Source organism: Sinohyriopsis cumingii, chromosome 6 (assembly GCF_028554795.1).
Source record: "Sinohyriopsis cumingii isolate HCF-2022 chromosome 6, ASM2855479v2, whole genome shotgun sequence".
NCBI classification, from domain to species: Eukaryota; Metazoa; Mollusca; class Bivalvia; order Unionida; family Unionidae; genus Sinohyriopsis; species Sinohyriopsis cumingii.
The window spans coordinates 101,625,114-101,913,471 of record NC_142966.1 but is presented as its reverse complement, the minus strand read 5'-3'; the positions used below and the strand labels follow the sequence as shown (position 1 = coordinate 101,913,471).

The 288,358-nt window shown below is 36.9% G+C and overlaps 4 protein-coding genes across 9 annotated transcripts; 1 reads left to right on the top strand and 3 right to left on the bottom strand.

Annotated features, from left to right (window-relative positions):
* Positions 1–66,634: 66,634 nt before the first annotated feature.
* Positions 66,635–197,056, bottom strand: LOC149797580 (copper-transporting ATPase 1-like). Its single transcript, XM_089962477.1, has 22 exons — positions 196,956–197,056; positions 163,238–163,360; positions 132,343–133,432; positions 125,149–125,352; positions 123,343–123,506; positions 121,370–121,531; positions 117,966–118,045; positions 117,199–117,505; positions 110,079–110,312; positions 104,857–104,997; positions 101,137–101,245; positions 98,398–98,522; positions 96,089–96,223; positions 94,322–94,513; positions 91,863–92,045; positions 90,797–91,010; positions 87,651–87,812; positions 86,547–86,689; positions 85,981–86,184; positions 82,517–82,634; positions 80,269–80,371; positions 66,635–79,717 (listed from the first exon to the last, which is right to left on the bottom strand). The coding sequence occupies exons 2-22, from the start codon at positions 163,340–163,342 to the stop codon at positions 79,456–79,458; spliced, it is 4,437 nt and encodes a 1,478-aa protein (XP_089818603.1). The 5' UTR covers positions 163,343–163,360; positions 196,956–197,056; the 3' UTR covers positions 66,635–79,455.
* Positions 197,057–232,767: 35,711 nt separating this feature from the next.
* Positions 232,768–249,391, top strand: LOC149797579 (GDP-Man:Man(3)GlcNAc(2)-PP-Dol alpha-1,2-mannosyltransferase-like). Of its 3 annotated transcripts, XM_089962480.1 has the most exons (5): positions 232,791–232,875; positions 236,989–237,149; positions 240,003–240,245; positions 245,154–246,085; positions 249,047–249,391. In XM_089962480.1, the coding sequence occupies exons 3-5, from the start codon at positions 240,016–240,018 to the stop codon at positions 249,325–249,327; spliced, it is 1,443 nt and encodes a 480-aa protein (XP_089818606.1). In that variant the 5' UTR covers positions 232,791–232,875; positions 236,989–237,149; positions 240,003–240,015; the 3' UTR covers positions 249,328–249,391. The 3 variants fall into 3 exon arrangements, with proteins under 3 accessions (XP_089818604.1, XP_089818606.1, XP_089818607.1); XM_089962478.1 differs by lacking the exon at positions 236,989–237,149 and having other exon boundaries at positions 232,768–232,875; XM_089962481.1 differs by lacking the exons at positions 232,791–232,875; positions 236,989–237,149 and having other exon boundaries at positions 240,048–240,285.
* On the bottom strand, positions 244,026–283,216 carry LOC149797577 (uncharacterized). Of its 4 annotated transcripts, XM_089962484.1 has the most exons (5): positions 260,023–260,218; positions 254,012–254,492; positions 253,348–253,455; positions 250,181–250,271; positions 244,026–244,217 (listed from the first exon to the last, which is right to left on the bottom strand). In XM_089962484.1, exons 2-5 carry the CDS (start codon positions 254,033–254,035, stop codon positions 244,129–244,131), a joined length of 312 nt encoding a protein of 103 aa, XP_089818610.1. In that variant the 5' UTR covers positions 254,036–254,492; positions 260,023–260,218; the 3' UTR covers positions 244,026–244,128. The 4 variants fall into 4 exon arrangements, 3 of the variants coding, with proteins under 3 accessions (XP_089818610.1, XP_089818609.1, XP_089818611.1); XR_016421849.1 differs by lacking the exon at positions 254,012–254,492 and having other exon boundaries at positions 260,019–260,218; XM_089962483.1 differs by lacking the exons at positions 254,012–254,492; positions 260,023–260,218 and adding an exon at positions 282,956–283,216.
* LOC149797578 (UDP-GalNAc:beta-1,3-N-acetylgalactosaminyltransferase 2-like) lies at positions 254,582–259,940 on the bottom strand. Its single transcript, XM_089962482.1, has one exon. The coding sequence runs from the start codon at positions 259,700–259,702 to the stop codon at positions 258,248–258,250; it is 1,455 nt and encodes a 484-aa protein (XP_089818608.1). The 5' UTR covers positions 259,703–259,940; the 3' UTR covers positions 254,582–258,247.
* Positions 283,217–288,358: the final 5,142 nt, after the last annotated feature.

Here is a 288,358-nt window from a genome sequence, read left to right as displayed (position 1 = left end):
CATCCACGGAATCATAGTATATCCGAAAAATCTTACAGCACTCTGCGGTGAAGGCGAGTTGTTAATTTCCGACAAGAACACGTTAGCAGAGACAAACATTTACTTACCCGTGTACCAGTCTAAAGCGCTGCTTATGCAAACCTAAATCTTACAAAAATATATATCACTTGAGGATATAAAATAAATGTTATATTAGCGAGTATCTTTGCACACATTTTAAAAATCTGTGCGTATATTCCGACATAACGTAAAATGGAAGTTTCTGTATGATTTTTGTTTCAAAAGATAACATGCACAAACGAAAAGACAGAAAAGACACCCTCGCCCTCCATACACAGACACACATAAATGCATTTGTCATTGGTAGTATTTCTATCTGATTGAGGGCGATTTTTTATGTTTTTGTTCCGAAAGATTAAATGCACAAACAAAAAGACAAAAGAAAAGAAATCCTCCTCCACACACACACACACACCCACACACACACACACACACACACACACTACACATTTGTCATATGTAGTGTTTCCATTTATATTTTATAACTGATTTCAACACCAAATTCAACCGACTGTAAACTAACATTTTTTTAATAAATAGAGATTTTCGAACCCGTGACTGTATGTATAAGTTATGGGGATCCAACTTTGCCAGTCAAATTATATTTGTATACGAACGTCACATCTTACAATGAACAACAAAACTCATATTGTTTCTCTTTTTCTATCAAACAAATGCTTGAATTATCTGTCAGTGGGTCATCATAAAATTTCACCAGGTGACTTAAGTTAGATTTACGATGTTAGCCGTTCTTTCGGTCATTATTGCATTAAACAGCCCAGTCTGGAGGTCATACAATTCGAAGCTGAGTGTTGAGAATGAGAGAGAAGTCTCAAAATGTCAAACGTGACTTTTCAAGTGCAAAGCCGATTCTTACTGGGTGACAAGAATTTTTAAATTCAGCTTACAAAATTGAATGGTCTCTGTTATGCATATTTAGTTTTATTGTGTGCTTGTCTTTTGTCCGTGATTGAAGTAATGCCTATCTGATTTTTGTTATGATTCTAACAAATAAACAAAATGTTTACTTGGATTTGAGTTCAAAACCTGGGTTCTTTTCCTAGGAAATTATATTGTGTAATAGGTCAATTGAAATTAATATATAGAGAATTTGGTAACAATTATTCATTCCTTTCTAAGGTCAGTCCGTGGCATTACTTTAGTTGTGCTCAGTTATAATGTCATGGGAATTGTTTAAATAAATATATTGTTATTACTAAAATGCTTATTGACTTTGGGCTAAAACACTACATTGGCATTATTGAAAACTCATTTAAGCACATTCTCGATTCTAGCATTGTGGTACATCAGGACACTCGAGGTTATTGGTACATCTGGACATTCAAGACTCTTTGTATGTCATGACATTCAAGTTATAGTAAAGACTTGTTCTAGCTCGTATTGATTGTAAATTGTGTAGGTTATGTATATTGTAGTGAGAAAAGGCACTGATTGCTATTAGAGTTAGTGATATGGAATTGGAAGGACTTTACGCAGCTGCCATTTAGCATAACATTTACGTATGTGTCTTGGACCGCTCCGGTGGCCTAGTGGTTAGAGCGTCCGCCTCGGATGCGGGAGGTCAGCATTGAGAAGTTAGTGTTAGGACTGATCGGCCTAGTATGTGGATAATGTGGCTGGGTGGGATATCATGCTATGTGTCTGCGGCATGATGCCCAAGTGATATACATTACTAAAAATGCCACACTATAGACATCGTAGCGTTAAAATCTAAGTCACACACACACACACACATACATACATACACACACACATACACACACACACCCACACGTATGTGTCTTTGGCGTCTGGATTCAAGACTTTCCCCATGATACTTTCAATGCAAAGCTTCAAAAGATACTAATTTTGTTGCCCCTATCACGATACTAGCTCCCCCATTTGGAATTTTCTCGAGTTCACGTTTCTCAAGTTTTCCCAAACCACATTACATATTCCACAATAGATAGATGTATCTATAATTCCTTAAGATTTCCCGTGAAGTTAAAATCTGCCCGTACACATTACCGTAATTCTTCACAATACCTTGCTTATATAGTTTATTTGTACATTCCAAGAGTGTCCACTGGAGAGAAAAAATCGACGACGTCTGTGGGAATAAACTTCCTCAAATCTGTCGTTGCGCATATATAGTCGTGTGGATGGAAGGGTTTATGAATTATCTTGGATATTGTCATAGATTCCGTTTTGGAAGCATTATGTGATACAAGACAAGTATTCCCCCATAGAGATAATATTTTCAAGTCAGAGTTGAGGTTTATGAGCAATTATCGTGGGATTATCTACAATAAGAAAGAGATTTGTATCATCTACAAATAAACTTATATTAGGGTGTTTATCATCAACGATATGGTGCATGTATATAAAAAGATAAGAAGCCTAAAACGGATCATTGAGGCATGCCAGCTCTAAAATACTACGCTGAAAACACACCATGACGTATCTCCTGTTTTCCTTTTGTTAAAGTGGCTTTCAAACTCCTCATTTGATGACAGTAGCTGTCAACTGATGGACGAGTTCTTTACGCCAAACACAATCAAAAGCTTTACAGCGCAAAACACAAATATAATTTTCTATCAACTACTTGACAAAATGCATCATAGACATGTAATAATTTATTAATTGTAAGATTACCCGGAATAAAGAAAGCTGGAAAGATGTAATAAAAATTGTTTTCACGAAAGCAATTAAATACGTGTTTAAAACGACTCTTTAGAAATGAAAATATTCCGAAAGTATTCAGAAGAGAGTTTCGTCCGTAATTACATATAACGGAAGGGCACAATTCTTTAACATTTCGACAAACGTTTCTTTCCTTCCGAGAGTCTAGACGATGAGTTAAGAGTTCTACATTTCTTAGCTTATCGATAGACATTCTTACGTAAACATATTAACCTTTTGAGTGCCATGGAGTTTCATATAGGTGCTGGTTAAAAATGTAGCAGTATTGCTTGAAATGCATTGCTCAGATATCACAACTATATGGTGAATAATATTATTTGCCCGTTTATCCAGATCGTCGCATTTAAAAAAATCCCAGTTGCTGGTGGGTTCTTTATGTCTCAGACTATTATAATCGCCATGGCTGTAAATCCATATGTACTCCAGGAACGATGTACTGTTTTATTTTCCGTGGTTGAATATCCCATAATAATAGTATGTAATATATTGACGTAAGAAAGAAATCTCAACCCCACTGAGAGGTAAAGTTTAATTGTTCATTATAAGTAATAAGACTTTGCAAGGTTTTGAAATGGGTGAGATAACTAATGCATTGGTGAAAAAGAAAACTTATCCAATAATGATTTATCTAATGTAACTTGAGAGTGGATTTACCACGTTTAAGTTGATCTCACCCGTTACAATTATCTCTCTAACACGCGTATAAACAGCAAGTAATGGTGTCTTCTGCTATTGACATTTACACGTTGCATATATACCAGAATATGTCTTTGTCTAAGTGAAGGTTAATTCAAAATCACTCTAAATGTTAAGTTCAAGATCCTGTTGCCTGTGAAGATGACGCGAGTCTTTGTATACATTACGACATAAACACGAGTATCGCCTACACTAGCTCTCCTAACTGGGCTGCTGTAAGATTGTAGGGAAAGGTCACCAGAAGAAAAAAGATGGATTAACTCAAGATTAAATTCAAGCAGCTATATCACATTCTGACAAGTATGCATGCAGTCTAACTCATTTCGACAAAATACCTCGAACTTTGCCTACACAATCGAGAATGATGCGAAAAGTCCTAGACGGAGTGTAGGAGGAGCTTGGAGCCAAACTCTGATGAATGTCACCGGCTAAGTAGCAAGTTCAGCAACCATATAATTAAGACTAAGGTACATACCTTGTGCACAAGACAATTTGTGAAAATTATACTATTAAATATAATATGTTTGCTTAAACGTTACTTATCCAAGTGATCATGAATGAAATCAATGTTAGATTGCACATTTCGAACAATACAGATGAAGCGTTATTATCTCATCTTGAGATCATGAACATGACCGAAACATGAAACAATAGCATTAATTTGAAATAGGACTAAATAACTGCATGATAGCAAAAGGGTTGTTTCTATAAATTTTATGTAATTGGCATAAGTCGATGCCGGAATAAATCAGTTGCCCCATAAAGATGCGCCTGACACAAACCTACATTCCGTAATTACATCTTGTTGAATGGTACTGGTGTCACAAGGTGCCCTATCGATTTCGCTTCATAAATAAAAGAGACACGGTAAAGAATAAATGTAAATGGCAGTAAACAACAAATATTTGATTTGGCTTGATGATTTACGGCACAGCAACACAAGTAGGTAACTTAGTGCCGATGCAATTGGAGTCAAGTGCCCTGCCCACGGACACGACAAGGTAGCAGATCCAGACTGCTAAAGAACAAAAGATACAATACAAATATAATGATGAATGAGAAACTATGTCGGGAAATGGATCTTTCATAGTTATGTTTGGATCTGAGTGTGATTATCTGAAATGTTTATGCATACTACCGCTGTACTACAAACTACGTATATTTGGAAATCGTGTTTCTAGTTACAAACTAGTATTTACATCCAAAGTATTTCGTAGTACAAAGAAGATAGACGTTATGAACTTGGACTATAGAAAAACGTAAAGTTACCAAGAGTAACTAAACATTCATTAAACATATTGTCAAGCTGTACAAAATAAAAAAACGTGTAATTTGAAAAGCGAATGATGGTATTTACGCATTCAAAATATCTAGGGATAGCATTTATCAACGCCGTATTGATAATCGGGTGCTAAACTTATAACAGATGTACCATTTTAGCATTAATTTATGACTATGCCTCTGTAGCGTGCTATACGGTATGATCTGCAAAACGAGCAATTAAACTGCAAATGCTGTTTATACAAACTTCTGTACCCGACGTTTGAACCATTCTTAAATTTTAACAGCTATCAATGTCGGCAGATATTTCATTTTATTTGCGGCTTGATAATACCCTAGTGTTCTAATGTAGCAACCACGCTTTATTTTAAAATTTAATAACCATAAAATATTCTAAGTTACGGTAGTCCCACTCAGCATTAATGTGTAACAGAATACCTGTTTAGATTTTATTACGCAGAATATTGTCTACGAGTTTTAATTAATTAGCAAAATTACATGCTGCATTCACAAAATCGCCAATAAAAACGATGACATTGATGATCATACAGCCACTCTTTCAAGCGCCTGCTTTAGAAAATATATTAGGACGGTTAATCAATGTACTACAAGTGCAAGACAAACACGATTGGCACCATTAAGCATTTGCAGACCGGAACTAGTATTGCTTTCCATCCGGGCCATTATGCATAGCCAATATTTTAACTTAATCTTTGTTTATGTACTGAAGACAAGTTAACAGACATATATTAAAGGCTATTATAACTGGTCACACTTTGAAACCAATTTATGCAACTGCTTTCCCTGTGTAATATGATATTTTGATATTTGTAAATCTCTCATGTCAAACCTCACGTTTGGTGTTGATTGGTTTCCTTCCGCATAATAATTACACGATGCAGAATAATAACATACACCCACATTTGTATCAGACATGGTTCTTAGCCCCAGAATTAAAAAGGAAGAAAAACAACTGTACGCTTTGGCTAAAATAATCCGCATTTCAAAAGAATTACTTTTAAAAGGTCATAAGAGTTGTATAAAGAGAATTCCAGTAAACAATTATTAGACGGAAGCATAGCCAGTCTTTTCAGAGATCCCAAATATACAACCACCAGGACACATTTTCTCTCAAAACACTAAGAAATATTTCTTTATCCTTAAAGTTTAAATGAAAATATAAGTGAGAGTGAAACCGATTGAGGCACTAACCTCGGAGTGTGACATTATTGTTTTGTGATTATGTTGATGAATTTATTATACGTAATGAACACGTGTTTAACAAGCACACTGAGCCTTTTCACATACTCTATGAAAAGGTCTGTACAGGATCCTTTTATCATCATTATTACAATATATGTAAATTTAGAGAGGCCATCAACATAATCTGAGGCATACGTAGTGGGTTCATTATAAATCGGGCATATACGTTTACATATATGTAGGTAGGGATGGTGATCTGGCTGATGCGCCAACAACCAAACATGTGGCAACAAAATGCAACCCCCTTCCAAAAAGAAAAGAAGTAAGGTTTACATAGAAGGAAATTAAACAGAAAAATAACTTTACAAAAAGTCAAAGATTAATGTAAGAGAAATGTAAATATGCGTTTTTTTAAGGCGGCAACAATCATGATTTAAAGACAAGAAAAGAAGTAGGGTTTACATAAAAGGAAATTAAACAGAAAAATGACTTTACAAAAAGTTAAAGATTAATGTAAGAGAAATGTAAATGTGCGTTTTTTAAGGCAGCAACAATCAAGATTTAAATTATTTTTCACTTACACTGAATCTTTTCTTAAAAATCACCATCACTAGACAAATTCGGAAATTTCGTTAAGAATAATATCAGTAATATTTGATCATGTTTTTGAAACATTTAAAATATACATATTTTACCATGTAGCAAGATCTATTAACGTCATAAACAGGGGTGATAGGAAAAATGGCTATGAGAATTTTCGACAATTTACTTAACACATTTGAACAAGTGATAAGAAAATATACAAGCTGCATATTGGAAATAATTGCGTATTTAATATTTCAAATAAATAGGTATTAACCGCCAAGTAGAAACAAGTACATTAATTTCCCGCCTTGCATTAATAACATAAACATTGGTGCTATTTATAAAAGTAAAGTAAGCATATTTTTTTTCCCTGCGGTTAAAGTAATTTCTAATACGTCCAAGAAACATCCACACATGCCATTGAAATACAATTCAACTACATACAGTCATCAGGCATGATAGATGACTTTAAAAGTAGAGGACATTAAACAATTTGAATAGTATATGAAAATTAAAATAGATCCCTTTCCCCTTTATTTTCATTAAACACTATTGTAATAATGATCGGCACTCCAGAAATAATAGGAAGTTATTTTTTCCGTCGAGCAACAACCAGCCTAGACAGACAGACAAAAACTATGTACGATATCTTTCCAACAAATGTTTGCTTTGGTCTGTAAGTTATAAGCCAATTCATGAAAAGAAAAACCAATGACACTAGTACTTTTCTTCATGTTTCGTGAAATCTACTTCTACTTTGTAACAAGTACTGGAATTTGAATTAAGCGAAAAACAAACCAAATTTATAAAGTAATGCATTCATCATTGTCTCTTGGAGTAAAGGTATCAGAATGTGTTACTGTTCTCAATATTTAATCGACCGATGAAGCGTAAAATATATATAACTTATCTTGTTCCATTCCTATATGTAGCTGAGAAAAATATGCTGTTTTATTTGTAGGAGGTCGGTCATGTGTAAGAAAAAGATTACATGCACAGACAAGAATAACTTTTAATAAAGATACACGGGGAATGTGTGTGAAAAACGACTAATGTGTATCCTTAAAATGAAGACGTATGAGAACATTTGTGAAGGCAGCGGGATGCGCTAATTTGCTGCGCCTAACAGGCACTGATAGCTTTATAGAGGTACATACAAGGTTATTATCGAAAAGGACTATATCTTTGAGAAAAGCTAAAATACTGTAAACCATAATAGACAGGTAATATGATCAGACGGGTAATGACATCAGTAAAGACGAAATACAACAAAATGTGTGTTTGTACAACACGTATGTTCCCATTGTTCTACTGCAATGAATCACTGCTCATAGGTTTTATTTTTTTTAAATTAAAAATTATAAAGATTCATATAATGATTTGAAAATATATTCAGATCATCTACCTATACATAATATAACTCAAGTGATCCATGCTGAATGAAAAATTTCAAAAGGATATAAGAAATATTTTAAGAATTGCTTTAATTGCCTGAAGACGTCATCAGATTTACGTCATCAGGTTCTGTCGATATGAAGAAAAAGAAGCCTATTATATTTAATATCTGAAATCAGCTGAGGTTCGACTTGAGAAGCTCCAACAAAAATATGTTTAACGTTTTATTTCTTCTGGATTTATTACAATATCAAGTTCTTCGGTCATTGACTAGGGATGTGTTAACAATGTATAGCGAAACAAGTTATTTACGGTGCTGGTGTGCATCCTCTGTATGAATGAAGGATGTTAAAGATATGCAGAGACTGCTTGTAAGGGAGTACAAGTTAACATGTTAATATATATATATATATATATATATATATATATATATATATATATATATATATATATATATATATATATATATATATATATATATATATATATATATGTGTGTGTGTGTGTGTGTGTGTGTGTGTGTGTGTGTGTGTGTGTAATAGATTTAGAAAAGAAAGAACAAGGCTCAAATAAACACATCCTGAAACACAAATGTGCAAGAAGGAAGGAAACCATTCAGGAAAAAGCTTTCATACATCAGAATGTGAATATTCGTAGCAAATATATAAAGTTATAAAACAACTTTTTAAAAATGTTCAAATAAGTTAAATAAAGTTGTGATTCACGCTTGCTAATCTCGTGTATATTTATTTAAACCTAAACATTCTAGGACCATAAATAAAAAAATATGTTACGTTGTATTGCACGACAGTTGAAAATGCACATACATTAAAAATGCCAAAGGTTGTACACTGAATCGTGCAGTATTTGAATTATGTTTGAGCTGCAGCAGTCCTATCAATAACATTATGAGGGCCGGCCTTAGGCCGATTGGACAAATTTGGCCCAATCGGCTAGGCGCAAGGAAGGGCCCCGCGGGTTAATAAGTTTTAAAAAATAAATTTTTTGGAGAGAAATTATTTTAAAGCGATGGAAGAAATTTTAAGTTCAGTATCATATAAAACTTGTTTAAAATTTTATTTCCAAATACCGTGCTCACAGGAGGTCCCACGCGTAAATCCATTGGGCCAATGATCAAAATCGGGCCCCGCATTTGCTAAGGCCGTTATTACATTAGACTGTTTTTTTTGCCATTTTTCTGGTAGCAGCCCTAAAAGAAAAGGTGACCCGTTTGACACGAATCGTACAGTATTAGAATTATGTTTGTAAACATACCTGAACAAATATAAATAGACAAATATCTTTGTGATAATGGATTGTTAATAGCTCACATGCCTCCCGTGTACCTCATTACTGAAAGGCAACTAAGTAATTATGTTAGAAAAAAGTCCGTGTATGAAAAAGAATAGAAATACTAAGCAATTAACTGTTGCTGCATTAAAGTTCCATTATGCCATCATAAAATATCCAGGAATCATATGGCTGGGAAAAGAGGCCCCATGTAGGAATAAAACATCTGATTCATTGTAATGTGAGAACGTCCAGGAGAAATGTTACTGGAACGGCGTGTCCAACAAAAACAAGCACATGAGCATTTCACTCAGGAAAGAACCCTTGCGTCAGAAAAAGTCTAAATGTCATGAAAGTCCTAATTTGGAAAGCACACGAAGCTGGATTTGTGTAGACCAGTCAGAAAATTTGCTAGTAAACACTCTTGCCTAATATGTGTACTGCATTTTTGCAACACCATTTTACATACACACGCTGTTGTCAGAATGGCGGGCAGGGGTATGTTTGTCAGGCTCAAACAGTCACGTGCCTCAAAAAGGTCTCATACATGCCCTCTAAGTACTGCCTTAGAGCTGAAGTCAAACTGTTTTTATCGATACGGAATCTTGGTAGGGGATACTTGTACTGCCCGGTTATATTCTTGTTTAACGAGTTTAGAGACCACCTTCAGACGCTCCTGATAATCAAGGTGACAGATGTAATAGATATGTCTGTGTGGAACACTCAAACCACGAAAGTACGCGAGCTATGTCAAAGCTGCATCCAGGTTTGAGATGCACACGTGACATTTAAGAAGATGTAAAGACAGATAACAACAATATATAATGATCAATGATTAGACCTATATTACTTAATGCCAATGAGCTTTAGATGCGTCTCATTTCCTGCGACCAGTTGTCAGTATTTGAGTCTCGGTTATATCGTCTTTGCCTGTATTAGGGGCAGCTTCAATCCTTAACCTTTGTGACCTTAATTGATTGAAGTTGAACCAGGCAAGCAGAGTGCGTGTCCTAGCTCTGAATTATATTCTGCACTGGAAACATGTTGTTTGCTTGATAAGTAAGTAAGTAACGGGCTTGAAGTGTTCCCCTAAGAGAAAAGTAAACTTGTAATTGTATTACAGCGGTTAGAGAGGAATGAAATAGATAATTGACAGCGTTGTCCTAAGGTGTGGTGGGATATGAAAAAAGTAAATGTCAGACTATTTATAGAAGACTAGACTAGACTTAGATAATTCAAATTATCATTTTCTTTAGCAGTTGTCTTCATTGATACTTCGTCTGTTATAAGAGAAGCATGGCAATATTGTCAATAACGTTCTTAGCTTCAAATGGTTTGCAACTATGCTGCAATAATTTTGTGCGTTATAAATTTTGTTGTTAAGCAAGCGAACGTCATGAAATTTGTTTACGTGAATGATTTGAACGAGGAACTAGGAAAGCGATAAATTATGTGCCCATACACAAGTGCACTTCCACACTGTACGTCCGTTCATTATACCACGATTTCTGTCATAATGTGAACATAGTCACGAATCATTATTTCTGTAACTGATAGTAACATTATGTTTATCTGTAACATGTATGTCATTTTTTTTAAAAAATATTTCGCTAAATGACTGGATACACATTACAAATAGAGCTGAAAGGCAGTGAATTAAATTTATTTGAAAATGTGGTCATGAAATAATATGTAATCGCCATAGCAAACACATAACATAGTGTTATGTCCTAATTTCAACACCATAAAACATATACCTTCAGAATGAACAATATGGATGATAGTCGCAGTATTAATATTATATGCAAATATATGCTATATTCATCTACATGCGGACAACTTCTGATTAGTATTTGTATATTTTCATATTTTGAATTTCACCGCTTTCAAAAAATAAAATGTTATATAAAGATATCCAGACTGGTTCTTGAAATGGGGGGGGGGATTCAATAAATGTTTCAAAAGTGAATTTAACCTATATCTTCCAAGCCCGTTTAATTTTTTTTTCTTTTAAAAGATGTCCTTTAGATATATAAATTTGTAAAGATGTATTCTGAAGTTGAAGGAACCGCTCCGGTAGCCTAGTGGTTAGAGCGTCCGCTTCGGATGCGGGAAGTCGTGGGTTCGAACACTGGTCGAATGATACCAAAGACTTATAAAAATGGTATTAACAGATGCCTTGCTTGACGCTCGGCATTAAGAGGTTAGTGTTAGGATTGGTCGGCCTGGTGTCAGGATAATGTGACTGGGTGGGACGTCATGCTTTATGTATGTGGCATGATGCTCCAGTGCTAGACATCACTATAAACTGCCACACTGCAGACATCGTAGCGATATGACTAAAAAAAATTGTTAAAGCTCCGTTCAAAATCCACGCTATAGCTGAAGGATAAATAATGTAATCGTTCAGCTAAACTGTCAGCTTTATTTTGCAGAAAGTTATTGTTGCGAAGTATGAGTTCTAACTTTGTTACATCTCTGGGAGCACAACAAAATATGCATATGGTTTGCTCTGCTTATGGAGCATACAGTGGTTGAACAACCGGCTTAGGGCAGCCGATCACGTTGGTTCGGGGCAAGTAGAATATCTCAAAAACGGCTTAGATGACAACCTTGCAGAATTATCATCTAGGAAAGGGCTTGTGTTTGCACTGTGAGCATGGTGTAAAAACTTACCTTCGCACGCGAAAATTGCAGGCATAAATTTGGGATTGGCATAAACTTCTTCTGCTATTGACTACCATTTACATCTTTGGTCAAGTGGATAACATTCTTATGCTTTGTTTGAATATAGGTATCAAAGAATATGGACCTTTTTGACCTCACGTGTGTATTGTATTTTTTACCATTTTTTTATGCTAAGCTTGTGATTGCGGCATTAAATTTTGCATAAAAACTGCCCCCTGCCCCCTTAGGGCAGCGGATTAGTGTGTGCAGACTGCTTCTGCGTTGGTCTGTCTATGGGGCTAAAAGTAGCTGAACAAGTGGCTTAGGGCAGCGGATTAGTATATACAATCTGCTTTAGTATTCGTTTGCCTATGGGGCATACAGTGGTTGATAAAATGGCTTAGAGCAGCGGATTAGTGGATGCTGTCCGAACAATATTAAACATCTGAGCGGAAGCCTCTAAGGAGGCAGTTCAGGATAATGATTATATCATTGGTGAATGAGAAAATATATGCAAAGACTTTGCTCAAGTCCAACCAAACTCGATCAAAAAAAAAAAATACACATCATTAACCACTTGGATTTAGCTGTGCACTGCATGTTGTACTCAGGCTGCTGCCTCCATACTGAGTGGCATTCTGCAAGCAAACGGCTTGATAGATATTAACGTACCTAATGTAGAAAGCTTACATGGTGTCAATGGTTTTAAAAGGTAGAAGGCATGGACTTTATATGCGTTCTCAATTATGATGATAGAGAATATATAAAGTGCAGAATGAACTGAAACAAGTCAATAACATAATCTGCGTGTATTCGTCAATAACATAATCTGTCGTCAATAACATAATCTGCGTGTATTCGTCAATAACATAATCTGCGTGTATTCGCAGGTAAACTGTTATATGCAAACATGTAGTATGTAAGTCGTCATTCACCAAAATTATAAAGTACCTATTTACAGTATGATACGATTGTGTACATTGATAATAATAATTTCAAGGCGAGATAGTCCAGTGTTAATTACAAATCCGTTATTAGTTCGAGTGTCTATAATAATTTTCTTAACGTAGTGACGTGCAGAACCGAAGAACGAAACAATTAGACAAATAAATGATCGCACAGCAAACAAATGTATTTATGTTTTAAAACCAAACGGAAAAGACTAGAGCCTCTGAATGAAGACATTGTTAATTTATACACATGAGCGAATACAAAAAATAATACAATTGGGAGAATAGAAAGATATATTTTGCCAATGATGCAGAACCATCTGATAGAAAACCAGAAACCCATCAGGAGTCACTGAAGCGTGTTGTAAAACCTAGCTACGCAAAAGTATCTGAGGTGATGAACGGCAGGCGACAAAATAAAACTCCAGAACAATAAAACCCAATCGGGAATAATAAGGCAACCGGGATGCATGAAAAAGAAGCAAACAAAGGTATGTACCTCGCTTACTGTGCTGTGCTGAACCAAACTATGCAAAACTGTAACAAGTATAAAAAAAAACTAGAGTGACCAAATATTTATTTCGTATGGTACCACAGGCAGAAAAAAATATAAACATGAGGACATTGCGGCGTGGTAGGGAACCCACGACGCAACAATAACAAAATCAGAATGAGAGGAAAGGTATAAAGCAAAGTATGCATCGGTGGTGCATAAAAAGCAGGCTTGAACCCAAATTTATTTCTTGCAATTCTTTTATTTGTTGGCCCTTTAAAAAGTCTCTACTACACTATGAAATGAATGCAGTTTATTGTAAGATCTAAAATGGACACTACTCAATTTAACGTCCTTCTGCTCCCTGACAATTGGTCGGCAAGCATTTATGATAGCATATGAGAGACTTGTACAAATGATACTTGTCTTTATTCGCAAAATGAACGCTGTCAGTGTAAAATTTTCAATGCAAGTCCTTGTAACTCAGCATTTAAGTGTTAGAATGCTGTTTATTAGCTGTATTTTTCTCTGTAAGGTCGAATTTACGAGTAGTCAACATCCCAAGGTCTTTGCGCCGTAGAAAACCTAGATAGCAAGGTACAAATAACCGTTACATATCTTTCAAAATATAATCTTGCGTTGTGACTAGAGATGGATACCACGGACATTTTTTACCGCGGTATTGCTGAGCATACCGTGATACGTAACACGTTATCCAACAATTAAATGAGGAAACAACAATTCAATTTTCTGGGAAATTTTTAAAATCATATCAGTGAAATAAAAACATCTTGCTCTGTGTCATAGCAAAATAGTACTCCCAAAACTTATCTTAGGATAAAATAGCAAATGAAATATCTCAGCTTGAAAGAAAATTGCATCCCCTTCTCAATAAATCAAACAGTCAATACCCTATAGTAAACGCATTTTTCATATGTATGTGAAGTGTTGTATACGTTCTCTTCTAAAACTGTACCTAATGCTGGATGGTTCCATTTACATTATAGATGACACCCTCTAAAACTGAATCTAATGTTGGATGGTTCCACTTACATTTTAGTTAACACCCTCTAAAACTGAGCCTAATGCTGGATGGTTCCAATTACATTATAGCTGACACCCTCTAAAACTGTACCTAATGCTGGATGATTCCATTTACATTACAGCTGACACCCTCTACAACTGTACCTAATGCTGGATGATTGCATTTACATTACAGCTGACACCCTCTAAAACTGTACCTAATGCTGGATGATTCCATTTACATTACAGCTGACACCCTCTAAAACTGTACCTAATGCTGGATGATTGCATTTACATTATAGCTGACACCCTCTAAAACTGTACCTAATGCTGGATGATTCCATTTACATTACAGCTGACACCCTCTAAAACTGTACCTAATGCTGGATGATTGCATTTACATTACAGCTGACACCCTCTAAAACTGTACCTAATGCTGGATGATTGCATTTACATTATAGCTGACACCCTCTAAAACTGTACCTAATGCTGGATGATTCCATTTACATTACAGCTGACTTCTCTAAAACTGTACCTAATGCTGGATGATTGCATTTACATTATAGCTGACACCCTCTAAAACTTACTTAATGCTGGATGGTCCCATTTACATTATAGCTGACACCCTCTAAAACTGTACCTGATGCTGGATGGTTCCATTGACATTACAGCTAACGCCCTCTAAAACATATCGACATTAAAGGATTTGATGATAAAAATAGGAAGCATTGACACTGAAGACTAATTTTACTAGATAATCTAAAAAGAATAGAAAAGGAAACGTGGAATGGGATATCAAGACCCGGTTATGACATTTATCAGAGAGGGCTAGTAACATGCGGATTAAGCAAAGGAGAAATATTTAGTGCACAAGAGAAGTTACGTAAAAGTAAAACAGAAAATCGTAGGCTGATTATCAGTCTTACAAAGGAATACATGTACTTAACACAGTAACCTATACTAACACATAACTTTACAAATGACATTTTCTCTCATTTTTTAATCCGAAATTTTTCCGAAAGTTGGATTTGGCCCAAATATCTTTAACAACACCCCTTTCGGCCGCCATGATAGTATAAGTTAATAAATCAACCATATCTTCGCTGTCCTACGTGAAGATATGACGATGACTGCTCAAGGGTCGTGTTCTGGTGATGTTTGAAGTAGCCAATCGAAATGAAGCTTTCAAAAATCTGAAAGTGAATCAAATCATTCGTTACAGATTGGTGCTCTTCATCATCATTGTTCTTTCTCCAAACTCCAAGATTAAAGACTTCATCTGACTAGTTGATAAAATTAACGATTATGTTAATAACACAGGTTACCAGAACATGACTTCTGAGCGGTCGCTGTCAGATCTTCATGTATAACAGCGAAGATCTGATTTTAATCAGATTGGTTCATAAATATTGCTGTATTTAAAATAATTGAAATCAATTTGTGACAAAATACAATTATTTTGTAAAAGGATTAATAAATTATGGAATTATTTTGAATATTTTACTTAAAATATTAAATTAACAAACATGTTTACGGGAATATTAGTACATTCCATGCTGACGGAAAGTACCGAAGCACCGGAACAGTGGAATGGTACAGTGGTACGTACAATCGGGGAAAAATACTCCAACAAAGATGATGATCTGAAATCCTACAAGCAAATTCCTCTGCGGAAGTCGTACAATCCCGAATAAAATTGTTTTGACCTACCACAAGATACTACTGACTAGTTTACCCCACACCAAAATATGCTGTTCCGATTATTTTCTGAACAGTTCTACTCCCGACTCGATGCATAGAGATCGTAGAAAGGTGCCGAATATAGACGTTAAGGCATTGTCTAGTATTCTTTTCAGTCGTCAAATCCAGTGTTACAACCTACAGATAGAAAAGTTCACTATAAGTGTGGTGATAGGCAAAAAGAATAGAAGGGTCAATACAAAAACTGAAGATTGAAAACAAGGAAAATATATATAAAAAAATGTGTAATTTGTATTTTTATAGGGAGGTATTATTATTTATGAATAATGTTGTTTTTTTTTTTTTTTTGTTTTTTTTTTGCTTTTTTATTTGTTGAGGTTTTAAACTTTTTCTTCCGTGTAGGGAACAGTAATGAAAATAATATATCTACCTATTGTTCTAGTCGATCTGTTTTTAACATCTAATAAAACGAAAAATTGGCGAAGAATGACAGACCAACTTACTATTGCACACAAAAATGTTTCGTTACGTCAATGAAAAAAACAACAACAGCTGATGCTGAAGTTCCCATTCTGTTTCCTTCCTCGTGATGAAACCGCTGATTACTTCAACGGATCTGTATTGAAACCTGGCCTTGAAAACGAGACAGTGTGTGGAAACGTTGCGGGGAAAACAGAAATCTAATTACAGCTCTCATATACAAGAACAACCGTTGTGAGCCACTACAGCTCGAATTGGCATTCGGTCGAGTCCCTCAAGATGCTACCGATTCAGTCTAGCCATGGTTGGACGGACATAGATCGCACTCATAGGAACGAGACCGGATACAACAATTGAAACTTCATGAGGAGTTTTACCTAACTGATAAAATCTGGCCTGCCCAGGAATAAGAAACTATCCAATGATATATTCGACAAATTCCGTAAGTGTCTAATCTAATAACAACAATATTTGCACGTTACGCACAAACTGAGTCGAGAAGGAATAAAGAGAGGCGGGATTTTTAAATGGATCTAAGAAGAAAAGCGTGCATAAGATAAAAGTAAGATTCGGTTGAATATTGGTGACCAGCTTGGGCACTAGAATATACACAGAAGGTCAAACTTGGGCTAAAGACAATCCGAAACTGATATAGCGTGGTGTAAGCGTCTTAGGTTTACAACAGTGACGTCATTAAATCTTGTGTACCACCTTTCGACTAAAATCGGTTTAACACAGATGTCTCCGATTAATATCGGATTCATTCTTACACACGTGGAAAACGACATGTTATCTCGTTTTGAGGGACAAATGACGTGCTCATAATATAATGATGAGTCAGTATTATCTGGTTTAAATGGACCCAACGATGCTTAGGATCAATATATTTCAATAGTCAGTATTATTCAGATGATTTGGCAGATACGACTTTTTGCACGTAACGGCGGCATTGGAGCTTTAACATCTTTCCCTCAGAACCTCCTACATAACTCTTCCGGGATATAATTTTTTTACAGATGGCAACAAACCACCAATCTTCAAGATACGTTGGTACTGTTAAAGCAGTGAGTGTCGCTTTTATTTTTGCATCTCAATGTCCTCAAAATCGCACCGGTTTAATTTATCATCCAGCGCAAAAAAATGCAACAACTTAAACTCAATAGACGTCGTTTTCACTGTTTAGGCGGTTTGAATGATGCTCTTCTCTTTTGAATGCGGGGCCCGATTGACGGAGTGGTCTAAAGCGCTCACCGTTAAGGATCACTGCATCTCACCTCTGTCTGCATGGGTTCGAGTCTCGATCTCGGCCAATGTGGAGACATGAGAAAGCTTGCCAGTAGCTTCTCGTAGGTCGGTTGTTCTTCACGTGGTTTTTCCGGGTCCTTCCTCCACCATTTATACTGGCAGCCATGTATGGTCTATCTTGTGCTGAAAAATGACGTTAAACCTTACAACAACAACTCAGGCGAATGCAAGTAACAATCCTGCTGGTTTTAAAATTTCCCTGAACTCCAGAAAAAAAATGTATGGATTTCCCTAGGGAAAGACATCCTGCCAAATCTTATTTCGATTTTTGCGAAAACTCGTAACATTTCCTTAATAGAAATCCGATATTTATTTACGTGTAACTACTAGGAAATAAATTCGTTTACAGAAATACGAGATACTGATTATCTGTCGACATGTTATCATCTTTTCGCGAATCTTTGTTAATTAAACGACATTTCCAATTATCAGAATGAAAACGTAATGTAGAGTTTTGTTTTCAAGGCAGGTCCCCTAATGAAGTTTCAGCCCTTGGGATCCGTCATCCCATAACAGGTAATAATTTAACATCGGAATGTCTGCCCATGATATGCATCGCCTTTGCATCTCTTATTTATTTTTTTTTATTTTTTTATTTTTGGGGGGGCATTTTTTGCATTTTTTCCTAGGCTGAGTTACGACGAATACGGTGTTTCTGATATTGGGAACAAAGTTTTTAATTGCAAAAACCTTGGTCTAATTATCTTAACAGTGATCTCGAAAGGATGAGTAATTTGTAGCTTTATACAAGTAATTTTCAAACAAACTGAAGACTTCCGATGTAAAATAAATCGATTTCTAAACCAAGGCACTACATAATTGGAACAATGCGCATTCGATATTTATTTAATGCAAGACCGATCAAATACATAAGAATGTTGTATTTCGATTGGGAGTGCACACATTTCCTCGTGTCGGAATTTATTTGAATTCATGGAATAACACATACGTTTATTCTGTTTTGACACAATGATGCAATTGTCTAGTGCGAGGGTTTAATATATCATTCCAGCTGGTCAAGAAAGAATTTCTTGAATGAGGTTTTAAACGAATCAAGGTAACTTGAATTTCCTATCTTCATGGCAGATAGGTCTGGCCAAATGTGGTATCCTCGTTATCATTATTATCATTGTTATTATTATTACTGGTAATGTAAAGATGTTGCACATTAGTCGATTCTCTGGCGTCAACAAGGCATGAATTGTGCCATAGTGCCATTTGTAACCCTGTCTCCAAACAAAAATTATCGCAAATCGTTGGCCCAAACAGGCCCTAAAGAAAGTCATTTGACCAAGTAAAATGTTCAGTAATTGTTCAGTAATTGTTAACTATTTTCCTTTTGGATTAGTATGCCTCAAATTTTGTTTAAGTTGACTTTATTGTCATCCTATTGCGTCTTCAAGTCATCTGGTCATTCGCAGCTTTTGTTCTCCGATGCTAGTCTTACTGTGACAGGTAGTAACCGAAGAAGACACCCTTTTCCAAACATAGTTCAAAGTAAATAAAAGCCAAACTGCATAATTAGTTTTTGTGTGAATTTATAAGCGCAAGGGTCATGCCCTCTTCCTTACACATTGAATGGGATGAGGGGTGGAATACGAAACTATCCAGTGATACAAAAACAAAAGAAACATACACAATGGGTAATGATGTACACTGCTGCACACTGCAAAAAGGACCCTTACCATGCTGACAAAAAAGGCAACACATTTGCAACATTGTGCACGCAATTTTGCGACAGCATCGGTAATATTTTGGTAAATAACACAAATAAACTCTTAATAAAAGTTATATATACTTGTGCACCTTGTCATGGGTGCGAATTTCGTTAAAGTCTTGAAAGGAATTTCCAAATTCACCGAAAAGTTTAAATAAAAAAATGAAAAAGAAAAGATCCAGAAAGAAGGCTTGGAATACTGGAACATCACAGTTGCAACATAAAATGGTATACTAACCATTTGCACAGGAAGTGTGAAAAACATGATTAATGTAATTCCATCCTATGCAGTTTGAGATTCCTCAGACCTTTCCCACCCATTTTAGAATTTTCGTCATTTATGTTTATGTCTAAATATCTCAAAAGGTTTGAGAAGGGACATCGGAAACTCGGACAATTTCCTATAAATAAAGAGATTCTCAAATGCACAACATAATTCTGTAGATGCTAGGTGAACTACTCCTGTACTGCGACGTTACTCCTTCAATTTTCTCTGGTCTTTAGGAGGTTTTCCTTGTGGAGATGATTTGGTCGCCTTTTATCGTTGACCCTACTTACGGCAGAGATGTAGGTTGGGGAGTGATATTCTGGTATAACACCGTTACCAACTTGATCCTCCGCTATTCCAAAGTCGCCGTTTTTGCTTCCTTCTACCGTCACGTTCTACTGCTACATCTCCCCAGCCGTCCCTATCCCCACAACTGTACATGTGGGGCCACGTGATCGGTGACGATCATATACACATGTGAAGTAATGCAAATAGGGTCTTGTGAATCTTTGAAGGTCCTTCCATTTTTGCAAGTATATAGAACTGGGTGTGTGCACAAGGATCTTAGCTTATCCATACCTCATAGTTGTATTCATTTGATCAAGCATAAATAAACAAAATTTAAGCATTTATGTTTCTGTTTCAATATTATGGCATAAGGGAAAATTTATGCTATACAGTGGTGCCCTCTTCAGGGACCCTAGCGTAGACGATTGCGACAGCAGCATTTGATTTAAAAGAGTTTCAAAAAATTATAATTCCATGGTCTGTGGATGAAAACTACGTATTATTCAGTTCTTTAATTTTAAGCAGAATTACATTTTTTTACAGTGAATGAGTAAATTACAGCTGGTGATCACTAATTCGAGTTAAATCATAAATAACTCGATAACAAACATTCCTGATAACGTACTTAAGAACAGTGTTACCATTCGATGGCAATATGAGGTTGGATGTTGACATTATAGAAAACGTTTGGAATATTAAATGGAATTGTTTCAAGATATATGTCTCTGCAGAATACTTTCAGTTCGACTTATTGAGCGAAAATGTTCCAATGTATATTTTCATCTATAAATACCAAAAAATATTTCGAGAAGAAACTTCCATTAGTTGAATACCTTCGATAGATTCATTCAGAAATGGCTTCTCAGCCAATCATTGATAATCTTATGTCACTTGTTTAAGCTCGAATAAACAATGACACAAGAAAGAGTAAAAGCAACAAGCTTTGAAAAAATACAATAATTGTTTTCCCTGGAAAAATTCTGTACAAATTTTAAAAAATATGAACTTACGGTTTTATAGAATCAAATCCAAACATTATCCAAGAATACAAGTTTAGTAGTCCTAATAATAAAATGTTCTACTGATTTCGCGTTCGAATCCCGACGAAGAATCCAAGATGGAAGACGATGCCGTATGCTGCAATCTGTAGTGTTGACGTCTACAGTTCCTTGTAGGAACAAGAATTATCACCCCGGTTTATGATAGCTGAATAATTTTATAAATTTAAAAAAAGTTCTTGTTCTACAATATTACATGAGCACGTGTATTTTCCAGAAAAATAACAGAATTAATCCTTTTGAATCCAAGTAATTGGGAATAACTCCAAACCAAGTAATCTGAAATAACTCCAAACAGCACAACATACAACTAACAGTTTAACAGCCCAGCTTCTACTGAAGTTCATTCTAAAAAAACATAGGTTATATTGTATTATTAACGTAAACAAGGGGTTACGTGATTATCTTCTCGAAGGGTATAGAAAGCAACTACCTGTGACAGATCACGTTTACCCAGTGTGACCCTGACGAAAACCAATCATTTTAGTCTAAGAAATAAAAAATAAAAATAATTGTTTACATCTTAAGCATGAAGTCCCATGATGACCTAGAAAACAACCAATCATTTTAAAATAAAATGAAACTTGTTTATGAAGGTTGCTAGAAATTCTGAAACAAGGTCAGGATTTAGATCAACACCTGGTGTTTATAAACTAACAGTCAAGGTCAAACTATTTTCGAAAAAAGTGTCATCTCTAGTGAATAAATTTATATTACAATATCATGTAATGAAAAATAATTTTAAAAAATTAAAACTGACAAACAATTAAATTGAAAAAATATATATTAAATCAAATATACATAACAATAAGCACCAATTTTCATGCAAGTAGCTTTTCGTGGTCTCATCACCATGTAATTTGATTTACACCATTCGTAAAGATAGATAAAATCCTTTAGCAGCTTGTTTTTAATTTTGTCTGTTCATTTGCCAAAGTCAACAATAATTGTATAATGGCGAATATATAAGTGTCATGTTGAGCAGTACGGAACTCGAAATCATTTAAATAAAGCCTAAATTTAATGGATTTTAAATCAGACCCATACAGAACACCTTTATTATTTATCTTGACGTCTTTATCAATGGAAACAATTTGTTTGCTATTATCGCTATATAGTTTCAACCCTGAGAAAGTCAAAAGAGAGCATTTTGAACAAAGATACCGTTTTCAGAAAAGTAGGTTTACCCTAAGAACCAAAGCCTTTCGTTAAAAATTCGGGATATACTTATCCAACGATATTGTCATCGTTTAAAGAGTGTATCGATTAATCTATAAATTTAACAGGTTGACAAGTTGCATGAGCCCTATAACTGGGCTGTGTTATATATACAGAATATGTTCACTAGGGTAGCTAAGAAAATGGCTTGCAGCATGTTTTCAAAAAAAAATGAAAAAAGTGCAGGCAGCAATTACAAGGGCCTGTGATTGACTGATCCGTTTTATTTCTACTAGTATGTTTAGGGTTTACTTCGAATGCTTGTTGTATGACTGCAGTCGGACCATTAAGGACTGTTAATTCCATGAGTGGACCCAACAACTAAATATATGCCTTCAAGATTTTAAGGCCTAATCCGTCAAGGCTGGTTGATCTATATTTTTTTTTAAATCGGGAAGATACGTTACCACTTCCTCTTCAGATGTTAATAATACACTGAAGTGGATATCACGCCGTAATGTATCATCTGCCTCAGATCTCATTGTATCGTTATCATTTCTGAACGTGACGTTTCTAGAACATGCATGAAAACAGAATCTAATACAAATCATTAAGGTGTTTTAGAATATCATGAACATCAGTAAACACGGCATCACTGAGGCACGGTACGTTGAGGTAGGGTAAATTGAGGTAGGGTACGTTGATGATGTCAGTGTTGTCCTCACTGATCAAACTAAACAATAATTCCAGATCGGTTTAACATCTTAAGATTTAGAATGGTTCAGAAAAGCAGAGTACCCTGGCTTGTTGAATGAGAAGTTCTGATTTTGTTATTAAAATTTATATAGCTTTTCTAGTCTTTTCAACAATAAAAGGTTTCTCTAGACTCATGTACTGGATATAATTCGGTGGAAAAATTTGTTTCGAAAGTGTTATTTTTCACACATTTCGTTTTGACAGGGACTTATATGTTTAAATTCTATTTTACGGCAGTATAGTAATTTGTGAGCCATTGATATGTCATATGAAGAAAGAAGAATAGACGAAGAAGTCAAATATATGGGACAGGTTATACCATTTCTTATTTGTACATGGGAGTTACTCCAGGATTAAATCTCCCGTTAAGAATTTCAATAAGATTTTCTACCAGTAGCAACACTATCTGTTCCCTTTTAATAATCTAGCGAAGATAAAGGAGAGCTGGAAGGCCTGCTTACTCTTCTGGCTGCCTACCAGTTCTCGTCATATTCCTATATAAAAAAGCATACAACTTGAATTTTGAATTACTTCTGTGTTCTTTATACCTTTAACCGCTTTCAATGTAAGTTTAAAGAGCAACAATTAAACGCATTATCCAATATAAAGAGACTTGAATCACAGTCAATCCATTTTGTTTGATTTATTAAAGTATGAGCTGCTGTCTGAAATAAGTATTACTTCTTTTTTGCATGTTCACGTAGTTGACGGCCAACAAAAAAAAACAATTTAAGAATTAAATCAGGCATACATTACTCATGACAATAGCATCCATTCCATGAAAAACGTTGATTTTACTTTCTTAGATCCCGCTTCTCATGGCAAATATGGACAGCCATCGATGCAAGTTGCAGTTGCGGTAACATTTCTAACACAATGTTAAATCATAATATAATTATCGCTCTCAAGATATTATCATAAAACTGTACAAGGAAAGACGACTACTGAAATACCACGGTAGTTAGTACCAAACTGTACAAGGAAAGACGCTTACTTAAAATACCAAGGTAGTTAGTATCAAACTGTACAAGGAAAGACACTTACTGAAATACCAAGTTAGTTAGTATCAAACTGTACAAGGAAAGACGCTTGCTGAAATACCAAGGTAGTTGGTATCAAACTGAACAAGGAAAGACTCTTTCTGAAAATCCAAGATATTAGGTATCAAAGTGTGCAAGGCAAGACGCTTACTGAAATACTGAGACATTAGGTATAACACTGTATAAGGAACGAGGGGTACTGAAATACCAACATATCAGATATAAAACCACACATACAAGAAAGGACACTTAAATAAATCGCTTAAACATTAGTATATATATCATAAACAACACATCATAGAAGTCATTAGTTACTAGTATCATTAGTTACTAGTATTTCCTCACCTTCTTCTATAGTTCGTTCAGTCTTAAAATGTTTGATAATATATCAGATATATTATGCTATACCTCTCTCTCTAACAAAACAATATCAATTTCACACTCATAATTTTCACATGTGTATACTGTACCATAAACGTTACGAGTAACATGTTATTGTTTTGTAAACAATGCGCATAAATACCCGATGGCTATTGAAGGCAGAGGTATGACCGGAAAATTGTTTTGTCGTTCCGGTAACGAGAAAGAGTTGATTAAGTTTTCTCTCAGTATTCGATGAGTCTAATCGATTGTCTTCATCAGCATTGCAGCGCCTGTATCGCTCAGGTGCATTTCGTCAGCATGAAAATACATTTCGGGCATTTTACCGTTTCCGAAGAGAAAGCTATCAAAATTGCCAGGATATTATACAATCATCTTATGACACGAATCTTCAAAGGCTTTTTTAAGAATAAAAAAATGATAACATGTTGTCTTGTCCTAAGACAATGACCTGGCACATGCATTTCAAAGGATATCTGATAAAGGACGATATTATTATGTTGACTAGGTATTGATTAAAAATATGCTATATGAGTACTGTATCAGAAAACTGTATTTTTTTTCAAAATAATCATGAGTCCCGATTTCATTATAATCATTATTTCCACCAACATGAACTATGATGGTATAATACATTGTCAGGTCAATGTTTGATATGATGGTAGGATACTTTGTCAGGTCAGTATTTTATAAGATGGTATAATACATTGTCAGGTCAATGTTTGAAAACTCATCATTCGATGACTCAGTGCTGGCTTTATAAAATATTGTAGGTATTGCCCAGAAACTTTTACTCCTTTTAATATAAAATATCTCTCAGTTATATGTTCTAATATAAATTGTACGTTTTAATCGTTGATATTATCAGTTATCTGTCCTGTCGGTTCATGTATTTTGTCTCAATGAGACAAAATCATTAGTCTTGCTGGTTTTTCAGTCATCTCTTCTGTCTGTTGCAATGTTCTATAGTAGTACCATTTTTTTTTTTCATCTTTTCTAAAATACTTTCGGTCTTGTTCATTATTTGCAATTGTCTTCATATCTGTGCAGTATCTAACTTCGTCTACTGTCTCAATCATGTTCGTGATGATACACTGTTTAATTACGTTAAGGCATGTTTTTTTTTTCTTCCAAGCGTTGTTATTCTGTCATTGAGTCATTTTATGCCTGTATCAACTCTTACAGTTACTATAGCTGTACAGGGCCACGTTGCATTGGTCATTTATTTTGAACTTTATAATGCTTGATTTAGATGCAAGAAGTTTAGACAAGACAAAGTTTACATCAACAGGAAATCTTCTAATTATCAAACAAATCCAGAATTATGATGCTCCATGTTTGGATACATTCAGACAAACTGCACTGAACTAAAGCTTACACGGGTTATATGTTTCTTTTCGGATTCTTGATATCGAATCTTTTAAACTATATGTGTCGCAGTAACATATTTCAAGCTTACTTTTTGTCAAGTGTTTGTGATATATTTTGTTCTGTAAAGTCAGTCTGATCCTCACTTTGTTGATCGATCATTTAGGTGTTACTCGAAAATATCCTGATGAATCTGTTTCAGTATTTCCGTGATGTCATCTTACTTCTTCTGTGGCGACGTGGTCTTCTTGACTGTGGTGCTTATCATCTGCTCTCTCTCTCTCTCTCTCTCTCTCTCTCTCTGCTTATGTTTGTATGTGTCTTTATATACCGGAATCCATGATGGAATGGTGCTGGGCAGAAATTCTTGAACCGGAAGTTCTAAGCACATGTCCTTACGTCGGAATTGGCACGTTGAATAATGCAAGGGAGACAAAACTGTACTGCTTAGTAGTATATCCGATTTTAACATTTTGTTCCCTTGAATAAAATCTCTCATCGAAGATATAGATTGCGTTGTCAATTACGGATGTTTCCATGCAGTTGACATTGACTTTACAAACGAGGACGTGTTCGATACTCTATGTGCTGCATAGGCGTATTTTCAAGATCTAGCAGACGCTAACTATTACATCATAATAGCTAGTAGCTAGCTAGCAGAAAATTAGACAAACCTATATAACATGGTGTCGAGCTAAACTTTTATCCCCCTCCTCTGTTAAGACAGAGACAGAATTATATAATAATCATCGTGTCTGTTGATCCAGCCGGACAGTACAAATTATCATTAGTGCAACTAGTGAATTGCCATGAAATTTGGCAAATATTAGGGTTATCAACTTACAAAATAGCTGTGGTCCCGCAAAACATTTAGAGGTAATACATTTTTGCCTTGCAGCGGAATGTAATGTAGTATACAATACCGGTATGAAATTTGTTAAATACTATTTCCATCGCCGGAAGATGCGCTTCCACAATGATTATAAGAGTTGTTGCCCTTTTTGACTGGCAGATGAATGCAATGTATGACAAATCCGTGTGAGCGCATCTAGTCCCACATTTTGTTTTCTTGGACCGCCATGGAACTTGCCAAATGTTATGATAATCATGAGCAGGTGCCCGTATTGACAAATCATTGTGCTCCTGCTATTTTCCTTGGAGTTATCGTCCTCTTGGGACCTGCTATGGTGTATGCCAGAATCTGGTCAAAGCAACCATCGCCACAACAGAATATGGTTATCATTTAATGTGCACATCGACATCAAATCCTCCCTCTTGCATTTATTTTCTAGAGTTGTTGGCCCTTTTCTCGTGTGGATATCTTGCATTTATTTTCTAGAGTTGTTAGCCTTTTTCTCCTGTGCATAAATGTAGTGTACGCCAAAATCATGTAAACGCATCTAGTTCCGTATGTGTTTTCGGATAATGATGAAAGATAAACAAATTGTCAGAAACAAAATAATGTTCCAGGGAAAGCGTATAAAGACATGGCTTCTTGTTTTAGAATTCGAACTCTTTCCGAAAAAGGAAGCTTCAGTAGCCATAACGTGATAAGGCGCAGTTTGTTTCTGAAAGTATCATGATTAACTCCATAGTATCTAGCAATATACAGTGAATTCTATTTCCTTTTGTCTCGTCTCAAACGTGATTAAACGCGGTTAAAAGTCAAGAAAATCAGGGTTAAGCTCAGTCCCTTTTCCTTGCTATGATATTGTTTAGTTCAGGGACTACAATACTAATGTGAGAACAACAAATATCATTGTATCGCCTAATAGTGGATCAATAACAACGAGGCGCGATGGGAAACTTACCAGCAGCAATGGAAAGTAATTTTAAAATAAGATAAGAAATGTTAAACTAAAACTATCAAAATACTATGGAACCTTACAAATACTTTAGACTGCGTTTCTAAAGTGATATATCAAGACCAATTTAGACGGCCCTGCCTGCCTCGGTCACTTTTCCTATTCCGAAAATATAAAAATGACTTGATCAATCAATGGAAGATAATATTGTCTAGCTATCCGTAAGTTCAAGCTGTCGTAAGTTAATTAAGATTAACGTGTTATTTGGATCTAAAATGATTACGTCATTATCTACTAATGTCCATGTCTTCTATACAATTTCAAAAATCTATAACATCAATCTAAGCATAAAAGATTTAATTCTAATCTGTCACGCCTTAGAAACCTCGCTGAATTATAAGGGGAAAATAGATTTATAAGCCATGTATCTGGTCCTATTTGGAAATTATAGTTGGGGTAAAATGTTTTCTGTTTGTAAAGCATCTTCCAAAAGAGAAATCATACAATGTGAACAGGGAATAAACATTTGCGTAAAACAGATAGTTGATAGCATGCATTGTGATGTCGAAATTTGATTGATTAACGTTAGAAACGTAAGGAGCGTTCAAAACTATTGCAGATATATGTATTTTTTAAACTCACATGAGAATAGTGCATTTTCTAGCAGAGGTGAGGCTCTTGATTCTACTCATAAATTGAAGATGAAAACGCAGACCCAGATCTGCCGACGTATTTTTCGATGGCAGACCCAAGTCTTCACTTTCCGTAGGCTGGTGTGCGTGTATATGTCTCTGAGAGTTCTAAGCCCTCCTGGCATAACATTACCTTACATGGAGAGTGGAGAACCAAACGTCACCAATGTGATATACCCCAGCTACTTAAATGCGACAGTTCCGATGTTATTAGCACACACTTCAAATAGGCAGTATTAATAAAAAAATCTTGAGAATACACGGTAATTAATCTTATTTCCTATATATATATATATATATATATATATATATATATATATATATATATATATATATATACACACATGACCATCAATGGTAAGTAAAATATCTGTTATTTTGGCATGTTAGCTTAGAGTTATAAGATATTAGATAATTATCTTGCTTGATTAATACATCATCACTAAATATTAATTAACCATTACTCAGTTTAGTGACCAGTATTAGTAGTCGAATTTAGTGATTTCATTTTACCGTTAGCATTTCCAAGGGCATTTCAAATCAAACTAATAAAATGTTTGAACCAAACTAATTTCATTTCCACTGCTTGTTCCAAACTGATTTCTTTACAATTTTTGTATTTCCAACAAACTGAAATATAGCTTGCAGACGATCAGGCTTTATTTCATAAAAGTCAGTTCCCTTAATGTTTTTAGAATTTATTCAAAATGCGTGTTCTTACCCAATTCTAGACAATGATCCAAAAGGATAGCGCGATGAATTAATTATATTGCACGTAGTACAAACCTTGATATTCTCTGTATTTGTACCATCCGATCTCGTGGATATTTTCCTTTTAGATGACTGTTTTGAGAAGCTAAAACTGAAATCGATGTAACATTAACATCAATACCTAATTAATTAAGCATTTAATCAGGGTGGGACGACTGGAGATTAAAAATGTGTGAAGACTTGGTATACTACGTACCAATCAATTGTAACTATACTATTAAAATGTTGAAGGCCAGTAATAATTATGGTTCAGTGGTCAAACACAACGTTCTCAGTGTTATGTCCTCAGACCAAATTACTTAACTTTCCTTTTATTTCCAGTTCTATAAACTTAGACATGTCCTCTAGTGCAAAAAGGAGGTGGAAGGGGTGTATTTGGAAAGTATGGATTTTGTGGCATTTGCAGACTTCTGCTTCCTTAGTGGTTGATCTGAATACAAGCAAAAATGTTGTCAGGAAGCAAGCCATACATACATACATACATACATACATACATACATACATACATACATACATACACACACAAACACACGCATACATACATACATACATACATACATACACGCACGCACGCACAAATACACACACACACATATATTTATTAAAGAATTATTGAGAACTGCAATTGTTGGCACTAATTTCATCATGTTGTCTAATAAAACAAGTCATCCATTTGCTTCTATTGGACAAGACAGTCTGAAAATCTTAATTAAAATCAAACAACAGAAGCTTGCATTGGACAACATAACACTGTTTCATAGGAAACTATCAAAGTGCTCGAGATGATATCTTTGATATCTAATTTACAAAACTTACTCGTAATGTTGACTTTCCTCTCAGATCTCTGCTTCACAGTGCATATCTGATGAGATTTAAACCAACGCAAAAGATCTGGCGATCTTACGAGCGTTAAACAATTATCTAGCTTCCATGGCTATTATAGAATGACGGCTGGAACGCATCCTCTGACAGTTTGCAATGAGTATAACCATTTTAATTAAGCCAGCAAGTCTTCATCTCCAGCATCTACAGGTTTTAGTCACAGTTCGGTTTATTTTTCTGAAATCACCAGGACGAATCAGATTGGCAATCGTCCTCAAATGAACTCGTCAGCATTGATAGAGCATATCTTGTTTCATGATGATTTAATTTCCTTGCGCGTCATTGGACTCGCGAACATCAATGAGGTGTCAAGTTGACGCATGCGCTTTTCGTATGCGAATGAGTCAGATCACGATTACTGAAGCAAAATTTCCAGAGAAGTTATTTTTATCTTCTTTCTTGAATACCCTAAGTTGAAAACTGAGCGCCAACTGAAATTCGCACAACCATGTGGTTGAGGGATGCGATGGCAATTCTCAACATATTAAGAACGGAAAGTGTAGCTGAATCCAGCAAAGAGGTTTCTTTCTATGGTTTCTGTAAAGTGAACATTGTGCATGGTTGAAATTACGGATAAATTGTGAATGTAATAAAGATAACGTTCTTCAGAGAAGCTTACAAAAATATGATACCTTAAACAAAAACACATAATTGTTAAAAGTAAACGTTTTAACATGCTTTCTTAAGAAAGATATGAAGTTAAATAATAATTTCCAAATAGATTGTTGGTCTTATTTAACTTTGCCAATCAGGAGAGTTATTTTATTCAAATAATACATACAAGATACAATCCCCATGTTTGATGTTGAGATGGTCCTCTTGGTAATGTAAAGGCTTCATCAATAATCTTTCATTTCAGTTATCCAGTTCTTGTGGGTTGTTTTTTTTTAAATTGCTCTACCATGTAGAGATAACAATGATCTCCCTTTGATAGACATTGTCACCAGAGACAAAAATGATTTTCTTCCTGCTTTGAGACTGCTGAATATCTTCATCACGTTAAGACGTTTGCTTTTATCATGTTGTATGAGATTGAGGTCAATATGTTGTATGAGACTGAGGTCAATATGTTGTATGAGACTGAGGTCAATATGTTGTATGAGACTGAGGTCAATATGTTGTATGAGATTGAGGTCAATATGTTGTATGAGATTGAGGTCCATATGTTGTATGAGACTGAGGTCAATATGTTGTATGAGATTGAGGTCAATATGTTGTATGAGACTGAGGTCAATATGTTGTATGAGACTGAGGTCAATATGTTGTATGAGACTGAGGTCAATATGTTGTATGAGACTGAGGTCAATATGTTGTATGAGACTGAGGTCAATATGTTGTATGAGACTGAGGTCAATATGTTGTATGAGATTGAGGTCAATATGTTGTATGAGACTGAGGTCAATATGTTGTATGAGATTGAGGTCAATATGTTGTATGAGACTGAGGTCAATATGTTGTATGAGACTGAGGTCAATATGTTGTATGAGACTGAGGTCAATATGTTGTATGAGATTGAGGTCAATATGTTGTATGAGATTGAGGTTCATATGTTGTATGAGACTGAGGTCAATATGTTGTATGAGATTGAGGTCAATATGTTGTATGAGACTGAGGTCAATATGTTGTATGAGACTGAGGTCAATATGTTGCATGAGACTGAGGTCAATATGTTGTATGAGACTGAGGTCAATATGTTGCATGAGACTGAGGTCAATATGTTGTATGAGACTGAGGTCAATATGTTGTATGAGATTGAGGCCAATATGTTGTATGAGACTGAGGTCAATATGTTGTATGAGATTGAGGTCAATATGTTGTATGAGACTGAGGTCAATATGTTGTATGAGACTAAGGTCAATATGTTGTATGAGACTGAGGTCAATATGTTGTATGAGATTGAGGTCAATATGTTGTATGAGACTGAGGTCAATATGTTGTATGAGACTGAGGTCAATATGTTGTATGAGATTGAGGTCAATATGTTGTATGAGACTGAGGTCAATATGTTGTATGAGATTGAGGTCAATATGTTGTATGAGACTGAGGTCAATATGTTGTATGAGATTGAGGTCAATAAGGACATTGTGTAGGCAGACCAACTAATTAAGTAGGGAACAGGGGTCAGTGAACGTTACTGATAGACTAACACTAAATATCATCACCCGAATGTTAATAAAGTAACTAATTGATACTGAAAGAACTATATGTAGCTAACCGTCTGTTGCAAAATGTTATTAACTGTACAAGCCTTAATTGATTAATTTTAGCCAAGATATATATCAGCACTCTGTAAATGGCTGAGGGGTGATGTTAAATCTCAACACTGAATAGTCATGATGAAAATGATTTACGAAAAATGCAGTGTGATTTAAATTTAGAAACAAAATTAGGAAAAGAAATGATGAATTTGTGAGGTCTAATCCATATGCAAACTCAGCAAATACAAACTCAGCAAATACAAACTCAGCAAATACAAACTCAGCAAATTCAGCAAATACAAACTCAGCAAATACAAACTCAGCAAATACAAACTCAACAAATACAAACTCAGCAAATACCAACTCAGCAAATACAAACTCAGCAAATACAAACTCAGCAAATACAAACTCAACAAATACAAACTCAGCAAATACAAACCGAATATAAATGTTGCTTGCCAAACAGGCACAATGTGTTGCAAATATATGTGTGTAGAAGAAAGATTAAAACTGGTTTGTAGTTAAAATTGTGAAACATGCTTGAGAACAATTTTATTTACTGAATTTGTTATATTGAAAAGTTTTCTTACATACGCTAAACTGATAATTAATCAACATCTTCGTGTCATCTAGATTTATACTGAACTTTTTTCACCTAATAGATAGATAGTTGAGACTCGTGAATTCTTCTCCTGGGGTAGGAGCGAACTTACCAAACGACAAGCTATACAAATGATAATAGCATGATGATGGATACGCATATGATACTTGTTTAAACATATCTGAAATAGACTTTGAACCAGCACGAGAAAGACAGACAGACAGACAGAGAGACATAGAGTGAGAGACAAAGAGAGACAGACAGGGAGTGAGAGACAGAGACAGAGTGAGAGACAGAGAGTGTGAGAGAGAGAGAGAGAGAGAGAGAGAGAGAGAGAGAGACAGATGATTGGTGTACTTGGTGATTTGAATGGAATAAAAGCAGCAATTATTAAAGTTTGCTTAAGATATGCATACACTTAGCAAATGCGTGGAAAATCATGATATGGATAAATGCTAATTTCTGTTTAAAAAGGTGCAGGTTAGTGTACTTTGATGTGCGAAAAAAAAATTAAAAATTAGATAAAGACGAAATGAAGAAAAAACGATAAATCAAACGTTTAAAGATGACCTAAATTGCGATAAAAAGGATTTAACTTAGATATTGATTTAGAGATAACTGAAGGGTTACACGAAGGATATTTTTCCATTAGCACCAGAAGAGAGAATACCACTTAACAAAAAAGTCTGATTTACAAATGCAGTTAAATAAAGAAGGAAAGGAAAACATATCACAAGTAAAATGTTCAGGTGCACTTTGTATTGCAAGGCATACTACGTGTTTCACTAAAAAAAAAATATAAAATTATACGTTTTGGTATAAAACTAAGAATAATTAACACAGAATGCGAATTGTACCAGAAACCTTTCATTAACACATGTATAACTTTGAATACCAGAATATCCTAAATTGTAAGATTAATTCCACATATATCCGGAAACTATCCGAAAGTACACCAAGTGTTATCTTTAAATGCTAACTTACTAGCACCAATATAAAATCACGGTTCTAAATCAAAAGTTTTTACTTCAATGTAATCCCGTCGAAGTAGAGTAGCTCTAAGGTTCGTGAAAGTTTTACATAATCCAAAAGAATTATTTAAATATCTAAGACCTTAAATAATTTTACATAATCCCATAGGTTCTGGCTGTTTAAATTAAATATTTTTCACTCTCCTATTCCAACGAACATACATAAATATATCACGATTCTCCCCCCCCCCCTTACAAAGCTGACATAAACCGTAAAATAATATTCGTAAAGCTTGCATTCTCTTCTATAATCTCTATATGCACTCCAAATAAACAAAATCTAAATCATTAAAAAAGACTCGAAAATAATATTATTTCAAAATAACTCAACAGTCATGGTCTGACTTTATCAGAAAGAAATAAGCAATCAACAATTAGAGCCTGCATGATACTTCTACAGGACAATGAACTTGTATCATGTAATGTTGTCGTGACCTCCATTCAAGGTAATGCGTGTCGGACTTGACCGAAAGAGTTGTTGACTTGACCATAGCAATCGGCCTTGATTTATAAATGAGAATTCTACATGTATTGTATAATTTGTTTACAATAGTACCAGCCAGCCACGGAATTAAAGAATTTAAAGTAAAAATGTCATAAACCCGAATGACCTGAATAAAACTATGTAATATTTTAATAAATGACACAAATATCTGTAACAATACTCTTTTAGCTCAGTTCAAAACGAAAATAGTCGTATTTTCCATTATATTACCCAATAAACACACACACACGCACACACATACTCATATTAAATTTTCAAACATGTATGATAATGATATTGATTCGTATTTATATAAATAAAAATTATGTCAGTATAAAAAACATTCTCCTGTAGAATCCATTCTTCTGTGGTATCCATTTGCGCTCTGTGAGGTCTATGTTAGTTGCAGTCATATATATGATATGCACTCTCAAAACAATATCATATGTATGACGGGATAAGACAGATACGTGAGCCTGTAATAAAAGCTGAGTTATTACCATCATACATACAATTATACATTAATAAAGAACATTTTAAACAATGCCTTAGTTATAGTTAATACTTAATGTCTTAGTTATCCTATCCTTATTAGGTCCTTGGGATACAACGCATCTAACCTAATATACCAATTATATTATTTTGAAGACTACGTATATGGGTAGAATGAAACTGATGTAAACTAGAACAAAACGTGTTTGTCCTGTACAAACCCTTACGATGATATGAATAAAATAAGAGTTCATTCTCTGCTGTAACAATAAAGATGAACTACTTTTTAAAAATACGTAAGTAATAGGGAATATTTAAAATGAAGCACGGCCTCTTTTAAAGCAAAAATACCAATCCTAATATTTAATACTATTAGGATATGTCGATCAACATTTACAAAAATCGATAGTAAATAACTAAATGTTATTTGGAGGAAAATTGAAAAGGAATTTAATTGTGAACAGAAATGGTTAGAACTTGAAAGGAGTAAATGTAAAACTGAGAATCTGTGCAAACTAACAGCCAACAAGTCTTTGCAAATTTAGATACAATCACCAAAAGAACTGAAATTTATTTCAAGCCACTTATGAAAGATTATCTTGGAGCACAAAGTTAACATTTTCCAAAGTAAAATTGTATTCAAAATTTTACTTGAGTTAAAATTTAAGATATTAAACATTGTAGACGACGTAGCATTCGCCTAAAACTGGATACCCTTGATGGAAAATCCCAAAGGCGATATTTACAATGCAAAAACGAAATTTAAAAAAATACATGTCTGACATGGAAATATTTGTTTCTTTAAATATCAAAATCATTAGAAACGAAAATAAAGTAATATATTATTAACAAAGTTATATCTTCCAATTAGCGTTACTTTGTATTTTTCGAGACAATGTTTTCTTTTAAGCAAATATGATAATAAATCATATACTTCTGAAGGAAAATAATTATCGGAACGAACCATTTAAAAGAAAACTTTAAATTCCATATTACTTTAGTTTGTTCAACATTTCTCTTCCTTTGACTTCTTTTGTATTTTTCAGTATTTTTCATCAAAACAACACAAACATTTTTGTCAAAAGTGGCGAAGAGAAGCTTAATATTGTATTGCTTTGTAAATATTTGTTTTAATCATCTCAACTTTGTTAATTTATTATGGGCTAGAAAAAGAAAAAACATTCTTACATTTTTTACACTCTTCATTGTTTCATGAAATAGCAGTCTAGTGTAAGATGGAATGCGTGTAAAGCTCTTTCATTATTCCGCTTTCATCAGCTTATTTTTTCAATCCCTAACCTTCGTTTATGAACATTTGTTTTCATATTTGTGTAAACTTTGCTTCTGAACAAGAAACACAAATATTTATTATATACTGAAATATAAAGACTTATTGGTGAAATAATTCTCTCTTTTTCCATTCCTGTATTTTCACATGTAAAAAATGTATCCATATATATTCACGTGTGAAAATATAAGATTTCCCATCATGCCATGTATTCCCACAAAAATAGTACCCTCAGCAACAAAAACGAGTTCTTTGTGAGCTAGAACAAATAAATGGAAACTGCCTTACATTACATGCATGGAAAGTAATCTTTGACTATGCGTCGTTTACGTCTCTCTGAATTTATTTCTCCTTACTTCCTTGAAATCATCAACAAACTCAGTGATACACTGCTCAATCGAACTTGTATTGTTTTCAGGTAGGGTAAATTGTTCTACAAAGCGAAAAAATGTAATTTACTGCGATACATTAGGTCAACCCAATCATACCGCTTTCTTATGCCATGTTATAGTTTTATGGTTGGATTATGAAAGAGATGTGAACTTAAGAAAAGAGCGTAGGTTTCATATTCTGGAGTAAGTTTGGGTTTGATACAAAGCTTTTCTTTTCCTACGCTAATACCGGATATATTTTATCTCTTGGTACTTCGCCACTCGTTAAAATATCATGTTTTTTATACCACACGTTAAATATATCTGGTATTAATGTAGGAAAAGAAAATGTCATTTATATATTTTGGGACATCTCTTTATCAAAAATTTAAGTTGAAATGAAATAAACTGCGGCAACTCTATTAGTTTTAAGAATTTTTTAAAGCACAATCTTTGTATCACCTGTACTTTTTTTCAATTATTTCTTTCTCTTGTCTACAAATATTACAGGACATCTTTATTTTTCATCAGATTGTTTGTAATGCGTGTCCTCTGTGTTAAGTATATTTGATTTAATTAATATTTGATTTAATTTAAGTTTTAATTATTTTATTTTAAGTTTGATTACGTGTCAAAATAATGTAGCTTTGTTTACTTGGAACTCGATATTTTTCAGAACACAGTTTGACCTTGATTCTTCAGTTGTAAACACCTAAAACTGACCTAGTTCCCGACTTTGATTTAGAAATTCAATGAAAGAAGTAATCAACTTTATATTTTTATCTTATTCTTAGAGTAAAATGATTGGTTTTTGTCAAGGTCATACTAGGGCTACGTGCTTTTATACGTAAATACTTCTCGAAGGTTCTGGAAAGTTTACCCTTATCCGGGAATTTATTTTGTGTTTCGAGTTACTGTATAATCATTGTTTATAGAGATTTTTCTCTGTTGGGCTTCCAAACAATGTGACGTAAAGGTATTTCTTTTGTTGTGTCATTTTGGAGTTATATTTAATTTTTATTCAGAATATTTGGATTCTAAAGGATAATTCTTTTTCTTGGAGATATTTGAGTGCTCATACAGAATTCTTGGTCAAAGATTTTATTTAAATTTTATTCGGAATTCAAACACCGGAATATTATTTTCTGTGGTTCACAAAGGACTGTACACATCAGCTCTATACTTGCTACAGTATCCGTTATCGCCTTCCATTTTTGATTTTTTCGTCGGGACTGGAACTCGAATTCATTAGAACATTTCATTACTAGCACTTCTAAAATTTAATTCGTGGATTATTCTTGGATTATTTTTTGGATTTGATTCTCAAAACCGTAAGTTCTTATTTGTTATTTTTACAGTATTTTTCCATAGAAATAAATTATTTGTTACATTTTTCAAAGCTTGTTGTTTTCACTCGTTCTTTTGTTACTGTTTACTAGAGCCTAAATACGTAACATAAGATTTGTATAAAACAGTGGCCAAAAATGATAACATAATACAAAATTACTAATTTACTCTAGTAGAAATATTACGCCTAATGATTCATTTCCGCTTTACTTAAAGGATCTCTTAACAATAATTCATCAGAGAAGATATATACGATAATTAGACAAGGTTTTGATTCCTTCTCTAGGCAATATTAATGTGTTATCTCTGCAGATTACGTTATCAATGAGACTGGTAGACTTCTCGATGAGACAAGTCTGTTGTCAATTTCTAATGTACGAGTAAACTAACATAATGGCCATTTAGAACCAATAACATATTCGGATTTTTCTTTTATGATATGATCTGTCAAAACATGGGGCTTTTAAATAATTTCTCAATATAAATAAACCATTTCTGTAACGACTTAAGCATTACTGCATATAAGGGAACTAAATATTGAAAAACATATTTCTGAAGGATTGCCTTGCCTTTAATCTTTAATTATATTAGAAGCAGGGCCGGCGCCAGACCCAGCCAGACTATCTGGCGCCCTAGGCAAGGTTAGATTTTGGCGCCCCCCCCCCCTCGGAAAATATCAATTTCAAAATTTATAAACAATAATTTTTTTTAAAAATGCGCCCCCTGAAATCAGCGCCCTGGGCGGCTGCCTAGTTTGCCTATATGGTAGCGCCGGCCCTGATTAGAAGCTTCGGTTTGTGACTACTTACAACTTTTCTTTTAAAAAAATATAATATTGTTCTCTCCATATGACGTTAAAGTATCTCAAACCTTCAGTATCAATTTGTTGTTATTGTTGCAGAGTTTAACGCCATTTTTTAAAACAAGATAGGCTATACATAGCGGCCAGTATACATGGTGGAGGAAGAACCCGGGAAAACCCCTGAAAAAACCACCGACCTAAGAGAAGCTACTGGCAAGCTTTCTCACATACCCACATTGGCCGAATCCGAGACTCGAACCCACGCAGGCAGAGGTGAGATGGCAGTGATCCGTAAATGTGAGCGCTGTAGACCACTCGGCCACTCAGGTTTTGTATCAGTTTGTTATTCCTATTATGAATGTGCGAATCGCCATGCCAATGAATTGTAATACTGAGTTGTCGGCTTTTATGAACGTATTTCCTATCCTTTAACAGCTATATTACTTTAAAACAATAAAATACCGTTTAAACTAAACGTATTGCCGATGACACCGATGAAAAGAAGCTGCTGAATGTAAATATGAACCTTTGTTATAGTTCAGTATTTACTAAATTCAGTGATTAAATTCAAAATGTTAGATCATACACGTAATCTGTGAAGACACTTCCTTATCTGCATAAAAATTGTAGAAATAACTTATTGTATCCTATGCCATCTTATTAGCTTTTTAGCAGCTTGATACAAAACAAATATGCGAGTAGTGACGCATTTTATAGACACTTGGTACAAAACAAATATGCGAGTAGTGACACATTTTATAATTTCAATATAGACACTGCTTTAGGCATGACATTAGGTAAACTTTGAAGTTAACTTTCGTTTTCGATCTTCTGGAGCCAATAAAAGGTTTTATCCCGCTGAATAAGCACTCATATTTACCGTAACGCTTCGCGAACATTTACGAATTATTCTGGGATCAATTTATATATAATGATTAAGAAAATAACAAAATAAATAACAAAAATTCCCAATTATTACTTGACGAATTTCATACATTTTTCCGAGATACCTTTAATTTAAATTAATACTTGCAACGATTCTTGTCACCAAAACATCACGCACGTAAAAGAGTGAAACACTATGGTGTTGTTGTTTTGTTTATCTCGGAAAGAAATGTCGATAACATTATTTAATCAAGTGAATCGGACTTTGTCATATCAAATCAGAGCGGACTTTATCATTTCGGATCAGAGTGGCGTTTGACTCTTTGCTATAAAAAAAAAAAAAAATGCGCAGTAAATTGCGCCCCGTCTTACTTGGCATCTTATGGGTTGGAGAAATCCAGAGATAGACATAACGATTTCCCAAAGATATATCCTTTCGATATTTTTTATTTATTAATAAGAATTATGATCCATAATTCTACTCTTTCACATTAGAATTCAATGTGTGTAATGGAAATGGCCAATTGCTAATTGTTTGATCTCCGTTAGATAGCAGCTGCAGTGGGTCAGTGATTAGCGCGCCTGATTCGTGACGGAAACAGTGCGGGTTCCAAACGTACCATTGAATCAGCCTGTGCCGGCGACCTTGGTGTTTCCTTAGGCATTACGAAGGAAGTTTTCCATCTGAGACAGACATTAAAATTTTCGAAGTCATAGTTATATTTGCTTGAATAGAATTTTAGACTGAGACAATCTAAATCAATTACATTGCTCTATTAGAATTAGTTGTGCCAAACTTTCTTCCTGACAATGCCCACTTTCAACATTATATGTGCTCGAAATCTACTAGCATTTAGGAATTTTACTTTGAGAAATGTGATGGTCAATGGCCCTGTACACTAACATACAAAGTAGACATCGGTGTGGTAAGTCTGTCAACATCAAAAACTCTTAGTGGTCAAAATGTACTCGTCTTCTCTGAAATTAATTCAGGACTTTCTCTCTCAGTCGTAAGATGACACATTATGATTCCAGAAAATTATTTTTACATTTAAAATACAATATTTTACGCACCTTTTTCAAGAACTAGATAGTGGACCATTCTAGACTTTGATTTTGTGTAAAACGTTTCTCCGTGAGTAAAAATATAGCACGCTATCGGGCAGTTCCAGACCATGATATTATTAGACTGGTATTGATTCTCAATTACTCATGATCTTATCTTTCGCCCCTAGTATTCAGTCACAGCTTCTGCTTGACAGAGGCACCAGTCAGAGCGACAGGCTCGTCAATCTCTTTGGGAAGAGTCATAGCTGTTGCGTCGCATCAACCTGCAGTCCGAGATGAAAAGGAGAAGGATCAATGATGTTATTTGAAATCAAATAAAACAAGGTCAGCTATCAGATTGTGGTTCGGTAATTGAGATGAATCAGCTACGATATTTGTAGTAGAGTCATACTGTATGCCCTACAGTTTAAGACTATTATCTAATACAGACTCAGTGCTTGTATTATTTCTCTTTTGTGAATGAATTTTATAACTTAAGACATAAAAGACTGAATATCATCTTAGAAAAATAATACAATGACCATTCTGTTGCATTGAAAAAAATCTGTATTATCTTCAAAGTTGTCAAAATATTGATTATATCCTCTACCGTCCACTTTTTACGCCAATTAATTCAACTAAAAACTGTTTCGCCAAGGGATTTTGTGTTTTTAAATTCCAGGCTCACAAATGCATAGAAAAAAATCTTGCTCCGACTTATAGCAAACTAAAACCATTACCATATAAAGTATACTATTTATAATTTTAAAAAAAAAACAAGATTAATCTACATTGTTATTTTTACAAAAAATATCTCGCAGCTAACCCATCCCCTAAAATAAATGATCAGTACCTTATAACATAATTCTGCAATGTGTATGTAAAGTGTTGATTACGTTGTTATCTAGATTATGTAACTAAAGTGGGTTGATTAAGCTTGCACTATAGTTGACACCGTCTAAACGACATTGTGCTAACATAAGAGTTTACTGATGAAACTATGAGGTCTTGCCAACGAAGAATGTAATTTCCTAGATACTCTATTTACAAGATGACATTTTTCTTATAAGTTTTAATCTGAACATTTTCCAAAGGTTGAATTTGGCCCGGATATATTTCATAATATCCCATCCTGCCGCCATATTGGCATGCATGACAGTTATCAACCATGAGATTGAAGGTTCATAAAAATAATTAAATTTTTCGTATTCGAAAATAACTTGTGACAAATACAACAATTTGTAAACAAAAAAGGAATAATAATTGTTTTAATTATTTGTCACGAAAAATGAAAAGATGAATTTACGAACATTCTCTACAGACGGAAATCACAGAATTACCTCTACAGTATGAAGAAAAAAGGACCGTGATACGTCGCACTGAAAAAATAAATACCACGGTAAATTGGTATACCTGTAATACAGCGCACCTCTAATTTCAGTTGTTTCAAAGCTTATAATTTGCAAATTGTTTTCGTGACACTTTTCAGTCACGTTGCCACCTCTCTTTTAGCAATCGATTTCTTCTTTCATAAAATTTCTTGCATGTTTCTGGGATATTTATGATTTTAATAATATAAAGAAAATACATTTCTTTTCCTGATTTGAAAATCTGCTGATATATTATAGGTGAAAATTAACTAGATCTTACGACATCATCAAAAACAATCAGAGGGTCCCGAGTGGCCGAGTGATCTAAGGAGCTTACCGCAAGGGATCACTGCCATCTCACCTCTGTCTGTGTGGTTCGAGTTTCGGGTTCGGCCAATGTGGGTATATGAGAAAGCTTGCTAGTAGCTTCTCGTGGGTCGGTGGTTCTTCTCGTGGTTTTCCCGGGTTCTTCTTCCACCATGTATAGCCTATATTGTGCTGAAAAATGTCGTTAAACCCTACAAAACAAAAACAAAAATAATCAAAAGCCTCAGTAATAGTTCATCCCAAGTTTCAAATGCATTCTCCGTCCCACTCTTTACTTGTGAACTTCAGGGGCCGTCTATTTGTTATGGCAATTAATCTTACCGTACAAAATCTATATCGACTCCTATTTCTTTGGCATATTCATTTTTAGATTTGCCAAAAAAAGTATATAATATTTTCAAGCGTGATAGTGCTTAAAACATACAACTTTCATAAATTTGGCCTCTCATCATTATATAAACTGTTTAAGGTAATGTTACCACTGTGGTCAACAAAAATTTTATATCATATATTCGGACATAAGTCAGTGTAGTGGTCATTTACCCTTAGGGTGCAAACGTTATGTAAAGGTCGTTACGTGCAAATGGGATCGAATTACTGATTTTGTTTTTTAATATTTTAAATTGTTCTAAGTTCGTTATATTGAACTTAAAATAAAAGTTGCATATTGCCCGAATGTTTTCATGCACTTATTGACGTAGATAATTCTAAATATAAATGTCGGGAGTACCGGTGCGTGTGACGGTTTGAGGTGGGGCACTGTCTTGGTTTGAAAGATGTATAATCTGAATAATTTTAAATACAAAGTAGTAGCCATTGCAAGGTTAAGGTCATAACAGCGCCTATTTAAGGCCTTCCAGGACCCTAACCACTGAAAACATTATGGTGCCCCACCCCTTACAAAATGTGAAACTCAACAACAACAAAAAACATTATTAAAAGCCAAAAAGGTGGGAAAAACCAGTGTTGGCATAATTTCAGAAAGTAATCGTTCATGCATATCAAAATGATGATATATAGTTAATAGTAGTGAAAGGGGTCACCCTAGCGACAATGGGAATTAGCATTACAGAGACCCCTGGGTCACTCTAGCGACAATGGAAATTTAACATGGAGAAAAATCGTGGGTCACTCTAGCGACAAGGGGAATTAACATGGGAAAAAACCTTGGGTCACTCTAGCGACAAGGGGAATTAACATGGGAAAAAAACCCTGGGTCACTCTAGCGACAAGGGAAATTGAACATGGGATTTTTTTTTTTTTTTAAATTTTTTTTAAAAAAATTTTTTTAAAAAAGGGGTAGGCAATTCAAAGACTATCTCTTTTCGAGAAATATGGCTGGCCCTGAAAAGGGCCTTTGGGTTTTATGTTAATCTATTCATTAACATAAATGGCACCGCATTGGTCTTCTTCTTGTTCTTAGGCTACGTCTCACTGTTGGTCCGTACATCAGCACTCTTTTTAGGCATCCTTGTCTTTCGACGTAGATCCTACGTATCCACAGGCTGGTGTTTGTCCTGTGGACAACGGTCCACTTCGATCGGACATACATGAGCAAGTCTGTCCGAAACATCATGGAAGACACAAGGGTGGATGACTCAACTGTGGTCCACATCTTGAAGCGACGAGAACAGGTGAATCAATGCAGTCAACGGCGCTTATTTATAGGTACAGGTAGGATTGAAACGGATTGAGTTCATTCACCAATCCAAACACGCGTTACAAAATTCAGCCAGCCGCATCCAATCCGAAGAGAGCAGTCTGTGACGTCACCTAGTCAATATAGATCTGCTAGCGCTTGTGTGCAGTCAATCTATGCGACAGTCATTCAACATGACGGAAACTCAGAAAACGATCCATTGGGGTGCACCAGCAGGGGAGACTGCCCAAGGGAACTCGGACTTACTTTCAGAAGAGGTGAATTGGGATTTTGTGGATTTTCTCTCTTCGCAAGAATTTGTTCCGGAACCTGCGTTACCTTCTTCATTACCGCAAGTGGAAAATTTTAGACAGAGACAGAAAGAAGAATTGGAGAAATTTATACAACGACAAAAGGAAGCGGAACAAGCTTTTCTCCTACAGCAACAGCAACAAGAAGAAGAGGTAAGAAAAAAACAACAGCAGCAACAGCAAGAAGAAGTAGCAGCAAAGAAACAAGAGGGTGAAAATCAAACGGTCACGGTACTGTTGGACATTTTAGCGGAGTTAAGAAGTCTGAAACAAATGTATCAGACTTCTTTATCACGACCGAAGAGAATACGACCTTCCCGAGCCAAACATGTCAACCCTGTGACTAAGCCTACCGTACCACCCTTAGTGATTTCAACCCAATCATTATCATCATCAACATTACGCAGTCCAGAAGTAGGCCTTGGCCGTGGCAAAGGCTTAAGGCAGTTAAAATTGATTGCTTAAACTCACCCCTACACCATGAAGAAAAAAGGCCCTTTTCAGGGCCACCCACATTTCTCGAAAAGAAATACAATTTCAATTTGCCAATAACTCAAAAAAACTCACCCATGTTACCCTTTTAGTACGTGTCTGTGTATGAGTGCGTGAGTGTAGCTTCTTATTTTAAAATCACAACTCAAAGACACTTACCTTATATCATTCATTTATTCTTTTCTCCATTTTTTACAATCCAATTCACAATTTATAACACAACACTTTAATAAAGAAAAGTTCATTAATTTCTTCTTTCTCCTTGTTTAGTCTCTCGGTTTTTTGAATTTCTTCACCGTTACACTCTTTTCCTCTTCTTCCTCCTCGCTTTCTTCCCTTCTTCTTTTTTTCTCCTGTTTCTTTTTCTTCACCTGTCTTCTTTCTTCCTCAGAAGAATCCCTCTCTTCCTCTGAAGAATCCCTCTCTTCTTCTGAAGAATTCCTCTTTTCTTCTGACTCCTCTTGTTTCTTTTTGGGGCAATCTGGAGACCAATGTCCTTTTTCTTTACAATAATAACAGGTATCTTGACTTTTATCCCCTGTTTTTTTTCTTTTTTGACGGTCTGGACACTCTGAAGACCAATGCCCTTTCTTCTGACAGATATAGCAAGTATCTTGACTTTTATCTCTAAAGGAAGGAGAGTAGTCCGTAGGCTGGTCTGAAGAGAATTTTCTAATGACCCCTCGCAAAGCTCTGACGAAACGTTCCATCTGGTTAGTCTCTTCCATCGTTGTGCTCGGCTTGAGAGTGAAATGAATAGTGAAAGGACAAGACACACACCCTTTTTATATACGCTGGTCTGCCATGACTATAAAGTAGTTTATGGTGTTTGAACTTGAGTCATTTGACTTTTTGCACTCAAGATGAAACGATCCCATTCATTCGAGAAGAAAGAAGAAGAAGAAAGTAAGAGGCAGAAACGTGATCTATCGCCTCGTACCAGGGCTGAAATCTTGGCACAAATTCATGCCAGTGATTTTGAAGAGGACATGAGTGAACCAGAATCCGAACCCTCTAAACCAAGTTCATCACCCTTAGTCAACCCTGAAAATTACTATTCCATTCGAGAGACGGAAAAGCGCTCCTCTAGAAAATTTAGAACTACGGCTTACAAATACACGGTGAAGTTTAAAGATTTCAAGGCTGAAGTGCCGTTAGAGAAAGCAGAAGTGTTCATCACTGAGGTGTGGGATTCTTTGCTCACTGCACTCAAGCGACAATGTCAACCCAAAGAAGACGATCGCTTGAGACTTTCCATACAACACGACGGTTTGAAATCCCCTGTTTGGATCGAGTTTAGCACCCCTGCAGAATTGACTGCTTCCAAAGTTATGGACAAGATTCAACACGTACAACAATCTAATGATCAGTTTGACATCACCGATGGTAAAGCCACACTGGACATGACCCACGTCTCTCCTCCTCAAGGGACAGGACGCAAAAAGATGTTATTGGTGGACGACCTTCGCAACACCAAAACAAGTCTCGTCCAAATTCACAACCCTCAAGACCAGATGTGTTTAGCCCGTGCCATCGTGGTGGGACGAACCTATGCCAACAAGAACGACACGGTAGAATGGAAAAGAACCTGGAAAACTATTCAACGTTCCGACCGAGCCAAACAACGAAATGAAGCAGAACTCCTGTTACAACAAGTCGGACTGTCCAAAGACACACCCTGCGGCATTCCCGAGATGCAAAAATTGCAAGATGCCCTAGCTCCACGCTACACCTTGAAAGTGCACCCTCAAGAAGTGCGCGGACCTCTGTTGTTTCGAGGCCAAGACTTTAAGGACGGAAAATACATTCATGTCTATTATCACGATGAACATTTCGATACCATTACCAGTATCACCGGATTCCTGCGATATGTTTATTATTGTGAGAAATGTGACTATGGTTATAATAATCGAGAGCAACACAAACATTGTGGATGGAAATGCTCAGGATGTTTGGCCTCTCCACCCTGTCTGAGCGAAGAACCAGTGCCTTGTTCCACTTGTCTGCGCACGTTTGTCAGCCCTACCTGTTACCAACAACATTTGAAGACGCAAGGTTCACAGAAGAAATGCGCTTGTCAACTGCTGAGATTGTGCCCTACGTGTGGACAAGGCATACGTACCAATAATACCAAGGCACACGTATGTTCAGGAAAGAAAAAATGTCACATTTGTCACCACATCGTGGACTTGGAACACCAATGTTACGTGCAAAAATACCAACCCCCACCAGAGAAAGAGGACGGTCACAAGAAGAAAGGCAATTTCATCTTTTTCGATTTCGAATGCATGCAAGAGACTGGCATTCACATCCCTAATTTCTGCGTGGCTCATCGAGCGTGCGAGAAGTGCATTCAAGAACCTATCTTCAGTCATTGCCCTCACTGCAGCAAGATTCCTGGAGGGCGTGAAAAAATCTTTCGGGGACCAAATACGTTAGCCGATTTTGCCCAATGGGTCTTAGACCCCGTCGACAAGACGTGGAGCCAAGAGGACATCGAACGTTACGGAGATTGTCATCGTCATGCCACGGTGATGGCTCACAATTTTTCCGGATACGATGGACAGTTTCTTTTGAGGTACTATACGGAACAAGGCACCGAGCGTCCTAAAGTGACTTTGAACGGGGCCAAAATCATTTTCATGCAAGTGGGACAAGTACAGTTTAAAGATTCGATGAGCTATTTGGCCATGCCTTTGAGTCGAATGCCTAAAACGTTTGGAATGACAGAAATGGCTAAAGGGTACTTTCCACACTTTTTCAATACGGAAGCCAATCAACATGCCGTTCTACCCCATTTACCTGAGGCTCACTATTACGACCCCGACAACATGCGTACCGAACAACGAGAAGCTTTCTACGCTTGGTACCAGGCTCACGCCTCGGACCCTTTCGACTTTCAGGAAGAAATGCTAAAGTATTGTCGTTCCGACGTGGACATTTTACGGCGTTGCTGTGGAAAATTTCGAGAACTGTTCATGGAACACGGAGGGGTCGATCCTTTGAAAGAAGCTTGCACCATTGCCAAAGCGTGTTCCTTAGTGTATCGACAACGATTCATGCCTGAAAACACCGTGGCTGTCATCAGTCCTCAAACGACCCACTTTGTCAAACGTCAATACTCGGTCAAAGCCCTACGTTGGTTACATTACTTGTGCGACAAGGAAGACAAGTGGATTCAGCATGCCCGCAACGGAGGGGGCGAAAAGACCATCGGAACGTATTCGGTCGATGGCTGGGACTTAGAAAACCCCAAGATCGTGTACGAGTTTAACGGTTGCTTATTTCACGGATGTCCCGTCTGTTACCCTGACCGTGGTACTAAAAATCAGTTTTTGCAACGAACCATGGAAGACTTGTACCAGGACACTTGTCAGCGACGCCTAAAGTTAGAACAGGAAGGATACCAAGTGGTGGAAATGTGGGAACACGAGTACGATCACCGTATGAAAACCGATCCCGAGTTTAAACGTCTCGTGGAAAGTTACAAGCTGATGGACCCGCTGAACCCGAGGGATAGTTTGTACGGAGGAAGGACCAATGCCACCTGTTTGCTGTACCAAGCCGACGAAGAGAAAGGAGAAGAAATCAAATACTTGGACGTGTGTTCGCTGTATCCCTACGTGTGCAAATATTGTCGCTTTCCTGTAGGGCACCCGCAATTGTTGACGGAACACATCGACCTGGTCAACATTCGACAATACGAAGGCTTGATCAAGTGTAAAGTTTTGCCTCCCACGAACCTATACCATCCCGTCTTACCTCACCATTGTCAAGGCAAACTGATGTTTCCCTTGTGCCGTACTTGTGCCGAAACGTGCAACCAAGACCAGCCTTGTCAGCACAGCCAGGAAGAACGGGCCTTGACGGGAACCTGGGTCAGCGTGGAATTGTTCAAAGCTCTGGACATGGGATACCAACTGTTAGAAGTGTACGAAATTTGCCACTTTCCCAAGACACAACAGTATCGCAAGGGTGACCCCACGCAGAAAGGCATTTTCGCTGACTACGTGGATGCCTTTTTGAAACTGAAGCAAGAAGCCAGCGGCTATCCTTCCTGGTGTCACACTCCCGAAGAGCAAATACAATTCAAAGAGAAATATTACGAACAAGAAGGCATCACTTTAGACCACATCGAGAAAAACGAAGGCAGGCGATCGTTTGCCAAAGTGATGTTAAATTGCTTGTGGGGTAAAATGGCACAACGACCGTGTTTACCCAAGACGGAATATTTGACAGAACCTTTCCGCTACTTCCAGATGATTCACGACAAAACCAAATACATGAAACACGTGGACGTCGTTCGAGAGAATTTGATCTTGGTCAATTACGAAGAAGATCTGGACTTTGTACAAGACGACCCTTTTGGAAATGTCATCATTGCGGCTTACGTGACAGCCCATGCTCGCTTAAAATTGTACGAAGCTTTAGAACTGTTAGAAGAACGCGTCCTGTACTTTGACACGGACAGTTGCATCTACATCCATCACCCGATTCAACATCACCCTAGCATCGAAGGAGACCGTTTAGGAGCCTGGACAGACGAGCATCCCGACGACAAGATTCTAAGTTTTGTCAGTGGCGGTCCCAAAAATTACGGCTACCAATACCGGGACAAACAAGGAGAAGTGCACACGACGTGCAAAGTGAAAGGACTGACTCTGAATTATCGTACCAGTCGAGTGGTCAACTTTGGGGTAATGAAAGAAGCCTTGCAATCGGGAGAGGATGGAAACTTTAAAGTGACCACCTATCAACCTAACAAGATTGTACGTTTACCCACTCACCACATCGTCAGTCGACCCTTGGAAAAAGTCTATCAAATTGTATACCAGAAGCGAGTTCGACTTCCCAATCATTTCACCTTACCGTATGGACACGTTGGTATAAAACATTGGTTGTAAGAGGATAGCCACCCACCAGAAAGATGACTTCGCCACAGCAAGAATCGAGTGAGAAACCCGATGAGAACTCCAAGTTCAAACCCTACCATTTTCCAGTCTTCTTACCTGACTATTGTGATTGTGCCCGTCGATTGGACACGTTTCAGAAATGGCCTACGGATAGGGAAGGATTACCTTCTTCGCATGTTTTAGCTAGAACAGGATTTGTCTACTTGGGACCTGAGTCAGGATTGGGATACGAGGTACAGTGTTTCGCTTGCGGACTGAAGTTACGAATGGATCTATGTATCTATAAAGATTCAGCTATTCTGGAGCATACTCGATGGTCTCCGAATTGCCCTTACCTTTCTATGGCCTTTCCACCCATCACACTACGGTACAATGTTGACGGTACCTTAGAGACGGTACCTTCCAGAACAGGACATAAAAAACGTAAAAAAGGAAAGATGTACAAGTTGGAGACTGCATTGAGACTAGTATAAAAAAGGGGCTATGGTCAAGATCGATAGTTCATTGTGACTACCAAGACCGAGCGAACAAGATGAATACTTTGAAAAAGACATCGTTTCAGTTTGGGGATTGTAAAAAGGTTGTATCTTCCTCTAGTGTGACTAATACTGGATGGATAAGACCCATGCATTGCGACGGAAAATGTCCGGAAGGAAACTGCGATTGTCCATGTGGTTACCATTGTAATTGCGTAACGGAGTTTGCAGACGAGTGCGATTGTGAGCCTTGCGATGGGACCGATGCTGTACGTTGTGACCTGAGCGATGCCGTAAAGCATCATGGGAACTTTGTTCTCACTGCCCCTGTCATGGAAAGTGATGCTGTGCGTGTCAAACCTGAGGGATGCGAAAGCGATGCCGCTCGTCCTCTTAGACATTTTACCGGGTTTAAAGGGGAATGTTCACCTTCACGTCTACCCCCCTACGGATGTCATCCAGCCCTGAGCAAACTCCTGTTCCTGTCACCCAACCCTCATCGAAACGAACCTGTGAAAAACGAATATTCGTTCCCTGTGCGTTTGTCGGAATACTGCGACTTTGAAAATCGTCTTCAATCGTTCAAAGGAAAATGGCCAAAGTATCTGGGAGGACCGACCCCCGAAGAATTAGCCAGAGCCGGATTTTTCTACTTGGGCGAAGGAGATAAAGTCAAGTGCTTCAGTTGCGGTGTGTCACTTCACCACTGGGAACCGCAAGATTCGGCCTACGTAGAACATGCTCGATGGTCACCGAATTGTCATTACTTACCCTTAGTGGGACCGAGACATTGAAGTAACTTTTTACCATAATCATCTGTTCATGGATACTTTACAAGAGAACATTCGTGCTTTGCCTGTGGAGTTGAGAGAACGCATTTATCGAGAACTGGTCAAAATACAAGTGAAACGTAAAGAACAATTGCATCCGATACATCACCGGTGTTTGAACCACTGGTACCTTCAGGCTATACAAGGACTGATTCAATTGAAAGTGTTCCATTGGACAGACATTGATCAACGACCTCCTGGTTATAAAAAGGAATGGTTTGGTATTGACGATTCTATCTACTACATTGTAAACGTACTGCATCGAATTCCAGAGGAAGAGTTAACGAATTACCAACATCTTTCACACAATGTCAACTTGGTGAAAGAGGAAACTTCTGAACGAATTGTAATGTGTAGATTAGTGACTCAACGATTTAAATTCGACACTGAAGTGAAACCATGTTTGTGCAAAGAGTACATTTCTTGTGTCAGACCAAAGAGGATTTAGTATGACCTATTCATGGATACTTTACAAGAGAACATTCGTGCTTTGCCTGTGGAGTTGAGAGAACGCATTTACCGAGAGCTGGTCAAAATACAAGTGAAACGTAAAGAACAATTGCATCCGATACGTCACCAGATCTTTAACCACTGGTACCTGAATGGTATAAGAGAACTGATTCGTCAGAAATTCTTTCAATGGTCAGACATTGTTCAAAACTTTGAGGTCGCTAATGATCGACATGTTCATGATTATGGTTACTTCGAGATTCACCTAGTGCAACGCATTGAGGAAGACAAGTTAAAGGATTACCAACATATTTTACGTGGAATCTACTTAGAGGAAGAGGAAACACCGAAACGAACTCTGACGTTTCGGTTACAGTATGCAAGATTTAGATTCCCTACTGGAGAACGAAGATCTCTGGCTAGAAAGTACGTCTATTGCATCCGAAAAAAAGAGAATATAAAAAGAGGCTGCCATGCCACGGTTTATGTCACATGTCATCCAACAGATTCCGTGGAAGGAACTCAATGACCATATTCAAACCGTGGATCATTACCATCAATTATTACAAGAACTGTATCCATTCAATTTTGGACGACAAGTGGTGTGTGTCTTAGTGACTTGTTTTCTGGGATTTCGTTTACCAGCCGATTCTTTGTGGACTCTTTACGATCAGTACTTACCACCTCCATGGCCTTAAATGGTCACGAAAAACTCCTTTTGCTCAAAGCCTTGCGTTTTCATCTGGATACTTCTCGACCTCAACAGGAAAAAAAGATTCGTCAACTTTTAGCGACCCAAGACGTGTATGACGATGTGTGTGTAGCTTGTGACTTACACCCTCATTGGACAGATGTTCGTGATTGGAAAAAGGGGGGTTTTGAGGCTTGGACCCAAGAAGTGGCCCAGTATGCACAAGAGTTGTTCAAGGAAAAAGTTACTTTTCAACCTGTGTTAGTGACGGTGCCAGAAGAACCCGTCACCGAGAACAACCACTCGCTTCAGGACAGGACTGTCATGGACATGCCTGAAAGGTCATTCCGGGAGGACACTTGTGTGACAATACCTCATGTAGAGACTGTAAGAACATTACACACTGTCCCTAGGACATCTTGGTTAACCAAAACATGTTGTACAGACACTTGTTTATATTCCACTTTGATCGCTTTGCTGTGTTTTATATTCCTGTACATCACTATTTGGGTTGTATGTATTTTTGTCTTTCGTGTTCATATTTGAAACATTCAATAAACGTGTTCTGAAAAAGTATATAAACTCTTGTCTTGTTTGTTTTTCGTGTCACAAGTGACATTTCTCATACCATGGCTACCTCTGCTGTCTCTGCTCCCTCTTCCTCTACTGTCAAAGTCATCGACGAACACTTAGATCGTGCCAGTTGGGAGGCTTTGTATCTTCGCCATCCCTTTAACATGCTCATTGCTGGACCTAGCGGTTCAGGCAAAACCGAATTCGTCAAACGTTTGATCGAACATAAACTTCATTTGATCGATCGGCCCCCTCAACGGATCGTGTGGTGTTACAAAGAGTGGCAATCGGCGTACAGCCTCTTGCGAGAAAGTCAAGGCGATTCCATCGTGTTTGTGGAAGGCATTCCTAAAGAAGACGACGGCATCGTCTCTGACTCCCGTCTAACCCATTTGGTCATTTTCGACGACATGTTAGGAGAAGACGAAGAAGAAATTAAATTGTGGTTTACGCGCAAAGGGCATCACCGTAATGCAAGTGTCGTTTACATCACCCAAAATTTGTTTCAACAAAGTAAAGCCCATCGCACCATCAGTCTCAATGCGCATTACGTAGTCTTGTTTAAAAGCCCTCGAGATAAATCGCAAGTGCAAGTCTTAGCCAAACAGTTAGGAACGCCTTGGCTGACTCAGGCGTACGACGATGCCACTCAAACGCCACACGCCTATTTACTCGTCGATTTGAAACCTACGACCCCCGAGGATTTGCGATTTCGTACCCACTTGTTTCACCACTGGTGCCAAGACGGAGGACCTGTCCTGTACACGTCTCCGTCCTCGACTTCATTTCACTCCTCCCATGAAAAAAATCTATAAAAACCTCAGACCCTTTTTCGTCTGTCTCACACAGTGTGAACATGACGTCCCTTCAGTCGCATCTTCCCGTCAAATTGATTCGTGCCTTGTATGGCATCAGCCGAGAAAAAGATCCACAAACACGAGCCCGTGTCTTAGAAGCTAGTCTCAAAGAAGTCTTACGATGGTTCACGGTGACGGCACGTCAATTACTCCAAGGAATCATTCAGATTCCTCATCAAACCCAACGCTTTTTCGATCGAAACAAAGTCGCTTTGGTCCAACTGGCCGATCCCCGCATCGACACTCAAACCAAAAAACAAATCATTTTGAAACCTGGAGGGAGCGGTACTCTAGGAGGGGTCATCATTCGCTCACTCTTAAGATGGGATCCTAATGCCCCCAAAGTTATCCCCAAGACAAAAGTTCAACGAAGCCCCAAGAAGAAAAAGAAAAAGACCAAGTCCCCAAGAAGAATAACTTCTCCAGTGGCAGGACCCTCCTCTTACCAGACACCACCACCATCACCCCGGAAAAAGAAAAGAAGCCCCCAGAAAAAGAAACAGAGAAAAAGTCCTCAGAAAAAGAAAAGTCCACAGAAGAAGAAAACTAGTCGCAAGAGAGGCACTTCGGCCAGGACGCAACCTTACACTCGCAAGCCACGACCTGCCACAACGTCTCCGGCAGCCTCACGTTTGTCCACTTCTCCGTTGATGTCACCAGGAACTGAAGAGTACTTGGAGACGTTGATCACACCAAGAACTTCTCCGTTGATGACCCCCAAAAGAACTTCCCCAGTGGCAGGACCTTCCCATTTAGCGGCAGTGGCTGCTGCTCACAAAGTACCTTCTCCCAAAATCAAAGTCCAAGAAAGATCGGGCATGTTACAAAGTTTACTGGATTTGTCCAAACAAGAACTGGCTCGATTTAGTCCGTTACGTACCCCTGCACGACGTGTCATGCCTGTCCTCAAACTGATAAAACGTAAAGACAATCAGTGGCGACGCGTTCCAGTATAAAAAAGGCCTGTGACCGAGTAGGGTATCAGTGTTTTTAGGTGTTCCTAAAGACTCAAAGATGTCACCCTCCAGAAAACCCCAAGGAAAGAAAAGGAAAGGACTACCACCACGTTTAGCCAAACATGGGGACCTGTTATCTGTCCTGTCCAAAGCTTCTCCACCCCTACGAAAAAAACTCATTCAAACAGCCTCCAAAGAGGTCATCGATACTGTGTGCGAATGTTGTTTGAACGTTTTGAAAGGCACGATCCCTTTGTCCAAACACCAGAAACAATGCTTAGGCAAACATCGTCACGTTCTTCGGAAAATGGTTCAAAAGAAAATTCCCATTCGTCAAAAAAAGAAGATGTTGGTCCAACGTGGAGGCATTTTACCTCTCTTGTTAGGCCCCATACTGAAAGGAGTCTTGGGAACCATGTTGGGAGGACTGGTGGGAGCAAGATAAAAAGGCCTCGGAAGTTCCAAGATCTCAGAATCGACCCCTGACAACCCCATGGAAGGACGAAAACTAGCTTTAGTGCCTTACAAACGATGGATGGAATACCATCGGTGGCAAGAACAACGCACCCCGCATTTACCTCCCAATCCCAATTTGAGCGAGATGTCCCAGTTACAACACGAATTGCAATCCTTGATGGATCGCCAAGATTTGTCCGAAACAGAAAAATCGCAAAAGTACGGTCAACTCTTGCAACGACTGCAACTCTTTCACCAGAAAGCTTTAGACGAAACAGCTCTACCCACTTTGAAAGATTTTAAGACCTTGATGAAAAGTCCAGCACCATCACCAGTACCAGTACCAGTACCGGTACCAGTGGTCAAGACAGAAAAAGGAAAAGAAGAAGAAGAAGGGTTTCAAACTCCACCAGAAAAAGTACGCAAGTTAACAACACCACCTACCTCCAGAATTGGATGGATTAAAAAGATGATGGCCACCCCTTCTTCCTCACAAGAGAAAAAGAAAGTGAAGACAGAAGTGAAGACAGAAGTGAAACAAGAACCGATATCCCCTGCTCAGACATCCTCCTCCTCTTCGACACCTATTGCTGGCCGCACACGCAAAGCCTTGCAATCCAAGAAAATACCCCAAGAGAAAAAGAGTAGCCTCTTCCAAGAGTGGGTGCCTTATTAAGACATCAACCAACACAAAAAAATGGAAAAAGTCTTAGCTAGCATTTACTACGATCCCTCGCATCCTGCAGGTTACGCAGGAGTTCAAAAATTGTATCGTGCTGCCAAAACGCGACTAAAAAGTCTCCGTTTACCTCAAGTGCAACGATGGTTACAAGAACAAGCTACCTACACTTTACACAAACCCATTCGACGCAAGTTTGCCAGAAGTCGCACCCGAGTGGAAGGCATCGATCACCAATGGCAAGCCGATTTAGCCGATGTCTCTCATTTGGCCAGCTACAATCGTGGTTACAAATATTTGTTTTGTGTCATCGACGTCTTTTCCAAATTTGCCTGGGTCGTACCCTTGACTTCCAAATCCAGCAGCGAGTTAGTGCGAGCCCTGCAACGGGTGTTGAAACAAAGCGGTCGTCGCCCTCTTCGATGGCAAACGGACAAAGGCACCGAATTTCTGAACCAAGCTTTCCAAAAAGAATTAAAGAAACGTGACATTCATTTTTTTACCACCGAGAATCCCGAAACCAAAGCCAGCATCGTGGAACGTTTTCAACGCACTTTGAAAGAACGCATGTGGAAATATTTTACGCATCACCACACTCTGAAGTACATCGACATCTTACCGCACCTGGTGCAAGCGTACAACCAATCTTACCATCGAAGCATCGGACGTGCCCCGCAAGACGTGACTCCCGACAACGAAGTGCTGGTGTTCGAGCGCCTGTTCGGTACGTCCCCGACGAGGGCTGTCCCCAAGAAAAGTGGAGAGTTGACCGTAGGAGATTGGGTGCGCATTGGCAAAACCAAACGCACTTTCGACAAAGGTTACTTACCTAACTGGACCACCGAATTGTTTCGCGTCACTGGACGAGTGCATGGCCGTCATCCTGCCGTCTATAAATTGGAAGACATGAACGGAGAAGTACTCAAAGGAACGTTTTATTTGCCCGAGTTACAACGTGTCACCAAAAAAGAAGACGACGTGTACGACATCGAAAGCATTCTCGAACGCAGAACCCGTAAAGTGGGCAAACGACGTGTCAAAGAAGTCAAAGTACGTTGGAAAGGATATCCACCCAGTTTCGATTCTTGGATCGACGCTTCGCAAGTCATCGACTATAAAAAGAAGAAGTGACCATCATGCCCTTTCACACAGCAGCAGACGCAGCTACGTCGACCAGTCCTTCTTCCCCTAGTTCTTCTGTGCAAGATTTACAAAAACAACCCTTGTGGGTGTGGTGTGGAGAACGTGTGCCTAAAACGCAAATCGTCTTTTTCTGCCAAATCTTCGTGGTGTATTGTGTCATCGGGGCAGCCATTGCCAATTTGAGTTTGCAACAAGGAGACAAACAGTTGTGGACCATTTTATTGAGCAGTTGCATCGGTTACCTGCTTCCCAATCCCTCCCTGAAATTCTCCTCGAACGGGAACGTTGTGTCCAGTGCCAGTGTCAGTGCCAGTCACCACTCCAACAACCACAACCAGAACCCCATTTTGGGCGGAGACACGCCTCTGACATCCAGTAATATCCCCTCGGACAGCCACAGAACTCTGGAATTATGAGTCACCAAAACCAATTTTACTTAACCTTACCCAGTGACAGTTCCATGGAGGTGTTTCCCAACAACACGTTGTGCTGTTACACGGCCAAATTACCTCAAGCCATCCCCTTAGATCACGAAGCCCATTGGGAAGTGGCTTTGGTAGAAATGATTCACCCAACCCAAGTCCTCAATGTCATTAACCAGCAAAATTGGTTTAAGGTGGAAGTTCATGACTCACATTTGCAGCAAGAGTTGGATAAGACTAGTAGCACACATACCAATAAAACCTATAATGAAACAACTAAAACGTGGACCTACAACTTTGTGATTCCCCCAGGCTATTATTTCAGTGGTCAACATTTGGTCAACACCATAGCTATCAAGTTTAATGGTGTGTTTTGGGAAGCTTTTAAGAGTACCAATGTCAATGTCAAGAACAAAAGTGTCACCATGGAGTACCACAAAGTAGCTCGTCGCTTCTTAATAAAATTTGAGCGAAGTAAAGTCCTGTCCATTTTATTTTGTCCTGAATTGTTTGACATGTTGGGCGGAGACATGAACATGAGAACGGTCATACTCAATAACAACGAATTACCCACCGTTTACGACAACGAGTCTTTTAGCAAGTTATTTCGTACCCCGGTAGAACTGAATCAAGGACTGAATTTGATGTTCGTGTATTCCGATGTGGTGGAGTACAACGTGGTGGGACACACCTCCGTGCCGTTACTGCGTGTCATTCCTTTCAAAGTGGATTCTGCCACGAACGCTGACGAGGAAGGTGGAAACACTTATCACGTCCACCGCGAATTTGTACATCCTCACTATTTGCCTGTCAGCAAGTCGTATTTGGACACGGTCAACATTACTATAAAAGGAGATTTGGGACAAGATATTCCATTCACCAAAGGAAAAGTCACGGTGAAACTCCATTTTCGAAAACGGTTCTCTCACAACTCGTAAGTAAGTAAGTCATGTATCCAGTGTACCGAGGGGTGGCTCGACAGCGAGGACACGGTTTAGGAGACATGTTAAAATCGGCCTTTCGTTCGGTGGCTCCAGTCTTGAAACCGATGGTGACACGCGGATTGCACGCCTTGAAAGATGCGGCACTGACGCAAGGCAAAGAATTTCTCCAAAATGTCATCATCGACAAACAGAACCCTAAAGAAGCCTTCATGAGGGCTGGCAAAAATGTCTTGCTGCAAACGGGTAAAGACATTTTAGGCCAACGAGACACACCTATAAATGCCCTGCACGCTACCGAGTCAGGCATTCAGCAAGGACAAGGCAGAAAGAGACGACGAAGAAGAAAACACCCTTTCACCAGACTTCAAGCGAGAAAGGCCAAGAAAAGAAGAACCGTTCGAGACTTAGACGTTTTCGATTATTGAAACACAGCAACAACAAAAAATGATGCACCGAGAGTCTTGCGCTTGTTCCAAGACGGAACTGGATCTGTTTGCCATGCCCCCCACCATGATGACCATGCAAGAATCTCAGTGGGTGGAATTTAATCCCGTCTCCTCACTAATCGATTCCGCTCCCATCGAGTTTGAAATCAAAGGACAGCCCGAAGATTACATAGATTTGAATAGCAGTTACTTGTACTTGAAAGTCCAAGTTCTAGATAAGGATGGTGCTGGAGTAGAAGACACTGAGAATATAGCTCCCGTCAACAATTTCATGCATTCCTTGTTCAGCTCAGTGGACTTGTACTTGAATAACAAACTAGTCAGCAGCAGCATGGATACATACCCTTACCGCGCCTACCTGGAAAATCTCTTGACGTACGGAATAGATGCCAAGGATACTCATCTCAATGCCTGTGTGCTGTGGGAACCTGACGAAGCGAACAAGTTCGAAGCATTAGATGGAAGCAATTCCGGCTTTCAGTCAAGAGAAGAGAAAATCTTAGACAAGAGGAGTTTAGAACTGATGGATCGTTTGCATTTGGACATGTGGTTGCAAGAGAAATATTTGCTGAACGGGGTGAATGTTCGCTTGAGACTGAATCGCAACAGTACCGCTTTCCATTTGTTGGCTGATCCTGATAAGAGTGGCATTCCTAAAAGCAAAATTTTAGAGGCCAAACTCTACGTACGACGCGTAGAAGTGTTACCCAAAGTGGGTAACGAAATCAGTCAAACGTTGAGCAGAACGAATGCCAAGTATCCCATCCGACGTGTGGAAGTGAAAACGTTCACCATTTCTGCTGGACTACAATCCATAACCGAAGATCATCTGTTCCAAGGACAGTTACCCAAACGTTTGATCCTTGGTATGGTCACGAATTCAGCCTTCAACGGAGCCTTCAAAGAAAATCCTTTCAACTTTCAACACTTTTTAGTGAAGAAAGTCGAAGTCAGTCGTGATGGCAAGACCTTGTGTACCCGACCTTTCGAACCTGACTTTGATCCCAAAAACAAGAATTACTTGAGATCGTACTTGTCCCTGTACGAAGCCACCGGTCAGTTAGGAACCAACACCAGTCACGGCATTGAGTATGACGATTATGTAGGAGGCTATGCTTTGTGGGCTTTCGATTTCACTCCAGACCAAGGCAGCGACGAGGGACATTTCCACCCTATAAAATCTGGCCAGATTCGTGTGGAACTTCAGTTTGCAAAGCCACTGGACAAGACAGTGAACGTCATCCTGTATGCAGAATTCGATAATACCATAGAAATCAACAGTTTGAGAGAAGTCATTCTAGATTATTAGAAAGCCATGGAAGACTGTTATCCCTCTTTACCTAGTGGAGAAACTTTGGAGATGGAATGTAAGGAGACCGTGGAAGGAGAAGAATCTCAAGACAAAGACGAAGAAGTTTTGATGAAGTCGAGATGGCCAGAACAAGAAGCCCATTTAGTCTCCTGTTTTGCCAAACACTTGGTCGACAAAATGACGGAATTGATCAAGAAAAATTGTTATGGATGTCAAAACGATCATCCCAGTCAAATTCAACACGATAAATGCCTAATGTTAAGTCAAGAAGAAAAATTGGACGAGTATCTGGACGAAGCTTGGAGTCTCATCTCAAACAAAGACGTGTTGCACCAGTGGTATAAAGACTTGCGTGAACATTCTTGTCCACCATTAACCACTCAAGAGATCCATCGTATCGAAGCTCTCCTGAATCAGAGTGAGGAAACAGAACGAATAACCGTTTATTCGTCAGACATTTTCAAGCAAAAAGTCAGGATCGAATTGACGACTTATTATTACCTGTGAAGAAGAAAAAAACACAAATCAATGGATACCTGGGAACTTTATTACCTTTTGAACCACAGTTCGTATACGGCTTCTTGGAATCCCGTCGTCTGTGCTAAAGATGAACTCCCTCATCGCAAACCTAAAGACCATCAAGCTTACGTGATCAACACGGACGACAGTCATCTCCCAGGAACCCACTGGGTAGCCGTCTACTTTCCTCAAGAAGGCTGTGTGGAATATTTCGATTCGTACGGATTGCCCCCTTTGGAAGACGATATCATCGACTTTATGAGAAGAAATGCTCAAACCACCCGATTCAATAACGTGAAATTACAAGGCACAGATTCCTTGGTGTGTGGACAATATTGTGTGTATTTTCTGCATCATCGCAGCCTGGGCTATTCCTTAGAACATTTAGTGACTCATTTCGATCCTCGTTCTTCTGCTAGAAACGATGTGAAAGTAGATCGATGGTTTTGTGACCATTATGCTTATCTTTTGTCTCAAGCTAGGAAACGTAGTGTCCATCAATGGCCTAATGATTTCCAACAGTGGAAATCACGATTTCATTCACAACGTTGTCAGCCTTGTTTAAAGTAGATTGTATTTGAAGAAAAAATGTTTGTGATTAGAAAAAATTGTTTAATGTTATCATGTTGGATTATTGTTAAAAATGTTGTTGTTTAGTGTTAAGTGATTTTTGAATAAAACAATGTTGTGTTTAGAAAAAAATGCCTTTGTCTTTTGTTTAGCTATAAGAATGTTGGATTGATGCTCTTTCATTTCTTACTATCCCTCTCATGAACGTTGCGGCTCGAAAACCGTGTGGGGGATGTTTTCCTTCACGTCCGCGCTTTCACTTTAAGAACCGGGTTGTTCCCAGTCTAGCCATCCATTGTCGACTCATCCTCCTAAGAAGATGTGCTCCAAACTAGCTAAGCTCAACGAAGCCTACGTGAATTTGCATAGGGTCAGACACAGTCTGATACCGAAACCAGAAGAAATAGAGAATGTGAGAATGTTAAAAATCACTGAAGACCTGATAGAAGAGCTCTTCAGAGAAGAAATGAACAGGGAGAAAGAAGAATGGACAGAGAAGTACAGACTTCAGAGACAGCAGCAACAGCAGCAACAACAGCAACAGCAGCAGCAACAACCTGAAGCTGACAGAGGCTTTGTCGATTGTCGTATCGACACCAAAGAATTCTTCTTCTCTTTCCGAAGAAGCAGACCTATTGCCAGAAAGTCTATCCTCAGAGGACATCGCATTCTTAGAAACTGAAAAAAGAATGCCATAGCAAAACAAAAAACAGCCCTTTTCAGGGCTACCCAATACTCTAGAAAAGAAATAACTATTAATTTGCCAATGTGTAGGTAGAGTAGTGTGAAAATAAACACTAACTCTAGCTTTTAAAAATGTGAGCGTATGAGTTTGTGTGATTGTGTTTGTAAGTGATAAAGTAGGTTGGTGTGGATAGTAGATTAAAATGATGTTTGTTTTTGGGGTTGTTTGAGGTGTATATTAGGGGTTAGATTGGATTGCTTTGCGTATGTGGATAGTCTATTGAAGTGATGGGTAGCATAAAAAAGTGAGCGAGTGTTTCTTTTAGGTCCGCGCGTTGTTGTTTTAGGTCATGATCTAGGTAAGATGAATTTTATGTTTTTAGGGGGATGTTTTCCATCACGTACGCGCTTTCACTATAAATTGAAACTCGTTCGGCAGTCGAGCTACCCTTGTTGATTGATCAACACCAAAAATGAACACGAGACTTGAGAAACTGTTGGAGCTTCATGTGCATCTGGAATATGCCAGGCGCATATTAAATGAACTGGCCGCGGAAGCCATTGTCGAGGAGGGAAGGATAAGAGAGGAGGAAAGAAGAAACAAAGAAGAAGAAGAAAGAAGATATAAAGAGGAAAGAAGAAACAAAGAAGAGGAGGAGGAAAAGGAGAGAAGAAATTTCAAAATCCCAGAGAGTGAAAATTGGGATTCTGAAGCGACATATCCTGCCTCTGCTCTCTCCCCCCAAAAGGTAAAAAGTAACTGGGGGATAAGATGTGTATGTGGCGCCAGGCCTGGAAGGTGCCACCATTAACCAGGTGCCCATGAAGTTCCAAACAAAACAGCCCTTTTCAGGGCTACCCAATACTCTAGAAAAGAAATAACTATTAATTTGCCCAATGTGTGTAGGTAGAGTAGTGTGAATATAAACACTAACTCTTTATTAATAGTGGAAGTGTGTGTTTGTGTGTTTGTGTTTGTAAATGGTGAAGTAAGTTTGTGTGAATAGTAAATTATGGGTTTCTTAGCGTATGTGAAGAGTATAGTTAGGGTTATATTATATGAAAAAGTAGGGGGATGTTTTCCTTCACGTCCGCGCGATGTTGGGTCATCATCTAGGTAAGATCCATTTCATGTTTTAGGGGGATGTTTTCCTTCACGTTCGCGCTTTTCGTATAAGAACCCACAGTATTCGTTGTTCAAACCATTCTGCAAAGAATACAAAGAAGATGGCGTCAAACCACCTTAACAAAATGGAAAAATTGCAAAACGTCATGGACAATTTAGGAATGTTTGAGCAAATGTTGGTTAACCTAAACGAGGATCACTACTCATATAGTCCCCATAGAGTGAAGATGGAGATAAACAATTTACGAAAAATGAAGGTAATCATTAGTGATCTGTTGAAAGAAATAAAGGAGGAAAAGGAGGATGAAGAGGAAAGGATAAGGATGAGAGAATGGAATGAAAAAATTGAAAAAGAAGAAGAAAATGAAAAGAGGAAGAAAGAAGAGGAGGAAGAGAAGAAAGAAGAGAAGGAGAAAAAAAAGAAGAGAAAGAGTGTTGGAGATAAAATAAGAAGTTGGTGGAGGAAAAGAAGAAATTAGAAGAAGAAGAAGAAAACCCAAAGGCCCTTTTCAGGGCCAGCCATATTTCTCGAAAAGAGATAGTCTTTGAATTGCCTACCCCTTTTTTAAAAAAATTTTTTTAAAAAAAATTTAAAAAAAAAAAAAAATCCCATGTTCAATTTCCCTTGTCGCTAGAGTGACCCAGGGTTTTTTTCCCATGTTAATTCCCCTTGTCGCTAGAGTGACCCAAGGTTTTTTCCCATGTTAATTCCCCTTGTCGCTAGAGTGACCCACGATTTTTCTCCATGTTAAATTTCCATTGTCGCTAGAGTGACCCAGGGGTCTCTGTAATGCTAATTCCCATTGTCGCTAGGGTGACCCCTTTCACTACTGTTAATTCAATTTTATCATCAACAATTAATTTGATTTCTTTCTGGTGCCCCTGTTGGGCTGGCACCCTATGATAGCGCGTAGTGTGCGTAATGGGTAATCCGGCACTGGATCAGAGGTCGTGTTTGTGTGAAAACTGCGTTTTTCTTTTCTAATTCACGAAATAGTCTACCAGTGAGTGGTTCTTTTATTGAAAGTGGTCTGGAACCTGTAGCGGTTTGCCGGTTTTGCGGAAAAGAGTTCGTTCAACTCGCAAAGCTGTATATTTCATCAGCATTCCGGCACTGTTATGAACTTGAGTTTCCCAGAGGGCATAAAACTAGTGCTGGAAGCGTTTTATGAACGATATAAAATATTTGGAGATAATAATGTAAAAAAAAAGTATAAAGAAGCATTAGGCTGAGCTAGATATTGCAAACTGTGTTAGTAAATTGCAAAGTGGCATGCTAAGATAGAGCTTAGATATTCAATACCTCAGTTGTTGGTAAATGCTAAATGGAATACTAAGATGAAGTGAAATCCTGAAGACCTCAATTGTTGGTAAATGCAAAGTGGCATACTAAGATGGAGTTAGATACTGAAGGCCTCAATTGTTGGTAAAATGCAAAGCGGCATACTAAGATGGAAAGATGGAGTTAGATACTGAAGACCTCAATTGTTGGTAAAATGCAAAGTAAATATTGACGATCTGGCTGGTAAACATGCAAAATTTCATTGTTAGATGGAGCTAGATATTGTTGATCTGGCTAGTAAACATGCAATGTTTCATACTAAGATGAGCTAGATATTGACGATCTGGCTGGTAAACATGCAATGTTTCATACTAAGATGAGCTAGATACTGACGATCTGGCTGGTAAACATGCAATGTTTCATACTAAGATGAGCTAGATATTGACGTTATGGCTGGTAAACATTCAAAATTTCATACTAAGATGGAGCTAGATATTGACGATCTTGCTGGTAAACATGCAAAGTGGCATACTACGATGAGCTAGATATTGACGATATGGCTGGTAAACCTGCAAATAGAATAATTAGTTCGATCTCGGTATCGACTAAGTGTACTCTATACACAGAGGACCCATTAAACTTTACATGCTAGAATGCTAAAATGTATCAGTTATATCAGGTTGTTGATGCAGAATTTATAACTTTCTGTCGGTAGTATTCCATCTTTACATGATATTCCACGGATGGGTGTTTTCAACTGCTATATTAATTAATGACTTCAAACGTTGTTTCCATCGTCCCCTTGAACTAATCTAAATCGCAATGAGTACATGTTGGAAACCGATAAAAATGACCCAAAATGTGTCAGAAAGCAATGCAGACTCGTCCTGATGAAACAACAAAACAAAACTATCCAACGTACATGTATATACAAATGACGTCGAATAGTTTGGAAGATATACATGTGATTCTTTCAGCAATCCCAAAATGACTGGCTGTCCTCACACTTTAAAAGTTATGTAATATTTAACCGTGGTGTTCTGCGAAGAATATACTGGTGTCTCGAAGGAGTGAATCAACCAAGTAAGGAACCGTCCATTTAGTACGTACGCATGGAGGGCGGGGGGTTAACCCAAATGTGTACGCTGGCGTGGGGGGGGGGTCTACTGATAATGTACGTACGGATGGGAAACAAAGGGGGGGGGGGGGGCGAAACCTTGATAATAGTTTGTCCAATACGTAACCTGTTCGACTGGGTTCAGTCGGCGTTTGAAATATAGGGGACACTAGTCAAACTTTTTAAAGTTACGCAGCTTATTTCTTTCATGCAACCAGACATTCAACGTCGGTGGACTATCTGTTTTATTAAACACGTTACTAATATTAATCCTTGATCGTTTCTACGTGGATTAAATATAGCTAGTTCTTTAGAGATGGGAATGGGGGAGGGGGTAAAGCGTACGTACGCAGATGGGGGAGGAGAAAAAAGTACGCACGTGCACAGGTAGGGGGAGGGGTCAAGGGATGTGTTGTGATGTGATTTGGATTTTTAACGTAGCTTTAACAATTTTTCAGTCATATCGCTACGATGCCTGTAATGTGGCAGTTTATAGTGATGTCTAGCACTGGGGCATCATGCCGCAAACGTGTAGTATGATGTCTCACCCAGTCACATTATCCTGACACCAGGCCGACCAGTCCTAACACTAACCTCTTAATGCTGAGCGCCAAGCGAGGCAGCTGTTAGTACCATTTTTCTAAGTCTTTGGTATGACTCGGCCGGGGATCGAACCCACGACCTCCCGCATCCGAGGCGCGGGGAAGGGGTCAAACTTTGCCAGATTTGTGCATACGTACTAGTAAATGGATGTCCCCTAACCCATTGGACTACTCAGTAATTCATTGCAGTTTCAACAAAGGTAACCGACTAGTTTCAGAACTGTGTTTACAGAGCATTTGCCTTGTGTTTAAGTCTGGCACTTGAACTGATAGTATCACAAGTGTTTTTTTTTTTAATATGCATGATCATAACTCTGGAATATTGTTTTGCATTTTACAGTTTTATTTTACCCATCCCGTTGTATGTGCGACCACCAATTTTTTTTCTTCAAAAAAAAAAGCGTAAGCAAACGTACTCTATTGCACCATGATCGACAGAGAGGTCATTTACGATTTGTGGGGCATATGGGAAAAAGTTGGTCAGGTTGGTGCTTTAAAGTACGGCAACACTGGTAGGTTGTTTAGTGCCGAGGCTATAGACGTCAAGTGTCTTGCCCATGGACACACCCCGCTAGCCAAACCAAGCTTGTCCGATGTTAATATTCAAACATGCACCCTTGTTTAATAAAAAGAGTGTACCTATATGGTAAAACATATATAAAGTGTGATCCCATCCAATGATCCCTGCCCAAGTTTGATTCGGTATTCTATAAATTCGTATGTCCATTAATTTCCTATCCCAATATAAAGAAGAACAAGTCAAACTTAGGCAGGGATCGTTGGATGGTATCAAACTTTTTTCACGCTTTTAAAGGCGAGTGAACAAAAGCTAATGGAGGTTGGTGTACAGGTCGTAATTTGTATTTACATTAACTAATCAAAGTGCATATTTTCCAACTTTTATTATTTTTAAATTACTGATCAAATATAAATTTCATCCAAAAAACGAATACAAATATATTAAAAACAATAAAACGTATTTCCAGAAAATATAAATGTAATTTACATCAAAATATATATGTTTATAGAACTTGCTCGTCTTTTATTATCTGATTTGTCAGTTTTGTTTGTGCTTTTGTTTTCTTGCTTTTTTTTCAACAGCTTTGGGATTAAAAGGCCATAAGTTTAGTTTTTAGTGTTAAATAAGTCTAACTCTAAGAAAATACTTGAAGTAAAAATTCAAAAAATTTCTCTCGAAATAATCGTTAACATGCAAGCATGAATAAGCCACCTTTTGGGTACACATTTTGATTGATTATGCGGATATGAAAGAAAATAAGAGACACTGTGGGGAAAAGGCTTATGAAGGAAACGTGGCATTTGGGAAGAAAGCTTAATCTAAGTGGTGCAGTTTAGAATTTCTCTATTTAGCATAAATGTTAAACTGACTACCCTATTTTGGGCCAGTCCATGTTTTGCCGAAATAAATATTACATTCGTGCAGAGCCCATACGTGTCATCACATCAGCGTTTAACAGTAATACAGGTCATTGGAGTAAAATATACTATAACACTAAGATAGTTGACTTTTGAGATTCATAATATTAGGTTAGTGTCTCCATATTGTATACTGAAATTGTGACGAATATCGGATCTTCATTAATGGCAAATTAAGTGGGTTTTTTTAAAAACATCACAATAATGCGCTGTCATTTGTTTGTTCGGCTACAATAAACTGGGTAATGAGTTAAAGTTATATGACATGTATTTCCAAGAAATGTATCTCGTAAATATTTTTGACATATATTATACATGGCAATCTGGCTCGAATCAGATATCCAGTCCAATGCGTAGGCCTGACATACTACAATAACAGTTCATTTTTTTGCCGCTTTTGAACTTTCCAGTCCACTTACTTTTGATATCCTATTAGATAAAGGACTGCATTTCGTAGTAGGGGGATTTACAGTTAGTGACGATGTTTTCCGAATGACGTGTATCACTTTCAGAAATGTTCGAACCCTCAACCTCCCTCAACCGAGGCAGATGTTCTAACCAACTGTGCCACCAGAGCGGTCAAGTGAAATTGCGAATAAAATTAAGTACAACAATATAAATGAATGAATAACCAACTAAAATAGGTAAGTGGTTTTGTATCTTCCAGGATGTTTAAAAGAAATCTGCCGATAGAAACTATACATTTAATAGAAAAACAAAGAAACAGACATGCAATGAAGATATGTCAATAAATATGAACTAAAGACAACACAAAAAAGTTCTAGAAACAATAAGATCTTTCAAATTTCTCAGATGGGTATAGACATTACCATGAAATTCTTTCTTCAATTAGATATGTGACTGGATGGCACAATGCATCCACCATTATGGCATAATGAAAAATGATAAAATTTCATGACAAACTTTGAAGTCAATAATTGTCATAAGCTAGCTAATGCTGATTATGGCAAAAGAAAAAGGTGAAAATCAAATTTGGATTTTGTCTACTTTATATCAAAGCCAATATAAAAATTTAGCTGCATTTCAGGATTCCTTCAAAATGAAGAAAACGTGGACAACATCCAAGTCAAACATGGGCCATAACTCACTCAAATTGTAAAAAAAGTGAAAATCAAATATGTCCTAGGTCTTCATGGTATTCAGATGCACACCATTAACTGCAATCAACAGTATAAAGTCATAATAACAGTTGCTTAATGAAAATAAATTAATGCAGCAGCTAATTCATGTGACAAACAAGGGCCACTACTCGAAGTCTGGCCAAAATAACGAGACACAGAACATGCCCTACATTTTCTTAGTATTCAGGTTCATACAAATTTGATATCAGTTGAGGTGGTTTAGTTTTGTAGGGTACAATGCCATTTTTCAGCACATTATAGGCTATACATGGTGTTCAACATATTTGGTGGAGGAAGAATCCAAACAAAAATATTCACCATGGGAAGCTACTTGCAAGCTTTCTCAAATACTCATGGTGGTCGAGCTGACACTCAAAACCCACACAGACAGAGGTAAGATTGTTACTGATCTGTAAACGCAAGTGCCTTAGACCAATTGTCCACTCAAGGCAGTATTAACTGATGAAGTCCATCAAAAGTTATTGAGCAGAAATAAACAAACTTTACAATGCAAGAGTGAACTTCAAGGTCAATTTTAGTCAAGTTTTGATAATGAAAGGATAAAAATTAATATTGACCTATTTCTTGCTTTGAAGCCAAAGATCAAATTTGGTGTTAATCCCAAAAATCCCTCAAACGTAAATATGTTAAAAAAAACCAAAATGCATGATATACAGATGAATATACATGGCTAATACAACTGTCTCAGGGGTCAAAAGAAAACAAATGATCACCCAAGTTTGCAAATCAGCTCAAGTGGCATGCAAAGTTAAATCTATTATCAGTACAAAACAGATACTTATACTGCAAATAATTGTTAATTTCTTGAGGCATGGTCATGTCTCTGAAATAAAAAAGAAACATGTTTCGTCATTCATAGTGAAAGGTCCTGTAAATTACAAACACTTGCAAATTACAAAGGTCTCACTATCTCAAATGGAACATAGCATAACTCAATGTATTAATAAAATATATCTTTAATCTTTTCCATAAAAATATATGGCACCATCACAAAATATTATAAAACGCTAGAGCTTATCTAAACTGTGCCAGTGATTTATTTATTTTGCAAACAAACAAAGTCATATTCACAATGTAAAGGCTCAACTGGCATTTATATTTTGTGACCTTACAATAATAACAAATTCCAGGATGTACACAATTATTCACATCTCCTTTCAACAAAAATATAAGCAGGAATTGCATTACACAAATTTATTTTGCCATTATTCCTACTAGGAGAGAAAAATGATATCATTAATATGACTGGTTATACCCTCCCCATGATTTTATGTTTATATTTTACTTTTGGCAGTACCATGCCATGATGGCACAAATGCCATAAATGATATGTATCTCGGGGAATTGGTTTAACAGTGTATGTATCCCATCTTGCAATGTAAAAGTGTATGCATCCCATCCTGCAGTGTAACAGTGTATGCATCCCATCCTGCAGTGTAAGTGTATGCATCCCATCCTGCAAGTAACAGTGTATGCATCCCATCCTGCAGTGTAACAGTGTATGCATCCCATCCTGCAGTGTAACAGTGTATGCATCCCATCCTGCAGTGTAAGTGTATGCATCCCATCCTGCAGTGTATGCATCCCATCCTGCAGTGTAACAGTGTATGCATCCCGTCCTGCAGTGTATGCATCCCATCCTGCATGTAACATATGCATCCCATCATGCAGTGTAACTGTATATGCATCCCATCCTGCAGTGTAACAGCAAATGCATCCCATCATGCAGTGTAACAATGTATGCATCCCATCCTGCAGTGTACAGTATATGCATCCCATCCTGCAGTGAAACAGTGTATGCATCCCATCATGCAGTGTAACAGTGTATGCATCCCATTGTGCAGTATAACGGTATGCATCCCATCCTGTAGTGTAAGTGAATGCATCCCATCCTGCAGTGTAACAGTGTGTGCATCCCAGTGTGCAGTTAAGCTTTTCTACAACGAGCATCGATGGTACCAAAGTTTGGTATTTTCATACAGGTGGTCAGAATACTGAGGTTTAAATAATATTGAAACAACTTTACTGGGACAAAGATGAAGCATCTTTGTCCCAATAAAGCTGTTCCAATATTAATTAAACAATGGTTAGAAGGTTTAAGAAGGCTTATTCAGGGTTAGGAAAGTTTCAAAATAATCACAATCTTCCAAACTATTTAGCCAAGGAAGCTCATTTGTAAGAGCAATGGACTCAAAATCCAAAGTCCATGAGATCAGTACCCACCCAGGCCAGTTTAGATTAGCTGTGTCAATATGTGAATTGTAAAGGCACTTGGCTCCAATGTCCTCAGCAAGATAAAATACATAATGTAATAAAAGTATGACAACCAACCACCAACCAAACAACATTAATTTTCAAGTTCCTAATGGCTGTAAGATTAATTACTAATATTACTCTGAAATAGTGGCAGCATGAAGGTTCAAGGTGCCAGGGGCAATGTTCTTTAGTGGTACACCTACCAAAGTGTACAGGGGCAATGTGCTTTAGTAGCACCCCATACCAATGTGTACATGGGCAATATTCTTTAGTGGCACCCATACCAAAGTGTACAGGGGCAATGTTCTTTAGTGGCACCCATACCAGGGAAACAGGGTCAATGTTCTTTAGTGGCACCCATACCAAAGTGTACATGGGCAATGTTCTATAGTAGCACCCCTACCAATGTGTACATGGGCAATGTTCTATAGTAGCACCCCTAACAAAGTAGTTCAAGGGCAATGTTCTTTAGTGGTACCCCTACCAATGTGTACAGGGGCAATGTTCTTAAGTAGAGTGCATAATTTGCAACAGAGAACAATTTTTAGATCAGTTGCTAACCTCCCTTCTCCAAAATATATAATTTTGCAAATAATTGCCCTGTTAGACAAGATTAAGGTTAAATATTTTGAAAATTTTGGCTGCAAAAACAAACCAAAAAAAACTCCCAATAGTACCCCCTTGGTCCGAAGACAAGGGGCATATGCCCCATATCAACCCCAAAGCCATCATGTCGCCATTGTTCTGATTAATCTGAATCATCAGTATTTTATGCCCTTTTTTCTCTTCATCTCATAAAATAGACCTTACAACAGCATTAACCTCAAGAACAAAGCTATTAGAGGCTACCACTTGCTGTAAAGTATCTGGGGAAGTAACCACTGTAATCAATAATTTATCTCCAGTGAATATTAGAATTATAGTTACATCCCTTAGCATTAACCAGAACGTAATCCATGATGTATAACTAGCCTCCGTTAAGCTTTGAATGGTCTCCAGCAGCCACTGTAAACATTAATTTTCATGCAAAAATAAATTCAGGCTAAAAGGTGACCTTGACCCACTAAATGGTGGACTAAAGTCCTTAATATCAGAGTTCATCTCAGTATATAAGATGGACTTGTGTTTGGGGAACTTTGAAAAACTTGACAACTTAAATGAAACCCACTTCAAATGGTTGCCTACAGCCTCGGAAGAGAGAATGGTTGAGATGCAACTTTAAGGCTGCATATTAATATATGCTTTGTTTTATGTCAATACCAATGCTAGGGGTTTTACAACAGCTCACCCATACGAAAACCAAAATATTTTTACAATGCAAAACAGACACTTATTTTTATTAGAAACAAAAATATTTTTAGCAAAAGAGGAACATGCTGCATGTCAATGGCTCTGTATGAATTGAAATCCTTGCAAGCCAAACACAAGTTAATTTTGTCACATAATAAACACAAATGTAAACGTGTTCAATTAATTTTAAATTTTTGCAACAAATTAAATAATTTCAGAAATTTTGCTCTCAAACTCTCTTAAAGATCAAAGAAAAATTTTACACTAGTTTTGCAAATTCAAATGAAATTAATACTGATGTAAGAACAGTTATGAAACTGAAAACCTTCAAATGTCAAATAGAAAAATACAGCAATAAAAAAAAACAATAAATCATTAAAATCAAAATCTACTGACTTCATCCGTTCCATGAGACAACACTGACAAAACCATGGGTCAAATCATTTTGATCATATTTCGATGTGAAAAAAATTATTTAGACAAAAATACATTTATTTACAAAGATATCAGAACATAAACCAAAAATGGTGTACATATCCAAAAACAAATTTACAATAGTTAATCAGACAATATGTGTGAAACATTAGCAATTTATTTACACATTATATCTGATACTAAATGTGACAGAGACTGACAAATTTTATCTTTCGAGGAAGCAAATTAAAGTTAATGTTCACAATAAAATGAAGATATTTCCGAAAACACAAATTAATACATAAATATTATTAATACAAAATTATTCCCAAACTACAACCCTATCTACTGTTACAGTCACCTCATTTGGCAGACACATTTCATATCTTGCCCGTCTCTCAAATTTTCAAGCCTTTATTGAAGGAGCCATTGTAGATCTTGTTAGAGCACTGGACCTATAATATTAGAGTTGCTGGTTTGATACCAGCCAGGGGTCAGCCCAGTTGCCTGCATTGGTATATTTTTGAGAAAGACACTTAACTCCAATTTTGTCTGCATGAAGCCAATAATGTAAAATCAAAATAACAAACGAAACTCTTATTTTTCACTTGTATTGAACCTCAATAACAAAAGCAGAGACTTTTGATAAATCATATCTATTTCCTCACTGTAACTTAATATTTCTCACCCATTCAATGTTTTCTCACTAGTGTATTATTTTTTTACAAGCAATGTGGATGGCACAAAGTCTGCTTAACTAGGGAATGATAAAATTGTATTTCAACATACGAGGAGGTAAAATGGCATTTACACTGTCATAAAATGTATGTATTTTGGATATCTGCCATATCACAACCAACATTAACATTTTCAAATCATCAAATACAAGTCTGTTACTCCCAAGCATCTAATAAAGTTTCAGTCAAGACATTGACAGTGATATCATTCTCTGTGGCAATTCATCGCACAAAATAACATGACATCACAATGGTGTCAAAAGTACGGGCAATTAAAAGCTGATTATACTGCAGAACTAACCAATCAGAAAGACAAAAATTCAAAACTATATTAAGAAATCAATCAGAGACTCTGTTGAATTCACAGATATGTTAAAATATGTCCTAATCTACTGGACAGGTTAAAATTAACAATTAAAACTTACTACATATAGGTATTATAAAACTATTACACTAATAAGCAAAAAAGTCGGACCTGTTCTTTCTCATAATAAAAAAACAAATACAGTCCTGTTCTATACATATCACAATATACCTCTCACCTCTTTTAAATAATGTTTCTCCAAGAGACCATTAAATGGTTCATTAACCAATGATAATGTTATGGGGAACAAAATCTGCAAGTTGTTTTATTTCATACCTGTCTGTATTCATTATACCAAACATTAATTCCTCTGACGTATTTTCATCAATATTTCATTTATTTACCGCTTTAAGATCTATTTCTGTCAAGGTTGAATTCAATAACAAATGATAATTTATATGCATAAACCGCAGTATATTACCATTTTGATATGCTCAAAAAGCATATCCCACATGCAGAACATAATTGCAAAAAAAAATCACACACACACAAAAAATACTTTCTAACAACAATAATATGTATCCAAACTTCTTCAAGGGACAGCAGACCAGATTTTACATCTACTGCACATTTTTATTATATGACCCCAAATTGGAGTATCTCTTTTCCAACAAATTTTCATGTAATTACCATATCTTTTCACTTACAAGCAAAGTCCAACTACAAAAAAATTGATCATAATCAACCAGCATATTATTCAATGCAGATCACAGTCTATGCTGTTTGTTCTACTAGTCACTCCTAACAAACTGCATTGTCCTAGATGTGCCAGTGCATTATTCAATACAGATCAGGGTCAATGCTGTTTATTCTTTTGATTACTCTTAACAAACTGCAAAGACCCAGATCTGCCATCACATTATGCAATGAGATCTGGACCTGTGCAATTTGACTTGTTTTATAAACAAACAAAAAAGGTAAGTTATTGTTATGAACACAAGGCTCTTCACTGCTTGGAGACCAAAACTGATTTTCAACAGGTGAATACAAAAAGCATGGTAATATGTATGAATAAAAAAACGATAATTAAGCAATTACATTTGCTGAATATATATGCCATGCAAAAGATTTATCATTGTGGTCATTAAAATATTATCTACAAAAATAATTTCTCTATATACATGTTTAAAATATCTGCCTTTTAAATATAATGGATTCCAAAAATCATGTCTTAATTGAAACTCCAGACTTGACAGTTTACCAAGTTGCAGATTCTCAAAACAATGATAATGACTTCTCAGAAAACTGTGAAGTACAGAGTTTCTTCAGTATTCTGATGCTAGCTATTTTGATATTCCAGATAAAACAAATAACTATATGGTATCAAAACAGCATGCATAATTTTAAAAAAACTTACACTAGTATGGAACTAATGGCTTACTTTAACGTACAGTGAAACATCCATAATAATACTTTTTGCAATAGCATAGATTCCGATTAAGCACAATCGGGAGATTTTGCAATAACTTCATCTGTTTCTTTCAGTACAACAAAGCGTTAGTGCCAAAACAAAGAAGATTTTGATTTAATAATTTAGCACGAAGTATTCTTGCAAAAAAACAAAAACTCTTCATGCTTAATTTTGTTAGCTTTTACACAAAGTGATAATTGTTAATCTAATTAGTACTGAACAATCAATAATAAAGTAATTAAGTCTTCTATGTGTTTGTCCTCAATGCATCACAGGAACTCTTGCTCATTCTAGGGAAAACAACAGCCAACAATTGTTTGCTCAATTATCTGGTGTACTTAACCAAGTTAGCGGAAGTCTTAAAAGTTTCTTATCCCAAATTTATAAACAAATTTGCATTTACCTATCTAATTAAGGGAAACAATAGGCCAAAATTGACTGCTCAATCTACCATTATACAAACCTGCTGAAACAATTTTATTGTTTGAATTGCCAGAAGCAGTTTTAGACTTTATCCCATACACCCCACCCCACACCCATTTTCTTCCTTTTTGTTTTAGAGTCAGAAATTCAAACTGCAGCTTCTAATTACTTGTTTGCACAGCCGATCGGAATGGCTGAGTTACATACAGATAGCCTGTAGTGCTGTGGTCCAATGACTGGAACACAACCATTTAAGTTGTAGTGGTGGAGGGGTTTGCTATTACAATCAAACATACTATTCCCTGTTTATCATTTGCCGTAGAGCAAAGTCACTATTATAAATAACATTTTTAATTAATATTGTGTTTATTTTATTTTTTCCTCTGTTATTTAGTGAATGATTACTGTATTTATGGAGATCAATCTCACCCATGAAACTGAATGGGTTATTCTATACTTGATCCTGGCAGTCAAATACAACTGTGCAAGTGCTGACTTAAAGTACAGTATGAGCTCAATACCTAGGACCACCTATGTGAATTTCAGTTAAAGCATTTTTCAAGTCTACGTACAATTTTCTTTTATAGAAACTTCCAATGTCTGATTTAATCATTTTATTGTTGACAAGAAGGCAGACCCTTTGGTTATGTCCAGCAAACATGAATGATTTAAAAATATAGTGTTTCCTTAGTGTGATCGTATTAGCAAGAAACAGTTCTAATTTGAATGGATCTTGCTGAACATTTTCAAAAGTATGCTTCTTTGAAGACATTTTTAATGGCATTACTAATATAGGTAAACCATTAATTTTCTGGCACCCTTGGTTCCAAACTCTTGCCGGATTGACAGTTTCGCCGGACCAACCAAGGTCACGCATCGCCAATATAATGCAGTTTTATCTGCATTATACACCTGCTCAGGACTGAGGTGCTAATCAACTACAAACATCTGAAATTTGTCCACATACTCGGCAGCTCCTTCATGGTCGTTTTTCTCCACACACTTTACGCATGGAAATTCTATAATGCTTCTTGAACCTCTGAAGCCATCCTTCACTGTGCTCACGCTCATGTTCTTTTTTATGAAACTGGTCCATTACAATCCTGCCCTAATAGTCCACACCGTCACTCTGACATTGTCAAAACCATTCTATTATGTCTTGGTCATGCTCAGGACTCTTATCATCTTTCATAGTTTTTCTAATGTTCATTCGTTTCTTGGAATCACTGTCTGAATAGAATTTCAATATTTTGTCCCACTGCTTCTTTATATCATAAACAGTTGATGAACCAATACCATATGTGTCATACAGTTTTCGTACGGAAACACAACGGTCCAGTTTTTTCAACAGTTCTACTTTATCTTGTATCGATATTGTCTGGTGTTTATGCCTGACACCACTACTGACACTTGCATTTTTCTTAGAAGGCATAGCTACAGTAAGATGTAAGTAAAATAAGCTAAGAATTGTACAAAATACAAGTGTAACCACCAACAACTGCAGTGTAAACAATCCAAGTGAGTGTGCACTGAGAAAACTAATTTGGCTATGTTGGGAATTTCAAAAGCCCTCTCATAATTTTTTCCGGATTAAAAGAGATGCCAGACCATCCATTGCCATAAAATTGGTGGTTTATCTGTACAGATAAATCCAGACTGGCCACTAACTGGTGGATACATGTACTCTATACTCAAGTAGGACAATTTTCATATACATTTTTATATATGTACCAATGAATGGTTTTTCTGCATAACTTCCCCCAATTAATAATAAATATTATATAAAAATTATATCTGAACACAACAGTAAATGATTCCACAGACCGAACCTAAAAACAGGAATCAATAATATTAAATATGTAATAACTGATTTAAGTAATGCTCGTTTAATATGTAAAAAAGTTGATAACTTACTCACCAATGAATAGCTTTACACCACCTCTCCATTTTGTATCGTTAAAGGATAAGCATGCAGTATTTTCTTCCATTAACTGACTTGTTTGCATATTTCTAATACAATATATAGCACAACGGCATTGTGTGGACCCCAATAATTGAGCTATATAGTTCTACCCACTAATATCGACATCACTAGTGTCGCCGAAAATGCCAATCTCCAGTCTATGGTCTATTGTTACTTCAAAATCTGTCGTGTATGTCCAGATAAAAACAAGTCAATGTTGACAGAAGCCATTGGTCCCAAATTGAACAAATCCTTTGTTTTCTAATCATTTATGCTGACAAGCTGCCAGTTCCGACACATACTTTGTTCTACTGTATAATTATTTGATGTTTGCCTCGGGGCTTTAATGTTGCTATCACATTAGCAAACGGGTATTTGTCTGGCCCTCTGAAATGGGCCTTTTACAGGAACTTCAATACATTATACACCCTTCATCAAAACAAGTTGGCTACAATCTTCAATAAAAACATTGCACCAAACTTGAATAAAAGCAATGGTATTTGATAAATTGTTTTTATCAAAAAAATATGACAAAACTTTTTGATTAAACGAAATAACCTTATCTGTACAATATACAATATGAAAAAATATGACAAAAATTTCTGACAACATGAAATAACCTCATTGGTGCTATAAATGTGCAACATTAAAAAATATATGATGAAAATTTCTGACAACACAAAATAACCGTATCTGTACTATATGTATACATGTATATTTATAGTACAGCTATTTTGTGATGTCACAAATTTATGCACTATTTTAATGACAAAACAACTGTGTCAGAACACTTTTACTTTGCCATGAACCTTTACGCTAACAACGACTACCAATGGTAGCATCAAACGTAAACTAAATTTACAATTTTTTCAAGCTAAATATCTGTCCACCAAGGAAGTCGAATATGGAGCATCTCACAAAATGTCTTGTTGACAGGCTTTCATTCCCTTGTGAATAACCTCATCCCTTGGTAACCTCAGCATGATTACATGTCATGTCATAGGCAAACCAATAAAATCTAGGCCAATTTAAATACATGTAGCATGTAAACAATTACTGTCTAGCCATGTGCCACTGGCAACAATGAATATCATTGTTTCTTGACAATGGGATATAGATCAAATGATGAGTACCATCTTGTGTGTGTGCGTGTTTTTATTTACATGTTTTCTAATGTGATGTGACTAATATATGAATTTTCCAACATGCGACATCGATGTTTCATTTACATTTACAGTACTTGATGCATCATGGATTACACAAATTTAAGTTGTCAATATACAGGTGTATTTCAAATTAGTTTTGTCTTCATTTAATCAAAGTTTCAATTATTTTGTTCTCTCCATGTAAATCCTACTCAGTAACGACTAGTCACCCCTAACAAGCAAATTTCACTTGTATGCAGAGTTGGACTTATTTTTTAAAAATATAGCCCACCAACACCACCACAACTACCACAAAACACACACTTATCTCAGCATCCACTTATATCCACAATGTCACCTCAGGCCCTAGGATGTCAAGATTAATGGGTAGAACTGTAGCACAGTTTCAGAAAGTCTAATAAATCAACCCCCCAAATCTGTGTTGATACTGATGGATGATATGTGGGGGTGATGTCACCTGTTCATTAAAATATGCAATTTAGCTGCATGCAAATTTTTATAGAACAAACCTGTGTACACTTTAGACACATACCAGTAATTGGTAATAGCGATATCTAGTGCGAAATTCAAAATGGTCATAGGATAGAGTGTTGTGTTATTCCATGTGGATTTACAAGTCACCAAACATAGGATTTGCTCCAGAAATATAATGTACATGCCACGAAAAGAACCCTTCAGCTGACAGAGGTTCTACAGCTGCAAGAAATACCAGAAAGCATATAAAATGCAGACCAAAGTGTACAGATTTTTGCATGTTTTAATGAATAGGAGATATCAGTCCCTCAAATGCCAGTCAATATCATCACGGGTGAGAGGCTGATTTATCAGCCTAGGTTTCAAAGTACTTATGCATTTTCAACATTAAAAATCACCAGAAATGATAATAACATAAACATGATGATATCAACTACATGCAATGCCAACATTCAAAAATATAAAAAAAACTGCAACACAGCATGTTACAAAAACTCTGAAAGTAAGTGGCAAATATCTGAATGCAAATTGAAATATATTTATGTTCACAATTATTCTCTTGCTACAAGTCTTAAAAAATGAATTATGCAATAGAAGGCTTAACAAATTCAGAGCTTGTATGTAGCCACAGATTCTAACTCAAAATCCTCAGTGCTATCTCCCTTATCTAACAAACTTGTGTGGTCTTCTGTAGGGGGCTTCTTTTTCCCACTCAACCGTGACAAAATGCTACTTTGTTTACTTCCTTCACGGCTCCCTCGTTCCTCATCCAAACCACGGTGAATGGATATATTGTCTGCATTCTGATCATCGTAATATTTCTTATAATATGTATTGGTAAGCAACTTCTCTCTTCTGGGTTTCTTAAACCTGAGGAGGAGAAAAACATCAATACTGTCAATTACACCACAGATAGTAATTATTACTGTTTTATGCAAATTTTAAATAATTTATGGTGCAAAGTTGTTATAAAATCCCAGAGTTACAAAGGAATTTGATTCTAACAGTAAAACCCTGCATCTATTCAAAACAAACTTGGACTGTATTCGCCAGCATCAATTCACCCTACATATGGAAACATTTCTCTGAAAACAAGCAGGCAAACCATAAAGTATAAAGTGCATAACTTTTTTGGGAAGGAGTGTTTATTCAGTACCAAAAATAACATAATTCATGATAGATTTAACCTCCACAGGGCTGAGTAATATTTGAGATCATTAGTATAAGTCAACAAGGTTTAATTAAAATTTAAATTGTCAACATTCTGACAGATCTTAAACACCAGTTTAAATGGTCCTGGGCATTCTATTCAACCATGTCCTTGCATGAAATATTTGACTATTATAAATATAAATTTGCATGGCACAAAGTGACAATGTAAACAAGTATAAGAGACACAGAAATGAAAATAGAATACACACAGCTTCAACAGCAATGATGAAGCTACAACAGACACTGAAGAGGCAGCCATTGCAGCAGATGCCATCCATGGCCTCAGGGACAGTCCAACTGGTGTGAAGATACCTAGAGGAAACAATACAAATAATAGTTGAAATAGAAAGAAAAAGGTCTCTTAGCATATACAAATAGTTGTTTTTATTGGTAGTGTGCCAGTTGGATGCATATAGTTTTGAATCAAATAACAAGCAGATTAAAGAGAAAGATGTGTAACATCATATAAATAAAACTGACATAATCTTAAGTTCACCTTGATACTTACTTTATTACTTACATGAAATAAAAGTAACAGAACTGAAAATGTGCATACATTCACTGGCCTGGAGATCATAATGCTTCAGTATTCAACCAAGTTCTAACTCTCAACCAATCATTTGTGGCATTACAAAAGTAAAGTACTTTGTGACTAGGCAACAAAATCTCAAACCAGTGCTCAAAGAAAATTTCTTTTAGACACAGACCTAGGGCTGGTAACTTTAAAAAAACCTCACTGACCCAGAATCTATTTTCCATATGCCCACTTTTTAAAATATTTGTCACACAATGTCACAATCACTACACATAGGAAAAGATAAAAACAAAATTTTATTAAACTGACGTGTTTATTTGTATCTCAAAAAATTTCACATAAAGCGATGTTTTCCTCCTGGGGCTTGAAGTCAGCCATTGTCTAACTGCTCTATCAATGTCCTCTTTAAACTGTGGATCAACAGTGTTTATGCTCATTAGCATCTTAAGCTGGCCCTGATTTATACGGTTTCTGTCTACACTTTTGATGTTGTTCACAAGTGCACCTTAATATGTTTAACCAGTGTTTCATCATGCTAGCTTAATTATAATTCATTAAACTTTAACTTGAAACATCTTGCACAATGCAATAGCAATTAAACATGACCATGAAAAATATTAAAATAATTACTAAAGTGTTTTTGACAAAATTATTTTAGTCAGTCTTTCCTTTATATCTCAACTCTTCCAAAGGTCGGCTGATTTTTAAACAAAGAATCAAGCGGCAACATTATCTCATCTGATCCTTTTATTACTTAAAATACCTCAAAAAAGATCCCATCATCTGGCCTAAACTCTCCAGATTAAAACAATAAAGTAATCAATTAAAAGCTTGATTTGTATACATGCTAGTCTTAATCCTGTTATGTTGTCATGCATCAATGCAAAAGTTCAAATGATTGCTAGAACTGGATCTGACTGTTTCTTTACTGCACATGTGTATCCAAAACAGTATTTTAGAATCACATGTATGTTAAAGCCATGTGAGCACGAGTTATAGTAACCCAGGCAATCTGTTCCCTATTCACAGCTCACATGCTTCACTTTGTGTACAAAGTTTACAGAGAGGAGAATATACGTAGATGATCTTGACATGGGTAAGTGGCATACTATCGATGGATAAATATTAATAATTTACAAGTCTTTCAAAAATATTTCTGTATGTCATCAGCATGGTCAAAGTTTTCTCAAGTAAATTATATTTTTCTTTCGACAAGCCCAACAGGCACCTCACTTGGAATACAGGAGAGGCCCAAGGTCCAATCAAAGGGGCCCTGGTTCCCTGGCAACAGGCTATCATACTTTTTTAGCATTGCAAACACATGCTTAAAAGTGTTTTGATTTCCGGGTCAGGATTACCATACTTACTCCATAAAAGAAACACCCAACTGCACACAGCATAGAACAAATCTTCTGCTGTGTCATGTTGCAAGGAATATGATGTACATCATAGACTGAGTTCAGCAAATAAGAAAAGAGTAAGAATTGTGATAGGTCCAAACAGAATCTTAAGTTCAAGAGTTGTATGATTTACAGGCCTGGAGAGATCTTAATCTTTTGCAGAATCATATCACTGTATATTTGAGTTAACATGGAAAATGAGTGCACAAAAGCAATAGTAATAACTTTACAAAGTGCACCAAATGTGAGCAAATAACAAACATTTTTTTGCTATTCATAGACTGAATTCACTCAAATCTGAAGTCAAGCAAAAATAAATTGGAGTCCCTGGTGACAAGAATTTGTCTTGACCAATGATCAACCAATAAATGATAATCCTAAACAGAGATAATCCCAATCTGTATATAGAGAAGAAGTCCTATGTTCTGGATGAGAGAAAATTCTAAATTGTCTATGGATAATGTCATCAGTTTAGAGTACATTTTATAGTCATTTTTAGTGTCACTTAAAATAACACTCTACCTGCAGCAATTGGAATTCCCACAATGTTGTAGATTGAAGCTGCTACAAAGTTGAACCGAATTCTCCACACTGTCGTCTTGGACAGCTTAATTGCAGCAACTACATCAAGCAAATCATTCTGGAAAAGAAAATGTTACTTTTACAATGTTACATATAGAACAAAAAATGTCCAAATCTCTAACATCTCCTATTATGAATGATCAAAAATTAACAGTAAGTCAACATGCCATAATTTTACACAAAAACTGTTACTAACTCAAGAAAGCTGAATTATATCATGCATAATAGTGTTAGATTGGGCAGTTTGGCTCATACCCCCCTTGGGTCCTGACTCAAGACCACGGCCTCTATCCCCAATGATTTGGCAAGGAAGCTATATATAGTGCCAAGCAGTGGATGACTAGCATTAATAATCATGAAAGTAAACATTATTTTACTTGACTTTTATTTTCTGTAAAATGAAAACCACATGATTTCTTATTTGTAGTTGTCAGTGATTTTCCTTTTCCACCAGCACAATTTGGCCATGCTAATTATTTTATCCTTGTTAGCCACTGGAAACAGTTTGCTAATCATATTGAGACTGCATTGTGCCACTGCAAGTGGTTCTGGATAGATACGTACTCATGAATGTAACCATGTCAAACTAATTTGCTAGCACCACCAAAGGCGCCAGTTAATATCAATATAGCCCTGACAATAATTCTTATTGGTGTACCTACAATGGTTGCTGTGGTTGTGATTCCAGCAAAACCAAGACAAACAGTTGCTGCTGCGGCAAGTACATAACCATCTACAACCAAAGAGTATTTGTACTGTAGAATCAATGCATTTCTTTTGATTATTTCTTTCTGCATCTGTTGTTCCACATTATTTTTTATGTCAGTAACAATCAGGGTCTATCTTAGATCTTCTATCAATAATACAATTGTGTAGTACAATTGCATGGCTGGCAGACCCAGTTCAGACTTATCCCATCCAGGTGCAATGTGTACATGCACTTCTTGCCAATTACCCTTTGTCAATGGTACGACTGCCATTCAATTATAGAAAATACCAATCATGGGAATATTTAAATTTATGTTTTTGAACAAAAATGGGGTGGATACAGCAGTGAATACCACTTCGCCATGTTAATAAACAATCCCAGAGTGTTTCATGTTGAACTAAACATTGTTCACATGACCGTAATCTTTTTCTGAGATACGTTCATGTCACAGCGATGAATAAAATGCTCTGATATGTGGCAACTAAGTTTCAGCAAATCTGTCCCAGTCACTCATTTACCCATATGAATAAACACCTTTTCTCATGAGCAAGTCTGTAATGGCTGAACAATACTTATGAGTGGTTGCAATGTTTTCCACCCCCAGATCAATCACCAACTTGTCCAAGGACAAAAGCAGAAACTGTAATGAACAGATGAACTGCTGCTGACCCATCCTGAACATCCATGTTGTTGGATATCATGCTTATCGCTGAATCTGATGCTGAGGCTACTGCTTGCATTATTAAGTGACCATTATACCCATGCAGGTTATGAATCACTACAGGGATTGGGGGGGGAGGCAAATTCACAACTGATACCAACACAGTAAAAGTCATGGTTGGACAGCAGTTGTTATGATGTCCAATACATGCATACAATGCCTTCATAGATATTGTTTATTGTGATTATTGCTGTGCCGGATAACCAATTGGGCAACATACTTTATCCATATGTCAGATTTTGTTAAATTGTCATATGTACCCAATAATGTAAAATGTCTTGTGAATTTCAAAAACACTTTTGGGTGGTTTATGTTCTACAACAGCCATTACTAATTCTTCATATACTCAAACTGCTTCCCTTCTGCATTGAGGTATATCATTTCATAAAGCTTGTGTTCCTGTATAATAGCAAAAAAAGTCTGTTGAATTGGCCAGCTTTTAAACATCAGCATTACATCTGAAACATTCATTAAAATTATCAAACATTTCAGACGCTTCAGACTTAGTAAGTGATTCAGTCCGAGACTCTACTTTTTCCTGCACTATATTGTGTACATTTTTCTTCTTGTTCCCTTCAAAAGCCTGCCCTCATTTATTCTGTTCCATTTCTAAGGTCACTCCTAAGTTAATCAATTTATCAATGTTCTCCAGAGATGTCTCTGAAAATGTATATAACATCTTTTGTGCCTCTTTGATAAATCTATATGATGCACTCAAATGATACAGCAACTAAGTTTCTCTGCCCTATACTTTATATCAGAGTCATTTGGTTGTTTAATGTCATTTCTTTCTAGAGACCTCAATAAACCCCTTCAAAGTATTTTGAAAGTCAGTCTGATTTTTTGCCATTATATACCACAACAGTTCTTTAATAGATTTTTCCATCCAAGCTGTCCTTTTGAATAATTTTTTTGTAATTCTGGCACATGACTAAGCTAAGCTGACCATGTACAGTCAACATCGGTTTTAGATACAAAGATTATGCGTGCCACGTATCCATTACTGAAAATGACCTTAAAATCACCAAATTTGACTTTCCTTTTCATTCAACAGCTAGACTTCCTATCTCAATAAAGAAAAATTTCCTCTGAAACCTGGATTCAAGCCAGCGATCTTGTGTTGGATAGTAGAGCGCAATAGCTGTCACAGCTATAACCTGTGCCGAGAGTGTAAATGAAAGCCATGTTTTTGACATCAAGAGATTGTTTGGAAAACATGTGATGGGTACCTCCCTTTATAAGCTTATATTGAAAAATATGCCTTTATTATTCTGCCTCATTTAATGGTAAGCATTGATAGTAACTGTAGGCCAACCAGATATTTCCAGCTCTTTCACAAGAAATATTTGTTATTTTTATATTAGCAAAGCTGTTCTAACTGGTGCAGATTAAATCAGTTGACCGAATGTTGTAATCACGAAGCAAGTTTATACAGCCTGGAAGATAATGATCCAGCACTGTCAGCTTTGTAGCAATATACAGCCTGAAGAAAGTGACTGTGTTCTGACCACTTTCAATGATTAATCATCCACTGGTTGCACATTGTAGGTAGCTTGCTTGCCAATTCATGGGGGATAGTGGACATAACTTTGGGTCAGGACCAAAAAGGGGGAGGGTAGCCAAACTGCCCAATCTGAAACAAATCACATTCATAAAGGAACCCACAACAAAGCAGTTTAATGAAACAAAACATATAATGATATGCCATACTCACACAACATACTCTCTTTAATCGAAACTTTCATAAAATATGAAAGTCCTTGTAAAACTTTAATCACATCAAATATCTAACTTATACATATTAAAAAATGTAACATATTTTTGTGATATTGTTAAGCAAAATTTTCTGACTTTGTCTTAAAATGTTCTGCAATAATGTGGTGTCATTCTCAAAACTTTTGTTTTGAAAAAGATCAAAAGGCTAAGGTATTTAAGTCTGCTCTGGCAAAAGCTCAACAGAGAAAGGATAATTACCTTAATCAATACAATGTCTGCTGCTTCCACAGCTACATCAGTGCCTGTTCCAATGGCAATGCCAACATCAGCTTGAGCCAAGGCTGGTGAGTCATTGACCCCATCTCCTACCATGGCAACAACAAGACCCGATTCCTGAATCTGCTTGATCTTCTTGACCTTGTGTGATGGCAACACCTCTGCAAACACCTTCTGTATCCCAACCTGATGAAAATTCAGATAAATTTAGTACAAGAATTTAGTTAAAAAACTTATTAAATATCACATTTTAATATTCTGGTAGTCTTTATTCCAAGTACTGGTATTAATATATATGTAGGTAATGACTTTACTTCATATGTATTCATGGAACATAAACACCCAAGCAGAAGTGATCTAAATGTAAATCTGAACTGGAAATAATGACTCATGAACAAGTGGATGGTCAGATAGGCAAAGCAACATAATACATATAATTTCAAACAATTTTTCTTGACATACCTAAAGCAAAAGTAAGAAGCTATTATCAAGTTTACAGTCTTAAAGAGCATTTTCTTTGATGATGAAAAGAACTGATTTTAACCTACCTGTCTGGCAATGGCTCTGGCCGTTTTCTGATTGTCTCCTGTCAAGAGGATCACCTGTAATCCCATCCCCTTCAGTGTGTTGATAGCCAGGTGAGCCTCTGACTTTACAGTATCTGCTACAGCAATCATTGATACCACCACACCTGTGAAATAAAGATATGGAGTGAAACTCTTTTAATCCAGACAATTCTGACTTTCCATGCCAGTGTTTGGATTAATGATCTGAAAAATGTATCTTTGGTTTCAAAATAGTCGAGGAAAGCTCTTAACTAAAAAGCGTTATTCAGATACTAAGACAATGTTACTAATGGAGACTACATAGTCAAGATATATCTGTTACTTTCCCATCGAAATACATCTGTTACTTTCCCATTGCAGATGACCTCTGTATATGCTTGGTCAATCAGCTGGTTTCATTGTGAGAATTGGAATTTGTTACTTTCCCAATGGGATATCTCTGTTACTTTCCCACTGAGATATCTCTGTTACTTTCCCATTGCAGAGGACCTCTTTAATTTACACAGTGCTTGGTAATTCAGCTGGTTTCCATGTGAGAGCTGGAATTTGTCCGAACAATGATTTTTATTCACACAAAACACAGAATAAGATTTAAAATGTTGTCAAACCACCCAAAGATATTTTACCTCTCTCCCCCAATCCCAACTAATCCCATCCCACACCTGCCAACCACCAACATGATGCTGATGTTTCAAATATTGGTCCAAAAATAACCTAAAACTCAGCAAAATGTTATCTTTTGTCAACGCCTGGTGTCAGCTGAAGAAAATGTTACAGAAACCACTTTGTAAAGTCCTATCTATGGTAACATTTGCTTCAAGCAAAAATGAATATCAGAAATGTCAAACATTTTTAACATGTGACCTATATAATAGAGCCACTGCACTTGCTTAGGACCTTTACATTCCTGGGTCTGATTTATAGTTGCAACATTGCAATGTGATCACACATCCAAGGTATGTGGTTTCCTCTGCCTCAAAGACCACATTATGCAAATGTCTGAGCCATCAAGAGTATGTGGTACAAGTCATTACAATTCAATGTACTACAGACATAACATAAATGTTTAATATATTCAGTACTTGCCATCAACAGCACAAAGGACAGCCGTTTGTCCCAGATCTTCATGTTCTGACATAGTTTGGTCCATTTTCTCTGTCACTGTGAGACAGTTACGATGCATCCATTCACGATTTCCAATCAAAACTTCATATGGTTTGGAGGCCACAGCACCCAACAAATCCACATCTACATGATATAATATAAAAATATGGATATAATATGACTATTTGGATAAAAATGAATATTTGGATATAAAATGAAAATATTGATATAATATGAATATTTGGATATAAAATGAATATTTGGATATAAAATGAAAATATGGATATAATATGAATATTTGGATAAAAATGAAAACATGGATATAATATGAATATTTGGATATAAAATGAAAATATGGATATAATATGATTATCTGGATATAATATGAAAATATGGATGAAGCTCTTATACATCTGTCTCAACAAAAAATCTATTTTTAAACTTTTTTCTACATATGTATGTATGTATGTATGTATGTATGTATGTATGTGTGCATACATACGTGTATTCATGTATCTATGTGTACATATGCATGCATGTGCATGTGCAATGTTTAATGGCACAACAACATAACCCTGGCTATACAGTGCCAATTAAAAGTTTCAAAACAGTAAAGTCAAAAGAAATTGGAAGATAAACTCATTTAAAAAAACATATACATGAAGTCCAACAAGATAAAAGGCAAATAGGTCAAAATTCTTTCAAAAGTAATAAAAATAAAACACAGAAAGGTAAAAAAATAGAAAAATCTTCAAACATAGGTCTAACATTTATATATAAAATGCATTTCTTTAAAAAATCAAATATTTTTCTCTGGTGGCAAATTATCAAAAAGCTTCTTAATTGAATTCACATTAAACAAGAGGTGCAAGTGGGCCTGATATATACATGCCAACCCCCGGCAAGGAAAAGGTGTAATCCAAGTGGACAAAAAGAGTAATCTGATCAGAAAGAGTAGTCCACAAATAAAATGATAAAAATTCAATGAACATATGTACAAAATGATTTATTTATCCCTCTGGACTTTTAACATCAATTACTGCTTCATGTTTTCGTATATAACACTTTGAGCTTAAAAAGCAACAGACTCATACTGCATTTCAAAACACTTTGTACCAGCTGAGACTAGGAATGTTTTGCACACCAGCTGAGCACTAAGTGCTGGGTTACAGAGCCTGGATCTGGATTCAGCTTATTTTTATTAACAATACTGAACAATGTCTCACAGTCAGTATTAGAATGTTAAAGAACCAATATTCCTTTCATAACCTGACAAAGATGAGGAAATATATTTCTTCCAGTTACTGGACCTTTTAGCTGGGAAATAAGGTGCCATTGACATCAACTCTGTCTGCATGAAGTACATTGTCAGGTAGAATGCCAGCTTGATACTTCAGGGGTTCTCATTCTAGTTTATGAGCAGCCTTTCCTGCAGAATTATATAACAGGGGCAACCTGATGTACACTGATGGAGACATTTTTCAAAATATAGAATGCAGTCCTTTATGAATTCCAGTCATCACTGATCCATTACTGTTAATTCTTGGAATGAAAGAGCACTCTGACTTTGCCCTTTTCATTGTCAAAGTCTCTTGCGCAGACTGGGTACAACTTTTTGTTATCATAATCACTGCTCCTGTCTCTTGCAATACTAAACAGACCAATTTTGCAATTTTAAGCGAATTATATTCTGCTAAACACCTAACAATATTAGATGATTTTGTTTTTCGCAGATGCATATTTTCTGTAATTTGGGAATCAGGAAACATCCATTTGAAAAAAGGACCAACAGTCTTCTACTGCTTGGGGTAGTCCGTGTTCTATTAATAACTCGGTAAATAACACCTCTGCATTTATTAGTTCTGCTTTATAAAAGAACAAGTTACCTTAGTATTGGAGTTGGTAAAACGAGCTAATTCAAGGTTTCTTTGTTTTACCATCATGACCAATATTAAAATCATTTGCAAACAGACTGCAGTGGGTGTGAAGCTGCCCTAGAATGGAACTGTATTGTGTAATTCATGTATTCATCTTTAAATTGATTTTTCAACTTTTTCTAATCCATCTGTGAAATTATCTGAAAAACATTTTCGATCTAACACACACATCAACTAGAATAAATCTGACTTGACGTTTAGCGCCAAATACCTACAGACTGGTTCTGTATCAGATATGAATTAGAACAAAGAATCTGCAAGCAAAGATTAAAAATTAGAAAACCAGTCTGTTCTCTCATAACTAAGCCATACAGCTGCTATAAATAGAAACCAAGGTTAAAAGTTTGAAAGTAAAACCAGAATGTTTCTTGGAAATAGGGCAGCTGCTATAAATAGAACATAATACTGTTAGGAAAGTGCAGGCAAGGCTACAGACAAGTGGACTATTATGTCGTAGTAACATAGAAACCGTCTTTTCTAGGATATGGTCTGAAAGATTAATGGGAAATTAATAAAAATAAGAAAACAAATTATTAATTTGTTTGGGAAGGGGACGTAACTGAAAACACGTTATCCGAGTACATTTACGCATAAGGCGTAATTTAGTGAAAAATAGCATAATGATTACACCAAAAACGTAATGGTTGGCATGTATGCTAATATTAGTCACCTTCCACACACTGGTCAAAAAGCAAACATAGCAGTACTAAGACAAGTAACTTGACTGAAAAGCACCTAGGTCAGGATAATTTTCAGATATTCAGTTGAAACTGCTGGTATCTTACATCATTAACTGTATTTTATCTTTGAGTAACTTTAGCTAAACTAGATGTTGCTATTGAGTCATTTATATGAATGTGAAATGTGTTCTTGGTTGGTAGGTCTCTACCTACTGAATTTTGTCTGATCCGGACAAGCGGTTTTGGAGAGAAAGTCATTCAAAGAAAGGCTTTATTAAAATAGCTGTCCTTGATGGGAGATGAGTATCATTTTTGCACTAACCTTCTAAGAATCATAGTTCAGATTTTGTGCTTATGACATTTTTTCACTAAGTGGCCTGGTTTTTCTACAGGTATCCATCAATGATGAGAAGATCACTGTACTGCACACACTGTATTGCACAAAGTTATTGAACAGATTTCAAGATGCATTCTCACTCACATGACAGCTAGAAAATAAAACACCACAAACCTTCAATAGTGGCAGGTATATTGCCCACTTCAGAGTCATTCATGACATTATCAATCTTAACCCGCAAGCTGCCTATCATGTTTTTACGGTTGTTGACACCCTCTAGGTCCACTTGTTCAAGGAGGGATTCCATCTGTGTGATGCTGCATTTCAAGCCACAGCCAGGTACAGCCTGGAAGTCTGATACCTTCCCAAGGTTTTCTGTCTTCAGGGTCTATTAAATTCCAAACAAAATCAAAACTGTTATAAAAAATCATGACACAAGGGGACACTGCAAATAAATAAATAAAATTATGACACAAGGGGAGCTTACACAAAAAATCAATGAAAATCATGACACAAATGAAGGTTGCAAATAATTTTAAAAAATTATGATACAAGGGGAGGTTACACATAAATCAATGAAAATTATGATACAAGGTTACCATTAAATCAATGAAAATTATGATACAAGGGGAGGTTATAATTAAATCAATAAAAATTATGATACAAGGGGAGGTTACAATTAAATCAATAACAATTATGATACAAAGGGAGGTTACAACTATATAGATAATTATGACACAAGCTAAGTTTCCACATGATAACTAATCAAAATAGATAAGTTTCATTATCCATTATGAATCAGAATCATGTGTAGCAATAACTAATATTATCTTTTTAATATCACTTCATGATTTCTGTATTGAAAATAAAATGAACTGTGACTGAATTTTGCCTCATGAGGAGTAGAAAGTGTGACTAATTGTTTCATTTCCAAATCAAAATTAAGAGAATGTAACAATATCATCTAGATATAAAAAAATATAAATAACATACATCAGTCATGTCATATCCAAGTGACCAATTTCAAAGATACTAAGGTTAAAAAAAGAATTTTCTAATAAAACAGACTTTCTTCATTTAAATTGGGGGGGGGGTCTTTTAGGGAAAAATACTGACAAATAAATTACTCTCTCTTACAAATTTTACCCCAAAATTAACTTTTGTTCCAGAGCAAGTATAGAAATTCTAACCACAATTCACAGGGCAACTGTATCTTTTTAACCTCTTTTTCATCCCTTACCTCCTTTGCATACTTGACGATAGCCGAGGCAATAGGGTGCTCACTACTGGCCTCTGCAGTTCCTGCAATGGCGATCAGTTTTACAAATGAGCATATTCCATCTTCCACAAACATAGCCACCCTGGCAACCCGGGGGACTCCATGAGTTACAGTGCCTGTCTTGTCAAACACTACGCACTTTATCTGCAAGAGAAATTCCATATCATACTATGGGTTATCTTTACTGCTGTGATCATATAAGAAACTGCAATAAAATCTGATTACAAAAATGTTTTACACATTTAGTTTATTTTATAAGGAATGACTCAATGTATGACAATCAGTAGAACTAGAGCCATCCCAAATAAGTACATCACAAAAGGCACTGCTTACTATATTTTATTCTGTAAGTCATTAAACAGTGGAGTTTGTATTTTTTTAAATTACCAAAGTAAGAAAAAGGTCCTTCAGGGACCCTAACTCATGTAAATAATGATGTGGAATGCTGGGAATCCAACTGCTTCAACACCACATAAGTAAAAAGGTGCGTGATACATTTGGTCCAAAACTGACATTCCTTCAAAGTTATGCTGGGAAGACTGGACAATCAGGGGTTACAACTCCTGTACATAATCATACATGCCAACCTCTGGCAAGGAAAAATTGTAATCCAAGTGGACAAAAAGAGTAATCTGAGCAGAAAAAGATTAATCCACATGTAACATGATAAGAATTCAATGAGCATATGTACAAAATGATTTATTTGTCCCTCTGGACTTTTAACATCAATTACTGCTTCAAGTTTTTGTATATAACACTCTAAGTTTCAAAAGGCAACAGACTCTCATTTGCATTTCAAGACACTTTGTACTAGCTGAGACTAGGAATGTTTTGCACACCAGTAAAACACAAAGTACTGGGTTACAGAGCCTGGACCTGAATTCAGTTTTATTTTTATTAACAATGCTGAACAATCTCTCACTGTCAGCATTAGAATGTTAAAGAACCAATATTCCTTTCATAACCAAACAAAGAAATGGAAATGTATATGTTCCAGTTACATGGTCTTCTAACTGGGGAAAAATATGAAAAAAATCAATTCTGTCCACATGAAATACATTGTCATCAGGTAGAGTGCCAACTTGATACTTCAGGAGTTCTCCTTCTAATTCATTAGCAGCCTTTCCTGCAGCAAGGTGTATTAAATGACAGGGACAACCTGATATGTACAATGATGGAGACATTTTTCAAAATATAGAATGCAACTCCTTTATGAATTCCAGTCATCATTGATGCATTATCAGCTGTAAACCTCATACAGTTCTGCCAACTTATGTTTATTCAAAGCATTATCAAGCAAATAAAAAATATAGTCTTCTACTGCAAGGGGTAGTTAGTGATCTGTAATTAACTTGGTACAAAATGCCTCTGCATTTACAAAATTTACCTTAGTATTGGAGTTAGTAAAACGAGTTAATTCAAGGTTTCTGTTTTACCACCATGACCAATATTAAACTCCTTTCCACACAGCCTGCAAGGGGTGTGAAGCTGCCCTAGAAAAGAATGCTGTATTGTGTAATTCATGCATTCATGTTAATAAAAATGAGAAAACAAATTATTAATTTTTTTAAGGGGGATATACTGAAAACACATAGTCCAAAATACATGTATGCATAAGGCATAATTTAGTGGGGAAAAAGCATAATCATTATGCCAAAAGCATAATGGTTGGCATGTAAACATAATTTATAATTATAAATGCTGAAAATTAAATGCAATCAATGTCTGATCAATATAAAGCTGAATGACAAATTTGATTGAAAACACAACAATTCTTTGAAAAAGAATGACGCAGAAACAAGCTTTGATGATGGAAAATACAGGGATGTAACTCCAGTAAATAGCATTGTAGAATGCTACTAATTAAAATTAATTCAAGTCTTATTAATATATAGGTGCATTCTAAAATTGGTTGAAATCAATTATTCATTAGGAAAGTTATGCTGTGGAAATCAAAATAAGAGATGGGAAATCAGGTGCCATAACTCTTCTATATGAGGATAGGGAAGGCTGGAAATCAAAATCATCCAAGGTCTCATCAATACAAAACAGCATACAAATTTGGTGAAAATCCAATAAACCTTGGTAAAGTTATGCTGTGGAAACTAAAGTTAGCATATCTCACATTCAGGGGCAATAACTTCTTTAAATGATGACAGAGATGAATGAAAATCAAATACTTTTAATGTCTCATCAACATACCAAATTGTCAGTTTTACTAAACATCAAAATTACTGTAGACTATTAAGACCTACAACATGTTCGCCATCATTTCTACATGTCTAAATTTCTGGATACTATCAAAATTAGGATGCAAAATGTTACGGGTGAAATATGAAATGAGAATATAACTTATCATCGTATATTCCTCATGTAAAAAGCAGACAAATGCTGTCTCTTTAATTCGGTTTTCTATTTACTTTATGGGTCGTCTCCAGGGGCTCTCCACCTTTGATAAGGATCCCATTGGTGGCCCCTACCCCTGTCCCTACCATGACAGCAGTAGGTGTGGCCAGTCCCAGGGCACAGGGGCAGGCTATGCTCAGCACGGTGATGGCATACTGGAAGGCACGCTGGAAGATTAACTCTTTAGCTGTCACGTCTCCATTCTCCTGCACAATACAATATATTCAAGCATCATTTTAACTTGGGCATTATTTTGTTTGTAAAATGTAAGAGTATTTATCTCCTTGATACAGTTAAACTTTTTTAACTGATTATGTTTGTTTAATAATACTCATCCAGCCACATTCGTGTTTGGAAATAACCTCCACTACCTCTAAAATCCAGCCATTTTGGAAAGATGAAATTGTTGCCTTTCCCTATTTAAGATATAGACAAAGGGAAGAAACTCTTCCAAATTTCCTCCCATTTCCATCTCCTTGAAGTGACCCATACACCCAATGTTTACCAGTTTAAGCTTGGGCAAAACATCAATGAGGATGTTCACATTGCAGAGAGGTGTAGAACAACTTTAAAGTAAATTATAATTAAGAAAGTATTCTCTGAGAACAAATCAACTAAAAATCTACTACCTGTATCAAGCATACATTACACTGTTAACAGAGAAAATAATAGCAGGAAATGCTGAGCATCCAAAAACTACCCACAGGCATCCGATGATGGAAATATGGCTTGTGTCCCTATAACAAGGACCTTAATAAGATGGCAGCAAAACCGACCTGACATCACAACAAAGGTAATGAGCATTCTTTGCTCATAAGGAGATCGTACTGACATTAATATGGTCGGATAATCATCTGGGCCAATGCCACTGGACCAAGCAGATTCAATTCTTGTCTTAAGTCACACACTCAAAAGAAACGACATTGCATATCAATGGCTTCTTTAATTTCTTAGCTAGAAACACTGAATTATTTAGATCAAGTGGTCTTTTAGTGCAGAAAGTCTATGTGACGCGTCATAAATTGCTAAATATTTCCCAATTTCTCATATGCCTCCACTGACATAATTTTTTTCTTCTTCATAGGAATGAAATTGTTAAAATGTGTTAACAATTTTCCTCTTCATTACCGTACTTAGTAGTACACAAAAGTCATACCTATAGTAATTTACCTCTTACCTCTCCTAGAATTCATTGTGCTTTGATACAAGTGACATTACATCGACGACAACATAATGTAATTATCACATCATTTCAAATTGTTCAGTAAGCATTGATATTACAAAAGTGGACAGAAGAGAAGTTTCAATTAAACTCAATTTAACCTACAGTTGGAAGGGTCTGAAACTTTGAAAATTGTGTTTATGTTTGGCATTTACCACCTGAACAAAACGTATTCACGATTAATTATTATCAGTTAAGCAAGATTTTGAGTTGATTATCTACATGTGTTCAAAGGAAATTAATAAGTGTAGCCAGGATTAAAATGAAAGCTTTGCTAAAAGTAATTTCAGCTTTACTGGCTAAGAAACATCCTTTTCAATAATCTGCTTATCATGAAAACATATTTTTATTAATTTCAATGCAAATATTTTTAAAGTTATATTCTAATTGTTCAATTTTATATTATTTATATTTTGAAAATAGTAAAATAATAGTAATGGTAAAATTTCATAACTGATCATTGTAATCATTAAACAAGTCCAAATGAATTGTTTTAATATGATCAATCACTGCATCACTAAATTTAAATCAATAGAACATAAAAAAATAGACGACTTACATCAAAATGTGGGTCAATGAGTTTTATATCAATGAATCCAACAATAACCCAGGCCAGCAGAGTCAGAAGAGATAAGCTGCAAACCACTGGTACAAAATAGCCAGCAATCTTGTCAGCTAGCTGCTGAATAGGTGCCTACAACAGACAGTACAAATTAGAAGTCTGAAAGCTCAAGAGTTACATGTAGCACTATATATCACCTGAAATCCTCGACATAATCTACAAAACTTTAAAATTAAAGCTAAATTTAAAATTAAATCACAAAACAATATATGTACATAGTGGGTTCAACAGCACATCAGCACAGTACTTTCTACATGGTGCTGATTAGACGTTCTAAAATGCAAAGATAAAGAATTGCAAAATACAACAAATTCAGGAAGATAAAACTTTCCAAATAAACATTCAGGAAGATAAAACCTTCTAAATAAACATACACATTCAATACTTCTAGATAAATGGTAATTCTTTATAAAAGTATATAATTTAAAGATAAAGGCAAGACATATACAAACCTTAAAATGAAGATTCAGTCATATAACTCACTATAACCAAAGTTGCTCAAAAAGTCCAAGACTATTTCTGATGGTACATATCATAAAGGTTCAGTTATATCAAAAAAACTTGAAACTAAGAGGGCTGAATACATTTGACAATATTTTCTGCTATCAGTACAAAGCAAATAGCGAATCCTCCTCAGATTTAAATCTTGTCAGTAAAAGATATTATGCAGTCCCCACCAGAGTGAAACCTAAGCTGATGAAACCTTAGTGCATCAACCTTGTCCCTTTCGTTTTGGATGACTGACATCAGATATAAGGTCTATGATGTTACATAACTGCACAGGATTCCAGACTGATCCATCAATATGTTCTCCAATCCTTTCTTAGTACATAAACCATATGATGCCAAATAAGAAAGCTGTGTGAGATATTCAAATGAAAGATTCAGTTCTAACTTAACAAAGTCTGACCTGCCAATTTGCTGCTACATGTAAATAAAAAAACAAAAAAACATGACATCTCCATATCATGAACATGTTTATCAGGAAGTTTTGTTTCTATGAAAATACTTATCCATCCACATTAAGGTTAGGCCCGCTACCTCCAGAATCCAGCCAAAAGCCAAAACCTTGTTATACTATCATATACAATGGGCAATAGCTCGTCCTCATTACCTCCCTTTGCCATCACCAGCTGGAACTAGCTCTAAACTAAGTGTAACACTGTGAACAGGATGCTCACATTGTGGGGAAGATGGCAGGGTATTAAGTAATGTGATCTGGTATTTGTTAATTAAAATAATTTACGAAAAATTGGCTTTCTTCTTCAAATATGTTTTCCAATCACATTAGAAGAAGAATTATTCAGAGTATGAATGTTGAGTATCAGATATCCTTGATGGCAGCAATGGTAGATTCTATATATATATAAAAAACCGCCTCACCCAACTCAAGAGTAACATAAACAAAGGAGACATAAGTTGAGTCTGGGAAGAAGAAATTAATTATTTTTTCTTATCAACTTAGACTTTACAAGCAAGTTTAGCCATAGCTTCTACATATTACTCAACATAAGGGTATTTATGGGCCACAAGAGAAAATGGCTCTTAAGTTAATTAAGCTACCATATTTTGTCTGTCTTCAGACACTTTCATTTTGTGGTCACTCAAACTGTTTGGCAAAAATCATCCTTTCCTACCATGTCATTTTTGGACACTGTTTTAAAAGAAATTTTCAGTGCATTGATCTCTTTGGACACAACTGTAGTTTTGCAATGATAAAAAACAAGAGACAGATTGACATGACTTTTGGTGTCTGGAGGAATGGGGTATGTATTGTCAAAAACAGAAGTTATATGTATGATGCAAATGGCTGGAAACGGAGAGAACCATGTTTCACAATAATTAGCTGGCTGACAATGTTATAATAACATTTTAAAACTAAAAAAAGTTAAATCTCAGCTGTAAAAATATTAGAATATGTCAACCTTTATCAAAAGAGAAAAACCATCAAAGTCAAAATCTTCATTTCAACACTTTTCTTCAACACTTTCCAGTGGGGATAATATTAAATTCTGCACCCACTCACATACCAGTCATATCTATAGGAATTAGTTTGAATGGCTAATAATGTATTAAAAAAAAACAAATATCCTAGTATGAAAGAGGTCCTTATATCAAGTGTTTTATTGTTTGGATTTGTAAGTGGAATGTCATTTATTTTTCTGTTAGTCTTATGTAAGATATAATGAGGGAAAGCTGTATTATTATTTGTTGTTCTTGTTATTATTATTATTATTATTACCCACCTTTGAGGTCTGGGCCTCTTCAACCAACTTAACTATCTGTGAGAGGGTGGTGTCTGCCCCAACATGAGTTGCCTGTACTAGCAACATCCCATTCTGATTGATGGAGCCACCGATCACTGTGGAGCCTAGCAAAGAAGCAAAGGAAGTTCAAATAATTGCACTTTATAAGAACTGCCATCAAATTTACACAAATAATTTCCTGGATGACTGCTGAAAATCACATTTCAAATGAGCACGAAAGTTTTAGAAAATTTAGCATGCAAACAAAGACCCTCTAAATAGTTATGCTCACTCAAATTTTTTTATGACAATATATGCATGAAAGAAATATCGACATCTACCAAGATGGCAAATTCTAAAATTTTGTAACCAGAGAAAGGCATCCGTCAGAGAATCACATGGCCAAGGCTGTAATACCTGCAAGTGAATGAATGGACTTCTAGATGTTATTTTAAAGAAATGTTCTACATGACGGTTTGTGCATAATTTTATTTGAACACTACTTATTGCTGGCTAAGTTTCATGTCATAGCACATACTTATTTTTAAAAACAAGGTTAAAACTACCTCAAATAATGTGTTATTTGTCCAACTGCTTATCTGTTAAAATCTGATGTGGCAAATATAGTAAAATTCAAGATTCATTACAATTTAATGCTGCAAAAATATTTTGATTTACAGCTGCAACTGACAAATGTACAACTTTCTTCAATGACTAAAGTAAACTCTGCTTTTAGTGACATCGCCTGGTTAGTATGATAAAACATCACTCATCGGTATGTAACTGATTATTTTTTTAGTTACTTGCATATTATAATGTAATGGACATCCTAATTTTGAATTATGTTCCAACCTACCATTTTGGTCACACTTTAAAAAGCCATCTATTTAACCTAGCCGCTAACTTTCTTGCCTACGTATCAGACCACATCTGATTACAATCGGATAAAAAATTACGCCAACTCAGGGATGGTCCTGGCTTTTAAAAAGCTATCGCCAAAAAAATCGCCAACCTCAATATTTTGTCGCCAATTTTCAAAAAGTGTCGGCAAAAAAAGTAGTGTACATTTTTCCAAGTGTTAATTTAGTCTATTAATGTAACAGGCAATGAAAATTACAAAAGATGGATTAGTTAATACTTTAATTACAAGAAGTATTAACAGAATGTTACAAAGTGTTACATGAAGATCCGTCGCGATTTTAGGGCTGCCCAGTTGTTGAATGCAGTTTCAAAGTCTAATTTTTCACATCTGTACATGCTGATTCTCATTAAATTCTCGAGAGATGAGATGCAGAGCTTATTTCTGATGTCAGTTTTTATGAAGTTCATCTTACTGAATCCACGTTCACGGTCTACAGTGCTGACAGGTGACACCAGTAGTCTCTCAGCAGCCCCCCCCCGCCCCCCTTTATGGCTAGCTTCACAAAGCTTGTAGCGAATTTCTTCCTAAATCCCAAGAATGATCACTGAATGCTGTATAAATTTTCTCGACAAGAAAAATAGGATCTCCATTCCCACGAATGAAACTTACACGAGTCAACACCTGGCAATATTGGACCGTATATATAAGCATAAATTCACACCCAACTTAGGGATTCTTTCACTCCTGTATTTTGAGAAATAAATAATTATTATTAATTATGCAAAACTGTTTTTTTTTTGTGCTATTTCTTGTTGCGGAGTTTAATTCTCTGCAGCCTTAAAAAACAGGACTGATGGCAAAAGGAAAAGATCAATGAGTAAAATGCTGCACTGGCGACAGATGTAATTGTGATTGAGATTTTTTCCATTTGCTTTGTATTTATACACAGTAGTCGGTACTTCAAAGCTTATCAGTTTTCTATGAAGGTTCAGCAAAACTATTGTATTGGTATATGTATAAAAAAAACAGAAGGATTAGCCATACAATTAATTCTATCTGTTCTATTCGCATCTTCAGAAGTCGGTCAGTTGTAGGTATACTGCGGTAGCATGATTGACTGTATCGCAGCATACAGTACTCAGCCCAGATGTCAGCATAAGCAGATTGTGATGTAACAATGCACTGTAAAGATGGGGTTGTCAATAAGAACAAAGGATCGTTTGTGTAACAGATTGATTCCAATGCATTGCTTAGTCAAGTTTGTGGCTTCCTTTCGTTCTGCCTTTTAATTTATCCAGTCGAAATCCATGATTGTATGTACAAATTAAATAACCAAAAAGTATGTCACCAAAAAAATCGCCAGATGGGATATTTTTGTCGCCAATAAGGAAAAAAAATCGCGATTTGCGACATTGGCGAAGCCCAGGACGATCCCTGCAACTGAGTGTTTACAAATTTAGCCAATTACATGCAAGTCATCACATAAACGTGCACGGCTGTTGCTCATACTGTGACATCATTTTGCCTGTGGTGAGTAGTAGTATAATCCAAGATGAATACACACATGAAATTTCGTGATTACATACATTAATGTTATTACTTAAGCATGAAAAGTAAGTCACTGTAACCTACATTTACATGTGGTGAGTATTACCTTCCAATATGAATAAGCCGATCCAGTTTCATGACTGCAAACACAATTCAGAAACACTGAGCTAAATGCCACAACACTGACCCTGACACAGTTAGAAATGAACATTGACACTGACAGTCAGAAATGTGACCTATATGCAAACCCTAATGTCCCTCTCTCTCTCTCACACACACACAACCTTGCAAAGCGGCCAAAAATAGGTACATTGTACTGGACGACTAACCTATCTCTTTTACAACTGGCATTGACTCTCCAGTAATTAGAGATTCATCACATGTTGAATGTCCTTGTACAACCTTTCCATCAACTGGGATCTTTTCCCCAGGTACAACCTAAAAAGAAACAAAAAGAAAAATATCTTGTTTGCAATAATGTCACCAACTATTACATCTGACACTGGACTTTTGAACCACTCAGCTAATGAAAAACTAATCAATTTAATCCTATATCAATGCTTTTCATTGTACACATTTAGCTATCAATTGTACACATCTGCCTATTAACTGTAAACATCAATTGCACTTATCTGACTATTAAACTGTACACATCAGACAATTAATTGTACACATCTGGCTATCAACTGTACACATCTGACTATTAACTGTACACATCTATCAAATGCACATATCTGAATATCACTTGTTCAAATCATTATTTTTATTTTCATAAAAGGGCTTTTCATCACCACACCTCATTTGCATAGACAATTTGTTTTCTACAAACCTCATTATAAAGTATAAAGCAAATACAAGTACTTTAGTCACAAAAGGTCATATCTCTGCCACTTTATGCGATGACACTGTTGTTGTCTTAATCTTTGTCAAATTTGTGTTATTGATCAGGCTTAACAGGTACAAGTGTCGCAGTGTCACTGTTCAAGCTTAACAGGTACAAGTGTCACAGTGTCATTTCTAAGGTTTAACAGGTACAAGTGTTAGTGTCACTGGGTGGGCTTAACAGGTACAAGTGTCACATAATTAAATATCTGTCCTAACTTTCACACTGCAATTCTTACTGCTGCGCAGGAGTAGTGTCTCTTCCCAGGTAAAACAAGTAAGATAAGGTTTTCATGGCATATGTGCCACTGATAACCTGATTTGGAGTATAACTAATACATGAGATTTCATGTAAATATTTGTTGTTGTTGTTGTTGTTGTAGGGTTTAATGCCATTTTTCAGCACAAGATAGGCTATACATGACGGCAGTATTAATGGTGGAGGAAGAACCCGGGAAATCCCCGGAAAGAACCCCCAACCCTCGAGAAGCTACTGGCAAGCTTTCTCACATACACACATTAGCCGAATCCGAGACTCGAGCCCATGCAGACAGAGGTGAGATGGCAGTGATCTGTAACAGACAGCGCTTTAGACCACTCGGCCACTCGGGGCCCCTCATGTAAATATAACAATCCCCATACAACATTAATCAAACTTATGATGATGGTACTGCAAGATGTTAAAATGCTGCAATAACAGAAGGAGTTAAACTGCAGCTTTCTGACCAATATTTCTATATTTTTGCTTATAAGTCTGACAAGTCCCTGATGCACTGGCAGATCTGGGTCCCTGCAGTTAGGAGTAATCAGTTGGACAAAGAACACAGACCCTGATGCGATGGCAGATAAGGTTTGTGATGTTTGCAATTCGAACTCAACTTATCAGTAAACATATATAATACATATTTTCTCAGATATAAATGCAAAACAGCATAGAAATATTATCAGCTGATATACACAAATCTTTTGTTTAATACAGTAAATGATCACTAGTCATATTTATCTTTATCTGTTGCCAAAAGAAAATGAGAAAATATTATTCTGTCAGTTTATAGGAAGTAACTTGACTGTAATTACTGTTCATAGAAGTCATAAAAGCACATACAAACATTTCAGCTGCAAAGGGAAGTAACTGAATCAAAATGTCTTTGTTCAGACTATGGGACATGATATTATGGTCACGTGTTACAAAACAATCACATAACAACCCTAAAATTTCCAAGTTAAAGGCCATACTAAATATCCTTAAAGTATGTACAAGTCTTTTTATGCAAACAGAGTTACTAGTAACTAGATAGTTCTGAAACTCTGATCATTCTCACTTTAGTGTAAACAAGTCAGAACAGCTCAAACTTAGCCTTAATTTCAAGTCAGAGCTGGCTGAACAGGCATTTGTTTCGTAAATTATGTTTTTCCAAAAATACTCATACAATCAAATTAACATTAGGAAATAAATCTCTGCTACCTCCACATCCAACCCTCCCTTAAAGACTAAACAACAGCCTTCCAGCTATATATCACACAGATGGGAAACAACTCTTAACAGATTAACTTCAAGTGCTCTCACTGGCTGGGGACCTGTCTCCTCGATGTTTACAAGTTTTAAGCTTGAGCAAAACCTACAACAGGATGCTCACATTTGCAGAGGAGGGTGGAAGGGGTTGATTGTAATGTTTTCAGAGAAAAATAATGTAATAAAAATATTTACTTTCTCATCAAATACATTACCCAAGTATCCTACTTCTACCCACATCACCCTGTAAGAGCATAATGACTGCTCTATGATGTAAAGGCTGCATAACCAAAGATTATGCATTTATAATGATGTGATAGAGATCATTGTGGGATCACACACCTGGCTATTGTCTTTTATGCAAAAGCTTTCTGTGTGACTAGAGCAAAAGCTACAAGATCATGACCAGGGCTGTGAGGCCATGAAAATAAAAGCTGGAAGATGTAGACTGAGTGTAACAATCAAGTGACTCCACCACATCTCTGAGACATCATGTTTAATCGAGACTTCATGTTTAAAGCCAGACTCATGGAAATCTCTTGTATTTTGTGATTCAAAATTATACTATGAGAGCACACAGAACACCAATCTAAGACCTCCTTTAGTCAAGAATGTGTGTGTGTGCATGATTTGGATTTTTAATATAGCTTTAAACAATTTCTCCATGTGCTTAAGATAGCATCTGAGAGCACAAATTGGGTCCTGCAGCTTCAGCTCTCTCTAAGGGATGATCAATGAGAGAGAGCACATAGTTATTTGCTAATTGCCTTTGAAACTGAATGTAATTCGGATCTAGGGACAGTACATACAGCTTGCTCACCCTGCAAGCTCAGGTTAGTGCTATCTGGAAGCAAGCTTTGTATGATAACTGCTTCAGTAAGTTGGAAAGACAATGACTCAGATCTGGATGAGTTGAACAACAAGCCCTTCAAATGCCATTTCAAGAAACTGAACCAAATTTTGCCTGCCCACAATGCACATACGCTGCATGGGTGTGTGGAAGCATGCAAGGCAAAGTCTAATTTTCATCCTTGATGACTTTAAAACACCTGCTCTTCTTGCACTTGACTGACATCATTGAAATGAAAGATAGAACAAAAAGAGTGCTTACAGCATATCTATAAACTCTTCAAATAGGCGAACTCACATTACCAAGACAACCTAAGTGCATATTAAACCAAAGTTTAACAATGCAATACAAATACATAAATGAAAACTTTAGTTTTACTGATCAATATCACATGGACAATAACTGCCAGGAAGAATATGAATAAATTCACCAGAAAATACATAAAGTTTGTATACACCATGTATATCAACCTTTTGACTTACTATACCAACTTAAAGAAATGTTGTATGGTTTAAACTTATGATTAAATGCAATGTATTCTAGGAGGCACTGTTAACAGCAAAAGTTAAAACTGGTCAACCAAATGGACATGGGTGGCCACCCAAGTGGTGACGAAGGGAGTTAATCTGTAAGAATTGCTTCCCTTCATTTATATGATATCAAGACAGAAAGATTATTATTTTTTGCTTGTCAGGGAGGGCTGGATTCAGAGGTGGCACAAATATTTTCCAAAAATAATCATATAATTTATCTAACACAGAAATTTTATGCTAAACAATAACTAAGAGGGTTGTAAAAACTTACTTTCATTATGTCTCCCCTATGCACCAAATCCACACTGATCATCTCCTCATTGATGATGTTACCCTCTTTGTCCAGTTCTATTAGCATGGCTTCAGAGGCCTGCAGAGACATCAGCTTGGCCAGGGCCTCAGATGTTTTACCCTACATTAAATATACTTATTAAACAAGGTAAAAGAATGTTTCTGCATGCCAGTACATTACTTGATATTTCACATACTCACATTTTCAATATTACAAATGTATAATATAGTGCTCCCCCTTTAAAATGCTTTTCACTGAAGCCTAAATTATAAGTGATATCACCTTATAAATGGGTATGTTTACATGTCTGCCCTGTTGTTTAACAGTTGATCATGTAGTGAACAGTAGAACATGGTTTACTCAGGAAATTCAAAACCAACCAGTCTCAAAGACCTTGTCAAGCCTTTCCTTATTAGACTTAACATGACCTTGACATTTGACCTTATGACTCCAGGTCTCTCTCTTACCACAATCGTAAGCCATCGACAAAGTTTGATCAAGAAATTTAAAACTAGAACAAACGTTAGTTTACAAAACCCATTTTTCTTTTAGTCATAATGAATTTAATCTTTAACCTTTCCAACCCAAAATCAATAGGCGTTTTTCTTATCTTACATGTAATATCTCAAGAAGCTTTAGTCATTGTACATCATCAAGAATTCAAGTTATCATGTAAAAACCAGTTTGTTCTTTCTAAGTGCCCATGACTTTTGACTTTTTGACCCCAAAACTCGAATGGCTTCTTCCTTACTCCACATGAAAGTCATCTACAAAGTTTGGTCTGCAATGCAGAACTCATGTTATTGTGTGGAAACTTGTTTGCTTCCTTCAGTCCATTCCCATGACTTTGAACCTTTTCATATCAAAATATATTGGCTTCATCCTTACCCTATGTTCAAGCCATTCAAAATGTTTGATGGAGATAAATGGTGCAAAACTAAAGTTATAATGCAAAAACAAAAAGGTAACTGATGGTTTGGATGTATGGATGGATGTACAGATGGACAGAGGAATATCAAAATATTATACAACCCGCATTTTGACACACAGATAAATACACAAAAGCAAAGTATTTAATGATGTGAAACCACATTAAAATACATCCTCATTTACCCTGAAACAAAGTTAAGTGAAATAAAAAGCAAAAACATATAATTAAACAAATCCCTAAAAACTGATACAGCTTACTGGGATGTATGACATAGTTATGTTACAATAGAGAAAGCTTTATAATGATTAGTTTTACTGACAGTTGTATAATGAGGAGTCTTACAGTAAGGATCACTGTATAATTTGGAGTTCTACATTAAGGATCACTGTATAATGAGAAGTTTTACAGTAAGAATCACTGCATAATAATGAGTTTTACAGTAAGGGTCACTGTATAATGAGCTTGTTTTACAGTACAGATCACTGTATAATGAGGAGTTTTACAGTAAGGATCACTGTATAATGAGGAGTTTTACAGTAAGGATCACTGTATAATGAGGAGTTTTACAGTAAGAATCACTGTATAATGAAGAGTTTTACAGGAAGGGTCACTGTATAATGAGCGAGTTTTACAGTAAGGATCACTGTATAATGAGGAGTTTTACAGTAACGATCACTGTATAATGAGGAGTTTTACAGTAAGAATCACTGTATAATGAGGAGTTTTACAGTAAAAATCACTGTATAATGAGGAGTTTTACAGTAAAGATCACTGTATAATGAGGAGTTTTACAGTAAGGATCACTCATCAGTGTTTAATGAGAAGTTTTACAGAAACATTCACTATATAATGAGTTTTACAGTAAGGAACACTGTATAGTGGAGTAAAGAAATGTATCGAATATACAGTTCACTATTTTATTTAAAAATAAAATGTAAGTTTAAGTGCATTTTTTTACATTTAATTTTCAAATGATTTAATAATTGTCCTACAACTTACAACTCCAACAAACAAGGTGTCCCAGAACACAGAGTGCACAAATATATACTTAAAAAATTAATTTATGGAATTGCAACAAATAGTCCCCAAAGATATACGGTGAACATGGTACCTGCCATATTCCCAGACAGTGTTAGGGGTCTTTTAAGACTAAAAAGCTGTATTTTGAGGTCCCAAGGGGAGTTAATGTGCATAACCCAACAAAGGCATGTTGTCCATTTGAGAATAAACTTAGGTTAATTGCCCTTACTAGGATGGGAATTAACAAAAGGAAAAAAATAGGAAAAAATTGGGAAGAGTGTGTTTAAAAGAAAGCTTGAACATAAAAATAAAAAAAAGTAAAACAAATAGGGATCCCTCTGCAAAATTCTAAATCACAACTTCTTGTTCGACAGCCGGGACACACAGACAAATGTGGGTGTTTATATACAAGATTAAAAGCAGTCTCTGCTGCTCTCATGAGTTCAATAGGGGGTTTGATGGTAATGCAGGTGTCATTAGTGTTCATCACTACACTCACTAAAGACTGGATGGTCCTGTGTTCAAACTTCTCTGCTGGATTCTCTGAGAGAATCCTGGTCAGAATTGAGTTGTTATGGACAACCATACTGTTAGCATTTTTAAAACTATATCTGATGCAGTCTGATCACAAGATCTGCCTGTCTTTACAGAAAAATGAACATACATCACATCTGGGACTGACCATTTACTAGAGTGAAGGGTGAGAATAATATTTTCAAGTTTAATGGTGGCTTTACATGTAATACAGTAGCAATAAATGCTTCTGTCCAGTAAAGGTGGTAAAACTTTATCAACACAAATCAACTGTGCAGACATGAGCATTTGCTTATTATTGTCTTTCAATCAATCTATTTCATGCTTAAATCATCCTGAAAAGCATAGGTCAATTAATAATAAGTATTTTTAACAAGATCAAGATAACAAATAATATTATAAAAAAAACTAATCTGAATGTTCAAACCAGCAGGTTGTTGTTGTTGTAGGGTTTAACGCCATTTTTCAGCACATGATAGGCTATACATGACGACCAGTATTAATGGTGGAGGAAGAACCCGGGAAAACCCCAGAAAGAATCACCAACCCACAAGAAGCTACTGGCAAGCTTTCTCACATACCCACATGAGCCGAATCCGAGACTCAAACCCATGCAGACAGAGGTGAGATGGCAGTGATCCATAACGGAGAGCACCTTAGACCACTCGGGGCCCCCCAGCAGGCTGTACATGATACATATATGTGGAGCTAATATCCTGACAGACATCATACACACAGGAATGATGTATATCAATATGTTATTTGCAGTATGTGCAAAGAATTAAATCCCCACTTCCGCTTTGCTGGAATGCTCCTCTAAGTAAAATTCCATCAACCAATTCTGAAATTTATTTTTGCTGGGCTTTACTTGCTCTGCTAATAAAATATTGCTTCTGAATCACCTTTACCAATGAAATCTGATCACTATTTCGACAACTGAAATAATCATGTTTTGCAATTTATATATGGAGTACAATCTGACTTCAAAGAAATGTTGCTGCTGTTCACAAACTTGTAAATAATCTTTAATACAGTGGCCAAAACAATCTCATTCAATGCAGTAATATGTAAAAATTTTGTTCTCCTACATGCACCTAGCATATCTCTTTGATTTACCTATACTGGGTTGTTCCACTCCTTGATCTCTGTTTATGCAAATTAGCACAATGGGCTCACCCAATGCAGTCTTCAAGCACATCACACTACAGCTATTTTCAGCCTATCAGGACTGCCTGCCATCAATACATGCTACATTTAATGTGCATACAAAAGTTTTAGTTTTTTTGTTAAGATTACTGAAAATTTTGTTTTTTTGAAACACAACCATGTCATGGGGCTTTTGTTTTTAGCACAACACAGTGTTATGGCAGATACGTTTAAAAAACTCAAGCTAAACAAAAATTAAATTTATACTCTACTGTACAATAAAGTAACCCATCAGTGACCCTGATCTTTGAGCGGACAAAATCAAATGCACTTGGTGAAGCACTATGAAAGATTCATGATTTGATGAAACTCAATATACAGTCATCTCAAAATAACACATTCGCATTAGATAAAATGGCACATGGTTATAAAGGTAGGGAAACAACACTATCTGTTATGGTTACCTTGCTATGACAAACAACTTTGATGTACATTACAGTAAGTAACACTGTTCATCAAAGTAAGGTATTAATTACAGAAGGAACATACCACGTTCTTCATCCCAGTAAAGTAATCATTACAGAAGGAATATACAAGTTCTTCATCCCAGTAAGGTAATCATTACGGAAGGAACATACAAGTTCTTCATCCCAGTAAGGTAATCATTACAGAAGGAACATACAAGTTCTTCATCCCAGTAAGGTAATCATTACAGAAAGAACATACAAGTTCTTCATCCCAGTAAGGTAATCATTACAGAAGGAACATACAAGTTCTTCATCCCAGTAAAGTAATCATTACAGAAGGAATATACAATTTCTTCATCCCAGTATGGTATTTATTACAGAAGGAACATACAAATTCTTCATCCCAGTTCATCATAGAAGGAACATACAAATTCTTCATCCCAGGAGGGTAATCATTTCAGAAGGAACATACAAGTTCTTCATCCTAGTAAGGTAATCATTGTTCTTCATCCCAGTAAAGTAATCATTACAGAAGGAACATGCAAGTTCTTCATCAAAGTAAAGTAATCATTACAGGAGGAACATACAAGTTCTTCATCCCAGTAAGGTAATCATTACAGAAGGGACATACAAGATCTTCCTCACAGAAATCAATGTTTCTTGGCCATGCTTTCACAAAAAAATGATGTCTAAACAGATCGTTGAGATCATTTGCATGGTATGTATTGTGATCCAGCAAGTGAATTCCTCGCTAAGTTTTCAAATCACTCAATGTCATCCCAACCTGGTCATTAACAAACAATGTTAGTAATACTGCTTATCCACTTATCTGCCTGTGAGTCCAAAGCGAACATTCTTATACCAAGTGCAAATGTAGTTTCCTTTTCCAAACCTAAAACTGAAGCAGCTTTGGTAAGACACGTATGTCATCCTGACTGATATGTGAAACTTTCTACAAAAACATTTAGGACAATTTTAAATTACTTATCAAAAATTACAACGAAGCATCTGCTCATTAATAATACAACAATTAAGTCTCTTCTAATTAATATTAATCATGTACTATTCTTTAACAAGCAAAAAAAAATTGTTCTACTGGGTACCTTAGCAATGTGCTCCAGCCATCGTCCTAAGGAGATGAAAACCATTAACATTGGGGTTGTTTCGAAGAAGGTGAAAGGACTGAATGGCTCTTGCAATGCCATGGAGGCAACAACCACACAAACAGAGTAAACGTAAGAAATAGTCGTTGCCAAGACGACCAAGACATCCATGTTAGCTGACTTGTGCTTCATTGCTTTCCATGCTTGAGTGTAGAAATATCGCCCACCAATAAACTGAAACAAAATTAACATTCAGTAAAATTCATAGCTTTTTATTTTAGAATACAAAAGACTTTAGCAAACACAATTTTTATGTACACTCTAGCTATGCTAACATACATGTATGTACCATGGATACTGTAGATTACGTTATGAAATTGGTCATGGGGTTTGATGGAGATGCAAAGTGCAACCATGGTGTGCTGGTTCTATTCAGACTATTATTCTATAGCTGCTTTCTCCTCATGGAACTGTTGTCATATAATATTATCTAATTAGGTATAGTGCCTCAGCATGAGGAGAGGGCTATAAATCCCATCGACATCACTAGTACAGGGCACTGAATTCCACCAGACAACACTTAAGTACAGGGCACTGAATACACCAGACAACACTAGTACAGGGCACTGAATTCCACCAGACAACACTTAAGTACAGGGCACTGAATTCCACCAGACAACACTTAAGTACAGGGCACTGAATACACCATACAACACTTAAGTACAGGGCACTGAATTCCACCAGATAACACTTCAGTACAGGGCACTGAATACACCAGACAACACCACAGTACAGGGCACTGAATACACCAGAAAAAACTGCAGTATAGGGCACCATATCCTACAAGACAATACTGTAATATGGGGCACTGTATCCCACCAGACAACAATATAGTATGGGAAACTGAATCCCACCAGACAACACTGTAGTTCAGAGCACTGTACCCCACAGGAAAACACTGTCATACAGGGTATTGTCTCTCTCCATACAACACTGTAGTACAGGGCACTGTATCCCACCAGCCAACACTGTAGTAAAGGGCACTAAGTCCCACAAACAATGTAGTATGGGGTACTAAATCCTACCAAACAACACTGTATTGTGGGGCACTAAATCCCACCTGACAACACTGTAGTATGACAGTTTCCTTGAGATAAGCCAATCACAGATTTACCATATCACATGACATCCTGTAACATCAATGTGTTAAAAAAGAACAGTACAGTTGTAATGACTAATGCCAGGTAGATTATCCTAAAGTCAAGGGGAAATCCCAATTGTCTAAAACTAAATACCAAAAATAAATACCTGTAGTTAGCCATCGGAAACTCAAGAATTATCATGTGATGAACTATAAGACTCTTTGTGTACAGTACTACTTCATAACAAGTTTTTAATGTACTGATAAAGTTACTACCTTGTAAATGGTTATGTCACATTCCCATGCATTCAAAAACTATAATAGGTTTAACAAACTTAAAAATGTATATTTCCTGATGCTGAAATGTTAAAATATATATTATTTTTTTGTGAAAACCCCATTTCAATATGACCTTCCATTAAGGAGTAGTGATAACAAAATTTTCAAAATGGCCATCAAGACAGTGATATTTTAGAGGTCAGATCAGCACCATTTTCATTTAAGAACAACTAGCATTATAGGAAGTCTTTTAGTGAAAATTCCCATATTAATTGTACATGTATAAGAAGGCATAACAAGATTTTCAAGCTGGCCACCGTGGTGGAAGTAACGGATGTCAGTTCAGCACCATATTAGTTTAGGACCAACCAAACTCTAAAGAAACACCTTTTAGTGAAAACCCAATGTCTAATTTCGTTCATGAGGTGCAGCAATAATATGATTATGTGCTAACAGATGACATATGCTGAACACAGGATTACAGGTCAAAAGCTAACACATAAGCTCTTCTGGGCTATGACCAGTAACGCAAAAATCAGCCATCATGAAAGGAATTTAGTGTTGCAATAATTAGGTTCATACAACAGTTGCTTCTATTTATTATTTGGACATATGAAAGGGCATTTCTTTCATTTATGTAATAAAATGACTGCAAGCTACAGTCAGTAAGATTTCCTTGTTTCTTGTGAATAGACATAAGTATATTATCAATTAGCCAATGAAATATGTTCTAATACATCAATGAAAATGACCTCTTGTCAATCAATAAATGACGTTTGGAAAAGAAAATCTGATTTGATGACTCAATCAGCATGAAAAGTCATGCAAACTACAAGAGGAAATTTTATTTAATGTCAGGAGTCTGGATAACATAAAAGCACAAGCTCTGGACAAGCTATTATACCGACATGATATTGCACAAATACCTCATATTTCAGCAGAACAGAAAGGACATAGTTACAGTTAAACAATACACATTAGAACATTAAAATGACATCAGTAACAGCAAAGACAAAACAGTATATAGTAAGCAAAAATACATTTTTTACATTTAAAAAAAAAATATATGAATATATTTAACACGACACAGAAAGGCATACATTTGAAAAAATTTATAAGAAATACAAGTTTTATTGTGAAAAGCATGCAATAAAGCTTTGTTAATGAATAATAATAGAAGAGTGCTCACATTTAAAAATTAAGTCTTAAAAAAAGGAAAAGTATTAGAAGTAATTAAACTAAGCATATGGGAGCTCGATTTAAACCAGAGAAACTAAGTGAAATGAAAATTAGTAACCTTAAATGAATTTACTGTTTTCCTGTGAAGTATGTTTCATACTTCAGTTGCCATATATCTTATTTTGGTTTTGTATGGCTTAACACCATTTTTCAGTACATGATTGAGTATGTATGGTGGTCAGTATATTTGGTGGAGGAAGAACCCAAGAACACCCCAGAATAACCACTGACCCATGGGAAGCTACTGGCCATCTTTCTCACATAACAACTTTGATCTAGCCAAGACTCGAACTTGCAGAGAGGTGAGATGTGTAAGTGATCTGTTAAGGCAAGTATCTTACATCACTCAGCCCTGTGGGGCCCCTGTGATATAGCTTAATCTACTAATGTTAGTTTTGCTTTTCTTAGCAGTCACATGACCTATTAAAATCAAACAGAAATATTAATATCTTGTATTTATTTTTCATTTTTGTCAAAGCTTTGTTTGTTACAGAATTTCCAAATAATGGCGGGGGGGCAGTAGTTGAAGTTTGGCTTAATAAAGTGTTTATTAATAATAGCTTAGTATTAGTGGTCATATAGTGGCTAAGACACTGCAAGATGTATAATTGTCTTGCTGCTTTTTTTACAGATCTTAGCTATTTGACAGATCTTAGATCTTAGCAGATCTTAGATCTTAGCTATTTGACAGGTCTTAGATTTGTGTGTGTGTGTGTGTGTGTGTGTGTGTGATATGGATTTTAAATGTAGCTTTAACAATTTTTCAGTCATTTCGCTACGATGTCTGCAGTGTGGCAGTTTATAGTGATGCCGCAGACATATAGCATTGTATCCCACCCAGTCACATTATTCTGACACCAGGCCAACCAGTCCTGACACTAACCTCTTAATGCTGAGTGCCTAGCGAGGCAGCTGTGAGTACCATTTTTTTAATAAGTCTTTGGTTTGACTTGTCCATGGTTCAAACCCGCAACCTCCTGCATTCAAGGCGGACGCTCTAACCACTAGACCACTGGAGCAGTGCTTAGATTTTAGATCTTAGTTATTTGACAGATCTTAGATCTAAGCTATTTGACATATCTTAGATCTTAGTTATTAGATAGGTCTTAGATCTTAGTCATTTGACAGATCTTAGATTTTAGTTATTGACAGGTCACTGATCTTTGTTATTTGACAGATCTTACATGTAAGACAGATCTTAGTTATTTGACAGATCCTAAATCTCAGATATATAGTTCACATAGTTCTCACAGGATATTTCATTGTCTTTTATGGCACAATTGGATAAATCTTGTCTATTTCTGCAAATAACAGAGTGGCTTAGAATTTCAGGATGTTTGCTTGCATACAAATGGCTGCAAACCAGCCAGATAGTATCTTGCTCTCATTTTGTAGAACAGATATCAAATTATTTTGATTTTTATGGAATTAAGATATACCAGTAGTGTTGTTATCAGCATAATCACACAGTGCTGTTTGTTCAGTGAAGTAGAAAATGTTGTTTTTAAAGATATTAGATATGAGAGGTCCCAGTATTGATTCATAATTACAAGTCATTATTAAATTCCACATTGCTCTGCCCTTCACCACAATGTAGAGGGCATGGCTGTAGTATGTGACACATTACCTGTATGATACATAACCACAGTGGTTTAAAAAGTATACTCCAGACATGGATACAAGTCACATAATATGAAACACTTCAAATTGATTGTGTTCTAATTTTGTGGTTTTTGTGGGTGAGCTAGAGCATGAATTAAAAGTCACAACGAAATATCAACCAAGCCTAGATTCATGTGTCCCCTCCCACCCACCCCGCCGGCCCGACAGATGCAATGGAAAGGCATCAACCAAGGTGCCATTCCCCAACTCCTACCCCATCATGCAATGGAAAGGCATCACCTGCCTCTTCATTTGTTTTAATATCATGGCTATATATAGTGCTAGAATGTGAAATAGATATTAGGATAAGTACATGAATTAACAATGAGCACAGGAACTAAATGATTACAATTTAATCTGAATGCAAATTTTCATTAATGAAAACTTGTGCAAGGTTTTATCAGCTCTACCCGATGTATAGTAATAAATGCAGATTTACTCACCGTCTGAATCCTTCTTTATTTCCCAAAGTACGTATTATTTCCATTTATATATTTAGAACAGAGATTTAAAAAAACAACACAAACACCAATAATTCTGTGCAACTGGTTTTGCATTTACTGTATGCTTCTTCAGGCACAAGATGTTTTGAAAGAAACGGATGACATTTCTGTATTTTAATAAAACAATTACGTCATTGATGTAACGTCAAAAATGATAAGCATAATCACAACAGTTTTATATGTATAACAGAATCAAAAAGATAAACAAGTCTCTAACAAAAACTGAATCAGCGAAATAATAAAGTAGAGACAAACAGTCATACATACAACTTATTTTTATAAAGGATATACAACATATCTAACCGATGAATCCAGAAACTTTCTTTAATTAGTCAATTCATCTCTCCATGCATAATACCAAATGGCATGAACGAAAAATTGTGTAATGAGGGATTATTTGCATTCAAATGCATTGAATCATTAGAGAACTGAGGATCCATAGAAAATTTTATATCAAAGTGATGATTATTCATTCTCTAGGAAACTTGTTGAAGTGTTTGTCCAACATACTGCATGCTACATTTTTTACAGGTTATCCAATAAATCATATCAATCGATACACTGTCAGTGATATAAGATAGAGAAAACACTAACTGTTGAGAATTTAATGCTTTGATGGTGGTCTTGAAGTACCTAATCCCTAACTGTTGAGAATTTAATGCTTTGATGGTGGTCTTTAAGTACCTAACCCCTAACTGTTGAGAATTTAATGCTTTGATGGTGGTCTTTAAGTACCTAATCCCTAACTGCTGAGAATTTAATGCTTTGATAGTGGTCTTTAAGTACCTATTCCCTAATTGTTGAGAACTGAATGCTTTGATAGTGGTCTTTAAGTACAAGAAAACCTAACTGCTTAAGATTTCAATAGTGGTATTAAATGTGTTAACTCAGACATATGTGGAAAAAATAAGTCAGCATTTTATTTAAAATCTCTGCATTTATGCCATATATTAGCAATGAATAAATTAATCAACTTAATTATGCAGTATGGATTACATCTGTCTCCTCGCAAATGCATGGTAATGAATGTTGATATAAATGTTTACAGAGATATAAACATCAGCTTTTTTTTTTGTGTAAATGATAGATCTACAAAATTAGGTACCCATGGGTATGAAAGTTTTACCCAAACCACGAAATTTAAACCCATAAAAGTAATTACATTTTCCCCTGCCATCTGACACAATGTCATGATACATAACTGCCAAAAGTTTCATTAAAATATATTCCATGACGCAAAAGTTATACACAAGACAAGGAAACAAGTCACAGAAATACAATTTCCCCTGTAACAACCTTGACCTTTAGGCAGGTATGGTATATGATACATCGCATATACATGATTACATAACTGGCAAAAATTTCTTCACAATAACTTTGGTGATTCACCAGTTATATTTCTGGCAAAGATACAAGTCACAGAATTAAATTTTCCCTTGCCATGACCTGGACCTTGAGGCAGGTACAGTATGTGACACACCACATATACATAATATATAATTGGGAAAAGATGTAATCACAGTAACTTTAGTGATTCAAAAGCTATATCTCCTGGCAAGATACATGTTCCACTGCCATGATCTTGACCTTGAAGCAGAGATCTATGGTGGAGAGATAGTGCCATAACATAAAATGCTTGTCTTACAACAGGCAGAGAGAGAGAGAGAGATGGGCATGATGCTTGTCAAAATAGTTTATAAAGTAAAAATAATTCACGTTTCTATCATTTCCATTTAAAATCTACAACATTTTATTTAAAATTCATAATTTCATACGAGTCCTTATTACCCTGAAGAAAGAAATTTTGAGCAGCGGAATCAGTGTTTCAATTCTTTACAATTCCAATTATGGTTTGGTTTGGTGTTTTACAGCACAGCTACACAAGTAGGTTATTTAGTGCCAAGGCAACTGGAGTAAAGTGTCTTGCTCATGGACACCACAGCAGCTGACTCAGGCTGGTTTGATGGTAGGATTCAAACCTGCACCCTTTCAGTCAAGAGTCCAGCACCACAGCTCCCTCCAATTATGAAAACACCAATCATTCAATATTAAATATTAATCCCCATTATTTTCACATGTTTAAATTTTGAAAAAGTTTAAATTCTCACAGATTTTACTTCATCTGCCTTGAACAAGCTGAAAATGCAGGGATTGTGACTACTTCTCAATTGATCCTGTATAATAATGTAATCAAACAGCAAACAGACAAGTAGGCAGAAAGATAAGAAGACATATAAACAGAAAGCCAGAGGTAGATAGGTAGGTAGGAGTAAGAATATTTGGAAAGATGACATACTTGTACTGGTGTGGATAGGATGAACATGATGAGATTGTCAACGGACAAGCCTGGAACAATCATTATTTGCCACCCATGAGTATTTCCCATGTGTGCTGTTGTCACTATTGTATCATTAGCTGGTTTCATGGTCACTGTCTCATGATGCCCCGGCTTCGCTGTCACTGTCATTTCAGTTGTGTCATTCATAAGCATGGAATGAACTTCAACTGCACCCTTACGTGGGTCTTCAGCAAACATGAAGTACATCATAATTGCCATGGCAGGTACACCAAAAATTAGGGACCACAGGAAGGAAGTACGCCATCTGAAGAATTATCAGTTTAATGTCACTAGTTTACTGATATTCGTCTTCATACATAACTTGTAAGGCACTAAAAACATGTTTAACTGCTTTTCATAGACAGTATATAATTGCTGAGATGCTCCCTGGATTTTATCATAAGGAGGGATTTCCCCCCTTGTCACAAAAATATGGGGAAGTACAAATAAAACGAGGGGGAGGAGTTTAACTTTCTTGAATTAGCACTCTACTGACTATGATGCTACATTTACAATTTCATAATAATGTATTATAATTTTAAGTCCATTAACGCCACAGTCTGCTTGTTCAAACAGATGATCTCAGCGGCCAACCCAATATCTTCACATTTTAATTTCATTTTTAGATATTTACTAAATTTATCGTTAGCATTTATAATAAGGCTAAATGGTTTTGTAGCACATAAGCAGTACGTAGTACACAAATGTGTCACATAAAAAAATACCTTTTGATCTCATCTCTGTGATCATACCGAGAGGCATTCTTATCATCATCTTCAAACAATTTGGCATCAAATCCCAGGCCCTAAAAGAACAAAAATAAGATAAACTAATCCAAATCAAAAACACTCTGGCATCAAATCCCTGGCCCTAAAAGTAAACAAAAATAAACATTACCTCACCTCCAAATGTACAAAATTTAAAATGCAATGCTGCTCTTTCAAGTCATGACCTATGAACTTTAAGACCAAGTTTCTTCTATGGCCTCCATCCCATTATCATTGCCCAAAGAATCATGTGAAGCCACTGCAAAATTTAAAAATAAAACAAAAGACAATAATGCATCCAATGTAAAGCGTAGTCTTTTATAAAATACCTGCAATGATTGCATTGCTTTCTTTTTTTTCTTGACTCCTATTCCCCAGTCCAAGCTAATTATTTCTTCCTCCATTTAGTATCTGAGTGCCAGAATTGAAAAGAATGTGATTCCAGTCTGACTCCTTAGTCAATACTAACAAACAGAATACCTTCCTCCGTCAACTTGAACTGTGTATAGGGCATCAGGGTGGGAGTGGGGAATAACTGCAGTGGTAGCAGGTTAATTACAAAATAATTAAAAACGTTTTAACACTCACACAAAATAACTACAATTTAAAAGCAGTAATACAATACCTGTTACTACCGCATTCCTGAATTTATCTGTTAGGAGGGATGTTGATGGCCTCCGCAAGACTGATATACAAAAAAAACTGCACTTACCCTTATCGTCTCTGTGTTCACTACAGCAGGCTGATAGAAGGCTGAGCCACATGCTGTATGACCCAACAAAAAAACTACCTCAGCTTTTGTTTCTCCATTGACTGAAGGTAAAGTGAAGAGGAGATAGTGTGAGACTGCCAGAACACAGCTCTAGCCCTAACTTCATGGGCTTTGATTCTCATAAAAGAAAGGTCCTTCGCAACGAGGGAATATTACTCTGTCTTGATAGTGTAGACAACCAATCTTGAAATGGTGGCTGATGAAATATCAGAAGAACCCTTCTGAGACAGAAAGATACTCTTCTGACCCTTCCTACTCTCTTTAGTGGGAGCCAAATAAAACCTTAAACCCCTAAATGGACAAAGCAGCCTAATACTGATCATCTCCAGCACAGATAAGATTGAATCTAGGGATCTCCAAAGGAAGTGGGACTATTGAAACTATCTGATTCTCAGCCAGATATTCAGGTTGGCAAAGAGAAGAAAACAAATTGCAAATTACCCGATGAGCTCAGAAAGATGAGGGTTCAGCCAGATAGCAGGAATCCTACTGAACTTGAAAGTGTTAGAAAGGGCTGCCCTATAACCCTTATTAATGGACACAGAACACAAATTATGGAAGATTTTCCACTATGCACCATAACCCTAGAAGTACATGGAATCCTAGACTTGATAACATAGCTGGCATCTTTGCTCAAAAACGTGTCCTGGCAGATTAATCAATTGAGATGAGCTAAACATGAAGGTGGAGAATCTGCATGCTGTTTATGGCCAAAACATCAATTATGAAATTTTCCACTTTTTATCACACCATAAAAAACCTGGAATAGAAACCCTGAGTTTGGCTGACCACCTCTGTCCTTGAGAAATGGAGAGAAGTCTGTAGACAACAGGCAGGAGTTTGCTCTAAACTAAGGCTGCTTATGAGGCTATGGAGGCTGCTTGTGAGACTGTTGAGGCTACTGTGAGAGACTAAGGAGACTGCTTTTGAGACTGTGGAGACTACTTGTGGTACTGTGGAGGCTCTGCCTGTCTGAAGAACATCAGAGAAGGGTCTATAAGGCAGTCAGAATGAGTGTGGTAAATGACAGGCTTCAACTGGCCCCAACTCACTGACAAGGACTACTGTTGCTGTTCCATCAACTCCTGTGATGCTAACGAGGGTATAAGACCTCCAACGAGCATCTCTAACTCAAGCAGAGCAACCCTAAAAATGTTCTTACTGTAGTCCAGTAAGACCTTTGATGTCTCCAAGGGTACTTCCTTATGAAAGTGAAGAAGCTTCGCTGAAAGCACCATTGATGTCCTCACAACATCCTCCAGCAAGCACTGAAACACCACTAGAGATAATAATTCCTTCTTTAAGAGACTGAAGAAGCTGCTGACAAAAGAGCAGAATGCATGGCAATTATCACAAGCACACAGGTCTTGAACTCCAAGGTCTGCAGGGTTTTAACTGTGAGGCAAATCCAGGTCCCAACCAATATCCCCACTTGAGATGCACCAAAATCCAAGGGATAGTTAAAGGAATAGACCAGTGGATAGTGCATAAAATGGGGTGCAGATCACCCCTTCTGCAGCCTGGTAACTCCTGGTCCTGAAAAATTCAATGTTAGCTCTTGGCCTATCTCAGAGTGCAGGAGCTGAAGATATGGATCAGAGGAGGCCCCAGAAACCTCTTTAAATTGGAAACAATCTGCTGGTGCTCAGCACCAGAAGGCTTAGGACACAAATCCATGAGAAGGAGACAGTAACTTTGTTAGCTATCTTATCAAATGTCCAAACTTGCGCCAACAACACCTTAACTTGCAGGTGGGAAGAAGCAGGGTACCCCAACTGAAGCATGGGGTGGGGGCTGTCACAATCAATTCCTCTGATTTGAGTTCACCATGATACAAAGGACATGGGGTTTCTGTCAACTAAAACCAGTCATGGGTGGTGATGTGACAAACCCTACTAGCGGCATTCCCAGTCAAATGGAATCTGTATCCCTTCTAGACCATCTATAGGGTGAATGGCAACAAGCCTCTTTTAAGTTGGACAAAGCCAGAGGCAATGGAGCAGGACCACTGCCTGTCACATCTGCACTGTTGAAATCATAGACAGCCATTTGAAACACAGTATAATAAGAACCCATGAAGTCAATTACATCACATCAAACAGGCAAAGGCAGAATGTCCATGGCATCAAATGTACTTCATAATCATTATACTAAAATATTGTATGGTTATATTGAATTAAATCAAAGATATTTGTGATCAATAAAATATTACACTTGTGCTCATTTCAAAAATAATATGTAACCAAACATTCAATGTGCTCTAGTATGCAGTGAGTCGATTCTTCATGCTAACCTCTGAGCCAAGGAGATTTTGGAATGAATTTGGTTAATTTTGCATGCAGCCAAAAGGTTAGCATGCAGAATGCTAGCTCATGACCAAAAGGGTGCAGGTTCAAATCCTGAGCAGACCAGACTTGGTCAGTCATCATGGTATAGCTCTGGACAAGGAACTTTACTTCTACCTCCTCAGGTTTTTATCTGCTGTTAAACACAAGTGAATCCATCAAATACCTAAAATGAACACTTGTGTATGTTCCATTATTCACAAATTTGCTAAAGAGAGTTTCTTCTTCCTATATATAATATTTACCTTAATGATATCTATGATTGTCCTTGGCCCAATCTGCTCAGCATCAAAGGTGAATTTTCCCCTCTCTGTTGCCAAGGCAACTGAGACTGATATGATACCACGTTTCTTTTGCAGAGTTGATTCAATGAGGTGGACACAAGATGAGCAGGTCATTCCAGTAATCTGAAAAGAACACATAAAGCATTCATTTGAAGCAAAATAAAAACATCATTACATAAAATCCACATCTGTACAACAGTCTAGATTTTCTTATCGGACTTACTTTTATCTCTAGTTTTAATACAGTAAAACTGGTCTTCAAAGACCACTGCAATGAGAGTACCTGCCTTGAGAGACCTGGATCTCAATACTAAAGATATTGCGGTCTTTCAAGACAGGTTCTAAACATTAAGTCTTCAGTTTGAACAGTTAAATTAAAACCATTTCATATAAATCCTGTTTATCAAACTGGTCTGGTTCAAGGGCAATCTTTTATCTGGCAAAATTTAAATTTTTCAGCAAAAAATATGAGACTGCAACTGGCATAAAATTACCTTTTTCAGTGCATTTTTTTTTTCATGGGTCTGACAGAAGTTTCATGTCCAGGAAATTAAAATAAATGTAAATATCTTACAGAAGTCAGACGAATGAGCAATGATATTTGTATCAAAAATAATATCTTTACACTTGTCTGACATCTGGAAACAACAACATTTAATAGTTGCACAAAGGTGCTTTAAATTAAAACAACTTCCAGAAATGTTGCCTCAAATGACATATGCATCAACAAAAGTCAATACAAATAGCATTTATTCAAAATGTTTCCTCATTTAAAGCTTGAAATAGTAACCTAACATAAATCAACTGGGCATCTCCTCTCAAAGAGCACTTTATGAACGGATTGGTCATTTGAATGATGTAACAAGGTCAGAAGGCCAAAATAATGTTCATGTGTTTGTATGCTTATGTAGAAAGAACCTGTATATAGTTCATACAGATATTTCAACAAGAAATTCAAGAATCTTCAAAGACATTTCAAGGATAAAAAAGGTAATTTTCAAGTACTATGATGAACTACATGTACACTTAGGAGAAATACTGATTCATGATCTCAGATTAAGGTATTAGACAAGAACTTTAAAATAATTTTTGTTTTTCAATTTTTGGAGATTATAACACTGTTGGGGGTTGAGGTGAAATCCTCCAATATGTATCAGTTTGAAAGTTAGCAATCTTATTTTTTTTCACAATTCTTCGCAAGTTTTTCATGTTCAAATAAAAAGTAGTCTACAATCATTCCTATTCTCACAATTCCATTCTTTTTGTTTTTCTCCCTCTCGCCATGACCCATTGCATGGAATTTCCAAGCACTTTCACCCATTGATTCAATGTCAATTTCCTTTTTGGACAAACACAAAACGTAATACCCCTACCTAAATGTAGTGTTCATAGTAATCAGTTCTGGAAATATGCTTCCAAATACTGAGTTCTTGACCAACCGTTTTCATTGTCAGCCGTAATGGCTCAGTCAACACAGCATCCATTCATACAAACATCATCAGGTGGATGTGGATAAATAAATACTAATTAGCACATACACGAACTAACCCAAAGTCTTACCAAATATATAGGACCCAACATGGAAGTAAAATTCAAGAAAAATCAAGTTTGGAGTAGGGTTGAGGGTAATGGATCTTTACTTTTTCTTGATGTTTACATCAGTAAATTAATGTTTTCCAGACCCTGGTATGCCCTTTCAAAATGTTATGACCATCAGAAACAAATATGATTTCTTTGTTTACCCAGTCTATCAACATTACAACTATAAAAACACCGTGATACTCTTCCCCTAGTAAAGCAATCAAAATTAAAATGGCCTTTTCAGAGTGTATCCTTCCCTGATGGTTTTAAAACATTTAACAAACATTTTTGAACATTGTGGACAAGCAAAATTAAATAAAGCAAATTTAAATTATCAATACATATATGCATACATGCAGCTCTGCTGTGCCTTGACCCAATGTCTCTGATTCCAGCACAGTGGCATTGAAGCCAATGCTTATTATTTTGTTGGCTATCTGCGATGGCAAGATGTAAGCAGCATCATATTTCACCTCCGCCTTCTGGGCCATCAGTGCTACCAGGACAGACTTCACACCTGAAAGATAAAAAAATTGCCAGGACTAACTGAATTTCCTGTTTCTCAGGTATCAGAATAATCTAAGTGGCAAAAAGTGTAATCTGTGTATAAAAAATGTCATCTGTCTGTAAATGGTGTAATCTGTGTGTAACACATGTAATCTGTCTGTAAAACATATAATCTGTGCATAAAAAATGTAAAATGTCATTAAAAAAAGTAATTTGTGTATGACAAATGTAACACATACAAAACTGCAATAAGCTGTATGAAAAATTTACATTTATTTTCGCTACTAACCTGGATCTGCTGCTAGTTCAAGTTCTTGCGACAAAAGTATCAAATTAGCATAATCCATATACAGGTGAGCATAAAAGTATCAAATTAGCATAATCCATATACAGGTAAGCATAAAAGTATCAAATTAGCATAATCCATATACAGATAAGCATAAAAGTATCAAATTACCATAATCCATTTACAGGTAAGCATAAAAGTATCAAATTACCATAATCCATATTACAGGTAAGGATAAGATGCAATTCAGTGATAAAAACAAAATGTTATGATCACACCAAAAGCGCAATCACTGGCATTCATGCTGTATCGTCACATACCAGCACATGTTATGTTTCCTGATTACACTACTAGCTTTGGGTTTTTTGTCACAGCTGGCTATACAATACCATATTTGATATGATAATTCCACTATGTCAGTGCTCAAAGAATTTCTTTTTTCACACACAGGGCCAGGGCAAATGTCTTTAAGAAAAATCACTTGCCCCAACTCTATATTCACTTACCCAATAGGGGTATATTTCTGTGTTATTATTTTGACAGAATTCTGAAACTGTCATACTTTAAATTAAAATGAAGACAAAAGTCTTTTTAAATTGACTCATTCTCTGTTTTATTTGTGTTTTAAAATAGTGTATTTCAAAATAAAATAGTGGGACCCTGCCCATTAAAATCTTCAAGTGATTTCATTACATTAAAAGCTCCAGTTCCAGATGTAAATCAGTACTCAACACCAAATAATTTATCCATTTTACTTTTAACATAGGAAAGTTTCCTCCAGTTCCTAATGTCCACTCGAGTCCAATTACTCTTTCAATAATCTCAATAAAGTCAGTGACTAGAAAATACATTGAGTGTGTGTGTGTGTGTGTGCTTTGGATTTTTAATGTAGCTTTAATAATTTTTCAGTCATATCGCTACGATGTCTGCAGTGTGGCAGTTTATAGTGATGTCTAGCACTGGGACATCATGCTGCAGACATGTAGCATGATGACCCACCCAGTCACATTATCCTGACACCAGGCCAACCAGTCCAAACACTAGCCTCTTAAAGCCGAGTACCAAGCGAGGCAGCTGTTAGTACCATTTTTAGTCTTTGGTATGACTCGGCCGGGGATGAAACCCATGACCCCCTGCATCCATGGCAGAAAACACATTGAATCAAATGGAGTAAAATACAATGTCAATACATTTATTCCACAAGTGAAATTTTGGGACAAGTGAAAATGAAGGTGAGACAAGTGAATTTTCTGAGACCACTTGTCCTGGACAATTGGCTGGGAACAAATTTGATCAGCCCTGCCCTGGCATAAAAAATACTAAAAAGGAACCTGAATCTGCTGTGTTTATTGGAACTAATACAAACCTTCTATTTTTATGAGGTTTTTCTCTATAGCATTAACACATGATGCACAGGTCATTCCAGTGACCTTGAGATAACACTTGTCATATTCATCCTCCTCTTGTCCCACACTCTTTGCATTCTTGAAAACCACCTTCCCTCTACCAACATCCAGCCTGACTTCCTTGCCATTCTGCCGTATGATCACATCATGATCCAATGCAGAAGCTATTGAAAATACAAAAAATATAAAGAGTGAAGCATTCTGCTTTATCAAATGATGTAATGTAAAGGATAGTTCATTCAGTTAATATTTTATACGTTCAATATTAGATGTTTATAACAACAGGTAATGGTGCCATGACGAATGGGCAGTTTAGGCTTCAAGTTTGGTGAATTTCCACCCCGATGTTTATGAGGAGAGAGTTATGGACAGATGGGAAGACAGACGAATGATGGAAAGATGGACAAACAGGTGAAGGGTAACAAAATATCCCCCTGCTACAATGTAACTCAGCTGAGTGTCTAATATGAAGTCACTAACTCTAGAATTCAGGCTCAATACCATCTTGCTACTTCATGTTTCCTAGAGCAAAATACCTTGTGTCAGGCTCACCTTGTTGAGTTTGTTATTCCTAGCAAGAAAGCAAGGTTTATAGTCAATTATTTTTCTCCAAGAACACTTACCCAACTGCATTAACATTGGGGAATATATGCCTGCTACCTCCTGCAAACAGCCCTACTAAAAGAGAAAAATGTCTTTTCTTTCTACAGCATGCAAAGGGCAATAACTCTTACTCATTACCTCCCTTTGCCATTGTTGAGTATTGCCAGTTTTAAGCCAAACAAAATACCAGTGAGGATGCTTGCATATCATGGTGGTTGGGACTGTCTTCAAGTATTGTGAGCAGGTAAGTATTCTCAAAGAAAAATAATTTACTATAAAATTTGCCTTCTCCTCTGAATCATTCCGAATCATGTAAACATTAGGAAAATAGGTAATAGGTGGAAGGAAAGCTGAGCATCCTACCTATCCATGGTATATGATCTTTTGAGATGTCAGAATATGTCAAGTACATAACCCACTTCAACTATGAAGACAGAGCTTGAGAGCTGACATCCTGCTTTCGCACCTTCTTGTGCAATTTTCATGACTTGTACTTCAAGTAGTGTTTGAGGGCAGTTACAGGATCTTGTATGGCTGCTGCTCTTGACTTGCCTATAGAAAAGAGCACATGACAACTCTCTGACTTCCCACAGATGGTAACCAGTTCTTGGCCATGAAACATGGTTGTGTCATGAGGATCAATGAACCATCCAATCTGAACTGAAGATAGTTTGGGTCGACTGCAGGGGCATGTAAGTCACTCACCCTGTAAGCCGAAGCTATCAGGAAACAAGTTTTGTATAATAGCTGAATGATGTTAGGACCAAGACAGATTCCATTTTGGAAACAGTGAGATATTTTGGTCTATTATAATCAAAATTGGCTAGTAGGTCTGATAGACCTTTTTCTTGCCATGGTGTCTGAATGTCAGATATGAAACAGTAGCCTTTCTTGGTAACTGGTGCAAACTTCATCAGAGAGCCAAAGAAACAACTGGCCAGCTGAGGAATCTAGGCACTCACTCAAAGGGAAGATGATAGTGACTCTAAACCAGTCCTTAAAGAAAAAAACCAATATATGATGAGAAACTGAAGATGATGAGACCATACTGTATAAACTGACCCTTGTCAAGAACAATGAGTCTGAAGGAATGTCAATCTGAAGTTGGTAACAACAACAACAACAACAACAAAAATGCCAAATCAGCATGCACATATCATGTAATTTGGTGCCTCACTGTTTGAGGTAAGACACAACAGACTTGTCCAATATAATCAGGAATGACTTGCCTCCAGAGTTGGTCCTTCTAGAGCCATACGTCATTTATGACAGCTTTCATTTCTAGAAGGTTGGTGTGAAGAGACCATTTATTTAATCCTATTTCACACTGACCATATAAAAACCTGGCAGCAAGTGGGTTCCCCTATCATATGTACTGGCATCTGTAAATGCCATCATTTTCAGTTGGAGTTTCTCTAGAGGAATTCCTGTCATGAGACAACTGTAGTTGTGCCACTGACAAATGAATGATCATACATATTTCATGACATTGATCTTCTTGTCAAGTGGACTGGAAGAGAGATGCTTTTCAGTGAGCAAAGTCATTTTGTAACAGGCACATATAAATGCAACCCAGTGGGATAAGATCTGCTGCCATAATGAGTAATGCAAGGAGTTGCAATATCTCTCATGCTGAGTGTGTGTGTGTGTGTGTGATTTAGATTTTTAACGTAGCGTTAACAATTTTTCAGCCATACCGCTATGATATCTACAGTGTGGCAGTTTATGTCTAACACTGGGGCATCATGCTACAGACATGAAGCATGATGTCCCACTCAGTGACATTATTTTGACACCAGGCTGACCAGTCTTGACACTAACCTCTTACTGCTGAACACCTAGCAAGCCAGCTGTTAGTACCATTTTTATACGTCTTTGGTATGACTCGGCTGGGGTTCAACTCTCATGCTGAAACCCATGTCTAACTGGACTCAAGTATGTTGATCCAAAGGATGCAGACCAGAGGGACATGTATAAGATTTGAGACTAAGTATAAACTTGTGACCATAGTGACAAATGCTGGGATGGGTGAAAGTCATTTCCTCAATTCACTATAAACTGAAATGATTCAGATGATTATTTCTACCACTGAGGACAACAGCACTTACCATACCTTTTTTTGCAGTAGATCATACCAATACTCCACTGTATATGATTCTGAGTGAAACAGGGTGACAATGCAATCCATAATTTTGGTGAAGACCCGGGGTTGATATTTACACCAAAGGAAAGGAATCGAAATTGGTAAACATTGTCATGGTAAGCAAACCTATAAAAAACTTTTGCAACACTAGGTGAAATGAGACTTAAAAGTAAGCTGGTAATTACTGGTATGACCTGCTCATCCCTTCAAATGGAAAGACTCTGAGACCTCACCATCTCCTTCTTGAACTTTGACAGAAGAAAGAACTTGTTGAAGCAACTCAGTTCTATGATCTGCCTCAACTTGCCTTTGATCATTTTGATAAGGAACAGCCATGAACAGAACCATGGAGATTATTACTTTCTTACAATTTCCAACACCAGTTTGTTGATGAATGACTGTATTTCCTGCTGAAGAATATGATCCTTTTTCCAATCGGATAGCACATCCATCAGACCGGGAAAGGAAGACAGAGGATGGGGTTGGATATAAAAAATCCAAGGAGGAGGTTCGATAAATGAAATCTGAAGCCCCTACAAAATGACATCCCTTTCTTGGGAAATACACTGACCCAACATGATCAGAACTAAAGGGATCTGGCGTCCACTGGTAGGCTGTCTATGGGAGTTGGGGAATTAAGTCAGAGCTGGGATGCAAGAGAAATGGGGATTGAAAAACTTGGTTTCCCATCTGCCATGTAAGATGGCCTCTTATGCTGATCTGGCAGTTGTCTGCAAATATAAGGTTAAAATCTGAACAACCCTTGGGGTGTAAATGATCCAGTTTGCCAGTCACACCTGTTGTCCCTCCAATGTGACAGGGAGTATGTATTAATAAATGAGGATGCAGGCAGAGCCGCCAGTTGGATGGGTAGTTCCTGAACTGCCAGTCGGAAAAATGCCAACGAGGCCAGATCCAACATGGAAGATATATCAGCTTAGATATGACAAAAAACACATTCTTACTGACTGGTAGGGCAGACATTTTGATCACCATTACATTCTTATCCAATGCTAGTATGGCAGTGGAACGTCCCTTGTATATATGCAACAAGATCGTGGCTGGTACCTGGCTTTACAAAAAGAAAGCTTTGGCATTCTCTGTGTCACAGATATACTAGGACAGATGATCTCCTTATGTTTTGCAGACTGAGGAAGTGGCTGAAAGAAGGAGACTCTTCCTCGTTAATAATGTTGACTGATGCTTTGACTTCATTGCCATGCATGGTGGTAGGGAGAGTAAGGCATTCCAAAGCTGGCAACACTGGCATATCTCCTCAACAGCAGCCTTAAAACTAAACTCCGTCCTGTCTATGGCAGGATCAGTACTGGGCCATTGCTCATAAGTATCTTCACAAACTGCAAATATTTTTGGTCTTTGTCTGCTTCCATTTCAAGGTAAACTATGCCCTACGATAACAATGATACCTGCATCCCTAAAACAAACACCACTAATATCCTGCAGATTGGAAGCGTAAATAAGGAAAGTTAGTTCTGTCATCTGATTTTGTTGCAACTGGGCAGATGGCTGGTAAGCCGGGATAATGGTCCACCCAGCTGTCAGAAGATGGACTGGCTGGTTTTGGTACTGGTCATGCCTCAAGCATGACTGGACATATTTTCCACTACTGTCCCCATCTTCAGGTAAAACCATCAGCTTGGCTATATGAATTGATCTTTCACAACGATTCCCCTCCTTATATAAAGCCATATGTCTGAATAAATGATAGGATCTATCATCAAGATCACCATAATTGAGTCCAAACTGTGATAGCTGGATAGCTAGTACAGCTATAGCTGGATGGTGAGGCATGCTGAATCCATTGAATCCAAATTATACCCGTCTTAATTACAAGCCCTAAGGCCAAGCTCAGACTTGTGAGGGGACTTATGCTCACTGGCTGCCTAAAACTGGGGTAAAGAATCCCTCACTGTGTACTATTATCTACAGGAGGGAAAGATGAAAAGATGAGTAAAATTTGGCCAGTAAGTGCATTGCCATCTTTTGTACTAGTCAATGCAAATGCTGCTGAAAGGCTGGTTTACCCAACAGTGACTGCAATATATCTGCATTCATCTCCTCCAAATCTGCTGATGTCACAGTGGTGGAAGGCATCATCCTTCTGATTTTAAGGGGTTGTGGGACCCTTTGTAGCATCTCCCTCGTGACTCACGACTATTCTGTATTTGGATATATACTTAGTACATCTGTGCTTGTCTTGCATGATTTTCCCCTCTTTACTTTGCCTTTTGCTGATTTTTGCAGACTGGCCACCCAGGTGTCACCAGACCACAAACATATGTTGCACAGGGAAGCTGAGGTTCAGTACAAGCCAATGCCAATCAGAACTCATGTGCATTCTCCCTTGCCTTTTATTTCTTGCATTTACTACATTCAGAAGATAACAGAAACAACAGATAAATTAAGATGTTGGTGTGTTAATAATTTCCTTTAAAAAAATTAAAAACAATGTGCTCGAACTAAAGACAGTGTGCATGAACACTTTAAAGTCAACATGCATCAGTGATAGCATGTTGAACCCTGCAGTCTAAAATTATCAAGTCCAAGAAAGCGATAAATTTCACAATATCAGCCAAGTGAAAAAATTAATGGATACCACTTGTTTATGAATCCATATTAATCCAAATAAATCCCAACTTTTGAATGGATGGCTTGACTTTTCCCCACAAAGGATTGTATTTAATGTGAGGCTTATTCCATACAATGTTGTGCATGGATAAAAAGGGAGGTGGCATGGGGAGGTAATGAGACAGAAAAGACCAATATTCATTTTTTAGTAGGGCTCGATTCAGGAGGAAGCATTCCTCAATACAATCAGATCAAAGGAGAAATAGTAATTTTGCACCAATTTTAAAACGGAAAACATTTCACACAAGTCCGAGATTCTGATCAAAAGATTAAACCTGAAAAGGCTTGTAAATTTCCAGTTTGAAATTTCAATGAATATTTTTATTTCATTTTGCCTCTGCAGATAACTTTCTCCACCCCAATAAATGGAATTTCTCTGGACATAAAATGTATTTAAATCTCCTTGTATACAAATGCATCAACTATTTCAATAAAAGAAAAATATAATTTGATGAAAGAATATATGAATGTCAGAACATGAAAAATTAAACAAAACTGATGCAAAGGGTAAAAAATTATAAGGGATCAAAATAATACCTAACATTTTCCAAAATGATTATTGCCCATTCTTAAGCTCGATGTCAGTAAACAAGTTCTTAATCAAATACCCACTCCCCACTCTCAAAAGGAATAACCTGAGCCCATTTTTATGAAAATGCTCATCAGAGAGCCCATTCTTTCACAAGATCATGCAAGACAGAGATGATGCAAGAACATACAAAACATCACGATGATACCTCAAACAGTTGAGGAGATGTGAATTGTTGTTTTCTAACATGGGGAGATAACTCTAAAGGAACTAATCTGACAAAGTCAAATCTTATTGGGTAAACAAACTCTTGTTGTGAAACAAATGCGTACCAAGTTCAATGAGGTTGTCTCAACAAGTTCTGGTGATATTAACAGAAGATTTTAAGGACCAATGAACAGGCAACAACTGCAGCAAAATTAAAAGCCAAATCTTAATTTATATACTTGCTTATAAGACAAGTCCAACTGCAAACTGCACAAACCCAGATCTGCCACTGTATAATGTGCCAGCAAAGCTGGGTCTCTTCAGTTTATTAGGAGTAATCAGTAGAACAAATATAAACCCTGATCTGCAAGTGCATTAAGTAATGACAGATCAAGATCTTTATTGTTTGCAGTCTGACTCAACATGTATGGAACACTCGACTTGTATAAGGAAAACAGACAATTCTCATGACACAAATGCATACCAAGTTTCTCAAACAGCTCAGGACATATTAACCTAAGAGAAGCATTGTGGATACATGACAGATACAATCTGTAATAAAACTGGAGATAACTCTTAAAATGCTGATCAGACAGACTCCATTTGTTACAGGACACAATGTTAATACTATCTCTGAGGATTCTGGCAATATTACGAGGAAAATAAAGTGTGACGGGCAGATGGATAGTCATCGTGGGGATGGAAACAGGGTATAAATTAAACAAAATATCGTCATTATAAAAGTTTGGTTTTTTTTCTCCAAATGCAAAGCATAGGTATCAGTATCATTTGGAGTGCACATGCAAAGTGATTTCCAGGGTTATTGGGAACAAAATCAAGTCCATTATTTCAGACAAATCAAATGTTCTGAATGCGAACTGAAATGTATTTCTGTTAGAATTATTAACCAAAAAAAAGCAATGAGTACATCCAACATTCACTATCACCTTAAAAAATGGCAGAAAAGATAGTATCAAGTTTTGCCTCTTGAAAGCTCAATTGTTTCATTTTTATAACTTTTACCTGGTAGTGATGCCTCATAGCCCATGGCAACAATAGCATCACACAATACCCGAGGTGTGGTATGATTTGGAAAGTACTCAATTTTTCCATTCTGATCTGCCAAAGACACCTGGATGCTCTGCACACCGTGATGGTCACTCAGTTTTCCCTCAATATTCTTAACACAGGAATTACAGGTCATTCCCTTGATGTTAATTACAACGAACTCGGTTCTGTCCTCTAAACTCACAGATAATGGTGAAGGACTCTCTGCAGAAACTTTTGCTTCAAATCCCATATTGTCTATTCTGTCAGCAATGTCTTTTGGGTTGGTAATAGATGGGTCATACTGAACCAAAGCATTGTTTTTTTCAAGTGACACTTTGATAGTTACTAATCCAGGAGTTCCCGTTATATTAGATTCAATATTTCTTACACAAGACATGCAAGTCATTCCCACAATGTCTATTAAACATGCCTGGGTTTCTGGTGCATTTCTTGTTGCAATCTTATCAAATTCTCTCTCAACGGAAGGTTCATGCTCTAAGCTTGCGGCAAATCCCATATCCTCAATTTCACTGCGCAAGGTGACAGGATTAATCAAATTTGGGTCATAAACAATAACTGCCTCTTTGTCTGATAGTGAAACTGTTATCCTTTTAACACCAGACATGTCTTTCATCTTTGATTCAATAGTTATCACACATGACTGACACGTCATTCCTTCCACATGTACTTTGGTCACCAGAGAATCTGATGTCATTCTGACCAATTCTGCACCAAAACCCATATCATCAATTTTCTCTGCAACCTGTTTTGCTGAAATTTTGGAAGGAATATGCTTGATATAGGCTTTTTTCTCCTCAAGGGAAACTCTGACACTAACTATACCGTCTACATCACCAATCGTAGCTTCAATCGATTTGACGCAAGAGTTACATGTCATGCCTGCCACATTTACAACAATGTCTTCTTCAGTCAGAGTGTTTGATGGCTGAACACCCTTTACTTTTGCACTGTAGCCCATTTCATCAATTTTCTCCACAATAATTGGTGGGGAGACTTCAGTTGGACTGTATCTGACATGCCCCTCATTGTCTTCAAGAAGCACCTGCAAAAACGGGAGAAACAACATTTTAATTACTCTCTGTGAATGTACGAATACAGTATCATCATTCCTTTTCTCTACATTGTCAATAGTGACAAGTTTATTATATCTGGTAGTGATGACTAAAAGATGTTACTAAATGTTTGCCAGCTTCTGGGCCCAGGTCTCTCATGCTGGACCCAAATATAGACAACTATAGTCTGCTGTCCCCTGACATGTCAAAAAATTCAATTCTCCTTTACTAGCAACAATCAATTTTTGTCAGGACAACTCAGTTTGTAATTTAAAGGAATAGTCCCAGACTTGCTGAGTTAAGATGATGGCTGAAGGAGAGAGTTTATGCCTGTAACAGGTCACCATTTTTCTGGACATGTATACATGTGTGTGTATGTGCTCTGGATTTGGATTTTTTTAAATAAATCTAGCTTTAAAAAAATTTCAGTCATATCGCTAAGATGCCTGCAGTGTGGCAGTTTATAGTGATGTCTAGCCCTGGGACATCATGCCGCAGACATGTAGCATCATGTTCCACCCAGTCACATTGTCCAGACACCAGACAACCAGTCCTAACACTAACCTCTTAATGGTGAGCACCAAGTGAGACAACTGTTCGTACCATTTTTATAAGTGTTTGGTTTGGCCAGGGTTCAAACCCATGACCTCCCACATGTGTATGTATGCATGAATATATATATAATCATAAGCCGTGTAAAACAAGCATGAACACTGAGAAGCTAACAATTACATTCTTATGAGTACATGGGACAAATACACTAAATAACACAAAAAGCTATAAGAAGGTAATCATACTGCAGAAGATGCATCATTCTTTGGCTGTAGATATTTACTTACACATCTGAAACAATGAACATAATCCAGTAGGTCAGCATTGTAAAATTATCCCCATCTACTGGGTTATCGACAACTATCCAATCAAACTTTTATTCCCAATATAGAATTTTGGTGTAACTTAAAGCTAGTACAAGTTTTATTCTAGAGCAGCATTTTGAAATTGTGTTGTGACTAATTAAAAAACAAAATTAAAAAAAATAAATTATATTAATTTTGTACACTTCAATTCTTTTCCACAAAAGAATTAAAAGTTGATATCATGGGTCTAAGAAAGTGAATTAATGGCAGGAAAATGTGATTTTGGCAGCTAAGAAATTATCTACCCATGTTTGCGTGTTGGCAGTTGGTGGATCCAAAAGGTTTTTGTGGATGCTGCATACCTTGCATACAATGGGGTAGATAACATTTTCTGCATTGTACAGCCTGGCTCTTGATGTTTAGCTCGATCGCTTGTGATGGTACTTGAAAATACATTTGTTTTTATCAAGTGTTGGCAAGTCTTGCTTCTTTTGTCTCCACAAGGGTTTGATTTCCTAACTGTTGCTTGATTTTGAGAATGGCCTAACTTTGCCTGACTAGGTTGTTTCTCAAATTGTGAGGAATGCTACAACTGGTTTGTGTGGAAAGGTAATTTGTATCTGTTCACATGATCCAATGCTTGGCCAGTCTTTCTAAATGATGGAACCTGCCTGAGGGCTATCTGGATGGAAGCTTGTATTTCAGGAGGTCAGCATGGTTTGTTTGCCTCATTGTTTCCCTTTATCTTTACTTGCTTCAGAGACCTCCAAATTTATAATTTGACACCCAGTTTTGATACCAAATTTTGTTGTTTACTCAGTCTGACTCCCAGTTCTGACACCAAGGGGATTTGTGACTCTCAATAGTACAATCCAAGGGGATACACCATTTGTCTGGCTCTTTATATTGTTTCTGATATAAGTGCTTTGTTGTAATCCTGCTTTGTCAGGTGCTGGGTTAGTTCCTGCATGGCTCAATCAGATCATTGATTCTAATTCCTTGACTGTAGGAGATGTTTTAGGTGCAGTGCATTGGATTGCTGTTGGAGGACAGAAGGTACATTTACCTATATTTGTCAGCTGGATGAAAGAAGGTAGATGTACAAAAGTTTGTCAGCTAGATGAACGAAGGTACATGTAGTGATGTTTTTCAGCTGGTAAAAGAAGGTTCATGTACAGGTGTTTTTCAGCTAGATGAAAGAAGGTACATGTACATATGTTTTTCAGCTAGATGAAAGAAGGTTCATGTACAGATGTTTTTCAGCTAGATGAAAGAAGGTACATGTACAGATGTTTTTCAGCTAGATGAAAGAAGGTTCATGTACAGATGTTTGTCAGCTAGATGAAAGAAGGTACATGTACAGATGTTTTTCAGCTAGATGAAAAAAGGTACATGTACAGATGTTTTTCAGCTAGATGAAAGAAGGTTCATGTACTGATGTTTTTTGTCATCTGGTTTGGAATAAATGTCCATCTGATGTGTGTCTGTGAGAAATTAATTTTTCAGTCCCCAAAAATATTGGTGTTTGAAATTTCAACAGTGAATTTGATCAAACGATGGAAATAATAGGCTATAAATACATCAAGTCATATATGTATATAGATATACTGTATATAGATAGATAAGTGTACAGGTAAATACAGCACTTCAAGAATCTGTGTTGCAAAATTAGGTCAAATATCAAGGTATCATAAGAAATCTACTAGTGAAAAACCCATGTTGATATAGCTATCCACTCGGGAATAGTAGAGATAACAACATTTTCAAGATATGACTTTCCATTCAGGAGTAGCAATTAATACATTTTCAAGGAGATTTCTTTTTGCTGATGTAGGGTTTAATGCCATTTTTCAGCTCACGATAGGCTATACATGGCAGCCAATATTAATGGTGGAGGAAGAACCCGGGAAAACCACGGAAAGAACCACCGACCCACGAGAAGCTACTGGCAAGCTTTCTCACATATCCACATTAACCGATTCTGAGACTCGAACCCACACAGACACTCAGAGCCCCTTTTTCAAGGAGTCGGGGTCCCTTTTTCAAGGAGAAGTAGCAATAAAAAGATTTCCATGCTGGTCACGTTCATGGCCATATTTGACCATCATTTTCATTAGGACCAACTAGATACAATTAGAAGTCTTTTAGTGAAAATCCTATAATATGACCAGATAGCTGACATGACAGAAATAATGGACATCAGATTAGCACCATTTTTTTTTTTATGAACCAACTAGATATCATAAGTAGTCTTTCAGTGGAACCCCACACTGATGCCACCATCCATTCAGGAAGAGTAGCAATAACAAGATTTTCAAGATGGATGCCATGGTGACAATATTACCAACCATGACAATTTTCATGCTAGACCAGGGTGACCCAACATCTTCAACACTGTGAGCAGCATGGATCAAAAATGTAAAGGTCTGTGTCACACACACACACACAATTAATGATACCATAATTATAGAACCAATTTTTTGTCTGAGTGTGGGCCACACAAAAAATTGACCCACAGGTTTATGTTTGGACCACTCTGAACCTAACAATGGGATGAATGTATGTGCAAAGTTTCATGACATCTAGTGATTGCAAAAAATGTGCTAAAGGATGGATGGGCAATTGACTACACACAATCCCATAAGCTCTTCTTGTCTATGACCAGTAGAGATAATCAAATTAGCAGGATGGATAAAACAATTCAAGGCAGCTCTGTGAAAGTCTGCTATTAAGCCATTCATACTGAATATAATCTTAGGCCAAAAGATCCTTACGTCCAGACAAACCGATGGGACGGGCACAAAATATTATTACTATAAGGTGAGGGACAAAACGAATAATAGTGGCAAAATCAGATTTTTGGGAGATTTTTTAAAATAAAATGAAAATTTATTAACAAAAAGAAACCTAGATTAATGTCTGTCAGAATGTATTTCGTCCAAACTGGAATTGCTTCATATCATTACAAGAAAGAATTAATGATTTTAAAAAAATGTTTTGTTGAAAATGAGCCTGTAAACCTGTTGCAAACTCTTCAGCAAGATGCAGGCTTTAAAAAATGTTGGATATTGTATAAAAATAATGGTCATTTTCCCCATCAAATTTAACTTACATCAATTAGAAGAAAAAAATATATAACAAGTCATCGTTAATGAGATTTAAAAGGCAGAAAAGTATATACAATGACAGCTGTAAAAAAACGAATATAATAAAAACAAATTAAGTAAAATGAATACATGTCCAGACAGATAGCTGGGATGGGCAGAAAATGGGTGGAAGTAATTTTAAATTTAAATCCACTTTATTTTTTTGTTTCCAAAGTTTGAAACCTCTTTCTTAAGTTATTGTTGCCTTTAGTTTGAAATGCTCAAAACGCATATATCCTGCAGTAATGCTGTATGTATATTAACTAGAAATAAATCCACAGGACATGGATGCCCTCAGAAAATATACTGTAAATGAAAAGCCAAGTTACAAGTCAAATAGGGGCCATAACTCTGTAAATAAATTTTTTTATGGAAACAATAAAAGCCAAACGTTTTGTATGTTCCTAAAGTAATGCCTCGCAGCATCTGATTTTGATCCATGAAGTCATTCAAATACAAGTGAATTCAAACTGAAGATCAAATTCTAAGTCTAAGGGAGAAATATTGCTGTGAAATATTTTCACAAGAATGTAAAAGCAAACTTGACCAAGAACTTCTAAATGTAAACTCTTAAACCAAATTCAATTTCAACCCATGAAGTGTTTCAAGAAGTTATTGAAAAAATACTGAAGAAAGGCGAAAAACACTAGCGTCAACAGGGGCTAGAACGCCTAAATATTTGCCAGAAAATTGCAACAGTTAAACCAAACCTGTATCACCTTAACATACAGCCTCATACAAAATTTATTTTCACTATCTGAAGACATTCCAAAGTTATTTAACAGAAGTCTGTTTTCTTAATTTTGATTAAGTACATACACAATCAGTGTTATGGTCTCACATAGCAGTGGTCTTTTAAGACAGGTTTTAATGTATATAGAATAAGACATATATTTCAATACATAGCGATATTTATACCATAATAAAGTTGACATACATGTTGGGAGAACAAATATTTTTGCAAGAAAAATAAAAAATTTCTAAGGACTGTGAGTAACTCTGAAAGGCTTCCATTTCCATCAGAACATTTTACACTTCAATGATCATAGCTTTTCATAAAAACATTTTAAAAATCCAAATTTTAACTTCATAATTCATATACAGTTCTGGGACACCATGCAACAGACATGTATTCAGGTGCTGACTGATGAATAAATGAAAGAATGAAATGAGTAGACTTGTCTATATGACATCCACTTTACATTTTTTCTGATTCAGCATAAATTAAATCAGTTATTTCAATGTAGCCATTATCTTTGCCAATACGTTTCAAGATGACAGTGGCATTACTTTTTGACGTATATGTTACCACACAGACATTCTGACAATTAATTTACTGTATATACATGTACTTGCTTATAAGTTGAGTCCAACTGCAAACAACACAGACTCTTTTCTGCCCTTGCATAATGACCTGTTGCTCGCTCTACTAATTACTCCCAAAAGACTAGACAGACCTAGATGTGCCAGCAAATTATGCAATGGCATGTCTGTGTCTATGTGGTTTGCATCTGGAGCTGTCTTATAAGTGAGTAAATATGGTATATCCAAGACAGAAAGGGCTTTCTATGTCATTAATCTCTATGTAGTGGTTTCCGATCTTTTTGGGCTATGGCTCTAAAAATATTTTTCATAAAACTCTGTTTAGACATTTTGATCAGTTTTGCCAGCAACAGAAAAATCTTATTGACCCTCCGCAACCCTCCAGAACATTCTCACAACCTGGGGATTGGGTCGTGACCTAGAGGCTGGGAACCATGCTCTCGAAAGTGCAGTTTACATCTATTCTCTGCTGAAGAAAGAAATTTACAACTGAATAATCTCTGCAACAAAAGTGACTTTGTATGAACAACACAAATTTACACTAAATATACGCAAAACTGCAAAACCCAGTGTGTGTGAGTGTGTTTTGGATTTTTAACACATTAACCTCTAGAGGTTTTTGTCGTTTTCGCCTGAAATTTGAGTAGTAAACACATTTTGAAAGCTATTTCTGAATAAATCTAATAAATCAACTTCCAGGTGATTTTCCAATAACATAATGCCTAGTTGTGTTAGAAACATAGTTTTTCATTGGCTGTTTGGCTCGCGAATGAGAAGGGTAAAAGTTGGATTTTTGTTGTTGTTGCTTAACAGACCCATTATTTTCATAATGAGACCACTCTTTATTCGAAATGCTCATCTTATCCCACTTTTTGCAATGGTTCAGCTGTATGTTTGCAGTTCATACCAGTCTGCCTTAGATCTGAGACGAAAAAGTCTAAAATCCAGACACAAAATCGGATTCTGACCACAGCCGAGTTTTGGGTGGAAAAAAATCTGGTCCAAAAAATGAGGTTTTTCTCCTCTGTATTTTGTAGCGTAACTAGAACTTTCAGATTATTTGGCATCATTGTAGAGCTACATCTGTCTACCTTTCTATAATACCACAAACTTTAGTGTATCATACATGACCTTGACACAGTAGGCTACTACCTCATGTAGCATCATGTCCCGCCCAGTCATAACACTAACCTCTTAATCCTCAACACCAAGCGATGCAGCTGTTAGTATCCTTTTTAAAAGTCTTTAGTATGACTTTGTCTGGATTTAAACCAACAACCTCCCGCATCTGAGGTGGATGCTCTAACCACATAGGTCACAGGAGAGGTCTCCAGGAAGTGTAATATATGCATTAATATAAGTATGTAACAAAAGGCATATAAAAAAGTGATCTGTGAGGGACTTTTACAACAGGTTCATTCTAAATATTGCATACCCACCTGAACATGATGTAACACACTAAAAACATAATTTTGAACCCCCAAACCACCAGATATAGTTGGATTTTTTTTGAAAACACAATTTTCAATAATCTTAGTAAAAACTCATTTTTAAAAAGGAAAAATTTTTGTACCTAGAGAATGTATAAACAGGCATGTTTAATGCTCATGAAAAACTAAAACCTCAGGCAAGTTTATTTAGCTGATTGTCATTGAGGTGATTAAAAGCTAAGTACATGATAGATAATCAACCAACCTTGTGCTAATTACTTAAATGCTGACAACAGCTTTGGTGTGTGTGTGTGTGTGTGTGTGTGTGTGTGTGTGTGTGTGTGGATTTTTAGCATAGCTTTAACAATTTTTCAGTCATATCACTATAATCAGTGTGGCAGTTTATAGTGATGTCTAGCACTGGGGCATCTTGCTGCAGTCATGTACATCATATCCCACCCAGCCACGTTACCCTGACACCAAGCCGACCAGTCCTAACACTAACCTCTTAATGCTGACAGCTGCTTGCACCAGTTTTATAAGTCTTTGGTACAGCTCGGCTGTGGTTCGATCCTGCAACCTCCCGCATCCAGGACAGATGCTCTAACCGCTTAGGCCACTAGAGCAGTCAGCTTGGGTGTTGTCATGTTAAAAACCCTTTGTGGAAGAATCCATTAAGCTAATTCACATATAGAAAGTGCAAGATGTGGAAGAAACCAATTCATTTGCAGTGAAGTAAATCAAATAGATGTTTTGAAGAAATGAAAGTTAATACTCTTCACTGCAGTGAATGATAATATTTAGGTCATCTTTATTGAAGATTACTGGCAGGTTCATGATCAGTGGCAATGTTTTTGTGAAGTTCGATTTTACGCTATGTATTATTAGGGTACTTGGAACTGTGATTTATTTTCAAAGACAGAATACTGAAATCCAGCTGTGATTCAGGAAAGGTTCAGCAATCAGCAAAGCAAGCAAAGCCTAACAAAATTAAACAAAATGTCAGAACTCATGGCTGATGGAGTTTGACTTTGTGAAGCACAGCAAAAAGGGGTAGCATTTTATTCTTTGCACATACTGCAGACACCATTATTCATCCTAGAGTTATACTGTATCCGTTGACACTCTTTTCAAGTCTCAACTGTTGCCAGGTAATGTCTTGTAGCACTAAATATTATAACAATGCCCTAAAATATCAAACAAGCAATATGAGATCTAACAATAATAGTCACTTAAGAAGATTAAATGCATTTTATTTCTACCAATATAAATGTTTTCCCACTCTAATTTGCTAGAATGGACATGCCATATCATTAACACATTAACCCCTGGAAGTTTTTGTCATTTTCATCTGAAATTTAACTAGAAAACATATTTTGAAAGCTATTTCTGAATACATTCAAAAACACCTACTTCCAGGTGATCTTGCAATAACATACTGCCTAGTTGTGTTAGAAACATTGTTTTTCATTGGCTATTTGGCTCGCGCATAAGCAGAAGGGTAGAAGTTGGAAGGGGTTTTTTTTCTTTGTTTTTTTTTTTGCTTAACGAACCCATTATTTTTGTATCGAGGCCACTCTTTACACCAAATGCCCATCTTATCCTTCTTCTTTGCAAAGGTTCATCTGTCTTTTTGTAGTTCATACTGGTTTGTCTTAGATCTGAGACCAAAAAGTCTCAAATCCGGACACAAAATCAGATTTCAACCACGAGCCAATTTTGGATAGAAAAAAGATATAGTCCAAAACATGAGGTTTTTCCCTCCGTATTTTGTAGTGCAGATTATTTGGAATCAATGTGGAGCTACATCTGTCTACCTTTCTATAATACCACCCACTTTAGTGTATCATATATGACCTTGACGCTACTGAGCTCAGCAGTAGGCTACTACCTCCTGCCACTTTAACTTGTCACCAGGGGTTAATGTATTAATAGGATTTCTTTTATGATAAAGTCCATCCATCTGTATAGGTACATGTATCTATGTATGTGTAGTGACCCTGAACTCCACTTACAGCATTAAAATTAGGCACATCAAACAACATGAGTCACCCTATGGGTGTTGATTTTGTTATCAATTTTAGAATTTTGATCTCGTCCACTGGGGTGGCACTAGTTAGGTTGGGGTGATTTAACATAAATTTCAATTCCTGAATTGTATATTTTACATATCTAAGAATTTGCATCAGTGATCAATAAAACCAAGTGTCAGTAAATGTTAGTCTGGGTGCCCTAGGTTATGCATTGAAGTCTCTCCCTACTACCCAAGAATATAGCTCCTAGATCAAAATGCAAAATCTGTTTAACAGCTTTCTGAAAATAAATCACCTAAAGATTTTGTATATTTAGCAGCAGTGTCCATAACTGATACTGGATCAGTATGACTTATTTAAATTTAAAATCCATTAAACCCTAATGCTTTGTGTCATATTTGGTAAAATAATGAGAAATAGTTTGTGAAAACAAGCAAGTTAAAGGTTTTTCTATATTTAATAACTGTGGTCATATTTGTTGTCTGATTAATACATTATAAAAATATGCGTACCATAATGCTCAAATACTGATGAGTCGTTTTTAAAAAATGAAGTTGTTTAAAGATTTTTCCAAGTTTTTGTAACGTTGAATTGGATGACAGATCAGCATCCACTGAACAAATCTGAAAGGTTTTCGTGTCATAATGATCCCTGTAAAATTATGTGAAGAGCAGTCATGCGTTTTCAGACAGAAGTCGTAAATAACAATTGTGAATGGATGATGGATAATGCACAATGGATGGTGCATGACGGACAAAGGACTATGACATAACAAACCCACCTGGCCTCATGGTGCTAAGTGAACTAACAACAACTCGTGGTCTAAGTGAACTAACAACTCACGGTCTAAATGAACTAACAACAACTCTTATGTGCTCATGGTGATCCATCAAATTTTATGCTACAAGTTATGTGTGCATTTTTTTAACTGATGTAAATCTGCCTCTCTGCTAATTTTATTTTTCCACAAATGATCACACACAAATGAAATAAAATAATCTTGTCTATATATCATGGGGTCATGCAAGTTTGTCTTCATACATCAACAATATTTTTAGTCTGTCTAAAGGAGAGCTAAAGGCAAATAATGCTCCCATATTTTTTTTCAAAAGTCCAAGCAAAGATTTTTATAATTTTTTCATATGACTAAAGAAATCTGCAGTTTTAATCTATGAAACTGATGCCTATTTAATTAGAACTGTTGTGCCAGAATCAGTAGTTACAAGCAATGATGAATAAATCTTGAAAAATAGTTTCAATGACCAAGTTCTGAAGTACAATTGAAAGTTCATTTTAGAATGCACCCACATTGCAAACCTGGTATCACTGATTCTAATGATATTGGAATTAGAGCCCTGTCACAACTTCTGCCCATTTGGAATATATCATAGACAGAAAGTCACTGCAACCCAGTTTAGGTGTAGGCAATTTTATATGTGTAGTGAATAATAATTTAAAGTACAGACACCAAAGAAATATTCATGCATGACAACATGCATGGAAAACATGAATCTAACTGTTTTTACAAGACCCAATTAACTAAATGGATTAATGTCTTTATGTTTTAGAACAACCAGCTAAAACTAACATTTAAAGGTTAAAAAATAAATGAAACTTATAAAATGAAATTCTCAGAAAAAGAAAATAAATGACATTATTATAAAACCATTAAAAAAACTGATCCATCAATCCTTACACAAAAAAGGACTAAGACAAATCACCACTAAATGAAGTCTGCCAGGCAAGAAAGTATAAAGGGTGGGTAAAAAAAAAAAAATTTAAAATCATACAATTAAAATTAACTAATTTTTCAAAACGAAGTCAGGCTGAAAACAATGACTAATGATCTGATGAAGGAAACCAACAAACAAGCTACAGGTAACAATTTAGCAAACAACCAATCCTTGTCTGCTATAAACATGTTTGATAGATGGGCTTTATAGGATATATGCATATGTCCTGTATGTAAATCAGAATAATTTGACAGATGGACTAGACATATAAATGATCAGATACACACTCAAAGCAAGTTCATTCAAATTATGGGATATATGCGCCTTTAAATACAAGGGGAGTCTGAAAGGTCATTAATAATATGGGATATATTTGCCTGTATAAAAAAGGGGAGTCGGAAAGGTCATCAACACAGTGGAAATATATGTGCCTGTATATTCAATGGGAGTCGGAAAGTCAGATCGACATAAACTAAAAATCAGAATCAGTGACCTAAAAGAAACAACCCAACTGGCAACCGAGTTCAAATTAGAATGAATAAACCCTAATCTCCCGCCTGAAGGGCACCAATGTTGTTCTGTGGACAGCATGCTGGACTAACTAGAACGGTGTGGGTTCAACCACTGTCTAAAAAGAAAGGTCAAGTCAACCTATAGTTTACCTCTGAGAAAGTACTTTACCCTATTTGCCTCGACAAGATAACATTTCACGTGTTGATGTGTCATTAAACCAACCATATAACATGTGAATTTGTGACCTTTGACTCCCAACCCTTCCTCCCCTTGGGGCTACATGCATGAGCTAAAACATTACATGTCCGTATATCCATACTCTTAAAACATTTCACCAAACAGTTTCAGTCCTCATCAACCAATGTAGATGAAGTTCAGGTTATACGCAAACCAGTGATGGACAGAGATGAATAATCTCTTCATGGATTTTGACTCAATTTTTTTTTTTTAAACTGGATTTACACTGTTCTACCTTCAGAAACAAATGAATCAGACACAAAATCTCATGTGGATTAAAGGATAGGTGGACATTATAATATATCCACAGAAGTGTAGGTATAAAAAGAGCATACAACCTTGTACGAAAAAGGCATAGGAGAAAACAGAACAGTACCGGAATTCTCTGGTAATATCCCTTCCTTGAAAAGGCCATCTTCTTTATTTCCCAACAGTCAGTATATCCTTCTATGTTCTGTTATATTGACTTTGTATAGCCACACTTTTCAACAGTTATGGTTTGTTCCATTGTCCTTAGTGTATATTAATACAACTAATAAAGCTCAAGAGTCCTCGGGAGTTTTCATTACAGTTTTCGTCACTACAATCTCATGTCATATCCAATAAAACAAACCACCTATTGACACGAGGTAATTTTCCTTTATCAATATTTATCACACATTGGTACAATCTCTACTTTAATCTAGGTTTCTTCAATGAAAATATCACAACAACGTAAATAGGCGAGTCTTCAACACCATAATAAGGTCACATACAGTACGAAGTCCACTAAATTCCGTACACTTCACGTCAAAGTTCATAATCAAGTACTTCATGCCGTATCACTGCTACTGTAGATAAGGGACTGCCACAAATCCTATATACGCAACTCAAATGATATATTAGTATATTCTACATCCCATCATAGGTTGTTTTCCAACAGCATATCACCTGCTGACGATATATTCGTGCAACTTCATTAGGATTTAATTAAGCGATAACACTGTCACAAATTAGCCTATAGTGAAATGCTTCAATATCTATTAAACTATAATAGGAAATCTTATCTCCTGTGTCATAGCAAATGCGACCAACTACATCCTGGAGCATACACAAACAATTCATCACAAAACGTGCCCTGACAGCAGAGTAACAAAACAAACTACTGTAAAAACAATATGATTTTGACCCAATGCTAGTGTTTCATGCATGGACAAGTTCTTTGAACCGGTAGGACATACACAGGTAGCCTCAGGGAAAACTGTGCTAGCATTTATTGTCAGTTTCACCTGGATTGATTTAGATGAACAGAACAACTGTCGGTAACAGACTCTGATCATGATTTTCAGGTAAGAGACAAGCATTCGCTGTTCATTACTTTTTTTATTATAAATTAGGCTCAGTTATGTGTCTAATAGTCATCACTACATATATTTTTGTGATACATTATTTTAACTATGCTAGAAAACAAGTCCTGATCACTGGTTCCACAGGTAATTATTAGTGTATGATGAAATTTAAAAGTAAAAACTGTCTAGCATACCGAGGTAACAAAAGTTTGCAGTAACATAATCTAACTAGGACCTTTTGAGACCAATGTAAAATTATTGGATGGCCAGTAATGAAGTTTCACTGACCCATCTCAAAAGGTAATAAAGGGCAAGTGCAGAAAAGGGTTACAAAAATAATACCAGTGATGTTGACTTTCAAGTTATTGTTTATTTGTTTTGTTTTTGTTGGTTATAATGGCACTTTGAACACATTACTGACTTTATCATGCCCTGAAAATGGGAGCTAAAAGCCTTTCCTAAACACAAATCAAGGCAACCCACAAGGGCTGACCTGGATAGGTATCAAATCACAACTACTGGATAAAGTGTCTGATACTCTACCAATGAAGCTACATCGGTTCTCCAGCTATGAAGCTAAAACCTCGACAGTGATGCAAGGAATGTGATGAAACTGAGACCTATACCTCAAATAGCTTTTTTGACATAAAGGAGAAACAAAAGAAACTAAAATACTGGTCAGTGGCTGATCCTGAGGATTAGACACCAAACAAAACATTCAATGCAACACATTCTAGTGACAATATATGGTACAACTTACAAGCAAACCCAAGCTTCATCCATTCATCTTAAGCAGCTCTTAAATTAGAAAACTGAAGAGCAAAAAATGAACTGAATGACCTATGATCTTGACCTTGAAAGCAGGGACCTCAAGGCAATATGCATCACACCTTTTAATGCTGATAAGGTGAGTGTCTTAGACCACCTGGCCACCCACCCTCCATAGGTGTGCATCACACCTTTTACTGATGGTATAAAGTCATCGAGTTTTCATCCTTTCTTGGCCTTAAAACTATTGAGTGGAAAGTGTAACATGTAACTTTTAACACTTTGACAATGAACCTGAATCACCAATGTGATACACAAAACACCTAATGAGGGTATATGCATATACTAAGTTGCATCCCTTACTTTCAAACTGTTCTAAAAAAATTACAAAGTGGGAAAGAAAATGTGATCGAAAACTTAAAACAGTGTGTCACATCTGTCACCTTGACCACAGGACCTTCAATAAAGAATGTGACACCCCTTCCATGATGATGGAACAACACCAGGTTTCAGCCCTTAAGCATAAACAGCTTAACACTGAGTACTGACCTCAACAATGAAGATCCCACTCCTATGCGGTACGTGACAACTTCTATTTATAAGTAGACTAAGTTTCATTCCTTATTCTCCAAAGGCTATTTTATTAAAGTACAGCAGAAGAGAAAGTGTGACGAAAATGGAAAACATCGTGTTATGGTGGGGTATAGAAATGAATGTTGTTTGGTTGGGTTGGCAATTTCAACATGCTGTTGGGTGTATTGTGCTGAGGAAATGGAGGCTAAATGCCTCTCCCAAAGATGTCCTAAGCAGTCGATATAGGCTGGCCTGGGAAGTCATTCCAAACTTCAGCACTCAGATATATGTGCAGTTTTGCAGGGCTGAAATTACCTTTTTCACTACATGCACTTTTTTTGTAAGTGGAGAAAATATCAACATGCAAAATCCTATTTCAACTAGCAATATTTTTTTTTTCAAAAGTCACTTTCATTAATCTATACTGAAGGTAATGGGATCTAATATAAGAAGGAACTATGTTACTTTTGTATCAGTTTCAATAGTCATTTTTATTATCATTGTAAATTATATTTTTTAAAATACATGTACAGCCTCATTATTGTTTTTGTTTATAGCTTTAGCCCGATTTTTAATGGGCATGAAACAGTATTTCCCCCCCCCCACAATCCATTGTAATGACAATGACAAATAAAAAATATCCCATAATACTTTAGAAAATCTCAAAATTGTAAAATTATATAGGCACCAAAATTCAAATCAATCTGAAATGGAAGCTCTAAATTCAAGAAATATGCACCAAGGAAAATCATACTGTAGGTCCATTAAGAACTAGCTTATCCCCTTGCTCCAAGATGTGAAAGAATCAGCTCTCAAAGCTTTAATTAGGCCATTTCCTAAACACCTTTTTGAGAGGGGGGACACTGCATGGTGCCTTAATGTTATCATGGTGTAGAACCATGCTAATCAAGACCACATACATTCAAGTATTTATGACTGTGATAGGTTCATAAACATTCAGCCCTGCCAGACTGTACAAGAATATTTTAGGGCCATCCATTTCATATTTAGGGGATAGCATATAATACAAATATCTGAGACTGGATGTTCTATATAAAAATAATTCCTGCAGTGCAGGTCATCAAAGAAAACAACTGTAACAGATTTTACTTAAATAAAGATCCCATTGGCCGAACGTGTCCTTTTTGTGAATAAAATGCTGTGGCAGGAAAGAGACACCATAGCTCCTCTAGAATATATAATGGTTGTCCCCATGTCCACTGTGCATTATCAGTAAGTACATATATGCCTACACTATCAGGTTACATGTTGGCTCTTTTGTATTTCATGGTAAAAGAATCAACATTAAAGCAAGATTCACATTACTTTTTTTTCAATTATTCCTGTGCATTTTCCTGAATGTACATGTACTAGCAGTTTTATCTATACACCGCTCTCTCGATAACTCGCGCCCGGATAACTCGCGATCCCGCTTATAACGCGGTGTCCGTCTTGGCTCCCGATTTTTTCCAGAGAAAATGTATTTAAAATGTCTTTAAAATATGCTGAACACGAAAAAATTACGATAAGAATTGATAAATTAAACCTTGATACATTGCTCGTTTTATCATCGAAAATGGTGATTAATGCCCGTAAAAATATAATCCATATTTTGAAATTTGCAAGTTCTAAAGAAGAATTAATTTCAGAGATCTCGAAAACGCTTAATTACGCGTATTTGGACGCCAATTTTTGGTCTGGGACGCAGAAAATCACTGAGGCGGGAGTTCTCCATACGCATGTAATAGGTGCGCGGGAAAATTCAAAGATTTGCCGGTCCTGTTTCAGCCACCTGCTTTGTGAGAAAATGTGTTGATCAGTTAACTGTGCTGATATTTACAATGACAGAATTCAGTGACTGAAAGACTCTTTGATGTACTGTTGCCATTTTATAAGAGTACATTAAAAGAAAAAAAAAGAGCATGATGCAAGAGCTAGGCGGCTAGTTCAAAGGCTTTGACTAGCGGCTGAGTGAGAAAATGTACTGATATTTAGTGATTGACTTCAGATGCAGAAAGACCCAGTTTTAAAATCCTAGCGAGACCTCTGTTTAAAGGTATCGTATATTATGTAAGTTTTTATGATAAATAGTTGTCAGTATACTGTAAATAAATAGTCTGGTGAAATAGCTATCAATGAAAACTTTTGGTAAATGCTAACAGGTGGCAACAGAGAATGAAATAAACACCAGTTAAACGTCTTCCTGTGTGAAAGTCACGTTCTAATCCTTTAATTCCGTTTCAGTGTAAACATTATAATCACAACATATTATGTTCATTGAAAACATGAAAAGAGTCAATCGACCGTCACATCGAAACCCGTGAGTACTTCTGTGAAAACCTAATTACATGTACATGCCGGCTTTGTTTTGATCAACAACTTGGGGAAGTGTTTGTTGCATTAAAAAAAAAAATCGATTATAAGAGACCTCGGGTGCTGGATTAAGGGTCTTGGAGCTGCCTTTGACGTAAAGCAAAACAGTAACAGAGACAACGACGATGATAGTGACTTCGAATGTTTCAGTGAAACTGATGTCATTAATGCCGAGGCTGTTTGGGAGAAATTCGTAGAGACTCATGGTCCTGAGACGGGCGTTTCTCTTGATATGGAGGAGTGGATTTGTGCTGACAATGATTGCCCCACAGCCGAATACATGTCAGATGAAACTATAATTATTTCTATAGCGAACAAATTTGCAGCAGAAGACGATTCTAACTGGAGTAACACAAGTGTTGAAAGTGATGCAGACGCAGATGTTGCACCCGTGGGGGTGGGCCCTCTGCACAGGAAGCAATCAAATATTTTGATATTGCCATAAGGTGGCTGGAGAGCCAAAATGTTGACTACGTAAAGCTCATGCAGTTGAGAAATCTGAGGGATTTTGCTCGGCGACAGTGAAACCAAGGAGTAACACACACACAAAAATAACAGATTTTTTCAAAAAGTGAATTGATATTTGTCGAGCGTGGCACAAACGGCAAGTATTAACTTGTTCTAATTTACGTTGTTTTAAATTTGTAGACCAATTAAATACGTCTATACTGATTAACCCTTGTTTCTTTTGTTTTCCATTTTAGTTCTATCACATTTAAAAATATTTATCTATCTATCGTTCGATCGACACTGTTTCTCGAAAAGAGTCGATCTTTTGTATATAAAAAAACCTCTAATTTGGATCAAACAATAAAACTAGAATGTATCCCAATTCAACATAAAAATTTGTGACGTAGTACACAATGGGTGAAGTGGTACACATGTTAAGCGAACGGAAACCACGTGGAATAATGTTTCCGATGATCGCCTCAATATACTGTAATTTATCCTGAAATTAATGTTGTCCTATGAGGAAATATTAAAGTACACCGTTATGAAGAGATATTTATTAACATTTAATCTCAGAACGATTATAAAGTGAGTATTCAACAGTATAATCTGCCAAACCCCTCCCCCCTTATTTCTCCGTTATGTCAATCACTTTATTGGTTTTGGGCTTATTTTATAGGTCCATCGATAACTCGCGCGAGTTATCGAGGGAGTGATGTACTATGCTGTCAATTCCTGGAAAATTTAGCACTTGCGAAAAACTTCCTGAATATGAAATTCAACCCATTTTTTCCACAATTATTTTGCATTTCTTGAATATGCCAGCTTTGAATTCAAGCCCTGTTTTGACTTCTGACCCTGGATGCCCATTCCCACAATGCACCCTGGATCTGAAGCTTTTATCTTCAGCTATAAAGCATGGAACGGTATATAATGTCACTCTTTGTTAATTTGTACAGATGTAATTCAGTTATAGTACATGTATTAAGAAAGATTAGATTTTAAAATACCTATAAAAATACGACCTATGTATGCCACTGACACTACCCACCAACCAGGGCCAGCCTTTGGCCGATTGGACAGATTGGGGCCCCATACTCAAAGGGACCCCATGTGTTAGTAATTTTTAAAAATACATTTATAGAGAGAAAGTAATTTTAAAGTGATATAAAACTTGTTTAAAACTTTATTTCCAAGTGCCGTGCTCACAGGGGGCCCCACCAAAATCATCCAAATCGGGCCTCACATTTGCAAAAAGCTGTTACTGCCACCACCAACCCCAAATCCTAAATCCCAGGTCCTGCTGACTCCATCTGTAATCTTTATTGGTATTTTTTCTTGATCTTTTAATATCCATGCAGACAGAGTCCTGGCTACAAGAAGACTGACTGATGGATAGACCTATGGATGGGTGGCCATGATCAATCATTACATATCAGTAAAAGTGCTGTTACAAGCATTTCTAGCAGTTCCAGATGATGAATTGACTTATCAGCATATATTCTATGTAACAGAAAAACTCTGCAGCCAGTAAGCTCTGTAGATTTTGGAGGGAGGGGAAAATTAATTGACAAGTTGGCAAAATAGAAAGAACATTGCCATTAAATGCATCTATTTTGTGTCCATTGCATTTTGTTAAGTCTACAGTGATGTCATGGACTGTGATACGTTTTTAGCCTCCATTTTGCAAGGTCTACATTGATTTTATGGACTGCAATATTTCTCAATACTTAGTCTATTTAACAAGAGAATCCTGTTTTGTTAGATCTACAATGATTTTATGGACTGCAAGATTTCTCAATACTTAGTCTATTTAACAAGAGAATCCTGTTTTGTTAGATCTACAATGATTTTATGGACTGCAAGGTTTCTCAATACTTACCTAGTCTATTTAACAAGAGAATCCTGTTTTGTTAGGTCTACAATGATTTTATGGACTGCAATATTTCTCAATACTTAGTCTATTTAACAAGAGAATCCTGTTTTGTTAGATCTACAATGATTTTATGGACTGCAAGATTTCTCAATACTTAGTCTGTTTAACAAGAGAATCCTGTTTTGTTAGGTCTACAATGATTTTATGGACTGCAAGATTTCTCAATACTTCGTCTGTTTAACAACAGAATCCTGTTTTGTTAGATCTACAATGATTTTATGGACTGCAAGATTTCTCAATACTTAGTCTATTTAACAAGAGAATCCTGTTTTGTTAGGTCTACAATGATTTTATGGACTGCAAGATTTCTCAATACTTAGTCTATTTAACAAGAGAATCCTGTTTTGTTAGGTCTACAATGATTTTATGGACTGCAAGATTTCTCAATACTTAGTCTATTTAACAAGAGAATCCTGTTTTGTTAGATCTACAACGATTTTATGGACTGCAAGATTTCTCAATACTTAGTCTATTTAACAAGAGAATCCTGTTTTGTTAGGTCTACAATGATTTTATGGACTGCAAGATTTCTCAATACTTAGTCTATTTAACAAGAGAATCCTGTTTTGTTAGGTCTACAATGATTTTATGGACTGCAAGATTTCTCAATACTTAGTCTATTTAACAAGAGAATCCTGTTTTGTTAGGTCTACAATGATTTTATGGACTGCAAGATTTCTCAATACTTAGTCTATTTAACAAGAGAATCCTGTTTTGTTAGGTCTACAATGATTTTATGGACTGCAAGATTTCTCAATACTTAGTCTATTTAACAAGAGAATCCTGTTTTGTTAGGTCTACAATGATTTTATGGACTGCAAGATTTCTCAATACTTAGTCTATTTAACAAGAGAATCCTGTTTTGTTAGGTCTACAATGATTTTATGGACTGCAAGGTTTCTCAATACTTAGTCTATTTAACAAGAGAATCCTGTTTTGTTAGGTCTACAATGATTTTATGGACTGTGATACTCTTCATTACCTGCTCTACTTAACAAAACACTCCATTTTTGTCAGCAGTGACCTTTATTTAGCTGGAAAGTAAACAAACTTAACACAGGATCATAATCTTGAAACCTTTAAGACTATCCTTAATCTAGGATGTGGACTGGTGTAAAGACATATAGACACATATACATGGATGTCAAAAAGAGATAGCTATAAGACTAGCCTTAATCTAGGCTGTGGACTGGTGTACAGACATATACATAAAATGGATGTCAAAAGGAAATAGGTAAGCCAAGCTTCTGCCAAGGCAAGTCTGACAAACGTGTAATAATAAGATGGATGGGAGAAGGTTTCCCTCATAAGCATTGCCAACAATATTTAATGGTAACTTCATCAAAATCTCGTTTATTTAGATTTTAGATTATATGTGCATTTGTGTGACATGTAAATCACCAGACATGCATATACAGTATAAGCAAACCGAGGGCACTCTGAATTTTCAATAATCCTCTAGGAATTAAAATAAATGATTTATTACTGTATTATGTTAATGTACTACCCTAAATGCAGTTTCCATTACAATAAATTCAAAAAAAAGATGCATTGATCATAACACATTTTCTGCAATAACAGATCAATCTGTTTTAAACAACCTAATAACAGATCAGTGTATTAGGCAACCTAAACAGTAGACATGTCTTGTTTCAGACAATCTAAAAACAAACAATTCTGTCTCAAACAATCTAAAAACAGATCATTCTGTTTCAGACAATCTAAAAGATATTTGTTTCATGCAATTCAATAATAGATCAAACTGTTTCAGAAAATTCATTACTCGATCAGTCTGCTTCTGGCAATCTAACAAAAGATCAGTCTGTTTCAAACAATCCAAAACTAAATCAGTCTGTTTCAGACAATCCAAAACTAAATCAGTCTGTTTCAGACAATCCAATAATAAATCGGTCTGTTTCAAACAATCCAACAATCTATATATATATATATATATATATATATATATATATATATATATACATGTGTGTGTGTGTGTGTGTGTTTCAGATGATTTAATACTATATCGGTATATTTCAAACAATCTCATCATCTCTGCAAATATCATTCAACAAATTAAGAGCTGTCAACAAAACCTAAATAATGATTTCAATGAGATATTGATATTTGTTTAAAAATAATAAATACAAATTCATTCTTGCATTCACCAGGTATAAAAACAATTACCCATATTTCTCTGATGATAAGCTAACCTCTGTTTTATAGAATTTTGGTGAATATTTACCAATGGGTATTGTTGTCCCATAATATGCCCGATGTTACACTGATAAATTCATAAGGCTAGCAGCATAGCCTACTGTTTTTATCATGGGAGAAATAATGTATATTCTCTTATCTTATGGGGGGAGGTATATAAAAAAAAATAGTTAAATGGTAAGTGATGCGCTCACATAAATATATCTTAACCATTCCTGCATCCCATCCCTATACCATGTTGGAGATTTTGGTGCAAGGGACAGTTTTTATGCACAAATTTTATGATAAATACACCTGTCTGATAAAAAAAAAATCATACAAAATAAAATACATGAGTGAGGTCAAAAAGGTCCATATTTTTGGATAGGTATAATAAAACAACACAAAAGAATATCATTCACTTGATCTGACAAGTCAGTGGAAATTCAGAGAATAAAAAGTTGATACACCCCACCCCCAAATTTATACATTTATTTTTCATGTCTGATGGCTACTGTCAAGAACATGTGGTGTTCACAGTGCAAACACAAGCCCTTTCTTTCCCTGGCTGATAAGTTTGAAAAACATTCTGTACTTAATAAAGGTTGATGCTATTCAAAATAGTTGTCATCCATCAGTTTTTAAGATATTCTGCTTGCCTTGAACCTATGTGTCTACTGCTATAAGTAGCTAGCTCTGTTTCATAGCCGACTATTGGTATTTCACTGGTTACAACCTGTGCAGTGACTACATGAGGTGTACATGCCTCACATCAATTTCAAGAATACCACAAGCTGGAAAGAGCAAATTCACAAATATGCCTATATCTTGAATTGTTACAAAATAATAGGTCAAAAAGTCCCACCATACCCTTAAGTTAAGAAATTTGCCAGAGGCCAATATTCAAAACTGTCCCCTGCCAACTGAATTAATTGTCAAAAAAGAGGATAACAGTGTTCTCCCCATGTACCATTTACCTTTGCCATCCCATCATTTAAATATGCTATGCACTACAGCCCAATACGGTATTCAATACAACCAATATGCTATGATATTTCCTGTTGTCCTTTCAAATTTATGCTGCTAAATAAAGATTATATGGCCTTATTCCAAATCTTATCCCAAAAATGATGTTTTTCTCATGTTTATGGTTCATGTACTTAGAAAAATCTGTGATAATTCTCTCCCTTTTATAATCACCTGGTCTGACTATTGACATGCAACTAAAACCTCTGATGCTGGTCCAGTTGTCAATGATACTGTCACATGACCAGTCAGTAATGATGGAGTGGGTGTTATACATCAGTTATTTTTTTCTATTACTTATATGTAATTATCAATTTAAAAAAATACAGTAAACTTACCCAGACCAAACTAACCTCGTGTTGCGATTGGCTGCAGTCAGCCGATTCAGGTTTTCCCATAAAGTCAAAAAAGAGAATCCAAAGAAACAACTTAAGATTTCCTCTCTTTGGGCAGAATGTCTTCTATCAGACGATAAGTATTCAGCACTGCTATCTTTTGGTTTATTTAGCAATGGGCTGGGTGGTGGGTGTGCAGTGTGATTCGGTTAATTTGAAACCACATGGCAATATTTCTTTAGATAAAAGTCTATTATTTTTGCTGTTATTGTTGTTTTTGTTGATGCTGTTTTCTAGAACATATCAAGAAAACTTCATCAAATAAATCTGCACCTCTCTCTATGAGTTACTCTCATTTTACATAAAGTAGTAGATCCTGAGTAGAGGAAAAAAAAAAAGATATATTCAGTTTTATCAATAAATCTTAACCTCTAGTGGATGCTGCCCACTGATTTTTTCTCCGTCTATCCAAAAACAAATGGAGCTTTTATTTAAAGGAGCTTTTATCTTCAATTGTTACCTGTTTTAAAAGCATTACTCAAAGAAAATGTTGTGGAATGGTTTATTTCTTCAACAACATTCCTAATTGTTTTCAATAATAAGCAGGGGTACCAAGTCGCCGAGTGGTCTAAAGGGCTCTCCATTACGGTTCGAGTCTAGGATTCAGCCAATGTGGGTATGTGAGAAAGCATGCCAGTAGCTTTTCGTGGATTGGTGGTTCTTCCCGGGGTTTTCCTGGGTTCTTCCTCCACCATTAATACTGGCCGCCATGCATAGTCTATCGCGTGCTGAAAAATGGCGTTAAACCCCACAACAACAATAATAAGCAACTACAGCAGTTTGCAGTTAGAATAAATATTACCCTCACCTGTTTACATTCTACTGGCAATTTGTTCATAGTCAGCCTTACAAAATTAATTAATAATCTGCCTTTGTGTATCTTTTTTTACATCCATTAATACACTTTGGACTACATCTTTCTTTCTTAAACTGTGAATGGAACCATTTCAACAAAGTAAAAAGAGCCAATAACTTTTACAAAAATCAAGGGAACATAACAGTTTGTCTCCATATATCAACATCAGCTGATGATCATAATATATACCAAGTTTCACAGCAATCAAATTAAAAAAATGCAAGACAATTTGCATTCTATCTTGATCTGCATTCAGCTGCAGGACATAAATAATTGCAATAACTCTAAAATATATTATGAGAGCACAGTGCTATGTTCAAAAGAGCATCTCATAGGATGGCTATAATATGTACAAAGTCTCATAGAGGAAACCGTCAGACTAGTTATATTCACAAAATTCTGTCATACTACATCCAGCTACAAGCAAAATGGGCAATATCTCTTAATAAACATGCAGAAGAATTTAATCATAAATATGTAAAAAGAATATCTTCAGATGATAACCATGATATATACCAGGTTTGAAAATGATCCATCAAAAACTGCAATTAAAACAATGTCATGCACTGTATTCAACTGCATGACAAAAAGGCAATAACTCAAAGAAATTTTTTAGGACAGTAGTCATTTGATCTATGTTGGGGTTGGCAACCTATTTTACATACTGATAGCGTGTCACTTTTTGTTAAGATTATTTACAAAATGGATGAGCGCATGCCACCAGTAAGAGAGTAACACTCTTAAAATCAAGATATTTGGCTGCCCTTCGCATGCCACAAAAAAACCTCTTGACTAATGTGCCATATGTTGCTGACCCCTGATTCATGCATTTTCAAATAATGAACATAACATGTACAAAGTTTCATGGCAATCTAATGTAAACTGAAACTAGCTGCATTCACTAAATTATGTGAGACACCAAATCAGCCTCCAGGTACAAAACAAATTGCAGGAGGACAGTAGTCGGCTGATCTATACATTTTCAAATGATGATCATGACATGTACAAAGTTCCACAGCAATCCAATGTAAACTGAACTAGCTGCATTCACCAGATTCTGTGAGACTACATCAGGCTCAAGGCACAAAACATCAATAATGGTAACAAAGATTGCAGACGCACAATGATTTGTCAACATGCAAATTGTCAGATTTCATCTTCTGTCCAAGTTTCATGATGAGCCTTTGAAATCTGTATTCGTCAGATTCTATTCCACACTGCATTCAGCAATGATTCAAAAAAGGACAATAAATCTTTCAAAAATTGCAAGGGCACAATGATTTGTCAATATGTACATGTCCAGATTATGAACATAATATTTACCAAGTTGATGCAATTCGTTTTTAAAAAACCTGCTGAACTACTTATGCCAAAGAGACTGTCATATACCACATTAAGCTACAGGTACAAAAAAAGCAAAACTTAAACAAATATTGTACAAGCAAAATGAATTGTTAATAAGCATATATTCAGATGATGATCAAAATATTTTATAATTTACCAAATTTCATGGCAATCCATTACAAAAATGCAAAACTGGAGAAGCTCTATTTACATCAATTCAATTTACACCTTTCATTTTAACACCATTTATAATTAATAAATAACATTAAATTTGTGCCACTGTGCTCGTTTTTATGCCATCACTTGTACCATGTGCTGTGACTCGTACACAACTCACCTAGATGCATTTACATTACTTTCAATTTACACCAATTTTGATGTAAGCCATAACTTTAGGAATGCATCAATGGCATTAATCAAGTATCACCTGTTGCATTCACATGATTTTGTCATACACTACATTCAGCTGCAAGTCAGAAAGGGCAATAACTCTTATAAAAGTTGTGGACGTAAGGTGATTGGTTTCCAAAACAGTCCTACGTAAAGCTCGTGTAAAACTAACATTCTCAGGGAAGTTTATCCAGGTAAGCTGGTCAAGAGTGAGCAAACATGATTTCACATGTTAACTTAAATGCCAGAGAATAGCTTGGGTGATGTCTTGTTTTATGTTCTTTTGAACACTACTGTGTAGCCCACACAGCTAATTTGCATAGGTAAAATACACAAAGCAGAACAACCCAATTTATTTGAGGTCACATAAACTGTTGAAGACCATTCAGTTAATGCATATCATTGAATGACAATGGTGAAGCCATTCTTATTAAAGATTATTGGCAAGTTTTGACCTGCAGCAATGTTTCTTCAAAGTTGGACTTCGCTTCTTACATAAAACACAAAACATGGTTAATTTGGTCATCAGAATAATGTATAAATGTTCATGTTTGAAATGAATTGTTGCAATGCAACTGTCAATCATTGAAGGATGAGCCATCTGCAAAACTCTGCAAAACTAACTTTCTTAACTTCTGGTTGTTGGAGTCTGATTTTTCAAGTTTGAGCATTTCATTTTTCTACATACCATAAGTACCATAATGATGTTTTATCAATAAAACAAAAATGACAAAAATTTGCACAAACGATATAACCTTATCTCTAGACTTTTCCAATTGGTGTTGCTGTCTCCTCCTGTTAGGTACTTTTCAGTACATCTTTTGCACATACATTAACTGCAATTTCTGTGGACTACCCATTCATCAGCTGTCTAGGAATGCCTGTTGCAAAATTGAGCAATTATTGTTGCACTTGTAGCAGTTTCATAGGGAAATCAATTTCATTGCATATATTTCCTCCGAGACATAAACTATGCAGAGTTTCACTCCAGCGATCATGGCTTGCAAGGAAACATTTCCTTTATACATGTACAAATAACAGCCAAACATGTTCCAATCCTTTTGTCAAGCCTCGTTTTCTTTTAATGAAAAATGTATACATCTTGTGGTATATCACTGATACAGCATACATAATTAATTACATTGACATGTCTAGTGACTGCCAACAGACTGACCCCTCCAATATAATCAAGGATCTCCTTTGTATGAAAGGGATGGTATCACTTTACATATCACATAACAATGTGAACAGACTGGGTTAACACCCTTACTGGACAAAGGCATTTATTACTGCTGTATTACCAGTAAGACCCCACTGAACTTGAAATAATAATAAAAACCTCCCTCATCTAGTTAAATGGTCAATCCCAAATGTGATTTATGTTTCCTTTTTTCTATGCAGACCAGCATATGCCCAAACCAGTTCAAACAGTTACAGTTCTGACATTGCCAGCATTATGGTCACAAGAACTACTCTCAGTTCTTACCAGGATTCACTCAGAAAATCCAGCAGGGAAGTTTGAGCAAGGTACAGTGTTATAACATGAGTCTGTTATGTATGCAATAATGAAGACCAATGACACCTGCATTACCTTCAAACTGCCCTACTGAACTATTGACAGAAATAAAGACTATGTAATTACAACTTTATTACAATGTCCCATGGGTTTTAAAGAAAGAGACTTGTATTTTTTATTTAATGTCCATGTGGTTGTGATTATGTGCTTATGTACATGTCTGTATATGTGGATGGAGATGGTTTTTGACAGTGATATGTGTACTGACTTTATTTTGTTTGTAAATGCATTAAATGTTTCAAAGAAAACAGATAAGTAATTAAATTTTTGTTCAAGTTTAAACATCCAGTCATTTTCTTTATGCTCACATGAAAAGTGAACTTATTCTCAACTGAGTTATGTCACCTTTCTTGGGACACATGCACTACACCCCTCCCTCCCCATTGGGACCCCACGACACACTTTTTATGTCTCAAAAATTGGAATATAGCAGATATGGGTTTATTACAATATATACCCCTGGCTTGACCTCTACATTAATTGAAGAAAAAAAACAAGATGTGTTGACAACATTAAACTTGCAACAGCTAGAAAGGAATGATTGAACCAAGTTGAAAATTGTGTTTAGTGGCTGATGCCATTTAGCATCAAAATATATGTTTTAATGTAATTAAAATTTTAAGTAGTTAATTTACTGTCATCAATTTTAATGTGAATAAAATGTATGTTTTGGTATGTTCTAAGCCAAAAGATGACTGCAGTTTCATGCAGCATTAGTGTCATCTATGAAGACATTTGTTGTTGCATGTCTAACAGATGATCCTTAATTAGTAATCATGCATAATGGCAAACTGACAATTTAGATTTTCTTTTCACTGTTTTTTTTGAGACTGTAGTCCAACAACTTCCAAAAATCTATCTCATGACCTTATATTATTAGAATTTTACTCTTTCTGCCTTTATTTTTTGTGTATGTCTTTCACAATACATAAACTTACTCTGCACTATATAACCAGGAGTGTACTGATGTGCTGTTAAACCATATACACATATTCTCCCTCTCCCTTTCCCTCCCTCCCCCTTACATATATGAATATATCTAAATATACAAAAATGCACACACAGGAAAAAGCATGTTTCTTTTTATAATGACTGTCCATCCAATATACAGTACTGTAGTCCCCCTCTTGAACAGGTTCCCTACCAGCGGCCACCAGCTGCTTATGGCCAGAATCCCTTGGCACTGACAAGTTTGTGTTCAAAAGTACCCCTCAAGAATGGCCACCCCTCTAACGCAACAAGCAGCCAGCATATTAGTACAAAAATGTAAAATGTTCCCCTCTCAAGCAGCCACTTTGTATTTCAAATGTGTCTGGAAACAATAATCAATTCATTTTGTGATGTAAGTAATCAGATTATCTCTATCGTCAATATATGTCTCCCGATGTCAGGTTTCTGTTACTGAAAGAATTGTTGACTAAAGTACATATAACACTAAGATTAATATCATATCACTGTCTATAAAAGCCGACGTTTACAGGAAATGGGATAGAGTTTTGTGCTTCACACATCTGTCAAGTTATTCTCTTTGATGATTACAACCAGACATAATTATCAAGATCATAATATGGTCAGCACAGGCTAAAAATAGATTTTGTGGATTAACACACACACAGAAATTAACCTTGAACAAAACAGGGTACCAGACAAAGACCGAAAAATCATGTGACAATACATTTATTGCTTCCTTTACGAAGAAGGCATTTCGTCCACTCTACAAAAGTTTTGTCTGCATAATTAAATCACATATGGTTAGCAACAACCGAATAAATCATTACCAAACATTAACAACATGTCATTCCGTAAACGAAGACATATTATTTTAGAAGAAAGTCGGTTGTTCTACTTGAGAACATCAAGTGTGGTGGGGAGGGGGAACTGAACAATTGTATGTAGAAAAGACATGAATAAAACAATTTTATGTTGAAAAGACTCAAATAAACAATGTCATAACTGATAAGGAGATTATTCAGCAGCAGTGGGAAAATGAAGCAAATAAAGAAAATTATGTATGTACATGTACCAAGATTTAAATGACATTTTTGAATGGCTTTGCAATGTTCATGACAACAATAACCACTAGCATGTCACGCTTATGTCAAGAATAAGAACTATTAATGTATATTCAGTTGAAATAAGTCTATTCTTAAGACAAAAAGAACCTTTCAATAATTTAATGTTAATGTGAAACGAAGATATTAAATGAAGATATTAAATGCTTTGAAGTATGTAGCTTTCTTACTATGTACATTACATATACTTACCACAAAAAATTTAGTCCACCTCTGGAAAGACCACCCGTCTTATAAGGCCACTTTCCCGGTGCAGAAGGGGTGGTGGTATAAGAGGGGGACCACTACATTACAAATGAAAATAATGGACTGGCCTAGGCATGCAGGATCGTGCCTGCTTGATCCATCATTTCACCATTATTGATGCACATTATTTCATCTCAGAAAATTCTTTTATTTAATTTTCACAGATTTTTTTAAAAAATGTTTCAGATGGCTTGTCAGGGATCTTTATTGATTAATTAATGCAGATATCACCTAGACAACTGAGGATTTTTGCCTGAAAGTAAAAGCTACTATAAAGTGCACAATGGAATAAACAAAAATGGCTTCATTTTCTCTCCTAAATACAAGCATAAGAACAACAAACTACATATTGGGCAAACAGAAATGATCAACCACAATATATATAACAAATGATGATATAAGTATGCACACATTTTTCTTTTTGCCTGGCACAAAATGTCACACATGAAAACTAATTTCACTTGGAACGATTTAAGCTTTGATGAATTACTTCCCTTTATTTTACTGAAGACTAATTTCCATACATTACACACACTTAGGAGCCATCTATTTAGTACATACGCATGGAGGGGAGGGTAACCCAAATGCATACGTTTGCGTATGGGGGGTCTACTGATAATGTATGTACGCATAGGAAATGGGGGGGGGGGTGACACCGCGATAATAATTTGTCTACATTGGCTTTCAAATGAGCCACAGTTAACACAGCTTTATTTCTCTGATGCAGCCAGACATTCAACGTCTGTGAACTATCTGTTTTATTTTACATGTTAATATTATTAATCCTTGATCATTTCTGTGTGGATCAATATAAGCTGTTCAATAGAATTTGGGAGAGGGGTGCGTCAAGCATATGTACGCAGGTGGGGGTGGTAAAAAAGAAAGCATGTGTACAGGGAGGGGGAGGGATCAAGCTTTGCCAGATTTTTGCATACTTACTAAATGGATGGCCCCTTATCTAATTTTCTCAACAAAGGTGCAGTACAGGCTTATTTACCTTAATGTCCCTGACTCCTTTCAATTTGCTGATCTTATTTTCAATGTTTGTCACACATGACTGGCACGTCATGCCCTGGATGTATATCACTGTCAACCGTTCCATTTCTTCCTCTTCTTCACTCTGTAATACAGTCAAGACAGCTGTTATGATTTCTGCCAAAAGGGCATTTTGGCAAGAAAAATATTTTTGCAACAGGCTGGCCACTAAATTAATTCATTATCATTACACTGAAAAATTTAGCAATTTTTCAAATAGAATCAGCAGTTTGTTGAGTCAAAATCAGAATTGGCGAAACTTTGAAATTTTTTTATTTATTGCTTGTCATTAACGGCTCGCAAAAGATATAAATAAAATTAACTAAACAGGTTGCATAAATGAGAACTATGAAAGACCCTTTCATTCAAAAAAATCTTTCTTTCATTTGATTTAAGACATATAATCTCTTCTATTTCTCATAACTGCAAACATTTATTTTCTCCCCAGGGTAAAGTAAATACTGTAATCAGGACACACAAAAAAGTGTTTCAGTTATGTGCACATAGTTATTCTTGTTTTAACATCATTTTCAACACAGACACCATGATCACCAGGTCTGAAGTCAGATGGACAACATTTTAATTTAGAAACAACTACAAATAAGAAATCATATGTCAATGCAACTTTCCATTGAGGTGTAGCAATAAAAAGATCTTGATTGCAGCTATGTTGCTGTACTGGATGCCAGATCAGCACTATTTTAATTTAGGTCGAACTGGATAGCACAAGAAGTCTTTGATGAGATCAATAGATCAATATCACAAGAAGTCTTTGATGAGATCAATAGATCTGTAGCACAAGACACAAGAAGTCTTTGGTGAGATCAATAGATAAATAGCACAAGAAGTTCTCAGTGAGATCAATAGATCAATAGCACAAGAAGTCTTTACTGAGATCAATAAATCAATAGCACAAGAAGTCTTTGGTGAGATCAATAGATGGAAACAATATCTTTCTCTGATTTATAATAAAAATCACCATCCAAGATATTATTTGAAAAAAAATATTATCTTCAGACAAAAGCAAAGAAAATATTTCAGCTCAAAAGAAAATCACAGCTTCCCTCAAAAAGACAAATGGCTATTACCTTATAAGATAAATTCGCTACGTGTAGAATAAAAGTTGTAAAAGTTCAAAAGGCTGTAAATAACTGGTAAGTGGAATGATTAAGCTTACACTATAGCTGACACCGTGTTTAAGACAATCTGCTGACATCAGATAGTCCATTGATAAAAAATAGAAAGAGTCAATTCAGAAGCTTACAATTTACTACAATACCAATATAGTAGACAGGGTAACTTTGAGTACGATACCGACATCCCATCAAAATATTTATCAGAGAGGGCCAGTAAAAATAAAACACTCATCAAATGATATAATATTTAGAAATCAAGAAAATTTTTAGACAGAAAACAAGTGTACTCCCAAAACTTGTAGGATGATTCAGAGTAATTCAAAGGAATGCATATGCTTAACACATTCACATATGATAATAAAAAAACTAAAACAACATAATATGTTCTTTGGTCGGGGGTTAAAATCTGAAATTTTGCCCAAATTTGTTTTACAACATTCCATTTGGCCACTGTGAAGGCATATATGACACAAGTCAAACATGTGACTAATGGATCATAAACATAATTATATTTTGTAATATTAACAATTAATTTGTGATCGATACAGCTGTTTTGTAAAACAAAGATAATTCTTTTAACTATTTTGTCATAAATAATGAAAACACTTTGTTAATATCATTAAAGTCATAACAAGATTCCTTGGGAATTTCTGTACTGTCCTTACTGAAGGAAATACCAACATACCAGTACAGTGAAAATGTATCACCAAAAAAAACAACATGGTAAACCAGTATACCCATAATAACATGCACCTCTATATATAATATGATTTAAGAGCACACTTGCAAAGTCCTGGCAATACAGTGCCAAGTATTAAAACAAAGGCATAACAAAATGTGAAGTAATGGAAATAAAATATAAATTAACACAATAAAACTGAAGAAAAGGGGCTAAAAATCCTGTATATTTGTAAGAGAAAAATCCTTTAAGGCTTGAAACAATATTGTACAGTTACTGGAATCAAGCAGTATTATTCACTTTTTTATCATAATGAACTTGGGGAGCTACAGTGGTAAATGCACTGGACTCATAACCAGATGGATGCAAGTTCGACTCCCACGATCACATCATCAGTGATCAGCTGCCATAATGTCCTTGGGCAGTGTACTTTACTTGCATCTGCATATAACCATCAAGGTGTTGCTGTGCCATAAATCACAAAAGGCAGATGTCATAATCATGTGACTGATATGCCATATATGCATGTTTGCATGCAAAACAACTGTGGACAGGAGAGATCTATTCAATTATACATAGAAGAAGCTGCTACTTGTAAACATGGGGGGGGGGGCACTGGAAGCCAAGTAATCTAGGATGCTCACCTTTACAGATCACCGACATCTCACCTCTATCCACATGGGTTCTAGTCTCAGTAACAGCCAGCTGAGATACGGTGTTAAACCCAAAACAGCAACATATCATGCAACAACAAATGGATCTACATGTTGTTTAATGTTGGGTGCACACGTACAATGAAAATGCAGTAATTACAATGGGGATCTCCTGTACGTAATCTTTATGTCTATTCCAATTGTCAGTGACTGCTGAGAAGTTGCTGTTGTTGTGGTTTTAACACCATTTTTCAACACATGCTAGGGCATCCAGTTAAACTGATGGAGGAAGAATCTGGGAAAACCCCAGGAAGAACCACTGACCCAATTGAAGCTCTTTAGAGATATAGCATCAGCCTTAGTTCTTTTTTACCATATAAACTCATCTGTAAGTTGGGTCAACCTGCAAACAACACAGACCTTGATCTGCAGGTCACAATCTATGTTGTTGGATCTCATGATGACTACTAACAAACTGTATAGACCCAGATCTGCTGCTGCATTATGTAATGGCACATCTGGGTCTGTGCACTTGAATACAACTTATATGTGAGTATATAACGTAATTAATTGTTTCAAGCCTTGTTAAACCTGTGCTAATGCAATAAATTTCTCAAATAAATCTTAAAAAGTTTCATTCATGTATATTACATACCATCTTCAATTTACTATGTGTTGGATTCAGCTGTAACCAGAACAAGATACAAATAGAATTAATTTTTAATTAATAAAATATATTAGTTTTCATTCATATTTCTACACTTCTATCAAGAACTGTTCACTACTTGAGTTTCTGAGGTCAGAATGAAATTATCTCAGTTCGGACCTAGCAATCCATAGTCACAGACACTACCAATAACCCATCTTGAACAGTGACAATTGAATTAAGTATAACCAATTTTCCCAATTCTTTTAATATGGGTTCAAAAATATCTATTCTTCACTCATCATGACAGGTAATAAGTGGTAAAACATTAATTTTTTTAAAAACGTCAAAATACAATGTATGCATTTTACAAATGCTAATGTCGTTATCATCAATTTTGAGGATATGAAATTTTACCTAAAATAAAACCACTTTCAGTCAAAATAGCAGTCATAATTAGGTGGTCTTTGCTTTTTCATAACACACATTACCCTTCCTGATTATATTTTTTTTTTAACACATTAACACCTGGCGACGAGTTTACGTGGCAGGTGGTAGTAGCCTACTGCTGAGATCTGTAGCATCAGTCATGTAAAATACACTAAAGTGGGTGGTATTATAGAAAGGTAGACAGATGTAGCTCTACAATGATACCAAATAATCTGGAAGTTCTAGTTGCACTACAAAATACAGAGGGAAAAACCTCATTTCTTGGACCCGATTTTTTTCCACACAAAATTTGCCTGTGGTTGGAATCCGATTTTGTGTCTGGATTTTAGACTTTTTGGTCTCAGATCTAAGGTAGACCAGTATGAACTGCAAACAGACAGATAAACCTTTGCAAAAAGTAAGATAAGATGGACATTTGGAATAAAGAGTGGTCTCAATACAAAAATAATGGGTCCATTAAGCAAAAAAAAACAAAAAACTCCTCCAACTTTTACCCTTCTACTCATGCGCAAGCCAAATAGCCAATGAAAAACCATGTTTCTAACACAACTAGGCATTAGGTTATTCAAAAATCTCCTGGAAGTTGATGTATTAGGATGTATTCAGAAATAGCTTTCAAAATGTGTTTCCTACTCGAATTTCAGGCGAAAATGACAAAAACCTCCAAGGGTTAATGTGTTAAATGGCTCTTTATACATTTTCATTGACACACTGACCAACTTGCCAAATAACACCCATAATTATTTCATTTTCACTGTCACATTGACCAATTTGCCAAACAAACACCCATAATTATTCCATTTTCATTGTCACTTTGACCAACTTGCCAAAAAACACCCATAATCATTTCATTTTCATTATCACGTTAACCAATTTGCAAAAAAAAACACCCACAATTATTTCATTTTCATTGTTTCCTTTCTTTCTAATATCCTTTTTCCTTTTTTCTGTTAATCTTCCTAACCTACTATTAAAAATTAATATTTTCTGATGTCCAACATCATGGTGAGGAAGCTTATGCAGTTATGACAGTAGGAAAACATTCTGAAAGAAAACTTGTGAAAAAGTTAAGCATATTATATAAAAGGATTACAATCAAATATTTTGGTGATTTGTTTTTCACTTCCTCCTACGACGACAACTATGTCCAAGTACACAATGTTAAGGTATTTCCACACAATACACGTACTTTTGAAAACCACATAACGAATAAGAATCTATGTATATTCCTCTATGTTGAAACAAGTTACGAATTTGTAACCACTCTGATTATCAAAAAAAACTATTACAATTCCCACCAGACAACAGTATAAATATACATGTATACAGGTACATCATGTGACATGCAGAATATTCAAGAACATTCAAGAGTTTTTTTATTGTTAGTTGCTGTTAGTCACACCCCTGATTACCTAATACACCATATATGCTAACAAAAAGTCAAATTACACTGATTTTTAAACACACAAGTCACAAGATCAGGGTCTGGTCAACTGGTTTTACTCAAGTTATTTAAGTGTATGATGCAAGTTCTGACTGGAATGATGCTGATCTGTAACTGCCATGGTTCCCTTGCGGACCTCATATTTAACTGAACTTGTATACAGGCATATATGGTGTATCAAATCCCCTTACAAAAGGTCTTATAATAAACCCTACAGGATAATGAAATCATGGCTGTCCACCCTAACTTAAGTAAATATTCAATGTTATCAGCTCCAAAATTTAAAACTTGTAAATAACACAGTATTAACTTAAAAGTATCAGTTTCACCACAGGCTAAGGGCTTTCTTTTACTTGGGATTCACAAACACTTGATTAAAGAAAAAGGATTCTCTGCATGATGTGAGCACTTAAAAACAGGTTATGAAATTATTTTTGCATTTCATTTCCTGAATTGTATGCATCCACAGCCTGTTGTATATCCTGTACATTGAACATTTATAAGTGCTGCTGCATGGGAATATCCTGGTTCAATTCAAAATATACATTTTATATGGGACCCTATGTTTCCTGCTTTAAAATCAGTATTCAAATACATTTGATATGAAATTGTTTAACTATCAACTTTTTGAATATCTTTAATTTTAAAGCCAACACAAAATTTTGTCCTTATCCTTTAAAACTAGAAAAAAAATGTCAATACACTAGAGTTCCCCACCCCAATAAAAGGGCTGTAACTCCAAAAAAAATTCCCCAACTTTAAAAGTCAAACATTTACTTGAAATATACATGGTTTCAATCAGTGATGTGCTTCAAAAGTTACTGATTAGAAATTAAGGGCAATTAAAAAAAATGAAAACTGAACTTGACCAAAGTCTTTTTAATATATAGCCTCATATTAATTTCATTTCGATCCATGAAATCCTACAAACGTTCTTGAGTGAAAACAAAATTGTCGAGCCATGTTCAAAATAACATAGAGCGCCATAACATTTTTTCTGCAAGAAGGTGAAAATCCAACCCAATCCTTGTGTAGTCCTGCAGTGTAAGATGCCTCCCCTGATACTCGTGTTTTTACATCACTGTCTTAAGGCAGTAAGACAGCAACCAAAAAAAAACACCAATTATCATGGGATACATCTTACATTGTAGGACTACTATCTCTGTGTACAGTGTAACACTAAATTTGATTTCAATTTAAGAAACCATTACAAGATTATTGGGAAATCAAAGTGAAGGTCAAGTTTGAAGTTAACCAGAAGTCATGTCTATGTAAATAAGTACATTACAAATCATTTAATAGCCTTTTTATGCAAAGTTTCTCCACTGCCTTGTGTCTTGTCTAATTGGATTGAGTTTTGAAAGTACTTCTGGTATGCATTAATAGGCTACTTTAAATTCTGTAGAGTCTCTGATTCGGCCAATGTGTATGTGAGAAAGCTTGCCAGTAGCTTCTTGTGGGTCAGTGGTTATTTCCAGGATTTTCCTGGGTTCTTCCTCCACCATTAATACTGGCCGCCATGTATAACCTATTGTGTGCTGAAAAATGGCTTTAAACCCTACAACAACAACAACTTTAAATTCTGACAGTTTGAAAGTTATTAATTTACCATGGACTGGAACACATTAGAATCAACCCTTACAACTAATCAGAACTGACAGTCAGCTGTTCACTGACGGTATATGCTATAAACAAGCAGCCCAAGTGGAACTGAGATATCAGACTGACAGTCAAATGCAAGGGCAGTTGGCCAGGATGTTTTCTGTGCCACTGATCGCATACATCGACTACATACAATTTACATCACCATTTTAAGGCTTCTATAGTCTTTCTTTCTTTTTTATCCATAACTAATGGCAAATCAGCATCATTTATCCCACATTGAAAGGTCCCTATACAGGGACACTGTGTCAAGGTTGGTCAATTCTGCTGAGCAGTGTTTTTTTAGACAAAGCTGTGCAAAAGTTTCTCTATTTGACAGTTACTGGATTGAAATCAACTGTATCAACGTTAACACCCTACATGTCATCGTGTCATCCTTATCTCTCTCTCTCTCTCTCAAATTTGGTGAAAATCAGTTGAGTGTTTATGGTGAGAAATGTTTATGTACTCTGGTATAGTGTCCATATCTGATGACAGAATGGCATCATTTGTATAAAATTAAAAGTTATTCATGCCAGTATGCCTTCATTCAAGATTGGTCAAAGTCTGTGCAGTGGTTCTGGAGGAGAATAATTTTTTTTTTTTTAAAGGTTAGTCTATACTTAGTATCATTTGTGCAGATTTTGAAACATCTTCATGCCAGAATGCTTTCTGCCAAATTTGGTAAACTTCTATTCAATCATTTTTGGTTAGAATTGCTTTGTCAATGTGTTTAGTAATGGTGGCCATATTTAACACATTAACCCCAAGCGACGACTTAACAGGGCAGGAGGTAGTAGCCTACTGCCAAGCTCTTAAGTGTCATAGTCATGCATATACACTAATGTGGGTGATATTATAGAAAAGTAGACAGATGTAGCTCTACACCAAATAATCTGGAAGTTCTAGTTGCACTACAAAATACAGATATAAAAAAAAAAAAATTTTTTGGACCCAACTTTTTTCTATCCAAAATTCGCCCGTGGTCGGAATCCAATTTTGTGTCCAGATTTTAGACTTTTTAGTCTCAGATCTAAGGCAAACCGGTATGAACTGCAAACAGACAGATGAGCCTTTGCAGAAAGTAGGATTATATGGGCATTTGGAATAAAGAGTGGTCTCCATACAAAAATAATGGCAAAAAAAAAAGAAATTAAAGAACTCCAACTTTTACCCTTCTGCTCATGCACGAGTCAAATAGCCAATGAAAAACAATGTTTCTAACACAACTAAGCAGTATGCTATTGAAAGATGACAGGGGATTTGGTGTTTTCAAGTCTATTCAGAAATAGCTTTCAAAAAGGTGTTTCCTACTGATTTTCAGGCGAAAATGACAAAGTTCCATGAGTTAATGTGTTAATGGTGAGTCAGCATCAGTTATAAAACCTAGAAGCACCTTAAAATCAGACTGCTTTCTCTTAACTTTGGTCAAATTCTGTTTAGTGGCTCTTGAGACCATTATGTGATTTATAGATGCACAAGCAGCTTGTCAGGCATTCAGGCCTAACGTCTGTCACCCATCTGACTGCCACGATTCTACCATATACAAATTTAAACCATCATACCATGTACATATTTCAACCAGTTTCCATTAAATTTTAAGAATGCACTAAATGCTTTGGTCTTAGATCAACTGCTTCATGACATAAACACTGCAGTCTCCCTGTTGCACTGATTCAATATAAATCATTTTCATCCCAAGATGATGTCATTTTAGTATAACAATATACTTTATAACAATTTTGTTCCTTTCATCTCCTGATGCTAGCATAGATTAAAATCAATGCCCTATTAGCATCAACATGAAATTCTTGTTCCAGTTTATTTATTTATATATTATTTATTTATTTGCTTCTTGATTGTGGAAAGTCACTTGTTCCATTTCTTCAATTTGTAGCTGATTTCAGTTAATTTTCAGTTTCTTCTGATTTATTTAGAAGAAACCAGTCATGTGGCCAGAGTGGTTAGAGTGTCCACCACAAATGCGGAAGATCGCGGGTTTGAACCCCAGCTGAGTCATGCCAAAGACATAGTAATGGTAATAGCAGCTACCGTGCTTGGTGCTCAGCATTAACAGGTTAGCGGACTGTTCGACCTGGTGTCAGGATAATGTGACTAGGTGGGACAAGATGCCCCAGTGATAGACATCACTATAAAATGCCACACTACAGATATTATAGTGTTATGACTGGAAATTTGTTAAAGCTATATTAAAAATCCAAATCTTATTCACACACACACACACACACACACACACACACATACATTTATTTAGAAGAAATGAATGAATGAATTTCTCCTTTCCCTGGGTCATTTATTCAGTTTTATTTTTTCTTTCTTTCTCTTCATATTTGTATTTATTTGCTCATTTATGCATAAGTGTAGCCATTTATGACATAATTTTGAATCTGACATTTCAGGACCCACGTGGCCAAGCGATCTAAAGTGCTCACCTTTACCAATCATTGATATCTGCCTGCACGGGTTCGAGTCTTAGGCTCAGCCAATGTCATCTTCACTGGCCAAGCTTCTGATGTGTTAAGCCTATCTACACCTTGGCAAATCGTTCAGATATTCCAGTACTTCGGGTCTGTGAATTCCAATCAAAATCAGGTTGTTCAAATTGGAACACTGTTCCTACAAGATCTAGACAAGTGGAGCACACAAATGGAATGGACTCTCAATAAATAAGCAATTTTCCAATGCAGGTCCATGTTTGCACAAATACATCCTTTCCCTCAATTACACATGTAATGGCTTCCCTCTGGTATATAGTCATACTTTCGATGTTAAACTTACAAAGTATCCTTTTGAAGCCAATTGCCTCCACCATTTTCAGCAGACCTACAATGCACCACTGTTGCACACTTTTGTTTAGTTGGCATTAAGTACTAATGGACACAACTCATGAAATCCAACAGATGTCACTGGGACAAAGCTCTGAAATATATGTATGATGTGCCAAGTTGTAGATATTGTTAACACATCAGAACCTTGGCTATCAAAGATGAGCCAATGTATGTGAAAATGCTGCCAGTAGCTTCCCTTGGATCAGTTGTTCTTATCAGGGTTTTCCTAAGGTTCTTCCTCCATCAGTTATATTGTCTGCCATATATAGCCTATCTTGCACTGAGAAATGACGTTAAACCCAACAGCAACAATAACAACACTACACTGCTATTTAAATTGGGATAACCACTTTTAGACAACTGAACCAACAGTTTTAACAAGACTGTAAGTAATGATTACTCAAGGTCACCCGTAGTATTTTTTAGTAGTTTCCAGATCTCGAACAATAAGTATCATGCAGAAAGTAGGTTCAGGCTAAAGTGATCATGACAACAAAATGTTGGCCCCCATTTCTAACTTAGATTTTCTTTTGTAATATTTAATTTTTAAATTTTAAAACTTTTAACTGGCATTACATAGCCTGTATTGTATTGACATACTGTTAAACTATATACATACAAACACACTGTAACAAGGTATAAAAGACATCAATTAAATTGAAACAGACTGATTTGCTTTATAGATATCAAAGTAGAGGTATGATAATAAGTTGATAAAATGCAGAGATTTATACTGCGTTTGTACTGTATTTGTTTTAAAATCATTGTTCTCAAACTGGGCTAGAGAAATTAATATTATCCACCCTTGGGAGCCGTAGCTTTGAAGTAACCTTGGAGTGGCAGTCAATAGTATAAAACAGTTCATACATAAGAAATAATTTACCTTAATACATCCCAATTCTCACATGATAAGAATGCAGCCTGTTCTCCACCAAACTAATTCCTATAATGACACGTACAAACACCTGAAGGGGGGAATAACCTATTACAATGAATAAGGTATAGACACTGAGGTCACTTAACACAGATTTTTCCATTAGCCAGCTGGGCCATCTAACAAGGAAATCACTGCAATGAAAATCAACTGGTCCTTAATCCAATTTAATAATCGCTTTACAACATTTAACTGGCCCTAGGGGGCTTTACCTATTACAATATTAACTAGAGCTCCTCAGAAACCTGCAAGCCATTAACCAGCAAGCTGGCATCTAGCTAATCAACCAATGTAATATGGAAAACATTTCCTGTTCCAGAATGACATCATCAGCAGCCATATTTGTGGTATGCTGGCAGATCTACCATTGATTTACCATTGAGTTTATATGGTGTTTGGAAGTTGAAATAAATTTGTTGAATCTCGATACAGTTACATAAAATACATACATACATCCAATGCAATTTCTATAAGTATCTATACTGAATTTGTAATTTATAAGCTGATTTTGCTTCAGTGTGTCTTGCTAAAAATGGTTAGTTTTGGTGGTCACATATAGGAGAAACTGCCAGGTTGTCCACTGTCCAGGAAAATGGGCAGAATATCGTCTGCTACTGACCTCATCAGGAAGTATAGTAAAACATATATGAGTGCACATAACACTGATTAAGTAGCATCATTTATTGGTGATGTGTGCTTAGTCATGAGGAAATATGGGCTTGTGTCTGCAGGCAAGGTGATGGGTGCCATTTACCCACAGACCTGGGTTCAAATCTCCATAGAGTACGAATTGAAAATTCTCTAACCTGTATGATAGTAAATAGTATATTATTTATATATAGTAGTGCCCATCAAGATCCATCACTGTACCATGTAAAAGAAATCTACTCGGTCATGAGCTAAATGCAAAAACTTGACCTAAGCCAAAAAAATGTGAACTGTTGGTTACCATGTCAAAGATGCATACAAATATCTAGTTCGATGATTCAAGCTTGAACAGAACTTGCAAATAAATTTGTCAAAAATTTATCCAATGTCAGCTGAAATATGTGTCACAGCAACTTAATTTAGTATGAAGGTGCATCAAAATGCATTCTCTCACCAAGTTTCATAAATCTAGCTATGACTATATATATATATATTTATTATATATATATATATATATATATATATATATATATATATATATATATATATATATATATATATATATATGATGCAATAAAATCTATCTGACCAAGAGCTAAAACCAAACTTAAAATGAGCTAGTAAATGTTAAATGTAGGTCAGTGACCATTTGTTGATGGGTGCAGATGTATTGATTATGCATACATCCATTATCTAGTTTGATGACTCTTGCGTGAACAGAGCTTAAGAAATACACTTAATACACAGAATTTAACCAAAGTCGATGAAACATTCAATATGGGTCATAGTGACCTTGTTTTAAAATGCACTCCTTCAACATGGATCCCCTCACAAAGTTTCATGATTCCCGATATGAACAGTAGGTAAACAGTGTGCAAAAAACTGAGCTACAGTTGAAAAACTTAACCAAGAATGTACAGCTAATGTATGTACAAACTTTTTTTTTTTTATTAACCCCGTAATAGGTTGACCACTGGGTCGGGGAACCATCCCAGGATCACCTTACAATCAAACATTTCTGGTTATCAGATAATCTAGGGATAATAAATATAATCTACAGAGAAAGTAAAAAAGAAACACACACACACACACACACACACGCATATACACATGCATATGGCACAAAATCTAGGTGACATGGCTTTTGTGATATTACAGTATTTTGTTCCTGTTTACCCTCAAGTCAGAGACAAGTTAAATGTTCATTGTTGAGGTCCATTTTTGAAGAAATTGGTCCTCTTTTTTATTTACCTTGGCAGTGTAATTTTCAATGTTCTTATGCATTGCAACTATTTGCTTAAAAGCAAAAATAGAAGGATTTTTCATATTGAATCTGCAAGTATAAATATAATATTTTGCCAAAATAAGCAGAAAATTACCCAAACTGTCCAGTTGTTCACTTCCTAAAAATGTTTCTTTTTTGGACAGATGTACAATATTTGGGCAAAAAGGTGCAAAAACTTCAATAAAACGGTACCAAAACTGTGATAATACTGCAGTCATAAAAGAGATGCTCAATACTTTCAGTTTCACTCTTACAGAAAGTACATTTGTTGTCATCAAATATGTTAATTCTTTTAAGAAAATCATTAGTAGCGATTATTCTATGGATTAATTTAAAGTTAAAAGAGATCAACTTGGTATCCTTGGTACAGCATTTTGCCCGGTTATATATATCAGACCACTCCTCACTACTTATATTTTTATTTAATACTTGCATCCAAGTTTCTTGCTTCACAGTGTGTTGCCTTTTAGCTTCCTGTAAAAGATCTTTGTAAATAAACTTGAGTGAATCTTGTTTTCGCAAGTTCGTTATTTTATCCTCCTGCTTATCAAAATTATTATGTACTAGGTGGTTTTTTATGGCATCTTTCCATGCTTTAGGAATTCTGGATATTAAGGAGAAGTATTTCAAGAAATCATCGCTTCCAGTTTTTTGTTTTATTATCTCAAAAGGTATTAAATTACCGTGAACATCTACTAGATCGTTCAGAATTTCAAAACCAGCTTCTGTCCAGGATTTGTATTGATAGATCATTTTAGGGGGGGACAAAATTTAAAATACTCATGGATAGATACTCGTTAGGATTTTGCGGTTCTTCTTTCCATTTAGATACTGCCAAAATTACATCTCTCCAAAAACTGTTTTTAATGAACTTACAAAATTCTTCTAATTTCCTTCTCTCTAAATTCCAAATATCCTTTTTATTTCTGAGTATAGTTGTATTGACTAAGTTCTGCCACGTTCCATTTTCCTTTTCCAGCAATCTTTTAACCCATCTTATCTTAATATACCTAATGAATGAAAATATGTGTATCATATTTAGTCCTCCCTCGTTTTCTGGGGAAACTAGTATATCACGTTTTATTCTCTCTACTTTTCCACCCCATACAAATTTAAATAACATGCGAATTAGTTCTGCTTCAACTTTTGCTGATGGGTTAGGAAGTGCTGAAAAAAGATGTATGAATATGGGCAGAACAAGAGTCTTTACAACAATTACTTTACCAACTATTGATAGATGTCTTTGACTCCAGCTTGCCAGTATTCGTTTTGCCTTTGTTAGTTTCTTCATATAATTGATTTCCACCATCTGTTGTAAATCTGGAGAAAATTCTATGCCAAGGAGTGTAAAGTTAGAAGAGGACCAAATTAGGCCCATTTCGGGACATATTCTTTCATTAGAAAATTTCCTGTTTCCAATCCAAATAGCTTTTGTTTTTGTTATGTTACATTTAAGTCCCGATAATAGAGAAAAACCTTGCAAGATATTCATAGTTGCTTCAAGAGAAAAACTAGATCCATCAAGAAGAATAAAAGCGTCATCGGCATACTGACCCAATTTATATTCACTGGCGTCAAAGATTACTCCCCGTACATCCACGTTTTGCTTTAAAGTTATAGCTAAAATCTCAACTCCAATGATAAACAAATAAGGTGCAAGGGGATCTCCTTGACGACATCCTCTTTCAAGTCTGAAAAAAGATGACATGTCCATTATTTATAACACAACTATTAGAGTCATTACAAAACAGTTTAAACCACTTACAAATGGAATCACCAAAATTAAAAGATTGTAGAGCTTCTTCTACAAAGATCCAGTTAATTGAGTCAAAGGCTTTTTCGAAATCTATTAACAATAATAAACCATATCTGTTTTCATTCTCAAGTTGGTCCATGATATCATATAATAGTCTGGTGTTTTCTCCAATGAATCTACCCTTCATATATCCTTTCTGAGTATCGCTGATTATTGATGGAAGAACCTTTTTAATCCTAGCTGCAATTGCTCCCGAAGCAATCTTATAATCAATATTTAAAAGTGATATAGGTCTCCAGTTTTTAAAATATCTTCTGTCTTTTTCCTCCTTTGGTAGACAGGTGATGACTCCTTGAGTCTGAAAATCTGAAAGTTTTCCTACAGTATATCCGTAATTTATTGATCTACATATAAATCCCCCCAGAGACTTCCAAAAGAATTTATAGAACTCTACAGTGAATCCATCCGAGCCAGGACTTTTTCCATTTTCCATCCGTTTTAGAGACATACCAAATTCATTAATTGTAAGCAGACCCTCGCATGATTCTCTTTCCTCTCGACTAAGTTTAATATTGTGATTAAAAAATCTATTTCGAGTTTCATGAATAGCCTCATCATCAAGCTGAGCAATTCTACTTTTGAACAATTCCATATAAAACTGTTTTTGTGCTTCTAAAATATCTATTTGGTCAGATATATTTGTCCCATCATCTAAAATAATTTCCTTTATTGTCTTATTAACATAGTTTCTTTTTTCAAGATTTAAAAAGTACTTTGTGCTTTTTTCCCCAAATTCATACCATCTAGCTTTAGATCTTAATATAACACCTTCTATGTATTTTTTCCTAGATTCCTCTAATTCTGTTTTTTTTCTCTCTAAATTTTCCAGAATTTCCTGTATGTACAAACTTAGCTTCCTTATCCCCTCCCCTGGATGTATATGTGCTATGAAACACACTCAAACTGCTGCTTTTAAGAACCTAAAGAATTAAGAATGGTTCAAATGCACTGAGGCTGTATATATGAATATGCCAACACCAAAACTGACATAAGCAACTATAGAACAACAGCTCTCCTCTGACTTGCATTAACATTCATTATACTCATTAACCACTTGTATTAAGAAACTAACCCCCTATCTAAAAGCTGTGATCCACGTTCCAAAAGCAATGAACCACTGCAATGACAAAACAGTTAACCAGTATATGACGTTTTATTCTTTGTGTACAAATCACAGCCATTCCCTTATGCTGAGGATCTCCAGTCTTAAATGTATACATACTTTACAAACCATTGGAGAGATAGCTGAATATTTTACACTGGTTTCATACTATCATACAAAGAGGAAGTGAGACTCCAACAGTACATGTAGTAATGACCTGGCCTCATAAAATGAATACCTGGTTGTACCAGGTATTATTAGTATGTCCGAAATTGGCCCTTTTGGCAATTCAGATTACATCACTTACTTACTGAACTAGAACCATGACCAAGGAGTTGGTCAGTGACAGTCATATTTGCACAAAAATCATCACACATTCTGGCACAAAATCAAGAACCACTGGCATATGCACATAGTCTACTGCTTAAGAGAAAAACTGGAACACACTGAACAAATTGTTTTTCACAATACACAAAGCACATTTAAAACCATGCTACAGCTATATTTAACAACAAAAGACCACTTTTAAGTCAGCCATCTGATGATTACTTACAGTTTGGAACTGTAGATGAAATAATGACATAATAGTACCAAAAATGCATAGGTACATACACCAGCTAATGTATTGATTGAAATTTTTCCTGTAAAACATTTGTCTCACTGAACAGAGGAGACCCAGATCTACTGTTTATACAAGCAGATCAGGATCTATGCTGTCCGTACAAACTTACAAAAATGCCCTTATTTTGGGGTACACCACAATTTTTTTAAAGATTTCACACTATTTCAGTTAAATTTTGTACAAGTTAAATTCACATTGCAACTTCAATGTTCATTTAATTTTATCACCAAGATAAAAAATGTGTCTGCTCTTCTCTGTGATACTGCAAGATGGACATGATAATTTGATACACAATGCACATTTTAGACTGATGACTATTATCATGCTTCCATCTGTGTGTGCGTGTGTGTATGTTTGACTTGGATTTTTAACAAAGCTTAAACAATATTTCTGTCTTATCACAATGATGTCTGCAGTGTGGCAGTTTTTACTGCTGTCAACCACTGGGGCATCATGCCACAGACATGTAGCGTGACGTCCCACCCAGGCACATTATCCTGACACCAGGCCGACAAGTCCTAACACTAACCTCTTAATGCTGAGCACCTAGCAAGGCAGCTGTTAATACCATTTTTAAAAGGGTTTTGGTAGGACTTGGCTAGAGTTCAAACTTGTAACCTCCTGCATCAAACTTCCATTTATAATTTGCTTATTTCAACTGCAAAAAAAAGAACACCACACAAAAGTACCAGTACTAGCTTACATCAACATAAACTTTTTACTTAACAAAAACTCGCTTTGTCAAAGAAAAATCACTTGAAGGGAATGCAGCTCTTTTAACTGAAAAGAATTTCCAGGAATCCAAGTTCTTAGTCTTAATCTTAACTACTGAGTACAATCTCTGATATTCAAGATAAACTCTAACATATCAAATTTTCTTTTAAAAAACTGCCCGAGTTAACATGCTCATAAGATACCTGAAGGTGTAGAACAAATAATTTGTATCATGTGGTCATGACCTTTAACTTGATATCAAAGAGAGAGAATAGTTTGATGTTTCTGAGACAGTGTCAAAATATACTTACCAGTATGTGCTAAATTTGGTCAAATCAATAATCAATATTAAGGTAGTAAGTGGCATCATTCAAGATATAGATTGTGGTATCATGCTGAAAAGCCAGTAAAACTAAAAATGCAACTCAAGATTTTTGACCTTAAGTGTCGGAGTGATGACTAACAATTTGTTCACTGAAATGCAACAAAAACAAAGTCCAGTCAAAATTCACTTGTACATGTACAAGTCACTGTCCTCATAAGCACAATGAAAAATGAAAGTGCAAAAAACAATCTTCAACTTGACTCCAACGTCTGGTTCTCAAAATTCCATTGCAAAAGTACAGATATGTTGATGGTTAGGTCTGCACCATTGACATTTAGCACTGGTTAGATAGTGTAAGAAGTTTTGGAGCAAATGTGATAATAATGAGATGGACAGACAGATGGTACAATAAAATCCCATGCGCAAATGTTGGGATAATCATAGACGAACTGAGGGACTTGTATTTACCACAGACCATATAAAATTTGATCTAATAGAAAAATTCATCTAATACAACTTGCCTATATGTACATGGCTTTCTGCAGGAGAAAAAAGTCAAAGGTAAAGTGGCAATAAGAGATAACCTGTATACATGCATAAGGCTAACACAAGCCTGATTTATCTCAAAATGCCATTTCCATTGAAATTCTTATAATTTGTACTTTAATTTTAAATTTAAGGTAGAATGTTGTTGTTGTTGTAGGTTTTAACGCCATTTTTCAGCATAAGATAGGCTATACATGGCGGCCAGTATTAATGGTGGCGGAAGAACCCGGGAAAACCCCGGAAAGAACCACCGACCCACGAGAAGCTACTGGCAAGCTTTCTCACATACCCACATTGGCTGAACCTGAGACTCGAACCCACGCAGACAGAGGTGAGATGGCAGTGATCCGTAACAGAGAACGCTTTAGACCACTCGGCCACTCGGGGCCCCAAGGTAGAATGTAATTGATGGTGGAAAATTAAGACATGATGGCAAGCATCTGTTCTGCATACATTTCACTGTGTTGCCCGCCATGTTTCATGATCTGAAGAAACCCTGATGTAAATGCATCAAGACCTTCAAGTCACCTTTATAGTATTTGGGGTGTGGGGGATAAAACTAAGTTCAATGATGTAATTACCTGTTGCAGTGGTGTACCTTACCCCTTCCGGACCAAAATTATCCTCATCCATATGATAAGAATTCATCCACCATAGGGTGACTTCCAGATAATTCACGACACTGCGCATGCCCAGTAGTCCCTGTCTTTTATCAATGACGTAAATATTTGGAGGACATCAGGGAATATGCAATTTCAGCACATTAAGTATTACCTAAGTAAAATTAGTTTTGCAGCCCATACCACCCACCCCCTACTACATTATTAATATCAGTAATATGTTACCTGTTGCTACTGCATGCCTGAATTTACCTGTTTGGTGGTAGACTTATGACCCCCAAAACTGGATAGGAAAAAGAAGGAAATACTCTCACTTACAATAGAAGTATCCACTACTTTAAGATGGCATTCAGTTGAGCCACTTTCTGCACCAAAATAATAGGCCCTATAGAAAAGTGCTTTAACTTATGCAAACCACAGAGATGATGCATAAGAAGAAGGACATGATGTCCTCCAAAGAGGAATGAGTTACAAAAGACATTAAGGCAGCAATTGTTTGAGCCGCATGAACTTTAAGCTTCATGAATGAAAGGTCCCTCTTGGTAAGTGACTGTTAATCTCTCTTGATCATCATAAAAAACTAACTCAAAATAGTACAAGCAGAAATATCAGCTAAGCCCTTCAGAGAAAGAAACGATACTTCCAACCCTTTTTTTCTCCCTTTAGAGGTTGCCAAACAGAACTGTAAAGCCCAAACTGGACATAAAAGTCGCTCTATATCATCCCCAGCTGAGGTAAAACCTTGTACAGAGATCTACATTGGGAGTGGAGCTACCAATTGTTGTTTTGTTGGTTTTTTTTTTTTTTAAACCTGGTGGACTGAAAAGTGTACTTAGCAACTTTTCTTGGAAACCTGTCATAGTGGAAAGATCATTTGAGATAAGTGAAACATGAAGGTGGAGAACCTGTGGGTTGATGTGTAGGAGAGAACTTTGCTTTGACAAAGGTTCCTCATCTGGGGCAATCTCCAAGACTTGTCTTCAAGCAGGTTGAGAAGATCATTAGAGCCACATAGGGGCTATCAAAATGAGCTGAGCAGTGGATGCTCTTGTTTTCTGAAAAGCTTGTGAGATTGTTCTGAAGAGTCGGAAGGTGCAATCAAATAGACAATCCCACTTCAGGTTGAAAACATCTACTGCCCTCATCACTCTGCTCTGGGATGGGGTAAACACTGTTTAGCAATGTCACAAACAAGTCCACTTATAGGTCTCCCCACCCCCAAGTCTAATCAGGGAAATCTACTATGGGTTGGTGAAGAGACCATTCTGTGATGACTGTCTTGCCAGTCTTGGACATGGTGAGTGAGTGACTGATTTGCATTTTTAACGTAGCTTTAACAATTTTTAATTCAAATCGCTATGATGTCTGCATTGTGGCAGTTTATAGTAACATCTAGCACTGGGGTCATAATGCTGCAGACATGTATCATGATGTCACATTATCCTGACACCAGACCAACCTGTCCTAACATACTCATAATGCTGAGTACCTAGCAAGGCAGCTGTTAGTACCATTTTTATAAGTCTTTAGTATGATGCAGCCAGGGTTCAAACCTGCAACCTGCCACATCCGAGGCAGATGCTCTAACCACTAGGCCACTGAACAGTCCTCTTGGACAGGCTTTCTGATTAAAAACAAAATCTTTCCACCAGGGATCTGACAAACTCAGAAAGTAATACCTTCAAAGGTTGCCCAGTGAAAGAGAATGCAAACATCTATGCCAAGAGAAGGGACATATGTGTCCCCTTGTTGCCTGAAACCATCACACTAACTTCTTCTTTGTTGATGCATCGTTGATGGGCTAAGAACACTGCCCTCATTTCCAAAATGTTAACAAGGGGTGCAGAATCTTCCCAGGTCAAAGCACCCTGAAGAACTGGTACTTCTAGTGCTAAATGTACACCCCACCCAGTATCTAATGCATTTATGAATAGATTGGAGTGGGGTTCGTGGGCATGCATGGGGATTCCAGCCTCAATTCGTCCACCAATTTAGCTGTGAGTTGTCAAAGGATCACTGTATGGTTTCCAATTTACAAGAAGGAGAAACTGGAGTGGTTGCAAGTGCAATCTGCCTGAGGGAAACAGATTTACCATGAAATAAAAGTTACCCAAAAGAATATAGCATATACATGCCAAGAACAAGGTCTGGCCTCTTGGTACTTCCAATTAGGCCACAATTCTGTTGACTCTGTCCTTCAGGACATGGAATAAACCTTTGTGTGGAAATTCATCCACATGTATAGGAAATCTTGAGTTAAAACCATTTCCGATTTCTCTAGGTGAGCTAAAAGGCCCAGTCTGGTCACTATGTACTAATAGTAAACCTGATCGTGTTTGTGATACTCTAAAATGGCCCTTGTGAACCAATCAGTCATCAAAAATACTGGAGGATAGGGATCCCCAGTGACCATAAGTGAACAGCAAGTACTCCAATAAAAACTCTGGGTGCAATGCTAGACCAAAAGGCATAACATAAAACTGGAAAATCTCCCCCATCCAAGCAAACCCAGAGGTACCTCATGTGAGGAGGAAAGATAGGGTTGTAAAAGCATCCTGAAATTAAATGGAGACCACCTAGACTCCATACTATGTCATTACTGACCAAAACTGTGTTCTCCTTCTTAAAGGGTTCCTCCTGACGAAATTTCTTTAAGGTGGAAAAGTCACTAATTTAAAAAAAAAAATGCACTTCCTTGAAAACTAGGAAAATTCTGAAGCAGAAATCCTGAAATTTGACACCCTCTCTTCTACAGAAGGGAATGAACCTCTTCATTTAATCACACCAGACTCAACCAGCCAAACTATATACAGGTCCTTACCAGAGGAGGAAGTTCCCACAACTGAAGCCTGTATCCTATGTTCATGATCAAAAAGACCTACCCATCTCCTGCTATGTTTCACCACCAAGCCTCTAAAAAGGACATTGTATGGCACCTATAATACTCAAAAGAAAGAGGGACACACTGCATGAAAGGAGCTAATCACCAGGGCTCCCAACCCCTTTAGTTGTTGTTGTTGTTATGGGGTTTAACGCCATTTTTCAGCACAAGATAGGCTATACATGGCAGCCGGTATTAATGGTGAAGGAAGAACCAGGGAAAACCCCGGAAAGAACCACCGACCCACGAGAAGCTGCTGGCAAGCTTTCTCACATATCCACATTGGCCGAGCCCGAGACTCAAACCCAAACCCCCTTTAGCAGGAAAGGGAGAAGGGTCGGAAAATTCCTTCCCTTGGCTGCTCTGGCAAACCCTGCAAGACAGCAACTGGCAAGGAGGGGATATCTGAATTTGTGTTGATTTTTGGACTAGGGCTGCATGGGTTTCAAGAACTTCACTGACTTATGTTGGGGCAGTCATAGCCCACTTTTTAACCAATTTTGACATTCCTGAAGTGGATACAAGGGATGAGTGCAGCCTGGTCACATGTGATTGTCCAATAATTGACAAATGAGAAAGTAAATGGATTGCATGAGTGACACTGAGATACATTATTTGTAATTTAAAAAGTAAGAGATTGAATCAGCCATGACAAGTAGAAATTAAAAATGGCAGACTAAAATCAAAAAGAACTGATTGCATTAAGTACCTTGTTTCTTTGATGATGCATGTGTGTTTGTGATTTGGATTTATACATTAGCTTTAACAATTTTTCAGTCATAACACTATGATATCTGCAGTATGCCAGTTAATACTGAGTTCTAGCACTGATGCATCATGCCACAGACATGTAGCATCATGTTCCACCCAGCTACATTATCCTGACACCAGACTGACCAGTCCTAACACTAATTTCTTAATGCTGAGAGCCAAGCAAGGCAAGTGCAAGTACTATCATGTTATGACTTGGATGTGGTTTAAACCTGCGACCTCCTGCATTTGAGGTCTTTGATGATGCAATAATGTCCATAAAAACTTGATGTAATTATTGATTTTAATTCATTCTCTATAAAACAGTTCAAGCTTCTTGTATACAAGCTAACTTTTTCATATTTGATCATTGCTAATATTACTGTTACACAGTGAACATTTTTCAATATTACTGATCATGTGACATTTCAATGTAATTAATATATGATCAAATTTATTTTGGTCTCCTTTTGACCTTTTGTTATAATTGTGTTTTTTGTGTTTGTTTCAATTTTCATTGATGCTTCTTGTGCTTTAAAATAAATGTAGATGAGTTTTTGAAGATTTTTTTCTCCATCTAGGTTCTCAGATTTAAGATTTTGACACAACCTTCCAATTCAGACACTTGAAATTTTCAGTTTCAAATACTAAAGGAAACCATTTCCTTCAAAAACTATATATCAGTTAAGTGTGTACAAAGAAATGAAGACACATGAATATGCATGCTAGTGTGAGACCCCCTTCCTCTTGTGTGTGTGTGATTAAGATTTTTAATGTAGCTTTAACAATTTTTCAGTCATATCGCTATGATGTCTGCAGTGCAACAGTTTATAGTGATGTCTAGCACTGGGGCATCATGCCGCAGACATGTAGCATGATGTCCCACACAGTCACATTATCCTGACACCAGGCCGACCAGTCCTAACACTAACCTCTTAATGCTGAGTGCCAAGCGAGGTAGCTGTTAGTACCATTTTTGTAAGTCTTTCGTATGACTCGGCTGGGGATCGAACCCACGACCGCCTGCATCTGAGGCGGACGCTCTAACCACTAGGCCACCAGAGTGGTCCTTCCTCTTGCTAAACTCTGCATAAATGATACATGTAAAGACTAAATTTTGGAATTATTATCTCAACAAAATTCAGGAAAGATCGCCACAAACTAATACAGCAAGGATAGAGGCAATAAATACCTACAAAAAGTCAGAAAAATTACCTTAAATTAAGTCACAACAAAAATGTTACCCTCAAGCCGGGGGGGAGGGGGGAAGGGGGTCTAAAAGGCATGTTTATTAGAATAAATGTTAACTTAAAAAGTACAAATCTCTCAAGAGCTAATTCTGACTTAAGAAAACACTTGAACTGAGGGTAAATAATAAAATTAATAACAATAATAATAATAATAATAAAGACTTTATTTTCAGAAAGTGACTCAATTAGTTACAAATGAGAAACAAATCTATCCTGAGGCCTTCTATCATGTAACATATAAGGCATGTTTACTGGAATAAATGTAACTTAAAAAGTTTTTAAAAAACTCTCAAGAGCTAATTCTGACCTCAGAAAACACTTGAACTGAGGGTAAATAATAATAATAATAATAATAATAATTGAAGCCTGCTATCATATACATACAAGATACAAGCTACACTCAGTATACACTGCACATATTAATGATGATGAATTCATAGTTATGATGTGAAGCCAAAGCATCTGTATCCTCTAATCATGGTAAAATTTGTAGAAAGGATGAGTACTGAGCATTATGCCAGTATCTTTTGGAATTCACCCTGTGGGAGGATGAATTCTCATCATACAGATGAGGGTAATTTCCATCTGGAAAGAGCAACAGATGTAACAGCAAAAACTATTACTAATATAAAGCAGCTAGTTTCTAATGACCCGTAACAACTTCCTGACATAATTCTGTGTAATGTTTTTTTAAATAAAAAATATCAGCTGGAACTTACCATTCCTAATCAAATGTATCAAAAGATCGTCAAAAGGTATACTGTCATTAGAAGCGTACAAGTAATTAAACACCAGAAGAAACTGGCCAAGGTAACATGCAGGTGGACAATGTATATTTGGTGATCATCTATCTACCTGTCATAGGTAAATCAACTTGTCAAAATGATAAATCTTCAAATTGACGAATATATCATGCCATATATACCCACTTATAAGTCAAGTCAAACTGCAAACAACAAAGATCCTGATCTGCCATAGCATAATGTGCCTGCAGATCTGGGTCTATACTGTTTGTTCTACTGATTATTCCTAACAAACTGCAGAGATCCAGAGCTGCTGGCACATTATGCACTGGCAGATCTGGGTCTGTACATAAGCATGTACATATGATACTGTACATTTCCTGTTAGCTCAATAGATGAATACCATGCATAATATTATGTCATCTAATGACTGTAACAAAAACCCTGCAGTTAAAACAAATACATTTACTTGCTGAAATATTCATATTATCATGTAAATAAACGTGCATATAATGAACTCTCTGGGGACAAACTAAAAGTGGTCATAGTACACTGGTGGTCTTTTTATACAGGTATGTGTCATTTAGAAAGATAGGAAGACTAAATGAAGGACAGATAACAAGAAGAACCAAGAGACACACTAAAATTATCTAAGTATAATAAGTGAAGTCCCTCAAAGGGTTAGAAACTACTGGCCAAAAAGAAATTCCAGGAATTCAAGTGAAGACCATTTTTTCCCAGTGCAGATTGTTGATGCCATCTCTGATATTGTTTAGTAGTAACAAGATTTTCAAATTAGCCACTATGGTGACCACACTGACTGTAAGATGAGCACAGTTTCCATTTAGGACTAATAGATAGACATCAATAAGTCTTTAGGTAAAAACCCAATGTTAATATGGCCATCCTGTTATGTATATTTAATTTATACAGTGTGTTTTATCTTTGTCTGTCACTGAGGTTAGAGATTTTGCTTACCTGACTCTTGTTATTTTTGCTTTCCTGATTTTTGTCATGATTCAAAGAAACAAACAAGATGTTTACTTGATTTACATTCACATCTTGACTTTGTTTATGAGATTATGATGGAATTTTCCATTAGAAATGGTCAGTTTCCAGATCACTGTGTTAGGTCATAGGTCTAATGAGAGTCTGTATACAAACACCAACTTGGTGAATACTTTTTGTAGTTGTGTTCAGACATAATTCTAAAGGAATTATTTAAATGATTTATGAGAATAACTATAGTGCTCATTGACTGGATTAACACAATACTTTATTGTGATACATAAAAACTAACATTACATCAACACATACAAGACTTGGTACATCAGCACATTCAAAAATATTGAAACTCATTTGGAACACTGTATTCTTTTGGACTTGTGACAGAACATTTAGGATTATTTTGGACTCGTTAACAATAATCTAAGTTCATCTTAAACTGTCACTTAAAGAAATCAATTATTTGCTGAATTTTACTTAACTTGTTGGTTTCACTTCTTTCTGTTTATGTATTTTAAGACCATAGATTCACAAAAATTTATTTTTGAGAAGCGGTGATTGGATATTTAAGATATTTAAGACCATCTATTCACAATAATATGTATTCCAGTGAAAACTCCAGTTTGATATGATTTTCTGTTCAGAAGGAGCAGCTATAACAATGTTTTAAAGAATGCTGCAGTGATGAACATAATGGATGTCAGATCAGCACTGTGTACAACCATTTACAGTCATGATCAAATCAGTTTCATAAGACACCTTTCTGTGAAAACCCAGTGTTGATATGACCATCCATTCACGATTAGCAATAAGATTTTCAAGTGTGGTGGTAACATTGGACATCATATTGGCACCATTTCATTTAGAACTAATCAGACATTGTAAGAAGATTTTCTGTGAAAACCCCATGCTCACATGGCCATCAATTCAGGCAGAGTAGAGACAACAAGATTTTCAAGATGGCTAATGTGGATGCTACACTGGTTGTCTGAATGGCACCATTTCCTTTAGGACCACCTAGGCCATGGTATGAATGTATGTATCAAGTATCTTCCAACCATTTTAGGAGTATCAATAACATGCTTGTGTAAACAGACAACATGCCATCCCATAAGCTTTTCTGGTCCCAAAATAATGAATACAAAAAAAACTATACTGACAAAAGAAAGGTGGTCAATTGCATGGTGATTTAAACAACACTACCACAAGGATGAATTTAAATCAAACAGCACCAAGATCAATCGTGTACACAGAGCTCAACATGAAATGCATGCAGTAATCAACACCATGCCAAGAAGTAAGCACATTTATACATATAGTTGCATGATCACAACATTCCAGCAATCATGGAATTAACACAGTGGCTTAACAATGGTAAAATTCAAATTCTGTGGACAATATCATGATTCCATATCATACACACCTGACCAACATCCCCTTGCTGAATGCAATCTGTGGCATGCACAAAGTCTTCAAAGTGCAATGATTCTAGCTACAATGCTTGCCTTGTATACAAACTCCCACTATTAGACTTTGCAGTAATCAAATACTATAAAAAAAACTCAAATCACACTTCTACTTATATGCTGAATTGGTCCGACACACCACAAGGGGAAACTGAAGGGGTCACTGATGAAGATTAATACAATTATATCAGTGCATCTTCAAACATTAAAACATAAACCGATTCATGCAAAATAAATAATCACCAGGAATCGCCTGAATTATCTGGATCTTCGCTAGCATCACCACTAGTCATAAAACTGATCACAGACATGACCAAGATCTGGACGATTGGTCTGATATCGCAAGTTACGACACACAATGTTCACTATATAGCTTAGCGACATTTTTAAAACAAAATAAAACACAATAAGTTCAAAACCATGGATAAAAATACCCAACTCATAAAAATCTTGTACACAGCTTGGCCAATGTGATTCACAAAACTGGCTACTAACTAATAGCTCTCAAAGATGTCCATAGATTGTTGGGTGTCTCCTGTTTGCTTTTTGACAAATTTAGAGCAATATATTTGTATGGTGTGCTATATAAACTCAAACAAATTGTGTGTGTGTGTGTGTGTTGGATTTTTAAAGCAGCTTTAACAATTTTGCAGTCATATCGCTATGATGTCTGCAGTGCAGCAGTTTATAGTGATGTCTAAAACTGGGACATCATGCTGCAGACATGTAGCATGATGTCCCACCTAGTCACATTATCCTGACACCAGGCCGACCAGTCCTAACACTAACCTCTTAATGCTAAACACAAAGCGAGGCAGCTGTTAGTACCATTTTTATAAGTCATTGGTATGACTCGGTCGTGGTTTGAACCCATGACCTCCCGCATCTGAGGTGGATGCTCTAAACATCTGGCCACCAGAGCGGTCAAACAAAGTGAAGTATTGTTGCTAACAATACAGAAATTTACATACAAGAAATCTATCTTACTGCTTTATTCAAGCAACACTGAAAAGCCTTAGGCTTCAAGTAGTATGGGCATTGCGGTATTGGCAAAGAAATAATGAAGTTTTGTTTGAAACTTAAAAATATTAAAACTGAATGGAATAATGTTCACCCAGTTTTTATCAATATTGTACTGGGTTTCTTTTAGTCTGATGTAAACAGGTTTATGAAGGTGTCAAAATTATAACAAGAAACTCATGAGGAAGTTTCAAGACTTTTCATCTCTGGTAATTTTGCCCAGCGTGTGTCAATTTATTACAAGTTCAAAAATTGTATACATCTCAAAATTAGGGCAGAAACAATTACACAGGTAACTATGGCTGCACCACTTACATGTTACACATGTTAATTTATTGCCTGCAAACATTAAAAAAAATCAGTAAACGTGTCAACAAACATGCATGTGACAATCACTGATGCATGAACTATCTGTTCTGATTAAAGTACAGGTTTCCTCATCTCTGCTTAAGAGTACTATTAGGATTGTTATGTTAATTCTCTTCTTAAAAAATGTGTAACATTTATGATTTTAACATCCAATATGGTAAAGCAGAAGCAGACATGAAATGGTTATAATGCAGATTAAACAATAAGGCATGTGAAGTTGATTGACTGAAAGTAATGACAGAGCTGTTTTTAACATCAGTGTTTACCTTAAACAACAGTATTGTGAACAGAACCTCAATTAGTAATATTTTAAAGAAACACCATTTTAAGTTTGTAAGCCACTGAAGAATCCTGACATACTGTAGATCCTACAAAAGTATCTCATGTACATGTCTTTTCATTATGTTTGGTTCCATATCTTATTTTCTTATCATGTACACATGTAATAACAGGAAATAATATCACGACATTCCTGGGGATGTTTTACTAAAACTGTCTAGATATAGTCAACAAAACATGCCTTACAAACTGAATTCTTTAACAATAAGAGATAAAAGAGATACAACAAATGAAACAATTACAAGGCAAGTGAGAGACAGAATGTACATTATAATATCTGTCAGTTGTTCAGGAAGCCTAACAGGTAGGTAGAGGGAATGTTTCTAATCAATTTGATCAAACCCTAGTAACACCAAGTGTATTTAGTAACTTGAGTAAAAATCTTAACAAATTGAAAATGTGAATAAAATTGCTCACTTCCAGCCATTTCTTCAAAAACAAACTTTCAAACATGAATAGAAACACCATAACAGTTCTGCCCTTGGTGCAGTCAAGTGCTACAGACAACCATAATCAGGCATTCTGACCTATGATACAGAACAATACAAATATAATCTTTTCTCAAACTTCACACCAACACGTAAACAAACTCACTCATTACCAAACACATCAACCATACTTTCTTCTTTTGACAGTTCAAGCATCTTACAGTTTCGCATAGTTCTAGCAACAAACAAAATCAGCACTCCATGTTTGTGTCATCCTTACAATCAGCCTATCTGGCACTGATTACTGGATGAAATGCCAGAAAATATGAAAAAAAATTAAAGGTGGAATTTATTTGCACTAAATGTATATACATCGTATGCTTCCAACTGCAATTAACTGGTAACAGTTCATTTAATTATAACAGGAAACCAGTTAAGAAATTTACAAGCCATTTCAACCCTACCCCAAATACATATACATAGAAAGTCTGATATTTAATGTTTCCATGTCTGCTTTTTGTACTTGGACAGTTATCAATTAAGAGACCCAGTCCTGGTTTCACTAAAATTCTAAAAATTTCTCCTAAAATTGAGATTTTAAATTACCTTGCTTATGATACTTCAGACAATGTGTGTTTTTGTAAAAGAAAGTGATTCTTAAAGTCAATATGTGTTTTGTCAAAGAAAGTGATTCTTACAGATATAATATGTTTTTGTCAAAGAAAGTGATTCTTAAAGACAATATGTTTTTGTCAAAGAAAGTGATTCTTACAGACAATGTGTTTTTGTCAAAGAAAGTGATTCTTAAAGACAATGTGTGTTTTTGTCAAAGAAAGTGATTCTTAAAGACAATATGTGTTTTTGTCAAAGAAAGTGATTCTTAAAGACAATATGTTTTTGTCAAAGAAAGTGATTCTTAAAGACAATATGTGTTTTTGCCAAAGAAAGTCAAAATTTATGGTTGCAAACTTATTTTTTAGTTTACAATTTAACACATAAAATCTGTTTTATTCTGTACCTGAAAATTTGAGAAAATTTATCACTGGAAGAGTAAAACTGATTTAAGAAAAGTTCAGGATATACAACAGATAATGAATAAATCTAAGGAAGAAATCTTTAGATGTTAAGTACCAGGTGAACTTATGGAAAATCAGAACCACTCAGAAAATGGATGACCATAAAATAAAGTGTATATTGGTCTGGAGGATGGTTGATAATAAAAATTAAAACACACGTAGAATAAATATATACTGAGCTCATTGTATTTTGAACGAAAATAAATTTCTGTTTAAGGAATATGTCTTTTTAAAGACAGGGTAAAAGAAAATTAAATCTTACAATTTGTGGGAGTTTTGTAGGTTTTATCAAAGGTTTTAACATTTTTTTGAGGTTCAAGACAAGCAGTTATGCCAAAAATAAAATGTGTTTCTGGTCATCCAGTGATTGATTGATTGATTGATAGATAGATTGACTGATGTTGTTGTTGTTGTTCTAGGGTTTAACGCCATTTTTTTAGCACATGATAGGCTATACATGGCGGCCAGTATAACTGGTGGAGGAAGAACCTTGGAAAACCCAGGGAAGAACCACCGACCCACGAGAAGCTACTGGCAGGCTTTCCCACATATCCATGCTAGCTGAGCCTTGGACTCGAACCCACGCAGACAGAGGTGAGATGGCAGTGATCTGGAACGGTAAGCGCTTTAGACCACTCGGCCACTCAGGGCCCCAGATCGACTGATAGATAGATAGATAGATTAGATAGATAGAGAGATAGATAGTAATCACTATCATATATAATGATTTTAAAAAATAATTAAAAATTAAAATTAAAAACTCACAAAATAAATTTGTGCACGAAACTGAGCTGGTTCAGCCTAACCTGAAGTGTCTAGTACATTATATATACTAATCATTTCATATATATATATATATATATATATATATATATATATATATATATATATATATATATATATATATTGGTTTGTTTTTTTTTAAACCTACCTAACCTACCAGGAAACAAACATGAAATAAATAAATAATTTTAAAAAAACAAATGCCTGCAAGTGCTAAGAAACTTTTGACTGATAGACTAGCCTAACAAAAAACCATGTGCAAAACAGCAGTTTTTTTAGGTCTTAGGAACACTCAACACAAAACTAGCACCTGATTTTAAGGTGCACAATTGGAGACATGTTTACTACACATGCAGATGAAAAATGCAGTTGTTCAAATATATTTTTCTCCACACTGAAGATTGCATCAAGAATGGACTAGTCCCAGAATGAACAATAACAACTCTGATGTGTTTGATGGGAAAGGCGGAGTAAACAAAATGCCAAAGACGTAAACTTGTGGTACATTTTGTTTGTTTGAAATGAATATGTCTGATAACATTTTTTGACCAACATGATTAGCCATATTCGTCTCATATAACAAAATTAACCCTTAATTCAACTGACCTGGGCAATCAAAGTAGTGGTCAACAGAGTTTGAAAAACCCAAATACTTGATTGTATACAGATACATTTCAATAAGGAAAAAAGCATCAGAGTACCGGTAAGTATGACTAAAGCAATCAGACTATATATTTTGTTCAACTCGCCATCATGAACAATGTCCACACTGGCTGGTAAATGAAATTCCCATTCAGCATCTCTAAATGCATAAAATATTGCTAAATTCATTATGGCACCAATGATTTCCAAACCATTCATATCATACATGTAATACAGAGCAACACCACTCAAACAATATGCATTGAAAATGACTGGTCCTGGTGTTGTGGAAGTGTCCATATCTGATAGATACGTGCCTGAGCACTTAATGGAAGTCATCGCAAGCCAAAGGTAAACAAACATTTCATCATCTCATTTTCTTTCATCTATTTTGAATTGCAGTCTAAGGACTATTTCTGACATGATTTATCTAATGAATAACAAAATCTATATTTTAATACGAAAGAAAAGCACTTTCCTACAAGATGTGATTTAAGTAGATGATTAAGGATGCAGTGCCCAAAAAATTTGAAAAAAGGCAACTATATTATTACCAAAAGTAGCTGAATATAAAAGTTGATTACTGCTTTAGAAACAAATGACTCTTCAACAGGTTATGGCAGATTTAAAGAATCTGCATGTAAATAGATCATCGTATTTCAGAACACATCAGATAATTGCTGTTGCACTAAATATCAGTACGAATTGTGTTGAAACCACTCATACATGAAATTAACTCGCTAATTTTATTATATATTTCATAATATAATATTGAAATATATCAGTGTGAGAACAATTATATTGCCACTGTGGCAGTGCCACTTTCACTGCAAAAGTAGCAATATCAATTTTGGAACTACTTTTCCATTTTGGAAGTATATCTGCCCTTACAAACATTTACTTTTTCCATGTTTTATTTTGTCTTTTCCTTCTCTCTCTCACCCTTCCATTTTCTACCCCCTCCCTATCAGAAGGAATAGAACTTAAAATGTGTCAACACTGTTAACCCTCTGGTTTGCAGGTATATAGTCAATGAAAAAAGTTCCATCATTTATGCATAAAAATGAACCCCATATAACAAAACGTAGGCTTCAAATAATTTTTTACAATTACCTTCCCACATGAACCATGCGAATTGTCAGTGAGTGTATTTACATGACATGTTGCTATTTGATATTATGTGTCACCCATACAGTACGGAATACCTGTTAGCATACATTCAAGAAAATATGGAACACATTTTGAAGAAAAACTGTAAATTACATATAGTAATAAATTGTTTAAGTAGTGATTTTAACTCGTCACAATCATAATCATCATGATGGAGAAATCGGGCATTGATTAGTGTTGATTGCAAACCAAAATTAAGTTACAACTGAAATCTGAGTGCAGTGTCTCTTACCTTTCAAACTTGCCTATGAACAAAACTGCACGTCTCATTGCAGAAATAAATAAAAAATGGCAGCCAAAATCTTTACATGTACAGTCAGTCATTAGAATCTGTTGTCAATGATGTTACACTCCAAAGCCTGATGGAACATTCTATCATGTTGCTACTCTCACCCAACAATGTTGTTTGCAAAGTTCACTTTGTCAATCCATGCAAAATAATTGTGTTAGCAAGAAGAAAAATCTCTTCATTTTTGTATAAAAAGATTCACTAATTTGGCAAAATACACAATCTTAAGTGTTATAATATATGCAAAATCTAATGTGTCTGTGTGCATGTTTTGGAGATTTTTAATGCAGCTTTAGCAATTTTGGTCATACTGCTATGATGTAAGTTAGTAGTTTATAGTGAATGGCTAGCGCAGGGGCATCTTGCCACAGGCATATAGCATCATGTCCGACTCATCACATTATCCTCGTACAAGGTCAACCAGTTCTAACACTAACCTCTTCAAGCTAAGAACCAAGCAAGGCAGCTGCTAGTACTAATATTAGTACCCTTACTCGTACCTCAAATCAAGTTGAGGCTACGACATCGTAACTAGGCAGCTGCTAGTACCATTTTTATAAGTTATTGGTATGGCTTGACTGGGGTTCTAACCCATGACCTCCCGCATCTGAGGCAGATGATCTAACCACTTAGGCCACCAGAACAGTCAATCTAAATGTGTAAAAAGTCAGTTTCCTAAAATTAAGCTTGGCTTCTAGTTCTGAGGTCGACTGATCTCAGAATTTACTATTCAGCACCGACTGTTCAAGAAGACACAATTGCTTGTCCCCTCCCCACCCACCCAAAATGCATCTCTCTTTGTATGGTCGATGTATAGTCCTACATGTAAGACCTTGACGCTGATATTTATGTTTTGGGCGTCAATAAAACAAAACCAACATGTGCTCCGTCTTACATTGTAGGACTAGTCGATGCATCACATGAAAGAATCAGGATGGAAGTAAACTGAGATATAAGTTCCAATATGAGTATTTAGCCATTTAAATACATCATACTGAATATTTAATAGTTAGACGTTTCGATATTTTTAAGATAGAGGCTGAATTAATACCACAAGTCTTGTTTCACATGTAGAGGAAGGCAACTTCAAGTACACTGTAAAGTGTTCGTACACTTGTAAGCGTTCTCGTTGATACTGTTCAAGTCCTGCCTCTGAAAATCTTTTTCCAACAAGAAATGATGAGCTAACATCTGATAAAGAAATAGAAATTTGCAAAATTCCTTTATTGTTTAGGATATGTCATCGTGTAAAATTCTGCCTTGTCAGTGTATTAGTGCCTTACTCCGTTCCGGATTCAATCACACACATTCAACACAAAAAGCCTTAAAAGTCAATAACTGATAATATAAAATAAAAACCTTTTTCTTATCTGTTTGCCTCACACACCTAAGACCAATAATAGCCAACGAAAAATCCCTCCTGTCGGATGTTAATGTGAAAGAAAATGTGGACCTTGTAAATAAATATATGTTTACATTTCCGCTGCCCAAGAAACTTCATTGAAGGGATTGCCATTTCATTTCATCTACAAATTCGTTTAGTAATTAAATGCTTTGTCAATTTATTACCAGTTGTAATAAACATACGCATGTCATAAAATAACCATTATAAAGGATAAATATTAATTCCGCCTGACAGACTTTACAATATTTAAAAAGGAATTTAAGACCAAAATCCCTTTCGATATCCCCAAACCGGTGAGGAGACTGATATTTCTCGTTGCAAATTATTCCCCAAATAGAACAATGTTGGCAATGATAACAGACGTAGCATCGAATGTCTCCTCTTTACTGCAAAAATACGAAACATTATGACATGAAATGCTGAAAAATATCAAATCAATCACTGCTGTTTCATTTCAGCAATTTTTAAAAAAATTAATTATGTGTTTTATTTGACTGTTTGGAAAGAAAAATAATGGTTTTATAGGCAGGCTATTATACACACCATCTCTGCAATTCCCTGATATAAGTATAACGTGTGGCAATAAACAGTGCCGGATTACCAGATAGGCACCTGCCTATTGACCCCGCGACAACGGATCAAAATAATATTGATAAAACGTATTAGGAGATAATTTGCGAGGGGGGCCCCAAGATTTCGACTGCCTAAGGGCCCAACGGCCTCAACAGGGTTTAATCCGACACTGGCAATAAAAACTATAAAAATCTATTGATGATACTAAATGATAAGGTTCAAGCTTTAAATTAGCATACCTGCCAAACAACCATGCCTACTGGATGTATTGTTTCGCAGACAAAGGCCATTTCAAAGCTTGCGATAGAAATATCAAAACCTCTAGATTACCCAACACGTTTCCAGTCAAGTACTTCTAGAATATCCAACACAGTTTCCAGTCGAGTACTTCAAGACTACACTACACGGTTTCCATTCAAGTACTTCTGGACTACCCATCACGTTTCCAGTGAAGTACTTCCAGACTACCCAACACGGTTTCCAGTCAAATGTTTCCGGACTACCCAACACGTTTCCAGTCAAATACTTATAGACTACCCAATACGGTTTCCAGTCAAGTACTTCTAGAATACCCAACACTTTTTCAAGTCAAGTTCTTCTGGACTACCCATCACGGTTTCCAGTCAAGTGCCTTTCAAGCCATTGACACATTTCGTGATATTGACGATAGAGGGCATATGAAAAGATGTTTTTGTGTGTCACTGAGAATCATGCTTAAAAAAAATACTCAAAACACGAACCACGTCCAACATAAAGTTTTAACCCGGAAAGGCCATCCTTGATAACTGCTTGGTCCATAACAAATATATAAAATATAAAACTCAACCACTCTGATAAACCTATAAGAACAATGAAATGTTCTGACTGTGATATAATTCTAATGAAAGTTGATACCTTAATAACTGACCAAACTCAAGTCTGTGAAATTTCAACGGTAACAACATAACTATTACAAAATGTAAAAACTCGTAGATAACTCTGCTATGCACCCTAACACACAAGCTATCCATGACTAACAGCTACCTAAAAATACGAAACTTTAAAACTAAAACCTGTCTTGCTCGAAGAAAAACAGACTGTCATTGTTATGAAAGTCATTGGTACAAAATAATATCCAGTTGTCCACAGCAAACCTCGTATTATTATCAAATTATGTTCACCGTTTTTATTGTCAGAAATTTGCATACAATTTGATATTTGTATTGACCAGGGAAAAATTTCAGATCATTTTAAGTAAGCTCAGGTGACCCAAGTCTACAAGCAAATCAACAAATAAACCTATCGGTATTTTACTATGCACGTCGAAACATGTTTGAAACACTTCTATGTAATTAGCCTCGATTGCCTTTTGATAACATATTTCGTGATTTTCTGTCCGCTTTTAGAAAATAGCATGGATATAAAATCACACTGAACCGGTGAAAAACTGTAAAGAGTCCTGGACAGTGGCTCCAACGTGAGTCTAGTCTTAATGGACCTGTCCTAAGTCTTGCGCACTGCACAATGAAATATGGAAGTTTATAAGACTGATCAGAACTCATTGCAACTAACTGAAAATTAATTTTTCAACGGAGAACAAAGTGTTCAACTGAGATCCTCTTACTGTATATGGGATAATCCATCAAAAGGAATACCGCAAGGTTTAATATTGAGACCGATCATATTTAATATTTGTATAAATTTACTAAACAAACAACGTTTATTAATACACTGATGTCATCCATCAAGATCCAAATGATCTCATATCGGTTGTACAAAACTAGAGCAAATTATATTTGCTGACTGGTTTGCAGCCAGTGGTAAGCACGCAAATCTCCAGAAATTGCAAGCCATTGCTCCATGAAATCTAAAGAGGAACTTTTTTCATTGCAGAATATAAGTCTATAAAATATCCAATGATGACTTTGTGAAACTGCTCGGAGTAAATATTGACACTCGTTTAAATTTTAGCAACTATTGTTTAAAGAGGTATAAAAAGTGGCATTACTAGTAAATTTGTCGGTGTCTCAAGTATTATTTGTCTAATTCTCTGTTAAGAAACGAAAGTCTTTCTACTCTGCGTACTAGAATTAGTAGATAAATGCATAGGACAACTGAACTATACACGATGCTTCACACAACAACGCACAACTAATTACTTGTACAATTTGATCGCATTCAGAAACAGCAACTATATCCTACTGCACACAAAACAAACAGGCAATAATATCAAGGATAAAACCACAAGGAAATTTTAGTTTCCTTTGAAATTTGACTCACCCAAAGTCTGGAACAACCTGTTCAAGGAAAATAGCAACACGTGTTTTGAAAGATTTAAAAAACTGGTTCGGACATGTTCATGGCCTCAATTGAAAAATGTTTTGTGTTGTTCTATTTAACGATCAGTGCCAGAAAAGCTTTAAAACTACCACATTTTTCTGAGTTTCCTGTTGAAATCATGCTCCATTATTACTTATTTTAATTATTTATTTACTTTGGTTTCCCAGGTTCTTTGTTTTCTAAATTTTAAATTTTAGCATCTTCATTCCATAATATATTAGTTAATTTAGCAATATCGCTTTGTGCATATATTTTAATTACAAACGTTTCATGACGAAGCCGTTAAACAGTCATCATACAAACCAAAACAAATGTCGATACAATTGTATAGTTTCTATCTTTATCCAAATCACATTAACGTACTAACTTTCTTAATGTTTATGGCGAAGTCATTAAGGACTTTGCTAAAATTGTGAATAGTTTTAGTTTTTATTATAGCGTTCGGTATTGATACGGACGTTGATTCATCATTACTGAATTGCTAAATTAAACTTTCTTTCAGACTATAAATATTACCGCAGGTTTTGTCAGAAAGTAAATTGTAAAAATGTCCAATTCTAAAGCTACGGGTTTTCGTGGTTTCTTCATCAAGCTCCTAAAGCTGTCAATTGACTACATTGTTAAACCACAGTCTTACATCTGTGCACAGCTACTTTTGTAGACTATTGAAGACAAATAGTTATTACTCTTCTTCTTAAGCCAGAAGATGAAAAGTGTGTCAATAATTAAAAGATGAAAAGGGTGTCATTAGATTTCTATCTGTTCCACATATTGTTAGCAAAAATTACAGAAAGACACGTATTCAGTTCGTTGTATGAATGTGATCAGAAACGAATTTGATTTACTCGTGCCGTTGAGGCTTACGTACTTATCATATCAGTATGCGAAACAGTACTTACTGGTTTCATTGTCCACTGGTTAAAGAATACTGATGACAAAACTTAACTAGAATCATAGTCTTCGAACTACATAAAGTTTGTGATACACTTAATCATACAGATTTGCTACATACGTTTTCAACACACTGCGATGGTTTTCACTATGTCTTAGTAGAATTACAAACTGTTTGATGGAAACGTGCAATAGATAGATAAATAGATAGATAGATAGACACACACAGATATATATATATATATATATATATATATATATATATATATATATATATATATATATAATTTTCCGAAGTACTGAAAACATTCTTCAATATCAATGTATTCGGATGACACATCACATTATTTTAACCATAAATATATTAGCATTGTCGATCAAAAACTAAATGAATATTTTACAATCTACCATGAAATGGATTAATGAGAATAGACTTTGTTTAAATGTATAGAAAGTACGGCTAATGCTTCTCTGCTCAAGACAACGAGAGCCAGATGTAAAGACCTGTACGTCCATTGTTTCAGCATACAAGCCTGGAATTGTTGATATTGCTGAAACAATGGATGTATCGGGTGTGAGTAGTGAAGGAGGGCACTCTACGGACAATGGGAATTAGCATTACAAGACCCCTTGGGGCACTCTACGGACAATGGAAAATTAACATGGAGAAAAATCGTGGGGCACTCTACGGACAAGGGGAATTAACATGGCAATAAATCGTGGGCCACTTTACGGACAAGGGGAATTTAACATGGCAATAAATCGTGGGCCACTTTACGGACAAGGGGAATTTAACATGGCAATAAATCGTGGGCCACTTTACGGACAAGGGGAATTTAACATGGCAATAAATCGTGGGCCACTTTACGGACAAGGGGAATTTAACATGGCAATAAATCGTGGGTCACTCTACGGACAAGGGGAATTTAACATGGGATTTTTTTTTAAAAAAAAGGGGTAGGCAATTCAAAGACTATCTCTTTTCGAGAAATATGGCTGGCCCTGAAAAGGGCCTTTGGGTTTTTTCTTCTTCTTTTAACTTCTTAACTTCTTCCACCATCCTCTTATTTTGTCCATCATTCCTTTCTTCTTTTTCTTTTCTGTTTCCGGCAACCAGTCCGGGTGGCCAATGGCCCGGAACTTCTCTTGGATTTTGATCCAGTTTGTGTTCAGTTTTTCGAATTCATCCCTTTTTTTTCTATTTTCTTCTTCTTTTCTTTCCTTTAACCACTTTTCTTTGATCTTCTTGACCTCTTCGGTCAGCACATTCCTCATTAGTTCTTCAGCTTTCTTAAGTTTTTCTAACCCCCACTTCGCGAAACACCAATCTGTCCATTCTACAATGTCTTCTAGAAAGCACCTTGCACTCGTCACATGATCTATCGCTTCTTTTAACTTACCCACTTTGACATACGGTGGGTTAATTAAACCTCTGATTCTCTTCTCCTCATCCTGTATCATTTCTTTTACAATATTTACGGATAAGTGGAGGCTGGTTACTTGTCTTGAGACGAAGTCTTTTGTCACTGCATACCTCCATTCCTGTTCAACCCTTTCTACTACACTCAATCCATCTACCATCCAATACCAACTTCCCATAAGATCGTTGTATAAAGCTGAAGCTGCTGGCATCTTCTTGTTTGCTTATTCCGTAGAATGGGTTCCAATGGCCAACACTGTTAGTTTTATACTCAAAGCGCGAACGTGAAGGAAAACATCCCCTAAAAACATAAAATTGATCTTACCTAGATCATGACCCAACAACGCGCGGACGTGAAGGAAAACATCCCCCTACTTTCTCATTTCATGTAATAAAACCCTAACTTTATTCTTCACATACGCTAAGAAACCCATAATCTACTATTCACACAAACATACCTTAGCTCTTACAAACACAAACACACAAACACACAAACTCATACCCTCACACTATCTTAAAAAAGAGTTAGTGTTTATATACACACTACTCTACCTACACACATTGGCAAATCTATCGTTATTTCTTTTCTAGACTATTGGGTAGCCCTGAAAAGGGCTGTTTTTTTAAACTCCAGATGCACCTATCTAATGGTTGCACCTTCCTGGCCTGGCGCCGCACACGCATCTTCTTCCCCAGTCTTCTTTCACCTTTCTTCTGGGGAGCGCAGAGGGAGGATGATTCGCTTCAGCACCCCAATCCTCTGTTTCAGGAATATTAAACGACATCATCTCTTCTCTTTTCTTTTCCTCCTCTTCCCTCTGTCTTTTCTCCTCTTCTTCCTTCTTTATTCTTGCTTCTTCTACTATAGCCTCCGCTGATAGTTCGTTTACTATCCGCCTGGCATATTCCAGGTGCATCTGGAGTTCTAACAGTTTCACTATTCTGCTAGTCATTTTTCTGGCTGTGTTGATCAATCAACAAGGGTAGCTGGACTGCCGAACGAGTTTCAATTTATACTGAAAGCGCGGACGTGAAGGAAAACATCCCCCTAATAACATAAAATTCATCTTACCTAGATCATGAACCAAACAACAACAACGCGCGGACCTAAAAGAAACACTCACTCACTTTTTATGCTACCCATCACTATTGTAAAATTTTTATAAATCACTTCAATAGACTATCCACATACGCAAAGCAATCCAATCTAACCCCAAATATACACCTCAAACAGCCCAAAAAAAAAAAAAAACATCATTTTAATCTACTATCCACACCAACCTACTTTATCACTTACAAACACAATCACACAAACACATACACTTCCACTATTAAGAAAGAGTTAGTATTTATTTTCACACTACTCTACCTTCACACATTGGCAAATCGATCGTTATTTCTTTTCTAGAGTATTGGGTAGCCCTGAAAAGGGCTGTTTTTTTTGTTTTTGCTATGGCATTCTTTTTTAGTTTCTAAGAATGCGATGTCCTCTGAGGATAGACTTTCTGGCGATAGGTCTGCTTCTTCGGAAAGAGAAGAAGAACTCTTTGGTGTCGATACGGCAATCGACAAAGCCTCTGTCAGCTTCAGGTTGCTGTTGCTGTTGCTGTTGTTGCTGCTGTTGCTGCTGTTTCTGAAGTCTGTACTTCTCTGTCCATTCTTCCTTCTCCCTGTTCATTTCTTCTCTGAAGAGCTCTTCTATCAGGTCTTCAGTGATTTTTAACATTCTCACATTCTCTATTTCTTCTGGCTTCGGTATCAGACTGTGTCTGACCCTATGCAAATTCACGTAGGCTTCGTTGAGCTTAGCTAGTTTGGAGCACATCTTCGTAGGAGGATGAGTCGACAATGGATGGTTAGACTGGGAACAACCCGGTTCTTAAAGTGAAAGCGCGGACGTGAAGGAAAACATCCCCCACATGGTTTTCGAGCCGCAACGTTCATGAGAGGGATAGTAAGAAATGAAAGAGCATCAATCCAACATTCTTATAGCTAAACAAACCACAAAGGCATTTTTTTCAAAACACAACATTTTTTATTCAAAAATCACTTAACACTAAACAACAACATTTTTAACAATAATCCAACACTATAACATCAAACAATTTTTTTCAAATCTCAAACATTTTTTTCTTCAAATACTATCTACTTCAAACAAGGCTGACAACGTTGTGAATGAAATTGTGATTTCCACTGTTGGAAATCATTAGGCCATTGATGGACACTACGTTTCCTAGCTTGAGACAAAAGATAAGCATAATGGTCACAAAACCATCGATCTACTTTCACATCGTTTCTAGCAGAAGAACGAGGATCGAAATGAGTCACTAAATGTTCTAAGGAATAGCCCAGGCTGCGATGATGCAGAAAATACACACAGTACTGTCCACACACCAAGGAATCTGTGCCTTGTAATTTCACGTTATTGAATCGGGTGGTTTGAGCATTTCTTCTCATAAAGTCAATGATATCGTCTTCCAAAGGGGGCAATCCGTACGAATCGAAATATTCCACACATCCTTCTTGAGGAAAGTAGACGGCTACCCAGTGGGTTCCTGGGAGATGACTCTCGTCCGTGTTGATCACGTAAGCTTGATGGTCTTTAGGTTTGCGATGAGGGAGTTCATCTTTAGCACAGACGACAGGATTCCAAGAAGCTGTATACGAACTGTGGTTCAAAAGGTAATAAAGTTCCCAGGTATCCATTGTTTTCTGTGTTGTTTTTTTTTTCTTCTTCTTCACAGGTAATAATAAGTCGTCAATTCGATCCTGACTTTTTGCTTGAAAATGTCTGACGAATAAACGGTTATTCGTTCTGTTTCCTCACTCTGATTCAGGAGAGCTTCGATACGATGGATCTCTTGAGTGGTTAATGGTGGACAAGAATGTTCACGCAAGTCTTTATACCACTGATGCAACACGTCTTTGTTCGAGATGAGACTCCAAGCTTCGTCCAGATACTCGTCCAATTTTTCTTCTTGACTTAACATCAGGCATTTATCGTGTTGAATTTGACTGGGATGATCGTTTTGACATCCATAGCAATTTTTCTTGATCAATTCCGTCATTTTGTCGACCAAGTGTTTGGCAAAACAGGAGACTAAATGGGCTTCTTGTTCTGGCCATCTCGACTTCATCATGACAATTTCTTCGTCTTTGTCTTGGGATTCTCCTTCCACGGTCTCCTCACATTCCATGTCCAAAGTTTCTTCACTAGGTAAAGAGGGATAACAGTCTTCCATGGCTTCTAGTAATCTAGAATGACTTCTCTCAAACTGTTGATTTCTATGGTATTATCGAATTCTGCATACAGGATGACGTTCAACGTTGGATTATCATCAGCACCGGGGTCTTTGATTGCAAACTGAATTTCCACACGAATCTGGCCGGATTTTATAGGGTGGAAATGTCCCTCGTCGCTGCCTTGGTCTGGAGTGAAATCGAAAGCCCACAAAGCGTAGCCTCCTGCATAATCCTCGTACGTAATGCCGTGACTGGTGTTGGTTCCTAACTGTCCGGTGGCTTCGTACAGGGACAAGTACGACCTCAAGTAATTCTTCTTTTTAAAGTCAGGTTCGAAAGGTCGGGTACACAAGGTTTTGCCATCGCGACTGACTTCGATCTTGGACACGTCAAAGTGTTTAAAGTAGAAAGGATTTTTAGTGATAGCTCCGTTGAAGGCTTCATTCTCGACGATACCAACGATCAAACGTTTGGGTAGCTGTCCTTGGAACAAATGATCTTCGATCATGGATCGCTGTCCCTTGGGAATGGTGAAGGTTTTCACTTCCACGCGTCGGATCGGATACTTGGCGGTCGTTCTGCTCAACGTCTGACTGATGTCGTTACCTACTTTAGGTAGCACTTCCACACGTCGCACGTAGAGTCTGGCTTCTTGGATTTTGGTTTTGTAATCGTCAGCATTAGCCACAAAATGGAAAGCGGTACTGCTCCGATTCAGTCTCAGGCGAACATTCACCCCGTTTAGCAAATATTTCTCTTGCAACCACATGTCCAAATGTAAACGATCCATCAGTTCTAAACTCTTTCCATCTTTGATTCTGTCTCTTCGTTCTACAAATCCGTCATTGTTTGGTGTTTTGGTTGCATCAGTTTCGAATGTTTCAAACTGGCCTGCTTCGTCAGCTTCCCATACCACACAGGCATTGAGATGAGTGTTCTTGGCGTCTATTCCGTACGTCAAGAGATTTTCCAGGTAGGCCCGATAAGGGTAAGTATCCATGCTGGTACTGACCAGTTTGTTGTTCAAGTACAAGTCCACTCCACTGAACAAGGAATGCATGAAATTGTTGACGGGAGCTACTGCTTCAGTGTCTATATCACTTCCTGTCTTATCTAGAATTTTGACTTTCAGGTACAAGTAACTGCTATTCAGATCGATGTAATCTTCGGGCTGTCCTTTGATTTCAAACTCGATGGGAGCGGAATCGGTCAATGAGGAGACGGGGTGAAATTCCACCCACTGAGATTCTTGCATGGTCATCATGGTGGGGGGCATGGCAAACAGATCCAGTTCCGTCTTGGAACAAGCGCAAGACTCTCGGTGCATCATTTTTTTTCGTTCTGTGTCTCAATAATCGAAAACGTCTAAGTCTCGAACGGTTCTTCTTTTCTTGGCCTTTCTCGCTTGAAGTCTGGTGAAAGGGTGTTTTCTTCTTCGTCGTCTCTTTTTGCCTTGTCCTTGCTGAATGCTTGACTCGGTAGCGTGCAGGGCATTTATAGGTGTGTCTCGTCGGCCTAAAATGTCTTTGCCCGTTTGCAGCAAGACATTTTTGCCTGCCCTCATGAAGGCTTCTTTAGGGTTTTGTTTGTCGATGATGACATTTTGGAGAAATTCTTTGCCTTGCGTCAGTGCCGCATCTTTCAAGGCGTGCAATCCGCGTGTCACCATCGGTTTCAACACTGGGGCCACCGAACGAAAGGCCGATTTTAACATGTCTCCTAAACCGTGTCCTCGCTGTCGTGCAACCCCTTGGTACACTGGATACATGACTTACTTACGAATCGTGAGAGAACCGTTTTCGAAAATGGAGTTTCACCGTGACTTTTCCTTTGGTGAATGGAATATTTTGTCCCAAATCTCCTTTTATAGCAATGTTGACCGTGTCCAAATACGACTTGCTGACAGGCAAATAATGAGGATGCACAAATTCCCTGTGGACGTGATAGGTGTTTCCACCTTCCTGGTCACTGGTTGCGGTACTATCCACTTTGAAAGGAATGACACGCAGTAACGGTACGGAGGTGTGTCCCACCACGTTGTACTCCACCACATCGGAATACACGAACATCAAATTCAGTCCTTGGTTCAGTTCTACCGGTTTTCCAAAAGCTCTGTAAAAATCCATATTATTGTTGATCTCGGGGCTCATATTTTGTGCGAGCATTGTTGGATGTCCACCCAAAATTTCAAACAAACTACCATTGAACTTGAAGGACAACAGTTGAGTATCCTGAAATTTCATCAGTAAGCGACGAGCCACTTTATGGTACTCCAGGGTGACACTTTTTTTGATTCTGTTCAGGGCTTTGCCAAAGGCGAACTCGAACCTGTCCGCAATGGTGTCCACCAAATGTTGGCCACTAAAATAAAACCCTGCTGGAATTTTCACGGTGTAGATTTTGAAGGGTGGATTGCTGGCTTGTTTTGTGTCCCCTGAAAACCCGATGTCATTCATGACTTCTTGTAATTGTTGGTTCAGGATTTCGACCTCAAAAGTGTTTTGCTTTTCGGTGATGTTTTGGATTTGTGTAGGGTGAATCATTTCTACTAAAGCCACTTCCCAATGGGCTTCGTGATCTAAGGGGATGGCTTGAGGTAATTTGGCCGTGTAACAGCACAACGTGTTGTGGGGAAACACCTCCATGGAACTGTCACTGGGTAAGGTTAAGTAAAATTGGTTTCGGTGACTCATAATTCTAGAGTTCTGTGGCTGTCCGAGGGGTTAGTGGATGTCAGAGGCGTGTCTCCGCCCAAAATGGGGTTCTGGTTGTGGTTGTTGTTGGAGTGGTGACTGGCACTGGCACTGGACACAACGTTCCCGTTCGAGGAGAATTTCAGGGAGGGATTAGGAAGCAGGTAACCGATGCAACTGCTCAATAAAATGGTCCACAATTGTTTGTCTCCTTGTTGCAAACTCAAATTGGCAATGGCTGCCCCGATGACACAATACACCACGAAGATTTGGCAGAAAAAGACGATTTGCGTTTTAGGCACACGTTCTCCACACCACACCCACAAGGGTTGTTTTTGTAAATCTTGCACAGAAGAACTAGGGGAAGAAGGAGTGGTCGACGTAGCTGCGTCTGATGTGTGAAAGGGCATGACGGTCACTTCTTCTTTTTATAGTCGATGACTTGCGAAGCGTCGATCCAAGAATCGAAACTGGGTGGATATCCTTTCCAACGTACTTTGACTTCTTTGACACGTCGTTTGCCCACTTTACGGGTTCTGCGTTCGAGAATGCTTTCGATGTCGTACACGTCGTCTTCTTTTTTGGTGACACGTTGTAACTCGGGCAAATAAAACGTTCCTTTGAGTACTTCTCCGTTCATGTCTTCCAATTTATAGACGGCAGGATGACGGCCATGTACTCGGCCAGTGACGCGAAACAGTTCGGTCGTCCAGTTAGGTAAGTAACCTTTGTCGAAAGTGCGTTTGGTTTTGCCAATGCGCACCCAATCTCCTACGGTCAACTCTCCACTTTTCTTGGGGACAGCCCTCGTCGGGGACGTACCGAACAGGCGCTCGAACACCAGCACTTCGTTGTCGGGAGTCACGTCTTGCGGGGCACGTCCGATGCTTCGATGGTAAGATTGGTTGTACGCTTGCACCAGGTGCGGTAAGATGTCGATGTACTTCAGAGTGTGGTGATGCGTAAAATATTTCCACATGCGTTCTTTCAAAGTGCGTTGAAAACGTTCCACGATGCTGGCTTTGGTTTCGGGATTCTCGGTGGTAAAAAAATGAATGTTACGTTTCTTTAATTCTTTTTGGAAAGCTTGGTTCAGAAATTCGGTGCCTTTGTCCGTTTGCCATCGAAGAGGGCGACGACCGCTTTGTTTCAACACCCGTTGCAGGGCTCGCACTAACTCGCTGCTCGATTTGGAAGTCAAAGGCATGACCCAGGCAAATTTGGAAAAGACGTCGATGACACAAAACAAATATTTGTAGCCACGATTGTAGCTGGCCAAATGAGAGACATCGGCTAAATCGGCTTGCCATTGATGATCGATGCCTTCCACTCGGGTGCGACTTCTGGCAAACTTGCGGCGAATGGGTTTGTGCAAAGTGTAGGTAGCTTGTTCTTGTAACCATCGTTGCACTTGAGGTAAACGGAGACTTTTCAGTCGCGTTTTGGCAGCACGATACAATTTTTGAACTCCTGCGTAACCTGCAGGATGGGAGGGATCGTAGTAAATGCTGGCTAAGACTTTTTCCATTTTTTATTTTGTGTTGGCGTGTTAATAAGTCACCCACTCTTCGGTGATGCTACTTTGGGTGGGTCGAAAGGGTGGTTTGGAAACGGATTTACGTGTCCGATGGGCTACGGGAGTAGAAGTCGAAGGTAGTGGTGGTGGTGGTGGTGGCAATGGAATGGCTTTGGTTTTCTTTTCTTTTTTCGCTTCTGGTTTCCCTTCTTTCTTTTTCACTTCTGTCGAAGGAGGTGTGGACATCATCTTTTTAACCCAAGCTTTCATTTCTTCTCGTTGGGGTGTGGGGGACGGGGTCAACAAGGATGCTGCAATCTTACTCGAAATGGGAGCTGCTGACGGTGTTTGAAACACTTCGCGCATCTCTTCTTCCTCAGGTCTTTGTGGGGTAGCATCTCTGGTGACCCTTGGGGATGGTAGTGGTGGTAATGATGATGGTGCTGGACTTTTCATCAAGGTCTTAAAATCTTTTAGAGTGGGTAAAGCTGTTTCGTCTAAAGCTTTCTGGTGAAAGAGTTGCAGTCGTTGCAAGAGTTGACCGTACTTTTGCGATTTTTCTGTTTCGGACAAATCTTGGCGATCCATCAAGGACTGCAATTCGTGTTGTAACTGGGACATCTCGCTCAAATTGGGATTGGGAGGTAAATGCGGGGTGCGTTGTTCTTGCCACCGATGGTATTCCATCCATCGTTTGTAAGGCACTAAAGCTAGTTTTCGTCCTTCCATGGGGTTGTCAGGGGTCAATTCTGAGATCTTGGGACTTTCGAAGGCCTTTTTATCTTGCTCCCATCAGTCCTCCCAACATGGTTCCCAAGACTCCTTTCAGCATGGGGCCTAACAAGAGAGGCAAAATACCTCCACGTTGAACCAACATCTTCTTTTTTTGACGAATGGGAATTTTCTTTTGAACCATTTGGCGAAGAACGTGACGATGTTTGCCTAAGCATTGTTTCTGGTGTTTGGACAAAGGGATCGTGCCTTTCAAAACGTTCAAACAACATTCGCACACGGTATCGATGACCTCTTTGGAGGCCGTTTGAATGAGTTTTTTTCGTAGGGGTGGAGAAGCTTTGGACAGGACAGATAACAGGTCCCCATGTTTGGCTAAACGTGGTGGCAGTCCTTTCCTTTTCTTTCCTTGGGGTTTTCTGGAGGGTGACATCTTTGAGTCTTTAGGAGCACCAAAAGAACACTGATACCCTACTTGGTCACAGGCCTTTTTTATACTGGAACGCGTCGCCACTGATTGTCTTTACGTTTTATCAGTTTGAGGACAGGCATGACACGTTGTGCAGGGGTACGTAACGGACTAAATCGAGTCAGTTCTTGCTTGGACAAATCCAGTAAACTTTGTAACATGCCCGATCTTTCTTGGACTTTGATTTTGGGAGAAGGTACTTTGTGAGCAGCAGCCACTGCCACTAAATTGGAGGGTCCTGCCACTGGGGAAGTTCTTTTGGGAGTCATCAACGGAGATGTTCTTGGTGTGATCAACGTCTCCAAGTACTCTTCAGTTCTGGGTGACATTAACGGAGAAGTGGATGAACGTGAGGATGCCGGAGACGCAGTCACTGCTGTGGCAGGTCGTGGTTTGCGAGTGTAAGGTTGCGTCCTGGCCGCAGTGCCTCTCTTGCGACTAGTTTTCTTCTGTGGACTTTTCTTTTTCTGGGGACTTTTTCTCTGTTTCTTTTTCTGGGGGCTTCTTTTCTTTTTTCGGGGTGGTGTCTGGTAAGAGGAGGGTCCCGCCACTGGAGAAGTTCTTCTCTTTGGGGACCTGGTCTTTTTCTTCTTGGGGCTTCGTTGGACTTTTGTCTTGGGGATAACTTTGGGGGCATTAGGATCCCATCTTAAGAGTGAGCGAATGATGACCCCTCCTAGAGTACCGCTCCCTCCAGGTTTCAAAATGATTTGTTTTTTGGTTTGAGTGTCGATGCGGGGATCGGCCAGTTGGACCAAAGCGACTTTGTTTCGATCGAAAAAGCGTTGGGTTTGATGAGGAATCTGAATGATTCCTTGGAGTAATTGACGTGCCGTCACCGTAAACCATCGTAAGACTTCTTTGAGACTAGCTTCTAAGACACGGGCTCGTGTTTGTGGATCTTTTTCTCGACTGATGCCATACAAGGCACGAATCAATTTGACAGGAAGATGCGACTGAAGGGACGTCATGTTCGCACTGAGTGTGAGACAGACGAAAAAGGGTCTGAGGTTTTTATAGATTTTTTGATGGGGAGTGAAATGAAGTCGAGGACGGAGACGTGTACAGGACAGGCCCTCCGTCTTGGCACCAGTGGTGAAACAAGTGGGTACGAAATCGCAAATCCTCAGGAGTGGTAGGTTTCAAATCGACGAGCAAATAGGCGTGTGGTGTTTGAGTGGCATCGTCGTACGCCTGAGTCAGCCAAGGCGTTCCTAACTGTTTGGCTAAGACTTGCACTTGCGATTTATCTCGAGGGCTTTTAAACAAGACCACGTAATGCGCATTGAGACTGATGGTGCGATGGGCTTTACTTTGTTGAAACAAATTTTGGGTGATGTAAATGACACTGGCATTACGGTGATGCCCTTTGCGCGTGAACCACAATTTAATTTCTTCTTCGTCTTCTCCTAACATGTCGTCGAAAATGACCAAATGGGTTTGACGGGAGTCAGAGACGATGCCGTCGTCTTCTTTAGGAATGCCTTCCACAAACACGATGGAATCGCCTTGACTTTCTCGCAAGAGGCTGTACGCCGATTGCCACTCTTTGTAACACCACACGATCCGTTGAGGGGGCCGATCGATCAAATGATGTTTATGTTCGATCAAACGTTTGACGAATTCGGTTTTGCCAGAACCGCTAGGTCCAGCAATGAGCATGTTAAAGGGATGGCGAAGATACAAAGCCTCCCAACTGGCACGATCTAAGTGTTCGTCGATGACTTTGACAGTAGAGGAAGAGGGAGCAGAGACAGCAGAGGTAGCCATGGTGTGAGAAATGTCACTTGTGACACGAAAAACAAACAAGACAAGAGTTTATATACTTTTTTCAGAACACGTTTATTGAATGTTTCAAATATGAACACGAAAGACAAAAATACATACAACCCAAATAGTGATGTACAGGAATATAAAACACATCAAAGCGATCAAAGTGGAATATAAACAAGTGTCTGTACAACATGTTTTGGTTAACCAAGATGTCCTAGGGACAGTGTGTAATGTTCTTACAGTCTCTACATGAGGTATTGTCACACAAGTGTCCTCCCGGAATGACCTTTCAGGAATGTCCATGACAGTCCTGTCCTGAAGCGAGTGGTTGTTCTCGGTGACGGGTTCTTCTGGCACCGTCACTAACACAGTTTGAAAAGTAACTTTTTTCCTTGAACAACTCTTGTGCATACTGGACCACTTCTTGGGTCCAAGCCTCAAAACCCCCCTTTTTCCAGTCACGAACATCTGTCCAATGAGGGTGTAAGTCACAAGCTACACACACATCGTCATACACGTCTTGGGTAGCTAAAAGTTGACGAATCTTTTTTTCCTGTTGAGGTCGAGAAGTATCCAGATGAAACCGCAAGGCTTTGAGCAAAAGGAGTTTTTCGTGACCATTTAAGGCCATGGAGGTGGTAAGTACTGATCGTAAAGAGTCCACAAAGAATCGGCTGGTAAACGAAATCCCAAAAATCAAGTCACTAAGACACACACCACTTGTCGTCCCAAATTGAATGGATACAGTTCTTGTAATAATCGATGGTAATGATCCACGGTTTGAATATGGTCATTGAGTTCCTTCCACGGAATCTGTTGGATGACATGTGACATAAGTCGTGGCATGGCAGCCTGTTTTTATAGTCTCTTTGTTTCGGAAACAATACACGTACTTTCTAGCCAGAGATCTTCGTTCTCCAGTAGGGAATCTAAATCTTGCATACTGTAACCGAAACTTCAGAGTTCGTTTAGAAGTTTCCTCTTCCTCTAAGTAGATTCCACGTAAAATATGTTGATAATCCTTTAACTTGTCTTCCTCAATGTATTGCTGTAGGTGAATCTCGAAGTAACCAAAATGATGAACATTTCGATCATTCACTAACTCAAAGTGTTGAACAAGGTCTGACCATTGAAACAATTTCTGACGAATCAGTTCTCTTATACCATTCAGGTACCAGTGGTTAAAGATCTGGTGACGTAACGGATGCAATTGTTCTTTACGTTTGACTTGTATTTTCACCAGCTCTCGGTAAATGCGTTCTCTCAACTCCACAGGCAAAGCACGAATGTTCTCTTGTAAAGTATCCATGAATAGGTCATACTAAATCCTCTTTGGTCTGACACAAGAAATGTACTCTTTGCACAAACATGGTTTCACTTCAGTGTCGAATTTAAATCGTTGAGTCACTAATCTACACATTACAATTCGTTCAGAAGTTTCCTCTTTCACTAAGTTGACATTGTGTTCAAGATGTTGGTAATTCGTTAACTCTTCCTCTGGAATTCGATGCAGTACGTTTACAATGATGTAACTGCAATCGTCCATACCAAACCAATCCTTTTTAAAACTAGAGGATCGTTGATCAATGTCTGTCCGATGGAACACTTTCAATTGAATCAGTCCTTGTATAGCCTTCAGGTACCAGTGGTTCAAACACCGGTGACGTATCGGATGCAATTGTTCTTTACGTTTCACTTGTATTTTGACCAGTTCTCGATAAATGCGTTCTCTCAACTCCACAGGCAAAGCACAAATGTTCTCTTGTAAAGTATCCATGAACAGATTATTACGGTAAGAAGTTACTTCAATGTCTCGGTCCCACTAAGGGTAAGTAATGACAATTCGGTGACCATCGAGCATGTTCTACGTAGGCCGAATCTTGCGGTTCCCAGTGGTGAAGTGTCACATCGCAACTGAAGCACCTGACTTTATCTCCTTCGCCCAAGTAGAAAAATCCGGCTCTGGCTAATTCTTCGGGGGTCGGTCCTCCCAGATACTTAGGCCATTTTCCTTTGAACGATTGAAGACGATTTTCAAAGTCGCAGTATTCCGACAAACGCACAGGAAACGAATATTCGTTTTTCACAGGTTCGTTTCGATGAGGGTTGAGTGACATGGGTAGGAGTTTGCTCAGGGCTGGATGACATCCGTAGGGGGGTAGACGTGGAGGTGAACATTCCCCTTTAAAACGAAACCCAGTAAAATGTCCAAGAGGACGAGCAGCATCACTTTCGCATCCCACAGGTTTGACACGCACAGCATCGCTTTCCATGATAGGGGTAGGGACACTAAAGTTCCCATGATGCTTTACGGCATCGCTCAGGTCACAACGTACAGCATCGTACCCATCGCAAGGCTCACAATCGCACTCGTCTGCAAACTCCGTTACGCAATTACAATGGTAACCACATGGACAATCGCAGTTTCCTTCCGGACATTTTCCGTCGCAATGCATGGGTCTTATCCATCCAATATTAGTCACACTAGAGGAAGATACAACTTTTTTACAATCCCCAAACTGGAACGATGCCTCTTTCAAAGTATTCATCTTGTTCGCTCGGTCTTGGTAGTCCCAATGAACTATCGATCTTGCCTAGGGTTCCTTTTTATATACAGACCAATACCGACGTGACCGTACGGTAAGGTAAAGTGATTGGGAAGTCGCACTCGCTTCTGGTATACAATTTGCTAGACTTTTTCCAAGGGTCGACTGACGATGTGGTGAGTGGGTAAACGTACAATCTTGTTCGGTTGGTGAGTGGTCACTTTAAAGTTTCCATCCTCTCCCGATTGCAAGGCTTCTTTCAATACCCCAAAGTTGACCACTCGACTGGTACGATAATTCAGAGTCAGTCCTTTCACTTTGCACGTCGTGTGCACTTCTCCTTGTTTGTCCCGGTATTCGTAGCCGTAATTTTTGGGACCGCCACTGACGAAACTTAGAATCTTGTCGTCGGGATGCTCGTCTGTCCAGGCTCCTAAACGGTCTCCTTCGATGTCAGGGTGATGTTGAATCGGGTGATGGATGTAAATGCAACTGTCCGTGTCAAAGTACAGGACACGTTCCCCTAACAGTTCTAAAGCTTCGTACAATTTTAAGCGAGCATGGGCTGTCACGTAAGCCGCAATGATGACATTTCCAAAAGGGTCGTCTTGTACAAAGTCCAAATCTTCTTCGTAATTGACCAAGATCAAATTCTCTCGAACGACGTCCACGTGTTTCATGTATTTGGTTTTGTCGTGAATCATCTGGAAGTAGCGGGAAGGTTCTGTCAAATATTCCGTCTTGGGTAAACACGGTCGTTGTGCCATTTTACCCCACAAGCAATTTAACATCACTTTGGCAAACGATCGCCTGCCTTCGTTTTTCTCGATGTGGTCTAAAGTGATGCCTTCTTGTTCGTAGTATTTCTCTTTGAATTGTATTTGGTCTTCGGGAGTGTGACACCAGGAAGGATAGCCGCTGGCTTCTTGCTTCAGTTTCAAAAAGGCATCCACGTAGTCGGCGAAAATGCCTTTCTGCGTGGGGTCACCCTTGCGGTACTGTTGTGTCTTGGGAAAGTGGCAAATTTCGTACACTTCTAACAGTTGGTATCCCATGTCCAGAGCTTTGAACAATTCCACGCTGATCCATGTTCCCGTCAAGGACCGTTCTTCCTGGCTGTGATGGCAAGGTTGGTCCTGGTTGCACGTTTCGGCACAAGTACGGCACAAGGGAAACATCAGTTTGCCTTGACAATGGTGAGGTAAGACGGGATGGTATAGGTTCGTGGGAGGCAAAACTTTGCACTTGATCAAGCCTTCGTATTGTCGAATGTTTTTCAGGTCGATGTGTTCCGTCAGCAATTGCGGGTGCCCTACAGGAAAGCGACAATATTTGCACACGTAGGGATACAGCGAACACACGTCCAAGTATTTGATTTCTTCTCCTTTCTCTTCGTCGGCTTGGTACAGCAAACAGGTGGCATTGGTCCTTCCTCCGTACAAACTATCCCTCGGGTTCAGCGGGTCCATGAACTGGTAACTTTCCACGAGGCGTTTAAACTCGGGATCGGTTTTCATACGGTGATCGTACTCGTGTTCCCACATTTCCACCACTTGGTATCCTTGCTGTTCTAACTTTAGGCGTCGCTGACAAGTGTCCTGGTACAAGTCTTCCATGGTTCGTTGCAAAAACTGATTTTTAGTGCCACGGTCAGGGTAACAAACAGGACATCCGTGAAATAAGCAACCGTTAAACTCGTACACGATCTTGGGGTTTTCTAAGTCCCAGCCATCGACCGAATACGTTCCGATGGTCTTTTCGCCCCCTCCGTTGCGGGCATGCTGAATCCACTTGTCTTCCTTGTCGCACAAGTAATGTAACCAACGTAGGGCTTTGACCGAGTATTGACGTTTGACAAAGTGGGTCGTTTGAGGGCTGATGACAGCCACGGTGTTTTCAGGCATGAATCGTTGTCGATACACTAGGGAACACGCTTTGGCAATGGTGCAAGCTTCTTTCAAAGGATCCACCCCTCCGTGTTCCATGAACAGTTCTCGAAATTTTCCACAGCAACGCCGTAAAATGTCCACGTCGGAACGACAATACTTTAGCATTTCTTCCTGAAAGTCGAAAGGGTCCGAGGCGTGAATCTGGTACCAAGCGTAGAAAGCTTCTCGTTGTTCGGTACGCATGTTGTCGGGGTCGTAATAGTGAGCCTCAGGCAAATGGGGTAGAACGGCGTGTTGATTGGCTTCCGTATTGAAAAAGTGTGGAAAGTACCCTTTAGCCATTTCTGTCATTCCAAACGTTTTAGGCATTCGACTCAAAGGCATGGCCAAATAGCTCATGGAATCTTTAAACTGTACTTGTCCCACTTGCATGAAAATGATTTTGGCTCCGTTCAAAGTCACTTTAGGACGCTCGGTGCCTTGTTCCGTATAGTGCCTCAAAAGAAACTGTCCATCGTATCCGGAGAAATTGTGAGCCATCACCGTGGCATGACGATGACAATCTCCGTAACGTTCGATGTCCTCTTGGCTCCACGTCTTGTCGACGGGGTCTAAGACCCATTGGGCAAAATCGGCTAACGTGTTGGGTCCCCGAAAGATTTTTTCACGCCCTCCGGGTATCTTGCTGCAGTGAGGGCAATGACTGAAGATAGGTTCTTGAATGCACTTCTCGCACGCTCGATGAGCCACGCAGAAATTAGGAATGTGAATGCCGGTTTCTTGCATGCATTCGAAATCGAAAAAGATGAAATTGCCTTTCTTCTTGTGACCATCGTCTTTCTCTGGTGGGGGTTGGTATTTTTGCACGTAACATTGGTGTTCCAAGTCCACGATGTGGTGACAAATGTGACATTTTTTCTTTCCTGAACATACGTGTGCCTTGGTATTATTGGTACGTATGACTTGTTCACACGTAGAGCACAATCTCAGCAGTTGACAAGCGCATTTCTTCTGTGATCCTTGCGTTTTCAGATGTTGTTGGTAACAGGTAGGGCTGACAAACGTGCGCAGACAAGTGGAACAAGGCACTGGTTCTTCGCTCAGACAGGGTGAAGAGGCCAAACATCCTGTGCATTTCGATCCACAATGCTTGTGTTGCTCTCGATTGTTATAACCATGGTCACATTTCTCACAGTAATAACTGTATTTCAGGAATCCAGTGATACTGGTAATGGTATCGAAATGGTCATCGTGATGATAAACATGAATGTATTTTCCGTTCTTAAAATCTTGCCCTCGAAACAATAGAGGTCCGCGCACTTCTTGAGGGTGCACTTTCAAGGTGTATCGTGGAGCTAGGGCATCTTGCAATTTTTGCATCTCAGGAATGCCACAGGGTGTGTCTTTGGGCAGGCCAGCTTGTTGTAACAGGAGTTCTGCTTCGTTTCGTTGTTTGGCTCGATCGGATCGTTGAATAGTGTCCCAGGTTCTTTTCCATTCTACCGTGTCGTTCTTGTTGGCATAGGTTCGTCCCACCACGATGGCACGGGCTAAACACATCTGGTCATGAGGGTTGTGAATTCGGACGAGACTCGTTTTGGTGTTGCGAAGGTCGTCCACCAATAACATCTTTTTGCGTCCTGTCCCTTGAGGAGGAGAGACGTGGGTCATGTCCAGTGTGGCTTTACCATCGGTGATGTCAAACTGATCATTAGATTGTTGTACGTGTTGAATCTTGTCCATGACTTTGGAAGCAGTCAATTCTGCAGGGGTGCTAAACTCGATCCAAACAGGGGATTTCAAACCGTCGTGTTGTATGGAAAGTCTCAAGCGATCGTCTTCTTTGGGTTGACATTGTCGCTTGAGTGTAGTGAGCAAAGAATCCCACACCTCGGTGATGAACACTTCTGCTTTCTCTAACGGCACTTCAGCCTTGAAATCTTTAAACTTCACCGTGTATTTGTAAGCCGTGGTTCTAAATTTTCTAGAGGAGCGCTTTTCAGTCTCTCGAATGGAATAGTACTTTTCAGGGTTGACTAAGGGTGGTGAACTTGGTTTAGAGGTTTCAAATTCTGGTTCACTCATGTCCTCTTCAAAATCACTGGCATGAATTTGTGCCAAGATTTCAGCCCTGGTACGAGGCGATAGATCACGTTTCTGCCTCTTACTTCTTTCTTCTTTCTTCTCGAATGAATGGGATCGTTTCATCTTGAAAGCAAAAAGTCAAATGACTCAAGTTCAAACACCATAAGCTACTTTATAGTCATAGCAGACCAGCGTATATAAAAGGGTGTGTGTCTTGTCCTTTCACTATTCATTTCACTCTCAAGCCGAGCACAACGATGGAAGAGACTAACCAGATGGAACGTTTCGTCAGAGCTTTGCGAGGGGTCATTAGAAAATTCTCTTCAGACCAGCCTACGGACTACTCTCCTTCCTTTAGAGATAAAAGTCAAGATACTTGCTATATCTGTCAGAAGAAAGGGCATTGGTCTTCAGAGTGTCCAGACCGTGAAAAAAGAACAAAAACAGGGACTAAAAAAGACAAAAGTCAAGATACCTGTTATTATTGTCAAGAAAAAGGACATTGGTCTCCAGATTGCCCAAAAAAGAAACAAGAGGAGTCAGAAGAAAAGAGGGATTCTTCACAAGAAGAGAGGGATTATTCAGAGAAAGAAGAGGAAGAAAAAAGACAATTCTGTTTACAAGAGGCAAAGAAAGAGGAGAAGAAGAAAAGAAGAAGGGAAGAAAATGAGGAAAAGAAGGTGAAGAAATTCAAAAAAGAGAGAGACTAAACAAGGAGAAAGAAGAAGTCAATGAACTTTTAATTAAAGTGTTGTGTTGTGAATTGTGAATTGAATTGTAAAAAAATGGAGAAAAGAATAAATGAATGATATAAGGTAAGTGTCTTTGAGTTGTGATTTTAAAATAAGAACGTACACTCACGCACTCATACACAGACACGTACTATAAGGGTAAAATGAGTGGGGTTTATTTTTTTTTTGAGTTATTGGCAAATTGAAATTGTATTTCTTTTCTAGAGTATTGGGTGGCCCTGAAAAGGGCCTTTTTTCTTCATGGTGAAAGGGTGAGTTTAAGCAATCAACTTTAACTGCCTTATGCCTTTGCCACGGCCAAGGCCTACTTCTGGACTGCGTAATGTTGATGATGATGATAATGATTGGGTTGAAATCACTAAGGGTGGTACGGTAGGCTTAGTCACAGGGTTAACGTGTTTAGCTCGGGAAGGTCGTATTCTCTTCGGTCGTGATAAAGAAGTCTGATACATTTGTTTCAGACTTCTTAACTCCGCTAAAATGTCCAACAGTACCGTGGCCGTTTGATTTTCACCCTCTTGTTTCTTTGCTGCTACTTCTTCTTGCTGTTGCTGCTGTTGTTTTTTTCTTACCTCTTCTTCTTGTTGCTGTTGCTGTAGGAGAAAAGCTTGTTCCGCTTCCTTTTGTCGTTGCATAAATTTCTCCAATTCTTCTTTCTGTCTCTGTCTAAAATTCTCCACTTGCGGTAATGAAGAAGGTAACGAAGGTTCCGGAACAAATTCTTGCGAGGAGAGAAAATCCACAAAATCCCAATTCACTTCTTCTGAAAGTAAGTCCGAGTTCCCTTGGGCAGTCTCCCCTGCTGGTGCAGCCCAATGGATCGTTTTCTGAGTTTCCGTCATGTTGAATCACTGTCGCATAGATTGACTGCACACAAGCGTTAGCGAATCTATATTGACTACGTGACGTCACAGACTGCTCTCTTCGGATTGGATGCGGGCTGACTGAATTCTGTAACGCGTGTTCGGATTGGTGAATGAACTCAATCCATTTCAATCCCTCCTGTCCCTATAAATAAGCGCCGTTCACTGCATTGATTCACCTATTCTCGTCGCTTCAAGATGTGGACTACAGTTGAGTCATCCACCCTTGTGTCTTCCATGATGTTTCGGACAGACTTGCTTATGTATGTCCGATCGAAGTGGACCGTTGTCCACAGGACAAACACCAGCCTGTGGATACGTAGGATCTACGTCGAAAGACAAGGATGCCTGAAAAGAGTGCTGATGTACGGACCAACAGTAAGACGCAGCCTAAGGAGAAGAAGAAGACCAATGCGGTGCCATTTATGTTTATGAATACATTAACATAAACCCAAAGGCCCTTTTCAGGGCCAGCCATATTTCTCGAAAAGAGATAGTCTTTGAATTGCCTACCCCTTTTTTTTTAAAAAAAATCCCATGTTAAATTCCCCTTGTCCGTAGAGTGACCCACGATTTATTGCCATGTTAAATTCCCCTTGTCCGTAAAGTGGCCCACGATTTATTGCCATGTTAAATTCCCCTTGTCCGTAAAGTGGCCCACGATTTATTGCCATGTTAATTCCCCTTGTCCGTAGAGTGCCCCACGATTTTTCTCCATGTTAATTTTCCATTGTCCGTAGAGTGCCCCAAGGGGTCTTGTAATGCTAATTCCCATTGTCCGTAGAGTGCCCCCCTTCACTACTGGTGTGTACTTAGGAGTAATAGATAAACAAACCAAAACTAAACAAATAAATAAATGTGACAAGTTTCTTATCGATAATACTTTAAGCATGTCCAACCAGTTCGAAACACCTTTTTAAAAAGAATCTAAGAAAATAAGAATTACAAAAAGGGACAGATGTTTCATGTTGGATTAGTTGATCCAAAAAGTTTATGATACACTTGTTCCTCCAAATTTTACCTATTGACGTGTTGTGTGGGGACAACCCGAAATTTCTCTTACATGCAGCGGCTGTACAGCTTACAGAAAAGAGCCACCAGGGTGATTTTAAGTGTCAAAAATACTTTAACATCTACATAATTTATTTTCAACATTCTTAAAGGATGCCACGCAAGGGTTGTGTTATTTTTTATTTTTTAAATGCTGTTATTGTTTTCAAGGAGCTAATCAGTTTAACTCCAGAGTTCTTTAGTGTATTCAAGCTGTTGAGAAACATTAGCACAAGGACTACATGTTAAAGTATAAAATAAATAATGTATTCATGCCAAAAGTTGAGACAGAGTATTTAAAGAAATATTTGGCTTATGTAAGTAGTTAAGTGGGGCACCCTAGGGACAATGGGACTTATCATTAAAAAGACCCCTGGGCAACTCTAGGGACAATGGAAATTTAACATGGAGAAAAATCGTGGGTCACTCTAGGGACAATGGGAATTTAACATAGAGTTTGGGTCTGTCTAGGGACAAGGGAAATTAACATGGGAATAGAGTTTGGGCTTGTCTAGGGACAAGGGGAATTGAACATCGGGGAATAAAGTGTGGGTCTATCTAGGGACTAGGGGAATTTAACATATGGAAATTGAACATGGTGGGTCTGTATAGCGTCAAGGGGAATTGAACATGGTGGGATTGTCTAGGGACAATGATGGTAGAGGGTCAAACACAACAGAGACAGAAACATCCATACACTAGTACAAGCGTGAGATTTATATATAAAGCATTACCAAGACCTGAAATCTTGCTGGGGTGTTCAAAAATTTGCATAATTGTAATGATGCTATAAATAGCTATAATCAAGGAAATGCTCAACGACAAAATGGATGTGACTAAAAGTAACGCTAAAATGACGAAATTGTCCCAGAATTTAAAGGAAAATAAACATATCCCCGAAAATTAAGTTACAATGGTTTAGACTAAAATGGATAAAATTAGTAACTACTTACAATATCAACTTCTGTGACGATCGTGGATAAATACCTATGTATCTATAATCAGCTGAAATTCCTATGAAATCCCACTATTTATTTATAGCTCCAACTTGTGGGTTTTTCCTTTGGAAAATCCCACTATCTTTTTATAGCCTCAGCCTGAGTGACGTTCCTGTTTATGAATTCTAGTATATATGTATAGCTACAAAATGTGGAAATCCCCAAGTCGATATTTATAGTCTCAAAATTTCCAGCGTCAGTGACGTCACTGTACTGAACACTAGGGGATAAATGGCAACAGTGTTGCAAGTGGCTGACCTGAATACGCGCTACTGTAGGTAGGTAGGTAGAGTGTATCTGATCGGGATAAAGTGAGTTTTATAGGGACAAACAGAGACCAATACACACACACACACAACATACGCGCGCAGACACACACACACACACACACACACACACACAGAGGGAAGAGGGAAAAACAAATCCCAAATATACTATCCACACTCGGGAGGAAAAAAAAAACAACCAAATATACGATCTACACAACGTACACACACACACACACACACACACACACTATAAAATGGATAAAATTAGTAACTACTTACAATATCAACTTCCGTGACGATCGTGGATAAATACCTATGTATCTATAATCAGCTGAAATTCCTATGAAATCCCACTATCTATTTATAGCTCCAACTTGTGGGTTTTTCCTTTGGAAAATCCCACTATCTTTTTATAGCCTCAGCTTGAGTGACGTTCCTGTTTATGAATTCTAGTATATATGTATAGCTACAAAATGTGGAAATCCCCAAGTCGATATTTATAGTCTCAAAATTTCCAGGGTCAGTGACGTCACTGTACTGAACACTAGGGGATAAATGGCAACAGTGTTGCAAGTGGCTGACCTGAATACGCGCTACTGTAGGTAGGTAGGTAGAGTGTATCTGATCGGGATAAAGTGAGTTTTATAGGGACAAACAGAGACCAATACACACACACACACACAACATAAGCGCGCAGACACACTCTCACACACACACACACACACACACACACAGAGGGAAGAGGAAAAAACAAACCCCAAATTAGCCAGTTAGCATTGAGGCATTCTGCGTTTGACAATGCCTTTGATGTCGTACACGTCGTCTTTTTTGGTGACACGACTTGATTTGAAATAGGTACGGGCTAGCGTTTTGTTGAGTACTTAACACCCATGGCTGTCTTGCTGAGCACCTTTTCCCTCCTTTACCACGCTCGGACAGAAAAATGAGTGTGTGGTGAGACTATTCCCACTCATGTTTAAAGCCTTTCTGTCAGGTTGTTAAGGATTAGTTAGTCCTACACCTGAGTGGCTAAATTTAAAAGTAGTCTGTGAGTACATAAAAGCCTGGGGGATGAGGCTCTCTTTCCTTCCCCAGGAGTAATTAAAAATCACGCGGTGCGTTATTAAACAAGTGATATATGCTCCATTAGAGCGAAAATCACTTTAATTCAAGTAAGCAAGCAAGCAAGTTCGGGTACCGTCTCTAGCACTCTTGATGACACCAACTGTCTGGGTTATTTTCTTTCTTACAAGCCCCTATGTTCCACTTCTGTTTGTGATAATAACTTGTGATACTTCACATTTTCTAAAGTGGAAACCTTTACAAGCCGTACAAAATACAAAACTTATATGACTTTGGCTTTTGACACTTGCACAGACTCTTCACTTTATAAGTGTCACGAGAAAATTGTATATCCAATTTTTACCATTTTCAAAAACACGCACACACTTGCAGCTTGACCAGAAATATGTACATCTTGTTTTGTGGATAAATCACAGACAAGTCCAAGCATATATAGGTGGTTATGAACGTTAGGAATATCCCCTCATTTTTTCAGAAATATCAAAGCTTGTATGTGCATTTTCCCTTTTCCACTCTATATTAGTGCTTAGATTTGTTCCAAAAAAGAAAAAAGAAACGAAACAATTTTGAAGAAAAAACAACTGAATTTTGAATTCAGGTTTCTCTCTGTTTATAATTTTTTTTAAGTTGATGGTGCATGACAGAGTACATTCGCCTACCTTTCCAAAGTGAGAGCCATTTCTTCACATGTCACTGCCTTTGTTAAATTCGGTTTCATTGGTTAGTTATCGTTAATTTTTAATTTTTTGATGCATCTCTTTTTGATAGAAGATTTAAGGCTTTCTAGTGTTGTAACGGTATTTATGTTGTTTAGTCTGTTGATGAAATTATCTATAGCAAAGTGCTTAAGATTTTTTCAGGTTTTTTATTATTTCAAGCCCTACAAAAGGAGACCAAGTTTGTCTTCAAAGAGGATTGAAGCTCTAAATTACACGGACGTGAAGGAAAACATCGTTATGTTCATTCTAATCATGCTTGCCGTATCTCTTTGTGTTTTAGAGGTCATATTTCTTCTTAAGTAAATACACGCATCAATAGACAGACAGATTGGGTCATCATCCTTGAGTTTCACTGTACTTTCGGTTCTTTACTTCATACAAACCCCAAATTTATTAGTTTGAAAAAAAAAGATAACATGCCCCTCAATACTGTAACACATCTGTTCTGACTCTACCGATGTGAGTGTGAGTGTTTATGTTAAAATGTTTAAGTGAGATATAAAAAAAATGGTCAGCTTGAAAACGCGAACCAATACTGTGACGCTCAGTATTTTGATGTGGTAAGAAGAAATGGTACAACACAGACAAAGAGGGCTTGTAAGTTCACATTTCAGTCTGTCTGCACTGTAATGGTAACAACGCAAGAACATAGGGATTATTATGCCACACAGTCCTAGAACAAAACAATGCATCACCCGTTGTAAGCCATTTCATTGGCTATACATATTTTCTTACCGCGTTCACTTCGAATTCACTTGAGTAGCTATTCAGACAGTGACGAGAATGGCCATGCTTTACTGGGTCTATCCTATAGGCGATTTATATAAAAAATATTTTTAAAAATTAAACTAATGCACGAACAATCGTACCATGGGCGATCCCATGGAAATTGTGTCCGTCTTATTGCAAAATACATCAACATTTAATTTAACCGTGCAGATCGCTAGAACAAACCTCTGATCATATACATTTTGAAAAGTGTTGTGTGACACGGATTGCCATTGTCGCTTGGTGTCTGCTTTCTTGTTCGAAAAGAGATCGTTTCGTCTTGACTATAAAAATTTAATTTGACTAAGTTTTACGCACTACTTGAACTCATACATTTACGTTGTAGGTGTAAGCCGTCGTTCTCAGTTTACTGGAAGTTCGTTTTTGCGTTTCTCAGATGTGATACTATTTTTTATGGGCCGAACGAAATTTCTTTTGGCGTGAATCAGGACTCGTGGTTTTGTGGCATAATTGGAGAGCACTGATGAAAGCTCAGTTATGTCGTCTTCGAAATTGCTGACACGGATCTGAGCTAACACTTCAGGTTTTGTGTAAGGCGATACGGTACATCATTGCCTTTTACTTCCTCAATGAAATCGTTTCATCTTATTGCAAAATTACATTTGACTAGGTTTCATACGCAGCAGGTCCCTGTATATAAGGAGAGTGTCTTAGCGTCAGAGTATTCATTCCGCTCTCAAACGATCACGAAGATGGAAGAGTCAACACAGATCGACCTGCTGGTCAAATATTTGCTAAAAGTCATACGAAAGCATAATTCACAGGCGAAAGTGGCAACAAAACTTACTCTTTCGGTCGTTGATTTGATGAGAGTCATACGAAAGTGTGTGCTAATGAAGTTTGCTATATCTGCAAAGGTAAATGGGTATTTGTCTCCAAAATACCTGCTTCGTCTAAGAAAGAGAGACAAAAGTCAAGATACCTAATATCGTTGTCAGGGGAAAGGACACTGGAATTCAGAGTGCCCTACGAGAAAAGAGAAGAAACAAAAAACAAGACGAAACAGAGAAGAGGGATTCAGAAGAAGAAGAAGAAGAAATTGAAGATGATGAAGAACTTGTGCCAGTAAAGACATGGAAATGGAAAAATTGACAATGTGAGCCGATCCGTTGGCCCTGATGTGAAATTTCATACTACCTTCTAAAAGAGAATAGACCAGAAAGAAAACGTAAGTGTCTCTTGGTCTTGACATTGTATAATAAAGATGACGTGTTTTGTTTTTACTCACACTTTATGAAATTGTGCTCTTTCACCTCTCTCTATCCCTCTGGATCATGTTTTAGCTAGAATTGAAATGGAAGGATGTTTTCCTTCACGCACGCTCTTTAGGCATGCAAGTTTGTAAACAATAGTCAGTCTATTCATCCATCATTTTTGTGTCTTGATGTTTCCTAAAGCACACACTGATGCCATAAAATAACGGGTTAAATGGGTTTTGTAGTGTTGGGAGTGGGGTGGGGTGGGGTGTAGGTGTTTGGCAGAGTTGGTCATTGCAGGTGAGGGCTTAGGTGCTTTCAAAAAACTTTTTCTTCTTCACTCTGTGTTGATGGAATATAATGGGTTATTTTCTACACTCTCTGTTGATTGTATATATAAAGGGTTATTTCTTCAATCCGTGTGGATAGTGTATAATGGTTTTATTCTTCTTCCCTCTGTGGTGTGCGCGCGCGTATGTGTGTGTGTGTGTTAGCGTACGTTGTGTAGATCGTATATTTGGTTGTTTTTTTTTCTACCTCCCGAGTGTGGATAGTATATTTGGGGTTTGTTTTTTCCTCTTCCCTCTGTGTGTGTGTGTGTGTGTGCGTGTGTGTGTGTGAGTGTGTCTGCGCGCGTATGTTGTGTGTGTGTGTGTGTGTGTGTGTGTATTGGTCTCTGTTTGTCCCTATAAAACTCACTTTATCCCGATCAGATACACTCTACCTACCTACCTACAGTAGCGCGTATTCAGGTCAGCCACTTGCAACACTGTTGCCATTTATCCCCTAGTGTTCAGTACAGTGACGTCACTGACCCTGGAAATTTTGAGACTATAAATATCGACTTGGGGATTTCCACATTTTGTAGCTATACATATATACTAGAATTCATAAACAGGAACGTCACTCAAGCTGAGGCTATAAAAAGATAGTGGGATTTTCCAAAGGAAAAACCCACAAGTTGGAGCTATAAATAGATAGTGGGATTTCATAGGAATTTCAGCTGATTATAGATACATAGGTATTTATCCACGATCGTCACAGAAGTTGATATTGTAAGTAGTTACTAATTTTATCCATTTTATAGTGTGTGTGTGTGTGTGTGTGTGTGTGTGTGTGTGTGTGTGTGTGTACGTTGTGTAGATCGTATATTTGGTTGTTTTTTTTTTCTTCCTCCCGAGTGTGGATAGTATATTTGGGATTTGTTTTTCCCTCTTCCCTCTCTGTGTGTGTGTGTGTGTGTGTGAGTGTGTCTGCGCGCGTATGTTGTGTGTGTGCGTGTGTGTGTGTGTGTATTGGTCTCTGTTTGTCCCTATAAAACTCACTTTATCCCGATCAGATACACTCTACCTACCTACCTACAGTAGCGCGTATTCAGGTCAGCCACTTGCAACACTGTTGCCATTTATCCCCTAGTGTTCAGTACAGTGACGTCACTGACCCTGGAAATTTTGAGACTATAAATATCGACTTGGGGATTTCCACATTTTGTAGCTATACATATATACTAGAATTCATAAACAGGAACGTCACTCAGACTGAGGCTATAAAAAGATAGTGGGATTTTCCAAAGGGAAAACCCACAAGTTGGAGCTATAAATAGATAGTGGGATTTCATAGGAATTTCAGCTGATTATAGATACATAGGTATTTATCCACGATCGTCACAGAAGTTGATATTGTAAGTAGTTACTAATTTTATCCATTTTAGTCTAAACCATTGTAACTTAATTTTCGGGGATATGTTTATTTTCCTTTAAATTCTGGGACAATTTCGTCATTTTAGCGTTACTTTTAGTCACATCCATTTTGTCGTTGAGCATTTCCTTGATTATAGCTATTTATAGCATCATTACAATTATGCAAATTTTTGAACACCCCAGCAAGATTTCAGGTCTTGGTAATGCTTTATATATAAATCTCACGCTTGTACTAGTGTATGGATGTTTCTGTCTCTGTTGTGTTTGACCCTCTACCATCATTGTCCCTAGACAATCCCACCATGTTCAATTCCCCTTGACGCTATACAGACCCACCATGTTCAATTTCCATATGTTAAATTCCCCTAGTCCCTAGATAGACCCACACTTTATTCCCCGATGTTCAATTCCCCTTGTCCCTAGACAAGCCCAAACTCTATTCCCATGTTAATTTCCCTTGTCCCTAGACAGACCCAAACTCTATGTTAAATTCCCATTGTCCTTAGAATGACCCACGATTTTTCTCCATGTTAAATTTCCATTGTCCCTAGAGTTGCCCAGGGGTCTTTTTAATGCTAAGTCCCATTGTCCCTAGGGTGCCCCACTTAACTACTTATGTATGTTACGGAATAGTTTTCAGATATCAAGCAAACGCCTAATGTTTCAGTTTTCAAAAAGCTAAAACTCTACATATTTTAATTAGCAATCCTGATTGTATGACCGCAAAACATTTGTAAATGATACTCTAAAACATCTTTGTGATAACAATTTGTTTACCTTGAATAATTTGTTTTCTGTTCTATTTAGTTTCTCTTTTCCAGTGGATGTTAAAATTTTAGAGTTTTACTAATCACGTGTATATTTGTTGCATGTTTGTTTCAACAGCAGGGCCACAATGTAAACTAATAATTAGCTCATTATGTTGCCTGAATCTATAAAGGATATTATTATTATTATTATTATTAACAAAATCGTACATAAATCTGAGGGGCCCCGAGTGGCCGAGTGGTCTAAAGCGCTCTTCGTTACGGATCACTGCCATCTCACCTCTGTCTGCGGCGGTTCGAGTCTAAGATTCAGCCAATGTGCGCATGTGAGAAAGCTTGCCAGTAGCTTCTCGTGGGTCGGTGGTTCTTTCCGGGGTTTTCCGGGTTCTTCCTCCACCATTAATACTGTTCGCCATATCGTGCTGAAAAATGGCGTTAAACCCCACAACAACAACAACAACATAAATCTGAAATAATTCACAAGTTTGAGAGGATTGAAGAAAAGTGGAAATTATTGAAATTGAAAGTACCTGCTTTAGAGGATCGTCTTATGTTTTTGTTGATAACGGATAAAGACAATTTGTCATGCGTAAAGTACCTCTTGAAATAACTGAAAAGTAACAGTATTAAAAATAACTTTACTGCGGTCTAGACAGTACAGTTGCTTACACAAATATCAATCAACTGCTTAAAATTAGCTTACTCAAATATCACGCATACGTGGGAGCAAATTTAAACGACAGAGAAATAAAATAAAATATGCTGAATTCAGGGACGTCATTTCAACTTTTTTCGGGCGGAGGGGTGGGGGAGCAAACTTGATGGGGGGGGGGGGGACAAAACTTGACGGGCTTGTTAATTTTTCCTATATAGGCTACAGCAATTTTACAGCACATGCAAATGTGCCCCCCCCCCCCCCCGGCCCTCCAATGACGTCCCTGGCTGAATTGAAACAGTAGTTAAACTGAACAATCTATGGACGTATTTATTACACACGCAAGTGGGAATAAGATCTTCCTACAGAAAGTTCTGTATGTGAAAGTGATAGATTAGATTGCTTAGTTTTAACGTGCTATGCCCCTCAGGCACACGCTATATCTGACATGATTACCTTGTATTGTTGTATTTTTTGTGCATTCGGAACACTTGTCTCTGACACGATTTTAACCGGGGTGGGGAAGGGGCTTGTTTCCAAATACTGAAAGGTAACCATGTTATATACGTGTTATGAAGGCTTGCTCATTTAAATCGTCCGCAAAGGTTTGCTTCTGGAAAACATTTACTACGTAAAAATGTTGTCAGATCTAGTCAACTGTGAACTGATCACAATAAATGGGATAAGTAGCGTTACAGATTATTCATTGTCCATGTTTGATGGTGGGTCTAATGTAATCCCCAGTACCTATGTGTGTGTGTGTTTGTGTGTGTGTGTGTGTGATTTGGATTTGTAACGTAGCTTTAACAATTTTTCAGTCATATCGCTACGATGTCAGCAGTGTGACTGTTTATAATGATGTCGCATGATTATCCTGACACCAGGCCGACCAGTCCTAACGCTAACATCTCAGTCCCGAGCGCCAAGCGAGGCAGCTGTAAAAACCATTTTTGTAAGTCTTCCGTATGACTCGGCCGGGGATCGAACCCACGACCTCCCGCATCCGAGGCAGACGCTCTAACCACCAGGCCAACGGATCGATCACTAATACCTGTTTGACAATCATTATTTAGTCTACCGTAAGAACGGAGTTGAATTTTGCATGGTAAATGGTGTCGATAATGTTTGTTTGTTTCAGTCGACATATATATACCTGTAAAGATTGTGCTATATAGCAAAAATAAGTGAAAACACATAGCACAGAAAGTTTGATTTTACACCAGATTGTCCGGCTATCTAGTGTTAACTGTTTTGTCTTGCCTTTTTGCTATCAGGTAGTCATTTGAAAAATGAAACTTGAATAATTAAGTACATGTTGTTTTACAACTTCTTCAGTGTCGATGCCTGATGCTGAATGTTCTGTCATCTTAAAATAAAAATAAAAATTGAAAGGCACGATGTATGTAACTGTGATAACCGATTTTAAGCGCTGCAGAGCAAACATATAATTAGTTGAAGAAAAAATTGTTTTACTCTACAGGCGTTTTTATTAGTAGTATTTATGCTATTTATTACTTAAAAAGATTTTTGTAGAGTTCAATATTATCCAGGCCCTGACGGTTTAGCTTAATTGTTATGCTTTGGTTCATTGTTTGATGCTACGGTTGAGATTAAATTTCTTTAGAATTCAACATCTTTTCAAACGAATCTTAATTAATTTGTGAATCAACAACTCTACATCTTGATCAAAGGAGCAATATATTTTAAACAACAATACGACTAACTATAAAATACATGTAATATATTTTGTTTCAGCCTTTTATTTCTTTCGCGCTTAAAACATGCCGTGGTGTTTTAGACTTCTCTTGATCTTATTTCAAACCTTCATCTTTGGGGGTTTTAAATGCCTGCAAACGTTTTCCAAGTCATGTCTCAAGTTCAGTTCTGCGAGGGTCCTTTGTCATTAGTGAGGTAACATTTTCAGGCTCTTTGCTAATCCTTGTTTTGTTTTTTTTTTCTATTTTTCTTTTACCTTTTTCGTTCACCATTCATTCGGCAAGGAAATTTGAAAAGTCATGTAAGCATGATTTGTTAAAATTCATCTCTCAGTGGATGACACGTAATTGATATGTAATTCGGTAAACAAACTAGATGGATTCTAGATTAACGTGTGTGATGAAGTTAAAAACAAATGAACTGATTTTTTTTTCCAACTAGTAGGCCTACTGAATGCAAATCTTGATTAAATTAGTAAGTCAACAAGGAGCTGTAACTAGAGACAAGACAATAAAGAATACCACCAAAAATAAAATGAAGAAAAGTAAACACAGAATATTAAAAGAGTGCAGCTGACAAAAAATACAAAAATAATTAAAGCTTCAGATAAAATAAAAATGCACAAAAAACGTTGATAATTTCATTCTCTGCGCGTCTTTCAACCTTTCTTGTCCGGATAAAAGTCTTCGACACGGTTGTATCTCTTATTTTGACCGTACTGTGATAATTTAATTTCTAACAGTATATCCGAGAAAATTGCACAGTTAAGACATGTATACCTATACACTTAACAAAGGTGTACTGGTTTTTATTTCGTCCGTGTAGTGCAAATGTACCATACAGTACTAAAAAAGTACGACTTAATTATTCTCTATTTTGTATTATAATATTCTATCTCCACAAATGTTGGAAAACAGCACTAATATTCTGTATTTAACTTTAACAAAAGATTAAATGAAAGTCGTTACATCTGATTAAACTGCAGTTTAAAGAAGATGAGAAATGAGATTATAACGGGTACCTTATTTCTGAATCTCGGATTAAATTTACTACGGCAATGTTTTGAACCGATCACCGATCGGAAGCTGTTGTCCACTGCAGATTGTAGGCATTAAAGAGTTCTTAACCAAATCATGGGCTTAACAGGATATATCTTTGAATATTTAAGGTTGTTTTGTATAAAATTTGTGTAATATTTACCATCATATGTTGTAAGGATACTTGTAGATAAGTTATGAATACCCCGAATCCGTTGAAAATGAAAGATTTTTTTGTACAGCATCACTAAGAGAACAGAGTCGCAGTCCTAGAAATGATACATTGAACATAACTTTCATTCGGCACCATGACGCCTCCTTTACCTCGAAATTTGGCCGAGATTTACTAAGTAGCACCTTTATACGCAAATCACAAGAAATGACAACGTTGTCAACGTCGTAATGGCATAGGTATTTCTAGCCCTACAAATGTACGACATAGCACGTTATTTTTGTTTTAGTGCTATGTCTTACTACCCAAATAACGTGCTTGTGTGTTCCGATTTCAGTTGACATCGGAACGAGTAGTCAAAGTTTCAGGAATATCTCACTTGGCAGCCCATATCAACAGTTCCACAAATTGATATGTAATTAATATACTTGATGTGCTGTTTTTATCCTGGTAGAATCAAAGTCTGACACTAGCAAATGGATACACATTCATGTTCTGTTGACATACATTTGAATTTGTTGAAATGCAATAGTAGTCTAGGTATGCTGAAGTAGGTTCATGTGGGGGATATGTTTCTTGAACCAAATGAAACATTGCTTACAGTTCCAATAGACATACAAAATTTTGATTAATTTCATTAAAGAATAATATTTCAACTTAATCCGATTTTGGCATTATCGGCTTTCATCACTTTCGAGCCAACTGAAATGTAGGCCAATGAAACTTGAAAACAGGTCCATTTCTTTTGTGAGAATTTGAAACTTGTAAGAGAAAAGACATCAGAGTAAGTATAGTCTGACTAAAACATTATGACTTGACTTTGTAGAAAAGCGTCATTATTTTAGTTGCCACTTGTATGAGATGTTCCTGAAAATTTGATTTTTGTTACAATGTTAGTTGACATCAAAACACGCTACACAGCGCCATTAGTTAGGCAGTAAGACCCTGATGCCCAAAACATAAATATCAGCAGTGAGGTCTTACATGTAGGACTAAGATATTTCCTCCAGTGTTCTAAGGAAAAAGCACCATAACAGACTCAGATTTATGGGCTTTCTCACATCATGTGGTTTTGCCTGATATTACTTGCATATATTGCAACAATTATGAATATTTATTTTCGCATGTTTATTTTTAAGGTAATTTCTGCGAATATGAAATAACTTGATGCTTGCAAATAACTCCATCCTGTGGCTTATCTTTCAAATAGTAGCATAGTTGAAAAGAATATTAATAAAACTTTTTGTCATTTTTTTATGCACTCTATACAATTGAAAAGACTGAGACGTCACTGCTGGTACCAGTATCAGCTGCCGAGGATGTGAAAACAGTGTCATCATTACTTTTATTACTTTTATTTTGTGCATTTCTTACTGCCACTAAATACTTAGCAGCTTATATCCATCCTTTCTCACTCAAAATGACTGTCCAAACATCTAAAATGGACACACACACACACACACACACACATATATATATATATATACACACACACTGATAACAGCTACACGGTCATTTCATTTATATCAGACAAGCGGTCATTATCACCTTCATGGACCTAAGTGTTTGGTGTCATTAAGCAGGGATCACAGTGGCTGAAATGTCGCAAATTGGGATTGTTTTCCTTATTGGCAACAAACAGTAATATCTGTCAAGTTTTTGGACATCAACTTTTTGGGCTGTTAAAAATTGTGAATACAGTCTTGTGTTTGGAGTGGAGAAATTTGAAGGCACCATGACAGGAATCCACAAACTTGGATATAAAATTGCACAGGAATCGATTGTTACATAAAGAAATCCTTTGTTCATATTGACAAACCACCCTAACATGGCATTGTTATATCATAATCTGCTTATGCTGAGGTCTGACCTTAGTACTGCAGTGTTTTATCTACAAATGGCTTCATGTAAGTCATTTGACTCATCAAGGCAAAAAAAACCTGAGTCAAAATCCAAACCTATGAGTCCAATTCAAGCCAATGATCAGTCGTCAGTAGTTTTTAAACATTAATTATATTGTTTAAATATACAACAAAAATATTAGTTATATAATGTGACTAAAGCCAATAAGGCAATTCCCTTGTCAGAAGCTTTTGAACATTCTGCATTTGTTAAAATTCTTGTTGATGGTTTCATGTCATCAGAAATAATCTGAGCATATATGACAAGGCATTTATTGTTGGATATGTCAGTGATTTCATCTGCCATTGCCGTCACAAATGACAAATTTTGCAGGTCATGTATAAGACTATCCTCAACAACGTTTGACAGGCTCTCCAGTACCTCTGAACAGGTAGTAGCCGAGTCATAGTGAACGGCGGAATTCTTCAAAAATTGTCAATGGCATCAATTTCTTCAGCTGTTTTGTATTTAATTAGGAAGAGATTTGTATTTTAAAAAAGGGATGTCTTCTACACTCAGCCAGTGTACACACATAAGTAGCACTTTCACTGATAGTTCTTGTTTGTAAAACTGTATTAAAATCTGCCTGGTGTTGTGGACCTTCAGTCAGAAGTCTGTGATCTGGTAACCCAGCATGCCTTGTCAGTGTACTGTTCTGAAAGTTATTGTTTTTTGAACATTTGGTTTTGGAGGTTTTTTTTAGCCACAGTACATATATGGCAAAACATAAAGGAGTCTTCAGTGTCACATTCTTCACTCGACATAACTTCTTTTTGGAAACATAGCCAGCTGTATGTTTTCAACTATTGCTGCACAAAATTATGTTTTATCTTACGAGTAACTGGTACCTCATCTTTAGATGATGAAGGCTCCACAAGTTAAATAACAATACTATTATCGACAGTCAGTTGTAAAAATGCGGTCCAAATGATAATTTCATTTATTTCAGATCTATTTCAATTTGTTTGCCTTGGATGCCATTTTCTGTTGAACACTGACAGTATCTTGGAACAACGCAAGGCATACAATTGAACAAATGGAAATTGTTGCTTTGTTGTGTGACAAGGATGCACATAAAATAATAGTTTCTCATGAGAATCACTTTAAAGACACTTGTTTATTTTCCACCTCTTGCTTGTGTGTGGTGATTATACGGTTCTAACATCCTGTTGCTACAAATGATATGACAGTTACAGGTCACATAAGGTCAGCTCCAGGCTCCACACTCACTTGTAACCCTATGTATTATAATAACATTAGCATAAGAAACTAATGTGCGGATGTTTTCCCTGTTTGGGAGAGTTGTAATCTAGCCAGTAATGTAGCTAGAGCAAACGTCTATTTTGTGTTAAGCAGCAAAACATTGGGGTGCATCAAGTTTATGTACTGGCAATGATTTTTAGACCAAACCTTTGTTTTGTGTTAAGCAGCAAAGAGCAGAGCATAACATTGGGGTGCGTCAATTTACGTACCGTCGATGACTTTTGTGCATCAAATCCGAAAAGTCGGCGTATTTGACATGTGACACATGGGTATATAAAACACTGGTACTGTATGCCATAATATAACTAAAATATTTGTGCTCCCTGACTAGCAACAGTCAACCACCACAGAAGGTGGGAATGGGAATGACTACAGTCAAAAAGACATGGCAATCTTTTATTTTTTTTAAAAATGTACCAGAAAAATGTTTTGCTGAAGCTTCAAAGAAAACATTACTTTGAATCACTGATAATTCTGTATATATACTAAGCAATTTAAAAAAAAATACTGTCTCAATGTTCTACAATTATTTGATGTTGCTGCAGCAATAACAAATGGGCATTTGTTTGGTCCTTCAGAGAGGGCCTTTAGTGGCGCCTTCAACACATGTACCTACATCAAAACAAGCCATAGACTTTTGGTCAAAGGAAGTCCGCAAAAAACTTAAAGCCTTTTTTAATTTTTCATAGTGATTAGAATATATTTATTGTGCCGTGAAAGTTTCCTGTTTGCAACAAAAAAGTTCATACTTATGATCGCTACCATTGGCAGTGTCAGACCCAAATTATTGTTCCAATATTTTGAAACAATAAATATCTGTCAAATTAAATGAAGGTTGGATGTTTCGCAAGAATGTTTGCTAAACTTTTTAATTTTTGCTCACATTTTTTCATTTCCCTATGAACAGCCTCATCCCCTTGGTAGCCTCAGCATCACGGAAGTTGTCTCTGGCTGACCAAAATCAAGGGGGTCTTGAGTGGCCGAGTGGTCTAAAGCGCTCGCTATTACGGATCACTGCCATCTCACCTCTGTCTGCGTGGGTTCAAGTCTCGAGTTCGGCCAATGTGGGCATGTGAGAAAGCTTGCCAGTATCTTCTCTTGGGTCGGTGGTTCTTTCCCAGGTTTTCCCAGGTTTTTCCTCCACCATTTATACTGGCCGCCATGTATAGCCTATCTTGTGCTGAAAAATGGTGTTAAACCCTACAACAAAAACAACAGCCAAAATCAAGGCCAATTTAAGTACATGTACACGTAGCATATAAACAACTATACAGCCACGTGCTAATAGGATAATGAATATCAGTGTGAATTGTTTTGTTTCTGAAATGTGTTTGTTGACAATGGAATATAGATGAAAGGAGGACTACCATTTTTTATACATACTTGTTAGTTGTATTTTCATATTATCTAATGCTCAAATTCATGGATTTTTCTTATACATGTACATTATTTAGCACATTGTGGAGTGTACTACACAAATGAAAGTTGTCAGTATACAAGTGTATTTCAGACTAGTTGTCTTCATTTAATCAAAATTTCCATATATATTTTTCCTCTGTAAATCCTAGTCACTGATGACAGGTCACCTAAATATTTCACTTGTGTATGAAATTTCAATTATTTTCAGCCCCCCCCCCCCCATTTAAACATCCACTTATGTCAACATTATTACTTTGGTCCCAAGGGTGTTGAGATAAACGGATAGTACTTGATTATGAAAATGGCGACAGTTTTTTAAAATGGTGACAAAATATTGAGGTTGGTGATTTTTTTGGGTGACAACTTTTTTAAAGCCAACACCAGCCCCGATTAAGTCCAACTTTACTTTCTTAAGTTTCTCTCAGAGGTCAGTCAAAACACGTTATTCTCGATAATTGAGAATCTTGGCATATGGGGTGTCATAATTATGCACTAAGATATCTTTAAGGATTTGCTTAATAATTGGCATACAGAGCTCTGTCATGGAAACAATTTAGATGATTATTTTTGAGCTAACTTTGAAGTCAACCCTCTTGCAGTGTAGGTGAAAACATTTAACTTATATTTTATGTAAGAGTCTTCAATTTAATGACTTAATGTTGAAATCCAGATTTAAATTTGCCATTTCTTTTTTCTAGAAGTTGTATACAGTGCCTTTTCTTCCCAAAGTTAACAATCAGATACAATTGCTTATAGTTCTTTGAAATTTTTAAAAAAGTACAGAGTCCATAACTACATCAAATGGGGTAGTCACCAGTAACAAACCATGCTGGTGAATGATGTCACATACAACCAGCACAACCCAGACTTGGTTATGCATTCTTAGCATTTGGAGATTTATATATTTTACACTTCACTATCCATCCCCACATACAGACTGTATCATTGTGAGGGCTGCAACTAGAGAACCTGCAGAGAAACACCTTGCCATTAGAAGAAATACAGACCTTGAAGAAGTATTAACCTGTGTGCTGTGTCCTGAGCTTGAGCAGGTGGACATTGGTCTGTTGCCTGATGCATCACATGCATCACTGAGTTAGAAATTCAACACTTTTTTCATATGGTAGAGACTCTACACTTCACTCACTTGGTCAGACACTTTGTCATTAAGGTACCAATTTGTGTTCATTTTCAGTCCAGTACCAGTTCTGCAGCTATTTTTACTGTTGTAGTAATACCATTTATGCAGGTTACTATTGCTGGGAAGCTTTGCTGTTTTGAATTTGCAAGCTAGCCATAGGAACTGCTCCAGTGGCCAAGTGGTTAAAGTGACCGCCTCGGAAGCAGGAGGTCGTGGGTTTGATCCCCGGCCGAGTCATACCAAAGACTTACAAAAATGGTACTAACAGCTGTCTCGCTCGGCGCTCAGCATTAAGAGGCTTGTGTTAGGACTGGTCGGCCTGGTGTCAGGATAATGTGACTGGGTGAGACATCATGCTAAATGTCTGCGGCATGATGCCTCAGTGCTAGACATCACTATAAACTGCCACACTGCAGACATCGTAGCGATATGACTGAAAAATTGTTAAAGCTACGTTAAAAATCCTAATCACACACACACATGCTAGCCATAGGGTCAGGAGAGTCATGGACCACCAGTGCTAAAGTTCTTTACTTGATAAAATTTTCAGTACAGGGTAAACCAATTTAAAGCTGGATAAATGCTTCACAGAACTGTTTTATGCATGTCTTTGATAGGACAATAATCACTGTTGTAAAATGTTGTTAGGAATGTGTGACAAAATGGTTAACTTCATTAGGCAAAATTTAAGGTAATCAAATGGAGAATTTCTTGCATAATTATCCTTGGTAAATCTTGCAGTGCCATACAGACTTGCAGTTAATGTCCACATGGTTACACAAGGACATAGTATTTTGATTTATTTGTCCCAACTCAAATACTGAAGGTAGTGTTCAGAAACTACTGCATTTATTCTTATAGAATCTGCCCCTTTAATAAATGCCCCCCCCCCCATTTCCCCACAAAAAGAATTCCTATATAGTTGAAGCTTATTGATTGATATATATATATATATATATATATATATATATATATATATATATATATATATATATACATATATATATATATATATATATATATATATATATATATATATATATATATATATATATATATATATATCCATTATTGTGTGTCAGAATAATTAAAACAGTACATGAGTAATCTAACAACAGTTTGAAAATCCAAACAGCATAATTTATGAACATTTTCAGTCAAAAAGCGATATATGGTATTCAGTGCCCCCCCCCCCCTTGGAAATTGCACCCCCCCTCCCCCGGTGTGTGTTAGAATAACATTGGTATTTATTCTGTACCAACTTATATAATCATGTCAAATTTCTCATTTTCCTCATTGTTCATGTTTTTTGTAGGTGGAAAACCCAAATAAAATGTTTTGTCTTTTTCTTCCCTTTTCAGTTTCTTATCCCAGATGGTAACAAGTCTAATTCTAGTATGCATTGGCTTCATACTGCTGTTCACCATCGCTGTTCTTCTTTTACGGTACTGGGTGCACAGACGGTCCAAGCATTTACTGCCTCATCTGAAGATGAGCCAGAAAGGGGATACAATAGTGACTGTTGGATTTTTCCATCCCTATTGCAATGCAGGTGGTGGAGGAGAAAGAGTGCTATGGGTGGCCATCAAGGCTTTACAGCAAAGGTAAAACCTGTGAGGACACCTACATTGAACAGAGCAACACGTGAGTGATCTTTAAGGGCAAGTGCCTTAGATCACTCAGACACCTACAGCCCCAACTTTAGAAGATGATATATGCGACTTTATTTGGATATTTCCCTTTTTCATTTATTTTAATCAAATACAGCATTCCCCATTTAAAATGCAGTATATTTTACCAGTTTGACATGAAAATTCCCAATACAGTTCATTAACAGGAGACATTGAACAAAGACTGATTTTTAAATGCATGTGAATTAAATCAGAGATTTAAAATAGTCTAAATGTATGAGATAAACAAACCTTCAGTGGTACATTGGACTCAGTATTTTGGGTAGGTTAAAGCTTCCTCTCATCCAGATATGACCAACTGATGGACAGATAGGGACACATAGAGATCAAATGTTGTCATGGTAAAATAAGTTAGCAACTGGTGATTCTCTTGTTCAGCAAAATAAATAGTGCTTCTATTGAAAATTTACAAAAGTATTTTAAACATTCAGTCTTGTAAAACTACTGCATAACCAAAGCCTAAGAAGGTTGTTGTTGTCCTGGCTTTAACACCATTTCTCAGTGTGAGATAAGCAATACATGGCAGTCAGGATAATTGGTGGAGAAAGAATCTGGGAAATTCCTGGAAAGAACCACTGGCTCATGGGAAGATTTCTCACATACTAAATCTGGCCAATCCTGAGACTTGAATCCATGCAGACAGAGGTGAGATGGCAGTGATCAGTATTATTAAGTGCTTTAGACCACTCAGACACCCATGGCCCCCACCTTAAAAGATAACTGTCAGAATAGAAAACTTCATAAAAGTAGTTGACAAATACTCATCAAAGGCAAATCTCTCAAAACTTATTTGTGAATACAGCATTTGATTGGGGGTGGGGGGGGCTTTTGAAAATACTTGGGATTTCAATAGTGCTAATACAGGTAACTGATTTACCATTCATAGCCATTATTCTATTCATATGTCAAGTATTTGTTACCATGTCATCATGAAACGTTTGGGTTGAATGTCAAACAAATCAGTAAACAATTGCAACCCATTTGACTTGTGTCTAGAATGGACCTACCTTCTGGGTTTAAGCTATGTTATTCATCTGTTATTTACAAAAAAAGAAAAATGCTTCAGGTCGATTTCTTTTGAAGAGTTAAGGATCCATTCATTTCCACTGAAGCAGTTATTGTTGTTTTTGCATAATTATTCAAGTCATTGAAAATTAAGAATGTATTGGAGAATTATTTGATGGGGTATATTCTCATCACTATTTTTACCACGGCATTGAAACATACGTAGCCTTTCTAAGCCTTGTGACATTATCACAGAACATCTCAATTTGACTATGAACTCATCTACTCCACTCAAATCTTTATATTGCTGTTAACAGTTTATGACTTGAAGATTCGTGGTGTTTTGAGAACTAGATATTAGCTAACCAAATATTTGAAACACCAGGTTGTTTCTGGTTTATGTGATTCATCAGATTAGCTGCATGCTAAAGAGATAAACCTTTAATCCTAATCCATTATATTTCATAGTGATCAACAAAAAAATGGAATCAACAAAATCAGAATTATGCCACTTGCTGTTCTGGGAACACATTTGAAGATGTTCACATACAGCACTGTATGCTTTGTCCATGGCCACTATCGGTTGTTAGCTTCACCAATAGTCACTAAGTGGCACTGCATATTGCAGCAGACATCTCAGAGGGGGCCCCAAGTGGTCTAAAGCGCTCTCACCTCTGTCTGCGTAGGTTTGAGTCTCGGGCTCGGCCAATGTGGATATGTGAGAAAGCTTGATGGTAGCTTCTGGTGGGTCGGTGGTTCTTTCTGGGGATTTCCTGGGTTCTTCCTCCACCATTAATACTGGTTGTCATGTATAGCCTATCTTGTGCTGAAAAATGGCGTTAAACCCTATAACAACAAGAATGACATCTCAGAGTTTGAGGTGAATTTAAAAGTGGTCACATATACCTATTTCTGATTCAAATATTCATAAAAAAATATTCATTCATTATTTATTTCAGCACTAGATTTCACATTTTTTGTTACAGTGAAAATTGTAATATTTGATGGCAATAGCTTGTAACTATTGAATTTGCAACAGTTGTAAAGTATTCTACTTGTTTCTGCTTTAAACATAATTATGAGATATAAAACCATGCAAGATTCACTATTTTGAGCAGAATATCAATGGTTCAGTTGGGGAAAGGGGGTGGGTGTTGGGTCATGGCACATCAAAGTCAGCTTCCATTTCCTAGCTTGCTGAAGGAAAATTTCACAAACAAGTCAACCATTTTACCTGAATCACCCCTTGCATGACTCTTGATGGGAGCACAAGCTGTTTGTATTTTCTTTATCTGAGAAATGCCAAGTTAAATTGAATTATGTACCAATTCCCAAATCTATGTGACCAGGCCTCACTTAAATGGACCTAGGAAAGTCGCATGTTTATAAGAATTGTCTTATCACGGTCATGACTCGTGTCACATTTGAGCTGTTTTATAACATAGCCTTTGTCAGACATCAGATTACATTATTTGGCTGACTTATATACCTGTTAATACTTTGACATCCAACGTCAACTTTTGACTAATACATCCACTACTCCAGTGAGAAAATATTGCAATGCTTCCACCGTCAGTGCCTCTCTCCATAAACCAAAATAACCTCCTTAACAAAATTAAATTATTTTAACTTATTCCACTTTCGTCACTGCTTACTTATTGTATGATAAATAAATGTATATACTTTTTGAAATTCTTAATTTTATTGTTGGCAAAAAGTCCATTTGTTGCAAAGAAAATAACACTGTTCCAGAAAAGATCCCTTCCTTCTGCACTCCTATCATTAAAGATAGCCCACATGCCCTCACATTTGTGAGAAATTCCTAGCTGGTACACCGCATTCATCACAGTAGAGTGGTTCTAATGGAGGAGGGAAGTATGAGAACTAATGTGTTTAATGGTAATTTTGATCTTTAGAACAAAATATTCATCTCCAGACCACAACAACAAAACTTTCCAAGATTAGGTCTTTGAATTTCCTATGTATGTTGCTTTTTACAGTGACCATGGTGTGGAAGTTATGAAATTATTATGGCTTATGTCCTCCTGCGTTTGGGGCTTGGCAATATTTTTTGTGTTTTTGTTAACAGATACTGCTTTGAGGCCAATAAGACAAGGGAGGTAACCCATGTCATCCTCTGATATGTACAACGTTAAATTGAAACTTAAGGCATGTTCTTATAATCATTATTATGACATTTATTTCATAGATAACAAGAGTACACAGTTTTTAAAATTGATGGCATATGAGATATGTGAAGCACCTACTGATTTTGGGGTCAAAAGATCAAAGGTCATGATCACAGTGAATTTAAGAAGAGCAATAGTTGTTACGTGATGTTTGCAGTTCTGTATCATTGACATTGACCAAACTTTATGAGTAACTTGCATTTAGACCAAAATGACACTTTTTTATTCAGATCAAAAGGCCAAAGGTCAAAGTCACAGGGACTGAAAGAAGGAAAGACAATTTTACCAAAAACTAAGTTCTTTACCACATGCCTTTACTAAATTTTGTAGATGACTTGCATTTGAGAAAAGGTAGACATCTATTGATTTGGAAATTCAAAAGCCCATTTGAGACACTACAAAGGAAAATGGTTGCTGGAAAATAACTATTGATTTCTGTTTCAAAAGGTAAAGTATCCAATCAACGAGAAAGAGTTGAGAATAAAAACAAAACATAATAATATAATAATACAATTTATTACATGGCAGACATCAAATGTACAGTTTACAGATACAAGCCAATATGTGTTTAAAGAGTTTTCCATCTTTCAGTCCCTGTGACCTTATGGGCTCAAAATAAATAGGTTTCTTCCATGCCCCAAATGCAGGCTCCTTGCAGAGTTTGGCACTAGTAGATGGTGAGGAACCTGAACTGTTTGTAAAAGACAGAACTGACTTACTGATGGATAGACAATGTAAAATTGCAGATGCCTAAAACTGATTGAAAACAAATAGGTTGTTGGAACAAGGGCTAACTTATTTCTGATCTGCTTAAAGACTGTATCTGATATCTATAGCTTTTAGGGGTTATGTATTTAGTTTCTAGGGTCACAAATTAAGCAGCTCCAAAAAGGCAATTAACATTAGTCTTGGGAATTTAAGTGCAAAATTATCAAAACAGGAACATTGGCTATGTGACTCTCTCAGATCAGTTAGTGTAAAATAACTAAACCATCCTACAGTTTTTCTGTTAATAATTTTTATAAAAAGAAAGGAATCAACTTTTTAGTTTGTTTTGACATTTGCTCATTCATGAAGAAACTAAAAACATTTGAACAGTACAGTATTTGAAAGAGCAGAATGTATACTGTAACATTTTCAGCAATGAATAGTCATTATTTTTTAAGTGACACAATTTTAATAGTTTTTATAATAATTCAAATGCATCATTTGTACTGTTTTTTCTTAAACTGAATCCTTTCATATTTTTGTGTGATTTCCAATATCATTTTTTGCAAATAATGACTTAGGAGAGGCACACATTTGGCAAATACCACTGTTTTCGTTGTCCAACTTAACTGAATATCATATCTGCTCAACTGCAAGTCAGGTCCAATGGCAGACTGCATAGACCAAGATCTGATTTTGCATAATGCACAAGCAGAACAGGGTCTATGCAGTTTGTTAATAGTAATCAATAAAATAAACAACATAGACCCTGATATGCCAGAACATTATGTGACAACAGGTCAGGGTCCAAGTTTGCAGTAGGATCCAACTTCTAAGCAAGTACATGTATATATGGCAATTTGATCAAAATGATGTCATTTGTTCACTTCTGATTGTGCTGTATCTATCTTTCTTTCAGATATCCATATGTCAAATGTGTAGTATACACTGGAGACACTTACACCTCTGACCAAAACATTTTGGAGAAGGCCAGGCAAAGGTTTAACATTGTTCTCCCTAAACCAGTGGAATTTGTTTTCCTGAAACGGAGACCATGGGTAGAGGCTAAGAAGTATCCAATATTCACACTGCTTGGACAGAGTCTTGGTTCTATCATTCTTGGATTTGAAGCATTGTTGTCATATGTTCCTGATATTTACATAGACAGTATGGGTTATGCCTTCACAATCCCACTCTTTAGATATTTTGGTGGTTGTAAGGTAGGCTGCTATGTCCATTATCCTACTATTAGTACAGACATGTTGGAAAGAGTCTTGCAAAGGGAGGCAACCTTTAACAATGCTTCCTTTGTCTCCCGAAGTGCATTATTTACCAATATTAAACTAATCTACTACAGACTTTTTGCAGCTTTGTATGGTTTAGCTGGGAAAAGAAGCGATTTTATCATGGTCAATTCTACCTGGACCTTTGGTCATATTAAATCTCTATGGCAGGCAGGTGACCGAACTGTTATTGTTTATCCACCATGTGATGTGACTGAGTTCATAAAAATTCCTCTAAATCGTACATCAGAAAACGAATTGCAGAACATAATATCTATTGCCCAGTTTAGACCAGAGAAAGACCATCAGCTACAAATTAAGTCATTTTATGAATTCTTGATGAAACATACTCCTTTAGAAAGAATGCGGTATCATCTACTCCTGGTGGGAAGTTGTCGAGATCAGAATGACCTAAATAGGGTGGATCTGTTACAAGCGCTTTGTGTGGAACTGAAGATAAAAGACTATGTAGATTTTAAACTGAATGTCAGCTTTCAGGAACTAATGGACCTGATGGCATCCTCAGTAATTGGACTTCACACCATGCTGGATGAACATTTTGGAATAGGTAGGAATGGATATAATATTTTATTGCACTTAGTCATTAAATTCTCAACATGTATCTAATATAAAAGACTTCAGAAAATGGGTAATTTTAACAATAAAATCTCACATCGACCGCTCAGGTGGCCTAGTGGTGAGAGCGTCTGCCTCAGATGCAGGAGGTTGTGGGATCAAACCTGCAGAGTCATCCCAAAGACTTATAAAGATGGTACTAACAGCTGCCTTGCTAGATGCTCAGCATTAAGAGGTTAGTATTAGGACTGGTTGGCCTGGCATCAGGATAATGTGACTGGGTGGGACATGATACTACATGTCAGCGGCATGATGCCTTAGTGCTAGATATCACTATAAACTGCCACACTGCAGACATCAAAGCGATATGACTACAAAATTGTTAAAGCTGTGTTAAAAATCCAAATCACACACATGCTCACAAAATCTCATGTAGGTAACTTCTTTGTAAAGTCATGAAATAGTTTTTACTAAAGTACTGGTATGTATTTGTTCTTATTAAACTTCTGGTATGTTGAGAAATCTACACTGAAGCAGTCTTCATTTTTTCAAGGCTCTGTTAGTGTAAATTGATTGATTCTGTGACACACCTGCTAGTCCTGGTCACCTTTGGGGCCTAAGTTAGAGTAATAGAGAATGTGTTTGTTTGCTTTTTTTAGTTTGAAAGTTTTTCATTTGATTATATTTCCTAAACCCCTTGATAGATTCTTATTATACTTGTCATGAATCATTATAAAGCTAAGGCAGTTCTTTCTGCTATATGATTTCCCCAATTAACCTAATGGTTATGGAATAAATTAATGAAAATTGTTGTTCAGGTACTGAAGAAGAAGCAGATTATTCTTTGATATGCTTATTCCACCCTGTTGAATTTAGAGTTCCGGTCACATAGAAAACTTGAAATAAGGTTTTGCTTCAATTTTTTTTATTTGCTTTTATTCCTAAACACGATAATGGATTTTGTTTTTAAAAAAACCTGAAATGAATCATTAAAAAGCTAAGCAATTTCTTCTGCAACAGACTGATTTGCTCCTTTGACATTGGGTCAAGGTCAGTCATAAAAGTTTTGGTTAAAGATTTTCATACATTGATGTTTCCAAAATCTCTTGTTGGATTCTGTTCTTCCCTTTGACCTTGGGATCTAGGTAATAGTTAATGAAAATCTGCATGAAAAGTTTGTCTTTAGGTTTTTCAAATTTCTTTTATGTCCTTAACCCCTTTTTTAACAATAATCAGTTTTATCATCCTTAGGATGAACCATTCTGAAGGAAAGGCAATTCATTCGGCAACACACTTGCTCAACCTTTTTAAATTTGGTTCAAGGTCGGATATTTTAAAGAATTATTTTGATTTCGGAATTAATGTGCAGGTCCTAGCCATTGTTAGCTCTACTGGAGATAGACCAGAAGAGCTGATGGGATGGTTTGTTTTCCGTTGTTTCTCTTCCATCCATTAGCAAAAGTTTGTTATCGCTACTCTACCTAAACTATCTGCCATGAAACTTAACACACATTCATCCCATTGTCTTGTTAATCCTAAATGAAAATGGTGCTGCTCAGACATCCAGTATGGCTTCCACAGCAGCCAGCTTTAATGTGTTGCTGTTACTACTACTCCTGAATGGATGATCATATCAACATATGGTTTTCACAGAAGGACTTTTAAACAATGTCTAGTTGGTCCTGAATGAAAATGGTGCTGATCTGACATCTAATATGGTGACCATGACACACATCTTCAAATTTTGTTGTTGTTTTTTTTTTCTCCCTCCTAAATGGAAAGTTTATACCACAAGACTTTTTAAGATTTCTTGTTGGCTGTAAATAAAAATGGTTCCACTTGCAGTATGGTGGTCACCTTGAAAATCTTGTTATCACAACTCCTTCTGAAAGGATGGTAATTATTAAGATGACTGACAGATTTATTACAGTCAGTCCTAAAGACAATGGCGCTGGTCTGACATTTAGTATGGCCTCCATTGCAGCTATGTTGAAAATATTGTTATCACTGTTCATTCTGAAGGAAGAGTTATATTCACCAGAAGACTTCTCGTGATGTCTAGATGGTCCTAACAACATGTCAAAACATGCATTATTGTGCTAATTATAGTGGTCACTTGTGTATATTGAATCTTAATTTGTTACTATAGCTTAGACAGACACCCTCTTTGTTTATTATTTGCACAGTTTGTTACATACATAGTATGGAATGATAGTGTTTTAGTGAAAAACTTTGGCTTTGTGCTTATCTGATGCCTTCTCATCAGTCCATACCACATCACCAGCAGGTCATAGATGAATGTACTCAACTTAAGACCACAATTACCTCTTCTCACATAGTTCTCATAAGATTATAATAGGGAGATATGGTTGAGGAGTTCTGAGCAACATCATGATGCAATGATGTCATTAATTATATCTCAACAAACTAACTGTATATTTTTTCCTACTAACTAGTTATGGTCTCATACCTAGTTACCGGGGCCCAGAGTGGCTGGGTGGTCTAAAGTGCTCTCCGTTATGGATCACTGCCATCTCACCTCTGTCTGCATGGGTTCGAGTCTCGGATTCGGCTAATGTGGGTATGTCAGAAAGCGTCCAGTAGCTTCTCGTGGGTCAGTGGTTCTTTTTTGGGTTTTCCCGGGTTCTTCCTCCACCATTAATACTGGCCGCCATGTATAGCCTATTGTGTGCTAAAAAATGGCGTTAAACCCTACAACAACAGCAACAACAATATACCTAGTTACCATGTGCCCTGATTTGACCAATGAAAATGCATGGAACTTGTCGAAGGTTTGTAATAGGTACTTGCAGAGGGATGGAGAACATCATCAGAAACCATAAGGTAAATACTTTGTTGTAACAAGCTGTTTAGGTTTAAGTAAATTCATTTTGTTTAGAAATGCCATTATTATCTGGCTGTTAGACTTTACATTTTTTTAATTTGATTTCAGGTGTTGTGGAGCTGATGGCATCAGGAACGGTAGTCCTTGCTCACAATTCTGGGGGACCCATGCTGGATATAGTCACTCCCTACAATGGGCACAAGACCGGTTTCCTTGCCAATGATGTTAGATCATATGCTGATGCTATGGAAACCATATTTAAATTATCAGATGAAGAAAAATTGAAGATTAGGACTAATGCAAGACAATCAGTGACTAGATTTTCTGAAAGTGAATTTGAACATGGATTTCTAGCTGTGATAGATCCCGCTGTTAAAACTGTGTCATGATCTCAATTTAATTTTTTCCAGGAACAGTGAGAGTTTTAAAGTATTAACTAAAGTTTAAGCTGAACATTTGTTCTTGTTTTATTCTCTCCTCCCCTATGAATTTAGCTGGTGGTGATCTGTATTATTCTGTCCTTCTTCACATCTTTATGCCACAAAATCTTTTGGTCCACATCCATTATTGCACTTTCAGATTGATTCAGTTTCATGCTCCTAAATGTGCACAATTTCACCTTTTTTACATGCACATGTACCATATATACCTGCCTGTAAGTCAGACCTGCATTATGATCAATAAACAGAACAAGCAACGTAGACCATGATCTCCTTGCACGTTATATGACAGCAGTTGGATCTGACTTAGAGACTAGTATATACGGTACATTGTTAACAACACACTTTGCCAATGTTAACAAGGTAACCTTTTTGAAAAATGGTGGCAGTCAAGGAAGATGTCCATTTGAATTACTTCTTTAACCTTGCAATACTATTCAGATCTGTGTCACAGAGAGCTGGAGACATCTCCATTTCTGATTGTGTTGTTGTTGTTGTTGTAGGTTTTAATGCCATTTTTCAGCACACAATAGGCTATACATGGCGGCCAGTATTATTGGTGGAGGAAGAACCCAGGAAAACCCCGGAAAGAACCACTGACCCACGAGAAGCTACTGGCAAGCTTTCTCACATACCCACATTGGCTGAATCCAAGACTCGAACTTCTGATTGTGTAATGCAACACATTGAATCGGTCCTGCTGTGAACAAAATATGTGAATCTGAATGTTGCATTATGCCTATCGTATGCAAGGTAATAGCCATATTACAGGAATGGCAGAGTAGTTACACATGTTGAATACCTGTCTTGAGAGACCACCTCTTCTGCCAATAAAAAGTGGTATTTCCTAATAGGTCCATGCAGGAGGGCCATTTGTTGAGGTCAGATTTCGACTGTAAGAAGGAAGAATACCATACCCTAAATGACTATTTGTATTTTATACATTTTTTATAAATTCTTATTAAAATATTACATGCATTTATAACAAATAACTAAGAATACAAATACGTAGACCATAAACATTAACAATTTCTTTTAAGGTTCACTAATACAGCACTTATAATGTCTGTGAATTTTAAAATTAGGTAAAAATAACACTTATTATGTCCATAAATTGTAATGTTGGCTATAATAACAGATGCATATCCTGTCCATAAATTGTAATGTTAGCTATAATAACAAATATCGTGTCCATTAATTGTAATGTTGACTATAATAACAGATGCATATCCTGTCCATAAATTGTAATGTTTGCTATAATAACAGATGCATATCCTGTCCATAAATTTCAATGTTGGCTATAATAACAAATAAATATCCTGTCCATTAATTGTAATGTTGACTATAATAACAGATGCATATCCTGTCCATAAATTGTAATGTTGGCTATAATAACAAATAAATATCCTGTCCATAAATTGTAATGTTGGCTATAATAGCAGATGCACATCCTGTCCAGTAACTGTAATGTAGGCTGTAATAACAGATGCATATCCTGTCCATAAATTGTAATGTTGGCTGTAATAACAAATAAGAATCATGTCCATAAATTGTAATGTTGGCTATAACAAATAAATATCCTGTCCATTAATTGTAATGTTGGCTATAATAACAAATAAATATCCTGTCCATTAATTGTAATGTTGGCTGTAATAACAGATGCATATCCTGTCCATAAATTGTAATGTTGGCTATAATAACAAATAAATATCCTGTCCATTAATTGTAATGTTGGCTATAATAACAAATAAATATCATGTCCATAAATTGTAATGTTGGCTATAATAACAGATGCATATCCTGTCCAGTAATTGTAATGTTGGCTGTAATAACAGATGCATATCCTGTCCATAAATTGTAATGTTGGCTATAATAACAAATAAATATCCTGTCCATTAATTGTAATGTTGGCTATAATAACTGATGAATATCCTGTCCAGTAATTGTAATGTTGGCTGTAATAACAGATGCATATCCTGTCCATAAATTGTAATGTTGGCTGTAATAACAAATAAAAATCCTGTCCATAAATTGTAATGTTGGCTATAACAAATAAATGTCCTGTCCATTAATTGTAATGTTGGCTATAATAACAAATAAATATCCTGTCCATTAATTGTAATGTTGGCTATAATAATAGATGAATATCCTGTCCAGTAATTGTAATGTTGGCTGTAAAAACAGATGCATATCCTGTCCATAAATTGTAATGTTGGCTATAATAACAAATAAATATCATGTCCATAAATTGTAATGTTGGCTATAATAAAAGATGCATATCCTGTCCAGTAATTGTAATGTTGGCTGTAATAACAGATGCATATCCTGTCCATAAATTGTAATGTTACAAATAAATATCATGTCCATAAATTGTAATGTTGGCTATAATAACAAATAAATATCATGTCCATAAATTGTAATGTTGCTATAACAAATAAATATCCTGTCCATTAATTGTAATGTTGCTATAACAAACAAATATCCTGTCCATAAATTGTAATGTTGGCTATAATAACAGATGCATATCCTGTCCATAAATTCTAATGTTGGCTATAATAACAAATAAATATCATGGCCATAAATTGTAATGTTGGCTATAATAACAAATAAATATCCTGTCCATTAATTGTAATATTGGGTTATAATAACAAATAAATATCATGTCCATAAATTGTAACGTTGGCTGTAATAAGAGATGCATATCCTGTCCATAAATTGTAATGTTGGCTATAATAACAGATGCATATCCTGTCCATAAATTGTAATGTTGGCTATAATAACAAATAAATATCCTGTCCATAAATTGTAATGTTGGCTATAATAACAAATAAATATCATTTCCATAAATTGTAATGTTGGCTGTAATAACAGATGCATATCCTGTCCATAAATTGTAATGTTGGCTATAATAACAGATGCATATCCTGTCCAGTAATTGTAATGTTGGCTGTAATAACAGATGCATATCCTGTCCATAAATTGTAATGTTGGCTATAATAACAAATAAATAGCATGTCCATAAATTGTAATGTTGCTATAACAAATAAATATCCTGTCCATAAATTTCAATGTTGGCTATAATAACAAATAAATATCCTGTCCATTAATTGTAATGTTGGCTATAATAACAAATAAATAATCTGTCCATTAATTGTAATGTTGGCTATAATAACAAATAAATATCCTGTCCATTAATTGTAATGTTGGCTATAATAACAAATAAATATCCTGTCCATTAATTGTAATGTTGGCTATAATAACAAATAAATATCCTGTCCATTAATTGTAATGTTGGCTATAATAACAAATAAATATCCTGTCCAGTAATTGTAATGTTGGCTATAATAACAGATGCATATCCTGTCCAGTAATTGTAATGTTGGCTTTGGTGCCACCTAATAAATTGTACCGAAAACCTAAGTTACATATAATATAAATAATAGACCAAATGGATAATTAAAAGTTGATGTGGATTTGACACCATTTCTCAGCACACAATAGGCAATAGGGGCCATCCATTTAGTACGTATACAAACAAATCTGGCAAAGCTTGACACACACACACCCCTCGGTACACATACGTACATTTTTACACCCACCCACCTGCATATGTACAATTGATGCACCTCTCCCACCTCGAATTTTATAGAATGGCCTATATTTAATCCATGCAGAAATGATCAAGGATTAATAATATTAACGTGTTTAATAAAACAGTCCACTGATGTTGAATGTCTGGCTGCATCAAAGAAATAAGCTGCCTAACTTTAAAAGTTTGTCTAGTGTCTGCTAAAATTCAAATGCTGACTAAACCCAGTCGAACAAGGTTACATATTAGACAAATTATTATAGACATTTCACCCCCACCCCACCCCTGTTTCCTATGCATACATACATTATCAGTAGACCCACCCCCATATGCAAGCGTAGGCATTTGGGTTATATATAAAAAAAAACATGCATACATACCAAATGGATGGCCCCATACATGTTGGCCAGAATAATTGGTGGAGGAAGAACAGGGAAAACACAGGCAAGAACCAGAATCCATTGGAAGCTGCTGGCAAGCTTTCTCACCTACCCATAAATAAAGAGACAAATACAAGCATGCAAAAGATGCATTATGATTAACAGCAGTGGATCCCCTTGGGGTGTAAAATTGAGGGTAAAAACCTTGTTGCCCAAACTGGGGGTCAAATGACACGTGGTGGTCAAGAATGTACTGACAAATTTTCATCTGGCCAGTAATATTTTCAGTTTGACATAGGAAATTACAACTTGCAATACATACTCTCACTCCAAAAATTAAAAATCAACAGAGATGCACAAGAAGCAAATGTAGTGTGCATTCATAGAGATTAATTCATTTTCCTTTTAGTTTAAAGTTGTACTTTTAAAAGCCCGTTATCTTTTTGTAGGAAAATCATAAATCAACACATTAAATATAACATATAAAGCAAGTACAAAAACCTAAAGAAACCTTAAATGTGTACTTTCATAAATTTTATTTTACTTCTCCCAAGAACAGATTTATCCAAATGTCATAGAGGCTAATTAGCTTCCATTTAGTAAGTTACACCTAAATTATTTAGTCCTTATTGCAGCACAGTTACAAACCAACAATGACCCCTACCCATTTGTAATCCAAATAACACATTTTTCTCTGCAAGCTTACTGATTCCTTTGCTGTGAAAGAAAGGGGCAGATTTTTAAAAATTCTTTGACCCTGTCATGAAAGGAACAATTCCTTTTGCAGTCATCGCAATTATGCAAGTAAGTCAATCAGGATAGGCTGTATTCCAGCCATTGGAATTATTTTCTCCATTTTTCTTTAAAGATATGCTCCACAGTTGCTGGGCTGTGTTCTGCTTGCACTTTCTTGGAAGGAAATCCTGAATGTACGTCGTTTTTATCTGAAGATCTCTTTTCTAATCATTGAGGTTCATTTGTGTGGACAACAAGTTGCTGAGCCTGATGGAAATCACACTTGAGATCACAAGATTAGTGGAAGCTACTCTGTCATAACACTGCCTAAAATCAGAGTATACATGATGCCATCCCTGGTCCTGTGCATTCGAAATTGAGCAAATCATGATCGCATTATGTCAGAAATACTGCAACAAAAAGAGTGTGACATGCATCAGAGATGCACAAGTGTATGTAAAGGGAAACAATGAACTGACAAAATTACACACTCAGCACATTTAGCATTGTATGCAGGTTTTAATAGAGGAAGAGCAATAAGGCATCAAAATAAGAAACTGTACAATAAATATATAATTAATTTATTTAGAAAATGCAAAACCTTTGTGTATTATAACTCCCAATGCACTATAATTAAAGCAGGATGAGAAAATGTCTCTGACAAAACAGGTAAATATGAACCTTTGCCCTAAGAGTATTGATGATTGTCCCCTTTAAAGATGGAATAGCTAAGCATAACTTCATTACAGGGATTTTGATGACTATGGTGCCAGAGTCTGGTTTAAGGTCTGTAGTTTACAACTTGACTATGTGAAGGAAACCAGTAACCAGACTCCGGTTTTTTCCTCGAGGGGTGGGGAGGAAATTCATTAACAGAAGACTGCACTCCTCAGCTTCACTTATTGTTATATTTATAAGAGATTAAGTCATATTTAAATTTGGACATGCATGCTGAATTCTTTCAAAGACACGCAGGAAGTGAGTTTAGAAGGAAAAAAACTAATCTGATCCTAAGATAAATAGAACAAGGGAGGTAACTCTTTTTAAATAGAGTTAAACATTCCGTATTCAAGAGGTTTTGTTTCATAGCTTGCTGTATTAATTTGAAAAAAACTCACCTTTTAACATTTGAAAAATCAACATTTTCTATTTATGGATTTTTTATATTTTTTAATGCTTGAAAATCCATGTTGACTATCAGAAAAAGCCAATGTGTACTTTGTGGGCATTTTCAAATAATGAAAAATTATTTTCAGGGCATCAGCATGTGTGTCATAGTGGAAGCAACCTTTTTGCCACAGAGTGGGCCCATGATCAAGCTCCAGTGAAACAATCGGGCAATGTAGACAACAGTTTTCTCATGCAGACAAAAATCTAGGCCAATTTTAAGTATATGTATACTATGGGTATGCATGTATGTACTACTGGCGACAATGAATATCCTTGTAAATTATTTAGTGACTCGTGTTTTGAAAATGGATTATAGCTCAAATGAGGACTACCATTCTTTATATACGTGTTACTTGTGTTTTCTCATGGGATGTTACTTGTGTATGAATTTTTTAACATATGACATATTGTACTCTCATGGATTTTCAAATGCAAGTACAGTATTTGGTGCATTACGGATTGTACTACATGAATGTAAGTTGTTAATATACAAACTAGTTTTAATGTTTTGTCATTATTTTACTTAATGGGGCAGCATAATATCATATGAGTTAACTGTTATCTCGTTTTTTCTGGGCGGGAGCTTAGTTATCTTTTCCTATTTATTGTCATACACCAAATTGAGGAATTTAATGCCTTTGGGCAACAACAAAAAGTATAACAAAATTTTCATCCAAAAACATGTTGAAAAAATGGTTGTATTATTTTGCATTCATCATTTTATCATAAAACAAAATTTCTATACAAAATGTTAGCCAAAATGTGTCTTGGAAATCTGTGTTTGTGGTCTTTGAAAGTTTGGGAAAAGTCTTTCAATTTATCATGCAGAATTCTGTATGAAATCTGCATAGGTCAAAACATATAATATAGGTACAGTATCTGCACAAGTAAAAAAAATATATGTGTACATATGTAAAATGGCAATGCATCTCAGTCTTTCTTCCTTGGTCCTAGGCAACAATGTGCAGTGGGTTTCAATGTACTGTACTAATCCCCTGGAGAGTTGGCAGAAGGCAAGCTTTGTATATGCACCCCCTTCTGATTTTAAAAACAAAAGGTATCAAGGATCTAAAAATGCACAAAACTTAAGCTGAAAGGGCTGGTTTTAACAATAATTTTATACCAAAAATGGCATCACAGAATGTACATCAAAATTTGAACAAGAGATATAGGGTATTGAGCAACAAGCATAAGCTTATTTTGAGCTCTCATCATGAACAATATTTATTGTAACAATGTGGCTGATATGAATAATAAAGGCATAATATTGCATAATATGGCAAACACTGAAATGTGCTAATGACGGTACTAAAGTGACAAATTGTAAAGACAATATTGTAATAATGTCAGACGGTAACTAATAAGTGTTTACATTTTGCTGTATGCTTGCAAATCAACAAACAAGGAAAAAAACAAAGAAAGACAAAATTATGCGGATGTTGGTACTTATGGAGTGGGGGAGGGTAGATAATGGACTTTTAACTTTAGCTTGGGTGGTATATGTTTATACAGGAGATGTAACAGTTTAATGTGAGGACATCATTAATGATAAGGCAAATCTTTAAGATGTAATTAATATATACTTATGGACCGCCGTGAACATCTTGTTGATCTCATCCAATTGCAAGGGGTTACCTGCTAATAACGACACTATATTGGTGAAATGGGGCAATATTCCTATTGTTCAGTTTCTGGAGAGTAGTCTCATCATTGTACAGTCTAAGAGAAAATGTTTTGTGGATTCTGGTTCACTACATGAGCATCTATTTCTAGTTGGTTTTTGAAAAGAAAGTTTTTTAATAAACTGCCACCAAGTCAAAGGCTTGTATGCATAATTTCGACAATTCTTTTTCATTAAAAGTAATAAATTGCAACTTGTCCTAAATTCATATTTATATGTGATTTAAAAGAGTGCAACAGAGGGTTGTTTTGAACTCCACATGGAAAGACTCCATTCTTCAACAGACTTTGATAAAAATTAACTTTGGTATAGTTTTATTCTGATCTGGACTCAAACTGGAAGAGCATTTTGGATGGGTCAGGGACTGTAAATGATGCTGTACTTAATGTTGTCAGTCTCATCAGCAGAACTGTCAATATCAGAATGGTTCATAAAATCCATACATGAGCTTGTTTCTTAAGAATCTCAAGTACCAACTGTAATAGCCACAATATCAGTGAAATCCTTCCAGATTCTGACAATCTGACAATTCCTCCTCAATGTCAAAGTATGAAGTCTCCAAAGAATAAGGTAGGAAAGGTTGCCATGGTAGCAAAAAAGTTATAAATTAAATGCAGATATATTTTTTATATTTGAAAGTAGTCATTTATCTCTGCAGTATCAATACTTAGTAAATTTCTGCACTAATGAAAAAATAAAAAGCTGATGATGATATAGCATCGTCTATTTATAGTTATTTCAAGAAATATGAAATTGTCACATAAGAAAGTTTTAGCTGTTAATTGACTTAACTGGCAGATTCATGGCCTTCCAAAAATCACACATCCTTGAACATAATGTTTATTAAAAGAAAACTGAATATCAATTGCATATCCATTTACCTGTTTATTTTTTTCACAATGCTACAAGTGAACATTATAAGTGTATATGTGTGTGTGTGTATGTGTATATATATATATGTGTTCACAACAGTCTATGTATAGAAGACATTCAACTACTGCTGGGTTGCACACATCTACCATACATGTGCATAATGTGTAGTGGTTTCTTGGAACTGGGTATCATAAAGGTTTACACCTTTCCACATATTTCTACTTCATGGATAGTACTCTTTGCCCTGGAACAATGGTTTATCGGAAATGAAGATCACAAATGCATGGGCTGCCATGTACCAGTTCTTTCGTTTCATGTAAGGTAAGAATACTACCAAAAAGAGATGGCTGCATTGCCACAAATATCTACATCTACCAGATGATGGTCTTAACTACTGGGTGAGTTGATAATTAGGTTCACTGGCTTCTTTGGAACTGTGAATCACAAGCAACTGCATGGATTACCACATGTCTGTTTGTTTTTCCACATTGCTCTTAGTTCAATGGGTAGTAGTTCAGGTATGGAATACATGTTTGCTTCACAAGATCTGTCACATTTCCATAGTGTATCATGTAAAAAATTTGGTCCAATAGCTGCCAACCAAATGCCAAGTGAAACATCCTCACCCTGGTATGTTTTCAGATGTTGGTAATTTTGTGCAATCCAGTGATGAAGGTCCCATGATAATACATTTCCTGATCCACACGCAAACCGGGGATACACTGAACTGAAGTACTCCCTCTCTGCCCACTTGCCATGATGTTCCACATACCAGTCATCACGGAAACTTCCCCACCATAGTTTGCTGTTTTGAATTTCTTTGTTTTTCTGCAGGAAAGAATAAATCCTTTCCAGGTCTATGAAGCAGTCATCATCAGTTTTCAATACATAATCGGCTCTGAATGATGAAGAAATTCTTTGGTGAAAATATAGAAGTTTTGTTGGCAGATTTCTGTATACATCAGTCACGTTTACTAACAAAATATCACCAAACATTTCTGCTTCACTTTGCAGGTCCTCTGTGATTTTCTTTTCTTTCAAGGTCCATTCCTGGGCTGAACTTATTTGTTTTTTAACATACATTGATAACTGTTCCTTTTCAAGTACTGACATGGTGAATGATGGAAGGAACAATTTTCTCTCTTTGTTGGGGTTCCTATGTTCCTGAACAGTAATGATGCCCCCAAAATCACTCAGTGTACTTGAATGTTGATCTCCGTTGCTTTCCACAGTCAGGATCTCTGTGCCATCGTGAAAAATAACTCTAATGGTACATTCAAAATCTATTGGTAGCAAGAAAGGTTGGATTGACATATATCTGTATCCGCCATCTACCACTCCTTCATTCTCAGGTGAAAATTTCACTTCCGTCATATTTTCCTCTCTGTAATCATCATGTAAAAGCACATGAACCGGCCCATGTTCCAGTGAAATTGATGCTAATAATCCAAGTTTGTTGATTATAACGGGATGTCTCACCATGAATGAAATTCTGTCAACCATCATCAGTGATGAATAATTGCTGTCCTTCTGAACTTGGGCCATATTTATGTCATCTGTGTGATCTGGAATGCTGACACTCCATTTCTCACACCCATACCTGGAGATTCTGCTATCAGGATGGATATCACAACCAATTTCACCAACTATAAACTGGACTTTGATCCTGTTGGACAGGTGTGCATTCTCCGTAACACTCCTCATCCAGGTGTCTCTAATGGCCTGTCGAGCTTCAAAATGATCCCGCGCAGAAAGAACACCCACCACAAGTTCTACTTCTGGAAGGGTATCAGGTTCAACAACCTTTTGACTAATTTTTTTGCATATTTCGTATCTATATTTGGTGATTAAAACAACTATCAACCCCACGGTTGCAGCATAATGCAAGAAATACATGTCGTTCCGCTTCTTCTCACAGGGGCTCGAGTCATTGCTTACAATTTATCAGTCACACGTATTGTATAAAATAATACAAGGGAGAGCACTTCTCTCCTTTCTCACGCGACCTTTTTAAAAATCAACGCTGCTATTTCAAGCTACATTTCGCTTAGCATCATAAATTTGGTACCGATGTTTAGTTCAGGCATTCGACTTTGTATCTCTATCCAAATTTTGGATTACTCCCATACCTTTAAGGAATGCAAGGCCATTTTCTCAAGCTACTGCCATGATCGCGCCATCTTATTTATGCTAGTGAAAAACCACTGAAGACTTACTATGAATCGCTAAGAGGAACTACGAAGCACTTAAAGGTTCAAAGTGCTACAATTTTGGCACTAAGAACACAGTAAAACATTACATTACCCCCAAAACATAAATTGTACTATAATAAATTGATAAATATTGTTCACACGAGTCGAAACGGATACAACGCATTTTGAGTATCAGGAAAGACAACTCTGTATGGGCTGTGTTCTATGAGTAAATGTATGCTTACTATTCTGTGAATATAAGATTGTTATTCATCATCATTATCATCGTCAACAACATCGTCACCAGGTCAAGATGCAGCAGCAGTAAAACATGACATGGGTTATGTTAAAATCTTGTAAATGACTATCGTAAGAGCCTACTGTACTGTGATGGTGGATGGAAATTTAATGTGTAATGTGCTTTAAGTGGTTCTTTATTGTACGATGTGGATAATTTAGCGCTTATTTTACACTCAAAATTCAAGGCCCCCCCCCCCCTTTTTACTTTCTATATATGAAGGGCTTACTTTAGCTCTGTTTATGTCGGACCATTTTTATCGGTTAATGGCACGCGTCCACTTTCTGTGCATGTCGGATAGTCCAGTCGCGGCACATGTATACATTTCATTTGATATATGCTTTTCGATCGGGCCAGCGTCGGGTCTGGTGGAATCGCTGTTTGCGGTTGCTGATACTTAGTACGGTCGCCATTATTAGACCTTAAATCAGACTTGTGTGTCTAACGAGTTACTCTATCGAGACGATATAATCGTCTGTTTTGGCGTACAAGATGGTAAAAAATTCAACGCGGTCTCATTAATTACACCATTTATCAGATTATTTTATACTTTCCTAATATCCGTCTTAAGTTTAGTCTCCATCCACCAAAAACATATTCTTCATTGTTACTGCTTATTTAACTAATTATTTACTTTAAAGGAGACTAGAAATCAAAATTTTCCTTTTACGTATGTAATTCTCTACAGATTGTAATTCGACTGCAATGTTTATAAATTAAATATCGTAAGCGAGCAGTGATTATATTGCGTGGAAGATACCACGATTCCGTAAATTGCCGAGTTTTTCCGAGTTTTAATGAGACGACAGATCACGTGGTACCGTGACGCAATACTAGCCAGTCCTCGAATACAAACATAAACATTGGCGAGCGAGGTAGACAGGAGACCACAGTTTGGTAATATCTCTCAATTTGGCGCAGCGAAGTCCCGATTATTACATTATGTCTGTCAATTTTCATTTGTCAGAAGAAAAAAACCCAACCCCAAACCATTTTTAAATATAACGTATGCAATCCACAGTCTAAACTGCCACACTACTAACATCGTAGCGATATGACTGAAAAATTGTTAAAGCTACGTTAAAAATTCAAATCACACACGTCTAAACCCGGCACTGGACGAAATAATTAATATCATACAACAGTTTTTTTCTTCTTTTTTTCTTCTTAAGTAAATAGAACGTGAAGATTAAACATTATTCAAGTAAATTTCAGATTTTTTAAACAACTACAACGGTACTATAGTAAAAAAAAAATAATTAAAAGAATAAAATTGTCACCAATTAGCTTAAATGAATGATCACGTTGAAATTTTCTCTGCAAACAAAATCGCATCTCCATTTCCGCCAAAGAAATTCGGCCAGTTAACACCTGACATTCCTCTACCGTATATGAAAAGTTTAATTACCATGATTAAATTACAAGGAATAAAACAAAATATACCATGCAATATATGTGGCCCTAAAGAACTAATTCTGAATAAATATTTTAATCAGCAAACAGTGTTACATGCATTAAGACTTAAAACCTAAGGAAATAAGGTGGGGCATAAAACTTGAGAAAAACAGTTGCCACATGTACGGTAACTTGTGACTGCAGATTTGAACTGTTAAAATGAAGTCCATGGCATCGTAAGTAACAACAAAATAGGCATTGTTTATTTGGTAATCAATTGCTGGTGCTTACACATACACACACTGTCGAACATGGTTTCTTTGAAGTATGTCCGAAGGGCAGTCCTTTTCACAAGATCAATGCAAGGATAAGGATTCTGTTCATTAGTCACACCGGCTTTATTGTTTGCGTACTTAAATCAAAACTTTAGCTATTTTGCAGTTTAGCCAGAACTGACCAGAATATGCAAAAGGCACTTGTCATGGGGGAATAATAAGGCGTATCACAGCGAGAAAAGGCACGTCAAATGGGCGGTCGCACATTGGGGCAAGGGGGGGGTCAATAGCCCCCCTCCCCGTTCTATTGTCAGACAGTTAATGTGAAACTTTGACCTTTTTTTTAATAGCTGCTTTTTAAACTGCCCAAGGAATAGTTTTATATCAGTTCCAATTAATACAGATTACCGTTTATGCATAATACATGTATACAATGCATTATTTTTTTAAAAAAATTATTTTTTATAAGATTACTGAAAATTGTGTTTTCTCGAAACACGACAGGTTTAGAATCTTATTTTTAGCAAAGCTTCCATTTGATTAAAATCAAATCTAAATTTCACCTAGGACAGTGGTGATTTGATTTAGATTGTGCCGTGTTAAGGCATGTATATCAACATCTTGAAAATACATTTACTCATTTCACCAGCGCGATCAAAGTTTCCTCAGGCAAACAATTTTTGTTTCGACAAGCCTGACGGGCACCTCACTTTGAATACAGGATGGGCCGGAACTAAAACCAGAAGGGGCCCAGGGTGTCGGGCTATCAGATTTGTTTTTAGCACTGCTGTTTTAGATAAAAGATATGTGGATTGATTGTTGCATTTTGTGGTCACTTACTCGTCCTTCTGCCTATTTTCGTAACTCACACGTTTAACTCTTTTCCCAGGATTTAAAATGTCCAAAGGTATGTCTGGAACAGCGCCAACTTTTAGTCTAGGCCTAGCATTTGCGTATCTTTGAGCTGCTATTTTTTCATGATCCCTCTCGTAACATTCCTTTGAGAAACGAATGCTGTATGGTGTTGCTTTGAAATCAACTCGTTTGTAATAATGTACCCATTCTTTCACGATGCCTTTATCTTTCGGAAAAGAATAAAATATTATGTCCACAGGATTTTCTTAATGTTCTATTACACCCTTAAGCAACGCAAAACGGTATTGTCTTTTACTCTGGCAACTCCCACTTGGGCTGCTGGAGTCGCTACTATGACGTCAGATCCCGAAAGTAACCGAATAGGCGCGGAAATTTTGCATACGAGGTCACGGAAATTCAGCTCATAGAAGATAGGCCAATATTTAAATATTGGCATTACGGTCGCAGATGATACTTCAGAATAAGGTTTTCTGCTATAGTACTTTTATTATGATTCTATATTTCCATTGGTTTCTGGTCTCCTTTAAATAAACATATATTTTCACTGGATTTTTATCTTTGCTTCTTGATTTCAGTAGGTAATAATTTCACTTTAATGAAATGAACTATCTTTCTTTTTCTTCTCTCAGTCGTTCTACTTTTAGAACATTCTGTCTTACTTTCACTCTCCAATATCTAAATTATATCACTGAATACTTTTTTTAATAAAAAAAATAGAAACGAACCTGGGTTAGAATAAATGAAATACGTATGGACTATATGAAGGCTTCACTCCATCCGTTCGTCCACCAACTTCGTGGTGTGCATCATCCACCATCCCCTCCATCAATCACGTCAACTAATTATTGAAGTCTAAAATTCGGAGAAAGCCTTATTTAAGTTTTGTAAAGAATTTACCCCGTTACAGTAGGTCTGTTACTCCGAATCATTTACTAAGTACAAAATTATTCATCATGAAGAACTCCGCTATTTAAGAAAACCTACAAGAAAAAAATGAAGCCTACATTTTCTTTAAAATATATAAATATAACTTATTTACTTGATGTTTCAAGAGACACTAAGAAGCATTAAAAAGTATAATTTGATACTATCAACTATTTAAAACACGTTAGTGACCTTAAAAGCATGCATAATAATTGCAATTAAAGATTAACTATTGTTGTCCTATTTTGGAATGTAACAATATACCGGTTTCACGATATACCATGATATTAGTTTCAGCAGTTGCAAAACCGTGAATCTTTTTGCCGTACCTTGAAAACCATGTTCTCGTTGTTTCGTCATGTACAGGTATTTGTGTTGGCCGTTTCGGGCCTGAGGGGTCAATGATTTCCTACCTAAAAGGATGTTTGTTAAAAAAAAACATTAATATATATGGTCCTAAATGTGGTACCGTCTCTCGAGTAAAAGAAAATGCTGCTGTTATTTATTGAAGGATTATAGCTTTTCATTAAAACCATCGATATTTTCAAAAATAAGAAACTTATTTAAAAAGTGCATCCTGCTACTGCGAACGCAAAGAAAAGAGAAACGTGTTCCAGACTGATATAACTCAACAACTGCCTGCTTTTGTAATCGCTGAAATTGACAAAATTGTCATCTTCTCATGCCTAAAGTGGCTGCAACAATAAACAAGTTTACTCAAAACGTCTCAAAGGTTTGTCATTAAGTCGACATTCTTTGATGGGCTGAGAGAACATGTGACACTTTTTGTTTGGCTTGGGCTAACAATTAAATAAAGAACACTCACACACACACACACACACACACACACACACTGGTTTCCTATTTTCCTATTAGACAATTTAGCTGCCTGCCTATAGCGGAAAGAAATCAGAGCAGCGGCAGATTTTAAAGTACGAAGATCTGGATTTGTTAAAATTTATTAATTTTGCATATAGAAACGCATGTTACGATTTTTATATTATTTAAGAGGGTAACGGTCTTTAAAGGGTCTGGTTTTAAGGCTTTATTTTGAATGGGGATGGGGTAGGGTGCTACAACTATGATATCGCCTGGGTGCTGCAAAATCATAACTTGGTCGCCACACGCACATTTATACACATTATTGAGAATTCCGACATTTCTGTTCATTTAAAACTAGTAAGTAATATAAAATGCTTCCGTTATCTTAGTTTGCATAAGTGTAAATATATTTTTGCTTCTAAAACTGAAGCATGGACGGGAGCGAAACGTGCTTATCTAAAATCTTTATTTTGTCGGTTTCATTCAAAAGGCATATATATATTTTAAAATGAAGCAGGAGTGATTAAACTACTTTATCCCTTATATTTCGCTTAACTGATAGAACACTTTTGGTTTCACAAGTAAATTGAAACTGAAAGCAAATATTCATGCTTTTACTATTGTGCCATTCAAATTGGAGTATTCAAGCAGCAAAGGCATTCATATTCTCGCGAATGTTTTCAATTACTTGCATTGGTATTAGGGCCATTAGGATACAAAGTATCTAACTTATGAATCCAATAAATTTCTTTTATGAGTCTATTCATGTCACCATGTACAATATCTATTGGCATGAAAGAAAAAGTAGAGAGAGATTATCGGTATTAAAATGTGTTGAAGTATTAGAGGAAAACTGAGGATCTCTATAATTTTTTATATGAAAGGATTGATTATTAATTCTCATAGAAACTTGTTGAAGTGTTTATCCAACATATTGCATGCTATATTTTTTTTACAGGTTATCAAATAAATCACATCAGTTGATACACATTTATTGATATTACGTAGAGACAATAGCAGCAGAGGGGCTGTACAGACCGAAACTTTTTGCACAATAAACCCCTCCAGGAAACTATTCCTCGATAGAGGGCTTATTTCGACGAAATAAACCCTTCTATTCAGAATACAGGACAAAAAAAAATGTCCCCCGAAAACTCGAAGAGTTTCCAGGGACAAACTCGTTGAGTTTGCACTGACAACTTGGGTTACTTCAATAAATCTGAAACAGTTTCCGTGGCGGGGTCGTTATTGAAAAATCCATGGGTCGGGTCCATCCCCTCTGCTGCTCTGGGAAATGAGTTTCCAAGGAAAAACATTTTTATGTTAGCGGAATTAAATCATTGACAAATAAATAATGGCAAATATTGGAGAAGCACATACGACTAGATTAGCTCGAGAACGTCTCGAAGCAATTCAGAAATTTCTTCCTGTCCGTGATAGTGTCAGACAAAAATTACAACTAAGACAGCAAGCACGGGAAGGCTTTGCAGAGACTACGGAGGAATTATTTAAACCCGTGACCAAAGCTACTGAAAAATCCGCAGCTGTTACCAAAGAGGCTTTAATAGAGCAAAGGAAAATTTTACAGGATATTTCAGCTGGACTTAAACCCCCGCCTCCACCCGATGAAGTTGTTGTGTCAGTACCTGCTGGTAAGCGAGTAACAGGGAGAATTACTGACCCCGCCAAAAGATTTACGCCGGATTATATTGAACTTCTTAAAAATGTACCAGAAGAGAAATTACCTGAGACAATACTGTTAGGATTGATTAGAAGAGATGTGTCTTTAAACCCAGAACACGGTTCTATGACAGATGATAATTTTATCAAATATTCGTATCGTATACGTGAAAATAAAAAACAAATCAGCAGGGACGATACAAAATACGATAGACTTGTAGATGCTATACGTAAACTTGAAATTCCACCATCGCAACCTCAAGAAGAAAAATCACCGTTGCAACACACAGAACGACAACAATATCCTTCACGGCGAAGAGCAATAGATCCTGACCTAACTCCGTTAAGTGAATACGAGGCTGCATCTGAAGGAAGTCCGCGGGGCCAAAAATTCAAACAAACTAGGTCGCCGATAATTAGCTTAACAACATCTTCTGAAAGTTTGCCTCAAGACATTTTATCCCCAAGAATTGTACCATCAACAGGGGAGGGTTTAGGATCCGGTTTTATTGCCTGCCCTAATAATATCATCGATGATGTATCACGGTTGGAAGTTCTCATCGGAGGAAGACGTGCCGGAAACAATTCTCCGGAAATTATAAATGAAGCCGCAGATATCTGTCAGAGACTATTTCAGCGTGGCATCATGGATATCAGCATCTACCGGGGGCTCATTGATGAACTCGCAGACGGTTACCACAGCGACTAATAATTAAATTTGCTAGCAAATTCAGTTAGATAAACAATAATTAAATAAAATGATACTACACGATTCTTTTCGCAGACCAAGAAGTGTCAGAGTAGTAAACTCACGATTACCAGTATACGAGGTTGTTTACGGAGATGGAGTCGGTGATGTTGTTAGGGATTTAGTCACAAGAATCGCTCCGAAAGCTGGACCGTTAGCAAAACAATTCGCGATGAAAGCCGCTGATGTTGTCAAGGATAAAGCCATTGGCACTGTTGGTAGTCTTGCCGGGAAAGCATTTCAATCAATCAAGGATCGACTAGCACAGCTGATACGAAAAAAAAACCCAGTCGAGAGGTTGGTGCCAGTAAAACTACCATCCACTGAAGCTATGCCGGCAAATGTTAGTAGCGTAGTAAATAAGGCCGTAAATCAGAAATTAGCTGAGATCGCAACAGCAGGAATTACCTCCAAAGCGTTGCAAGATAGTGTAACTGCTAATTTGATAGCTGGTAGTGGTTTCCGGTGACGATAACATTTTAATTAGATCATCACAAATAATAATAATGTTTGCACGAAAATCCAATGACGCGTTTGATATGTCCAAACCAGTACTTAAAGATGATTCTGTACGTGATTTTCAATATTATTCTTATGAAGCACGTGATCCTAACCAACGCGGAAGAATTGAACTACAGGTCCAGGATACAAGTAGATACTTCTTGCCCGCTGAGGCCTTCATCGAAGTTGAAGGTAGGCTTTTAAAGAATGATAACACTAACTACGGAATCGGCGACCGAGTTGGATTTGTTAACAACGGCATCATGGCGTTATTTAAATCCGCTATTTACATGATAGATGGAAAAGAAATTGAAACAATTCATGATAACGTCGACGTTGCCACAACAATTCTCGGGTTGGCGAGATACTCGGATGATTACACCAGATCAGCCGGACCATCAATGATGTTTGCAAAGGATATAACCGACAGCCCCGAGAACAGGAATGTAACAATGAATAATGCCGGTGACGCAGTTGCATCGATGAACGAAAATTTTAATTTGGGTTTTGCAACACGTAGATCGATGTTAAGTGGAGATGAAGAGTTCTCAGGTGTGATTCCATTGTCTCACATCTTTGGATTCTGCAGAGATGTCCACAAGGTCATATTCGGTGCCAAACACACAGTTGTACTTGTGCGAAAACCTGATGATAATGACGCTATCTGGCGAGATGCTGCTGTTGCCCCTGGTCAGGTAATACTAACTAAACTGTGGTTGTGGATGCCAGTGTTGTCTCCGTCAATCACCGAAGAACAACGACTGTTGTCTTTCATGGACACGGGCGGTAAATCACTGCTATCCTGGAAAACAACAACCACAGACGTTATTCAGGGTGATAATGGTGGGTTGTTTACATGGCATATATCATCGCAACAAGGAGTATCAGCACCACGACATATTTTCATTGCATTTCAATACCGTGCTAGAACAGATAGCCAGGAAAGAAATCCAATGGTATTTGATACACTTGGAGTTTCTGAAGTTTCGTTGAGAATAAATGGGCATCAGGAGCCATCTGAGGATATATTAATAGATTTCGAACATCATCGTGTCGCACGCGCGTATCATCGTCTGATGTCATTTATGGGGCGCGACCTTAATGTAGACACTGGCCTGCAAATATCACAGCGAGACTTTATGAGTTTATATCCGATTTATTACTTTTCGCTGGAACATCTTGATCTGGTTAAACAATCTGTTGTCGACCTACATTTCCGAGCTCGTGTAGGTGTTCCTGCTGGTGGTTACAGAGCGATTGCTGTCATACTCTCCGATAAAGCAATGCTGCTTGAAGGTGTTGGCGGACGAATGAGGGTCATCGACGCTCCAATCGAGAATATGTAACGCAATTAAAATCAAACTTAGGATATAATGTCATACAGTCATGTTAATGTCACCTTGACTTCCGGTCAAACGAAGAAATTGCAATCAAAGAACGCAAGCACGTGCGGGACATCAATAACACTAAAACGAGATCAGATTACTGGTGGTCCAAACAAATTGTCGTTGACTAATACTCAGCTTAAACATTTTAATAAGGCACTAACAGCAAAAACCGGTGTCCGACTTGATTTCTCTGCTGCAGCTATCAAGGACATGACTAAAACCGGTGGAATATTTCCTCTTCTCGCAGCAATACCGGCGTTGATTGCCGCGGCAGCACCAGCCGTAGCAAAAGCCGCAGCACTCGGTGCAGTTGGAACTGCAGCTGCAATGGCACTAAAAAAGGCAACGGGAAAAGGATACAAGAAAAAAAAGGGACGCGGTCTAAGACTACCAGGAACTCCACCATCATGGTATCCAAAAAAATTCTAACGCCGTTGAGCAATTTTGATTTACTCGATGCTGTTAAAAAATTGCGTGTAAAACATTTCAGAGGCGTATTTATGCGAGATCAATTACCGCAACGACCGAATAATCCAGAAACTGGCATTATCAATCTCGACAACAAAGATGGTCCGGGAACTCACTGGGTTGCTTACGCGATCGATCCACGTGGAATTATCTATTTTGATTCGTACGGTTTAGCACCGCCAGTTGAGTTTCTCAAGTATGTCATCAGATTTTCTAATGTTCCAGTGTGGCAGTCGACGTTACCAACACAAACATTAATTGATCCGCCCATTTGTGGGAGGGAGGTTTTAAATGTTCTTGATGCAATCTCAAGAAATCCAGCAACTCCTCCTCATAAAGTAGTGTATGAATATACCGCATCGAGAAATGCTAGCATTTGAAAAACAGCAATAAGAATAATGGTGGATATTTACGGAAGACCTTTCACACGAGGAGGTAAACCAAGCACAGATGCTGATCTCTCAAAATATGCGACCAAAGATGAAGTCGATAATCTTTTGAATATAGCTGGAGTTGACCCAGATGAAGTTGCTATTTTCCAAGACAGGCAAGGAAAACTAAGAACGAGCAACATTAAGTGGAATGATATAATTCGCAGAGTTCTTGGAGCTACCAAGGATAACTTCGTTGCATTTAGTGATGGCGGCCGGATCAAGGACTCGAATATATCAATCGCAAGCATCAAAGACAGTATTGATAAAGGTGTTGATAAATGTGTGAAAAAAGCCGGTGACACGATGACAGGCGAACTCAGCATGAGCGGCAACAAAATAACCGCGTTAGCGAATCCCGAATCCGACCAGGATGCGTCAAACAAACAATACGTGGACATCGTCAACGGTAAACTAAATACGCTGCGTGCAGAGCATGATGTTCACGTGGGCGCGTTTACAAGATTTCGAAGAAACTTCGTAAAAACTGATGAGGTCGTGGATAAGTTCTTTGGGACTCCTCCAGTCGTCGATGTAAAACTCGCTGATGTAAAGACCGACATTAACACGATCAAACAAACACAGCAGGATATCGTATCGGGTATTCCTGATATCGTTAACAAAACCAGTTTGATTAAAGTTCCCACTGGAGTTACTCCGGGGCATATCACCAACATCGTATTCACGGTATCATCGGGATTCGCAACATGGTCACGACAAAATAACACTATCAAATATACAGCAACAGTCACCGGTGTTTACAGGTTGTCTGTGTTTTCAGCCGCTAAATTTGAAATCTTCACAACATATCCTTGGAGACATTCCACCGATAAGTATTCCGGGGTTTACACTGTAATACTAAACAGCGGAACCGAGGAAACATTTATGCTTGAAGCCGAGGACGATAGTTTAACAGCAACATCTTACTGGTTTTGTTTGGAATTCGTCGCTGCAACGCCTCAATTGGTTACCGCGTAATTGAATAATGTCAACGACGCCAGATGCTCAACAATATCGATACAATCAAGTCCGTGAGTGGCAATCTGAGTTAAAAACTGTCATCGAAGTAACTAGTCAAAAAGTAAAAAAATACAAGCGCCGCATAACAGTGCTGGATATTATGGTTTATTCAGTATCTGCCGTTGTTGCATCTGCCGGAGCAATACTATCAGCGGTCACTCCGGTAACTGCAGCAGTCGCCGCCACGATCTGTGTTTCCGCGGCCACAACAACAGCTGGAGTTTTCGGCATCATAGCAAAAAAAATATCATCATGTGCTAACACAAAATTACACGATTACACGACAAAATTAAATACAGCCACGACCGCATATCAGAAATTATCATCGCTGATATCATCATCGTTAGACGTGCAAAGTAGCGACGCTACGATATCAGATTCTGAATTCAAACTAATGTCAGATGCGTACAATGACTATTTGAAAACTAAACAAATAAATAATGTCAATAGAACTGCTTCAACAAATAGTCACAAACACAACACCGGTAAGGACCACAATGATCTCAGTGTCCTCGACGACACCAGAATTCGGTATTAATTTTCGAACTCCAATTCCAGTGAGTGAAATCGCGTTAGCAAAGCTCAGTGTGTATCACAGCTGGCCCAATGTTAGGTCGGCATCATTTGGTGGTCTGCAGCCAAATAATTCATTCGTGTTCGGGAAAAGCAAAGCCGACTCCGGCGAACAGGGTGAACTTGACTGGAATACAATTACACTTCCCACTGGGAGTTATCAGATCGAAGAAATCAATAATGAGATACAACGCCAAATAAAACGAATCACCGGCAAGGAAGCCAAAATATCTATAACAGCTCATGAACCAACGCTGTCTACGGTCATTGAAATCTCAACGCCAGGATACGCCGTGGATATTTATAACAGCTCAATCCGAACATTATTAGGATGGCCAAAGGCCCCCGAGGTTAAACCTCGTCCACCAAAACCTGAAAAATCGGATTTTATGACCTATAAAGAAGCACTACACGACCTCGAGTACAATTATTATTTACTCCTTGCAGATCAATTACTAGCAAGAAAAAGTACTTTAATGCCCGATACTTGGAGTATAGAAGCTCCACGTGTTAAGGGGGGGCAGGAGCTCCGTGTTTACCGTCTAGATGATATAGAATCTGAATTATTTATTCCGATCAATCTAGTACATAAACAACAGCTACAACTCCTGCGAGTATATTTCCAAGATTATATTTCTGATTTAACAAGTCCGCGTGATAATATTATCACAACCATAGAAAAACTAAACAAACTCGCATCGGCCATGGAAACTATAAATCTAAGAATAATTCAGGCTTTACTGGATCTTAAAGACTATATCGATGATAATTATAGACAGATAGCCAGAGCAGATTTTGCAATTAAATATGGTATTCAAGTGAATGATATTTCAGATTTTAAATTTCCTGGATATAACGTGCCCGAGCTGAGAAAATCAGTCTCTGATCTCATCGATCAATCTTTCGAAGATATTCTTGCCGCGTACGAACGAATAAAACCACAACCTGTTATTCTCAAGCACGACAACAGTACAGCATCCGATGGCAGACACATCTCACCCGGGATCGTAAATATCACAGATGTTATTGCGGTCAATCTTGTATGTGACGTCATCGATGGCAGTTACAGCGCATCAGATACTACGACGGCACAACAGGGGTTTATCCTGTATACGTTCACACCAAGAGACCCCCCTGGTTTTCTGATTGTGCAAGAACCAATCAATCCGGTCTATCTACGGTGTCATAACCCGTGGTTGTCAACGATAAATTTCAAACTCACCGACCAGAGGGGGAATTTGTTGGACCTGCGTGACGAGACTGTTAGTATAAACTTACTGGTGAAGTCCTAAGTCAAGGGATCCATAATATTTATAATAGTTTTTTTTTCTGCACTGATCCATTTTCGTCATTTTATCGTGCAAATACCCTATCAAAACCAGCATAAGTTATCGTTGAAAGTGCTAGCACGCATTTAAAAAAAAACGGTTGTGTATAATGTATCAACCCGAGTACATTCATGCACGAGTTCATATTCATGATAAGCAAATTCTTTACGAGGCAATAAAAACCGCATTTCAAATACAGACATTCCCAGAACAGTATTTCCCCGTTAAAATAGTTATTGACGTGTATGGTGACGAAGACTTCTTGTTAACTCCGTCACAATTAACAGAGCTACAGCAAAATCATATGATCATAGTTTGGTGTCAACGAGAACAGATTATGAACTATTCTCATTCCTGTATTGATGTTGAAACGCTTAAGCAAATCCTGAAAATCTGAAAGCGCCCTTCACTTGAGAAACTCTTTGAGTTTCCAAGGGCAAAAAAAATAATACACTTTTTTTTTTACCCGTGGAAATGTGCTTTACACTCCAAGCGGGGGGGGGGGCGCTAGCGTTCTCAGGTTCTACTTTCACTTTGTGCTGTGAGTCACACGCTATGCGGTTTATACTTCCTTGTCGGCCTCGTAGTCAGAAACACTAGTATTTTTGTCAGAAATGCAAGGCATTTCCGTGTCTAGATTCTTTATATAACCTTTTAACCGTCTCACCCTGGTGCTAATTAATTTTCGAGTCTCATACTCTTGTGACAATCCAAGACGAATCTTCTCAACTGCACGGCACAGTGGAATAAATTCAGATACCTGATTTTCAGTTATCCCGGCAAGTGATCTGTAAACACGATCTTGCAAACCCTTAATGAACCTATAACGAGCAGGGAGATTGTTCTTCCCCAAGCGTGATAGCTCATTCAAGGATTCAAAATCTGACATAATTGTTTCAGTGTCTAGTAAAATATTAAAACCTCGCTGTTGTAATTCTTTAATTTCAACAAGTATGGTATTTATATTTTCGTGATTCATATTATTATATATTTTTATATTTTTAATAGAAACACTTTGCATGAGAAACGCTAGCTTTCCAAAACAAAACGAGACAGTCGGAAACATTTATCCCCTGCAAGGGCCTAGATCGTCAAATAACGTTCTAGAACCCCACGAGGACTGCTTCCGACATGACAATACAACATGTAACACGAAACACTTTATCCCCTGCAAGAGCCTCTAGATCGTCAAATAACGTTCTATAGGCTCAAGAGGACGTGTTTAGTGAATTGACAAGGACAAACATATAACACGTAACTTATCCTAAGGACGGACCCCTCTGACTGCCAAGTGACTCAGAGGCACATTTATTTACAAGACGAGACAGCCCTGGCTTCTAGGATCGAGTTCTCTAGCAGGCCCGGCAAACATTTATTTGACAACACAAACAACCTTTACCTCTGATTCGAGTATCACAGCAAGCAAAGGTACAATGAACATGTAATCTTATCCTAAGAGACGGTACAGAACAGACAACCTTTACCTCTGATTCGAGTATCACAGCAAGCAAAGGTACAATGAACATGTAATCTTATCCTAAGAGACGGTACAGAACAGACAACCTTTAACCTCTGATTCGAGTATGACAGCAAGTAAAGGCACAATGAACATGTAATCTTATCCTAACTTATCCTAAGACCTTATCCTATGACGACACAAACATACACAGGTGGGTCATTTTCTACGGTCAGCAGCAGAGCAAAACCATCCATTGAATCGACCATTGGATGGTGCACAAAAGACACCCGCCATTGGCGGATTAAATTTATGGTTTTGCTTGCGCGTGCTGACTTTCGATCGACCCAAAGGTCTTAGGGAGCGATTTCGTATATAACCCAACTGTTACTTGCGAGTTGGAATTTCGCTCTAGCAGTGGGCGGGACTTGTTTAAAATATTTTAATTGTATGTTTTCTTAAGCGCGGTCATATAACAAGCACAGAAGAGCAAAACAGTCGGATATATTCAGTAAAACGAGGATATTGTTTGTAAAAAAATATATATTCTACGGTAAATAAATGATTACATGTTATGAACTCGATAAAATATTTTATCAAGGTGGCTTTCTTAGGGGGAGCAAATCCTCTGACCAGCAACGACAACTCTGCAAAGCGTTAGACACTCTCGGAGGAGTTATCGTCGTTTGTGTCAACGATAAGAGTTATATAACAGAATGAAATCTTCTGTTTGAGCTTCTTTGAAAATGCTGTTTTGTAGATCCCATCTGCGACATGCTGTACAGAAGGTGGACAAATACCGAAATACCTACCGGCTGCGCTCATTGATTGAAATATTATTTCTTCACGAGTCTCAACATTCACAGATTTCACTGCTCTTCTTATAGCTGTTTTACATTTAACTCTTCCTCGTATGGTATTCTTGCTCTGAGTGATCGCTTGAAGGTTTTCAATACTGTTATCAAGTCTGTTCCCGTTAATATGATCAATGACAAGGCCTTTAGGGATCTCTCCGTTAAAAACCTCATAGACGAAACGATGACATAAATACCTCCCTTTCCTAACAGTAAATCTTAAATAACCAGCATTATCAACTGTACCAACTTGTTTCCTCAGCCTGTAGTTTCTCACTATGCCATCTCGGTTTGCCTCATAATTTGGAATAGTTGGATGTCGGACGAATTCTTGATTCATTATACTATAAGCAAATCATTGTCTAATTCATAATTTGTCTGAAAACTTATTTATGTAATCACGCTCGCATTTGAGAGCGTTATCACAGTCTGGATTTTTTTTATCATAATACCGTTTTAGTTCTCGATAGCGTTTTCCACCACACGCTGAACATAATTGCGTTTTTCCTCGTACTCCAATGCCGCATCTGATACACGGTATCGGTCCTAGACTCCCACCGCGGACCTGTTGAGCATGTTGTCCACAGTATTCGCCTCTGCAGGGTTTGCTACACGGCGCTGATGAATTTAGTTTGATCCACTTGCATTGGTTCATCATATAATATATTTGTCTATTTAAATATTTGTCTTAATTATAATAATGGGTTTTGAAAGACTATCCAGAATAAAACCCATATCAGGTTCTAGATTCGATCTTGACCGGTTAACCGCTGATCCACGACGAAGAGAGTTAGCAGAGGTAATTGGTGTTATCAAGAATGCCAAAGAAGAGTTTCGTCGTGATGGTGCCGCACACACGTGGTCTTCGTATAAAATTATCCTCGGAAACGCGAGCATTTCTCGTGACCGTATCATTGATGCTACCATGAACGATACAATCGCGCGTAACATAATTGGGTATCTCGACGATAGAAGATATTTCGTACAGATAAAATTTATTGTTGGAGTCGGCGAGGGAACGTGGATTATCAGAGACAAACTAGACCCTGTTCTTGATGCCAGAGGCGTTCGTGGAAAAACCGTTCTGTTAAGTAAAGACTCAAAACCGGGAGTACTTGTTGGGATTGATATACCATATTATGCCAGAGCGTATCCTGTGACCGCAGTTGTTTATGGAATTTATCCGATGAAGAAACCACGCGTTGATAAACTCAAACCGATGAAGGTGTCGGTGTTGAATTGTGTAGCTGAGCGAGTAATGGAACATTTTAAAAATGCAATGCGAGGAAACGGCCTAACACCGCTAAGACAAACTAAAATAACAGCGTGGGCGACACGAGTAGCGGATAAAGGAGCGTCAATAAATGATGTTGCTGAGCTAGAGCGATTACTAAAATTTCCTATAACGGTTTCATCGTTAACCGGTGAGGTATTGTATGAGTGTAAATACAATTCCCGTGGAACACCAATAACTATTATCGATCATAACAGTCACGCCTGGACTGACTCGGTTAGGATATTTCCGCAAGACCGTGTTGTGAAGTATTATCCGGAATTGCAAAGCAATTCTGGGAGCATGTTTGATTTTATTTATCAGATAAGTAAAACCGATCCAGTGTCTGTGTGGTTATTCAGAAGTAGCGAAGATGGAGAATATGATCAGTTTGTGAGACCCAACGGGGAAATATACAGAACAATGGCGTTACAGCAGGAAATGAAAAAACTCGCAGAAAAATATCATGCTGGCAACACTGATACGTTACTGACACACTGTTTTACTGTCCCGGGTGTTGTCGCGCATGTAGCCCGGGAACGAAATTCATGGAGACCAACTCCGAAAAGTTTTCTTGCTGATATCCAGCAGAGCTGTGTCGAATACGGACACGGCGGTTTGTGGAATACTCAGTATGATCACCGCGGTATGATATCCGTGGACATGACGGCGTGTTATCCAGGAAGTTTCCTTGGGCGTGGAGAATGCAGCGAATATTTTAAACGGTTTGGCCACGCTGGCAATACCATGACAAGAGTAGCTGTCAACGGTGTTTTACCCGATTTTGACTTGACCGGATTTGCTTGTGTGTCGTCGTTTAAATTCGCTAAGGATTTACATCCTGTGTGTTATGTTTGGTTTGGCAGACATTTCGTTGAGAAGCGATGGGCACCGATAGTGTTATTGCGATACATGCTTGACAGTCGAATACTGTTGTCGCTGACGGTCAGCGAAGCGATTATATGTTATTGTCGTCAAACCGAAGTTTGGTTGCCAACTCCAACGCCGGTTACGTTAGAAGAAGTCATCGAAGATTGGTCACGAGAATATCCAGAAACTTCTATCGACGCTATCATCAAGAAAGCTCCTGAAGTACTTAAAAGCAAACTCAGAAATGATGAAAGCACAGCAAAAGATCTAGGACGAAGAATAATAGGGAAATTCACTCAAGGTGGAGCGTATGATCATAAACAACATCACAGTCGATTAATCATGGACAAGACTGAATTGGATCTTATTGTCGCTGATGCAGCCACGAACAACATGTTCTGTAACCGCAAAGATGTGTTTCTGTCAAACGGGGAAAAACTAGGGACTGTTTTTAGTTATATTGACGGAGAATCATCTCAGTACATACATTTGAGATCTTCGATGCTGGCTTATGTATCCATAAATTTGTTGTCGATGATCAATAGATTCCCTGTTGCCGCAGTGAGAGTTGCAACGGATTCATTTTATATTGATAAAAAACACTCAGCGCTGTTGGATAATGTTATATCGGATGATCCATCGTGGGGCTCGTGGAGAATAAAGAATGAAATGTTACACGGATATTGTAAATCGGCTGATGTTGAAATCGAGGATGAGTATCGCAGCGCAGAAATATCTTCGATGGTTTCGTCGGGGGCAACTTCGTTGTTGCCGCCGGTGCACGATCCTGTTACAAGACACAAAACAGTTTATCTGAACGGTCCTGGTGGTTCTGGTAAAACAACTCGAGCGATTGAATTATTTAGAAACTCTGACATGATTGTGCTAACACCCACACACAGACTTGCCAGGGAGATGAGACAACGGGATGTTAACGCGTGCACGTATCACAGTTTTTTCAAATACAGCGGCGGCACGTGGACACCTGAACGAATGGGAACGAAATATATTCCCGAGAAAATCATCTGGGATGAGATAGACACTGTGCCGTTGGATACATTAAAACAGTTTCTGGATTGGCTGCTAAAGAAAAATACCGCAGTGGTGATGTGCGGCGATCATGGTCAACCACCCCCATTTACAGGTGAATCTCCACACGAGTGGCTGAAAACTTTTGTAGATTATTATGAGGAAATAACTAACGATGTTAGAGCACTCGATGAAACGCTGAAAGAGTTTAAGGCACTGATCAGGCTACAAACCAATAAAGTCCAGTGTGAGATAATGCGTGAAATAATTCCAGAGACTTCGCTGAGCGACTTTTGGGAAACGTGGAAACCAGGTGATTTAATTGTGGCAAGTAGAAAGATAGTCAGGGACACACTTCAGCAGCGGTTATTTCAGTTACATCAGAAGAAATTTCCCATGTTGCCAGTGCCGTTGTGTTATAGACCAGCTGATACGCGATTGCAGAATATTGATGTTGATATTCCAGGGCGCCTGACTGCGTCGGGTCCGGAGAAACAGAATTTAGTATTAAATGATATTGTCACAGTTGATGTTGATGCTGTTGAACAGGCACTGAAAATGAGCAAATCCCCGTGGACGCTAGGATACGCTATGACCATCCACAGTTCGCAGGGACTAACTATTTCAGATACAACAGTTTGGATTGTTGATGATCGCATCGAGTGGTCAAATTTAGTTTATTTAGCCGTGTCAAGAGTAAGAAGGATAGGTCAGTTACGAAGAATTGTATTAGATGATGTTGTCAACGACAGCTCAATCGCTGATGACACAATAAGAAAGAAATTAGCCGGTTACAAACAGAGCGACAAAAAAAATGGTAGAGAGTTTGATCCCAAACAAAGTTTGGATGTTGAATTTGTAATACAATTACAACAACAGCAGAATAATCACTGTGCGAGTTGTAATTGTTTATTGCTGTGGCAGTATTCGAAAAACGACCCAAGGCAATTCACCGTAGATAGAATAGATAGCAGTCGCGGTCATACACGTGAAAATGTGATGTTGACCTGTCTTGAGTGTAACCGACGCAGAGGTGTTGCTGCAGTTATTTAAATGATTGAATCACTTCAGTGCGGATCACTTTAGTGATCGGGGTGGTAATTGTGTATCCTCGGGAATCACCTGAAGTTGCTCGCGTTTAAATCCGCGTTGAGGAGCAGTCGAATCTAATCTGTAGATTGCGTTTCTCCCAGTTGATCTGGTTATGCTGGATATCTTATGTGTAGTAACACTCCATGTGGGATCGGTTGCTCTTTTTTTTCCTCCTTCTAGTTCGCCTGGTTCGTATAAATACCTAACGGTGACATTACCCAGCAGTGGGGACGCTAGCGTCCCTGGCTGCGTTGAAACATTTTGTTGCTGTTGTCCGCGTTCACTGACGCGGGGTATATATTTTTTTGTGATTGCATTTACAGGTCTCATGTTTGTTGTTCTGGTAATTTCATTATTCAGTGCGGCTATCACGTTTGGCAGTCTTGCAACCCATTCACGAGATCTCGTATCGTAAATGAATTCCCTCGCGTACTGGTATCCGAATAATCTCTCAGCGAGTGTTCTATTAAATCGCTCAACAATTGCCTGATCCCGATGAATTTCAGTATGTCCTCGTCGTATGGTAACGTTATGCTGCTTTGTCAGTGATGACACCGCGCCCTGAAATTCCTTGCCAGGATCAACTTGTAATAATCGTGGCCAGTTTAGAGGTCCTCGTTGATAAATTCGTTTAAACGCAGAGGCGACTTCGGACGCTGTTTTAGTCGCTAACGGTTCTGCTTCTTTGTATCTACTGGCAACATCAACTACTGTTAGCGCGTATTTGTATATTTTTCTACGGACAGTATCATGAGGCAGGAATAGTATGTCAGCCTGATGAACTTCATTGGGCACACTAACATCAAAATGTGCAAAGTTGATTTGTCGAGGTGGTGGTAAGTAGATTTGCCATATTGCTTGTTTTGATAGCCAATTTTTGGCAACCTCGCGTGTTACTGATGCCGCGTTGGCGAGTTTATTAATTGCTGAGTTACCTCTCCAGTATCCGATTGGGGAATAATAAATCGCTTGCATTTTTATTTAATTATCCAGCGCCTAATACTAATTTAGATTTCATCGCTGATCTTACTAACCAATTAGCGAGTGACTCCTTAAATGATTTATTTTTTATGGCGCTTAGTGCATGAATTAATTTCACATCCGCGATATGCCTGTCTTGTAGATCTTTACTTCGATAAGCAACATCATGTATGTGACACGCTGCGTCGATAGCGTTTATCGGATACTCTCCCGGTTTTGGTTTAGATTGTTCATCAAGTCTGATATCTAGTCGGGTCCCTGGACCGCAGTAATTGTATCCTGGGAGATGTTTTTCTCCGGGATACTTTGCCCAGGGAGTTCCGGGGAGCTTTCCAAGTTTGGCTGCAATGTCACCTCCGCTAAATTCTCGCTTTTTTTTTGAAATCTAAATTTTTTTGTGCCACATCGCGTACACTTACCAGAAAGTGCTTGTCTGTTATTTTTTGTTGTAATGGTTGTTAGATCATTCGTAGGGGTTCGTGCCTTACACTTCACACAATATAGATCCATAATTATTATTCTTTATATACAAATGGAAATTACAGATTTTTCTGCGACAAAAAAGAAAGAGCCAGTTAAGCATAATTCAGTGCTACCAAACTCTATCCGCGCGATTATAATTGGGCCATCCGGTTCAGGTAAAACACAGCTGTTGCTGAACTTGATAATGAAGTGGATGAAATGGGATAAACTGTATTTGATAGCTCCATCTGTAGATGATCAACGATGCTATAACGTTATAAAAGATTTTAATGAGAGTGCAAGCGCGCTGAGTAAAGACGGTGAGGATGTTGTTGAATTTATCACTGATATCGAAGAAGCCCCCAGCGTCGAGGATCTTGATGAATCAATTAACAACCTAGTAGTGTATGATGATGTTATGTTGGACAAGCAAAAAAATCCCGCAAGAATATTTTCCCGGGGACGTCACAAAAACACTGATGTGATTTATGTTACTCAGCGTTATACACAAATTCCTAAAGTAATCAGGGATAATTGTAATCTTCTTGCGATATTCAATGGAGTTGATACACATACACTGAGAAATATTCATCAAACCTGGTGTGGTGGCGATATGGATTTAAATAAATTTAAAAATTTCTTCAGTCATGCTCAAAGAAAACCTCACGGATTTGTGACACTAAATTTACACGATCCCAGAACAAGATACCGTATTGGACTTGATACACTATTTGCAACATAAAAATGTTTTTCCTTGGAAACTCATTTCCCAGAGCAGCAGAGGGGATGGACCCGACCCATGGATTTTTCAATAACGACCCCGCCACGGAAACTGTTTCAGATTTATTGAAGTAACCCAAGTTGTCAGTGCAAACTCAACGAGTTTGTCCCTGGAAACTCTTCGAGTTTTCGGGGGACATTTTTTTTTGTCCTGTATTCTGAATAGAAGGGTTTATTTCGTCGAAATAAGCCCTCTATCGAGGAATAGTTTCCTGGAGGGGTTTATTGTGCAAAAAGTTTCGGTCTGTACAGCCCCTCTGCTGCTACAATACTTGTTTTGTATTATCGCTACTGAAAGAAGTACTTTCTCTTATGCTTGCGCAATGAGAGCACCGGTGTCTGTTACATTTTGATGACGAAAATTGTCTTTTTTTATTTTCAGAAACGGAAGAACTATCTGATTAATCTGTGCAATACCCTGATCACGAAGATCTTTATGTGGACGACATTGATTCACCAAATTATTTTATGTCAGATATTCAAGACGAGTGTTTCATATCTAAACATATTGTTGATGAATTTGCTACATCGGCACAGGAACGTATATCTATTGACAGGGAGTATACACCAGATGCGCTTTTCAGCCGGCCACCGTCAGTGTAAGCACTTCCCAAAGGCAAATTTTTAACAGTTGAAGCTCTTTTAAATAATATTAACAGTGATATACCACCTCCGAGACCAGTGTCATACGGTAGAAAGGATAATGTTTTTTTTTTCTTCTTATCGGCGACGAAGAAAATACACGTGGAAATCTGTCGGCAAAGCGAGCCAGTCACCAGGAGGACAGAAAGGAAAAGGTAAAAGAAATGAAACCGATGAAATATTAGATGTTATTCAGCTTCTCTAAACAAATCCCTTTGTTGCAGAAATTGTCCACGCCAGGGACCTGCCTAACCAATCATTTTCTGATACACAGAAGAACAATTAACAGATTTCAGATCCTTCCTCCAGTCTAATGCTGGAGTGATCAGTATCGTTAGAAAATGTGATCTTGGACGACGTTATGTGACAGTAATGGTCTATAAGAGCCATAAAGTTATCAGAAGAGAATCTAAGAAATATTTCTTCATATTACCCTGAATTCCCCATTGCCAATAGTTAACAAACTTTGTTGGTAGCTTGAACATGAGGTAAGGAAGAACATTGATTTTTGCATCAGAAGGTGAAAGGTCAAGGTCACTGTGACTCAAAGAATACAGACGCTTTCTGCGCAGTAACATTAGTTCTATATAACATACCTGGAAGAAGCTGTAGTTAGTTGGTAGAGCATCAGACATGTATCCCAAGGGTCATGGGTTCAGTACCTGCTCAGGCCAGGCAGGGTCAGCTGCTTTGGTGTGCCCCTGTGAAAGGCACTTAAACACCCATTCTCTCTGTATGCTATGTATAGCCAATAATGTGTTAAAAAGCAGTTAAAGCCACAAATGACTTACTTGGACCAAACTTCTGGATGACTTGTGCATGGGATAATGAAGAATATTGATCTTGGGGTCAAAGGTCTGAGACCAAGGTCACTGTGACTGAAAGAATAAAATAGTGGATTTTGTACATAATTTTGTGAATCTATACACATGGGGTAAAGAAGAAGCTTGTTAAATGTGAGGTCTAAAAGTCAGGGTCAATGCGGTTTAAAGAAAGGTTGTTTATGCACAACATTTTCACATATCGTCATAGTGAACCATTAAAAACGGGGAAGGCATTCATGGTACTATTTTGCCTGTCGTTGTTTTGTTTGACAGGGATACCTAAATGACTCCACATTATTTATTCCACATTATTTAGTCAGTAGTGTGCTGAAGTGCCGTTAATCCCAATACACACACATGTATACATACATACTATATTCTCTGGTGTTATAAAATCAAGTTATAGTATTAAAGAAATTCCTTTCTTGTCCACAACATCATGTGATATTGATTCCTTAGATACAGAAATTAATAGGTTGATCACATGTACAGATGTGACCACTCTGGTGGCCTAGTGGTTACAGCGTCCGCCTCGGATGCGGGAGGCCGCGGGTTCGAACCCTGGCGAGTCATACCAAAGACTTATTATAAAAAATATACTAACTGCTACCTCGCTAGGCGCTCAGCATTAAGAGGCTAATGTTTGGACTAGTTGGCCTGGTACTAGAATACTGTGACTGGGTGGGACATCATGTTACATGTCTGCAGCATGATGCCCCTGTGCTAGACATCACTATAAGCTGCTACACTGCAGACATCGGATCCATAGGACTAAAACATTCTTAAAGCTACGTTAAAAATCCAAATCACACACACACACACATGCACAGATTTTAACGCATTGTATGGATGTTCGGCATTTTTTCTGATATACAGACAATGTTACTCCTCAGAGAATTTTCTAGGCATGTGATTGGAGAACATCCAATATATTGGATACAATAATTGCACTTCTCACAGGGTGTTTAGAAATTGTTGTTTTATGACGTGTATGAAAATCGTGTAACATATTCATGGGATGTGCATATAACATTTATGACGATGGAATATATATAAACTAAATATCTGCCTCTTTACTTTCAAGTAGAAATGTATAAATTGGTTAGTAGATGTAATTTTGGAAATATTTTGTTCATTTTCCAATGCGCTGAACAACATTTCAGGAAATATAATATTATATTGTGACTTCGCAGTGATATTACATCAATGAGAAGTAACTCCAGAATATGATGTCTACCTTTTCAGTATGCAAAACAATCTGTCTCCCATTCAGAAAAGGAAATGTTTTTATTTACTGCTACATTGGGGAAGGAAAGAAAAGCTTAAATAGGTAATACATTCGCTGTGATAGGATGTACATGGTTGTATCACCCTCCTAAAATATGTATTTCCTGACGAGCGGTGGTAAAATCCCATGCAACTTGTCAAAAGACCGTACCTAATAATATACCAAAAGTGATTACTCTTCTCATGATCAAATGTTATCAAATCTTCCATTTCTTTAACATTTCTGAATCAAACGTACTGATATTACAAAATATCTTTGGTAATTGACTCTAATCAAGCTGATTGAACCCTTGCCTTTTACTTATTACTGCCACTTTCCCTATTTGTTTTCCTTTAAGTGTGATCTTTCATCTTTATTTACATACTGAAAGTAATTTTTTGCAAAGTCTGTGTGGTAATCCCTGAATTACATCTTCTCGAGTATTTTGACAAAATTACTTACTTAGATCTTGAATACGGTCTCTTTAGTGTTCAAAGAATTTTCCATCTATATGCTTGGAATAGTATTGATTCTAGATATTGTGGTCTTTAATTTTATAAGCTGAAAATGCCATATTAGACTAACAATAGACTGGAATCGCCAAAAATCTTCATACTTTGTTCTTCAACCATTTCTTTGCATATCAGCGGCATAAAGATGTAATTATTTCCTATTTATTGCAATTGCAAAGGAAAATTAACTTATGTTGTGAACTACTTTAATATATTTGATAGCCCCGTAAGATGGTCCACCGTAAAAAAAAAAAGAAAAAAAAAAAATATGCATGCATGGTAATAGACCTGTTAACCCCATTTTGGCAAGAATTCACATTCATTATTTTTTTTTTAAATAGTCAGGTGTGTAGTGCTGTAACGATATAAACCTAAATTTGATGCATGTTCCTATGAGGCGCCGTAGCGGACATAAGCTGGTCCAATGGGAAAGTTGCAGTTGAAAATTCGATGTCGTATGTCGAGAAATCCAGTACCACATGTTGGATCAAATTGCATGTCCTTAAAGTTCCATTTCCTAGATCGAGAGTTTAGATTTTATATGTTGAATTATGCAGTGGTGGTTTAAAGCTCTATTTCCTATGTCGACGTTTTACAGTGTATATTTGAATTACACAACGGCGGTTGAAATTTCAATATCATATGTCGAGAATCCCTAATTCACACGTTGAATGTAACTGTTTGTGATGAAAGTTCCATTTCATATGGCGAGAATTTAGATTTCATCGGTTGAATTTCACAGCAACGAGAAGCAGCCTCTTTGTTTAAAAATCATGCAGTCCGTTCACGAGAGCGACCTCTAGCGAAGACATTCATAGTTATTCTCGACCTGTGAATGGTAACTTTCAAACTGTAAATGCATGAAATATAATGGCGCTTCATAACTGAAAACACGAATGATGTCTCTTAATACTCGATATTATTTTGAATTGTTAAAGTGGACATTGTCGAATGTTACTTTTAACACCAACATATCATTTCACCATATAATAATAGCAATTCTGACAAGCACAATAAAATGTCCAACCACCGCTGTGTAATTCAACAGATACAATCTAGAAACGCAACATACGTACGAAATGGAACTTAAAGCACAATCAGTGTGATTCAACATATTAAATTAAAACTCTCGACATATGACATTAAAATTTCAACAACCGCCGTGTAATTCAAAAGATACAATTAAAACAAACTCGACATTGGACATCGAATTTTCAACCAGTGCTGCGTAATTCAACATATGAAATGGAACTTTCAACATAAACTCGTTGACCAATACGAGAATTAGGAATCCTCAACGTATGACACTGAAATTTCAACCACCGCCGTGTAATTCAAACGACACGATCTAAAACGTCGACATAGAAAATATAACTTTAAACTACTACTGTTCAATTCAACAGATACAATCTAAAATCTCAACCTAGAAATTCTAACTTTAAGGACAAGCATTTTTGATATAACACGTGAAATTGGAATTCAGGACATATGACATTAAAATTTCAACGGCAACGTTCTGAATGAACCAGCTTTTTGTCCGCTACCACACCTGATAGTAACGCATGTTACTATGTTGCTGGGGGGGAACAATGGCAATCGCAAAAAGGTGAGGGAACATATGAGGCGCCGTAGCTGACAAAGGCTGGTCCAATCAGAAAGTTGCCGTTTAAATTTTAATGTCATATATCCAGAAATCCAGAGGTAATCCAGTCTATGCACAATACATGTATGTGTATTTTCATTTCCTTGGAAATCCAATTACATTCAGTGATGACAAGACAAAAAATATAACACCTTAAGGATATCCCACACCTGTTCAGTATGAAAAGAATATTCAGATAGATTACTAAGTGTCTTCTCTGTGCCACTCTCGTGTCTTACCGAGTTTCTTTCTTTCCAAACCATGAATTAAATATTGTGGGACATTCAAGCTTAGAAAAAGCTAGTACTTGTTAAGCAACTGACATATTTTGCCAAGGCCGAGTTAAATGACCTATCGCCAGAGTTAAACTCATTAGCTTGGCACATCATCTAAATGAAAAATGTTTTGCTGACAATGGGTGTTAAGCTTTAGAGGATTTTGAAAATTTCATTAAGCTGGTTGAAAATGTCAGTTATGATAATTTGAATTTGTGTACAAGCAACGGACATTGATCAGACAAGCTGCCAGTAGTTTCCCATAGGTTAGTGGTTCTTGCCTGGTTTTTCCCCCGAGTTTTTCCTCCACCAATTATACTGGTCACCGTGTATAGCTATCATGTGCTGAAAAATGACATTAAACCCAAAACAACAAGAAGATGTTGTGTTGTGATATGTTAATTGTTTATAACTTATTTTGACTATTTAATATATATAAAGAAAAACAACTTACATCACCAAATACTAAATACCAAACTATAAAGCCAAGGGATAGTCTTAACTCCTCTATGTTTGAAAGACAGGGAAATATACAAACAAGTGATGAAAAAGAAGAAGGATAGAAGATAAACTAAAAAATACTTTTCTTGGTATTATCGTTTGGACTTGGTATTATCGTTTGGAAGGGCTCCTCTGTCTATGGGTCTAGCTTTGTCAATAGCCTCTTCAATGTAACTCTATCAATAGGTAGTAATATGGGCCATTAGGGGGTCAAATGATAATTCTATAGGTACCCATAGGTTTACATGTGGGGCTAGTGTGGGGTTATACAGGAAATCCTTGTTAAAATGTTTACAGGTTAACATTGGAAAGGTATATGGGTCAAATAGGTATTTAAAATGGGAAAATATATAGAATCAAATGATACTTTAAAGTGAAAAATTATGGGGTGAACAATATGGGGGTTAAACATGCCATGTGCAGTGACCAAGACCCCACATCACAGCATCAACATGCTATGTGTAGTGACCAATACCACATATGTACAGTCCAACATGACACGTGTAGGATCTTGGTCATTAACAAAGTGTGTCGATGGCATAGCGTGGAGTGATGGATAGAATATGACTGGGTGTTTGATCACTACACACGTGTTCAATATTATAGTTGAGGTTATTGGTCAGTACACAACATGCTGATGGGATAATGTCGGTAATTGGATGGTAGTTTACCAGCTGTTGGACACTATGCAGGGCATGTTAGATAATATATATATGGGGTATTGATCACTACACATGGAGTGTTGATGGTATCATATTTAGTGTTGGATGGTGGAAGACTGGGTATTGGTGATAACACGGCATGTTGATAGTATAATGCGGGATGTTGGATAGTAGATGACCCATACCGGCCCTAAGTGTAAATCTACGGGCACCAAGAAAAATATAATTTGACCCCCATGTGTTCCCTATTAGTGCTCCTGTATATTCTCCTTCTAAAGGACCCATTCAGCCCACCGAGTCTGTTTTAAAAGGTAACCGGTTTAGAGCACACGCTTTATGCACACGTTTTGCAAAGAAGATTGTTTTATTTCGTGCTGGTAGCAGCTAATCGCGAATAGATACCAGTGAGAGTATGTTGGTATGTTGGTTTAGAATATCGGTCATTTTCACAGATTTCAATCCATTTTGAGTCCGTGTCTTCAATAAGTCTGCATCAGCTTAGAGGTGTATA

Bases quoted from the DNA above. Each gene is read 5' to 3' on its own strand.
- LOC149797578 (XM_089962482.1), bottom strand. From the start codon at position 259,702: ATGTATTTCTTGCATTATGCTGCAACCGTGGGGTTGATAGTTGTTTTA.
- LOC149797580 (XM_089962477.1), bottom strand. From the start codon at position 163,342: ATGGAACGGTTGACAGTGATATACATCCAGGGCATGACGTGCCAGTCA. The intron at 118,046-121,369 runs GTAAATATTATA...TTGTTCTTTTAG, and splicing joins CAATCATAGATATCATTAAG to GGCCTGGGATTTGATGCCAA. The intron at 104,998-110,078 runs GTACCCAGTAGA...TATTTAATGTAG, and splicing joins GGCTGGAGCACATTGCTAAG to GGTAAAACATCTGAGGCCCT.
- LOC149797579 (XM_089962478.1), top strand. From the start codon at position 232,841: ATGGGCTTAACAGGATATATCTTTGAATATTTAAG. The intron at 232,876-240,002 runs GTTGTTTTGTAT...TTCCCTTTTCAG, and splicing joins TATATCTTTGAATATTTAAG to TTTCTTATCCCAGATGGTAA. The intron at 246,086-249,046 runs GTAGGAATGGAT...ATTTGATTTCAG, and splicing joins GGATGAACATTTTGGAATAG to GTGTTGTGGAGCTGATGGCA.
- LOC149797577 (XM_089962483.1), bottom strand. From the start codon at position 282,985: ATGCACAAGTCATCCAGAAGTTTGGTCCAA. The intron at 250,272-253,347 runs GTATGTATGCAT...TCCTTCTTACAG, and splicing joins TGTATGGGGCCATCCATTTG to TCGAAATCTGACCTCAACAA. The intron at 244,218-250,180 runs GTATTCAACATG...TTTTACAAACAG, and splicing joins GAGGTGGTCTCTCAAGACAG to TTCAGGTTCCTCACCATCTA.